General features: G+C 41.1%; 6 protein-coding genes and 1 long non-coding RNA gene across 9 annotated transcripts; 3 read left to right on the top strand and 4 right to left on the bottom strand.

Moving 5' to 3' along the window:
* Positions 1-21,056: 21,056 nt before the first annotated feature.
* slc71a1-1 (solute carrier family 71 member 1-1) lies at positions 21,057-50,563 on the top strand. 2 transcript variants are annotated; one of them, XM_078561679.1, is made up of 12 exons: positions 21,057-21,231; positions 27,549-27,644; positions 29,462-29,524; positions 34,628-34,755; positions 38,102-38,216; positions 40,304-40,522; positions 41,229-41,342; positions 42,079-42,150; positions 44,859-44,971; positions 46,639-46,736; positions 47,667-47,830; positions 48,872-50,563. In XM_078561679.1, exons 1-12 carry the CDS (start codon positions 21,151-21,153, stop codon positions 49,076-49,078), a joined length of 1,470 nt encoding a protein of 489 aa, XP_078417805.1. In that variant the 5' UTR covers positions 21,057-21,150; the 3' UTR covers positions 49,079-50,563. The 2 variants fall into 2 exon arrangements, with proteins under 2 accessions (XP_078417805.1, XP_078417806.1); XM_078561680.1 differs by lacking the exon at positions 29,462-29,524 and having other exon boundaries at positions 21,076-21,231.
* Positions 50,564-54,083: 3,520 nt separating this feature from the next.
* sass6 (SAS-6 centriolar assembly protein) lies at positions 54,084-116,725 on the bottom strand. Its single transcript, XM_078561681.1, has 18 exons — positions 116,582-116,725; positions 114,317-114,377; positions 111,571-111,650; positions 110,513-110,617; positions 108,278-108,449; positions 106,600-106,677; positions 103,953-104,072; positions 89,503-89,694; positions 89,226-89,420; positions 81,766-81,855; positions 70,888-71,067; positions 66,125-66,206; positions 59,231-59,364; positions 57,981-58,121; positions 56,270-56,373; positions 56,029-56,117; positions 55,239-55,589; positions 54,084-54,972 (listed from the first exon to the last, which is right to left on the bottom strand). Exons 1-17 carry the CDS (start codon positions 116,644-116,646, stop codon positions 55,483-55,485), a joined length of 1,995 nt encoding a protein of 664 aa, XP_078417807.1. The 5' UTR covers positions 116,647-116,725; the 3' UTR covers positions 54,084-54,972; positions 55,239-55,482.
* A 61-nt stretch (positions 116,726-116,786) lies between these two features.
* Positions 116,787-149,168, top strand: trmt13 (tRNA methyltransferase 13). 2 transcript variants are annotated; one of them, XM_078561685.1, is made up of 12 exons: positions 116,787-117,145; positions 119,879-119,925; positions 123,651-123,717; positions 124,820-124,882; positions 124,989-125,058; positions 129,939-130,045; positions 134,912-135,079; positions 135,186-135,258; positions 135,362-135,436; positions 143,603-144,014; positions 148,530-148,723; positions 148,922-149,168. In XM_078561685.1, the coding sequence occupies exons 1-11, from the start codon at positions 116,993-116,995 to the stop codon at positions 148,711-148,713; spliced, it is 1,419 nt and encodes a 472-aa protein (XP_078417811.1). In that variant the 5' UTR covers positions 116,787-116,992; the 3' UTR covers positions 148,714-148,723; positions 148,922-149,168. The 2 variants fall into 2 exon arrangements, with proteins under 2 accessions (XP_078417811.1, XP_078417810.1); XM_078561684.1 differs by having other exon boundaries at positions 148,530-149,168.
* lrrc39 (leucine rich repeat containing 39) lies at positions 148,894-180,984 on the bottom strand. Its single transcript, XM_078561689.1, has 8 exons — positions 180,421-180,984; positions 180,216-180,321; positions 170,285-170,441; positions 165,156-165,292; positions 158,640-158,785; positions 154,453-154,605; positions 150,238-150,371; positions 148,894-149,137 (listed from the first exon to the last, which is right to left on the bottom strand). Exons 1-8 carry the CDS (start codon positions 180,546-180,548, stop codon positions 149,076-149,078), a joined length of 1,023 nt encoding a protein of 340 aa, XP_078417815.1. The 5' UTR covers positions 180,549-180,984; the 3' UTR covers positions 148,894-149,075.
* LOC144692630 (uncharacterized) lies at positions 172,254-242,815 on the top strand. Its single transcript, XR_013579357.1, has 3 exons — positions 172,254-172,308; positions 172,688-172,976; positions 241,905-242,815. It is a non-coding gene; the product is annotated as an uncharacterized LOC144692630 (long non-coding RNA).
* On the bottom strand, positions 188,477-189,993 carry LOC144692788 (dynein light chain Tctex-type protein 2B). Its single transcript, XM_078561869.1, has one exon. It carries the CDS (start codon positions 189,991-189,993, stop codon positions 189,403-189,405), a length of 591 nt encoding a protein of 196 aa, XP_078417995.1. The 3' UTR covers positions 188,477-189,402.
* dbt (dihydrolipoamide branched chain transacylase E2) lies at positions 203,223-250,240 on the bottom strand. The gene is made up of 11 exons (XM_078561683.1): positions 250,130-250,240; positions 238,624-238,744; positions 238,455-238,530; positions 227,341-227,522; positions 218,274-218,401; positions 214,953-215,181; positions 214,188-214,354; positions 213,299-213,376; positions 206,482-206,673; positions 204,319-204,390; positions 203,223-204,211 (listed from the first exon to the last, which is right to left on the bottom strand). Exons 1-11 carry the CDS (start codon positions 250,205-250,207, stop codon positions 204,044-204,046), a joined length of 1,491 nt encoding a protein of 496 aa, XP_078417809.1. The 5' UTR covers positions 250,208-250,240; the 3' UTR covers positions 203,223-204,043.
* Between the last annotated feature and the right edge of the window lie 838 nt (positions 250,241-251,078).

The following is a 251,078-nucleotide window of genomic DNA, read 5'->3' as shown; positions in this document are numbered from 1 at the left end:
GTGTGCCCGTAGTGCTAGAAATCTGTGCGATAGTACCGGGATGTAACAATAGGATCCTCTTATCACCTGAACTGGTATTATTTTCCAGGCATAAGTTCTTGTGTGTTTCTCCAAGCTATCTGAAGGTATTTTGAAACACTCAATGATATGAGTCCAGATATCAATCATTAAGCTGCTTTCCCTTCTTGAATACAGTCATGATCACAGCGTCCCTGAAATTCCCTCGCTATGCGCTCTTTTTCCCAAATGAGGGATATGAGATGTGCAGCCCTGCCAGGAGTGTACCTCTGCCATGTTTCAGAATTTCAAGCAGGGATTCCATCTGCTCCTCTCTTTCCAGTACTGTAATACCATCCTTAATCAATACTGCCACTTCACCCCACACCCAACCCCAGCCCCCACCCTGCCTCTTCTAAATACCTTGTACCCAGGAATAATTAATGTCCAGTCCTGCCCTTCCTTGAGCCAGGTCTCTGTTATAGCAATAATATCATAGTTCCATTTGTCAACCTGTGCCTGTAGTTCACCAATCTTATTAATCACACTCCGTGCATTCACGTACATACACATTAATCCTGTTTTAGACTTTTTAAACTTTCCCCCTTGCTCTGACTCATCTAATGACTTACTATAGCCTACTCCACTTCTATCAAACTCTCCGAGTATTCTATTTACCTTGACACTACTCTCTGATATATCCTTCTTAACAGTTAATATTTCTCTACTTCCCACTGCTAGTTTTTCTCCTCTCCTCTCTGAGTTTCCCCAGGTTCCCATCCCCCTGCCAATGTTGTTTAAACCCTCCCCAACAACACTAGCAAACCTCCCTGCGAGAACATTAGACCCAGTCCTGTTAAGGTGTAACCCATCCTTCTTGTACAGGTCCCGCCTGCCCCAGAACCGGTCCCAATGCCTCAGAAATCTAAAGCCCTCCCTCTTACTCCATTTCTCCAGTCACGTAATGAACTGCTCAATCTTCCTATTCTTATGCTCACTAGCACATGGCACTAGGAGTAATCCTGAGATTACTTCTCTTGAAGTCCTGCTTTTCAATTTCCTTCCTAACTCCCTAAAATCTGATTTTAGGACCTCATCCCTTTTCCTGCCTATGTCATTGGTCCCAATGTGGACCAGGATCTCTGGCTACTCGCCCTCCCCCAAAAGAATGTCCTGCAGCCACTCTGTGACACCTTTGACCCTGGCACCAGGGAGGCAACATACCAGCCTGGAGTTACCTCTACAGCCGCAAAAATGCCTGTCTGCTCACCTAACTATGTAATCCCCTACCACTATAGCACTTCCGCTCTTCCACCTCCCCTCCTGTGCAGCTGAGCCACTCATGGTGCCTTGAACTTGCATGAACTTGCTCTTGCTACAGTCCTCTGAGTAACTATCTCGCTCACCAGTATCCAAAATGGAAAAGCAGTTAGAGAGCGAGATAGCCTCAGGAATTCCTGCACTACCTGCCTGTTTCTCTTAGATACTCTGGTGGTCACCCATTCCCTCTCTGCCTGTGTACTTCTTAATTGCAGAGTTACCACCTCTCTAAACATGCCAACCATGTATTCCTCAGCCTTGCAGATGCACCACAGGGATTCCAGCTGCCGCTGAATTTCCGCAACCTGAAGCTCAAGTTTCTGCAGCTGGTGACACTTCCTGCAGATGTAGTCATCGAGGGCACTTTGTGCCTGTACGACTTCCCCATCCTGCAGGAGGCACATTCCACATGGCAGAGCTGCACTGACATACCTTAAATTTTATATAAAATGTTTACCCACCTTTTATTCACCAATCATTGTCTCCTCTCCCTCTCCTGCTCTTTATGAACTCTTGCTGCTCTCTCCCTCTCACACTCTTTATGAAGTCTCTCTTCTTTTTCCCTCTTGCGCTCTTTACGTAGCCTCACTCTTTATAAAATGAAGCCTCATCTCTCTCTGCACTCTTTTTAAAATGAAGTCTCCCCGCTCTCCGCGCCCTTTTTAAAATGAAGTTTCCGCGCTCTTTTTTAAAAGCTGAGGTTAAAATTAGATCAGCCACGATCTTATTGAATGGCAGAGAAGGCTTGAGAGGCTGAATGGCCTACTGGTGCTCCTAATTCGTATGTTGGTATGTATGTGGTTATCTATTGTACAAGAGTTGCTGCACCAGGTTGGTGTTGTATGTCATTCAGCAGAATGACCAGATGGATTTGCATCTATCACCTTTTTCAATAATATGCTGATGCCCTTAGCAGAGGTATCTGGGCTGTCAACATCAACCACTACGCTGTTTTAAGAAAAGTAAAGCATGCATCAGGATCTCCTCCTGCAACAAATCATTGATATCAGTGGCATCTGGATTATCATCCTCTTCCACTCTTTCCCAAAAGAGCAAATTAAGACTAGGATGTCATCTGCAACTGGTCACCTTCACCCTTGGTGCACATGTCTCCTGCTTCATCTAGATCCTCCTTGAAGAGAAATGAAAGACCTACAATGTCCTCTTATGATCATAGGTGTGGAGTTTTGTCTATGAAGATTGATTCACAACATTCTGAGTCAACTTGAGCCTCTTCTGCAACTGATGAATAAAGAATATGCAAAGCTATACAAGCTTCTCTGCTCAACAAATAACAATATTGACATATGGAGTATCAGTGAGCTCTACACCATTATAACAAAATGTAGCAGTCATCTCTCCTCAGACCTTGAGTGAAATACCTTCTGCTCCATACAGTTGAATTGTAGAGGGGAGGCGGTGGTGTAGTGGTATTGTCACTGGACTGGTAATCCAGAGATCCAGGATAATGCTCTGGGGACCTGAGTTTGTATCCCATCACAGCAGATGGTGGAATTTGAATTCAATAAAAAAAAATCTTGAGTTAAAACATCTAACGATGACCACGAAACCATTGCTGATTGTCATAAAAACCCATCTTGTTCACTAATGTCCTTGAGGGAAGGAAATCTGTTGTCCTTGTCTGGTCTGGCCTACATGTGACTCCAGGTCCACAATAATGTGTTGACTTTTAAAATGCCCTTTGAACAAGGGCAATTAGAGATGGGCAATAAATGCTGACCTAACCAGTGACACCCAAATCCCGTGAATGAATAAAGAAAAGATGGCTGGGGAAATTCAGACTTCGGCCACGGTGTTATGTCAGAAAGAATGGATACTCCTGCTCCAGTGTCTAGTTTAAAATTCATCTCCTGGCCATTAACCATGATACCTGCATACCAGAAACCTTCTTGTGTCTCTGCCACTTCACCCAAAAAGAATACATCCTGTTCTTCCCTATCATCTGTTGCTTGGACACTTGCAGATTGGAATGGTCTGTCTGGCCTGCTGCTGCAGCATGCTATTTTAAAATAGCCGCAGATGCGGCACTCAGCATTAATGGCTGGGCAAAGTTCACGTCAATGAGGTTTTTTCCCACCACAACGTGGACATGGAGCAATGGCTCTGTTTTCTGGTAGGTCTGCTGATAGCCCTATGGTTCTCAAATTGGATCGAGTTGGTGGTCTGCCCCCCGGAAAGTCTCCTTATCACCCCAAATCAATAGCCTGTTTTGCTTGCAAAGTTCAGCCTGCCTGCTTGACTGTATCGCTTTGGACAAAGTGAGATCTTCTCTGGATTTAAGAAGTCTACCAATGTTTCATCTGTCACCCCCATTACGATATGGTCTCTTATAAGTTCAATGTTCCATATTCACAATTATCTGCTAAACGATACGGGTCCTCAAAGCATCCCTGAGGAGGTCAAACATATCCGTTGGGACTCATAGGAGACCCTGGCTTATGACTGACCAAAATGGAAAAGGCTCATTCGGGATGGCACCAAACACGTTGATAGATTTTGTCGGAAGCGCACAAAGGCGAAGTCAAGGTGTCAGAGGAAGCACACAAACTGTCAAACAACCTATCTACCCAACCCTTCAAGCACCACCTGCCCCACATGTGGCAGAGTCCGCAGATCGCACATTGGACTTATCAGCCATCTCAGAACGCATTCAACCAGAGTGGAAACAAATCATCCTTGATGCTGAGGGACTCCCTAAGAATAAATTAAATAGCTTTATTTTACAGGAAGTGAATTTACAGAGTTACAGTCAAAAGCAATTTCCATATATTTTGCACAATCACAGAATTGCCTCAATTACAAAACAAAATGAGAAAAAAATAAACACACCCCCTGTTCTTTTTTTGTAAGCTGACTGGCTTGCCTCTTGCATCATCTTTTCTAGACAACTATGTATAGCAAAATTTAACCTACATTTTAGCTTCCTGTTCAGGATTACTGGCATGAAACCAATACTTTCAATTTAATAAGGTTGGAGAATTGATGTGAAAATTAAAGAGAGATGTCCATCTTCAGCTAAAATGTTATAACAAAAAAAAGCATGTGAGGCCTGTAGTATTTTCTCAACTTGAATATTAAAACTCAAGGAGGCCTAGTGTGTTAACGATCATTTCTAAAACTTAAAAGTAAAATCACAGATGCTTAACAATTGCAAAATGTAAAAGTTATAAAATAGCAGGCAGAATTTAGGAGGAAAGTAAACAGGAAATTATGGAAAAACTGAATGCATGCATTTCAATTTGATTCCATCACAAAGATTTTCTGTATTTTATACCACTCAGCTACAAATGACTGTCCAGAATCATTCTATCCAGAGTGTTATGATCCCCACAGACACTGACAACTTTTTTAAAAAGATATGAATTTCCCAGTGACCAACTCAGAGTATCACATGACAAGAGTTCATGTTCTAAGACTTTTACTGTAACAAACAGACTAAAATCAACATAGACTAAACATTATTCAGTAGGTAACTAATACACTAAACTACAGATAAAGTATCCCTCAGTAACTTCTTAATGCAGCCAAAAATTCAACGCCTTTATACATTTAATCACACTCTTTGTAGACATGTCGGCCGGAATTTTCCAACCCTTCACGCTGGTGGGATCTTCCTGTCCCGCCAATGTGAACAGAGATTTCAATGGCTCGCCAGCCCCACTATGGGGGTTCATGCCATGGGGTGGGCTGGAAAATTCCGGTCATAGTCTTAAGTTCAAAGTCCGGCTGCTCCCAGCATTAACACGATCCCTTCTCCCTGCTTTTCCAGGGTCCTTTTTAAACAAAGTCCTCTTCACTCAACCCTTTGAGCATTATCAAATGGACTCACAATGGCAGGGTGATTTTGTGGTTCCTAACTTTTCGCAATCCTTGTTTCCTTGAACATGGGTTCCATTCCCACCAGCCCTTCACTGGGTGGTTAACCCAAAATCAGTTATTTTCTCCTGTTTGCCACCACCGACACACAATAGCAGCAGTGTGTCCCATCTACAAGATGCACTGCAGGAATTCACCAAGGCTCCTTCGACAGTACCTTCCAAACACATGACCACTACCACCTAGAAAGACAAGGGCAGCAGATAGATGGGAACACTACCACTTGGAAGTCACTCACCATCCTGACTTGGACATATATCGCCATTCCTTCACTGTCGCTGGGTCAAAATTCTGGAACTCCCTGCCTAACAGCATTGTGGGTGTACCTACACCACATAGACTGCAGTGGTTCAAGAAGGAAGCTCACCACCACCTTCTCAAGGGCAACTACGGATGGGCAATAAATGCTGGCCCAGCCAGCAATGCCCACACCCCATGAATGTATAAAAAAAAGCACTAGTTATGGGTTCTTTTTTCCCAACTCCTTTGGTCTGACTGACTCTGAGAGTCTGTGAATCTTTAGCAGTAAAACCACCTGCTTTTTCCTTTGTGCCCAGGTGCTCAAACTCATTTTAAACCAGACTTTCAATAAGTTTTGATCTGGGTCCCTGTCTCCATGGCAACCAGGTCACATGGGCTTATTATCACTGCACAGACTTCAGTACAACTTCACATAATTCCCTTATTCGAGGGCATTTGGTTTTACCTTAAATTAAAAGAGACAATTTAAAACATAACCGTCTTATAAAGTCTAGTGGTCATAACAAGAGTTATCTGTCTTTGATCGGACTTTAAACCTAGGCCCCACCTTCCTTCTTGAGTGGATGTAAAAGAACCCATGGCACTATTTCAAAGAGGAGCAGGGGTGTTATCCCTAGTGTCTTGGCCAATACATATCCCTCAATTAGCATCACAAAAATAGATTATCTGGCCGTTATCATATTGCTGTTTGTGGGAGCTTGCTGTATGTAAACAAGGGCTGTCACATTTTGTGAATTACAACAGTCACTACACTTCAAAAGTGCTTCATTGGCTGTAAAGTGCTTTGAGCTGTCTGGTGGTCCTGAAAGGCATTATATAAATGCAAATCCTTTCTTAATTGAACTGTAGGGAATACATGAGCTAAATCTTGGAATTGGGCTATACTTGAATTATGGTGAAAAATAAATCAACGTTCACAACAAAGAATCCATGAAAGAAAATCTGCCACAAGATGAAATCAGTTCAAGTGAAGATGTCGTCAATTTGATGAATCTACATTGTTAACAAAACAAAATCACTTGTTGTGATACGTCTTCATATCATATTCTTGGACACAATGGAATGTTCCACTCAGATACCAGAAACAGTCACTGAGTGTTTGCTTTAAGTGTCTTCATAGTTGTGAATTTGATGGCATATTTTTGCAGAACATTTGCCTGTGGCTCTAACAGTGAGGACAGTAAAACAGGAGCTGGTCATTGTTTAAAGCTAAATATCCAATCATCATATTGTGCAGTGTCACTCACCAAATTAAGTTAATGGTTGGGGATGCTATTAATGAAGTGAATGGGTTCAATGGTTTTTAAATATTATTAGATAAATATAGAACCTGTCCGGCTGTACAAAGCACCCAGCCAAAAAGAATTGAAAATGTGCTGAAGATTACAATTAAATAAAATTGGACATATGTTAGGAGCTGAATATAGAAACTTTTTGTTTTGTAGTAGTTAGAGTGGAAGCAAAAGAACCATCAGATGGGTTGTAAACTCTGACAGGACAGTGAGTGCTGTGTGTAATCATTTTGAATTACTTCATGTTCATTTTCTTGTTGCTTCAACATACAAGAAGCAACAATTTGGACACAAAGCTACGTTCAATGGACTATTGATGAGAGTGCATAATCTGTGCCCTTTATCAATTGTGCCTGCTTGCAGACCTACTGCAGAAGCAAGATACTGTACTTAAGTATACAGAGAAGCTAATAAGAGAATATTGTCATGATTCTTGGCCAGACCCCAGGTCGTGTGGAGAGATCGGTTAGGGACCAATAACATTCTGTTTAAAGTAGATAAAGTTTGAGATTCAAGATGCTTACTAAGTAAATAAAACCACAAAATTCCACGTGTTTGGAACAAACAAAAATTAACTATACTATACAAGTTCAGAAAGATCAAACAATTTACAATATCTATCTTATACTCTAATATTCAGGGGAAATATGAGGTACATGTGAATTAACAGGCAAATTGTGGTCAAAAATATGACACTACAAAACAGATGACAGATGTGACCAAACCCGATTCCATGGCTTTCTCACAAACCCTCCCAGATGTTTGTCATATAGTGAGCCAATCAATCTCACTGAATCTTAGACTTTTTCCCAATCTCTCCAATCTCCACCTTTGAAAAACTCACCTCTCTCCACAGGTCAGATGGCTTCAACAACGACCCACCTCACAGGGTTTCAAACTCACTTTCTGAGATTCCTTTCCCCCTGGATTTCCGAGTACACTCAAGCTTCTTCTTACAAGCAGAATTTCAGATCTTCAACTGTGCCCAGCAGGACACCACTGCTCTAAAGGGGTACCTTTGCCACAACGGCCTGCAGCGTGGAGTCACCAACTGCCTTCTTGGATCTTCAGATCTTCTTTCATGCCCACTTTGCTTAAAGTCCGCTCCCTAAAGCTCTTTCTTTAATTTGAAACCTATTTCTCTGGTCCTTTCTTTTAACTTACCAGGACTTGTTCCTCTCCCTGACTTTTGTCCCCACCTCTGGGACACTTCCTGGGACCGTCATCCTGTCCCCCTTCCTTGTCCCTTACCTGAGACACGTGCTGCTCTGGTATTCCCCACCTGGTCACCTGATCTGCCCTTTTGTGCCGTTCTTCTTTCTGCCTTCTGCACAGGTGTGCAGGGCCAGTCCTTGGCCTGAAGAATGTAAAATACCCAGACTGCGCAAGTGCAGCCAGTTCCTGGCAAGCACATGCAAGAAAGACCTGAGGTTCACCGGGAATTGGAGTTCCTGGCCTCCAAACTCAGCAAAGCAAGTGTAGGTTTTATCACATCTTCTCCTTGGAAGAAAGACAACTTCACTACAGTGAAGGTTTCTTTACAATGGCTTTACACTTTCTTTACAAGAACTTAACACCATAAACTTCTAACAAATAGCTTATTGCATACTATAGAGATAAACTTTTCACTTTGCTCCACAATTACACATATCATACAATAAAGTTACAAAGGTTTAACCAAAACAAAAGTCAATACATGTAACAAGTAGGATTAGCAGAATTTAAACATCATATTATTATCATAACTTAACTCTTACATTTCTTTTTCCTCTTATTCCTGGTCTTTAATTTGGGAAAAAATGTTTTGTTTAAGTCCACAGCTCAATTGTGATCCTTTTTGTTAGCTTTAGGTGTAATTCCATCTTCAAGCTCACTTTCTGAACTGAAACATGGTAAATTCTCATTTTGAGACAATAAGGTAAAAATGGCTTCTTTGTGCTTTCACAATTTATTTCTCCTCTGATCAAAATTTCTTTTAGCCATTTTAAGGATGTTATTGAGATGTTTTTTATGTTCACCCAAAAGGTCTTCATACTCCTGCTTGGTTTGACCTTTGAACATTTTAAGTTCTCGTAATTTCTCCTGAGTCTATTCCAAACAGGCCTTATTTAATTCTCTTCCAGCAATGTCAACCATTTCTTCACTCTGGCTCTTTATTGTTCATTGCAACATTGCAACTCTTTCACGCAATTCACGAATCATATCATTCCACTCCTCTGCAGGTTTTAAATGCTCATTTATGAACTTTCTACTTGCCTGGATTCCTGCTACTGTGTCCTCTGTGTCAACACTGGCAAGTACTTGTAATTCAGTGTCCACCCTCCCAGACCATTTTGCGATTTTGGTCCTTTCCGTTGAAAATTCAAAGTTTTCAATTCTGCAGGCACTTATGTTGCTTCTACACTGCCCATTACTGAGGTTGATACATCAATATTGTTTCTTGGATCAATTCTTCATTCAACTGGGTCACAGTTGGGCAAGGAGTTTTTATTCACAGGAACAACTTCAGAACTGTGACACTCCATCCCAGGTTGTAGAAAAACTATACTGCCTACTATATCATTGCCTAGTATAAAGTCTACATTTGCATTTAGTAATTTTGGAACAACTCCGACCATACAAACTTCATCAGAACACAAATTAACTTTACTCTATGCAATGGGTAAGACACTCTATTCCCCTCAATATCTTGTATTAATACATCCTGATTCAGTGAACTTTCTGAAGAAAAGTCCAAATCCTTTGCAAATATTAAACTCTGAGTTAAACCAGTATCTCTCCGGATAACAATTTTTCTGGCTCTTTCTTGGACAAAAATGGAGTGACTTCCCCTTCCAATAAAAACCCCTTGTAATCTTTTTCAGTTCTGTCTACTCCTACTGTAAAAACATTAGTAGCACTGGGTTTCTCAGAAGTTTCACTTTCTGGTGCAACTTTCTCTGTGGAAGTCTCTGTCACTTGCACTAATGCACTTAATATCTGTTCCCTTTACTGGTACCATATTTTCTAAAGACTGATTCAGCATTCCTATTACTGCCACCGGTTTACTGTTCAGTTTCCAACAATGGACTTTGAGATGCCCGGTCTTATGGCAATAGAAGCATACTGGTTACTTTACATCACTTTTACCTTCCACGCTATAATTTTTCTTGACTGGAACAGCTCTGCTGCCTCCAGAAAGTGATACTCTTTCCTGTTCCTCCAGCTTCCCTATGAGGTTACAGATGGAGATCTACTGCCCCCTGGGTGGCCCATGTGATATATCATACCCATCTGCCAGAACATCTGCTTCCCATACCTTAGAAACCTTACTGTCTTCCAAATGTGACCAAATAGCCATTGGGATGCTATTTTGAAATTCTTCCCTTAGCCCCAGCATTTGTATCTCATCCCGCCTGAGAAGGTGGTGTTGATCTGCCCCCTTGAACTGCTGCAGTCCATATGGTTTAGGTACACCCACAGTGCTGTTAGTGGGGGGGACTTCCAGGATTTTGATCCAGCAATGGTGAAGAACAGCGATATAAGTTCAAGTCAGGATGGTGTTGGCTTGGAGGAGAACTTGCAGGTGATGGTGTTCCTATGTATCTGCTGTCCTTGTCCTTCTAGGTGATAGAGGTTGAGGATTTGGAAGACGCTGTTGAAGGAGTCTTGATCAGTTGCTGCAATGCATCTTGTAGATGGTACACACTGCTGCCTCTGTGGGTTGGTGATGGAGGAAGTGAGTGGTGCTTTGTCCTGAATGATGTTGAGCTTCTTGAGTATTGTTGGAGCTGTACTTATCCAGGCAAGTGGAGAGTATTCCATCAAATTCCTGACTTGTGCCTTGTAGATGGTGGACAGACTTTGGAGATTCAAGAGGTGAGTTACTTGCCTCAGAATTTCCAGCCTCTGACCTGCTCTTGTAGTGACAGTATTTAAATGGCTGGTCCAATTCAGATTCTGGTCAATGGTGACTCCCAGGATGTTGAAAGTGGATGATTCAACAATGGTAATGCCATTGAATGTCAAGTGGAGATGGTTAGATTCTCTCTTGTTGGAGATGGTTATTGCCTAGCACTTCTGTGGCATGAACTTTACTTGCCACTTATCAGCCCAAACCTGAAAGTTGTCCAGGCCTTGTTGCATGTGGTCATGGACTGCTTCACTATCTGAGGAGTTGCAAGTGGTGCTGTACATTATCCAATCATCAGCAAACATCTGCACCTCTGCCCTTATAATCAAGAGAAGGTCATTGTTGAAGCAGCTGAAGGTGGTTGGTCCTAGGACACTACCTTGAGGAATTCTTGCAGCGATGTCCTGGGACTGAGATGATTGACTTCCAACAACCACAACCATCTTCCTTTATGCTAGGTATGACTCCAACAAGTGGAGAGTTTTACCCTTGATTCCCATTGTCTCCAGTTTTGTTGGGGCTCCTTGATACCATACTTGGTCAAGTGCTGCCTTTAAGTCAAGGGCAGTCACTCTCACCTCTCCTCTTAAGTTCAGCTCTTTTGTCCAAGTATGGACCAAGGCAGTCATGAGTTGAGTTGGCCCCGATTCAGGAGTTGAGTGACCCTGGCAGAACCCAAACCTGCGCCTGTGAATTATTAGTCAGTTATTGTTGAGAACTGGCTATGTTGAAGATTAAGTGGAATGCCTTGTAGACATATGTAAATAGTTTAAACTTACTTTACCAATGCCTACCTACCATGACTTAAAAGTTGATGATTTATATAACTGTTCTAGCAATTGGCCAGAAATCTTTGCTTTGTCAATAGACTTTTAATAATTCCATGCACACTATGTACAGATCATTTTGTAATCATTGTCAAAATTAATACGTTTGTATAATTGTTCCATTGTGTCATATAAATGTAATAATTTCCTGAGTGTCATGAAGTGTTCCTGCACTTCTAATTTGCCCACTGATTCAAACCACATCCAATTCCGCATTTGGCTAAAGCAGTGTTGTCCAGTACCTTAGCTACCAGCCACATCCCTTTAAGGTGCATGTGTGTGGAGTTGTGCAGCAATCTGAAACGTGCCTCATATTGAAATAGACAGGCTGCTCACAACTTCATGAAAGCTCACTGGCTTTTAAAATGTAAGCTGTGTATAGACAAGCAAATAGCTCTCAGGGGAGTTTGTAGCTCATGCACTACAAAGAAAATTTAGAGGGAACATTGCTAGCCATATGTGGTTAATTGGGAATCTGGATGTGGCTAATTACAATTTTGATCGTAAATTTAAAAAAAGACGTCATTGGGTAAGTGGTATCAACTCGCTTGTTTGCATTGTAGTTTAACCTTTATGCACATTTGTTGGTCAAATTGTAGGACAAATGGCAGTGTGTAGACATATATTTTGATCATTGTGTGTGCTATAGTTCCTTGGTTACTGCTTATTGGTTATCTGTTAAATGCTGTGTAATAGGGTGACTATACATTGCTGTTTTCCAGGTACAATCCCGGAGGAGGTACTGCATCCCCGGGTGAACACCGTCCCTGGCAGAGACCCATTTTATGAAACTCAGCCCTGAATACCTTTAACTTTAACTTCTAAAGTTGGAATAAGTCCAAAGCATAAGCAATGTACAGCACAGGGTATGTAATCTAAGTCACCTGGGATAACCATGTCTGCTAAATGTTTAATAATAAAAAGCTTAGCGAGAAATATCCACAACATTTCTATTGTTGTTACTATTAGATATAACATAGATGGTACAGCACTATTGCAGTTGCCATTGATACGAGGCTGACTCAATGGTGTATGACAAAGAATATATGCAAGTTTGGTGTAAGGTGAAAATGGTGTTGTCAAAAAAAGTGTAATTGCTGCTTTTACAACCAACTGCAAATAGATTTTCCTTATTTACAACCAACCCAGAAAAGAAACATCTGTATCCTGTTCAATATGCCAGTCAGTATTTTCCATTTTAGTAGAGGCATGACTTATATAAAAGAACCTGAAAATACCATTAAATATATAGCTACTCTTACAGCATGTTCAAGTTCTAATACTGATGTTTTTCCAAAAAGTTGAGTCAACACAATCTGGGCCATATAAACAGTGCGTATAAAAAACTGGCATTTTTAATCAGTATTATTGTGTTTTGTGTAAATATGAATGCGCTTCAATAATGTGATGTCACATTTCCGATAATTATACGCACATTTATTATGCATTTGTGGTGTATAAGTGCATCTGTTAAAATGTAGGCTACTAAAAATCTTTGCTTCACAACGCTGCACCACTTACTCATTCTGTTCTGGCTACTTTGCTGTACTTTCATCCTATGTCCCTGGATTCAGTTGAGAAAATACGATCACCTACTGTATTGAAACCTAGAAGCTGTACTAAGAGGTGCTGTGATGTCGGAGAAATTCATGGCAGTCTGCCATGACAAACTGCAATGAAGGAGAAAGACTAGAAAGTTTTGCACTTAATGGTGATAGATATTTTTAGGTCGCTAAACAGAGAGCTCAGATTTAAGATGAGGAAAGAACACCGCCATAAAGAAAATCCTTTTATGCAATGATTGTTTAGGCTTAGGGATGCGCTGCTTGATTCAATGGTAACCTTCAAAGTGAATTGGATGAAGACTTGATGGAAAAAAAATTGCAAGGAAATGGATAAATAGCACAGAGTGGGACTAACTGGATTACTCTGTGAAAGAGCTGGCACAGACTCAATGGGCTGAATGACCTCCTTCTGTGCTCTACCATTCTATGATCTGTTATATGTAAATATACACAACTACATTTATCTGTATTTTGTGCAAGGCATCTTAACTTCTTTAAGCTTCTCCAATTTTACTCGAGGTCACCACAATACTGGTTGTTCAATTCTCCATCTCCTGCTGTCAGTCACCCATTCTTCTTCCAATCACCACTGCATCCTTCCACGTGGTCTTAGGCCTTCCTCTTCTCCTCCTTCCTAGCAATCCCATCTCCATCATTCTCCTCACCGCATGCCATGAGAGCATAAGAAATACAAGTGTGAGAAGACCACTCAGCTCATTGAGCCAGCTCCATTGTTCAATATGATCATGGTTGATTTTGGGCTTAAATTCTACTTTCCTGCCCATTCCCCATATCCCTTGATTTCCTGAAAGACCAAATATCTGTCTATCTCAGTTTAAAATATATTCAACTATCAACATCCTGGGGGTTACCATTGACCAGAAACTGAACTGGACTAGCCATATAAATACTAGTGGCTACCAGAACAGGTCAGAGGCTAGGAAGCCTGTGGCGAGTAACCCACCTCCTGCCTCCCCAAAGCCTGTCCACCATCTACAAAGGCACAGTCAGGAGTATGATGGAATACTCTCCACTTGCCTGGATGAGTGCAGCTCCAACAACACTCAAGAAGCTTGACACCATCCAGGACAAAGCAGCCCACTTGATTGACACCTCACCCACAAACATTCACTCCCTCCACAACCGACACACAGTGGCAGCAGTGTGTAACATCTACAAGATGCACTGCAGGAACTCACCAAACCTCCTTAGACAGCACCTTCCAAACCCATGACACTACCATCTAGAAGGACAAGGACAGCAGCAGATGGGAACACCACCACCTGGAAGTTCTCCTCCAAACCACTCACCATCCTGACTTGGAAACATATCGCCATTCCTTCACTGTCGGTGGGTCAAAAGCCTAGAACTGGTAGGGAGGCAGTGGTGTGGTGGTATTGTCACTAGACCAGTAATCCAGAAACCAAGGGGGTAATGCTCTGGGGACCTGGGTTCAAATCCCATCAAGGCAGATGGTGGAATTTGAATCCAATAAAAATCTGGAATTAAAAGTCTAATGATGACCATGCAACCATTGCTGATTGACATAAAAAACCATATGGTTCAATAATATCCATTAGGGATGGAAATTTGCTGTCCTTACCTGTCCTGGCCTACATGTGACTCCTGACCCACAGCAATGTGGTTGACTCTTAAATGCCCTCTGAGCAAGGGCAGTTAGGGATGGGTAATAAATGCTGGCTGAGCCAGTGATGCCCACATCCCATGAACTGTAGTGGTTCAAGAAGACAGCTCAACAATGCCTTCTGAAGGCCAATTAGGGATGGGCAATAAATGCTGGTCTAGCCCACATCCCACGAATAAATTTTTAAAAAACATCCACAACCCTCTGGGGTAGGGAATTCCAAAGAATTTGAGTGAAGAAATTTCTCCTCAACTCAGTCCTAAATGATCAGCCATTGTCCTAAAACTGTATCCCTATGTTCTACATTCTCAGTGTCCACCCTGTTAAGCACCTTGTACGATTCAGTAAGATCACCTCTTATTCTTCTAGAGAATATGAACCCAATTTACTCAGCCTCTCATCACAGAACAACCCTCTCATCCCAGGGATTAATTTAGTGAACCTTTGCTGCACTGCCTCTAATGCAAGCATATCCTTCCTTAAATATGAAGACCAAAACTACACACAGTGTTCTAGGTGTGGTCTCACCAAAGTCTTCTTTAGGCTTTAGTGGTAAGGCTTGTTTATTCTTGTACTCCAATCCCCTTGCAATAAACACCCACATACCATTTGCTTTCGTAATTGCTGCTGTACCTGCTCGCCAACTTCTAGTGTTCCTTGCACGTGTACACCCGAGACTCTCTGAACATCAACATTTGCATGTTTCACGCCTTCTAAAAATATTCTGCTTCTCTATTTTTATGACCACAGTGAATAAACTCATATTTCCCCACATTATACTCCATCTGCCACCTTTTTGCCCACTCACTTAACCTGTTTATAGCTCTTTGAGTCCTCTTTGTGTCCTCCTCACATCTTGAATTCACACCTGGCTTTGTATTGTCAGCAAACGTAGATACATTACTCTCTGCCTCTTTGCTTAAGTCATTAATATAGGTTGTAAATAGCTGACGCCCCAGCACTGATCCTTGTAGCACTCCACTAGTCACAGCCCACCAGCTTTAAAATGCCCCGTTTATCCCTACTCTCTGCTTCCTGTCCATTAACCAATCCTGTATTCATGCTAACATACCACTCCCAACTCATGAGCCCTTATCTTGTGTAGTCACCTTTTGTTCGAGCTTATTGAAGGCCTTTTGGACATCCAAGCATACGACATCTATTGGTTTTCCCTTTACCTACCCCACTAGTTATATCCTCAACAACAGATGAGCATGCAATTTCAATCTCTTCAATGCTCCCACAGTCCTCACTGACCCTCTGAGTTACTGGTTCTGATTTTGTCCTTTCACGTCACTCCGCACATCCATCTCAGCATCTGTATCTCTTTAGTACCCAGTTGTTGTTCCTCTCTTCTTGATCTTGCCCAAGTTTCTGCACAAATAACAAGGCCTGTCTCACAACTGTCTTGTAGATTCTTCCTTTTAGTTTTAGCGATACTTTTGTATCACAGAATCACATAATCACAGAGTGCAGAAGAGGCCCTTCGGCCCATCGAGTCTGCACTGACATGTGAGAAACACCTGACCTACCTACCTAATCCCATTTTCCAGCACTTGGCCCATAGCCTTGAATGTTATGATGTGCCAAGTGCTCATCCAGGTACTTTTTAAAGGACGTTAGGCACATAACATGACATCACATAACACTCCAATGCACTTTTAATTACTTCAACCAGAGCTAATCCTTTGCTTAGCTTCCATTCTCAAACTACCACCATTGACACCAGGTACTTGAAGTTACTTACTTTCTCCAGGTCTTCACCCATAATCTTTACAACCTTCACTCTGATCCTCTTCCTTAGGTTCAAACTGATTATTCATAAATGGGTTCTTTGGTCTACTGACTGTGATACCTCTGTCTTCCAGTGTTTTTCTCCAGTTCTCCAGTTCTCATTATCCCCAGCTTCATCTAGCTCAATGTCATCTGCAGACATCATTGACCATGGCACTTCCTGTCTTACTTGCTCAGTTAGATCATCTATGACAATCAGGAGGATGAAGGGGCTCAGTGTTGATCCTTGTTTTAATCCAACTTTGACTTTGAAACTCACACTCTCCTCCACAGTGCTTCTTATTCTTGTCTGGCACTCCTTGTGCATTGTTGTATGTTCAGTAGGTCTCATGAAGAAATTCTGAGTCTTGCATGGTTGAAGATGAAATGCTTATTGATAACATATAACTATGTACATAAATAGTCTAGCCCAAACTATGAGCTAATTCCATGCTTGCTTCTACCCAGGTCTCTGTCCAATCCACAACTGACCCTAGTATCAAATTATGTGGTCTCTTTACATCACAATGTAGGCAGTACTGTTTCCCAGCCCACATTAACCCTTGCTATGCCAGATACCATTATATTACCCATCCACGTAAGTCTTTACCCAATATATTTACATTGCAACCATGCTACCCCTTCTCCCCCAACACCCCCCTCTCCCTCCCTTTCAAGTCTCAGACTTTATAAACTCAGTCTGGAGACTTGATAATTCTTCCAGATCTCATTCTGGTCACATTTGGAGGAGTGGTAGGCTCTGTTGATTTGGGCAACCTTTGTTGATTCGGAGTTTGAGTTGTATTCTGTGTTTCTGGCACTTGGTGTCTCCTTCTGAAATGCTTTATCTGCTACATGGAGTTGAACTTTTCTTTGCCAACTCCCCATTTGCTCAGCTTTGGGACCACCGGCTTGTCCTGTTCTTTCCGGAGAGAGTTGTACGAATCCAGTTTTTCTTTTTCTGTGTGGTCCACTGTGATCTTTGTGGGAGTTGAAGGTGCCTCTCCCTGTCATTTGGATGTTCCTCATCAGTGGGCTCACCTTGTAGTTTAGCTTTTATCATGACACTGTGTTTTCCGTATGTCTCTGTGCCTCACTGAGATGTGCTCTGGCGAGTAGGTGGTCACTTGTTCCTTACTCCAGCATTGTCTTGCAGATCTGTGTGATGGTTGGAGGTTGCAGTGTCTGCCGTGGTGTTTACAGGTAGTGTGACAGTAACTGTTGGAGCCTGGGGTTGGGGCTCATTCTTCTGTTGCTAGTTATTTTCCTGTGTGTCTTCCATGCAAGTAACTCAAATTATCTGATGGTTTGGCTGGTCTGACCAAAGAGGAACTTCTGTAGCCTGTAGAGAAATCGGACAAACCAGCTCTGCAAAGAGTGAAGATAATTCAGAGCTGAAGACCTAGTTGAGAGTCTCTTTAGTGGTGGCCCTCTCAGGAACTTGCAGTTCCATGCAGTTGACAACAGAGCTTGTCTTGATGTCTTCTGCCATTTTAGGAAGGTTAAGGGCAACACAGGCATCTCTGCTCAAGAGAGAAAAAGATTTGTTTTGGGTGATGTACATGTCTTTGAATATCTGTTTGTTGCCATACCTTAGTAGTTCTAGGATCATGCCCATGGATTCCTCCATGCCTGTAGAGTGGTGTGTCTGTTGTTCGTAGCCAGAGGCCTCTCAATCACAGTTCCATATCCATATGGACTGTAACACTGGCTAACATTCCCAATCTGAAGTTGATGAGGTGACCGTTTACTGAGATGTCCGCATTCCAAAAAGAGAATCCAGAATCCTTGACCTCATCAAAGAAACATGGTTGGGTCTCTTCCTGGTGTGATACCTCAATCTCATGGATTGCCTTGGGATCCTCCGCCCCTCTGAGTGTTTAGTTTAGCATAGCTTTCAAAAGTGTCCCAGGTGGTTGCAATTGAAAGACTGCACTGAGATTGCTCTCACCTGTGAGTCTATTTGGCTTCACAGTACTGACACAGTCACCCGCCCTCTTGTGTTGGCTTGGGTATTGCCTTCCTTGGCCTGGATTCTTCCTGCCCCTTTGTCGCTTTACTAGCTGGACAGTTGGGATTACACTGTAGCATGGCTTACTTTCACCATGTAAAATGGATCGGTGCTGTTGATGGATTTCAGACTGTCTGGCTATATGGATGGCCTTTTCTACAGTCAGATTTTCCTTGGCCTGTAGTAAGTCTAAAAGGGCATCGTCAGCCACTCTGATAACAATTCTTCCCTCATGAGTTCTGACTTAAGATCACCGTGATCACAGTGTTCAGCCAATCTGTAGAATTTGTTTGTAAATCAACTGGTTCTCCAGGCTATTGAACACGTTTGTTGAATTTCACTCTCTCTAAAATTTTGTAGCTTCTTAGATTAAAATATGTATCAAATGCTTTTAGAACTTTATCAAATACATCTGAGGACTTGTTTATGCCTTGCCTTGCAATAATATCTTCAACTATCAGACCTACTGAATACGGTAATGTATTCACTTGTTCAGCCTCTGTCTTTTTATCTAATCCTGAAGCTATCATGTATCTTAAGAATCTTTTCTGCCAAAGCCCCCAGTTCTGCGTTTGGTATGGCTCTTGGATCAGTCCAAATTGGTCTGGTAATGTTGATTTGTTGTCCATGATTGTTTTAAATTTCGAGTACAGATTTAAACGCTGTGCAGATTTTAAAGATGCGTTGCAGTAACCGTTTTATCAAAGAGTCTTCCCTCGCTTGTCACGTTTTCGTGGGCTCCGCGGCGATGCAGTCCCAACCTCTTTCTCTATAGTTTTGTGCAGCCACTTACTTAATCAACAATTCTGGGCCTTCCCTGCAATATTGGAGGATTTTCAGATGTTTCACAGTGGATTCCTGGCTTTGGCAGAGGTTTTTAAATGTTCTGATTCATTTTCATTTTTTTTCTTTCTTACAGTGAACTTGGCCGCCACATGGTATTGCACCGATTCTGAACTCAGGCTGGTGGCAGTACTTTCTGAAACAGGCTGCTCTGACTTTTTATAGCACTGAAGCGTTTAAACCTATTATAAAAGCAAAATACTGCGGATGCTGGAAATCTAGAACAAAAAAACCTGGAAAAACTCAGCAGGTCTGACAGCATCTGCGGAGAGGGATACAGTTGACATCAACATCACCACCGTCAACACCCCTTTGTCCTTTTGTCTATCACATCTTTGGCAGTCTCTTCTTGGACTCCACCTATCACTGGCCCCCTATCGAGCTCTCCTGTCCCACCCCCTTCTACTAGCTTATATTTCATCTAATTTCTATATGTCTTAGTTCTGATGAAGGGTCATATGGACTCAAAACATCAACTGTATCCCTCTCCGCAGATGCTGTCAGGCCTGCTGAGTTTTTCCAGGTATTTTTGTTTTTGTTCTTTTAAACCTAGTGCTGGCTTAGAACTGAATTTTTTGCTCACTCTTGCTAGGTCCTTTCACTCTGCACTCTGTGGACATTCACAATGGACCTCCATGAGATCTTGTGGAGTCCTCATCTGGATAGTGTAACTTTTTTTGCTTCTGCCTCTCTGCTTCCAATTTTGCAATGGATCTTCTTTCAGGTGATCTCTCGTTGTGTTTTCACCACATGCTTTCAGTCAGGTCAGAATGCTGCTCCTTTAATTTTCCAGCTTTTGAATTTCTGCTCCAACTTCTCTAAGGTTATGTTATTTTTTTCAATTAGCTACCACCATGTCGTATGTTGTATATTCAGTAGGTCTCACGAAGAGGTTCTCAGTCTTGTATGGAAGAACATTAAGTGTTATTGATAACACATAACTATGCACATATACACAGGGTACAAACTATGAGCTAACTCCATGCTTGCTTCTATCCAGATCTCTGTCCAGTCCACAACTGACACTATTCTCAGATCATGTGTCTCTTTACATTACACTGTAGGTGGTACTGTTCCCCAGTCCCACATTAACCCTTGCTATACCAGGTACCATCATACTACATGTTTATCCTGTAAAAGTCATACATACTTTTCAGGGACCCCACAACTTCTAGCACACTTCCAAACTTCCTCCCTAGGTGTCCAGTAACAGCCTTCTGAGATCGATGAGTACCTTATGTTGCATTGGCCTTCCTGATATTTCTCCATTACTTGTTTATTATGTGCGAGGCATACTCGTCTGAAATTAGTGCATATGACTAAAATGGTGTTATCATAACTATGCCTATGGCTCCTCCACGATTTATATTGGACAATCTATGCATGAAGCACCATTTGCCAGTATAATAAGGCCTTCAGCTGGCCGGTGGGCATCGCAGGGACTGCATACATGATGGATTCAGATAATGCCACAACATGTAATTATATAGCTCCTTTAACGTAATAAAACGTCACAAGGTGCCTAATGTTATTCAATATTATGAGTTTTCTTTGTTTATTTAGTTATGCCCATCTACAAGGGCGGGGAGAGGGCACTTTAAGAAAAGGCATCACTCACAGGAAGTAAAGCGCCTGCCAGACTCAGTTGAATGAACCTGGGTAAACCCTGATGACGTCATGGACCAAACCCCCCCCCACCAAAGGGGCGTGGCTTGGTTGGTCACGTGCCACGCGGGGCCCAATGGTGGGATCGTGCGATATGACGTCAGCACGGTTGCGGGGTGATGCTGTCACCATGGCGGCAGCGCGCGGCCCCAGGATGGAGCAATGATGCCCGGCAAGAAGAAGAAGCGGCTTCACCGCAGTATTATGCTGGCCAAGAAGATTATCATTAAAGACGGAGGAACGGTGAGTGGGCAGCGGCACTGCCTTCCAGTGGACTCCGGCCGACCCGGGCGCGGGGAAAAGAAAACACCTCTTCCGATCGGCTTGACGAAGGCGGCTGAGCCGGGGGGGCGGCCTGGGCTTTCCTACAACTGACGGGTCGGGGCCGGGTAGGAGATGTCAGCAGCTTTAAATCAGGCCTGCCCATTACTAATTACCCCGTTAACAGCCTCTAACTGCCATAAACCGGTGCAGCAACTGCTGCCGGGCTCTGACCCTCCTGACACCATTTCGTCGGGTTGTCCTCCAGCTCTTGTATCTCGGGTTGTGGGGGATTGAATCCAGTGGATGTAAAGTCCCACATGCAGCCACAGATTTAATAATGCCAGTGGTTGTAAAAGTGCCTGAGTGAAAACTTTACTTAAACCTTCGATACTTTCAGTAAGACATTAACCTTTTAATACGTCAGAGTCAGGCGGCATGCATTCAAGTCACAGACTCCCAAAATATCAAAAGGACACAAAAAAAATCAATTTTACTGCGGTTCCTTCTGACCTGAAGCTAGGAATTAAAAAGCACATTCTAGCCTGCCAATTCCCCTCGCAAAAAAATCCCAATCTCACTTCTGTTACAACAGTCAGACTTTGTGGCTTTGTACAGACACACAAGTTCAGACACTACTACAGTTTAACAACAGGAGAATCATCCTTGCCAAATTCCCAAATTTCTGACCATGCTTCAGGTTCATCGTTCAGAGATTGAACGTAACATACACTTCCCTAAATCCTCCACTACAAACTACCCACCCATGCAAATTAAATTGAAATGAAGAGAAAATGTCAAAAACCATCAACAAGTGTCATGCCAGCATATACTTGGGGTAGTTTTGCACCAAGAGAGATCTGGGTGGCAGGACCATGCCAGGCAGGGAAACATTGACGGGGAGAAGAGGTTGAAGGTGAGAGATGGAGGGAAAGGATCCTGTGGCAGGAAAATGATAAAAGAAAGACATAATTGGGGAGAGATTGGTGAGAAAGAAAGAAATCAGTTGAAAGAAACAGGGGACTAAACAAAGGTCAGAGGGATGGAATGCAAACTATGCATTTGGATCAAGGACTTGCTATGAGCTAAGGACTGAAAGATATAGCAGTAAATTAATGAGCATGAAACAGTTAAAATGTTCAAAAAACCCTTCCTGTGATATTTTGAGTTAATTTATCCTCAGAAGCATTGCTTCTGAGTCAGAAGGTTGTGGTTACAGCCTTACTTAATCTAGGCTAATATCAGTGCGGTGTTGAAGTTAGTGCAACATCATTAGTGTTGCCTTCTTTATGATGAGACATTAAACTGATCCAGTCTTTCTTCAGGAGGGTGTAAAGGATCCCTTGGCATCTTTGAAACAGCGTACAATCAAAAGTAACTTTTGGAAATAGAATTCTGTGTAGCATTCTAAGGACGTGAAAGATAAACACAAGTTCTCCTTCCTACCTTGCTGTACAATATCTGCAACTTAAACGAGTCGGAAAGTTTATAGATTACACAAGAACCGTTTGGATTAACTTTGCTTGTAACTCCTGAGTGCACAACTACCCCAAGTATATATTGGCATGAAAGTTGCTGATGGTTTTTGACATTTTTTTCTTAATTTCAATTTAATTCGCATGGGCAGGTAGTTTGTAGTGGAGGATTTAGAGAAGCTTAAGTTTGAGGTAAATGTTAGTATGGGTGCAAGAAAGATTGCAAGGAGCTGTGCATTAAACACATACATTTGCCTCTGGTCTGAATTGGATTAGCTATTTTAGTTTGTGATTTTTTCTTCTGAGGGTAGGAATGCAGTTGTAAAATATTAAAATTGGCCATGACTATTGCCTGAACAGAAGGCAAAATGGTAGCATTTGAAGTTGTAGAGGAAGAGTGTGTGATGATTACATTGCGTCCTCAGTTAAATAGACCATCTGGCCATCACTACACGTAGCCAAGTCAGTGCATTCAAAAAGTTCTCTGCAGCTTTGTCCTGTTCAGGGCTTATTGTCTTGTCCTACAATTTCCTTTCAATAGCAGATGTTTGCATGGGATCTGTTGCTTGAACGCATAAGGTAGAGATTGTTGACCCAAGACTGTTTACAATATATTTCCAACAACAAAATTAATTGTTGTGAATTTGCAGTTGATTAATAGGAAATGTTTTAAGGTGAATAATACAGAGCTGGTTGTTTTTTTTATCCTTGTTCAGAAATTTGGTAGAACTTGTTTCTTTATTCACGTATAGTATGTTGTTTTAACAAGTTTAAAACTTTATTAACATTTTCAGAGAAGCGCTTTTTGTAAAGATTACATTTCCTGACATTTAACAGATTTTCTTGCTGCATTTTCTGATCAGATGTACAAATGTCAGCCATGGCTCAGTTGGTAGCACTCTCACCTTTGACTCTGAAGGTTGTAAGTTCAAGTCCCACTCCAGGACTTGAGGACGAAATCTGGTCTGAAGCTCCAGTATACTGCACTCTACTATACTGAGATAGTAGTATACTGTTGGGGCACTGTTGGAGGTGCATTTTTCAAGTGAGATAGACACTCAGTGGATATAAAAGATCCCTTGGCACTATATCAAAGAGGAGCAGGCCTGGTTTCCTGGCCAACATCACAAACAGGTTATCTGGTCATTTTCATATTGCTTCCTGTGTGTGAGTTAGCTGCCATGTTTCCTACATTGTACCGGTTATTCCACTTCAAAAGTATTTCATTGGCTATAAAGCACTTTGGGACATCCTTTGGTTGTGAAAATGCGTATAAATGCAAGCCTGTTAGGTAAAGTTGCTAGCATGCCCTAGGGTTACGTTTGAAAAGAAAAAGTGCTGTTTCTTTAATCAAGAAATTTTTCTGCTTTTGTTTTCTAGATACTGAATTTCAGATTGTCTGTATCTGTAAGAGAATGTATTTGTAGTTGCCTACATATGTAGTGTAGAGGTCACATCAGGCCATTGTAAACATTGCTTGTGAATGTTTTGAATATTTTTATAGCATTGAAAACCGAGTATGTGCATCAGGCTGGCAGCTGAAAAAGGTAGGATTCCAGGAAGCCCAGTGGCTGCCTTGTTAAAATCAATGGCCTGAATTTTTCCATCGGCGGGCCCAGAAGCAGACGGGAAATAGGCCACGATCGGCCCCCAACCGCGATTTCATGCTGGCTGGCCAATTAACAGCCAGCCTGTGAAATGCGTGCTGACATGCTGAGTGCTGCTGGGGTGGGGCGGGAAGAGGGCAGGCGCTGACGTAACTGAGGGTGCAGGTGAGCACTTCGAGAGAGCTCCCTGAAGGCAGATAGCTGCTCCAGGGAACTGCAGATCACCTCAGACTAAAGGATGCAACACAAATGCTGCAAAATAAGTCCATGCAGCACAATTAAGCACCTGAAAGCGTACCTCATTAAAAGACCAGTACCCAGAAATCTCTTTATTTTATTTCCCCACAGAGATTTCATCCTGCCTTGGATCAAAGTTTGATCAAAAATGTGAATGCTGCATAGGAGAGTGGCCCATCCACCAACTGTAAATGTGGACAGGCCACGTAAAATTGCTGTTGATTGCATCTTTAACGGGCTTAATTGCCCACTTAATTGTCAGCGAGCGCGCTTCCGATTGCTGCAAAATATCACGATGACGTCAGGATGCTTGCCTGATGTCATCTCCCACTATTTCACATCTGTTCGGGTTGGGCGCGCACCTGCCGGCGGGATATGATATTCTGGCCAATGTTTCTGTAGTTATCTCTGTCCTGAATGAGTGGAGCTTGATTGCATTTAATGTGTTACAAACTTGGTAGAATAGTCATAAGAAATAAAATATGATACTATTACTTGATGTTCTATTTTAGTTATAATACTACTACCTCCACATCAAATAAATTAGAATTGAAAAGAGTACATCAAAGGAGCTCTTTTTTTGTGCTGATTTTTATATTTTAAATCCATTTTGATTCATTTTCTTATTTTAAACTACTGGCTTGTAAAGAAATGTTTTGAAGGAACTGTATGGTCTCATTAAGCTATCTGTGGTGGTGACATTGCAGTTGATATAATGCCTCCACAAGCAACCTGTAGCATGAAAAAAATTGAAAACTGTGCTCTCACTACTTTGTCAGAGCTGCCAGCTTGCAATTTGAATTGGACTGGCTAACATTTGGGAGGAAATAGCATCTCTGATTAGAATGGTCGTTTCCAAGTCTGAGTGGTCAGAGATTTGAGTTAATGCTTCATAATATGGAAATTGCTTAATTATAACTATGAGCCCTGACTCATTGATAGCACTCCAACCTCTTAAAGTGTAGGTTCAAGGTTCACTCCAGAAGCTTGAGCACGTAATCAGTGCAGTGGCTGAGGGAGTGTCAAATTGTCAATGGCCTGGCTTTCTGACAAGATGCTGACCGAGGCCTCATCTGCCCTCTTGAGCACATAAAGGATTCCATGGCGCTATTCGAAGAAAAACATTTAAGCTCTCCTAGTGTTCTGCTCAAGATAAATTCCTCAGACAACATCACTAAAACAGATTAGCTGTTTATTTATCATATTGGAATGAGGCTACAAAATACAATTCATTTTTTTAAGTAACTTCAGAAATATAATACGGTATGTCCTTGAAAATTCCAACATTAAACGTGCCTGGCTGATCAGTTTTTGTGAGACTTTGTGCAGAAATTGGCTGGAATGTTTTCCTAAAATGCAACGGTGACAACACTGCAAAACTACTTCACTGGGTGTAAAGTAGAACATAGGAGCAGAAGTGAGCCATTCGGCCCTTTGATAAGATCATGACTGATCTGATAGTGGTCTCAGCTCCGCTCTGCTACCTGGCACCCTATAACCTTTGACTCCCTTGTCTAACAAAAATCTATCTTTAGGACTTCTTGAGGATGTGAAAAACAATGTATAACTGCAAGTTATTTCTTTACTTTGTTGGATGTTAAAATTGAGGCCCATGTTTTGTGCTGCTTTTGGCTGCTTCTTTCAAAACCAATGATGGGTCAGGTCCTGAATGCTGTCAAAGGCACAGAATTCACTTCCTTTAAAGCAGATAATGTTGAAGTATCTGGCACCTGTTGTCAGTGGCACATTATTAATGTAAATGCAATAGCTACCATTACATAGTAGTTAAAAACCTATTGTAGATTACACTGTTGATAAAAATTTAGTATTTACATATACCTTTTGAGAAGACTGCTACTTATTCATTAATAACACGAATTCACATTTCTTTCACAATCGTATTTACAAACACTTGGGAATAGAGAGATGGGAGTAAGAGAATGAGGGCATGTGCCCCTGATTGGAAGGTAAATTTCCATTGCAAAGTCAAATTAAAATTTCTGCACACACTTTATATGACAGTTACTATGGAGTTACATTGTTTAAATTTGATCAACTATACAGCTAACTCCATTCTTGTGACATTTTCAATTTTCAAAACATGTTACAAATAGCCCAGCATGAAAAAGACTAAGAAAATTAATCACTATTTCCTAGATGTATCAAAGATCAATAAAAGGGAGCATATGCTAAATATAACATTTTAAATTTTCAACAGGAATCTTTTTTAGTCCCATTTTCACAGCAGCTATCCCTACGGAATGCAGGTTTATTGATGTGGATCAGCATTCCCTGAAACCTGTGGGAGAATATACATATTTCTCAGCCATCCTCTACAGAATGCATGCACAGCAAGCAGCAAAAGCTTATAAAAGTTTTCCCACAAGTTCAGAGGAAACCTCACTGAGAAATTTGGCAAGTAGCAGCAGGGATCAAATTCAAAAGAAACTTAAGAGATTTAAGCTGGACAGATTTAAGAGATTTAACTATGTTGAAGCCTTGAGGATGTGGTAACAAATGAATCCTCCACCATCCACATGCAACTCATGCAGCAGTGAACTGTGTGATCATCCCATCCTATTTTCCTCAATCAGTGATGGGTGTTTAAGATCCATAACAAATCTGAATCAGAGCAAAGGGAAGTTCTCCAAATGTAGTAATCGTACGTAGCTTCTCATTTATTGGCAAAGTACTGAAACATTTAACCAACTCTGATGTAATTTTGTTTCTCAAAATAATGTTTAAGAATGGAAAAGGTAGTACCACTGTTTGAGGACTCATTGATGGGACACCATTTGAAAACTTTGCAGAGTACCCAATGAGAATGGGTGCAATAAATATTTCCAGACTGCAGCCTACCATTACATGAATGATTGCTTGTCTTGATTGATTGGGGAAGTTGGTTCCAAGACTCCAAGTAGATTTCAGTGATTTAAATAAAGTACTTATTTGTGAATGCTACATGTTATTTTTTTTACAGCCTCAAGGAATAGGTGCACCAAGTGTATACCATGCTGCGATAGTAATATTTCTGGAGTTCTTTGCTTGGGGTCTGCTGACTGCACCGACACTGGTGGTAAGTTATGTCCTGTCAAGTTGTCTTGTTTGATTGGAGTGAAAGCTAAATATTTAAACATAATGGATTGCAGCATTTTTAGTCAGTTGATCAACCTTGTCAGGGTCCAACTAGCAATTTGGAATGAGGCTACAAAATACAATTCATTTTTTTAAGCTACTTCAGAAATATAATACAGTATGTCCTTGAAAATTCCATCATTAAACGTGTCTGGTTGATCAGTTTTTGTTTAAGGAGCGAAAGGGAATACCCTTTGAAACAAAGCGGAGTGAAGATCCTCACCAACCTCATTTGACTATGTAGTTGGTCTGCCTTATTCAATATTATTAATTAAGTACATTTGTTCTGCCACAAGCTGAGACCAATCTTGATGTAAAAATAGATGGTCAGCATTCATATCCATGCTAAACAGTAACCAATTGGCCATGATGTCCTTGACTAAAGTCACAATGATGTATGTACTTCCCCTTTTTGATGCTCCCAGATTTTACAGAGGAGTTCTTTACTTGTAGATTTATGATGGAATAAAAAGCTGACCTTGAACCCAAGGAAGTAAAAAGTTAAAGCAAAATGTTATACGGAGGCAGTGAATCTTTTATAATTTTCAGGATCATCCAAAAGGCTATATCATGAAACTTATCGTAAACTCAAAGGAAGCAGAACTATTGAGAAAGGTATAATAAAACAGATCTATGTGTAGAGAATTACAGTACAGAAGTCTGATCCTAGGAGCCACTGACATGTCATTCAAGCTTTACTGTTGAAGTTTGATGAAATACTGCCCTGTAATCAGTTCACCATCCTTGAGCTGTATGGAGAGAATTTTTCTTTTAAATTGTGCTCAAGGTGAAGGATATTGGTGCTAGATAATAGCCACCTTCCATTTCAGGCGTTCCTCATCAGTGTCAAGCAATCATAGGCCCGGTAAAGAACTGTCAAACGCATAGTAAAGCTCTCTCTACTCTGCCGCATACTCAGAAGAGTACTAATGTGGCATTTGTTACATTTTCCCCACAAACAATCTTTGGCCTGGTCTAAGTAACATTATCAATGAATGCCAGATTAGGGGTCCATTGAGACTGCCCAGTTCAGTTTGCATACGATTGTTGCTGATATTGGAGACTTTCATCCTGTCTGTCTGAACTGTATTTAAACAAAGGTCCCAGAGGTGAAAGGTCAGTGTACAACCCACTGAGTCACCCAGTTCTTGATAAACAAGTATTTTTGAAATAGCTGCAAACGGGATTTCCCTCTTATTACATTTCTTTTTATTCTTTCATGGGATGTGGGCGTCACTGGCAAGGCCAGCATTTGTTGCCCGTCCTTGATTGCCCTTGAGAAGGTGAGCTACTTTCTTGAAATTGATTTGCTGAATCTCACAACAAAACTACAACTTGGGTTAGGTTGGCCTGCAACTGTTGCACATTAGTAAGTTATCATTCTCAATTTGTGGCATCAGACTCCCCTTTGGTAGATTGTTTGACAGAATAAATTGTCATATTGCTGCCATGTAGAATGTTATGTATTAGTAAAGTTTGGCTCAAAGATCTCTGGATGTTTTTATTTGCATTGATTCATGCACTGAGGCTAGTTGTAATGCACCTAAGCTGCTGCTGTGGCTGGGCTTACTAACTCAACACATGCAAGCGTTTGCACCTGGCACTTGTGTGGTGTATGCTCGTGCACAAAGCCAATAAGAAAAAAGAAGGAAGGCTGGTTCACCCAATGTAGTTTGAAGGTTTCTAACCTGTAGGATTACAATAAACCTGTTGCAAATTTTGGACTTAATTGTAAGGGGAACTTATTTTATTTCCTAGGTCTTGCATGAGACATTTCCCAAGCATACATTTTTGATGAATGGTTTAATTCAGGGAGTAAAGGTAAGTCTGGAATTCCTTTTTCAGTAAGTGGTTAAAATGTTCCAAGAAATGTTGTTAAAACCAAAGTTGTACCCTTTCTTCATTTTTCCTCCATTTTCTTGTTTCATATGGAGCTGGGATCCAAATGCCAACAACATACAAAACTGACAGGCAGGAAGAAACCAGCTGGTATATTATACCTGCCCCATACCATAATGGCTGTTGCATCATGTTTGGACACTTCCTTACCCCTTCCAGCCTAAAACCCAGTTGTTTAATCTCTTGTCCTGGTTCTCTCCAATCTGTTGAACTAGAATAATCTATCAGGAGGGACAATATCAGTTATTTTATTGTTTTATATTAGATCACCTTTAGGTCTACACTGCTCTAAAGTAAATAGATCAAGGTCCTTAAGCCTATCTTAAGTAGGTGAGGTTTTTTTAAAATTAGGAATTATTCTTGTAGCTCCAAGACCATTTTCTCACCCACCATGTAGGGAACCAAAAATGGATGCAGTACATGTGGTCTGACCAGCAATCTATATAAGAGACAAAATAGTATTGTTTTGATTTACACTGAAGGATTATATTAATATAACCTAATACCCTGTTAGCTTTAGCTACAACTTCTCTACATTGGCCATGAACCTTGATTGATCTGTGCATAATAGCACCAAAAATTTTTTCTCTTTCAGTGTAGTTCCCACAAATTAAATGTATATTTTGTGTTGGCCCTCTCAACGTATATGACACTACAGTTATCCAAGTTAAATATCACTTGCCATTGTTTGCCCATCCCCCTAGCACATCTATTTTTTTTGTATTTGATTGCACTCATTTAGGTCCCTTGAAGAGATTGTGTTCTCACCTGCACATTTACTGACCATACTCCCAATATCACTATCCAGGTCATTAATAAAGACAGCGAATGAGAGAGGATCTAGGACTGATCCCTGGAGGACACCATTAGTAATGTACCTCGGGGCTGAACTACATTTGTTAACTAAAACTTTTTAGCTGCGGGATTAAAGCCAATTCTTAATCCAGTGTATTAAATTCCTAACGATAACACATTTTATTTATGTTTAGGTACATTATCAATGCTTCCTTAAAGTCAAAGTAAACGATGTTGACTGAATTCCCCTCCTCCAGTCCCCTCATGACTTCTCAAAAAATTATATCAAATTTAGAACCATAGATCCATGGAAAAGTTACAGTGCAGAAAGAGGCCATTCAGCCCACAGTGTAAGCTTTCTTTTTCTGTTTTATCTTACCCTGTATGCTTCTGGACAACCAGTGGGCTCTAGATTTGGCAGTACCACCCTTTTTCTTTGTGGAGACATGCCTACACTGTGCCTGTAGAATCTCGCTTTTGAATGCCTCCCACTGATTTGACACAATTTTCCCTTCTTGTAGCTGTATTCAGTCCGCTTTTGCCAGTTCACCTCTCAGCTTTGTAAAATTTGTCTTCCCCCAAATTAGAACTTTTACTCCTGTTCTGTCTTTGTCCTTGTCCACAATGATGCTAAATCTAACTGTATTATGGTCACAATCTCCAAAATGGTCCCCAACTGCTATTTCATCCACTTGTCCTTCTTCATTTCCTAAAACTAAATCTAGAATTGCACCCCCTCTCATTGGGCTTGTTACGTGCTGGCTGAAAAAGTTCTCTTGAATGCAGTTCAAGAATTTTGTGCCCTCTGTGCCCTTCACACTGTTCATATCCCAATTGATATTAGGGTAGTTGAAGTCCCCAACTATTACTGCCCTATTGTTTTTGCACTCAGAAATTTGCCTACATATTTGCTTTTCTAACTCCCATTATTTGGAGGACTGTAGTACAATCCTAGCAATGTGGCTGCTCCTTTTTTATTTCTGAGCTCAACCCATATGGTCTCATTTGATGCTTCATTTAATATATCATCCCTCCTCACAGCTGTAATTGATTCTTCAACCAGTAATGCTAAACCCCTTTTTTATTCCCTCCTCCTTCCTGCTTGAAAACTCTATATCCAGGGATGTTGAGCTGCCATTTTTGCCCCTCTTTAAGCCAGGTTTCCGTTATAACGATGATATCATGCTGCCATGTATTTATCTGTGTCCTCAGCTATACTCCTTGCATTTACATGTACATCTTTTAACACTACCAAATTCCTGTGTTGTACACTTTTTAACCTTTGCTTCTTCTGTCTTTCAGTCACTCACTAATTCTCCATTTCTTAATTTGTTCCCTGCTCTGAATTTGCCCTCGGGTTCCCAGCCCCATGCCAATCTAGCTCAATCTAGCCAATCTAGCCCAACAACACTAGCAAATCTCTCTGCGATGATATTCGTCCCAGTCCTGTTCAGGTGTAGACTGTGTCCGGCTTGTACAGGTCCCACCTTTCCCAGAACCAGCCCCAATGTCTCGGAAATCTGGTGCCCTCCCTTCTACACCAGCTTTCCAGCCAAGTGTTCAATCGCTCAATTCTCTTATTTCTGTACTCACTTGCACATGGGACTGGGAGTAATCTTGGGATTACTACTTTAGAGGTCCTACTTTCAAACTCCTTCCTAGCTCCCTAAAATCTGCTTTCGGGACCTCATCCCCTTTCCTACCTAAGTCATTGATATCAATGTGGACCACGAGCTCTGGCTGATCAGCCTCCCCCAGAAGAATGTCCTGCAGCTGCTCTGTGACACCCTTGACCCTGGCACCAGGGAGGCAACATACTATCCTGGAGTTACATCTATGGCCACAGAAACACCTGTCTATTTCCCTTACTAACAAATACTCCATCCCTACTGCTCTTCCCCTCTTCTTCCTACCCTGTACAGCAGAGCCGCCCATTGTGCCACAAATCTGGCTCTGACTGCACTCCTCCGAGGAACAAACACCTTCACCAGTATCTAAAACAGAAAACCCATTGGTGAGTGGGACCCCAGGAGACTCCTGCACTACCTGCCTAGTTCCCTTGGACTGCCTTGCAGTCATCCATTCCCTTTCTACCTCCAGGTTCCTAAATTGCAGTGTGACCAGATCTCTGAACATGCTCTCCACTTGGCTCTCAGCCACTTGATCTCCGAAACCTGGAACTCAAAGGTTCTGCAGCTGGTGACAGTTCCTTTACATGTGGTCATCTAGGACACTGGTAGCGTCCATGATTTCACACATATTAGAGGACATGCATTCCACACGACCGAGCTGTCCTGTTTTGGCCTCAATTTACTTCCCTTATGTTAACTTTATTTTACTCGGTTTACTTATACTACTTTTTTTACCGGGCCTTGACTTAATTTTACTTCCCTATTGCTTATAATTCTTACTGAAATCTAAGGAGCTCCTTCTTTTAAAAAGAATGTGTTTTACTTGAAGACCCTCCCTAACAGCAGTTTCTCATCAACCGATGAATTTATGTTTCTCCTGTGATGTCACTCTTGGATGTTTTCAAAACTCAGCCCTCTCGTACAGCTTTTCAACTCCTGGTCTCCCACAGGCTGAGAAAGATAGAGAAAGAAAAAGAGAAGAGCACCTCCCTCCCCTCCTCACCGAACACCCTTCTCACCAAACTCGCAGTAATTCCACTCTGTGCAAAGTGCACAGCATGGCCTATTTTCCCAGAAATCATGTAGTACATTTTTAAAGCTTTCCCAGTGATCATAAAGGGTACTTCTTACGATCCCTTCTAGCATATTTCCAATAATGTAAGTTAAACTGATAGGCCTGTAATGCCCTGCATGTGATTTGTTTTTTTTTGAAATTGGGAACTATATGAGCTAGCTTCCAGGTGATGAGAACTAATCCTTGACTCCAATGAACTGTTACATACATGCATACACATTGAAGATAGAGGCAAGATTCTCTTCTCTCCCTTCCCCTTTCCACTTTGATGCACAATTCCATTTCGAACTTAAACAAATGAGGAACAATGAATCACTTATATTCTTTAAATTTAGTTTAACTCGAGAAAGTTCCCTGTCACTTAGTTTATACCTGATGAGCTTGAAGCTTTATATTTTGGTTGTTCTTTGACGTGAATCAGCTTGGCAGCCTCCTCCAGTGAGGAACTGATGTATTTGTCAGAACAATTTAAATAAGAGACTTGGAGTTACAAAGTGCCTTTCACGTCTCTTAGAAGCTTTTCAAAGCACTTCATGTACCATAAATTATATTGAAGTGTAGTGACTGCTTTTCTGTGTGTCAGCTGTGGCTCAGTTGGTATCGCACTCGCTTCTGAATCACAAGATTCCAAGGTTCAAGTCCCACTCGAGGGCTTGAGCACAAAAATCAAGGCTGACACTCCAATGCAATATTGAGGGAGCATTGCACTGTTGGAGGTGCCATTTTTCAGATGAAACATTAACTGAGGCTTCATCTGCCTGCTTGGGTGGATGTAAAAGTTCCCATGGCACTGTTTCAAAGAAAAGCAGGAGAGAGTTCTCCCCGTTGTCCCAGCCAATATTTATCCCTCAATCAACATCACAAAAAGTAGATGATCTGATCTTTACCATGTTATTGTTTGTGGGAGTTTGCTGAGTGCAAATTAGCTGCTATGTTTCCTACATTACAACAGTGACTGTACTTCATTGGCTGTGAACACTGATGCCCAGTGGTCATGATAAGTGCCTTAGGAATGCAGGTCTTTCTTCCTTTATGCAAACAAACAAAGCAGATAGATTCTAGAAGCATAACAGCATGATAAATAACCAGTTAGTCTCTCTTTTGGTAGTTGTAGTTTATACAACCAGAAGGGGAGAGACCACCTGGCCTATATAACACCTGATGCTGCCAAGCTCTAGCAGGGACATTTCCTTGTTTGGTTTCTTACATTTAGCTCCCACCTCCTACAAAGTCCCAACCAGGGGTATTTGCTTGCATGTGGAGATTGAACTGCATTCCGAGAATGAAATCATGCCATAAGTTATGTAATATTCCAGCCCTAAGCTATACCAAGTCAGCAATTATAAATGCAAATTTGTTCTTATTTTTGGTGAGCAATTCTACTGTTATTGAAGTAATAACTTCAAATGGAGCATAGAGCCATTGCAGTGCAGTGGCACAAGTTGAGTGCAATTTAATTTGCATAATGTACCTATTTGAATGGAATAAAGTTGAACAAGAACTTTCTACCTTTTTCTTCTACAGGGATTACTGTCATTCCTGAGTGCACCACTGATAGGTGCACTTTCAGATGTGTGGGGGCGGAAGTCTTTTCTGTTGCTTACTGTCTTTTTCACCTGCGCTCCTATTCCTTTAATGAAGATTAGTCCATGGTAGGTATATATATATTTATGTACAGTGAGAAAAATAATAACTGACTATCTATCCAGCTGGAAGATAGCAATCTAGTTCAAAGTTCTTGGTCACTTATAACTCTAGATACTACTTCATTTTCAAGTTAAGGAAATGCTGCAATTCTGACTCAAAGGGAGATTAATTTTGACTTGTATATGATGCAACATCAAGCAAATGTTTGCAATGCTTATTGTGAATACCACTTTTGTGCTTTTTCTTCCCTAACAGATTAGCTCAAACAAAATATTTCTAATAAAAATACACTGCAGTTATCTATTTCTGTATGTTTTTCTACTCAGCATGGTGCTTAGGATGGAAAAACAAGCCTGCATATATACATTCTTACAAACATACGAAAGAGGAGCAGAAGCAGGCCATTCAGCCCCTCAAGACTGCTCTGCTGCTCAATAAGATCATGGCTGATTTGTTTTTGTTTTGAATTCCACATTCCCATCTACCCCCGATAACCTTAGATTCTTGTTAGGCAAGGGAATCTATCTACCTCCACCTTAAAAATATTCAATGACCCTGCCTCCACTGCCTTCTGAGGCAGAGAGTTCCAAAGCCGCACAACCCTCAGAGAAAAAGATTTCTCCTCATCTCTGTCCTAAAAGGGCGATCCCTAATTATAAAACAGTGCCCCCTAGTTCTGGACTCACCCACAAGAGGAAACATTCTTTCCATGCCCACCTTGGAAAGACCATTCAGGATCTTATATACTTCAATCAAGTCATCCCTCAATCTTCTAAACGCCAGTGGAAACAAGTGCAGTCTGTCTAACTTTTCATCATAATATAGGCTGCTCATTCCAACTGTCAATCTAGTAAGCCTACTCTGAACTGCCTCCAATGCATTACATCCTTCCTTAAATAAGGAGAGCAAAACTGCATACAGTATTTGAGATGTGGTCTCACCAATGCCCTGCGTAATTGAAGCATAACATCCTTACTCTTATGTTCAATTCCTCATGTAATAAAGGATAGCATTCCATTAGCCTTCTTAATTATTTGCTGTGCCTGCATACTAACTTTTTGTGACTCGTACTAGAACACCTAGACCCCCCCCTGCACCTCGGAATTCTGTATTTAAGTAATACTCTGCTTTTTTATTCTTCCTGCCAAAGTGAACAACTTCACATTTTCCCACATTATACTCCCATTTGCCGGATCTTTGCCCACTCACTCAACTTATCTATATCCGTCTGCAACCTTCTTCACAACATACTTTCCTACCTAGCTTTGTGTCATCTGCAAACTTAGCTACCATGCCTTCACTCCCCTAATCTAAGTCCTTGATATAAATTGTAAAAGGTTGAGGCCCCAGCACAGACCCCTGCAGGACTCTACTAGTCACATCCAGCTAATCAGAAAAAGACCCATTTATGCATACTGTTTTCTGCCAGCCAGCCAATCTTCTAACCGCACTAATATGTTACTCCCTACACTTTTTCTGCAATAACCTTTGATGTGGCACCTTATCAAATGCCTTCTGGAAATCCAAGTACAGTATGTCCACGGGCTGCCCTTTATCCACAGCGCATGTTATTCCTTCAGAGAACTCTGGTAAATTGGTTAAACGTGATTTCTCTTTCACGAAACCACGGTGACTCTTTCCGATTACTTTGTTTTTTTCTGCCTAGTTATAATCTGCTTGATGATTGATTCTGATACATTCCCCACAACAGACAAGCTAACTGGCCTATAGTTTCCTGTTTTCTGCCTCCCTCCCTTCTTGAATAGGGGGGTTATATTTGCTATTTTCCAGCCTGATGGAATCTTTCCAGAATCTAGCACATTTTGGAAAATTAACACCAACACATCTACTGCGTCATTAGCCTTTTTTAAGACCCTAGGGTGAAGTCCATCAGGACCCGGAGACTTGTCAGCCCGCAGCTCCAACAGTTTTCTCAGTATTGCTTCGCTAGTGATTGTAATTTCACCAAGTTCCTCTCTCCCTTCCACCTCCTGATTTACAACCATTACTGGAATTTTTTTGTATCCTCTATAGTGAAGAAAGAAGCAAAATATTTATTCATTTCATCTGCCATTTCCTGATGATCTACTATTAACTCCCCATTCTCACTCTCTAGAGGACCAACACTCACTTTTCTTACTCCTTTTGAAATACCTGTAGAAACTCTTGCTATCCATTTTTACATTTCTAGCTAGCTTCCTCTCATACTCCTGATTAACCTTATAGTCATTCTCTGCTGTTCTTTATATTCTGACCAATCATCTGACCTGCCACTCATCTTTGCGCATTTACATGCTTTTTCCTTAAATTTGATACTTTCCTTAGCTCCTTTAGTTAACCATGGATGGTGGGTCCTGCCCTTAGAATTTTTCTTTATAGTAAAAATATACTTACCCTGAGCCTTCTGGACTACCACATTAAATGTCTGCCACTGCTTCTTTATTGATCCATCCTCTGGCCTAGTATCCCAGTTCACTTCAGCTAGCTCAGTTTTCATGCCCACATAGTTGCCCTCATTTAAGTTTAAAATACTAGTATTAGACCCACTCTTCTCCCTTTCAAACTGGATGTAAAATTTAATCATATTGTGCTACCTAGGGGTGCCTTTACTTTGACATCATTAATTAATCTTATCACGTTACACGGTACCAAGTCCAATGTAACCTGCATTTAATCTGCAAAACATTTTTTTCATGTCCAAGACACACCCTTATCAAAGACTTGACATTCGTAATGGCTTTGCTCAATTTGGGAAAATATTATGCGTTTTTAGCTTACTGAGTGCTTCGGATGCCCTGGAAGCCATTCTAAATGCTTGTAGGAAATTATAAGTAAGGAGAGTTAATCTGGAGAAGGAATTAACACAGGAATTCATACTGGTTCTAAAGCAGGTTCTAAATAAAGTAGTAATGAATAATTAACTGTGGTCATTCACCTCTGCCACATAAAACTGGACTTCTTCATGGTTTGTTGGAAGACATGCTTGATGGGTGAATGGGTTCATGGCATAACTTCATGGAATCAAAAAAGCTGGAGCACAAATGCCAGCCTTTCAGCCCATTTAGCCCAGTGCTAGCTCTTCACCTGAATCTATGTACTCCTTCTATTTCCTTATATTGTTTCTTTTCAAATATTTATCCATTTCCTCCTCAACAATGCTTTAGCCTCTGCCTCAGTAGCTGCTTGCGGTAAAACATTCTATACTCTAGTAATACTCTGCATTATTTAAATAAATCTGACTTGCTTTTCTTTTCTTTTTAAATTCCTTGTGACTTCAAAACTCTTCCAAAAATGCAAGTCATAAATTTTCCCTGTATAAAGTTGTTTCTGATTGGATATTTTTTCTCTCAGGTGGTATTTTGCAGTTATCTCTGTGTCCGGGGTGTTTGCTGTGACCTTCTCTGTGGTATTTGCTTATGTGGCTGATATAACCCAGGAACATGAAAGAAGTATGGCCTATGGACTGGTACGTGGAACCATGCTGTTTTATGCTTTTTCTCTTTCTCTTATGACATTTTCTCATGTTACATGGGGTCGCCACAGTCCTGGTTAATCACTCTTCTTCATAACCATTCATATCAATCATCATTTTTGGATTTGGTGGATGGTTTTATAGGCGGGTGCCATTCCTCCACTAATCCTTCCCATTTATCTGGGCTGGGGAACCAGCATCAATACATGCTGGCTTGCCTGCACAAGTTGCTGGGTTTTTCCGTGATCAACAAGAAATGGAGTGAGAGTCAAACTCCGAGCATTCTGGCTGAGTGGCAGGGGTGCCATGGCCTGAGCCGCAGACAAACCTCCTCCATGCTGTTTTATACTGTTCCAAACTAATTTAATTCAGGACAATTTGACAGCTGGAAAAGTATTTTAAAAATACTAGTTAGTGGAAAAACTGAAAATTTTGTTCAGATTATCAATTAATGTGATCTACATGAAATCTCTGTGATGACTTTCATTGATCTGTCAAAGCATTTGACATAGTAAAGCAAAACATAGTATTAGACATGCTGTACCTGTGAAACTATGTCTCTTCTACCATCAGTAATGTGATATTTTGCTTCAATAACTTAGTTACATTACTCCTAATTATCACTTTCTCCTTTTTCCAAAATCCTCAAAGAGTATTGTTCCCTTCCAAATGAATGCCCACCATTCCTACAAGTCATGGTTTGAATCTCTCCAATCATGTTTCTGCCCTGTGCCACAGAACCAAATGGCCTGAACACATGATATCCCCTGATTGTGACCATCATGCATTATCCTCACCACTCCCCACCAGCCATGATGTTCAACCTGTATGCAACCATCGATATAGTCTACCACAATATCCCCCTGCAACATCATCTCCATATCTCCATTGCCCAGCTCATTGGCACTCTCCTGTTTGGTTCCATTGCTCCTTATCTGGTCATAGTCAGAGAACCTCCAACAACAGCTTCTTTTCTCTCTCCTACACTGTTGCCCATTGCTCCTTCCTTGGCCCCTTTCTTTTCCTCGTCTACATGCTGCTGCTTCTTGACATCAATCGTAGACAAAGGGTCAGTTTCTACACCACATCTCGGTCACCTCTCTCAACACGTCCACTGCTTGTTTGACATCCAGTCTTGGATGAAAATTAATTTCCTGCAGCTAAACATTGAGAAGATTGAAATTACCCTCTTCAGCCCCTGCCACAAACTTTATATTCTTGTTGCTGATTCCATCCCCCACCTGGGGCACTCACTCATTCTGAATTAGACTGTTCATAAGCCTAGTACTCTATTTATCCTGTGCTGAGCATCCTACCCTGTATTTTTTTCATCACAAAAGGAAGAGATGCTTTCAGATGTGACTTCTATTTTGGAACATTATCCTATCTTCCAAAAACCAGTATCTCTGTATTTTAAGAGCAGAAAATGTTGAAAATTCTCGGCAGGTTAGAACAGCATTTAAGCAAATACAGAGGCTAGGAAAGTGGAAGGAGAAGAACAAAAGGGAAGGTCTGTGATAGACTGCAAGGCAGCAGAGATTAAATAACAAAAGGGATGATGGTTTTGGAATATGTAAAGAAACAAAAGGTGAATCGTGAGAAGGTGTAAATGGGTTATGCAGAATTATCACAGCTCCGTTCTACTCCCACTCTGACCTCTCTGTCCTCAGCCTGCTACACTATTCCAGTGAAGCCGAATGTACAAGGAATAGCATGTCATATTTCGATTAGGCACTTTACATCCATTCAGACTTAATTTTTCAACAATTCCAGATCATAAAATTTCCCCTTTTTCTGGACTGAGCTGTTTGGGACGATTCTGACCTGCTGAGTATTTCTAGCATTTACAGCTTTTATTTAATGTTTCCAGTATCCACATTATTTTGCATTTGTTTCCCTGTATTTTATTTCCTCTGAAGAATTGATTTACAAACAAAAGGAAGCAATCTTCCAGTTTAGTTTTATGCTGACACTAAAATAGCTTTTAAATAATCCAAGGTTTGCAGTTCTCTGCTGTTTCTTTCTCTTACACTATATTAACCTTTTGATTACTGTAATTTTTTCTTCTTCATGATTACAAGGTTTCAGCCACATTTGCTGCAAGCTTGGTTACCAGCCCAGCCATTGGTGCATATCTAGGTCGAATTTATGGGGACAGTCTTGTGGTTATTCTTGCTACGGCAATTGCTCTTCTGGATATCTGCTTTATATTGGTGGCTTTACCAGAATCTCTCCCTGAAAAAATGCGACCTGCCTCTTGGGGAGCACCCATCTCCTGGGAGCAAGCTGATCCATTTGCAGTAAGTATGACATGGACTTTGCATTATAAGTTCAAGGTTTTTCGAATGAGTATCTATGAAAATTTCAAACATACCCTAATATTGAATGTCTAAAATTTTTACTAGGTTTCTTGATTGTATTTGCATACAACTTTAATACCACACAAAAACAGAAAATGCTGGAAAAACCCAGCAGGTCTGCTGAGTTTTTCCAGCATTTTCTGTTTTTGTTTCAGATTTCCAGCATCCACAGTATTTTGCTTTTTGCTTTTATCTTTCAACTTTAATACCACTTAATTTTCTATATGTGAAACCATTTGTTTATTCATTGCATTTTTTGACTTGTGTTAGATGCCTGCTGAAAATTAACTAATGTTAATTTGGCCATCTTCAGATCTGTTAATTGAGCTGTTGAGAATGACAGTTCTGCTTAGTTAATAAAGTCTCTTTGGACTTTATTAATACCTTAAACTGTAAACCAAAAGCATAGAATAAAGTTGTGTTGCTGAAAAGGCCTTTTTCTGCAGTTTTGAAGTCATCTTTTTCTTTGCTTCATTTGGCATTATATTATACATTTTAAAAGATGATTGTATTTTGCTCTGCTCTAGCTACAAGTATTATCAAAACTAATTAGTTTTCAAATTCAGGAGCAAAAAGAATGTGGCTTCTTTGATCTCTGTGTACATCTCTGATGCTCACACATATAAATATTTGTTTTTACCTGCAGTCCCTCAAGAAGGTTGGCCAAGATTCAACAGTTCTACTTATCTGCATTACGGTTTTCCTCTCCTACCTGCCAGAGGCAGGCCAGTATTCCAGCTTTTTTCTTTACCTCAGACAGGTATGAATAGCATTTGGGAAACCTCATTATTTTCTGAAATTTGTGAAGACTTTGGTAGATCACAGTCAAGCAAGTTTGGTAATAACTTCATTAAAGCTATTTTGTGCAACTTGCATTTAGAGCAGGTTGAAGGTTACTTTGGTAAAAATAATAGATTTTATCCCAACAAGTTCCTGCTGGATTTTTTGAAATATGTACCTAGGGAATTAAGTACGTTGTGAGATATCCACATTACGGTATTCAAGCAGTCATCAGTGTATTCTAAATACATTTAAACTTTGTACTAAAAACTTTGTGATTGCTTTCAAAATTGGGTCCATGCTTTGGTGAGCTTCTGCTTAATGGGAGCTTTTGGGTACAATAGGAAAAACCCAAGTTTACACACACAATAAATGTGATGTAATTTAATAACCTGCCTACTTCGCTGTAATTTTTAAAAGCAGGTTGATTCTTTGAATGCCACTTACTGCATTAGGTATTTTTGTATTTGTACAATTAACAAGAATGTAATATTCTTAAAATGGTATTGGTCACAGTCGATTATGTTTGATTTATTACTGGGGTTTATCTTGCTAAATAATGTACAAAATTCTACAACAAATTAATAGTTTTATTTAATTAAAAAAGATTAGCAACCATACCATTTTATAAATTTAACAAATTATAGTTAATATTAGCATTTAGATTTATTAGATTGAGAACAACAGCATATTTAATTTTTTTGCTGCCTTGATAGGTCATGAAATTTTCATCAGAAAGCGTAATGGCCTTTATAGCTGTCCTTGGAATCCTGTCCATTATTGCACAAGTAAGTATTTAGTTACAGCCTGATGTGATACTTAAAAAACTGCACCCCCCCAACACATACTCACATACACAAACACAACCCCCCTCCGCCCCACCCGGCCAATCCCTTCCTTTATTTCATACACTATAGGTAACCACACTGCATTTTATCAGACTGGATCTTTTAAAATACTGATACAATTTTCCTCCATGCTTACAGTGAAAGGAAGTTACAGAATTACAGAACTATTACAGCATAGAAGGAGGCCTGAGAAATGCATCTAATGTAATTTCCCCACGTCCATCCCGTAACCCTCCACATTCTTCCTTTTCAGATAATAAGCCAATTCCTTCTTGAATGCCTCAATTGAACCTGTCTCCACCACGCTCTTGGGCAGCGTATTCCAAATCTTAACCACTTGCTGCATTAAAATGTTTCTCCTCATGTCTCCATTGCTTCTTTTGCCAATTACCTTAAATCTGTGCCCTCTCTTTCTCTACCCTTCCACCAGTGGGAACAGTTTTTTTCCCCTATCTACTCTGTCCAGACCCCTCATGATAAGAACATAAGAAATAGGAGCACATAAGTATGTCCATGGATCCTATGATCCGAATTGTACACCTTCATACATGATACAAATGGGAGAAATGTGCCCTATAATTAATACCATTTCCCAAAATACTTTGTGTGGACATTGCCTTGCCCACCTTTCAGTTTGCTCTGGCTAAAATTAGCAATCAAATTTATTTACAAGAATTATAATTACAAAGGCGTGAAATAATATAGTGGGAGTCTAACAATGCAAATATTTAAAAAACAAAGATTCAGTTGGAGCACAATACTTCAAATATTCTTTGTCTGAGAGTATTTCTTACTATGTGTAATAATCTGCAAGGCTTCTAGAGAACACAGACTTGCACTTCCAGACGTCGTGCTGATATGTAGACCTGTTCTGGGCACCTGGAATCCAGCTATCACTTTAGACACTAATGTAAATAGAACTGACAACATAGCAAACAAGTGTCTCATACAATTTCTGTGTCCAGGGCACAATACAACACACAAGATTAAAGGAGTTCTCTCAATTTTTGGGGAAGTAATATTATTTATTAGTTTCACTATTTGGAGAGTGAACAGCATACCCATAACCAGTTGGCTTCATTTCCTTTTGATATTTATTTGGTTCTATGAATAACTCCAGAATGTTTGATCTTTCACAGGCTTGAGCTACTATCTCAAGCAAACTTGTTTTGATTAGACTCTGATCAGACAGTGCTACTATCAACCATCCTTGTAGCTAACAGCTATCTCCAGATTAATATTAGTGTAATGTCATTCCTTCTCAAAAAGTCTAAAAAAAATATTTTTAAGTATCCAGCTAAAGGAAGTTTATTTTAAATTCACAACATGCTGGACTGTCCAAAACTTCATTAAAAAGCCATGAGAAGGACTGAACTTAGCTTTTGCTTCTGTCTTCTCACCATCACTGGATATTTTCCTCATTTTAGCAATTGGTTGCAAATTCAGCAATTCCTCAGCAAGCAAGGAACCTAGTGCCTTCCTTCACTGCGCCTGGCAGTCCATGTTGTTAATGAGGTAGACCCTAGGAAATGAATGAGAGTGGAAGTTAAATTTTCCACAGATTCCCTTTCTTATCCCTTCTTGAAAGAACCTCTTTGGATACTTTGGAATTGGGAACCTTGGGTACTAGCTTGTATTCTCTCACTAATGGCTTAATATATTTATGTAATTGAACCATCTTCCACATTTAATATTTCAAGTACCATCCTGAATACTCTTGCCCATAAATTTATGCGCATAGGTGCTTTCCAATCACTACTTTTTATCATACATTCACAGGATGTGGGCATTGCTGGCAAGGCTAGCATTTATTGCTAATCTCTCATTGCCCTTGAGAAGGTTGTGGTGAGCTACCTTCTTGAATACAACTAAGTGGCTTGCTAGGCCATTTCAGAGGGCAGTTAAGCATTAAGCACATTACTGTGGGTCTGAAGTCACATGCAGGCCAGACTGGGTAAGGACAGCAGATGTCCTTCTCTTAAGGACATAAGTAAATCAGATGGACTTTTACAACAATCCAATAGTTTCATGGTAACTATTACTGTTACTAGCTATTTACTCCAGATTTATTTATTCAATTGAATTTAAATTCTTCAACTGCGAGGGTGGATTTGAACTCATGCCTCCGGAACTTTAATCAAGGCCTCTAGTAACCCTGGGTTACTAGCCCAGTAACATAACCACTATGTTACTGTACCCTCGAATACTGGTTCCCGGGCCATGGCAAATTGACCTCAAGATTCCTGCCATTATGCCTCACCTAACCTCTTCCCATTCTAAAATTGCAGTCTGCTACAGCCATATGTTCTTGTATGCATGACCTGTCATTCTGACATTACAATTCTCCTTGTTTCCTTGTCCTTTTGCAATGCTAGCGATGACCACTTCTTCAGTTACTACATCCTTACCCTCTGGAACTCTGGCTTTGATATCTTTTGTCTCCTTCCTACTTTCAGAATTTCTAAAAAAACACTTCTCTCTTCAACAATGTATTTGCGTCCTCCCCAACCTTATCCATTTGCTCATTTCCGCTCTTGATTAGTATTCTCCAATGTTTTCCTGTGCATGAGGAGCATTGAAGAAATGCAATATGTTGAAACTGTTGACCCCAAAAACATGCTTAAAAGTTAACTGCATTTCTTTTTCAGACAGCAGTCCTGAGTTTGCTGATGAGATCCATTGGGAACAAAAACACTATTCTGCTTGGTTTGGGATTCCAGATGTTACAGTTGGCTTGGTATGGCTTTGGCTCTGAGCCTTGGTATGTAATTTGAATCTTTCAGGAGATTTAATAACCCTTATATATGCTTTAAATGGACTTCCATCTGTGTTGAGAATAATCCTTTATTTATAGCTGAATAAAGAGACTTTTTTGTCGAAGCTTTTTGTCTTGCACTCATCAGTACAATTCACAAGAATACCAAATGTAAAGGGAGTAACAGTTTATACTGTATGAGAAGAGAGTGCTGATTGATTGGCAAGTGGACTCTGATTGGTAGAGGCATTGCCATGGAGAATGCATCAGTTGATGGTGACTGACAATTAACTGCCAAGCATTGTTTGAAATTTAAACCAGGCAGCTTGACCCTGATTGGTCAAGGCATTGCCCTGCGGAATGAACCAATTTGAACAACAGGTGAAGCTAGCTGCTTCACGCTGCTACTATGCAGTAGCAACATGAATGGTATTCGCCACCAACAGAATGCTGCCATCAAGCCAAAAAGATGTTCTGCCTATCACACAAATGAATAATGTGGTATATGAATTTCAGTATCAGTGTGATGCTAGGTGTGTGGGCCATACGTCCCAGAGACTGGCGGATCATATCAAACAGCATGTCCCTTCCACTATTTGCAACAGGCAAGGTACAGACCATACCCAACCAACCCGTGCTTGCGTAACTCAAAACACAGTATCCAATATTAGATGTGATTTTGCAACTGGACAACATTTGCTAAAAAATCTTCAGTGTGCTAAGAATTACACTGACAGCCAATTCAAGATTGTCAGTCGGGTTCACAGTGTGGCATGTTTGCATGTACTGGAAGCTACATATATTAATACACAGGGCCCTGTTCTATGCAGACAGAAAGAACATGTACACGCATTGCATCTGTTTCAGTTAAACAAAGTAAGTGACAGCCATTTGCTGGTTCATTCCTCAAGGCAATGCCTTGACCAATCAGTGTCAAGCTGGCTGGTTTAAATTTCCAACAATACTTATCAGTTAACTGTCAATCACCATCAACCTGTACATCCTCCATGGTAGCACCTCTACCAATCAGAGTCCACTTCCCAACAAATCAGCACTCTTTTCTCATACAGCATAAATGGTAAACACTTTGCATTTGGTATTCTTGCAAATTATCCTAATGAGTGCAAGATGAAAAGCTTCAACAAAAAAATCTTTTTTTCAACAATACTCAAATTCTACTACCAAACGACTATAATCCTTTATTTATATTTTTCTTGCCATAGAATGTTAAAATGGAAATTTATTTCAACTGTGGAAATGTAACATCTTTCATCTAAATCCTTTCTTAAAGTTATTATTCTATTTCAGGCAGTGTTAAAATTTAAGGGACACTTGGCATGGGCCTGAACCTGTGAGAGCAGGTGGTGGGGCCATGCTGCCAGAGCTTTAAATGTAGGGACAGGTCTTGTACCAGCCACTCTCTGGGAACGGGACAGCAAACTGTGGTCGAAAGATCACTGTTCACAAAATTAACTGATGCAGAATATGAGATAGAACAGCGTCCGAGGGAGGCGACCTGGGACGACCGGACCTAATATTTTATGGGACACTTGGTCACCCTGTGGGAAATAGCCCTAATCCCATGTGGCCTTATCTGTTCCCATATCATTTTATCCTTTTTACTTCATTATTATGGAGCTTAGTGATGTAACATTCATGTCCATTGACTGTAGGATGATGTGGGCAGCAGGAGCAGTGGCAGCCATGTCCAGCATTACTTTCCCAGCTGTGAGTGCATTGGTGTCGAGGAATGCTGATCCAGATCAACAAGGTAAAGCTTTACCTTTCATAGGAATTGGTGCTGCCGAATTAGAGTAGAAAAATTATGTGGGCTTTTTTCCTATTTTTAGAAAATAGGAAGTAACCTTTGTAGTTCTTTTCATTCATCAAACAATTTATAATGTGTTTTGAAATCTGGAATTTCACCTTCTAAAGTATGTACAGAATTTAAACTTGACTTTGCTGAGATTATTTACCTTTTCAATTAGAAGAACATGTGCTCAATCTTTCTGCTGCCCCCCCAGTGTTTGTAGGCGTTACTATGACATAATTGTGGATTTCTGTTACCAATGAATGGTGTAGGGTTCTTCGCAATAGGTACATCTAAATACTAAGTTTTTAACTGCAGTGTGGTCTATATTAGGTTTTTACTTCCATGTATTTCTAGTTATATCAATAATGTGCCATTGACAACAGGTGCCTGATACGCCCACATTATCAGCTTTAAAGGAAGTGATTTCTGTGCCTTTGACCTTACATGGGCTCTGAAAGCTGCAGTCAGAGGCAGCACAGTCCAGTGGCAAACTGGTTTTGAAAGCCTTGTTTAAAAAATGTAAAGTGAAGATTATTTTCTTACCAGTAAAAAACTTGGTTTATGTTCCATTAATATGGGATGCACCCTGTAATGCATCATATCCCTCACCTTTTTGCATCATGCAGCAAAATTTCACATTTAGTTACAAATGCAAAACATTCTTTCTCTTAAAAATGAAAAAGGAACCTACATTTTGACTTCCAATTGATCTTGACTCAGATTACAAGCAGCTACATTTATCTGGACTTCCACAGGGAATTGTTCAGCAATGGCACTAAAACGTGGTTTGAGTTAACTTGTAATATAATAGCCATTGAGGGAAACAGTGTCTTTTTGTTTATAATCAAGTTCCTTTTGAACATGAACTAAAATTTACATTGTTTATAGGTGTTGTTCAAGGAATGGTCACAGGAATTCGAGGGCTGTGTAATGGCCTAGGGCCAGCTCTCTATGGATTTATATTCTATATTTTTCACGTGGAACTAAATGAAGTACCAGAGAATGAAGCTGGGTCACCTGACAGTAGGAAGGCAGATAGTCATTCTCAGCAGGTAAGGTTGAGTGTTAATACTAGGTATTTGCTTGGCAACTTGCTTTACAGTGCTAATTCTGTAATGCTAAAACTGTGATCATCTGTAGTTTCTTACATTCAGACCCAGTGAGCAATGTGGAATTGGGTGAAAGAGCACAGATTCCTGCCTCTTCCTTATTTGCACTGCAGAGTGTCCCATAGATATAATATTTTATTTTCCTTTACATACACGCACAGCATGTGGATGAACACTTCAAATACCTATACACTAAGTAAGAGTGAGGGCATAAATTTACACGTGGCATTACACGTGCCTCTAAATGTGCTAACCTGTAGTGAACTTATTTGAAAGATCTGTCAGTTGGCAGTGGCAATTGGAGATTGTATTTCCTTATATTGGGTCTTCTCTGAATTCTACTAGGTTTTCAGTTGGAGTTTTTGAATGGCCATTTTAAGAATTTGGCAAACTTGTTATCTGAATGCAAAACCAAATTCTTATGTTTTTAACCTTTACCTCACCAGAGACAAGTGTACTTGTCCGGAATAGGGAGTTCCTGCAATATTTACTCAACAAGCCACAGCCCTTTCAACCAGCCTCGTGTGTCAAAAATTGACTAAACTTTGGGGATGATGCTGGTTTGCAGCACGCTAGTGTTTTACCAATTGCTTCCACTTCCAAAGTGGGAATCCTAAGGCTGAAAATATGTTCAAAGTTTCTTTAGAAAAGAGATAGGAGAATATCAGTGAGGGTAGGTTCCAGGTGGTCCCAGATGTCATACTGTTTCTCTGCTTCTCTGATTTGTGTGGTAATTCTGTTGCTGTGTACTTGAAATTTCTTTTGACTAGCTGACACTGTCAGAAGATCCCCGGGAATGTGTCAGTATTTGCAGCAGGTACTTCAGAGATTTTCAAAATCATTGGATTAAATAGAAGAAAAAGTAAAATGGGTGAATGAGATTGGAGAAATGGAAGTGAAGATTAGGAAAGTGATGTATTTCATATGTTTTCTTGTGTTTGTATTGTGGTGTTAAATAATTTTCCATTTTAAAATTTTTATCAGGGTTCGATAATTCCTGGACCACCATTCTTATTTGGAGCATGCTCGGTATTGCTGGCTTTGCTTGTTGCCTTGTTCATCCCGGAATATAGAAACATGTCTCTAAGATCTAGCAACTGGAAGAAACACACTAGTAGCCATGGCCATCCACACAGTCCACAGGTCCCTGCTGACGCCAAAGAACCTCTACTTCAGGACACAAGTGTATGACAACAGGATGTAGTTTGTTCCAGTACCCACAGTGACTTCTGATGAACACTGAAAACAAACTGTACTGGGTACAGTCTTTAAAAAAAGCCTCAGATTGTGGTGTTGACCTATCAAACAATCCAGGAATCTGGGCATTGCCACTCAGGATTGTGTTGATCCCTTCAAGATGACAAACTTGTTGCAGAAATGCAATTATATCAGGAGGTCTACATAATAGAATTGAACAAACTTTCAAGAAACAGATTTTACAAGTATTTACTAAAAAGCTTCCCAGGGATTGTTTTATTGAGGATTTCTGACGTGATGCTACTCCAAGACCCTGTGACATGGCTGAAAGTGCATTTTTGCCACGTAAAGAAAATCATCATTAAACACTTAGTGTAGTTCTGCTTTATTTAAAGATGTAATGAATATTAGCGATTGATATAGATCTAAAACTGTGGTCACTTCACACCTCTATGCTGGAGGTGTTTTGCTCTGTATGGGTCTGGAATTACCCTATGTCCCAGTGGGACAGATGAGGTGAATTTGTGCAGCATCCATTTTGAGCATTTCTGTGGAAGCCAGGGTGGTTAGATACTCAAGCCTTAAATGTTGTAGAAGCACTTGAAAAATTGAAAGCTGGTTGCCAGTTTATCTGCAAGAAAAAGTATTCAAGGCAGCATGATAATTAAGATATAAATTCAAAACATTGCATGTGGTATTTTATTTCTAGTATTTACACAAGATGTCGCATCAAATGAATTTTTAAGCTAGCTTTGAGAGTTCATCTATTTCATTCAGACACTTCATTTCAAGTATCATGTTAATGAGAATATTTCAGTCTGGGATTGGTGCTGGAATGCCTTGCTGACATAGACAGTGAAATGTGTTCTCCATTTCAATTTTCTCAGCAAGCTAGCCTAAAAGGCAGTTTGTCTTAAAAATGCTAGTAGTTTTGAATGTTTACCAGCAGCACTGTTACTGATGGGTTTTGCCATTTAAATACAAACATTTTTAATGCCACCCTTTTTATGCCTTTTGAAGTTTTGTTTTCTATACTTTTTTATAGCTGTTGTAATGAGTGATATTTATTTAACTTCAGACCAAGTTGTATTGATCAAAACATGTAACTTTAAACATACAGCCTTGAAAATGACATTGTTTTGTATGTCAAAATGTCCTCTTAATTTAGTGGCCTTTAGCAATATGATCCATTTTGTGGTAAATAAAGTTAATCACAGTACCAAATTTGCAACAGTGGCAGACATCAACTTTCTTAAATCGCCTGTGTGGTTATTTGAAATGTAACAAAAACATTGTATTGCTTTGTATGAAATAATGTCAATACCTTTATAAAGTAGCTCCTGAAAAATTAATTATTCCATTGTGGTGTTATTTTGCTTAATGCCTTGTTTTATTTGGATCTGGTGACCATAAGATAAATAAGCTCAACAAAATATGTCATTGTTATTTAGTTTAATAAAGCTAAATATTTTAAGTTAAGCATTTGTCACTGTTTCTAACTTTACCTTGGACAGTGCATCAATTTATTTTAAAATATCAATATGTCCCTCACCAAAGCTATTTCAAAACTTGTCAATCTTGTCTAAATTTTGATATTTCTCTTTATATCTCCCAAATGAAAGCTAATCACAGGCTCACCGCTCTGTCATGCTCTACCATTAATTATTTGATCATTGTTTACATTTCAGGCTGTGTTCAGTGAAACTTTCATTTGTACCTCAAAACTCTCCATCTTTTCAGTCATTCTGTCTAAACTTTCAGAAAGTCATGGAAATTGCTGTTTACTGAAGCTACCCATCATGGTAATCATATCCATGTTGTACACCTGAATCTCTGCCCTTGGATACTTTGGACATCTCAAGTTTTATTTTTCTTCATATTGGCCTTGCACCCTGCTCCAATTCTTAAAATGGTTTTTGGTCTTTTGAAACTCAGGCAACAACAACCATCTCTCATTATACTCCATTCCCACAATTTTGAATGCCTGGGCATAATAACTAGGCTGTTAGCTAACAGCAGTGAAAATTGACCTATCACCATTTATGCAGAATATGAAAACCCAAATTCAGACATGCACTGAATGTAACACTTCAGTGGCTATATAAAGGTACACTTGGATGCACCTCTTCACTGGAAAATAGTTCAGGAGCTCCAGCTTTTCTCAGCTTTCAATGCCCCTCATGGTAATATTCATTTTTAAGCCAGAAGGTTATGGGTTCAACTGCCATTCTACCACATGAGCACATGATCTAGGCTGACACCAGTGCTATAGAAGTGCTGTATTTCAGAGGATGTTGGATCTCATCATCTTAAATGGATTTAAAAGACCCATGGCTTTTTCAAAAAGCAGGGGAGTTCTTCTGGCCAATATTTATCCCTAAACAGTAACTGGTTATTTTGGGACTTTGCTGCAGGCCACTTGCTGCTGTTCAACAATATTTCAAAAGTAACTGATGACTATAAAGGACTTTGGGACGTTCTGAGAACATCAAAGATACAATATGTAAATTCATGTTTTCTTCACAGAACTTCTAAGGAGCGCTCTGCAACTGCAGGTAACCTTAATTCTCAATACGGTGTCATCTTCCATGTTGGACATGGTTAACCCAACCATGCAACAAACCTAACCATCCAATACTAAAATGTATGAACTTAACCAAACATCAGTCAATGTAAGCTAAATTATGTGAAGCTAAATGCTAATTGTTCCATTGCCCAAAGTACAAATTTTCATATGTATAGTTAATAAAAGTAAAAAGAACCAAGAGTCGATACAAATATAAAAATATTTATTTAACTCTTCTTGGGCATTAATGGACACAATGAATTCAATGCCAATTTGTAAGAAATAAAATATCTTTACTTAAAATATTTACATTCTTTATACATTTTCATAGCGACAAGCATTTTTCTTTCATAACAGTAATGTCATATATGTCAGACTGATTACTAGCTGTGCAAACTTTACACCAAATTTGAAAACTACAAATGACAGATAGGTAAAGCTATGTTATCAGAATAAAATCAAACATTACATTTTTGAATGAACTTTTGACCAAAATATGTTATTTTCAGAATTTCTCCTTGCTTTATTGAACTGTGTAGATTACAATCAAGGTCGGATAAATGAGAAAGTTAATTTTCATTCAAAATCTATTCCCCAATTTTAAGAACATGAGAACTAGGAGCAGGATTAGGCAATTCAGCCCCTTGAGCCTGCCCCACCATTCAATACGATCATGGCTGATCTCATTTCGGCCACAACTCCAATTTCCCGCCCTCTCCCCATAACCTTTCAATCCGTTACTAATTAAAAGTCTGTCTAAATCCTCAAATTTATTCAGTGTCCCGGCCTCCACTGCACTCTGAGGTAGTGAATTCCACAGATTCAAGACCCTTTGAGAAAAGTAATTCCTCCTCATCTCTGATTTAAATCTACCACCCCTTAGCCTAAAAGTATGGCCTCTCATTCTAGAATGCCCCAGAAGAGGAAACATCCGCTCCATGTCTACTTTGTCTATCCCCTTTAGCATCTTATATACCTCAATTAGATCTCTCATCCTTCTAAACTCTAGCAAGTATAGGCCTAAACTGCTCAATCTCTCATAAGACAAGCCCCGCACCTCTGGAATCAATCTAGTGAACCTCCTCTGAACCGCCTCCAGTGCAAAGATATCCTTCCTCAAGTAAGGGGACCAAAACTGTGCACACTACTCCAGGTGCGGTCTCATCAATGCCTTGTACAGTTGCAACAACACCTCCCTATTTTTATACTCTATTCCTTTAGCAATAAATGCCAAAATTCCATTTACCTTCCTTAATACCTGCTGTACCTGCATGCTAGCTTTCAGCGATTCATGCACAAGGACACCCAGATCCCTCTGCACTGAAGCATTCTGAAGTTTCTCTCCATTTAAATAATAAGTTGCCTTTTTATTCTACCGACCAAAATGGATAACCTCTCACTTATCCACGTTAAACTCCATCTGCCAAATTTTGGCCCATTCACCTAACCTGTCCATATCCATTTGTAAATTTCTTATTTCTTCATTGCAACTTACTTTCCCATCTATTTTGGTGTCATCTGCAAATTTAGCTGTAGTACCTTCTATCCCTGAATCCAAGTCATTAATATAGATTGTAATTAAGTTTTTCATGTGCAGTTAAGGCCATCTCATCTCTCGGTCCACCCCTTTCCACCACTATCAAAAAATACATTTTGGACTCTAAACACTGACCCCAACTGATTGGGGGTTGGGGCTGGGGTGGGGGAATATTCCAAGGACAATTGAGAAGCTTGCCACTATCCAGGAAAAGCAGCTGCTTAACTGGGACCTTACCCACCACCTTAAACGTTCTCTCCTTTCACCACTGACACACTATGGTAGCAGTCTGTACCATATACAAGATGCACTGTAGAGGTGAGAGAAGGAAAGAAAGCCAACATCATTATTATACTTTGACTTTCTCATAGACATAGAGAAAAGACATTACCAGACATTTGCCCATCTACCATCTTCAACATTCACTCTATCAGCAATGCATCATGGCAGCAGTGTGTACCATCTACAGGATACACTGCAGCAACTCACCAAGGCTCCTTCAACAGCACCTTCCAAACATGCAACTTCTGCCACCTGGAAGGACATGAGCAGCAGATGCATGGGAATACCACCACCTGCAAGTTCCCCTCCAAGTCACACATCATTCTGACTTGGAACTATATCGCCATTCCTTCACTGCAGAAGTTCAAGGAGGCGGCTCACCACCACCTTCTCAAGGGCAATAAATGCTGGTCTAGCCAACGATGCCCACATCCCACAAACGAATAAAAAAATGTGAGATAAAGACCGAGAGAAACAAGTGCTAGTAAGCACTTGTGGAATCTTGTTCAATGATACTAATAGCACTGAATTCCCACCATCAACATCCTGGTGGGTACTATTGACCAGAAACTTAACTGGACCAGCCATATATATATATATATATATATATATATATATACTGTGGCTACAAGAGCAGGTCAGAGGCAAGTAACTCACCTCCTGATTCCCCAAAGCCTGTCCACCATCCACAAGGCAAAAGTCAGGAATGTGATGGAGCCACACTCATCCAGGCAAGTGGAGAATATTCCAAGAACACTTGAGAAGCTCGACACTATTCAGGAAATGGAGCTGCTTAATCGGGACCTCACCCACCACCTTAAACATTTACTCCCACCACTTGAACAGTGGCAGCAGTATGTACCATACAGAGATGCACTGCAGCAACTCGCCAAGTCTCCTTCAACAGCACTTTTCAAATCCATGACCCATACCACCCACAAATACAAGGGACAGCATGGAAACACCACCATCACCTACCGGTTCTCCTCCAAGCTACACGTCATCCCAACTTGGAAATATATTGCCGTTCCTTCACTGTTGCTGGATCAAAATCCTGGAATTTCCTTCCTAACGGCACTGTGGGTTCCCCTGCACCAGATGGACTGCAGCAGTTCAAGGCGGCAGCTCACAACCACCTTCCCAAGGGCAATTAGAGATAAGTAAGAAATGCTGGCCTTGCCTGTAACAACTGCAGCCCATGAACAATTTTTTTTAAAAAGCCCTGTGCCCCCAGGTCTCTCTATACCTACACAATCTTTAGTACTGTGCCTTTAAGTCTATACTACCTCTCCCTACCTCTTCTAACAAAATGCACCACCTCATTTCCCTGTATTAAATTCCATTTGCCGCTTGCCTTCCCATCCTGCAAGCCTAGGTCTTGTTGCAATCGATTGGTTTTGTCCTCACTGTTTACTACACCTCCAAGTTTGGTATCATCGACAAATTTTGAAACTTTATGCTGCATTTCAAGAGGAAATAATAAATATACACATATAAAAAAACCTTAACAAAATAAAAACAGAATTACCTGGAAAAACTCAGCAAGTCTGGCAGCATCGGCGGAGAAGAAATCAGTCAACGTTTCGAGCCCTCATGGCCCTTCAGCAGAACGTTCTGCTGAAGGGCCATGAGGGCTCGAAACGTTGACTGATTTCTTCTCCGCCGATGCTGCCAGACTTGCTGAGTTTTTCCAGGTAATTCTGTTTTTATTTTGTTTTGGATTTCCAGCATCCGCAGTAGCTTTTAGCTTTTTGTTTTTATAAAAAAACCTTTCCTTATCATGAGCCAATGGTAATTTATTCCTTATGGGTTTCTCCATAATTGCCAAGCACATTCTTTTCAAATCGCATGTGCGATTTATAGCTTACAGCAAAAGCTTCAACTATAGCTTCAATCGTTAGCTTTGAAGAAATTGATCACTGCAATTCCAATCAGTCCAAATGTTAGACTGTCTAAATTCTGTCTCAGTACTTTTTAGGACTGGTGAGCCCACCATCAAAAGTTACTTCAGGATCAGGATGGTTCTGGTTCTTGTCCACAGAAGTAGGCAGAAGCTGGAGGGAGTAGTCCAGATTTTGTAGTTTGTGCTCCTATTGTAGATGGGAATGATTTCTGGTGTTCTAACAAAATAAAAATATACTTGAAAACTTAACTAAGAACATTTAATATTATCTGTAAATACTTTTATATAGAATGCCTTTCACTATGTTAATAAAAACTCATCCATAGATCCAAACTAATTTTGATATTGTGAATATGTGCTGTGATTACTTGCTATCAAATGTTTAAATTTTCCCCCATTTATAATACAAGTAATGCTTTTTCTACTCAACCTTAAAATGAAGCTTCAAACTGCAAAATAACACTGGCCTCCCAAATTACACATAAGTAATATCAATAAAACATAGAACGAAAGTCAAACCATTATTGATGGCTGTATCCATTTAACCAGGAAGACATACTTTAACAAGGCCCAGAAACGTTAGGATTTACATTCAAATATTTAAGCAAGGATGCTGAGCATGCCACATTAAATATGTCAAGAAATACCATTCTTACCTGAACAGGTATTGTGAGCAGAGAGTCCTCGCAGAGGGATGCTGTCTTGTCGCTGCTTAAAATACTTTGATTCTAAAGCACCAACTTTGCTACAAAGAGGAAGGTAAAAAGAAAAGTCAACCTGAAGGCTGGCCATCATTAACAAATAACAGGGTAAGGATTAACAAAAATGTAAAAATGGCTATTTTACTAATAAGGTGCAGTCATAATTGCAAATAAAAGACATTTCACACCAACATACTTTTCTTTGCCTGATGAAGGAGCTGTGGTTAATCCCACTGGAAGTTTTGGTTTTGATGTCATTGACGGTGTACTTGATTTTAAATATTGAGAGTTAATCTGAACCTGTTAAAAATGAAAAATATGTTTGTGGCATATGCAATTGTTACAAATGAAAAATAAAGCAGTTAAGACTAGTTTAATGCAGAATTTTACACTAAAATAAAGTTAGTTATCTGGAAGTTAGGAATAATTTGATGGTACAGAATGGATTTATATTTCCACAGGAGTGGTCCCACTCATTCACTGAAAGAGCCATGGAAACTGAAGGGAAATGGTGGAAATTGCTGTTTACATTGTTTCTCTGGGATTCTGTGGTTGATCTGCTGAAGTTATGTAGGATGAATGGGAGACAGCGCACAAAAATTTACCATTACACAACTAGAGAAAACAAAATTCAAACGTGCCATATATTTGATTTCTTTATTCTTAACAGAACACCTTAATACAGCAAGGTTTTGATGTATTTAAGATCCATTTCATCCACTATATATAATTTTCTACTCACTGAATCTAATACCAACAAGAGTTTCCTTCTAAATTAAGATTAAAATGGTTCTGTGAACTGTTTACATTTCCTAGATTCTGCCACAAAATGTAAGTGATGCATCAACCAAGACAAAAAGTGCACCAAGTCCTCATCAGAGAGTTGCTCTATGCTGACGATGCCACACTAACGTTCCATACTGAAGAACGGACAACTGCAGCAGCAAATGGACCGACTCTCCCATGCCTGTGAAGCATTTGGTTTGACCATCAGCATCAGGAAGACAAATTTCATGGTCCAGGATGTTGTCATGCTGCCATCTATTAGCATTGACCATGTGACATTGGAGGTTGTTGATAGCTTCACATATCTAGGCTCCACAATCACCAGCAATGTTACTTGATGCTGAAATCAATACAAATATTTCAAAAGCTACAGCTGTTATGCCCTAGCTGAGTAAAAGCGTGTGGAACAATAACCTGACTGAGAGCACCAAACTGCAAGTCTACCAAGCCTGCGCGCTCAGCGCACACATCTACAGTGGTGAGATCTGGACAACATAAAGTTAGACAGGAGAAAAGGCTGAACAATTTCCACCTTCATTGTTTCAGACATATCCTCAGTATCTCTTGGCAGGACAAGGTCACCAACGCAGAGGTCCTGGAGAGTGCTAATTTCATCAGCAAATATTCATTGCTAAGCCAATGATGTCTGCGCTGGTTCAGTCACATTCATCGGATGGACAACGGCCATACACCCAAAGATCTTTTGTACAGTGATTTGGCCACTGGGTCACAACATCCTGGGGGTCCACACCTCTGCTACATGGAAACCTTCAAGCAGGTTATGAAGATAGCGGACACTGACAAGTGGGAGGCAGTCGCTAATGCCCATAACCTCTGGAAGCATGACCTCTGGAAGTGCATTGGAAAAGGCAAGCAGAAACGAAAAGCTCAGCTGACCAAGAAGAGGGCCCAGAGAAAACAGAGGCCTGCGAATCGTGCACCTTCTCAGTCTACTGTCTTCCTCTGCAGCAAATGCGGCAGAGACTGCCATGTCAGAGTGGGACACCTGAGCCACACCAGCTTAACATAGAGTTGACCGCCAAGGCACAAACCATTGTCTTACAAGACGGAAGGTCACTACCACCAACTAAAAACTTAAAAGAGAAAGCGCAGATGCTTACCTTTGGTCCCAAGCTGTGCTCACGTGACATAGCATGGTGTGACTTCATACTATTGGCTGCAAACTGGTGTGGAAAAGATGATGTCACAGAGGTAACTGGATAGTTGGCTCCAGAAGCAATTAAAAAAGGATTTTTCTCCGACTGCAATAAATGAAGGAACAAAAGTCGCATTAACTATTTCAAACATCCCCAACAAACTTACAAATGTTCAAAAAATGCTGAATTATGTAATCCTGAACATGAAATACAGTACATATTAAAATATAGCAGGTTCAAAACCAATTGTATAACTACAATACCTGATTTTCCATCTTAAGCGCTATAACACTGGAGTTTTACTTAGAAATAAAAAAGCTAGGTGCTTCAAAAGAAAACTGAAATTATAAGAGTTCCTGAATTAGCTTTCTTATTGGTAAAAGACAGAGCTGTCTTACCAAAACAAAGTATAGTTCTTTCTGAATTGAAGTTTTTTTAATTTTTAAAGAAAAGCAATCTTTACTTCTCCAAAACGCAATTGCTGAAGGCAGCATTTAAAATTCATATAGACCACAGCCTACATTTTCCTCCATAAAAGAATGAAGGAAAATGGGATGTGTGGGGGCATTTAATGACTGATTCAAGTCCCCACCCATTAAAAATTGATCACTGGCATTTTCCTCCACCTCTTTGCCATCAACTCATCACCGTTCTCTTGTTATTCATGCCACATCTAAATGACATCAAATGGTCAGGACTTGGATCACCACTGCATTTCCCTCTGTTTCTGTTCCACTGATCAGAGTGAGGACCTGAATAAAAAATGTTCTGGGCAGTGGGAAGACGGTGGAACAAACTCTTATGGAACTACTAGAAGTGTTCTGGCCACTCTTATTTTTTCCCAATCCTCCAACTTGTCTTAATGTGTGGGTAGACTCATATAGAGACAATAGCAAATTTGAACCCTTCACGTTTTGGGGCTTGCTTCTCCCTTTAAATTTTGCCCTATTCATTTCACCAGTGCATAGAGTGACCTATAAAACCACAGGATATCCTTCTTCCAAGGAGGCAGAGAATTCCGGAAATTTGGCCAGAAAAATGGAAAAAAACAATTTCCTATACTTGCAACATTAAAACTAGTTTGTATCTCTTAATGCAATCACTTTTGTGATCACTCCTATGACACGATTAAGAAACAGACTGCTGAAATCAGTGTTTTGCAATGCTCATAATTTAAATTGATAAGAATGTTCTTAAATGTTGAATATACTTACTATATTGTGATGTACTGTTCCTCTTTTGAAGATACCATTGCTTCCAGAAGCAGAACTTATTCCAGATGTTCCCATTATTTCTTGCCTCCTCATCATTTGATTTTCGTTAAGTTGTTTGTTGAGCCATGTAATCACTTAGGGGAAAGAAAAAATAAGTTAGATGTGAAATAAATTGTTTGTGAGCTGTCAATTTCATACCAGGAGAATTGACTCTTCTATTGCCTTCCCTGAACATAATTTTCTTTTTTGTCATGAGTCTCTGTGTCCGCATAAACATGTACATTCCTCTGAGTAAGGAGCACTGCAGTCTCAGATCCCCGGCAGAATGTGCAAGACAATCCATTAATTTCCTCTCTAACCTCTCGTCTCAGGTCTTCTATTTTCCCCTCTCAGCATCTTTCTGTGCTACCTTGTTACTGGCTATATAAAACACTTCAGGCTAATATTAATACTGGGCAACTTAAATGCTGTGCAAGCAAATAATAATACAATGCAACAATGAAATTACAAATAGTCCTGCTGCCTTATTTTAAAACCCTGGTCTTACTAGGAATACAAGACAGCATAATATGCCCTGCTTTTGCTATGGTTAAATTGCAAAATGTGCAAGAAAAGCTACTGATTTTCTCTCCCTTTCTATGGCCTCCACCCTAGTAAAGAAGAATCAGCTCTGTTTCTTCCTGTACGATCTCACTTCTTGCAAAATAAAACTTACTTGATTGAAATTAATACAGGATGACTAGCCAAATTTCATCACATATAGCAACAGATCAGTAACAATGAAAGTAAGAATTGCACAATTTCCAGATTGATCATGCTGTCTCCTTCATGACCATGATCCTACTGTGAACAACAGATCATCGTGTCCCAGACTGTCACTGATCATGGGTCTTCTGAAAATCTCCATTTGCCTGCCACCTAGATGGCCCCTCCCCAATTGTTCCCGACACCGAATCATTGTTCCGTAACCTTGCAAAACAGCTTTCTGTTTTATTCTGATGATTTGCAAGTAGGTATCCAGGCATGTGCATTGCTTAAGCCTGCTTGCTGCTCTCCAAATTCATGTCCCATTTTTCTTTCCTTGCCAGTTTCCATTTACCTACATGCAACCTTTAACATACTTTCCTGCTTTGATAATTATTGATTATCTAACTCCCATAATTTTTTCACAATGGTTGTTGCTATGATAATAATCACAAGGCCTAATTCAAAGGCGAGTTGGAACACCCTGGGGAAGAAATCCTCATTTAATTTTTGTGAAAAAGTTGGCCTATCAATTGGAGATCTCCCATTTTGTATGGGCAGAATGAATTTCACCCTTTTGTACCCATTCTGCACAGGCCATTTCCTTGATCTCTTCCTCTTTTAAAATGATAGTTGTTGGTGCTGGCTCTGATCTACAGAAATTAAAGTCTTATTTCCACTTCTCATCTTTACTGATCTATCTCAGATATCTTCACGCCTTTGATAATTTTGGTCATTTTCAGAGAATCAAAAGAAAGACCAGTCTGTTACATGAGGTTTAAATGTGTGCCTGTTTTCTGAGGATTTGAATGTGTGCCTGTTTTCTGAGGATTTGAACATCGGTTCACTATCTCTGAAAGTTACTGATTTAGTGTATCCAGTAGGCTTATGCAATCAGATTTCCTCTTTTGTGCTGCTATTCTTTCAGTGTTATCATTCACAAGGCTGAGAGTTCTGCACTCGGCAGTAATCTTCTGTCCAGAAGAGATACAAACTTCTGTTGCTGTCTATTCGGAAAGGATAATTTAGTCAAGAATGCTGGGATACTGATTGAGTGCAATATTTTTCTAAACGCACTGGGAAAGGTTCAGAGTTCAGCTTCAGCTTGTGTCACTTGGTCATCTATCAAACACATACATACATTCTATCCAATCATCTTGACAAAGGCTCTGTCCAACATCCCACAGAATTCATTCAGTTGGTAAAAAATTCCTCCAAACTTGTCTCCAATTGTTGAAACTTGTATTCCACAAATATCTAATACAAACCTACATACTCCCACAATTTCTTGCTTTTTCCCTTCGCTGAGGTTTTTCCTTCACTCCTTCTCCCACCTATCTTGAACCCTACTAGCCTTTGTATAGTCCAATCATCTTATACCATTTCCAACTATGATGTGATCCAAGCACCAAACATTCCTTAACCTCTGCCTCCCTAGGATTTTAGGGGCCAATGTCTTCTTGATATTCTATTCACTTTCTCATTACCCATACAATCAACTGCTCTTCAAAGGCACTTTCCTCAAACAAACCCTGTCCATTCACTTCTTCCCAGACCATTGTCTGGAAATCCAAATACTCTTCCTATGTAATGAGGGTCAGTTAGCTCAGTTGGCTAGGTGGCTAGAGTGTGATGCAGAACGACACCAACAATGTGGGTTCAATCCCCATACTTGCTATGGTAGTTCATGAAAGTTTGCCTCCTCACCTTGCTCCACGTTTGAGGTGTGGTGCCTCTCAAGCACCAATTGTCTTCTCTTTCTGTTGGAGAGAAATGTCTATGGTCCTTTGTGTATTATAGCTAATTACTTAGTTTCTATGTAAAAATAGTGGTTTACATGCACTTCATTCAACCTGGTGTGGTTAATTTGCTGCTTACAGTGTAGTCTCCTCTGTATTGGGGACTGCTTTATCAAATATCCCTATTCTGTTTAGAAATGCAATCTGTACAGGTTGCTACTTTATTCTTGCTCACTCTAACCTTGCAGCTTTCACTACTCACACAGCTCCAACAAAGCAGCGGGAACACTTTCTCATCTTCCTCCTGGTCCCCAGGAGTTTCCTCATCTGAATGTTTGGCTTTAGCAATTTTAGATTTGAGACCATTGCAGAGGCATCTAATCACAGTATAGTGTGATCCTTTCCTTTCTACTTGTGTATCTTTTCCACAGCTTGAAATTAACTTTGTACTTCATCCAGTACTTTCCAACTCTTCATAGCCTTTCAAAACTGCTTACAAGCTATTAACATCCTTTTTTTTTTTGCACATTCATAAATCTTGAGTGTAGCTGTAACATACTATTACTTAATTAAATTGTTAAAATAAGCTAGATTATCTAATTAATCTATACAACAAAAATAATTGAATATTATTAATTAAGTAGGTAAACAAACAGTTTAGATAGATGTGGCAGAGCAGGTGGTGTGCTGCAGATGCACCATGTGGAAGTTTCTGGACCACATTCCAGTCCTGGGCAACTACATCTTTTTTTATTCATTCACGGGATGTGAGAGTCGCTGGCTAGGCCAGCATTTATTGCTCATCCCTAATTGACCCTGAGAAGGTTGGCTCAGAGTTGTTGGGCTAGAGTCTGAGCTGCAGACATTGCAGAGCATCAGGGAGGGGAAGAGTTACCTGGACACTTTGTCTGGAGGCAGTCACGCCCCTTAAGCTGGTAGTATTCTAGATGTAACCATTGGTCAGTGCCAAGAGATGTGACTGCGAGCTGTGGCCTATGTGGATGAAATCAAGGTCTACAAGAAGGATGGGCTAACAGACCATGGTGTTGGAGTCCATTCGAGTAGGAGGAGTGAAAAGGGATGTGGAAGTGGTAGAGGATAGCATAGTCAGGGGAACAGGTACTTGTCTCTATGGCCATGACCGGAGCTCTGAAGCTTGTACCACCTGCCCAGTGCTAGAATTCAGGACACCTCCTCATAGTTGGCGAAGGATTTGGAGTGAGAGGAAGTGGAACCAGTTGTCATGGTCCATGGACGAATTAATGACATAGGCAGAACTAAGAATGAACTTCAAAGGGACTTAGGTGGCCTTGTTCATGAGTCAGTGAAAGCTAACATGCAGGTACAGCAAGCAATAATGAAAACAAATGGTGTGTTGGCCTTTATTATAAGAGGATTTGATTATAGGAGTAAAGATGTCTTACTGCAATCATATAGAGCCTGGGTGAGACCGCACCTGGAGTACTGTGTGCAGTTTTGGTCTCCTTACCTCAGGAAAGATATACATGCCATAGAGGGAGTGCAATGAAAGTTCACTAAATTAATTACTGGGATGGAGGGATTGCCCTATGAGGGAAGATTAACTAGGCTGGGCCTTTATTCTCTCATTCAAACATACAAAATTCTTACAGGGCTCGGCAGGGTAGATGCAGGAAGGATGTTTCCCCCGGCTGGAGGGTCTAGAACTAGGGGTCACGGTCTCAGAATATGGGGCAGGCCATTTAGAACAGAGATGAAGTGCAAATGCTTCACTCAGAGGATGGTGAGACTCTGTCCCAGAGGGCTGTGGAGGCTCAGTCATTGTGTATGCTCAAGACTGAAATCAATATATTTCTATATATTAAAAACATCAAGGGATACGGGCTTAGTGCAAGAAAATGGTGTTGAAGTAGGAGATCAGCCACAATCTCACTGAATGGCAGAACGGGCTCGAAGGGCTGAGTGGCCTACTCCTGGTCCTATTTCTCATGTTCTTATGTTCTGCAACACTGGATTCTAAATCAATAAACAGAATCTCAAGGGTAATAATCTCTGACCTACTACCTGAATCACATGCAATTTGGCATAGGGTCAAGCAGATTAGGGAATTAAATACATGGCCCAAAGAGTGGTGTGGGAAGGAGGATTTTTGACTCATGGGGCACTGACACTAACACTGAGGAAAGAGAGAGCTGTCCTAACCAGGCTTGGATCAGTGTCCTGGTGAATCATATAACTAGGGCTGTAAACTTAAACAGGCAGGGGGGGAATCGGATGAAGGTGAATTTAGAAATCTAAAGAAAAAAAAGTCGAGGCAATAGAGCAGTGTAGTGAATTTGTTAATGAGAGGTAGAGTGGCATAGGAAGGGACAGAAATTTTAACAATAATAGCCCAATAACAAATAAAGGTCCATGCAATGAATAGTTACAAAAAATAAATTTAGAGGCTCTTTATTTGAATATACAAAGAATTCATAACAAGATAGACTAACTAACAGGCACAAATTGAGATAAAAGTTTGATCTAATTCCAAGGTGACCAAGGTTCGGAAATAAATTATCAGGGTACTTAACATTTCAAAACATTGGGCAGAATGGAAAAGAAGGGCAGTCCTGATAATAAAGGATGACATAAGAACATTGTGAGAAAAGATCTGGCTGAGAAGATCAGTATGGGTCGGGATTAGAGATAATAAGGATCAGAAAACATTGTGGGGCATAGGTTACAGGCCCCCTAACAATAGTTATACCGATGGACAGAACATTGAGCAAGAAATAATTGGAACTTGGGAAAAACAAACTATGTAATAATGTGGGGGCTTTAATCTTCATATGGACTGGACATATCAAACTAGCAAAGATGGTCTGGAAAGCAAGTTTGTAAAATGCTTTCAAGACAGTTTCCTGGAACAACATATTGTAGATTTAACTAGGTATAAAGCTATTTTAAATCCCAAATTGAGTAATGAGGCAGGTTTAATTAGTAACCTCATGGTAAAAGATCCTCTGCAAAAATGTGATTTTCGAACAATTGAATTCCATACTACATTTGAGAACGACATGCTCAAGTTAAAAAAAAGTCACACTTAAACCAAAGCCAAGTACATAGGTATGAAGGGAGAACTGGGTAAGATTGATTGGGTAAATAGACTAAGAGATATGGATGTAAATAAACAGTGGGAAACATTTTTAAAAACAATTCATAGTTTCCAACAAAAATACGTTCAATTAAAAAACAAAGACTCAACAAGAAAGTCCCATTCGTGGCTTACGAGGAAAGTTAAGGATAGCATTCAACTAAAATAAGGGACACATAATGTTGCGAAGAATAATAGTAAGCCTGAGGATTGGGAGAGTTTTAGAAACCAGTAAAGAGTGAACAAGAAGTTGTTAAAAAGAAAAAAATAGAACAAGAGTAAACTAACCAGAAAGACAAAAAGATTGCAAAAGCTGTAGAAGCTCCCCACAGTGATGTCCTAGGACCAACCATTTTCAGCTGCTTCATCAAAGGCCGTCCCTCCATCGTAAGGTCAGAAGTGGGGATTTACGCTAATGATTGCACAATGCTCAGCGCCATTCTCAAACCCTCAGATATTGAAGCAGTCCATGCCCACAAGCAGCAGAACCTGGACAATATTCAGACTTGGGTTGATAAGTTGCAAGATTCGTGCCACACAAGTGCCAGGGAATGACCATTTCCAACAAGAGGGATTGACTTACAACAGCCTTATCATTGCTGAAACCCCACAATCAACATTCTGGGAGACTGACCACATAAATACTGTGACTCCAAGAGCAGTTCAAAGGCTGGGAATTCTGCGGCAAAAAACTCACCTCCTGACTTCCCAAAGCCTGTCCATATCTATAAGGCACAAGTCAGAATCTGATGGAATGCTCTCCATTTGCCTGGATGAGTGCTGCTCCAACAACATTCAAAAAGCTTGACAGCATTCAGGGCAAATCAGCCCACTTGACAGGCACCCCATCCACCACCTTAAACTTTCACTCCCTCCACCACTGGCATATAGTGGCAGCAATGTGTACCATCTACGAGGTGCTCTGCAGCAACTTGCCAAGGTTTCTTCGACAGCTCTTTCCAAACCCATGCCCTCTACTGCCTAGAAAAATAAAGGCAGCAAATTCATGGGAACACCACCTTCTGCAAGTTCTCCTCCAAGGCACATGTCGTTTTGACCTGGAACTATGTCACCGTTCCTTCACCGCCGCTGGGTCAAAATCCTGGAACTCCCACCCTAACAGCACTGTGAATGTATCTGCACATTATGAACTACAGCAGTTCAAGAAGACAGCCTCACTACCACTTTATGTAGAGCATTTAGGGATGGGCAATAAGTGCCTTGCCAGCAACATTTACAACCCATGAACGAATAAAAAATATTCAAAAGGAGAGAATATTTTTGCAGTGTGCTTACCATTTTCATTTGTTTTGAGGAGCTCCTTGCTTTCCTCTAATTTCTTCATTGTTCCTTCTAATTGCTCTTGCAATTTTGATACCTACAAGAAGAAAAGTACTTTGAAATGCTATATTACTCCAGCTTTCAGTCACATATCCATTCCATGACAATCACTTTAAAAAAAATTAAGGATTAAGATTTCATTTCAAAAATAATCAACTAGTTAGAATGACAATTTATAATTTTTTGGTTATTTACAAATGATTCTGCAAAAAGTATATTTTGTATTTATTTATGCTACACTCCAAATGGAATAGGCTATTTATTGCCTCAAAATCACAGTGCACAAGCTGAAAACTGGTAAAATTAGTGAGCAAGGAGAGTTGAAAATTTCTCTAGCCAGTCTAGTAACTAAGGGCTAAAACAGTGCTGAACGTGGAGGTCCAAAGAAATTTGGAAGGCAGTATGCAAATCACTAAAAGCTAGTGCTTAGGCACAAAAAGCCTAATGGGACTTTTTATCTTTATCTCAAGGGATGGAATATAAGGGGAAGGAAGTTTATTTTTTATAGAGGCTTGGTCAGACCCCATTTGGAGTACTGCATTTGGTTTGGACACCGCACCTCAAAAGGCCTTGGACAAGGTAAAGCATAAATTCAACAGCATCATACCAGGGTTGAAAGGGTTAAGTTATGAAGTCAGGTTGCATAAACTTGGCTCACATTCATTGAGTTCAGAAAATTGAGGGAATATCTAATTGAGGTGTTTAAAATTATAAAGCAATTTGGTAAGGAAGATACAAAGAAACAGTTTCCTCCAGTGGAGGAATCAGAAAAAGGTTTAAGAATGGAGTTAGGCCTTTTGATACGAAATCAGGAAGCATTTTTATATGCAAAGGGTCATGGAAATATAGAACTGTCTCCCAGAGTTGAAATTTTCAAGACTGAGATTGATAGATTTTTTTGTTTTGTTAGGTATCAAGGGATATGGATCAAAAGCAGGTAAATGGAGCTGATGTACAGATCAGCCATGGTCTGACTGAATGGTGCAACAGGCTCAAGGAGTTGCACAGTTTACTCCTGTTCCCATGTACCTGGTTTTGGGAGTACTGACTTAGGGTATGTAAGGGTCATGTGAGGAGCAGAGAACTGGATAATCCTAGGATGTGAGAACACCAAGATGTGGTAGTCTGGGTGAAGCAGGGAGTGACAGGGAGGTCAGGGGTATGGGAGTGCTGAATTGTTGGTGGGCTGTCACGGTGGTAAAATTGGGACTTTACAGTCTGGAGGTAATTAGCACAAGAAATCCATTTAGGGAAGCAGTGCTTCCTGGAAGTGACCAGTATCAGATTAAAGTGCTTTTTAAAACCAGAACAAAAAAAAATATTGTTGAAAGCACTTAAACAACTTAAGACAAGTGTTGATCATGATTTTATTAGGGGAGGGAAAGGAATTGGGGCTTTGGTTAGCATTTATGAGGATGGTTCACTGGACTAAAAGTTGAAGGAAGGCAGGTGGAAAGAAAAGAGCTGGTGCTAAGAAAGGTGCTATACGAATGCAAGTTGTTATAGTTCATTTTATGCCCCACTTTTTATTTTAAAAGTACAAGATACAGGAGGAAAATATTCCAAGTTGCAGGTAGATACAAAGGAGGTGTACTGTAACAACTACGATTGGTAGTAGTAGAAAATTAGGGAGTGGGAGGTGGAGGTGGGACAACTGAGTAGGGTACTTGGTGTGACATCACTGAGAAGATACATGTTGTAGGCTTGAGATGGCTAATAAATACACAATAATTGAAGTGTTCACTGCAGAGGGAAAGAGGCAAGAGAAGGGACTGGATGAAGGAGAAGGTTAATGCTCAGGATAGATGGATACACTCAGGACAGCAGGGATATCTTAAAAGGGCTTCCTCAGGAGTTACCCAAAATATTTATTTGTTGGCTTTTACTATAAATAGACAGCAAAGTTAAAAATCTGTTGCTGTACTACATGCAGAGATTTTTTAAATCCAAACTCGGTATGCAAGGAAACAGAATTCATTAAACCACACAAAACTGATGAGGAAAATATTATTTCCAGGAACTAATCAAAAACATTTACTTTACCATTTGTTACAATCTTATTTTCTTCCCCACACTCACTCCAGCAACCCTCCCCTTGCAACAGTGCTACCTCCACTGATCGTAAACAGTGGCTGGAATTTTCCGGCCCTGTTGGCACGGGCGTCATGGCGGGCTCGGGGGGAGCGGGGTGCAGACACAATATGGCTATCATGAAACCAGTTTGCAATCATCCACTTCATCCATCAATGTGGAAGTGACCAGTTACCAGGTACCACTTACCCCACCTCACAGGCGCACATCGGGACCCTAATTTCAAGACTTTAGCATCTCATTATAAGCCCTGCTCGCTGGATTCAGTGGTTGATTTACAAGCTGCAGATAGTGTATGCATGAGCACTTATCTTCCCCCTTCCCCTCACGACAACCCTACCCACGTATCTTTCTTCTTTCAGATACCCAAGAACAGCAGTCTGGTCAAGCTGTGGTGAAGGAGCAAGAGGTAGAAAAACAGTAATGAAGAAGAAACACCATTACTTGCGCTCACACTTGTAGCCACAAGCTCAGATACTGACACTATGCATACTTTAAATGATAGCTTAGAGGTGGGATCTGCAAGTAAGACATAAGGCTTGAGTGACCTGCAGATACGGCAGGAGATGAGAGTGGTTGCTTGATGAAAGCGGTGCTGGTTTGTTAGAGGACAAGGGCAAGATCACACACGAGTTCTGCTGCAGAGGATTCAGACAAAGGGTGTTGATGGGGTGAGCTACAGGGGAATGGGTATGCACAGGGAAATGCTTGGTACATTGGCAAGCCTGCCAGAAAGCCTGCAGTCAATGTTGGGAGCATGGAGGAGTCCAGAATGAACAGGGCTTTGCACAGAACTTAGAACCATGGAAGTGTTGGCCAACTCCATCAGTACACTTGTGCATGATGCAGCATCTGCAGTGGATGTTGCAGTGCAAGCTCAGACTGAAGTCCTGCAATGTCGCTTTTTAAAAATTCATCCATGCGATGGCAAGGCCAGCATTTGTTGTTCAAAGGGCATTTAAGAGCAAACCAGTCTGGAGTCACATGTAGGCCAGACAGCAAATTTCCTTCCCTGAAGGATATTTGTGAACCAGATGGATTTTTATAACAATCGACAATGGTTTCATGGTCATCATTAGACTTTTAATTCCAGATTTTTATTGAGTTCAAATTCCGTGCCAGGATTTGAACCTGGGTCCCCAGAGCACTACCCTGGGTCTCTGGATTACTAGTCCAGCAACAATACCACTATGCCATCGCCTCCCCCATATAGGCTTTTATTTTTGCTTGATAGTACACAAGCTCAAATACCTGCCATGAATTCTCAGACAGCTGCCATCATAGCTGCAGACAAGAGTGTTGACAGGGGCTTGCAGGGTGTCACATCAGTCCAGCAATCTGTCCTCCAACACATTAGTCGGATTGTTAAGATGCTCCCCAGTGGGAGTGCAGTGGTTCCATGGGGAACAAGCCTGTTGACCTTTCTCAAAATGACAGCATTTGTCTTCCCACCATTGGCACACATCAGTGCCATTACTATTGCCTGTCAAGTAGCCAGTCAGCCCATACTGCTGCCACCCATGCCAGGATAATGCAGTCCAAAGCTGGGCCTTCTGGGGCCAGAGCTGCAGGAGGTCATCCTGCAAGGCCATCTGCAGTCACCCCCACTGAAAGTCAGCAGTTTCCCATCAGGGATACTGCAGTCAGGGGGTAGCGCTGTGTAAGAGCACTAGGACAGGCAAAGGCACGCAAAAGACGGACAGTAAGGGAATGTATAAGAGTGATTCGTTGATATTTGTATGCAATGTAACAGAATTTGATTTACAATGTTTATTTCATATTGGCTTTTATTTTTGCATTGTGGGCAAGCAGATGCTGTGATGGTCAGTGACAGAGGAAAGGTAAGGTCGGGGACTGTTGGTGAATGGGGAAGTTATGTTTGTGTTTAACTGGTATTGCAGTCAAATGAGTCAATCAAAGAGAGCCCAGCTGAAGAGGGGCTAAGTTGGCTGCCTCTCCTCTTCCTCGGCTGGTCACCATATACCTGATGGCAAGCACTGCGCTCTCATGATAGCGAGGCTGTGCAACATGCCGCAGACTACCATGAATCTTGACACAAGCTCTGCCGAATACTGCAGGGCTCCTCCAGAACGGTCCAGGCTGCAAAAGAATTGCTTAAGCACTCCAATGGGCTGCTCTATCACATTTTTAGCTGCAGCATGACTTTCATTGTATGCAAGCTGCCAATGTATGCATGGGTTGTGCACCAGGGTCAGGAGTTTGTCAAAGGATAGCCCCCGTCACCCCAAAGTCACCCTCTGGGTTGCCGTGGTGGCTCAAATGCCTCAGAATGAGGTGGGGTGTCCTTCCAGCTGCTGAAAGTTTGTTCACGCGAGACTAAGAAAGGCCGTTAGTTGGATCTTTGAGTTGCACAATGGCTGCTCTGCTGTCAAACCAAGTTACATGTCCCCACCAGAAAGGTATCCAGCGGGGCTAGCACCAAATGTGTATGGGTGTGTTGCAGATGTCATTTTGGAGGCAAATCACCGTAAAGAAGACAAATTTCACAGCATACAATATTAAAATTCAATATGAATTGTTTTGCCGAATTTAGCTTTTCAAACAAAAGCACCTATAGATTAGTAATATACATACACACACACTTCAATTTGCATATGGAGCCTTACCTCTTCTCCTTTGAGTTGTAATAACTGTTGAGCTTCCTGTAGTTCTCTCTGCTCTTTCTGCAATTGATTTTCTTTCTCTGATAACAGTTTTTCTTGTTGTATTGTGACAGTATTTTTAAGTTTCAGCTTCCCCATTAGAGCTTTCATATCCCCTTGTAACTTTTTAATAATTTTATTAGCCTGTAAGAAGATGGTAGAAGGTCACAATTAAGCATTTAGCAAGACAATGACAATTAGAATCTATCTTAGCTCAACATGAACAAATAGGTAAACCAAGTCTAAACACATCAAACAATTACAGCTGTTTGGAGCCCAATGGCTACTAGAATTTCATAGGAGGCATGTTCTGCATTTCCAGCTCCTCAAAAGAGGAAGGAAGGAAGCATGCCTGAAGTTGGGATGGAGGTTTCAGATACGGAGGGCCTGAAATGGATAAATTTGTAGAGATGCAAATTAGCAATCTTGGTGGTGAATACTGTTTGGTTTGGAGCTGAACATGACACCAAGTTTTTATGTGGTTTAGTTCAGCCTGAGCAAGTAACCACGAAAGAGGATGAGGTCAAGGACAAAAAAGGGCAAATTTATGATGCGAGTTGAAAACAATGGCCTGTGTTTCTACAATACTCAGCTGTAGGATCTCAGGGCCCATCCATGACAACATCAGTTAGCTAGTCTGAGAGCACTAGGTGCTTAAGCGATCCGAAGAGTTGAAGGAAAGAGAATTAGAAGTCATGAGCATACTTATGGAAACTGGCTCCATATCCACAGATGTCACCAAGGGGCAGTGAACAGATGAGTAAGAAGAGGAACAGATGACTAAGAAGAGCAGGGGCTGAAGATAGATCTTTGGAGGGGAGAGCGACTTTCAGGTAGGTAGGAGTACGACTATGAAAGGACAATTCCACAGAGCTGGACAGTGGAGGAGCGGCGATGAAGAATGCCACAGCTATTTTCTCAAAACACTCCAGAAAGATTAGAGAAGACTAGGAGTAATAATAATGTACCAAGACCAGAGTCCACATAGATGTTGTCATTCTGATTTGGCTAATGCTGTGTTGGGGGTATGAATAGAGTGGAAGCCAGAATAGAGTGATTCAAGCAGCAAGAGAGATGGACACAGAGTTGGAGGCAGATAAGTTCAAGAATCATGGTGTCGTACAGTAGGTTAGAAATGGGGCAGATGTAAGTGATGGATGAGTCAAAGGTGGGCTAGAACAAATATGATATAGCACAAATGTGGCCACAGTTCTGCATAATAACAGCCAGGTGCTTGAAAAGAAATAGAAAGAACACTCCCCATTAATTTGGCACACAGGATGATTAGCTTATACATTTACCTGTTACATTCAAAGCCTTGCATAAAATGTATCACCTGCAAATAACTGTACATGCAGCTGAGAAAAAAATTGTACTTCTCATACTGTAAATGCTTGGGCTGAAGGAACCAAAAAGGCCGCACAAAGAATTTTTTTTGGGATGTGGTGGGGAGGAGAGAGAAGGGGTGTGTACTACTCTTGTGCATAGCACAAAATATCATCCCAGTAAGCAAGCCCCGACTGCTGATGAACTGAAGTGTGATCTTTTTTCCTATTCTTTCACAGGACGTGGGTGTCGCTGGCTAGGCCAGCATTTTAATTGCCCATCTCTAATTGTCCTTGAGAAAGTGGTGGTGATCCACCTTCTTGAACCGCTGCAGTCAATGTGGTGTAGGTACACCCACAGTGCTGTTTGGGAGGGAGGTCCAGGACTTTGACCCAGCGACAGAGAAGGAACAGCAATATAATTCTAAGTCAGGATGGTGTGTGGCTTGCAGAGGAACTTGCAGATGGTGGTGTTCCCATGCATGTGCTGCCTGCCCTTGTCTTTCTAGGTGGTAGAGGTTGCAGGTTTGAAAGTGCTATTGAAGGACCCTTGGTGAGTTTCTGCAATGCATCTTGTAGATGGTACGCACTGCCTGGCACTATGCATCGTGGTGCAGGAAGCGGATGTTGGAGGTGGTGGGTGGGATGCCAATCAAGCAGGCTGCTTTGTCCTGGATGATGTTGAGCTTCTTGAATGTTGATGGAGCTGCACTCATCCAGATAAGTGGAGAGTATTCCATCACACTCCTGATTTGTGCCCTGTAAATACTGCACAGGCTCTGGGGAGTCAGGAGGTTAGTTACTTGCCACAGCATTCCTAGCCTCTGACCTGCTCTTGTAGCCAGAGTGTTTATATGGCTGATCCAGTTCAGTTTCTGGTCAATAGTAACCCTGAGGATATTGATAGTGGGGGATTCAGTGATGACAATGCCATTGAATGTCATGGGGAGATGAACTCGTGAGGTGAGAGTCACTGCCCTTAACATCAATGCCACATTTAACTGAGTGTGGCATCAAGTAACTCCAGCAAAACTGGAGTCAATGGGAATCAGTGGAAAAACTCTCCGGTACTGGCTGTTGTGTGGTGCGAATGTTACTTGCCACTTTTCAACCCAAGCCTGAATGTTGTCCAGGTCTTGCTGCATTTAGTCATGGACTGCTTCAGTATCTGAAGAGTTGTGAATGATGCTGAACATTGTACAATCATCAGCAAACATTCCCACTTCTAATCTTACGATGGAGGGAAGGTCATTGATGAAGTAGCTGAAGATGGTTTTGCCCGGGACATTACCCCAAGGAACTCCTCCAGTTATGTCCTGGGACTGAGATGATTGACCAACAACCACAACCATCTTCCTTTGTGCTAGGTATGACTCCAGCGCCGCAGAGTTTTTCCACTGATTCCCATTGATTCCAGTTTTGCTAGGGTTCCTTGATGCCACACTCAGTTAAATGTGGCATTGATGTCAAGGGCAGTGACTCTCACCTCACGAGTTCAGCTCTTTTGTCCACATTTGGACTAGGGCTGTAATGAAGTCAGGAGCTGAGTGGCCCTAGCAGAACCCAAACTGAATGTCAGTGAGCAGGTTGTTACTGAGTAAGTGCCATTTGATAGCACTGTCGACAACACTTTCCATCACTTTGCCGATTATCACGAGTAGACTGATGGGGCAGTATTTGACCAGGTTGGATTTGTCCTGCTTTTTATGGACAGGACCTACCTGGGCAGTTTTCCACATTGCTGGGTAGATGCCAGTGTTGTTGCTGTACTGGAACAGCTTGGACACACAATATCTGGTACTGTGGCATTGTCCAAGATCAAAAAGAAACAAAACACACTGTAATTTACTCCTAGCTTTTTGTCAGCCATCATCTCGTTTGGACCCATACATCTTCTGCAAGTTTTAATCACATTGGTGCAACCATAAGCCAGGGTTGCACCTTGTTAGATAAAGTTGCACTTTAACAGAAATCCTTTTATAAACTGGCTGATTGAAATTGCGATACATTTTGGTCCATGAATTAGACACTCTGCCATTGTGATAGCATCTTATATCCAAGCCTTGGCATTGAAAGTTTGCCCATCTCTCAAACCTCCACTGCCTGCAACCAGCATATCTATTCGTAGGTTTCCCTTTCTTGCAGTGGGCTGGCGTCTGCTATGCATAACCAGTACTTTGTTCCATATGGTTGTCAGTCTCTGACAGCGACGCCTTCAGATCTACTTGGTTTCCAGGAATTCCCTCACCTCCCCAAGGGCTTTCAGATTCCTGCACTTTACAATATTAGTGAGATTGTTTTCGCCTCAGTTTTGGAAAGATAGTCTGGTGATTGCATCTTTGGAGTTCTTAAGGGACTCAATTTCCAGATGATTCAGAAAGGGATTTGAATCTCCAGCTTAAGCAGACCTCCATTGCTTGCATACAGGATGCCATCTGTGGTGTCATTAGGGAGATGCAGTAACTACTTGACTGATTAGTTTGTCCAATTCCATGAGTGTATTCTGTGAGGCTTTGGTGAAGATTTGGTGATAAGTTGACCTTCAGGAGTACTTGAGTCTCTAATAACCCCAATTTTGGATGGTTTCAGCTTCCTTTCCTTCAGACCCATAATTCAATAACTGAGCTTGGCTACCTATTTGCCCTCTGACTCCTGCCCTGGGGTGTGTGCAAGCACCAAGATTTTTTTCTGTCTCCCCTTAGAGAATGTGGCTCACATGGCTCCCATTAATCTTCCAGCACACTATAGTTATAGAGGAAGGTCTTCGTTTACAGATGAAATTGGAAGCCAGCTGTTTTCTTCACACTGATTTGGAGTCCCATGTCTTTGCAAAATGACAGCATGATCCTAAGATTTTTCAATGTCTTCGGTTTTTGGAATCAGCACCGTTCGACTTCTCTTTAGTGCTTCTAAGATGGTGGCTACTTTAAGCCACAGAATGAAGAGCCTTGGGAATGTGCTCCCCACTTCTTCCATTAAGTTTAGAAGGTGGACATGTAGACCAGCCATGTTGCCCGGCTGCACTCATCTCCTACAAGCCCTTCAGTACTGTTTCGATCTCTTTTTTCTCTATTGCAGCCATCAGTTTGCTTTGGTTCTTGTGACCTGTCTAATCAGCAGATCTCTTGATATTCACCTTGTTGTTGGGTGTACTTAGCTTAGTTGAAAAGCATTTTTCAAGCTCCTCTTTCTAAAGAGGGCACTTTGCTATAGCTGGTCCCTCCATCATTTAGCAGGCCAACCTTCATCTGTCAGCCTGATACAATATTTGAACAATTTTATATAGCACACCCACTCTGCTTTGCATTGTTTCCCCTCATCTTCCTCTTGTTCTTTCAAGCAATGGCATTGTTCTCTTCTAGCTCCACCTCAAGTGATGTTCTCAATTAAGCTAATGCTCAGGATCTAAGCTTTGAGTCCTCTTCATTGCTGAGTAATTCTTCAGCTCGTGTCAGCTGATCACTGAGATCTCTATGTGTAAGGTTCCCTCTTGGTGGGTTTATAACTCAAGTTTGGTGTGCGGTTTGTGTTTGATTGGCATCTACCAGCTCCTCTGTATCTGAAGAATCAAAGTCATTCTCCACTGCCGTGGGGTTCTTCAGGTCCTCAACAACTTGTTTAGACATTTCTGCTCCTGCTGCCTGTTGGATGATATGGTATTTACAGGAGTCTGCTTATTGGTTTTTGATTTCAGTATTCCATCAATCTTCTTACTTATGTTGTTGCAATCTTGAAACTGCCACTCTAGTTCAAACAGGAGGGATATTTCATCCTCTAACCAGATTGATTTTCCTCCAGATTTTTTGAGGTAAGATTTCTCTTCTCCTTCCTTAGCGCAGCATGTTTTGTCTTTTGTCCTGGTTGAGAGCCCTTTGTGTTGCGAAACTTTGTTCACATTTTTCACAGAGAAAACTGCTTTGCGTATGAACAGCTCTCTGCCTTTGCATTTGGTACGATGGCAGGCAATCAAGTGGTATTCACTCTTGTTACATCTGATGCAGTGTTAAACAATTTAATTTGATTCCTTTTCTCAAGGTGCAGTCTGAACAAACTGTCTTAAGTGGTGACCTTGATGAGACAATTATGTTTTATAATGCCCCCTTTTGACACCTCAGTTCAGAGAAATGCCCATGTGATCCAGTTGTTATGGGAAGAGGAACTCAAATAGAAACTCATTGAAGTATCAAGTGACAGCTTAATACCCATAGCAGTATCGCACAGAAAAAGGACAGCTATAGCTGAGATGCAGGGACCAAGAATCCACTGTTGTGGAAAAGCAGGGGGAACTGCTTTGTGTTAATATCCAAGCAGGATACTTTTAAGAGTTCGGTTTCTGTTCAAAAGAAAGGGAACAGAGCAGAGGGGGCTCTTGAAGATTTAAGGAATAGGGAGTAGCCAAGGTATGCCTTGCTGGTGATAACCAAATTAGCCGAATGGAATGATTGTCGAAGGACACTGGAAGTTTCAAGCAGGTGTGGTGGGGAGAAGTGAACATCTGCTGGAGAGCTGCAAGTGACTTTGGAGCTATTCCTTTAAAGCTACATATCTGCCAGAAGTGCACGGTTAAAGAGTTAAGGCATATTTTGGTTACACTAACTAACCAATGTGAAAGTGTCTTTTCTTTAGCTTGATGTATTGGTTGCCTGTTAATGTTTGATCTATGTTGGTTTTAATTTGGCTGTTACAGTAAAATTTAAAAATTGAAATCTTGCCTTTCGATTCACACATCAATTGTTGGGAAATTGAAATCTTTTTAGGAACATAGGAGCAGGAGTAGGCCATTCAACTCTTTGAGCCTGCTCCACAATTTGATAAGATCATGGCTGATCTGGTTGCAGACTCAACTCCACTTTCCTGTCTTCCCCCCATGACCCTCGACTCCCTTGTGTATCAAAAATGTATCTAAATCAGCCTTGAATAAATTCAATGACCCAGCCTCCACTGTTTACTGTGGAAGAGAATTCCACATACTAATAACCCTCAGAGAAAAAAAAGTTCTCCTCATCTCCATCTTAAAAGGGAGACCTTTTATTTTTAAGCCATGTCCCCTAGTTTTAGTCTCCCCCTCAAGAGGAAACATCTTCCTGGTATCCATGCTATGAAGTCCCCTCAGCACTATATAAGGTTATGTTTCAATAAGAATACCTCACATTCTTCTGAACTCCAATGGGTATAGACCCAACCTATTCAACCTTTCTTCATAAGGTAAGTCCTTCATCCCCAGAACGAGTCAAATGAACCTTCTCTGAGCTGCTTCTAACATAATTATATCCTTTTACAAAAGTGGAACAAAACTGTACACAATACTCCAAGTGGTCTCACAAGGCCCTGCACGGTTGCAGTAAAATTTCACTACTTTTATACTTGATTCTCCTTGTAATAAATGTCAACATTCCATTTGCCTTCCTAATCATTATTGTACCCGCACACTAACTTTTTGTGATTCATGTGCCAGGACACCAAGATCCCTTTGTATCACCGAGTTCTGCAATCTCTCTTCATTTAAATAGTATACTGCTTTTCTATTTTTCCTGCTAGAGCGGACAAGTTCACATTTTCCCACATTATATTCCATCTGACAAATTTTTGCCACTCATTTAACCTATCTATATCTCATTGAAGACTCTTTACTTTCACTTGACAACTTACTTTCCTACCTATCTTGGTCTCATTAGCAAATTTTTGAAAGTTATCAGTCTCTGAGGGGATCATAACAAGACTAATACTTTGGTATACAGGCTTGCATTTGTGCAAAATAGGCTGTTGGTTGCATTATGGATTATGATAACGACCAGGTGGTTTCGGCCACACTTGGGTTTGACTCTAATACTTTCATAGTAGGTATTTTCAGTTGTTTCAGAGTCCATTGCACCCTTGTTTGTACCGGTTTCTGAGATTTCATTCAGACTTTTATTATAAAATACTTGGGTGTGACCGATGTTATCCTCAGAGGGTAAGTTAACTTAACAGGATGCAGATTATTTAAGCTAACTGTAGTTTTTTATGCCTGACAGACATGTCACATCTTGGCATATCAAACTTTGAAGTGCTAATGCATGCATGCTAGATACAAGGCTTTTAATTTCATAGATGTAGACTAGAAACACCTTGGGTTTTGGGCTTGGGGAATTGCAATTCATGACCTGCCCATGCCAGTTCTGAACAAGGTAGGCTGAATGCAAATTTGGTGCATCCACCCTATCTGCATTATCATATCCACTGGCCAAGCAAGTCCTGCACTGCTTCCACTTTGCAGAGGGCTGAACAGTTCTGTACATAAAAATACATAGTTCAGCCAGCCTCCTCTTCTTAAAGATAGATTCCCTATTAAAGGGAAGATATGCTCCTGATCTGAAGATGCAGGGAAATGGTAGGGAGAGGTTCCCAGATTCAGTGACACTGCCTTGGAGGCAGCTGTTACAAAGGTGAAATTCAGGAGAAAGACCACATTTCTGTAGGGGCTAGGAGATCCACAAGGAACACCCTTTGAAGGGAGTGGTTGCAGGTTGCCATGGTGGTGAATGCATGGAGTCTGGCCCCAAAGACGGCTGAAAAAAGTTTAATGACCTCACACAAGTGATTCCAGGTGAATGAATGCATCCCTATCTCATATCTCATACCCATCACATCATGCTACTCAATGCACAACAACCCCATCGCTCACCCAGCAGCTCTCACTGGCACTCAGAACTCAGACCTAACATTCAGATACACCGCCTCATCCATACACCCCTACCAATGCTGCCAGCCTCTCACACCTCTCGCTGCCTCCACAGACCTCCAGCTATTCAGCTACAACAGGCACATCACCCAAGTACATTGTTAAACAATCACCAACATTCTTCCCTCTCTCTTGCAGAAGGTAGCCCATAACAACAGGAAGATTGAACTTTTGGAGGGCTGGTACGACTCCATCCCAAGTCCCCTTGAGATGATGCATTGCAGCAGCAGAAGGGCCTGTGGTATTTGGCACTACCAAGACCATCCAAGATGATGGTAAGTGACTGCCTTATACCGCTTCTGAATTCCATGCCACACTTCAGGGTGAGGAGGAAGTGGAAGCTGCAGATGGTGTGATTATGGACCTCCTAAATTACTCCCCACCCCTACACTCCCTTTCTGCTATTATGCTTTCAGGTCCCCAAGAAATGCCACCTGGACAGCCTCCATTTGACCAAGAGAAAGAAGCCCCACAATTGTGATGAAGAGGCACCATCATTTCACCTGTCACTCACAACTACCAGATACTGGCATTTTGCAAACTTTAGGGGCTAGTACAGAGTTAGGATCAGCATGTGGTGAGTCACCAGGCAAGAGGAAAGGGTGGCTTGGACACAAAAGAGTTATACTGCAAAGGACATAGTTGAGGACTTTGATATGGCAGTATATAGGAGAACACTGATGAGCATGCACACCAAGATACTTGGTGCATTGGCAATCCTACCAGAATTCCTTCAACACCATTAAGGAACATGAGGAATTCAGCTCCAATGTGGCAGAAGGCATTGCAGAGTTTGAAGCCCATCCATATCAACATGAAAATGGTTACTAATGACCTAACCATGATAAAAAGTCCAGTGGCCTGTCTCAACTACCATTGCAGCACAGTCAGAAGTCTCCCAAATTCTCAGTGCTGCAGCAGAAGCTCAGATGGAGATCATATCCATGCTTGCTGCCATGCAGAATCAGACTACTGCCATTGTGGATGCAGATGTCAGTGCTCAAAGGGCTATAAAGATTCTCACAGCAATCTGTGTTCCAGCAATGCTGTGACACCATTCTTGGGAGTTGCGGTGGCATCATGGAAGACAAACTTCCTGTCCTCTCAGGAAGACAGCATTTGTGCTCCCACGACTGCCACTTTGCCAGTAGCTTTGCTGTTGCTTCAGCCAGCTGGCCCAAACTGCTGCCAGCCAAGCCAAGATGGTAAAGTCCAAAGCCGGGCCCTCAAAGCGTGGAGCTGTTTGAGGTTATCCTGAAAGACCATCTGCAGCCTCCCCATTGAAAGTCATCAGCCTTCCTCCAACCACGCTGCAGCCACTAGGGCAGACAAGAGTAGCCCCGGCCCCAAGACAGGCACTAAGGGATTGCTCAGGGTGAATAGCTCATTTCTGTTTTGTAAAAAGAGATGTGTTGTTCAATAAGGATGTTTTGCAAAGGTTTTTGCGGTGGCTTTAATTTCTGGATGCTAGTCAAGCGGATGTTGTGATGGGGAGTTCGAAATGGATGTGACAGTGGGCAGTGGTGGGTACATGTTGGGATGGGGAAGTTGTTTCAGTGGAAGCAGAGCTTCATAATCTATTTTCTCAGGCTATTTGGTTACACCTAGCTCAAGATGCTTCCCCCCTGTCTCCTCCTGTTCAACCTCCTTCCCCCATCCTCACAGAGCTTTCCCTCTTTCCCTCTGTTGTTCCATATGTTTGTTATGTTACAGATCAAGAGGCACTGCAACAACTGCCCATGTGCCTGGGTCCCTCTCTCTTCCTGGACTGGATTCAACAACTGGCAAAAAGCACTCAGCAAAGTGCTTCCACTAACTCTGCCTAAGCAAAAGTTTCTCAAAACATCTCATCTGCAACATGAGTGGTTATTTAATTAGAATGTGTTCAGGGCCCATCTTGCAGCAGAATATATTTTTGGTGAGTGATGTAGTAATTTGCTGCTTGGACCCGTGTGGTCCAAATTCAGTATCCGTTTGTGCCACTCAAGAAATGGCTGGTGGCGCATTATACCACACAAAAATGGCACCAGAGCAGTGGTTCAGGAATGAATTGTGTGCCATTGGCATTAATAATCACAAAGATCAATCCCAACAAATGTCTCCTCACTAGAATCAAATGGACATTAGTCAAGATTTTCAGGAATAAAAAGGGAAAGAAAAAATAGAGCATTATAAATTTATCACCATATCCACAACCTGGTTCAGTATTCCAAACACAGGAGAATGCCTGTTTAAGACCCTGGACCATTACACTCAAACTGGATTTAAGACAGACACCCATAGGAAGGGGTGTAAAATTCTTGAAAAAGTCCACAACCAAAGGGATGACTTATAAGAATGAGGTAAGGTCTACTTTACACAATATAATAGGCTTGAATCGATGGTTAGCTCAGTTGGCTATATAGCTAGCAGGGTTCAGATTAACATCAATAGTGTGGGATCAATTCCCGTTTCGGCTGGGGTAGACTTTGGACCTGCCTCCTTGCTCTGCCCTGAGGATGGAAGGCAATGGCAAACCATCTCTACCAAAAACTGCCAAGAAAAACGTCTTGGGAGGAAGCATTAACAATCAACGAGCCAAGGACCTGCCTTCGGACAGAGCATACGCGAAGGATGAATTGTGCATAATTCTCAGCCATTCCCATACCTGATACATATTTAGGAATCCTCCATGTTACATTGTAACAAGCTAAGAACTCAGGAATACAAATATGTTAAAAAACAAGATTCCCACATGCTAAAGATGAATGCTTAGGGAGGGAAAAAAACACACACACGCACACACACACTACACACCTTAAGCAGCTCTTCTGACAGAGACTTCACAGTGGCTTCCAGTTGCTCCACTTGAACTTGCTTCTTCTCTAAGTTTTCTTCAAATGATAGCTGAAACAATTATAAAGGGACTGAAAATTGAGTTTTATTTAATTCTAAGCAAAACTACACTCAAACTTCAGTGTTAACTGGGTTTAAAATGTTACTCCATGTGCTGTTTTATGTACAAACTGATAAAAGCACAGCTCTATCATGCCTCCAACAGTTTTTTAAAAATAACTTTAGGTACATAAAGTAATGTTTGGCTCAGGCTAGCTACATCTTTGAAAGAAAAAGTTATCTTGGCCTGGTGAGCAGGACAAAACCAATACAGTGGGCTATCTAGCAATATCCATTTCAAATGACGTAGCTAGCTTCCCTCATTTAATGTTGCCCATTTTTGTAAACTAATTGTGTTGCAAGATTACAAGATGCCTGGTTCTATCCCTGTTGAGATTTTAATGAATGAGAGTTCATAAACTGAAGTAGTAGATACATTTAATAGATACAAAATTTGGTTGTAAAGTATTGGTATTTTTGGTGTGCCACTTTGGATCCAAAGTAGTGTTTGTACCATATTTGCACACATCTGATGCTGGCTATGCCTGGTGCCATTGAATAAATCATTGACAGGGGTGCTGGGAGTATACGCTTGACAGAAATCTTTGTATCCTCACTGGCTATGGGTGAGGTCCCAGAGGACTGGAGAATGGCCAATGTTGTTCCATTGTTTAAGAAGGGTAGCAGGGATAATCCAGGAAATTACAGGCCGGTGAGCTTTACGTCAGTGGTAGGGAAATTATTGGAGAAGATTCTTCGTGACAGGATTTACTACCATTTGGAAGCAAATGGGCGTATTAGTGAGAGGCAGCATGGTTTTGTGAAGGGGCGGTCGTGCCTCACTAACTTGAAGTAGCTACAGAGATAGTGGATGCGCTGGTAGTAATCTTCCAAGAACCCTTGGATTCTGGACAAGTCCCAGAGGATTGGAGAATGGCCAATGGAACACCCTTATTCAAAAAGGGAGGGAGACAAAAAAAACAGGTAACTATAGGCCAGTTAGCTTAACATCTGTCATTGGGAAACTGTTGGAGTCTATTATAAAGGATGTAATAGCAGAGCACTTAGAAATACATAATCTAATCAAGCAGAGTCAGCATGGCTTCATGAAGGGGAAATCATGCCTAACAAATTTATTAGAATTTTTTGATGGAACACGCTTCAGCAAAATGGCGGATTAGGCTGTGCTATACCAGAAAGAAATGCTTTAAAGTTTTCTTTTTCACTTGCCCTGCAATCAAATACAGTAATACGGCAAAATAAATTATGCCAAATTCAAATATTATTACCTACTATGTAAAATTAGAGCCATTACCCAAAAAGGTCCATTCCCACCTCAGTTTTCTGAGCAGCCAGCTCCCACATATTTACTGATTGAATTAACATGACATGTTACATGCTAAGGCAGGGTTCTTCATACTAACCATTAACATGGCAGTGAAAAGGGACAGTAGCCTTCCAACTTATGTTGATAGGAGTTGCTGAAAGCCGTGGTAACAAAGTGATAGCGTGGGAACTCGATGTTAATGAAGCAAATGTTAGGCTTTGGAAAAACTCAAAGGACAGGCTAAAGTCCCAAGGCAAGCAAGCCAAAGCCCCTAGGCATGGAAGAAAAGCTGAGCATCCACAGCTTGAGCAACAACTTCTGGAATATATTTGCCAAGATCAAGCAAGCGATTTGAAGTCAGCACTCTAGAAATTTGTTTGAAAGCCCTTTATACCATAAAAGCTTCGGACTCCAAGATTACCTTTAAAGAATCTCCAAAATGGTGCTTCCTCTTCTTGCAAAGGCATGATATATCCATATGTTGGCACACTGCAGTCACAAAACACATGCCTGATGATTTTGAGGACAAGGTATGTCTTAGACTTAGACTTAATTCTTCTGGTCCCATTTGGGGCAATAGGCAGCAAGACTCCACCATTGGCTCCAGTCCATCGCAATCTCTTTCACTCCAGCCCAGGTGGTGTCCCGCTCTTGAAGGACCTTCTTAAATGAATTTTGCCAGGTCTTCTTTGGCCAGCCTCATGTGCTTCTTATGCCTGGTGGAATCTCACATTACTGTCCACCCTAGTGGGGCGTACATGCAGGAGGCGAAGGATTTGCCCTGCCAGCATGAGCTGTCTCTTTGCCACAATGTCACACGGGCACCTCTGACCAGTCCTCTGCAGCACTTCCTTGTTGGTGATGCTGTCTCTCCATGTGATGCCCAGTATCTTGCGTAGGCACCTCTGGTGAAAAACATGCAACTTACATGAAACCTTTATCTTCTATGCCTTGCTGGCACAGATTGAGGTTGGTACTACAATGGACATGTGGAGTCACAGCTTCATGGCCATGTTGATGGTGTTAGATGCCCACACCTTGTGGAGCCACAGGAAGACCGAGGCTGCTTTTCCAATTCTTGTGGGGGGGTCCTTCCCTATATCACCCTCCTTGGAGATGTTGCTTCCCAAGTAGGGCAAGTAGTCAACGTCCTCGATGTTCTGTTGCCCGATAGTAATGGATGGTTGGGGCAGAGGGACCTTGTTGTTGTCCATTCATCATTGTCTTGGTTTTCTCACAGCTCATGCATAAACCAACCTTGCTGCCACTACTCTCATGGCTGGTATTACATAAGGCTCAAAAGCAACACAGCTATAGCACATCCCCTGTTGCCAACATACATACAAGCACACAAATTAGGAACAGTATGCCATTTGGCCTCTCGAGCCTGCCCCACCATTTGATAAGATCATAGCCGATCTGATCGTGGCCTCGATTCTACTTTCCTGTCCATTCTCCATAACTCTTGACTCCCTTGTCGATAAAAAATCTAACTAACTCAGCCTTTAATATATTCAATGACTCAGTATCCACTACTCTCTGAGGAAGATAATTCCACAGGCTAACTACCCTCAGAGAAAACATTTCTCCTCATCTCCATCTTAAATGGGAGACCCCTTATTTTTAAACTGTGTGATGGGGAAGTTACTAGGAAGAATTCTGAAGGACAGAATGTATCTGCACTTGGAGAGACACGAATTAGTCATTGATAGTCGGCATGGATTCGGTAAGGGAAGGTCATGTTTGACAAATTTGATCAAATTTTTTGAGGAGGTAACCAGGAGTGTTGATGAGTGTAATGCATTTGATGTGGTCTACATAGACTTTAGCAAGGCTTTTGATAAGGTCTCTCATGGCAGACTGGTCAAGAAAGTAAGAGCCCATGGGATCCAAGGCAAATTGGCTAAGAGGCAGGAAGCAGAGAATGATGGTAGAGGGATGTTTCTGTGACTGGAAGCCTGTTTCCAGTGGGGTTCCACAGAGGGTGCTGCAGCCCTTGCTGTTCGTGGTGTACATAAATGATTTGAACTTAAACGTGGGGGTTATGATCAAGAAGTTCGAGGATGACACGAAAATTGGTAGGGTGTAAATGGTGAGGGGGATAGCTGTAACTGCAGGAGGATATCAATGGACTGGTCAGGTGGGCAGATCAGTGGCAAATGGAATTCAACCCGAAAAAGTGTGAGGTAATGCACATAGGGAGGGCTAACAAGACAAGGGATTACACTATAGGACCCTGGAAAGTGCTGAAAATCAGGGGGACCTTGGTGTGCATATCCACAGATCCCTGAAGGTAGCAGAGCAGGTGGATAAGGGGCTACGAAGGCATATGGGATACTTGCCTTTATTAGCTGAGGTATAGAATACAAGAGCAGGGAGCTTATTCTGAAAATGTATAAAATGCTGGTTAGGCCACAACTGGAGTACTGCGTGCAGTTCTGATCACCACATTATAGGAAGGATATGACTGCATTGGAGAGGATGCAGAGGAGATTTACCAGGATGCTGCCTGGGCTGGAGGGTCTGAGCTATGAGGAGGATTGGATAGGCTGGGGTTGTTTTCCTTGGAGCAGCAAAGGTTGAGAGGGGACCTGATAGAGGTGTATAAGATTATGAGGAGCATAGATAGGGGAGATAGGAAGGCACTTTTTCCATCAGTAGAAGGGTCAACAACCAGGGAGCATAGATTTAAGGTAAGAGGTGAAAGGCTAAGAGGGGAGTTGAGGAGAAATTTTTTTCACCCAGAGGGTGGTGGGAGTCTGTAACTCACTGCCTGAAAGGGTGGTTGAGTCAGAAACTCTCGTAACATTTAAAAAGTATTTAGATATTCACTTGCGTTGCCAGAGCCTCCAGGGCTATGGGCCAAGCGCTGGAAAATGGGGTTAGCGTAGTCAGATCTTTGTTGAGCAGCGCAGACACAATGGGCCGAATGTCCTCCTTCTGTGCTGTAAACGTCTATGAGCCCCCACTTCTAGTCTCTCCTATAAGGTTTTAGTACAATGATCTGACATCCCTCACATTTGACATTCCGTTCAAATCATGGCTGAGGGGGAAAATTGATTGCTTTAAGATCAACATGGCAATGAAAAGAACTGTTTCACCATCATACGTGGGGCATATGGAGATGGGACAAAGTTGCCACCATACATTATCTTCAAACAAAAGAGCTCGCCCAAAGAATATCACATGGCCCTAAAAATATCATCTGTTAACATGACAAAGGTTAGATAGATAAATGTTTGGCTAAAGACTGGTTGCATAGCATGTGGCGGAAAGGCCCTTCTTGGAACATCTTATGCTGGTCCTTGACACTTTCAGGTGTTATTGAATATCATACATCAAGGGTATCCTAGATGATAACTGCACACATCTTGTCATTATTCTCGAAGACATGACAGGCCAGGTGCAAGTGATGGACCTCAGCCGCAACTGACCATTTAAACAGATATACCAAAAGCAGAATGAGTGGCTGTACTCAGGAGTGCATGCATTTACATTATCAGACAACCAGAAGAAACCAGACCTTTTCCTCATTGCCCAATGTATCAAAGAAGCCTGGAAAGTCATTGATCCATCCCTGATCTAGTGCAGCTTCAAGAAGTGTTGTCTCATAAATACCATAGATGATTCAGAAGATGACATCCTCTGGGATGATGAAACTGCTGAGGAGGATAACGAAGATGAAGACGATATCTGCGGTGATGCCATTGATGGCGAGAAGTTGCATAAACTATTTGAGGATAGCGATTCAAACACAGCATTTCAAGGCTTCAAAGCATGTAAATAAATGTAAAGAAATCTCAAGCTTCTTGATCACCTTTCAAAAATTGGGTTCATAAATACCAACTGCAAAAAAAAAACTGTTTTGATCTGTTACCATGTTTAATATGCACCCTAACTTCCAGATAAAATCTTAAGAAAAATGAGTATTATATTTGGGAAATGACAGTACTCATCAGCCTTTTCTGTATGCCACCCCTTCAAAGTCTTTATTGAGCCTTCTGGAGCAGAATGCATGTGCAATCTCAACCTTTGGGGAGCTGGCTCCTGCCCTACCCTACCTCTTGCCACTCCCCCATGGCTGCAGGTCCCTCATGCCGAGTCTCACCACATATAGAACCCACCTCTAAGGTGGGCTGTAATTACATGCAGTTCCAGTATCTAAGCTGGTGGCTGAGGGTCTGTAAGCAAATGGTGGTATTTCTTCTTCATTACCATCCTCCTACTCTTTCACCTCTTATCTTCGACTACTGCCAGGCCAGGTGGCAGTTCTTGCATATCTGAAAGGAAAGGTAGGTTTGGGGTGAGGGATGGGAGAAACCAAGAGGTGCGTGATTAGCCCATCTTCAGCTTATATATCAGAAGAAATTGTGGGATATGAGGTTGTGGGATGTAAGAAGGTGAATAGTAAGCACTTACTATCACCTTCAATAATTTTAGCCCTGCTGCTGGCCACAGCCTCAGTCATGGTCACTCCTATGATAGGGACCAAACTCTTCTCCATTGGGTTGAGGACAGACAACCGTGCCTGTCCCCCACCCATTAGCTGCTGCTGCATGTGATTGTGCGTCACTGTGTCCTGTGAGAGAGACGGAAGGTGTCAGTGAGTATTATGCAATCTATTTGGGTGATGTAGCTATTATGGTTAAATAGCTGGCAGTGTATGCAAGCTGTGAGCTGTGAGTATGAGATCTGCAATAAATGTGTGAGGGTGAAGTAAAGTTATGAGTTGCAGTATGAATAATAATTGATAGAGATTGATGTAAGTGATAGGGGTATGGTTGAATGAGTATCGTGTTATGCTAATAGTGCAGGAAGTTACATTTGAAGATGCAGTCACTGACCTTAATCACTAATGTGAGGTCACTGAACTTTTGGTGGCAATGCATCTAGGTCCTTGGGGTTAGACTGCAGCATTGATTGTGACAGTTATCTGCTCCCACTACCTTTGCACTATTCATCTGAGGGGCCTCCTGGTTCCTTATACATAAAGGACCTTTGCCCTCCCATCCATCTCCTGCGGCTAAGATCTCTAGTACTGCATCGGAGAACCTTGGAGACTGCTCGCTCCCATGTTGTGCCATCAATGTGTCTTTCCCAGGCCAAACTCCGTTTTAGAATGACTGCCAGCGCCTGCTCAGGTCAAAATATACCTCTTCTTTAAAAGGGGCAGGTTAGCTTTAAATAGTGCTAAGCCTCTCATAATTTTTCACCCCATGCACGGGCCTGTAGCCACTCACCATGTGCAATCATGTAAAGAAGCAGGCAACATGAAATGTATGTGCTACATGCATTGGAAGCAACGGGCATGTGTTAATCATGCATCGCAACCTCCATGCCCATTTTCAAACCCTATTGAATTATGTGGGCAATATTTCTAGTTTAACCTATCAGAAGTCTACTGTGCATAACTTACATGATGCAGTGGTTAAAAACCGTCAAGGTCTTGATTGCCTAGCAATTGTGAAGAATTTATTTTCCCTATAAGTATATCTGCTGGATGTTAAACAAAAAGAGTAAAATAAGTGGGCAAGGTTTCCCGAGGTCTTCAGTTTCTCACTGCCTGCTTCCATGGATTGTGGCTGAAGAGAGACTCAGTGAAGACATGCCAGTGTAAAACGTTTTTCATCAGACTCAGAAGTTACTGAAAATGACTACTATGATTTTGGCCTCTTGTTTTGAAAACAATTAAAGTATTGTACCATAGTTACTTACTGTATTATGCTTCTCTCATGATCTTACTTGTATTTAAACAAAATATTACTTAGCCTATATTCAATCTGACATACGTTTATGTCTTTTTGAGTGAACAAGACATCAAACACTGAGCAGCTCATGTGAAGACTGTTGTATAATTTGATAAGATAAGGATAATGGTATGGCCTGTGCTGTGCCATTCTGTTCAAACATACATAAGAATGCAAATTTAATTTACTGGGAAATATGGGTTTACTTTTGGAAGCTGCCTTTAAACTTCTATGTGGTTCTTTGAACGTTGAAAAGTAAGCCGTTCTAATACAAAAGTGCCACTGGAATGTAACAAAAATGCATCTACCTTTTGTTTCTGAGTAGCTTCCAATACTTCCTTAGTTCTAGACACCAACTGGTCCTTGTCTTTGATCTCTTGCTGTAAAACAGCAACACGAGTTTGCAGCTGGTTAATCAACTTGTCCTTTTCATGGCATTCTGCATCAAGCATTGAATTCTCCCGACATAACGACTGAGCTTCTTGTTTTGCTCTGTGACATTCCTATCAATAAAAATTGCATTGAGAATTTATAACAATTATTAAATTTCTCAATTTTCTTAACATAGAATGGAAGAATCCTTACATTTTCTGAGCTTGAAAGTTTTGCTTTAATTTCTTGGATGACACATTCTGCTTTGAATCGCCTTTCAGTAAGCTCTTTGTTTACAGTCTCTAACTCTGCTAGACTGGTCTGTAATTGCTGAAGGCTTCTCCTGTGACCAGTTTCCAACTCCCTCTTCTGCTGTTCAAATTGCTGCTGCCATTGCGACTGAGCCTGAATAAAAACAGAAAGAGTGCTTAAACGACATTCATACAAACATAGGAACAAGGAACAGGAGTAGGCCATTTAGCCCCTTGAGCCTGCTCTGCCATTCAATAAGATCATGGTTGATCTGTTAGTAATCTGAAATCTGCATCCTGGCTATCCCCAATAACCTATCACCCCCTTGCTTACCAAAAATCTATCCACCTCTGCCTTAAAAATATTCAAAGATTCTGCTTCCACTGCCTTTTCAGGAAGAGGGTTACAAAGACTCATGACCCTCAGAGAAAAAAAATTGCCTCATCTCCGTTTTAAATGGGCAACCCCTTATTTTGAAACAGTGACCCCTAGTTCTAGATTCTCCCGCAAGGGGAAACATCCGCTCCACATCCACCCTGTCAAGACCCCTCAGAATCCTATATGTTTTAATCAAGTCGCCTCTTACTCTTCTAAACTCCAGCAGATACTAACCTGTCCAACGTTTCCTCATAAGACAACTATTCCAGGTATTAGTCTGGTAAACCTTCTCTGAACTGCTTCCAATGCATTTACATTGTTCCTTAAATAAGGTGACCAATACTGTACACAGTACTCTAAATGTCTCACCAGTACTCTATATAATTGGAGCATAACCTCCCAATTTTGCATTCAATTCCTCTCGCAATAAATGATAACATTCGATTAGCTTTCCTAATTACTTGCTGTATCTGTATACTAGCCTTTTGCGATTCATGTACTAGGACACACAGATCCCTCTGCATCTCTCTGCAATCTCTCAATATTTAGATAATATGCTTCTCTTTTATGCTTCCTGCCAAAATGGACGATTTCAAATTTTCCCACGTTATACTCAATTTAGCAGATCTTTGCCCAATCACTTAACCCAGCTATATCTTTTTGTAGCCTCCTTATCTCCTCCTCACAACCTACTTTCCTACCTATCTTTGTGTCATCAGTAAATTTGATAACCATCATCCATCCCTTCATCCAAGTCATTTATATAAATTGTAAACAGTTGAGGTCCCAGCACTGATTCCTCTGTGCCACACCACTCATTACATCTTGCCAACATGAAAAAGACCCATTTATGCCTACTTTCTGCCTCCTGTTAGCCGGCCAATCTACTATCCATGCCAATATGTTACCCCCTATACCATGAGCTTTTATTTTACACAATAACCTCTGATGTGGCGCTTTATCAAATGCCTTCTGAAAATCTAAGTACAGTACATCCACCAGTTCCCCTTTATCCACAGCACATGTTACTTCCTCAAAGAACTCCAATAAGTTGGTTAAATATGATTTCCCTTTCACAAAACCATGTTGACTCTGCCTGATTACCTTGACCTTATCCAAGTGCCCTGCTATAACTTCTTTAATAATAGCTTCGAACATTTTCCCTATGACAGATGTTAAACTAACTTGCCTGTTATTTCCCACTTTCTGTCTCCCTCCCTTTTTGAATAGTGGAGTTGTATTTGCTATCTTCCACTATAATGGGACCTTACCTGAATCTTTTGGAGTTTTGGAAAATTAAAACCAATGCATCAACTATCTCACTAACCACTTGTTTTAAGACATGGTCAAAGGATTATAAAATCTCTCTTGCGAGAGAGCGAGTTCCAGTTGATTTTAAGAAGTGTAGTTTGAAACTCTATTCTAACTTGCTTTCAGATTAAAGGTAAATAGGAGAAATATTTTACAAATTGATAAACTAAAGACCAGTAGGAAATTTAAAAACAAATTGAAAAACTAATTAAATAAAATAGAGATGCAGGGCCAGGTGATGTGTTGTAGCTGCATGCTGGGGGAGCTGGTGGCCCCATTGTGGTTCCTAGTGACCACATCTGTAGCAAATGTTGGTTGCTCGAGGAACTCCAGCTCAGAGTTGATGAGCTGGAGTCTGAGCTTCAGACACCGCGACACATCAGGGAGGGGGAGAGTTACCTGGACGCTGTGTTTCAGGGTACAGTCACACCCCTTAGATTAACTACCTTAAATTCGGCCAGTGGTCAGGGACAGGAGGGTGTGACTATGAGTGAGGCAGGTAGAGGGATCCAGGAAGTAGCACTGCAGGAGCCTCAGCCCTTGCCCTTATCCAACAGGTTCGAGATTCTTGCTCCCTGTGTGGACGAGAGCGGGGACTGTAGGGAGGATGAGCAAACTGACCACAGCACTGTGGTACAGGGAGCCAATCAAGTGGGTGGAGAAAAGAGAAATGTAGTTGTAATCGGGGATAGTATAGTTAGGGGATTAGATACTGTTCTCTGTAGCCAGCATCGAGAGTCCGAAGGCTGCGTTGCTTACCTGGTGGCAGGGTTAAGGGTGTCTCATCTGGGCTGCAGAGGAACTTAGAGTGAGGGGGAAAGATCCAGTTGTCGTGGTCCACATAGGTACCAACGATATAAGTAGAACGAGGAAAGAGGTTCTGTTGAGGGAATACGAGCAGCTAGGGGCTAAATTAAAAAACAGAACCGGGTTACTACCTGAGTCATAAGCTAATTGGCACAGGGTCAATAAGATTAAAGAGGTAAATGTGCAGCTCAAAGATTGGTGTGGGAGAAATGGGTTCAAATTCATGGGACATTGGCACCAGTATTGGGGAAAGAGAGAGTTATTCTGTTTGGAAGGGCTCCACTTGAATCATGCTGGGATTGTCCTGGTGAATCACATAACTAGGGTTGTAGATAGGGCTTTAAACTAAATAGTTGGGGGGAGGGTTCAGTTGCATGGAAATATAAAAAATCAAAGTTTAAGGAGAGGGTAAGAGTGCAGGTTAGTGACGAGGCTGATTGTTATCAAAAAGTGAAAGGAAGGGACAGGGTGTGTGAATGCCATATTGGACCAAAGAATCATATAAGAGTAGGGAAAATTGACAATAGGACAAGCTTAAAGGCTTTGTATCTGAATGCGTGTTGCATTCGGAATAAAACTAATGAGTTAACAGCGCAAATACAGATAAATAGGTGTGATTTGGTGGCGAATACTGAGACGTGGTTACAGGGAGAACAGGTTTGGGAGTTGAATAACCAAGGGTACTCAGTGTTTCGAAAGGATAGGCAGGAAGGAAAAGGAGGTGGTGTAGCTTTGTTAATAAGGGAAGAGATCAGAGCTATAGTGAGGAATGATGTAGGCACTGGAGAGCAAGACGTAGAGTCAGTCTGGGTGGAAATAATAAATAGCAGGGGAAAGAAGTCCCTGGTGGGAGTAATCTATAGGTCCCCAAACAGTAGTTCAGCAGTAGGGCACAGTATAAATTAGGAAATACTGGGAGCATGTAAGAAAGGCACGGCAATATTCATGAGTGATTTTAATATGCATATAGACTGGACTAATCAAATTGGCAAGGGTAGCCTCGAGGGAGACTTCATAGAGTGTATCAGAGATTGTTTCTTGGAGCAATATGTTGTGGAACCAACCAGGGAGCAGGCTATTCTGGATTTGGTTTTGTGTAATGAGATGGGGTTAATTAATGATTTCATAGTAATCTTCCTCTTCCTCTAGGGAATAGTGATCATAGCATGCTAGAATTTCAAGTTCAGTTTGAGATTAGAAACTTGAGTCCCACATTAGTGTTCTGGAGTTAAACATAGGCATGAGGGCAGCTTTGGCCCTAGTGGACTGGGCAGGAAGACTACAAGGTAGAGCAGTTGATGAACAGTGGCAGATATTTAAGGAGATATTCAATTCCTCCCAAGTAAAATACATTCCAAAGATGAGGAAAGATGGTAAGAGGGGGAAAAAGCATCCATGGCTAAACAAGGAAGTTAAAGATAACATAAAGGCAAAAACTAAGGCATACCAAATTGCAAAGGTCAGTGGCAGGCTGGAAGATTGGGAAACTTTTGAAGATCAACAAAGGGGTACTAAAAAAATAATAAAAAGAGCAAAGGTAAATTATGAAAGAAAACTAGCACAAAACTGTAAAAACGGATAGCAAAAGCTTCTACAAGTACATAAAAGGAAAGAGTGTAGCTAAAGTGAATGTTGGTCCCTTGGAGGATGAGACTGGGGAGTTAATAGTGGGGAATGCAGAAATGACAGAGACACTTAATCAATATTTTGCCTGTTTTCACGGTGGAGGACACTAGTACCACCCCAATAGTAACAGGTAGTGCAGAGGGTATAGAGAAGGAGGAACTTAGAACAATCACCATCACTGGAGAAAAAGTACTGAGCAAACTTTTGGGATTAAAGGGTGACAAGTTCCCAGGACCTGATGGCCTACATCCCAGGGTCGCAAAGGAAGTGGCAGCGGAGATAGTGGATGCATTGGCTATAATATTCCAAAATTTCCTGGTTTTTGGAAAGGTTCCAGTGGATTGGAAAAATGCTAATATAATGCCCTTATTCAAAAAGATGGGGGGGTAGGCAGAAAGTAGGAAACTATAGACCAGTTAGTTTAACGTCTGTCGTTGGGAAATTGTTGGAATCCATTATTAAGGAAGTAGTAATGGGGCATTTGGAAAGTCAAAATGCAATCCATCAGAGTCAGCAAGGTTTTATGAAGAGTAAATCGTGTTTGACTAATTTGCTAGGGTTCTTTGAAGATGTGACAAGCAAAGTGGATAATGGGGATCCTGTAGATGTAGTATATCTGGACTTCCAGAAGGCCTCTGATAAGGTGCCGCACAAAAGATTAATACACAAGATAAGATCACACGGAGTATGGGGTAATATATTAGCTTGGATAGAGGATTGGCTAACCAACAGAAAGCAGAGAGTCGGGATAAATGGGTCTTTTTCTGGATGGCAAGCCGTAACTAGTGGGGTGCCACAGGGTTCGGTCCTTGGGCCCCAACTATTTACAATCTATATAAATGACTTGGATTCAGGGATAGAAGGTACTATAGCTAAATTTGCAGATGACACCAAAATAGGTGGGAAAGTAAGTTGCAATGAAGAAATAAGAAATTTACAAATGGATATGGACAGGTTAGGTGAATGGGCCAAAATATGGCAGATGGAATTTAATGTGGATAAGTGTGAGGCTATCCTTTTTGGTCAGAAGAATAAAAAGCGGCTTATTATTTAAATGGAGAGAAACTTCAGAACGCTTCAGCGCAGAGGGATCTGGGTGTCTTCATGCATGAATCACTGAAAGCTAGTATGCACGTACAGCAGGTAATAATGAAGGCAAATGGAATTTTGGCATTTATTGCTAAAGAAATAGAGTATAAAAATAGGGAAGTATTGTTGCAACTGTACAAGGCATTGGTGAGATCGCACCTGGAGTACTGTGCACAGTTTTGGTCCCCTTACTTGAGGAAGGATGTAGTTGCATTGGAAACGGTTCAGAGGAGGTTCACTAGACTGATTCCAGAGATGCGGTTCACTAGACTGATTCCAGAGATGCGGGGCTTGTCTTATGAGGAGAGATTGAGCAGTTTAGGCCTATACTCGCTAGAGTTTAGAAGGATGAGAGGAGATCTAATTGAGGTATATAAGACGCTAAAGGGGATGGACAAAGTAGACATGGAGCAGATGGTTTCCCCTTGTGGGGCATTCTAGAACGAGAGGCCATAGTTTTAGGCTAAGGGGTGGTAGATTTAAATCAGAGATGAGGAGGAATTACTTTTCTCAAAGGGCCGTGAATCTGTGGAATTCACTACCTCAGAGTGCAGTGGATGCCTGGGCACATTTAAGGAGGAGATAGACAGATTTTTAATTAGTAATGGGTTGAAAGGTTATGGGAAGAGGGCGGGAAATTGGAGTTGAGGCTGAAATGAGATCAACCATGATCATATTAGATGGCATGGCAAGCTCAAGGGGTTGAATTGCCTACTCCTGCTCCTAGTTCTTATGTTCTTTACACCTATCCTCTCATCGGATTGCTCCACAAAGCCATTTTCATTTGAAAGGCAAACCTTGACTAGCCTGTGACTATTGCCAGCACCACTTTTAATTGGGAGCCAGTAAAGAAGTTTGTAATAAGAATGAAGTAAATATATTTATCAAATTATTATTCTTTTCTTCTGTCAACACCCTCCAAACAGCTCTGAAATCTACAATCAGCCATCAGGTAGAGTAACCTTAAGTCAGCTGAACAACTGAATACTCCATTTAAGTCACCAAGTTATTTTGGAATGCAGTTGCAATATTAATTCCCTTTTTACTGGCTGCTAAAAGCATATTTAAGCCACTAGAAAAGAGGGGGAATAGTCTTTCCTTAAGCCAATGCTGTTTTCAAATAATGGTTGAATTTCAAAGTCAGCTGATTAATTCAGCAGTCTTTTGCTGGTAATTAGAAGCCAAATGCCGTAATTGAGGCCATGAGCCTGATTTAAACCCATTTAAAAGCTATCCACTCGCACAGTTACAATCTGGCCCATGAGGAAAAGATTTTGTTTGCTAACAGTAATGAAAGAGAGACACCTAGAGAAAGCAGAGAGTGTTTTTCCTCATTTTTTGCTTTGAAAATTAAAATTTATGAAGCTCCTTTACTGGAAGAAAGGAAAGGGATACAGGTTGAGGATCAGTGGATCTCTGACAACTTGCATTAAAAGGAGAATGTGCAAAGACATGCAGGATAAACCAATCTTATTTTCAACAATGCCATTAAAATTTTTTGGGGGTGGGAAATATCATTATATTCAATATCTTCAAGTTGTAGTAATGGAAAATCTCTATCTACACTACCTCACAGTATGAAACAGTCCTATTCTTTTGATCAAATTAATGAGAATTACTTTGAAGGAGGTAAGGCCTCCTACACGGGATTCTGGCATGGCCAATTCCATCAGGCCATGGCAAAAATATTGATTTTTTTTCTCAATTCTCGATGACTATAAAACATTGAGTAATTTGGGAATTTGTTTTTTGAAGAGGGAGACAGCTGATGTCAGATACCAGCTTGGCTGCTCAGGATCTCTTGATGCTGAAGTGATAGATTAGATTTCCTGATCATAGAATGGTTACAGCACTTCTGTCTCTTAGCCCATAGGGGCTGTGCCAGCTCTCTGCAAGAGCACATTAGTTAGTACCACTCCCCTTCCCTTTTCCCATAGCCCAGCAATTTTTCTCTCTTCAGATGCTTATCCAATTCCCTTTTAAAAGTAGTGCATTCCAGATCCTAACCACTCGCTGCATATAAAAGTTTTCCTCATGTCGCCATCACTTCTTTTGCCAATCAATGTCAGTTGAAAAGTTGGTTTTTGACCCCTTGCCCAACAGGAAAAGTTTCTCCCTATCAACTCTATCTAGACACATCATAATGTTGCACACCTCCATCAAATCAACCCTCTCAGATATCTCATCAAAAAAACTCAAGCAAGTTAAACATGATTTACCTTAAACAAATTTGTGCTAGCTTTCCTTAATTAATCCACACATGCCCAAGTAATTGTTAAATTTTGTCCATGATTATCGTTTCTAAAAGCATGCCCACCACCAAAGTTAAATTGATCAGCTTGCAGTTACTAGGTTATTCCTTAGACCCTTTTTTGAACAAGAATGTAACATTTTTAATACTCCAGACCTCTGGCACAACCCTATATCTAAGGAGGATTGGAAGATGACAGCCAGTACCTCTGCAATTTCCATTTTTGTTTCCCTCAGCATCCTCAGATGCATCCCATCTGTTCCTGGTGACTTATCAGCTTTTAAGTTTAGCCCATCTTTCTAATACCTCCTCTTTATCAACTGTTAGCCTATCCAGTATCTCAACTCCTCTTCTTTTACTATAACTTCAGCCATATCTTCTTCCTTGGTAAAGACAGAGGCAAAGTATTAATTTAATACCTCTGACATGCCCTCCGTCTGTGTGCATATGTCCCCCTTTTTGTCCCTAACCACCCCCACCCCTGCTTTTTACTATTCATATACATATTTATACACCTAGAGAAGACTTCTGGATTGCCTTTTAAGTTAGCTGCCATTCTCTTCTCATACTCCCTCTTTGCCTCTCTCATTTTCCTCTTCACTTCCCTTCTGATCTTTCTCACAGAATCACAGTGCAGAAGAGGCTCTTCGGCCCATCGAGTCTGCATCAACACGTGAGAAACACCTGACCTACCTACCTAATCCCATTTACCAGCACTTGGCCCATAGCCTTGAATGTTATGACGTGCCAAGTGCTCATCCAGGAACTTTTTAAAGGATGTGAGGCAACCCACCTCCACCACCCTCCCAGGCAGCGCATTCCAGACCTTCTTCACATCCCCCCAAACCTCCTGCCCCATACCTTGAACTTATGTCCCCTCATGACTGACCCTTCAACTAAGGGGAACAGCTGCTCCCTGTCCATGCCCCTCATAATCTTTACACCTCGATCAGGTCACCACTCAGTCTTCTCTGCTCCAACGAAAACAACCCAAGTCTATCCAACCTCATTTGTTTTAGCAACCTGACATCTGTCATATGCCCCATTTTTTCCTTCACCTTTCTCTAGGGAGCTCAGGCTTTGGTTGCCTTACCTTTCCCCATCGTGGGATTGATCCTCGAGTGTACCTGAAACAGCTCCTCTTTAAGGCCTTTACCATTTTGCCTGCCAATCTTTGATTCCAATTTACCCAGGACAGTTCCGTTCTCATCACACAGAAATTGGCCCTCCTCCAACTAAGTACTTTTACTCTAGGTTTTTCCTTGTCTTTTTCCATAAATTACGTAACCCTTGTGGTACAATAACCACTGTTCCCTAAATGTTTCTCTACTGACACTTGATCCACTTGGTGCACATCATTCCCAAGAACCAGGCAACGCCTCCTTTCTTGTTGGACTGGAAACGTACTGTTATGGAAAATTCTCTTGAACGCACTCTAGGAACTCTTGTCCCTCTCTGCCCTTTATATTAATCATCCAGATTAGACAGTAGTAAATAGTAGTAAAAGTCCCCCATTATAGCTACTTTATAATTCTTGCACCTGTGTAATTTTCTTGCAAATTTGTTCCTCTACATATTTCCCACTAATTGGTGGCCTATAGAGTACACCGAGCAATGTAATTACACCTTTTTTGTTCCTTAGTTCTAGTCAAGTAGAATCTGTCCTTGACCCCTCTAGGACATCCTCTCTCTCTAGCACTGCAATGTTCTCCTTATTCAATACTGCCACATCTCCCCATTTCCTTCCTATTCTAGCTTTCTTGAAAACTTGTCTCTAGCACTATTTAATACCCGGTCCTGCCTTTCTTTGAGCCAGGTCTCTGTTATCTCCACAACATCAGGCTTCCATATGACTATCTGCGTCTGCAACTCAGCAACCTTATTTACCACACTTCGCGCATTCACATACATGCACAGTAACTCTAATTTAGACTTTATCACTTTCCCTCTTAAACTGAACCCACCTAATACCTTACTACTTCCTACTCTAGTGCTATCTGTCTCTCCCAATATTCTGTGCACTTTGGTATTCCTCTCTAGTACTACCTCCTGGTTCCCATACTCCTGCCAAGTGAGTTTAAACCCTCCCCAATGCCCCGCAATGAAATTGGTCCTGGCTCATTTCAGGTGCAAGCCATCCAGCCCTGTCCAGGTCCCATCTTTTTTCTTTATTCATTCATGGGATTTGGATGTTGCTGGCTAGGTCACCATTTATTGTCCATCCTTAACTGCCCTCGAGAAGGTGGTGGTGAGCTGCCTTCTTAAACCTCTGCATTTCATGTGGTGTAGATACACCCACAGTGCTGTTAGGGAGGGAGTTCCAAGACTTTGTCCCAGCGACATTGAAGGAACGGTGAGATATTTCCAAGTAGGGTGGTGAGTGATTTGGAGGGGAACTTCCAGGTGGTGGTGTTCCCATGCATCTGCTGTCCTTGTCCTTCTAGATGGTAGTGGTTGTGGGTTTGGAAGGTGTTGCCTAAGAAGCCTTGGTGAATTCCTGAAGTACATTGCTGCCGCTGTGTGTTGGTGGTGGAGGGAGTGAATGTTTGTGGATGTGGTGCCTATCAAGCGGGTTGCTTTGTCCTGGATGGTGTCAAGCTTCTTATGTGTTGCTGGAGCTGCACTCATCCAGGTAAGTGGACAGTGTTCCATCACTCTGACTTGTGCCTTGTAGATGGTGGACAGGCTTTGGGGAGTCAGGTGAGTTACTCGCCGCAGGATTCCTAGCCTCTGACCTGCTCTTGTAGCCACAGTATTTATATGGCTAGTCCAGTTCAGTTTCTGGTCAATGGTAACCCCCAGGATGTTGATAGTGGGGTATTCAGTGATGGTAATACCATTGTATGACAAGGGGCGATGGTTAGATTTTCTTTTGTTGGAGATGGTCACTGCCTGGCACTTGTGTGGCACGAATGTTACTTGCCACTCATCAGCCCAAGCCTGGATACTGTCCAGGTCTTGCTGCATTTAGACATAGACTGCTTCTGTATCTGAGGGGATTGGCCGGGTGGTTAACAATGAAGTTGAGTATCTTGGGCTACAGGAAGATATAGACGGAATGGTCAAACGGGCAGATAAATGGCAGATAGAATTTAACCCTGAAAAGTGTGAGGTGATATACTTTGGAAGGAATAATTTGACAAGGAAGTATTCAATGAACGGCATGACACTAGGAAGTTCTGAGGAACAAAGGGACCTTGGCATGTATGTCCATAGATCTCTGAAGGCGAAGCGGCATGTTAGTGGGGTGGTGAAAAAGGCATATGGGACACTTGCCTTTATCAATCAAGGCATTGATTACAAAAGTAGGGAGGTCATGTTGGAGTTGTATAGAACCTTGGTGAAGCCACAGCTGGAGTACTGTGTGCAGTTCTGGTCGCCAAATTTTAAGAAGGATGTGATTGCACTGGAGGGGGTGCAGAGGAGATTCACCAGGATGTTGCCTGGGATGAAACATTTAAGTTATGAAGAGAGGTTGGATAGACTTGGGTTGTTTTCGTTGGAGCAGAGAAGACTGAGGGGCGGCCTGATCGAGGTGTACAAGATTATGAGGGGCATGGACAGGGTGGATAGGGAGCAGCTGTTCCCCTTAGTTGAAGGGTCAGTCACGAGGGACATAAGTTCAAGGTGAGGGGCAGGAGGTTTAGGGGGATGTGAGGAAAAACATTTTTACCCAGAGGGTGGTGACAGTCTGGAATGCAGTGCCTGGGAGGGTGGTGGAGATGGGTTGCCTCACATCCTTTAAAAAGTACCTGGATGAGCACGTGGCACATCATAACATTCAAGGCTATGGGCCAAGTGCTGGTAAATAGGATTAGGTCGGTCAGGTGTTTCTCAGTTGGTCAAGACTCGATGGGCCGAAGTGTGATTCTGTGATTCTGAGTTGGAAATGGTGCTGAACATTGTGCAATCATCAGCGACCATCCTTATGATGGAGTAAAGTTAATTGATGAAGAAGCTGAAGATGGTTGGGCCCAGGACATTACCCTGAGAACTCCTACAGTGATGTCCTGGAACTAAGATGATTGACCTCCAACAACCACAGCCATCTTCCTTTGTGCCAGGTATGACTCCAACCAGTGCAGAGCTTTCCCCGATTCCCATTGACTCCAGTTTTGCTAGGGCTCCTTAATGCCACACTCTGTCAAATGATGCCTTGATGTCAAGGGCAGTCACTCTCACCTCACCTCTGGAGTTCAGCTGTTTTGTCCATGTTTGAACCAATGCTGTAATTAGGTCAGGACCGGAGAGGCCCTGGCGAAACCCAAACCCAAATCTCCCCGAGAGCTGGTCCCAATATCCCAGAAAGCTAAAGCCTTTTGCAGATCTTTCCAGCCACGCATTCATCTGCTTTATCCTTCTATTTCTACATTCACTTGCTCATGGTATCAGGAGTGATCAGATTACTACTTTTGAGATCCTGCTTACTAATTTCCCACCTGGCTCCCTAAATTCTGACTGCAGGACCAGTTCCTTCTTCCTACCTATATCTTCGATACCGATGTGGACCACAACGGCTGGCTGTTCACCCTCCCTCCCCAGGATGCTATGTAGCCTTTCAGTTACATCCTTGACCTTGGCACCAGGGAGGCAGTATACCATCCTGGGTTCACATCTGCACCCGCAGAAACACCTGTGTTCCCCTACCAAATCTTCTATCATTATTGTTCTTCTTTGTGTGCACCCTCCCTGCACAGCTGAGCCACCCGTGGTGACATGGACTTAGCTCTCGCTGCATTCCCCAAATGGACCATCACTTTCATTCAGAACTGAATACTGGTTGAAAAGTGAGATGCACTTAGGGGTCTCCTGCACTACCTGCCTGTTTCTTCTTGACTGTCTGGTGGTCACCCATTCTCTCTCTCCCTGCATACTCTTAAGCTGGAGGGTGACGATATCTATAAATGTGCTATCCATGAAGCTTCCAATCTCACAGATGCGCCCCAATGAAGGCACCTGCTGAAAGTCTGAAACCTGTAGCTCGAGCTGCTGCAGCTGATGACACTTCCTGCACACATGATTATCAAGGACACGGGAAATGTCCTGGAGTTCCCACAAGGCAGAGGATATACACTTGCTGACTTGCCATTCCTCTACCTAGTAGGTAATAAAATTTACTACTTAAAAAAGACTCACCAGCTACTCACTTCCCTTCTGCTGATGTCACTTAAAAAGGAAAGTTAACTGAAATGTTTTATTGAACCCTTATTGTCAAAAAAAAATGGAAATTTTTAATTTCCCAGTTCTTTATACTAACTCCCTACCTTTGGAGAAAGGGAAACAAAGCTGCAATACTCACCAGCCAATCAACTCATGGCCTTCCTGTGATGTCACAAATTTCTTTCCACTCACTTTTTCAAACTCAATTGCACCCCAGTCTGCTCCTGCTGTTATCTCCAATCAGGTCTACACTCTTCTCTTGCTCTCTTTTATCCACCTTCATGTAGTTTCCTTGAAATTTTCTCCTCTATATATTTCCCACTACTTGCTGGCCTATAGAATGTAATGACACCTCAAATGTTTCTTAACTCTAACCCAATAGAATCTGACCTTGATCCCTTGATCCTCTCTCTCCAGCACTGCAATGCTTTCTTTAATCAATACCGCCACCCTTCCTCCTTCCTCTCCTTCCCTATCTTTCTTGAACACCTTGTATCCAGGAATAATTAACACAGAGTCCTGCACCTTTTTGAGCCTTTTTCAATTGTAGCAAGACTTTCTTATTCTTGCAGTCCAATTCACTTCCAATAAAGATCAACATGTCATTTGCCTTCCTAACGGCTTGCTGTACCTGCATGCTAACCTGCAGTGTGTAAGATGTGCCCAAAAGGTTTTGCACCATGATTTTGAATGCCTAAGCAGATAAAAGCAAGGTTCCCTTTGGTCATAGGAAGAAAGGACCATGCTATGTGGTAGATTTATCACAAAAAGGAAAAATAGCTGTTGGACTAGGATCCTTTTCAATGAACTCCATATAACTATGCAAACCAGTGCCCTGAAGAGTAGAATGGTCCTAGATGGAGTCCGTGTGTTTCAGATAACACAAATAATCTTAGTAGCAGAGTGTTTCTATTGTGAATGACTGCAACTTAAATAACATTCATCAGAAATTTGTTACCTGGGGCTGAATTTTCCCCCCCGTTGTGGGGGTTGTGCGGGGGCAGGCAGGAGAAAGCGTGAACCTGATCAGCGCCCCCGATCGGGTGCGTGCCACCATTTTACGTGGGCGGGCCAATTAAGGCCCTCCCAGCGTGACGTACACCTGGAAGCGCTGTGCGCTCCCTGTGCAGGCGGTGTGGGGTGGGATTCCCTGAGTCGGGGTATGCAAGCGAAAGAGCATGGAAATCTCCCTGAGGCACAGAGGTGCCTCAGGGAGATTAGTTTAAGTCTTGAAAAATGTAATAAAAGGTGAAAAAAAATTTTCAGGGCATGTCCCCTCATGTGAAACTGTCACATGAGCTGGGACATGTCCATTAATTTTTTCAAAAAATTTTATTTAATTTATGAACCCTTCATGAAACCTCATCCCGCCCATGGATGAGGCTTCATGAAAAATGCAAAGGCCGCCTGGGCTCTTCGCCTTAAGATTGGACGGGCATTGTTAACAGCTTTAATAGGCCTTTGACAGTTTGGCGGGCGCGCTGACAATCTAAATGACGCGCGGTGACGTCGGAACGCCCGCCCAACGTCACCGCACTTCATTTTATGCGTCAACGAGCGGGCCCCACCCCTGCTCACCAACACGAAAATTCTTCTCCTGGACAGTAATCAGATTCACGTTACAGATTCAAGTTACTGGGCAAGTGGTAAAACATTCATGGGTGAGGGATTTGCATCTTTCCTACCATTAAGGTGCTGGCAGTTGCACCTGTGATTCAGAATTGACATACCTCACTTTTCATAGCAACAAAATGTCATCACCCCCTTTTGCACCAAAAAGGTGACTTACCTGGTGTAACTTTTCTCTCTCAGTTGTTAGTTCTTGAGAATACTGGCCATTTATCGTTGCTGTTTGCGTTGTCCATTCAATTCGCAACCTGTCCAGTTCACCGCTCTTTTCTGACAATGCCTGGATAAAATTTCACAAGGGTCAAATTGTACTCAAGTTATACATAATGCAACAAAACACAACAGTAGTCTGGCACATTCCACTTCAGTACACAGTAATCAGATCAGAAAATTTTAAGCAATTTGAAAAAATTATGAATTTAAATGATAATGTCTTTCCTGGATTTTCATGTTGTTGCACCAGAACATCATCCAGAGTTTGCATTTAAATTATATGTAAATAAATCCATTGTGGGACATATGAAAATAATGTCAGATTATAATACTACAAAAATTATTAATGAATGTTAGCAGGTTGAAAAAATAACCTGGATCTGAACATTTTTATTGGTCTCGCATTCCACAGAATCCAACCACAGGGTGCACTGAAGCTACAAGCACAACCAACAGGTGGAACGCATTTTCAATGTGCTTCCCCAAAGCTAAGCGGCTATACTAAGAACAGTCCAGGTACTTTCCCATCGGAGAGGAGGAAAAAGAATGGAAGGTCCATTATTATCAGGTCACTTTCATTTAACTTTGGTACCTGAGGAGTTGCAAATGGTGCTGAAGCAGTCCATGTCCAAATACAGCAAGACCTGGACAATATCCAGGCTTGGGCTGACAAGTGGCAAGTAACATTTGCACCACACAAGTGCCAGGCAATGACCATCTCCAACAAGAGAGAATCTAACCATCGCCCCATGATGTTCAATAACATTACCATCACTGAATCCCCCACTATCAACATCCAGGGGGTTACCATCGACCAGAAACTGAACTGAACTAGCCATATAAATACTGTAGCTACAAGAGCAAGTCAAGGGCTAGGGATCCTGTGATGAATAACTCACCTCATAAGTCCCCAAGCTTGTCCACCATCTACAAGGTACAAGTCAGGGGTGTGATGGAATACTCCCCACTTGCCTGGATGAGTGCAGCTCTTACAACACACAAGAAGCTTGACACCGTCCAGATCAAAGCAGCCCACTTGATTGGCACCACATCCATAAACATTCACTACGCACAGTAGCAGCAGTGTGTACCATCTACAAGATGCACTGCAGAAACTCACCAAGGCTCCTTAGGCAGCACCTTCCAAACCCATGACTGCTACCATCTAGAAGGACAAGGGCAGCAGACATATGGGAACACCACCACCTGGAAGTTTCCCTCCAAGCCACTCACCATCCTGACTTGGAAATATATTGCCGTTCCTTCACTGTCGCTGGGTCAAGATCCTGGAACTCCCTCCCTAATGCACTGAGTGTACCTATACCACAGGTATTGCAGTGGTTCAAGAAAGCAGCCCACCACCACCTTCTCAAGGGCAACTAGGGATGGGCAATAAATGCTGGCCCTGCCAGCGAAGCCCACATCCCGTGAATGAATATATTAAAAAAAACTTACGGTGACCAGTTCAGGAGTGGTAAAGAAAAAGCTTGGAACCATCCTCTTGCTCTCAGTCAAAGTGACATATGGCTTGGAGGGACTAAAAGTACAATTTCTGTAAATCTTTTTGTATTCTAACAAGAAGTTTCATGAGAAACATGTCCTCATTATAGCTGTCTTTTTGCCACATAATGTCGCTTGATTGCACTTTGATGGAAGGATTACCATTGACCAGAAACTGAACTGGGCCAGCCATATAAATACTGTGGCTACAAGAGCCAGTCAGAGGCTGGGGATTCTGCAGAGAATAACTCACCTCCTGATTCCCCACAGCCTGTCCACCATCTACAAGGCAAAAGTAGGAATGTGATGGAATAGTCCCCACCTGCCTGGAGTTGTACGACTCCAACAGCAGCCCGCTTGATTGCCACCCCGTCCGCCAACAAAACATTCACTCCTGCCACCATGGACGCAAAGCGGCAGCAAAGATGCACTGCAGCACCTCGCCAAGACTCATTCGACTGTCCAAAGCCACGACCTCTGCAACTTGAAAGGGCAAGGGCAGCAGTCGCATAGGAACACCACCACCTGCAAGTTCCCCTCAAAGCCACAAACCATCCTGACTTGGAACCGTTCCTTCAGGGTCACTAGATCAACTCCCTCCCTAAGAGCCATGTGTGTGTACCTGCACCAGATGGACTCTAGTGGTTCAAGAAGGCACTAACCACCGAAAAGGCAATTAGTGATGAGCAACAAATTCCGGCCTTGCCAGCAACGGCCACATCCCACGAAAGTAAAAATAAATAAACAGAAGAGGTCAGAAAAGCCGGGAGGAGATTATAGAGCAACAAACACTCAAAAGGAACTAATGGCAGTTACCAATAAACATACATTTTTAAATCATACATCATGAGATTTTTTTTGACGTTTACTTTTAATTTACAATTCTGCTAAACTGAATTAATCAAAGTATTGTTACATTCCAGAGATTTTTAAAGTTGGGGAATTGAAGGAAATTTTTAAAGTAAACAGTTAAAGTAAACATTAAACAATATACATAAAATACTTCTTCAATATATATATTAAAAACATTAAGTAGAAATTTAGTAAGATTCTGAAAACTTGACCAGTATCTGATTGTTAAAAGTTCAGTGTACCTTTTGTGTGCAAGTTAATTGTCTGGTAAAGTCTTCATTGATTTTTTTAAGCTGTTGTTCCAACAACAACTTTTCATCCTGCAAACAGAGGAGCAACTGTAAGCAAACAAGGACTTGGATATGTGATGAAAACAATTGCAGAGATTCCTATTTATTCTTTCCCACTCTTCCCTGGACTCAAATGTATCCTCCAAGCAACAGTGCCTGATGGTAGAACTGTTCACATACCATCAACATCATTCTGTGAACAGATGGCATAAAACTGATTGCCGTTCTTCCTTTCTCCCTCTCTCTCTCTCTCTCTCTCTCTCTCTGTCCCTATTCCCCAACAACCATAATACTTTACAGAAATTAAGGACAATGGCTGCACAATAAAAGGGTTATTAGGATTCTTTGAAAAAATTCTATCAAACTCAACAGGTTGAATTTAAAAAAAAAAAATGCATTTTATAGCACTAATCATTTTATATATATTTAGAAAACAGAATAACAAAACAAGCATCTAACTGTGCAGTCTCATCTTTTAATAGGAGTCTAAAGTAATGCATGAAGGCCAACGTATTGGTTTCACAGTATTGCCAAAAATATCATATACACTTTCCTGGAAGAGTTTGAAACAAACCAGATCATATTTATATGAATCTCTAACAAAAGAATAAGGCAGGTCAAAGACAAATATGTAGATCAGATCAACGCTCGCTGTGTATTGCGCAAACTTATGAACAGGCCTAAGGCTGCCACTTTTAGTCCCGGAAGGTACTCAGCCTACCTCAAATTACCCTGGAAGGGTAAAGCATTTCAAAAATTTGAGCAACAGGTAAAGCTAGCCATGTCACACTGCTATTATGCAGTGGCAACACGAGTGGTGCTTTCCATTAACAGGATGCTGCGGTCAAGCCAAAAAGATGTTTTGCCTACCACACAAGTGCATATTGTGGTATATGAATTTTAGTGACTGTGCGATGCCAGGTACATAGGCTGTGCCATCCCAATGACTGCGAGATCAGATCAAACGGCAAGACCCTTCGGCTGTTCACAATAAGCAGGGTATATAAATCCAGATCTAAACATAAAATAGTGGATTTCTATTTGGATTCAAGTTAAATCACAAATTATAGACAGTCGGTCATAGATGCATAGGGGTTTTGTACTGGATAGGTAATCTGGAATAATACATCAGAGAATGCAAATTCAAATTCCAGTTTCGAGAATTTGAATTCAGTTTAAAAAAATTCTGAAAATAAAAAGTTGGTGCCAGTAAAAGTGACCATGAAGCTGTCGAATTGTTGTATAAACCCAGCTGGTGCTCCAATGTCCTTTAGTGAATGAAACCTGCTGTCCTTGCCCATTTGTGATTCTAGTCCACACTAATATGACACTTACCTGCGCTCGGAAATAGCCTAGAAAGCTACTCAGTTGCACCAACCGCTGTAAAGAAGGTAGCCCATCACCAACTTTCCAGGGCAATAAACACTGGCTTTGTCACACCCACATTCCAAGAATGAATAAGAACAAACGGTAAAGAGCGAGTTCAGATATGATATCAATAAGCAATTTTTAAGCAGTTAGATGTTATGATGAAGCATCATGAAAGGATGAGCTATGATGTCCAGATGTTTATTCTTACCTTTGTGAAAAACATGCATTTCTATAGTATGAGCATATACAAACAACTTACCTTTATACATTTTAAACAGCTAGCTAAGTATTTCTTTATTTCCACATCTGTTCCATGCAGCAATTTTAAAGAAAGGTGATTCAAGTGTTTGAAATGATTGGTTTCCACAACATTTAGGTAGGCAGCTGTATAGTTAGATAGTGGTGCTGAAGAAACTAACTGCAGCAAGAATCTGGAAGACATGTAGGTTGCAGTTGCACAAATTTAATTTACAAAAAAAGGATAAATAATAATATCTCATTCTAATACATCATACCTCAGTAATGCTGCATTCTTAACTGTGCTTACATGGAAAATGATTAAAAACTTCCTGCACACCAAAAAAGAGATTTGAAGACAGAACTTGGTTGAGATACGTGTACAAATTAATTACGGCAATAATTTGTAGTTGCTGCCAAGAGGATTGGCTCAAAATCCTTGAAAGCTGAGGGGCTGCTAACAGAGATGTGGGTACACTCCATGTTTTTCGTCTTGCCAAGTAGTCTGGACATATTGGACTTATTTAAATGTATTATAGACTTCATGGGAATTGAAATTCATTTGGATCCTAATCATTGCTGCTGGCCTCCCCATCGGATGCTCTGAAATTATTTACTGCTCAACTCTGGCAGACAGTTGTAGTGTATAGTGGAGGAACATTATCCCCCCCTGTTCCCACAGTAAAACAAAAATCAGGTTTCACCTCCAATTCTTCTGTAAGCAAAGTCAGGAATATCTGATACAAAAACAACATTTCTCTGACAAAGGGTCATTGACCTGAAATGTTAATTCTGTTCCTCCCTTCACAGATGCTGCCTGCTGAGTATTTCCAAAATGTTGTCTTTTTTAATTTAGAAAAAATCTGAATGCACAGAAATCACTGCCTTATATATGCCTATATACAGGTGGTTTTCTCCCTTTCCCATTTTCTTATTGAAGATACATTTGTTTTGTTTCCTCTTATGTGTTGGTTGTACATATGTTATGACCACAGCAGATGTTAATTGCTGAGCAAACCAAATCCCAGAGGGAAACTTGGCTTATGGGCCATATCCCTTTTTTTGTATTCTGAAAATGAGAAGAAAACGTACTGATCTCAGCAGCATGAAGTCCAGTGACACTTCTGGGATTTTAAAAATTAGAAGTAAAAGTTTTGTTAACAAGAAGAAAAGAAAACTTAGGCACAGGAGATTACAGTTACACAGTTAAAATTAGTCTTACAAAACATCCCCCCAAAAGACTCCCTACATGGTCAGACCCACAGTAAACACTTTCCAGACAACACTCCCTTATAGATGTTTAACTATAAAAATCCAGTAATATTACCCAAGGCAAACTGCTATAGCTTTATTAAAGGCAAATCGCATGACCTCTTAAACTCTCTTCCATTCTGTTGTGGAAATCCAAGGCTTCAGAGCAAGACTGCTTTTTGCAGCACAAGACTTCTCTGGCTTGACTGGGTGGCTGATTCAAACTGCATCCTCTCCCAGCCTACAGCTGTTTCCAGGAGATCTACCTCACACGGCCAACAGCCAACCACGAAACTCCCCACAGTAACTCTGAAATACCTTCCCCCCACCCCCACCTTTCATCTCATGTTCCATTGTTCTCACACATCTTTGAAACTCGAATCCTTTCAAATATAAAATCTTTCATGTTTCTATTTTGTCTCTGCTTTCAGGTCAATAAAATGTAATATACACTCTTCTATTTACCCATGAAACTCCTGTAAGGTGCAAAAATGTATCTTGTCACCTTTGACATTCCTTTGATATTCAACAACCTCTCAACTTATCTAAAAATATGTTTGATCCAACCTATTTACTTGTACCTCAAACCCACCATAGTATCTCATTACAAATGTGCGAACCTAACACCTCTATCCTTGCATGTCTTAAACCTCCCAGACAACCTGTCTCTAGTAATCTTACACACACACTTCTTCATAGAATAACACTATATTCCCCAAAAGGATTTTTTAAAAATCCATTCTCACATATATTCAAGGTGTGGCTCTTTATTCTTAATGTTTCTATGTCCTGTTTGATTGTTAACAAGTTCTGTCTTCACCATCTCAAAGCAGATTTTAAAAATATGTATTTATACATTGTGTTGCTTGTGAACAATCTTTCAGACTAATACTGGTTTTAATTGAAATTACATTCCAACATTATTTTTTTATTTGAAAAAAGAGTCAAACATTCCATCTATACATATTTACAGAATTCAACCAAAATATTTCAAAACACTACTCACCTTGGAACATCTTTGTTCTCCTCTTGGATGCACTGCTGTAGAAGGTCTATAAACTTTTGTGGGAATGCAGAAAATTCTATTAAGAGTCCCTGCTGATTTTTTAAGCTATAAATGGAGAGATCAAAAATCAAAATTCTGCAGGCTACATTTAACAGCTGGCTCAAGTATTTACATATCATAAATCTTGAACAACCTAACAGATGAGTTTTGAATCTGCCGTTTCCTACAACTACATGACCTAAATCAGGTTATCTTGCTGACCTGAAATCTACAAATGTATTTCATAAAATAAATACTGTTCATGTTCTCTTTGCAGTTAGAAGAACTAAGCTTAGGACATTCTTCTTTGCTAGAAAAATATACTCTAGATAGACCTTAATATACCCTTGATTCACTACTTTTGCTGAGTTTGAAGCAGACTTCACAATTCTGGTTTTAGCATTCCTGGAAGGCAATGCCGGCATGTTTCATGAACATATCACTGGGAACATTCCATGGCATTGGCATACATCATGAAACGAAGAGCTGACATCAGCCAATGCTAGATTGATTGAATTGCAGTAAAATATTGGGGCGCTAATAAAAAGTAGGTCATCAGCCAAGACAAATTTCAGTCAACTTTGGACAAGTTAAATAAATAGATTGAGAAAAACATTTATGGCAACTATACATTACAAATACACTGTTTTACAATACAGATACCAAAAAAAATTAAGTGGTTATGGTTGCTTCAGGAGAAAAATAATTATGAGCATGATTCAGAATAATATCCTCTATACAAAATAGCAGATTAAGGTATCTAAATAGCAGCACAGAAGTATAAGCCTCTAGAGAGTCTAAGTGGCCCTCTGAGACTTTGTGCCATAACAAACTGCAACTCTTATTTCTATTTGGAATCTGAATAAGTGTGAAAGTGCTCCCTCATCAAATGTAATTTGTGCAGAATGCTTTTCTTGACATTCAACTATAGTGAAGCTGAAAACAATCTCTTAAATTGCCCTACATCAAAATAAGAACATCACTAAATATAGTAAATATGTAAGTAAACCATTGCTTACCTCTGAAAATCTTCTTCTGTTAATATCAAGTTATAAAGAAAAAATGGATCTATATCATCTGTTAACCGGACTACCAAATCCTGCAATTAAAAAACTAATTTGCTGAAGTTGTTCCACTGGTTAGCTGTGTTAATGCTACAATTTACACCTTAAACTGGGAAAAATTACTTACATTTAGTTCCATTAGTACAAATCTGATCATAAATACCTTTGCATTTACCAGAGAAGTCCTTTACCCACCACAAGTACTTAGAAGACTGAAGCCATTGTTTTTGATCCTTACTTCAAACTCCATTCCCTACTACAGATTCCACCTCTTTCGCTGAAAACAGTCTGAGATTAAGCCAGTTGGTTCACAAACTTGGTGTCATGTTTAATTTTGCGATGAGCTTCAAACCTTATATTCACGCCATCACTAAGACCCTCCTATTTCCACCTCCATAATATCGCTCAACTTTGGCCCTATCTGAGGTCACCTGCTACTGAAACCCTCATCTATGCCTTCTTTACCTCTAAAATTGATTATTCCAATCCACTCCTGGCTGGTCTCCCACATTCTAACCGACGGAAACTTGAAGTAATCCAAAACTCTGCTACCTGTGTATTAACTCACAGCAAGTCCAATTCCTCTATCACCCACTGTGCTCGCTGACCTACATTGACTTCTGGTCAAGCAACATCTTGATTTTAAAATTCTCATCCTTGTTTTCAAATCCCTCCATGGCCTCTCCCCACCCTATCTCTGTAAGCTCATCTAGCCCCACAACCCTCCGAGGTATCTGCGCTCCTCTAATTCTGGCTTCTTATGCATCCCTGATTTTAATCGCTCTACCATTGGTAGCCACCCCTTCAGTTGCCTTGGCCTGAATCTCTGCATACCCTGCCTACCCAACTTTCTCTTGTTATGATCTCAGTGGAGACCAGTAACTTTTAAAAAGAAATTTGGATTCCCAGTTAATAACTGAAAGAATAATATCACACAATTTCACAATTTAAACAAAAAACCTTTACTGTACAAGCACTAATGAGAGAAAGTGCTACTAACTCAAACACTACATTTCGTAAACACTTATATATTACTCCAGAAAATCTCAACAGTACACTTCTATTTGCACCCAAGAGTTCCCCTAAGTTCCCCTATACTTTACAGGATCTTGAAGAGTACTTCACTTCTCCTGGGACCAAACCAAGTTGTGCCGCAGCTCTCAGAAATTCACTTTGACTCTCCAGTGTTCCCATTCTTCTCCAACATGAGATTTCTTGGGGTTGTTCCACTAGCATCCAGCTAGGCGACCCTCCAACACCTCATGATTGTGGACTCCCCAGTTCATCCAAGGTGCTTCATAGGAGCGTTATAAAACAATGTATGAAACCAAACCACAAAGAGGTCATTTTTAAGGGAGTGTCTTAAAGGAGGAAAGTTTAGTAAAGAGATGTATTCTTACTTAGTGATTCCAAATCAGGCGGCACCTTTGGTTTCTGATAGCCCTCTGCTACTGATCTACAGCTCCTGGCAGATTCCCTCTCTGCTTGAATCAAAGCTGCTCCAGGCTTCAAATAACTTTTATCTGTGGGAAATCACATACAGACAAAACCCAAAACCAAGAAATAAACCTCCCTACAATCTATCTCCGCAACAACGTGGTATATATGAGATGTCCCAGATAGAGATTTAAACTAATTATCTTCAATTCCCAAACCTTCCCTTTATTTTGGGAAATCATATGAATAATTTAAACCCCTTATGGACACAGCTGTAGACATCGCATCTCCACCAAGAAATTCAGAGAGGAGTCATCCATTATTTAGAGTTTTCCCACTTCCAACTTTGACCTGATTAAATAAACATAAGCCATCCTTTGAATTTCAATTACTCTGGGTTTGTTTAGCAGCTTCTCAACCAGGAATTTTCATTAATCTTACATGTAAAAATTTCAGTCCCCAAACTAAAAATTATATTCCTAAAACACATGAATCATGAAATTACGTATTCATAACACTCCCCCCACTTTAAGAACTCTCCATCTCACTTTCCACCTTTGAGACACTCCTTAAAAATTACCTCTTTGACCAAGCTTTTACTCATATGAGCTAATATCTCATTATGTGTCCCAGTGTCATACATTGTTTTATAACGCTCCTATGAAGCACCTTGGATGTTTCATTATGTCAAAGGTGCTATATAAATATAAGTTGCTGTTGTTAAAAGACAATCCTTAAATCTAATAGGAAACTTAAACCTTAGACTGCAAGCACCTTCAGGAAAGTGACAACCTGCCTGAGCCAATAGGTTATTTAAATGTGTAGCTACGCACTATATAAAAAAAGTTTTTCAATAATAACAGTTCTCAAAACCTTAGATTCTTATCACTATGATACTCCTGCCTAAGTGTGGTTCATGCATGCCAGTCACCCTCTGGTACCTCACCAAAGTGCTCATTCATGTATGACCATAGAATGTGATGACAGACAGGGAAGTGGGTGTCAGATGGAGAAAAAAATTGGGCTTAACTGTGATGCCCTCCTCTCAAAAACGTTTGGTGACAGTTACTGTCAAGGCTCATACATGAACATTGGTGATGATCATCCTAGCAAGGAATCAATACCAGATGGCAAATCTTAGGGCAAGTATGCTTAGACAGCAAACTGCAATAATTGAGGATACTTCACAGACCTGAAGTATATTCCAAGACTTAATGCACAAGAGGAACAATTTTTTAAAAAAATATTTGAAACACTCACTAACCTTTTTGTAAACAGGATTAGATGCACAATGCAGCTCAACAGTTACTCGAATAGTTGTTCTCCTGCAAATAGATATTTTTAAAAATTTTAACCAAAGGCAAAAACCATCCTTTTTGAAGCAGATTGAGTCTTTTTGAGATCAACATACCTCAAAGATGATAGGTCTAGTGAGAGGAGATTGAAATCAATTTCATAGAAGACTTAGTAAGCTGATACCTGAAGTAGGCAAGCCATAGTACATCAGAAAATTGTTGATGATTTACCATGCTCAGTAATGGGACCTGTACTGGATAGGTGATTTTGGATTACAAGCAGAAAGCTTCCCAGTATCTTACACAGTTATTCACACCATTCTCCTTCAAAACCTCTCCAACTCCATGAGGCATCCATTGCATGGCTTCATTTGTAACTTTTTAATTATAACCACTGTTTCTCCAACATTGGCTTCTCTCTGTCTCCCACACTGTCACCTCTAGAGCCTTCTGCCACATTGTTTCCTTATCTACATGTAACCCCTTACCAACAGTCAGTCAGCCTTGGGATCAGCTTTAAGGCAATAGTTTGAGACAATAGTCAGGGAAGGGGGTGGAATCATGGCAACCACATGAATTTGTAGCAAGTACTGAAGACAATGGCTTCAATTCTTCCGATGTTTAACTGGGGAAAATTGTGACTTCTCCAAGACTGGATGTCAGGTAAACAGTTTTACACCACAGAGTTGCTGTAGAGGTAGATCTGGGTTTTGTCAGCATACTCATGGAAGCTGACCCAATATCTTTTGGTGATTTCACCAAGGGCAGATGAGGAAGAAGTAGATGAAGGAGAGGGGAATTTGGATAGACCCTTCAGGAACTCTAGAGATAGCAGTGTGGAGATGCTGAACCAAGAAAGAGCAGTGCTACCGAGCTGGTCCAGGGAGGAGAGGCACTGTAGAAAGATGGTGTCAGCAACCATTTGAAAAGCTGCAGAAAGTCATAGGCGATGAGGCAGAATGCTCCACTAGTCAGAGGGGATGTCATTGGTGATTTTGATTTGGGAAATTTTGGTGCTGTGGCAGGCACAGTTTCGCATAGAGGCGAAAACATGTTCAAGGAGAAGAAAGTGAGGTTGGAAAAATGACAATAGGTTGCAAGGACTGAGGGGCCGAGTGTATGTTTTTTGAGGAGGGAGTAATGGCAGCAGTTTTGAAAGAGATAGTAACTTGAATTCTATGCACCAGGTTACATCACACAATAATATGTAATGAAGTGTGCTGCTTCAATAGTCTGAGCTTCTTTAATGTCCTTTCTTATATTTTCTTTCTATGATTCCCTCCCCTCCAAATGGCCTTACATCCCTCACCAAGATAAAGTACATGTGTGTGTTGTAAATAAAACCACATATAAAAATACACACACGCAGACTTCCAGTGGAGTTAATAGTATAGCAATGGGAGCATTAACCCCAGATGAGCTGACAGCATATTGAATGTAGATATTTCCCAAAATTTCACCTCAGACATCAAGGAAGTATGCACTTTTTAATTTTAATTTTCTTTCCTTTCAAAATTTCAGCAAAGAGCAGACTGTAGTCTTACATGAGGACCTCCTGCAATATCACTCCTTAAATAACTTGCTAGCAAATGCTTAGCACCAGACCATACTGTTAGTTCTCCTACTTTTCCTATCCCTAGGCTTGTACCAAGCATTACTTGCATTTTTTGTATAGTATACAGGTGCAAACTACAGCACTTACAACAAGATCACGTTTCACAAATCTTCCCCAGTGTTTAGTGGTACACTGAAAGCTAGAAAGATACCACTGGGTACAGGTGAGTGCCGCCTCCAGGAAACCTGGTCCACCCGAGGTAAGATTGAGACTTTGATTTTTCATACAAGATATAATCTTTTGTCATCAGGGAACAGTACAAATCCTACTGCAAGACACCACGACCATTTATAGCACATCTGTCAAAGCAGGAAACTGTAGGATCTGGATTTATGATCACAAACCCACAGGCAAGTGGCTGTGTTTATTTTCAGGGTGAGATACGTGAAAATAGGCGACGTTTTTGAACCATAATACCATGGATGGATGGACAGAGGCCCCAGTCCATTGGGCGTGTGCCAGGCAACCTTTAAAGAGACATTTAAAACACTAAACCTTATTTAAAAATCTAGGATGCAGGATTTAAAACAGCCCAATGGATTACCGGTCCCCAGTCAGGGTGCCCTTACACAGACACCAGTTCCTACAACCATCCCCGATTATAGGGCAGCCATTTCACCTTTCTTCGCAGTCTTTACATCGAACAACGACCCGCACGATCTCACTGAAGAGTTGCTGGCTCATGGCGGATTCTCCACATTCAAAACTTGGCGCCTCGGCCTCGCGCACGGCCGTTACTGCGCGGGGGTGGGCGGGGCCTCGCCGCTCTCTAACCTTTAACCTTCGGTCTCTGCTTCTTCCGGCATACCCAGTCAGGCTGCGGTTCTTTACACTGGGAGGTGCGGCTGTTAAAGCGTCTCATTTACTATTAGCTTGGTAAACCTCTACTCCGAGATTGCAGAACACTTCATTTCACGCGCCCCTGCGACTAGCTTTATGCTTTGGGGTGGGGGGGTCATTTTGAAAAGCGGGAGGCCCTGGCACAGGCCTGTGTTTTCTTTTTTGAGGTGGTGCAGGAGTCGCTGCCAACATGACCGGCGAGAAGGCTGCAAATGGCATCCAGGCGCCTCTGCCAGGGAGATGCGGGTACTTCGTGGAAAAGAAGAAGAGATATTGCAAAATGATTGTTGCAGAAGGGAAGCGTCTCTGTGGGGAACATGCGAATACAGCACCAGAAAGTGAAGTATGCCAACTGCTCATTAATTAGAAAGGGACAACGAACAGTTGTCCTTGGTAGTCATTTTAATATTTTTTAAATTGTATTTATATGGTGCTTTTCACCACCGCCGGGCCTCTCAAAGCCTTTTATAGTATACATTGGAAGTCGAATCACTTTTAATGTAGGAAATGGATCAGCTAATCTGCACAGCAAGCTCCCACAAACAGCGATATGATTGTTGTACCTTCTGGTTCTCATAAGTTAGAAAATAATCACACTCTAGACTCAAAATGCTGGAGTTTCATCCAGTGTATTTTTTTGCTGTTGCTCCATGTGGCTGATAAACATGCAGAGATCATTCATTGTTACTGGGTACATGATTGCAATGCAGCAGTGAAATGTGGCATAATATAACCGTGTTAATGACCAAAAAAAAAGGTTTTCTAATGTTGATTGAGGAATAAAATATTAGCAAGCACACAGGTGATAACTTCCCTGCTTTTTAAAATAGTGTCACGGGATCTTTTGTATCCACCAGAAGGGGCTGGTGGGCTCTCAGTTTATCCTTTGATTTGAAAGATGACATCTCTGACAGTGCAGCATTCCCTCAGTACTGCACGGAGTGTCAGCCTTGACATTTGTGTTCAAGTCCTGGAATGGGACTTGGAACCATGTGACTCAGTGCTACAAACTGAGCCATGGCTGACACATCAAGCCTTAACACAGGAACAATGTAAACACCTCCGTTTGGGATGTATAGTTGATACTGAGGAAGACTTACAAGAAGACATTCATAGAAACTTGCAGGGCAATACACAGTTCATAAGAACTTGAGAAGTAAGAGGAGTAGGCCATTCGTGCCTGCTGTGCCATTTAATAAGATCTTGGCTGGTCATCTACCTCAACCCTCTTTCTGACACTTTCCCCATATCCCTTGATTCCCTTAGTTCTCAAAAATCTATCAGCCTACCTTCAGTGTGCTCAATGACTGGGCATCCAATGCTCTCTGGGGTAAATACATTCAAAAATTTCTCCTTATCTCAGTTCTAGATGGCTGACACTTTATTCTGAGACTGTGACCCTGTGTTTTAGACTCTCCAGCCAGGGAAAACATTTTCTCAGCGTCTATCCTGTCAAAATATTTCAATTCGATCACTTCTCATTCTTCTAAACTCCAAGGAATATGGCCAGTTGTGCATGTGCTGACTCTTTCAGTCATGTCTAGTCCCACAACCCTGCTTTTTGTCTGTAATCTTGTAAGTTTATCATTCTCATGTAACTGTCCAACTCCTTTTTAAGTATTGATAGACATGAATAAATTTGTGTTGTAAATTAACTTGAATATAGATTAAAGTGTGAGATGTTGCATTTTGCTCAGAAGAATAAGGAGGCCATCTAATTTATGGAAAATAAGAGTAAGTAGAGGAGCAAAAGGTTCTAGGGATTCAGATATACATCACTAAAAGTTTATTAATACCCTGTAATTTGTTGCAGTCCTCCATATTGACTATCCTCCCAGTTTGGTATTGAAGTTGTGTTTACAAGTTGTGTTTTCTATTCCGAAGTCTAAATTGTTAATATAAATTGTGAACAACAGGGATCCCAGCACTGATCCTTTTGGGAGCCCACTTCCCACCTTCTGTCATTCTGAGTAGCTCTCCTTTACTCTCTGCTTTCTGTCTTGCAGCCAACTAACATGCTACTACTTGTCCCCTGACTTTGCATGCTCTGACCTTATTAATAGGTCTATTATATGGTGCCTTATCAATGGTCTTTTGGAAGTCTTGATGTATCCCATCTATGACATTACGCTCACCTACTCTCTGTTACCTCTTCGGAGAATTCAATAGATTAGTTAAGCAAGTTTGTCCCTTTTGAATCCATGTTAACTATTCATTATTATATTCTGGTTTCTAGATGTTTTTCCATTTTCTCCTTTAATAGAAGATTTCATTATCTTTCCTACCACAGATGTTCAGCTGTCTCTAGTTGTCTGAACATGTTCTATCCTAAATTGTCAGTCTACTGACAATTTTTCTAACAAATTGTTAAAAATGCACTTTCTGCTATCTCTCCCCTAGATTCCTTTAAAATGCATGGATACAATCCACCTGGCCCAGGGATTTTATTGTCTTTGAGTTTGATTAATTCATTTAATATTTCTCCTCCTTATTTATTTAAAATGTGGTTTATCATTTCTGATGTCATCTTCCAATCTCATGTCCACCTGATTTGTCTTCCTAATTAATACTGAAGCAAAATAATTATTTAATATTTCTGTAATTTTAGTTTCACTTTCTGTGATTTATTCTGTTTATCAGTGACTCTATTCCTGCTTTGTGAGAAACTGAATGTTGAAGTGTATGCAGATTGCTTAAATTTGATTAAGCAGCCAGGGAGAGAGCTGCAGCCAAGAGCAAAGGCTTGATTGGTGGGCCATCAAAAATTATGCATTTAGTCATCTTGATGTTCGTTTGTAGGACATTCTAATTCATTTACAACTTAGTGTAATATATATAAATGACTGAGACGTAAATGTCCAATACTTATCCTTTATTGTTTAATGTCAATGCACCAAAAATTGAACTATTTTTTTGTAGTTCTAAAGTTGAGCTCTGAAAAACATTCTGAAATGTGCAGAGCAATGTGGATCGTTAATTGTTAACTGGAGATTTAATTGCTGTTATCAATTTCCCAAGTAAAAAAAGTTTGCCAATTCACATGTTCAAGTTAAATATTTTTAATATTTCCTTGCAGGGTGAAAACCAAAGAAGAAGAATTCCATGTCCCCTTGACCCAAAACAGTAAGTACAATGGGCAGAAATTAACTGCTGTGAGTGTATTTTAACCATGTTAAAGATGAATTAAATGGTCAGCTTGACTCAGCTGGTAGCACTCTCATTGAGTCAGAAGGTTGTCAATTGAAGTCCCACTCCAGGACTTAACTATGCAGTTTAGTCTGATACTCTAGTAACATACTGAGGGAGTGTGATCCTTTGGATGAGATGTCAAACCTGACTGCCTGATCACTGGTTTACGACAAGATTAAAAGTCCTAATGCAATATTAGGAAAAGGGAAGTCCTCGTTGATATTCTTTGTTCATACTTGCCAACACCCAAAACAGATTAACTGACCATGCATTTCCTTACTTTTTTGGTTCTTGCTTTGTGCAAAATGCTTACTATTTTTGATCGTATAATGTAAGTTGCTGCAGGTTAAAGGTGATTTGTTGTATGTAAATACTTTCGGCCTTTTCTTAGACGTGATAAGATACCCTGTAAATGTAAGTCCTTTTCTTTCCTCTGCCCTTGGTTAAAAACCCTGATCTTGCACACCCACTGGAGTTCATTATCACCATTAGATCTTGGGGTGTTAGCTTATACTTAAAACATAATTTTCATTTAAAATATAACATTTTAGAAGAAGAAATGAGCAAAGTGCTACAAGAAAAGGCAGGTATTTCATTTGAATGTTTAAAGCAATAGGGGAAGGGGTTTATAACATGCTCCCACTGCTCCTTTTCCAAACTTGTAATAGTTATTCCTTCTTGCAAGTTTCTATAAACAGATAGCACTCTACCACTAACTGGTTGGAATTACTGAATCAATGGTCGTAACAAAAATATTAAATGTGCAAATGTATTGAGTGCAATGATAAATTCTTCTTGATGTAGTAGACACTATCTACTCCAGAGAGAAGACTTGCATATGGATCACTAAAATAAGAAAAACAATAAATATTTAAAATTCGTTGAAGCTTCAGGACGGCAAAAATTCCTTAGCATAATATCAAAAGGATGGCAAGAAAGAATATCAACATCAACACATGAAGTTTGAAAAGTACATTGGGAGGCTCAGTTTCACTGGGAGAAAAAAGTAATCTATAGCCTGAAGAAACAATAATAATGAAGCTGTTGAAGTTAGTTGCTGAGGAACAAATCCCATCTCGCTCATACCTGTAGTCTGGTAAGTAAATATTGTATTTAAGTTTTACGTATTTGTCCTATTACTGACTAGCATTCTGCATAAATTTCAACTTATGCAACATCATTTATATAAAACTATAAAGTCTCTAATATGTATATAGAAAGTCTTTTAGAAGTACTCCACCAATGCACTTGACCTGCATAAATCCTTTTTGTCTTGGTAGTGTCTATCAGTACCTATTTCTATTTTAAATTGATGTATTATTACATATTGTTGCCCTTGTTTCCACAGAAGTGTCCACCTTGTTCATTAGGAAGATAAAATGATGAGCAGCAGAAGACCAGTTGATCCATCTCTTGATACCTGATGGCTGGAGCATCATGATTAGACGCTACTTCCTTCCCCTCTAACTTCCACCCCACTCCACCCAAAACCATGTCATCTTCTGGGAGGGACGAAAAGACAACCTGCCTTGGAGAACAATAATGAGCTGTGGGATAGGAAGAAAAGCAATGATAAGAAGGAGTTGTCCACACTTCTGTGCAAAGCATTAGGAGCCCTATCACCAGCGACCTAATCTCTGCAGGGCATTTTCAGAAATATTGCGGACATAAGAGGTTCTGGAATATTGCAGTGAGGATATGTCAGCCAAGTGCAATAGATGCTGGATGGTGGCCTTTCAGCAACATCTTGCCCTTTGCCTCTTTCCTATCTACAGAAAAAAAAAAATCAAAGCTTTTTTGGATGATATGCACCAGCTTTAATAGATTATTGACCATATTTTCACTAGTGTGCAATTGAGGAGCATTCCTATGGACAATAACCTAGTAAGTTTGCATGTCATGCAATTGGGTTGAGTACCCTTGGCAGAGCAGATGGTCTTTCCAGTCAATCTGCTCAGTCTTCTTTCTGTGGTTTTATTGCTGCTCCCATCGAAATACTGTGCTCAAGAACCCTTCAATTGATGAGTATTGCCAAAGCTTGGCAACTAGGTTTTCATAATCTTATAGCTAGAAACAAGATCAAATATCATGCATCATAAATGTGAAATTATTGCTGCTTTATCAGATTTATTCATCTTTTGGTAAGTGTGTTACAACTACATGGTTTTACAGATGTATGTTTTAAACTGTCACCTTTAATTCAAGATAAATTGAGCATGTGACCTCCTACTAGTTCTGCCTTTCACAGGCATACTGTTTGAAGTCAACTATCCATATTTGTTACAAAGGATAGCTTCCAATTTAAATCTAGCTATTCTAAAACCTGTATGAAATCAATATAGGAATGTTCCTTTCATCACATTACATTATCCTTAAAAATAAGTAAACGCCTGCATTAGCACTGAACAATATCCTGCTTTGCCATAACTCTCAAAGATGACTACTGTGCTGTCTGATATCAAGTGAGGCATAAACCAGGATTTTCTCCAGTTTAATGCTGGCAATACTGAAGCTATTCTGTTCAACTCCAGCTCCCAATTTCATCATTCTGCTGTCGCCCGCCCGCCCACCATATTTACTCAGTTACACCAAATAGTATGTATCCTCAGTGTCCAATTTGTTCCTGAATTGATTTTCCAGGCTGACATCCTACTGATTTTGAAGGTCAGCTGATTCCACTAAAAACCATGCACACTTCAATCCTTTCCCACTGCTACTGAAATTCTTATTCAGGCCTTTGTCATCTTCAGGTTCTACTTCTACAAAGTTCACAACAGTCTCTCTTTAACTCTATCCTGGATGTCTTAATTTACCCATTGTTCATTTTGCATCTTTAAGTAAATCATATTTCTTTATCAATCCTGTCTTTAACAACTTCCACTAATTTCCTTTCACCCAGTGCATGGATTGAATAATTCTCATCATCTATAAATGCCTAAATAGCCTTTCCCCAGCCTCTGACTTCCTCTATCTCTATGTCCTAGCCTATTCTCTTCATCCTTCTGAATCTGGATTACTGAACACTCATACTCCCCATCCTGCCACCCACCAATGTTCTACCATTCTTGGCAGAGCATTCAATCATCATACCCCTAAACTGTTGAATTTTGAACCTAAATCTTATTGCCTTGCTTCATATCTTTCCACCTGCAAAAACGTCATCAAGCCCACCAACTACACATTCAGTCACCTCCTCTAAACTGCTTAAAATAATTGCAGATCTTTGCACATTCCAGTGCTTTAGAGTGTGCAAATCCTTTACCCTGATTTACAACTGTTTAATTTGAACTGCTCCACATTTGCAGGTGTCTTTCAAATTCACCATGCTTATAGCAAACTCCTTTTTTCCTTGACTCTGTTAAACCCTGTGACATTTACTGGTTAAGATATTCTTTAACATTATCCTTTAGTACTTCCTAGACTTATTCTTTAGTACAACAGAAATTGCGTTGGGGGGATAACATCCCTTGTTTTACGTTTAATGGTAGTTTAGCAAAAAAAAATGTATTATGTGAGATTCAATTTCATCTCCATATGGGGTGTAGATGTACCACTGATATAGTTGTTGCACTTTAAAAGTAATACGTAATACTGAAGCAAAAGTGATTAGAGTCTTAACTACTCACTACAATATATAAAGTACAATTATTTTTTTCCAGCACAATTGATGAAGACAAACTAGAAAAGCATCTGAAAAAGTGTAATTCAAGGGAAAAACCCAAACCTGTAAGTCTTATAAGATGTCAGTTTTTTTTCTTTTGGTCTACATTAAGTACTTCCAAGAACTTTGATTTTATTCAAATATAGAAAGTTTGGCTTTCATTTATGTGCGATATTTATGTAGTGCCCGACAAGTACTAATCACAATCATGTAAAGCACCTATGTGTGGTAAACTAGTCAATTTAGTCATGAGTTAACAAGAGAATGGAGCACTATCACACTGAAACAATGTGCATTTAAATTTCAGCCTTTAGTAGAGGCAAGTGGACAACAAGCAGGAGTTTGAACAGTTAAATTAGGTGACTAAAGGCTTGGTTGAGAAGGAAGTTAGTGTTCCAGGGTACAGGTTGTACCACCCTTTCTATCATAGCAACCATAAAGGGCATGGAAAACCCAATGTGAGCGCCCAAAATTCCATATATACATCATTATTAAATAGTGATCCCACCAGAATCGAGGTTGAATTTAAGCAGAATTTATTGTTGTGGTAACCTACAAGGTAAATTGAAATTTTTAAGACTGATATTGATAGATTCTTGTTTGGTAAAGATATCAAGAAATGTGGAGAAGAGGCAGGTAAAAGAGTTTGAGTACAGCCATGTTCTAATAAAATGGCAGAACAGGCTGAAGCAAGTGAATGGCCTACTTCTATTCCTAAACAAAAACAGAATTACCTGGAAAAACTCAGCAGGTCTGGCAGCATCGGTGGAGAAGAAATCAGTTAACGTTTCGAGCCTTCACGACCCTTCGGCAGAACTGAAGCATAGTTAGGAGAAAGGAGCTATGCTTCAGTTCTGCCGAAGGGTCATGAGGGCTCGAAACGTTAACTGATTTCTTCTCCACCGATGCTGCCAGACCTGCTGAGTTTTTCCAGGTAATTCTGTTTTTGTTTTGGATTTCCAGCATCCGCAGTAGCTTTTGGCTTTTTACTTCTATTCCTATGTGCCTGCCAGAAAATCAAGTTCTTTTAAAATTTCTATTTACATATTTTCTTTCTTTTAAACTAACAGAGACCATATACAGAATCTTACAATGAAATGCATTATATTTAATTTCTTTAATCTTTTTCTAATCCTTGTTACTCCTACTTTGTTTTTCACATTTCAGATTTACTATATTAAAGGTATCAATGGGGGTTACGAGGATGCAATGGAGACACCCAGACAACAGGTACAGCTTCCCATGAGGTGAAAATCAGATAAGTATTCTTTAATGATTACCTTTAATTTCTCTTCAGTAAAGCAACTTATTATTCTGTCTCTTAAATATATCCAAGGTTTCTATTTGTGCTCTGTCCAAAGAAGAACTGGAGAAAATGATCAAAAAGCTCCTAAAGGCAACTAGCAGTGAGTATTATGCCACATGTATACACAGCTTAAAGGAAAGTTGTATAAACTAAAGAAAATTTTAACTTGCATATTATGCTGTCTAGGATTATGTTTAAGAAAAAACCATCAGAAATGTACAGCAAACATCCTAAACATTCAGTCCTTTGAAAGTAGAAAAATGTGCAATAGTTCTATTCATAGGAGTAGTTACCCCACAAAGCTGAAGGTGTCAGACAATTCACTCAGTTGGATTAGTTTAGACAAGATTTGTCGAACCAGCAGACTGTGGCTCCTGAGGCCATTCTATGTAGCTCCCTGAGCTAGTTTACAAAATGCCGGTCAGACAAGTATGTAGAGTGGAAGATTCAGAAAGGAACCGCGCCTCCAATCACAAACTGTTTCTCTCCCATATTTGCTGCTGATAGGCTCCCTAATGAAATCGGCTGGTTGGGGGGGAATCAGGGGGGTGGTTGGGATGGCGGAGGGGGAGGGGGTGAGGGTGGGTGGGAGTGAGTGGGAGGGTTGGGGTGAGAGAATGGGTGGGAGGGAGAGTGCGGGTGGGAGGAAGTGAGTGAGTGAGAATGTGGGTGGAAGTGAGTGAAAATGTGTGAGTGAGAAGAGTGAGTGTGCATCTGCCTTACTCCCTCAGGTTTCTCACTCACTCTCATCACTACACACCAACACATACACACACCCACTCAGTAGTTGAAGGTGAGTGAGTGAGCACCCTGAGGTTGGGAGTGGGCCTGGCACACACACTCTGACCCTCTCTCACTCTGACTCTCTCACACTCTGGTCATTTTTATTAATTACATTTTTTTAACTTAATTTATTTCTATGACATTGCTCCATTTTTGCTCAGCAATTGTTTCTTTTCTTAATACTTCAACTTTTATTGAAATTCATTTAATGTTGTGCCAAACCTTATGGGCTGGGTTGGGGGGTGGGCAGACTAGCTCACTCTTTGTGAAACGTACTTTCTATTGTTCGAGGACAAACCAATGGAAATGGCACCTGTGAATTCTGGAACTCAGACCAGCCTTCCTTTACCAGAAGGCAGCATGCGATGGAGGGTGTCTTTGGGGAAAAAAAGATTGAGGATTGAAACATGTAATGACAGACTTTTATTTCTTAGAATTTTAATGAAACCATGCATATGAATATCTGAAAAAAGCAAAGTGCTATATAATTTAAGAGAACTTCTTGACATCTTGGTAGTTCAGCACTTATCAAAATAAGCAAATCCAAGAGGAACAAATTGAATATCCCTGTTAACTGGCTACTGGCCAAGAGAAAAAGACAATCCAACCTGTATAGGAGAGGCATTCATATTGTTTAACATTTGTTTAACAAGATCTTTATCATTTCATAATTCCTCCATTTGAATTTTAATCATTGATATTGTCACGACTCACTGGGGATAATGCGCTGTAATATCAAGCCCCACTGCTCCCCAAGCCGTGTCAAATGTGAAAAGTTTAATCAGACCACTGAATTGCCCCAATTCTACCTAAATGTTTAATTTAGGTTAAAAGAATATGAGCACCAGGTTTGTAAACTTAACAAGTAAATAACTGTTTATTAAACAAATTGTCTGTAACCAGCTGCAAAAGAAAGAAATAGGACTGCTAACTTTTAACTCTATAACTTAAACTCTACCCCTTATTAAACCCCTATACACATGCACGCACGCACACACACACACATACATAAGACACACAAAATATGGATTTTAAGGGTGAGATAAAACAGTTCAATAGCACCATTCTGGAGTTCAGGATTAGATGAGTTAACTTTGATTGCTTTCTTCCAAATTCCTTGCAGATTGTTGTGGCTGACACGGGGTGGTCTCCTAGCACTTGCAGTCTATGGTTCTCTGGTTGAAACTTGCTTTTAATGTCTCTACTGGTGTTCTTTCCCCTTTTCCTCATGATAGGGGTTTCTCAATGAAAGAGGATACAGCGATGTGAGGAATAGCCAGCTCCTGACCAAGTGGCCAGGTTGTGTGTGAGGATAGTTCAGTAGATCAGCTTCTAGCCAAAAAGAGGAAAGACTTGGAACCTTTCTCTTCTGCGTTTTGTAAGACTAGCTACTATGGTAGGATTATTAGAGTCTTACAAAACACAGAAGAGAAAGTTTTCAGGTCTTTCCTCTTTTCAGCTAGGAGCTGATCTACTGGACTATCCTCACACACAACCTGGCCACTTAGTCAGGAGCCAATCAAAACGCTGTCGCTAGGCAGTTCCCTCTTAAACCAGGTCTCCTTTCCAGCACCATTCTGTCCAACCTGGCGCACACTGTTCCAGGATAGCAACATTGTAGATTTTCTTCTTCCTGCTCCATTGAACATCTCTTTTAAACTGCAGCCAAGGTAGTTTTTAAAGCCACAGTCCAACCTTAAAGCCACAGTCCAAGAAAAAATAAAAACATGTTCTTTACATGCCTCCACCCTTAAAAAGATGAAACTCCATTTAAAAAATATTTCATCACAGGGTATGTGATGCATAGACAACAAACACGAGATTTACACACATTCATCCATCCTTCCCCCTTATACAGTCTTAAGTATTAACTAATTTCAGTAATTTACACCTGGGACAATGCATCCACAATCACATTATCTTTACTGGTAATGTGAACAATCTTTACATTGAATGGTTGAAACAATAGACCCCATCTAAACAGTCTCGCATTTCAAGTTTTAAACTTCTCAGTGAACGTTAGCGGATTATGGTCAGTGTAGATTAGTGTTTTTTTGTTATTGTGCTCTTTTTTCTGTTCTTTATCTCTATTCCTTTGACCTTCTTTGTTCCTACTTCTATCCCTTTCCTTGCTTTTGGATTTTGCTCTTTCTTGATCTTTACCCTTGCCCTGTCCTGCATCATTACTACTGGTTAACCCAGTTTTATTTGTGTTTTTGTTCCCTGCCTCTGCTTCTTGAGTTCATATGTTTTTCCCTTTCTTTACTTTTTCTTTTACCCTATCTTTACTTTTAGATTTGTCCCTTTTCCCTCTATCTTTGTCTTTACTCTGTTCTCTATCTTGGTTTCTAGATTTTGATTTGGCCCTTTTTTCTTGGTCTCTGCTTTTACTTCATTCTCGACTTTAAGATTTCGATTTGGCCTGTTTTGCTCTCTCTTTGCTTTTACTCTGTTCACGATCTGTACTTCTGGATTTCACCTCTTTACCATTACTCTGCTCTGGATCACGTGTGTTGGATTTTGACTTGACTTGCTTCTCCAACTCTTTTCCATTAGCCTGCTCTCGTGCTACTTTACATGCTCCTGTTTTCTTTTTGGGTAATGGCCTTACACAATCTACTAATACCCGACTAAATTGTTCTTCAAAAAAGAGACTTTTTTATCCTTTTCTACTCCATTTAAAGTACCATTTGGAGAATTTTGGTGGCTTTTGTGTAATGAGGTAATAATTATGGTCCTGAGCTAGCAACCAGAATTATGGGGGATAAAATAATTCACAAACCGTTGCTTCTACCAGTACTGCACAGATTTCTGTTGATTCCCAGGGGTAGGCAGCACTGCAGGTCACGAACCACATAACCCATTCTTCATTGAAGAATTAGGGACCTCGGCTTAACATCTCATCTAAAGTCGACACCTCTGACAATGCAGCACTCTCTCACTACCGCACCAGAATGTCAGCCTAGATTGTTGTGCTCAAGCCCTGGTGTGGGATTTGAACCTACAACCTTGTAACTCAGAGGCAAGAGTGCTATGAACTGAGCCAATGTTGACACTTAACAGTCACAAGAGGCCAGGGGTTGGAGAACACAGTCATTGGAGGATAGTACAGAGATAGGCAAGGCCATAGAAGGATTTGAACATGAGGATAAGGGTTTTAAATTTGAGGCATTGTGGAACGAAAGCTAATGCAAGTCAATTGCACAAGGGGGATTGATGGGTGAGTGGGTTTAGTGTCGTTTACAATAGAAGGAGAAGAGTTTTCAATGAGAAGCCAATGGAAGGTGTAGCATGGTAGGTAACAGAAGCATGGTGGAGAGGTTCAACAGGACATGATCTGAAGCAGTGCCAGAAACCAGTGATGTTACAGAGGTGGGAGTAAACGTTTTTGTGATGGACAGGATGTGTGGTCAGCTCAAGGTCAAATAGGAGATCGGGGTTGTGAACAGTCTGGTTCAGCCTGAGACCGTGGTTGGAAAGGGGATGAAAGGCCGATAGTGAGGGAACAGAATTTTTAGGGGGTGTGGCTGGAGACAATAATTTCAGTCTTACCAAAGTTTAATTGAAGGAGATGGTGCTCGTGTAAGACTTGATTTTGGACAAGTAGGCTAACACCACAGGAGCCATGGAGATGTCAGGTGATGGTGAGGTAGAGCTGAGTGATGTCTGTGTACACAGGCTGATATCATGCCTGTGGATGATGTTGCCAAAGGACAGCACGTGGATGAAGAAGAGGACCAAGATTGGGGGCACTCCATAAGTAACAGTGTTGGACTGGAAAGAGAAGCCATTGCAGGAAATTCCCTGGCTACGCTCAGATAGTCAAGAGTGGAATCAAGTGAAGGAGGTCCCACTCAGCTGGATACCAGAGGAGAAGCATTGGAGGAGGGTGTGGTCGACTGTTGAAGGCTGCAGGGAGATCAACAAGGACTAGGGGGGGATGGTACACTGTGGTCACAGTAACAGAGGATGTAATTTGAGACTTTGATAAGGGCTGTTTCACTGCTGTGGAAGAGGCAAAAACCTGATTGGAGTTATTCAAGCAAGGAGTTTCAGGGAAAAAAAGACAGATTTGGAAAACAGCACCTTCAAGTTTTTTTTTAACGGGGGACTCTTGCCCAAAGCAATTTTAAAACCAAATTGATTAATTAAACGTGTTACTTAGGTTTTCAAAATATCTGTTTTTATTATCTGCAGGTTTGAATTCTAAGCTGAAAGACCAAACATTAACTCACATTGCACTGCAGGAAGCTCTGAATGATCCAAAAAATGGAGATTTTGCCTTTAAGCATTTGAAGCAGCAGGTAGGAGATAGTGGTATATACATGATTTGAATTAAAAACTGGTTTGTTTGTTTGGCTATAGTGCACATTTTATTACTTCAACCGGGGAAGGGCTAGTTGTACTCCAATGTGTGATGAAGTAATTATTTATCTACTGTTTCTAAAAAGCAGCAAGAGCTGCAGGTGTGAGAGATGTATCTGCTTTACTCTGCACATGAATCTGCTTCCAGGGAAGTTTTTCTTAAAATGTGAATGTCACCATTTTATTTAATCAAATACATGACCTTTTTTTGATTAGACACAGGTAATTTTCACATAAAAATGTTAAACTTATATAGACTCATAGATGCCTACAGCACAGAAGGAGGCCATTCAGTCCATCGTGTCTGCGCTGGTCAACAAAGATCTGACTACACTAATCCCATTTTCCAGTGCTTGGCACATAGCCCCGGAGGCTATGGCAACACAAGTGAATATCTAAATACTTCTTAAATGTTAGGAGAGTTTCTGACTTGAGTTCCAGACTCCCACCACCCTCTGGGTGAAAAAGTTTCCCTTCAACTCCCCTCTTAGCCTTCTACCTCTAACCTTAAATCTATGCCCCCCTGGTTATTGACCACTCTACTAATGGAAAAAGTGCCTTCCTATCTATGCCCCTCATAATCTTATACACCTCTATCAGGTCCCCTCTCAACCTTCGTTGCTCCTAGGAAAACAACCCGAGCCTATCCAATCTTTCCTCATAGCTCAGACCCTCCAGCCCAGGCAGCATCCTGGTAAATCTCCTCTGCACCCTCTCTAGTGCAATCACATCCTTCCTATAATGTGGTGACCATAACTGCATGCAGTACTCCAGTTGTGGCCTAACCAGGGTTTTATACAGTTCCAGCATAACCTCTCTGCCCCCTCCTCGGCTAATAAAGGTTTGTATGCCATATGGTTTCTTAACCACCTTATCTACCTGCCATCCTACCTTGAGGGATCTGTGGATATTCGCACCAAGGTCCCTGTGATCTTCAGTGCTTTCCAGGGTCCTACCATTCATAGTGTAGTCCCTTGCCTAGTTAGCCCTCCCCAAGTGCATTACCTCACACTTTTCCGGGCTGAATTCCATTTGCCACTGCTCTGCCACTTGACCAGTCCATTGATACCCTCCTGCGGTTTACGGCTATTCTCCTCACTATTTACAACCCTACTAATTTTCGTGTCATCCGCGAACTTCTTGATCATAGCCGCTACATTAAGTCCAAATCATTTATGTATGCCACAAACGGCAACGACCCCAGCACCGAGCCCTGCGGAAACCTCACTGGAAACAGGCTTCCAGTTACAGAAACATCCCTCTCCCATCAACCTCTGCTTCCTGCCTCTTAGCCAAATTTGGATCCAATGTGCCACTTTGACTTGGATCCCATGGGCCCTTGCTTTCTTGATCAGTCTGCCATGAGGGACCTTATCAAAAGCCTTGCTAAAGTCCATGTAGACCACATCAAATGCATTACACTCATCAACAGTCCTGGTTACCTCCTCAAAAAATTGGAGCAAATTTGTCAAACACAACCTTCCCTTAACAAATCCATGCTGACTATGCCTGATTAATCCGTGTCTCTCTAAGTGCAGATATTTTCTGTCCCTCAGAATTCTTTCTAGAAACTTCCCCACCACCGATGTTAGACTGACTGGCCTGTAATTTCCTGGTTGATCCCTTCCTCCATTTTTTAATAATGGGACAACATTAGCGGCCCTCCAGTCCTCTGGCACCTCACTTGTAGCCAGAGAGGGTTTGAAAATTACTACCTCTTCCCTTGGCTCCATCAACAGCCTGGGATACATCTCATCCGGGCCTGCGGATTTATCCATTTTTAAAGCTGCTAAACCCGCTGGTACCTCCTCTCTCTCTGTTAATTTCCTCTAATATTTCACAGCCTTCCACCTTCGTCTTCCTTTTCCATTGTGAAGACCAATGCAAAGTATTCATTGAGCACTGCACTCACATCTTCCGGGTCCACACACACATTACCTCTATGGTCCCTAATTGGCCCTTCTCTTTCCCTAGTTATTCTGCTCCTCTTTATATATTTAAAAAACCCCTTTGGGTTTCCCTTTATTCTACTCACCAATGCTTTCTCATGCACTCTCATAACTTTCCTAATTTCCTTTTTAAGTTCCCCTCTGCACTTTTTACGCTCCTCTAAGGACTCTGCCGTACTGAGCCCTCGGTGTCTGCCATAAGGTTCTCTTCTTTTTTCTTAATCCTAACCTTTATGTCCCTTGACATCCAGGGTTCTCCGGACTTGGTCCCCCACTTTGTCTTTACGGGAATCTATTTGCCCTGTACTCTCTCTATTTCCTCCTTGAATGCCTCCCACTGATCTGATACAGTTTTGTCTGCAAGTCCACTTGGGCCAAATCGCATCTCATCTTAGTAAAATTAGCCTTTCCCCAGTTCAGAACTTTTATTCCCGGCCCAACCCTATCCTTTTCCATAACTATCCTAAATCTAACTGAGTTGTGGTCACTATCTCCAAAATGCTCCCCTACTGATACGCCTTCCACCTGCCTGGGCTTATTTCTGAATATTAGGTCCAGAACTGCCCCCTCCCTTGTTGGGCTTTCTATGTACTGACTAAAAAGGTTCTCCTGGATGCAATTTAAGAATTATGCTCCCTCCCTACCTTGCACACTAAAACTATCCCAGTTAACATTTGGGTAATTAAAATACCCAACTATTACTGCCCTATTATTCTTGCATTTCTTTGAAATTTGGTTACATATTTGATCCTCTATCTCTCCCTGACTGTTTGGGGGCCTATAGTACACACCCAACAGCGTGTTTGTCCTTTTTGTGTTTTTTACTTCTACCCATATGGCTTCATGTGATGATCCTTCCAAGATCTCATCCCTCCTCACTACTGTAATTGATTTCTTGATCAATATTGCAACCCCCCCTCCTCTTCTATCCCCCTCTCTAACTCGTCTGAATACGCTATGACCAGGAATGTTGAGCTGCCAGTCCTGTCCTTTTAGCCAAGTCTCTGTGATGATATGATACTCCCACGTGCCTATCTGTGCCCTCAGCTCGTCTGTCTTATTCCTCAGGCTCCTTGCATTAAAATATATTCCATTTAGCTTTGCTAAACTCGCTTCTTTCTTCCCTAGCCTATGTTTCCTCTGCCTTCCAGACTCACTTACTAGCATTTTAACTTTCCATCTCAGCTTCTCTCCCTTCTGAACTACTTTTCAGGATCCCAACTCCCTGCCAATTTAGCTTAATTCTGCCCCAACAGCATTGGCAAACCTCCCTGCTAGGATGTTGGTCCTGTTCCTGTTCAAATGTAACCCGTCCAACTTGTACAGATCCCACCTCCCCCAGAAATGGTCCCAATGCCCCAGGAATCTAAAGCCCTCCCTCCTGTATCATCTCTCCAGCCACACATTCATCTGCTCTATCCTTCTGTTCCAATAGTCACTACTGTGTGGCATCGTCATCGGGAGTAATCTGGAGATGATTACTTTTGAAGTCCTGCTTTCCAATTTCCTACCTGACTCCCTAAAGTCTGCTTGCAGGACCTCATTCCTCTTTCTTCCTATGTCATTGGTCCGATCATGGACCACGACCTCTGGCTGTCCACCCTTCCCCTTCAGAATGTCCTGCAACCGTTCCATAACATCCTTGACCCTGGCACCCGGGAGGCAACATACCATCCTGGAGCCACATCTATGGCCACAGAAGCGCCTGTCTATACCCCTCATTAATGAATCCCCTACCACTATTGCCCTTCCACACTTCTTCCTCTCCCTCTGAGCAGCTCGACCACCTTTGCTTTGGTTGGCCTCCAAGGAGGAACCATCACTCTCATTGTTTTCCAAGGCCGAAAAATGGTTTGCAAGCGAGATGCACTTGGGGTATTCCCTTAATACCTGCCTGGTCCCCTTCTGTCTGGTGGTCACCCATTCCCTCTCTGCTTGCACTTCCTTAAGTTGCGGGGTGAACGTGAAGCGTGATACCCACAAACCTCTCAGCCTCATGAATGCACCGTAGTGCCCCCAGCTGCCGCACAAGCTCCAAAACCCAGAGCTTGAGTTGCTCCAGTCAGAGGCACCTTCTGCACACATGGTGATCCAGACCACTAGGAGCATCTAGGATTTTCCACAATCACAGGATTGAGCTCCCCAGACACATCTTATCTAAATAGAATATGGACACTTGCTTTTATTTTACCCTTACTCCTACTTGACTATAGCCTAGATGCTAAGATCCTCTAGATAGACATGGTCCTCTAGGTTCTGCTGACTGCCTGTCCCAGGGTCTTATTCTCACACTCTCCTCTTGGTGCTGCTGACTGCCTGTTCTAGGATCCACCTCTCGCACTCTCCTCTAGGTGCTGCTGACTGCCTGTCCCAGGATCCTCCTCTCACACTCTCCTCTAGGTGCTGCTGACTGCCTGTCCCAGGATCCTCCTCTCACACTCTCCTCTAAGTGCTGTTAACTGCCTGTCCCAGGGTCCTCCTCTCACACTCTTCATACTGAACAAATCCTTAGTCATCTTAGTATAGGGTTATTCCAGCCTTTGTGGATTGATAGTGTACCTCGCGCTGATCTGTCATTTGTATAATTTTAGTTACTTTGCCACTCCCTGATTCAGAGTAGTAAGGCCACTGCTAGCACTTTTGTGGACATTTCTGATTTCTGACATCTCTGATATAGATCAGCTAACTTATCCGATACAGGAGAGATTGAATTTAGCACCTTCTTAAACTAGATGGCTCACAAATTGAAACATCTGAGCCATTCCAGGAGAAGGGATCATAAAAGTATATATATTTTCTGGTTTAGTTGACATCTTGTGCTGTTAACCCATAAGGGATTAAATTGTAATGTTCCAGGCTTCACTCACTGGTAATTTGGAAAGACTGAGTTTGCTTGGATCAAACCGATGTTTTGTGGAGTTTGGTGCTGGTCGGGGAAAGTTGTCCCATTGGATAGATCTTGCTTTACAAGATGTCAAGAATGTTTACTTCCTCCTTGTGGAGAGAGCCACTACACGTTTCAAGGTAATCGTTTGCTGCAATCAAGTGACAAATATTGATTATCTGCTTGGAATAATATTCCAAACATCTCAGTAAATTAACTGAGCAAATGTAACATTATCTTTTAAAGGTAGATGGTAAACATAAAAATCGAGGCTCAATGTTTGAGCGGCTTCAAATTGACATCGAAGATCTCAGCCTAGGCAAGTTTAAATTTTGTACACTTCCATAATTATATTTTTGTTCTCCTTTTAAAAGATTGTCCTGTTTTCTGGTTATAACATAATTAGTATTATATTGTTGCAGGTAAGGTACCCCTTCTTGTAAGAGAAAGACCACCTGTTGTTGGAATTGGCAAGCATTTGTGTGGAGCTGCTACAGGTATGATTGAATTTAATGAAATCTGAATATGAAAATGAAGTAAGTCTTCAATTTGGCATTCAGCAGTTTCAAGCACCTTTTGCAAATCTCAAATTCTTTTCAGTACTACAGAAGGTAATACTTTATAGCGTGCAAACCTAGGTTCTGTTGTGTATGTGAATTTGAGTTCCAATACTTTTTGCAACAAATGTCATTGCCTTTCTGTTACTAGCACTGTCTCTGAGACGTTTATCATTTAAGTTTTTAATGGAATTATGACATACAGTCTGAATAATCTGAATAGATGAAATTATACTAAAATGCTGAATTTCAGAATATCAGCTGATATTGATGCAAATAGATGGTGATACAGATTGTTATTGAGATATGATGGCTAGAGATGAAAATGACAGTTTAGTCCACCTGCTGTACTAACTCCTGCCCTGATGTGTGCTGTTACCAGTACAAATATATCTATTATTGCCACTTTGTGGACTATAATGCATATCTGAAATATTACTTGATAAAGTGGAGTCCTGTGTACCTTTAAGAGAATGTAGTTAGTTGACCATGTGACTGTATCGCCCAATCGCTACACAGCGCGGGCTTCTTGGGTAACTGCAAATCTAGAGCTGGAGGTGATTGAAGAAGCACACATGGTGTTAGTGCTTTGTTCATAGTTCCAATAAACTACCAGTGTTTGTTCAGTTAATCGGTCTCTCTGCCTATATTGTTTCAAGCACCAACTAATATGTTAATATCAAGGGCACAGCTAGCATTCGCTGAACAAAGCGAACCTGATAACCAAAAACGTAAAACTGGCGACGGGATAAACCGGATCATTTGATGGCAATCAAGAAAGCCGCAGTAAGCCAGTTACGTAATTCGCCACTACCTTGAAAGCTGTTTGAAAGTGCAGTCTCCTTAGTATGCAGTATCGAGTATGCCGTGGGTTCGGCATCTTAAACCATTTGACCTCGTTTTCAATGACTGGTCTCATTATGTCGAATGTCTAGCGTTCTTCTTTACTGCTTACGACATCATGGGAGAGCACAAGAATAGGGTGATTTTATTGTCCACATGCAGGAGCAAAACGTATGGGCTGATCCGCAGCCTCACATCACCCAACACCCCTGATACGAAGACTTCCGACGAGTTAGTAAACGTTGTAAAAAAAAAATCACCTGAAGCCAAAACCCTCAGTTACTATAAAGGGTTTTAAATTCAATTCGAGGAATAGGCTTCCAGGAGAGACAATCACTAGCTATGTAGCTGCCTTAAAGGAATTAACAGAATATTTAGAGTTCGGAACTTCGATTAGTGACATGTTGAGAAACCGATTGATATGCAGGATCAGGGACAAAGCTATTCAAAAGCGATTGCTATCTGAAACTATTCTAGCCTTCAGCAAGGCATTAAAATTGGCAACAGCCATGGAGAGCACTATTAGAAACTTTGAGGCAATAAAAGGTACAAAAAGTGGCGCTGTCCATCTTGTGGGGCGGGAAAGGCTGGTAACAAAAGGCGCGAAACATCAGACTCCGCAGAAAGATGGGGAACGCCCACTATGTACAGACCGTTGAAGAACAACAGTACTACAGTGAAAACCCACGACATTAATGAGATAAATGCATCCTTGCAGCCTGCAGATGATCAACAGTCCAGAAATATCGAATGTTTTTTCCGCCAGCACAATGGTCACATAATGTGGCACTGTCAAGATAGGCTGAGACAGCATTTTAAAAACAAAGCTAGAAATCGCAAAATCTTGTCTCGTTGAAGAACCGGAGGAAACAGAATCTGACATCTATTCATTATACAACCGGAAAGTGGGTAGAACTGACCCAATCCAGGTAGTCATTAGAATCAATGAACAACCCATCAAGATGGAGGTCGATACTGGGACTTCAGTGTCTGTCATAGGAGAACATACGTTCAGACACTTGAATAAAGGAGTCCATCCTTTAAGTTTGGAAAAATTGGACACTAAATTAAAACCATATACCGATGAAGAAATAAGAGTGAAAGGGATAAGCCAAGTCCTGGTGCAGTATGGGGATCAGTCTGCAAATTTACCCTTTATAGTAGTAGCTGGGGCAGGCCCCAGTTTAATTGGTCAAAATTGCAATGGGCCAAGATTTTTCAAATTAGAATGAGAAACTTGCAGGAATTGTTACAAAAGTCCACTTCCATTTTCAGTGACGAGCTAGGAAGGATTCGTGGGCTACAAGCCAAAATCCATGTAGACCCTACCGCAACCCCCAGATTTATCAGAGCCAGACCAGTCTCTTATGCTCTACGGGACAAGGTTGAGACAGAGATAACCAGACTGGAAAAGTTGGGTATCTTACGACCAGTGCAATTTTCCAAGTGGGCGACACCCTTAGTACCCCTACTGAAGCCAGACCAAAGTATTCGCTTATGCGGTGACTATAAGTAACTGTAAACAAAGTGACCAAACTTGATAGACACCCGACACTGAAGATTGACGAATTATATTCAAAATTGGCAGGGGATATCACATATTCAAAACTTGACATGAGTAACGCCTACCAGCAGGTGGAGCTGGAAGAAGGCTCTAGGGAATTTGTGACCATCGATACACATCGAGGATTGTATCAGTATACTCGACTACCCTTTGGGGTCTCGTTGGCATGTACTATTTTCCAGCCTACTGTGAAAAATCTGCTTCAGGGACTGCCCCGTGTCGTTGTTTATCTGGATGAAGTCTTAGTCACTGGATGAACTGACGAAGAACACTTAGCTAATTTGGAGGAGGTGCTGAAACGCTTTTCACAAGCAGCGGTGCGCTTGAAGTGAGAAAAATGTCTTTTCCAAGCCAAAGAGGTAGTTTACTTGGGCCACAAGGCTGGCGCGCAGGGCCTGCATCTCATGGATGAAAAGGTCAAGGCTATTTGCGAGGCACCTACACCGAGAAACACTACAGAACTAAAGGTCTTCTTAGGCATGATAAACTACTATAGGTGATTTCTCCCAAATCTATCAACCATACTGGCTCCGTTATAAGCATTAAGAAAAACCATAAATGGATTTGGCAAGCTCTACACCAGAATGCGTTTCTGAAGGTAAAGCAATTGTTAAGATCATCAGCCCTACTGGTCTACTTTGACGCAAAGAAAGAATTGATTTTAACTTGTGACGCATCCTTTTAAGGAATAGGAGTTGTACTTTCACAGCAGATGGTGGATGGCTCCATCTCGCACGCTCAGTGCTGCAGAGCGACGATATTCTCAAATTGAGAAGGAGGGCTTGTCTGTTGTGTTTGGAAATTCCATCAATACCTCCACGGTCGCCATTTTCACATTATATCTGACCACAAGCCTCTGCTGGGATTATTTGGAGAGGATAAGGCAATACCCCTCCATCACATCTGTTCGCATCCAGAGGTGGGCACTGATATTGGCTGCTTACGAATACACTTTTATTCACCGATCGGGAAGCCAGGTCACACATGCTGATGCGTTGAGCCACCTCCCCCTGCCAGATAACAACGTGCCAATTCCCCAGGAATTTGCCTTAGTACTAAATTTTTTGGATTCCTCCCCTGTGCAGGCCAAATAAATCAGTGAGTGGATAAGCTGAGATCCACTTTTATCTCGCGTCCGGGAGCAGGTCTTGAATTGATGGTCAGGTGGGCCAAAGTCTGATGACATGATGTCCTATTTCAATCGTAGATATGAGCTCACCTGCCAGTACGGCATATTGTTCTGGGGATCAAGGGTTATCGTGGACCCAAGAGGACAAAGGCCATTACTGGCTGAATTACACAGCGCTGTCATTAGTAGGATGAAGATGCTCATGCGCAGCTACTTCTGGTGGCCAAGGATGGACGCAGACACTGAAACCCAAGTCAAAAGTTGTCTTCAATGCCAGCAGGTACAAAAGGTACTCCCTTTAGCTCCATTGCATCCTTGGGAATGGCCGGGGCAGCCATACATGCGCCTCCACATCGACTATGTAGGGCCCTTCTTGGGCACGATGTTCCTTTTACTAATAGATGCCCTCTCCAAGTGGATGGATGTCTACAAAGTCTGGTGACCCACATTTCACGCCACCATAGACTGTTTGTGACAAAGATTTGCAGTGCACGGGTTACCGGAGGTGCTCGTGTCAGATTACAGGATGGCACTCACCAGTGGGGAGTTCCATAGGTTTACAACTCTCAACGGAATAACTCATATCAAAACCTCACCTTACCACCCGCCTCTAATATTTTGGCTGAGCGGGCGGTCCAAACTTTTAAGTCCGGGATGAAAAAGCTGGACAGGGATTCCGTCAGCACCATCTTGTCATGGTTCCTGTTCGCATATCGGACGATGCCACACACGACCACCGGTATTGCCCCCGCTGAATTACTAATGAAGAGATGTCTCCGCACCCATCTAACTACTAGCAGGCCAAATTTAGTGGGGAGGGTGGGGAGAAGCCAAGAGGCCCAGAAGGCTAGACATGATGGCCATAATCAGGAAAGAAATTTCACGGTGGGGGACACAGTTCTCACGGAGAACTTTGGAGATGGGCCCAATTGGCTATTAAGTGAAGTGAGTGCTGTGACAGAACCTCTTTCCTATAATGTGTCGGTAAATGGTCAAATAATTAGCTGACATATGGATCATCTCCGGAGAAGAGCGACAGTCTCACAAGAAGGAATGCTGTCATCATTTGCGTTTGAGTCTACACTGCACGTGGAAGAAATATCACACAACATGGAAGTACTGGTAGGGCCTGTTGGACCCGAGAGGGTCGAAGACACAAACTTGCCCACTTCCACCGAAGAGTCTGGTGGACGGTTGACCCCTGAGAAGGGGGTTTCAGAAAAACCAGTCGAGACATCTGAGGAAATCTCCTGAGAGACTATTTACAATAACTTGTAAATAGTTATTCATGTAACTAATTGGGATGTTGTGATGCTTGTCAATTGTACTTTCAAGTAAAGGGGTAGGGATGTGGTAAAGTGAAGTGCTATGTACCTTTAAGAGAATGTAGTTAGTTGACCAGGTGACCATATCGACCAATCGCTACACAGCGCGGGCTTCCTGGGTAACTAAGTCTAGAGCTGGAGGTGATTGAAGAAGCACACATGATGTTAGTGCTCTGTTCTTAATTCCAATAAACTACCAGTGTTTGTTCAGTTAATCGGGGTCTCTGCCTATATTGTTTCAAGTACCAACTAATGTGTTAATATCAAGGACGCAGCTAGCGTTCGCCGGACAAAGCGAACCTGATAACCAAAAACATAAAAATGGTAATCTCATTGATAAATTTAAGTGATATCAAAAATGAAGTCACGATCTTCTGAACTGCAAGGCAGGAGTACAGCTGGAAGGCCACATCCACTGTTTCTTTTCGTATAGTGTATATAATATTTGGAGCAGGTGGCGACAGGTTTATTCTGGGTTTGTTTGTGTGTGGTAGGCACAGTGAGAGTTAGGCTGACATGCTCAGTTGATGCCCAAAGATTAACAATAATGATGTTATCAAATTTATTAAGTGATAATCTATTGCTAATTTTTTTAAAAATTCATTAAAAACTATTGTCCCTTATGGTGCTGAATAATTTCTTACAATGTTATAAATACATAAAATCAATTTGGTACTTTAAGTTTACATCACAGATTCTAAAAGTACTACTTACTCCCAAATTAAGGAATAATAACTAGCATTTCTAAATATAATTTTTCTTGAAACTCAAAACTCTGTTGGCACAATCACCTTAAAATAGAATAGTCTGTGAGCCAAGAGGTATCATCACACACTAAACCTTTGTCTGGGGTCACGTGTAATTTTGAAAGCAAGCCCACTTCACAATATTCGCTTTGTATAAGAAAGGCGGGACTTACATTGTACATTGTACAAGTGCAGTGCTTGAACACTTAGCTGGTATACACATTTCATGAGTCAGGTGACTTTCAAGCTAGCAAGTTAGTCCAAATGCTTAAGCCTGAGATAGTAAATGGAACCACATCAAGATGAGCCTTCACCTTCATCATCAGGTTGGCACCAGGCACAAATAGAGATCCAAATTGGAAGGTTTCCATGAAATCGGAAATCAGTTATAAAACTGAGGACAGGTATATGATTTACTTTTATAAATTAAATATCTAGGGAGAGTACTTTGTACCATTGGCATCCTAGATGCCTCTGTTCTTCAAAATGGCAATTTTCTTCTGTTTCTGCATGAAAACTTAACCAGCTTTGACCAACGTTTGAATGGTACAGTATGGTACAAAATGCAATGATCATTTACACAGTTAAAATATGTGGACATTTTAAAAATGTTTTAATATAAAAAAGTACTTCTGTGCTAAGTATGTCTCAGGGCTATAATCTCAGCTAGTACATGAGGGATGCCAAATTTTCTTGATAAAAACATTTCCCGTGTTTGTCATTTACTTTTGTACCATTGAGTCTGTATGTACAATTTTTTTCTTCCTCACTGGTTAAATGTATTTTCTGTCTCCAGTTGTTAAGTCCCACCTTTCTAATTGATTATTTTCCAGTTTCATTATTCGCAAAGCTTTTCACTCCAACTTCAGGATTCTCTCCAATCAACTTCACCACCAAATTTGATCCAACAATATTGCTGCAAAATAAAAACTCTGCCACTCACATTGCAGCAAAATAAATTGTCCAAATACAATTTGCTAAGAAAGGTTTCTCCAAAGAACAGCCACCCAGTACACAGAGGAAAGTTTTTACTTTAAATATTATGAATTCTAAGGCAAGTGGATTGCCATATGTTTCAAAGCGTAAAATAACAATGAGCTTATCTGCACAAGAATTTATTTCCATTCGCAATAAACTGACACAGATAACCACTAGTGTTGGATTTGGTTTTTAAGAGCCTGTGGATTTTTCTCCAGACTCTCACCTGCCTCCACCTTGTTCTCCCTTTCCAGGCTTACGTGTGTGCTATTCCTGGTCTAAATTTCTATTTAATTGTATTTGTTCTCTAAATTAAATTAACTCACGTCCCCACTATCTGTTTGCCCACCCACCCTCACCCTAAGCTTCCTCGCTAACCCCAGTTCAGACCTGCCTTTGACATCAGATTCTGCCAGACCCAGAGCCCAGCTGCATCATCAATGCCATAAATTTGCTAGTATTTAAAAAGAACAACTCCAAGTTAAAGAAGTAAGCTTTAAAACAAAGGAAAATGTGGTTAATATTGACACGTCATGACAGCAGGCATATTATCGTTGGCTTAAGCATATTTAGGGTAGACGGAGAAAAGTCTTCCGGGGCTGCGGTGCCTCTCTCTCCCCCCCCGCCTTACTGGAATTGTGAATGCACTAAAAATTAGGTGGAGTGTGATGAACCCCTTGGTTGAATACTCACTGTTCAGATTCACACATGAATATTAACCACTTGGGGCAGATAGCAAATGGTCACATCCACCATTGCTACCATGACGCATGGCTAACACTTACAAACATGAACAAATATTCTGGATTTTCAACAAATTAATTTGAGAGGGGGAGATAATTTTGATGTAGTTCATTCCCATGTGTGGTTAATTGAGTTGGATTGAATCTTTAATATGTCTAATTGAATATGGTCATGAGAATGAGCGGAATAAAGGAACTAAATGACCCTTTCTTATTCTGTGTTTTTTCATTCACATTATTTAGTATAAACAAATCTGTGCATATGGCCTTTTTTAAAATAGTTTATGTTGCTGTGACAGCAGGTTTCCAGGAAAATGCTTTCAATTTCTTGGCCAATCAGCCCCACCCTGAACTTGGTTCAGGAGTAGGAAGGGTCTATACTCTTGCTTTGTGTGTAAATAGATTCCAATCTGCTCTTAATTCTGCAATCAATAGCTGGGCATTCCCATAGTGATATTGTCTGCCATCTGCTAGTTTGTTTGCAGTAAATATTTGACTACTGTTTACGATGTTACATGTGGAAGTTTATAAATAGTGGGAGTAAAAACTTCACAAATGAAATGTGTTGATTAAAAATAGATTTTGGACTGATTTACATAGCTGGAATACTTGATTGCAGGAGTGTAATATTGTCACAAGGCAGAAAGTTCTTAAATCTCTAGTTGCGAAACCACATATGCACATAAACACCTCAAAAATAAGAAACCTGTTGGGAAGTTGTAATTCTATGTAAGTTATTTAAAGTTTGTAATAGTATATTTTCACTTAAATTGCACAGATCTTGCTCTGAGGTGTATCATGGAAAGTTACATAACAGACCAGGAAGATACTGGCAAGGAACCACCAGAGAAAAGATTGAAGAGTGATGAAATGTGGACTATGGGAGATCCTACGAGTCATTCTAATTGTACTGTGCTGAATGCTGCAAATAGACTGCCAGTCCTGGGAGTTGCTATTGCACTGTGTTGTCATCACAGATGTGAATGGAAGCATTATGTAGGCAAGGAATTTTTCTCCTCACAAGGTCTTGGTGCGGAAGATTTTAGGATCTTTCAACGTATGTCAAGCTGGGTCACCTGTGGAATGAAAAGGCATTCCATTAATGTGGGTGAAGCAGAATTTGACAATGCAAATCAGAAACTGCATCTGGAAGAGCATGATTTTGAAGAGGAAACCTTTGCATATGAAGGGTATGCATCTAATTGTCTAATATATTACTACAGCTATATTTTAGAAACTTTTAAAGTAGTAGTACACTTTAGGAATGTGTTGTCTGAGTTAAAATTGCTAGTGCTCCAGTTCCTCCAATAGTGTGAAAGGTTGAGATCTATATATAGTCTACTCCACTTAATTCAAGGTCACTTGATTAAATTATGTTATTTCTAAACAAAAGTTGAACATAAAATACCCCGTACTAGTTTATCTAAATTCAATTATTTTGCCGCAAAAAACAACTTTGATTTAGCTGGAGTAGACTGGAAATATTAAAATTATATGTGGATGAGCACATGTTACTTGCCAGACTCACCTTTTTGCTGTGTTTGTGAGATAGAACTATGCAATGTGTGGAAACACCCACACATTCTAGTAGATGGTCACTCGAAAGCAAGCAGGAACCTTAGCTGATTTTCTCAACTTATATTGCTCAACCACTCTTTCAGTTGAGCTCAGTCAACTCATCATACAGGAATCTAACCTGGGATCTTTTTATCAGAATTTCCTAATGACATGCTGCCTTTTGAGGAAGCTGTAAACTGTTTTTTCTTTAGACACCTTCACTGTTTCCATGTTGTACATTACTTTCTAATTAAATGGGGAAAGTGAGTGCCCTGTTCCAAGGACCTTATCTGAGCTGTCATTTAAGTTATTGCCAGCCCATGCCAATTAGTCTTTTTCCATATGTTGGCACTTATCAAGCCAAGGGGTAACTCATAGCATGATTGTATTTTTTTTATTCATTCATGGGATGTGGGCATCGCTGGCTAAGCCTGCATTTATTACCCATCTCTAATTCCCTTGAGAAGGTGGCGGTGAGCTGCCTCTTGGGCTGCTGCAGTGCATGTGTTATAGGTACACCCACAGTGCTGTGAGGGAGGAAGTTGGAGGATTTTGACCCAGCGACAGTGAAGGAACGAAGATATGTTTCCACGTCAGGATGGTGAGTGGCTTGGAGGGGAACTTCCAGGTGGTGGTGTTCCCATGTGTCTGCTGCCCTTGTCCTTCTATATGGTAACAGTGATGGGTTTGGAAGGTGCTGTCTAAGGAGCCTTGATGTATTCCTCAATGCAGCTTGTAGGTGGTGGAGTGAATGTTTGTGGATGGGGTGCTGATCAAGCGGCCTGCTTTGTCCTGGATGGTTTTGAGTTTCTTGAGTGTTGTTCGAGCTGCACTCATCCAGGCAAGTGGAGAGATTTCCATCACATTCCTGACTTGTGCCTTGTAGGTGGTGGACAGGCTCTGGGGAGTCAGGAGGTGAGTTACTCACTGTAGGATTCCTAGTCTCTGACTTGCTTTTGTAGCCACAGTACTTATATGGCTAGTCCAGTTCAGTTTCTGGTCGATGGTAATTCCCCAGGATGTTGATTGTGGGGACCATTGAATGTCTAGGGATGATGGTTAAATTCTCTGTTATTGGAGATGGTCATTGCCTGACACTTATATGGCACGAATGTTATTTGCCACTTGTCAGCCCAAGCCTGGATATTGTCCAGATCTTGCTGCATTTGGACATGGTCTGCTTCAGTATCTGAGGAGTTGTGAATGGTGCTGAACATTGTGAAATCATCAGCGAACATCCACACCTCTGACCTTATTGTGGAAGGAACGTCATTGATGAAGCAGGTGGTTGGGCCAAGGACACTACCCTGAGAAACTGCATTCTATCAAATATAATCTTAAATAGTATGTTGGCTATTATTTATTTCGTTTTGCAGCAAAACTTGTTTTGGTTGCACTGAATAAACAGTATCACTTGTCATCCAGGCATTTTTTAAATACTGTGGAAAAATTATTTTAGAGATATTGCAAGAAATTTGTAACTAGAAATTTCAATGCCTTTAGCTAACAGCAATATCATGGAACTAACCTATCTAAACCACCCAATCAAATGTACTATTCCCTGGTTGGGGGGGACGTTTCATTTTCCCTTACTAAGAATGGCTCGGTAACACTACTGACCAAGTTAGCCGAGTCCTGAAGGACAATCTGCTAGACAAGGCTCAGGCAGATGGTGAGAGATCATACACAACGGATAAACCTATTTGACCTTGTACTCATCAATCAACCTGTAGCCAATGCATCTTTCCAAGGCTGATAGGAGTGACTACCGACATAGTCCTTGTGGAGATGGAATTCTGTTTTCTCACTGCAGAAACCCTCCATTATGTTGAGTGGCACTACCACCACGCTAAATGGGATAGATCCAGAACAGATCTAGCAACTCGGGCATGCATGAGACACTGGGCCATCAGCAACAACAGAACTGTATTCCACCACAAACTTATAACCTCATGGCCCAGCATCTCTCTCACTCACCATTACCATCAAGCCAGACAACTGACCTTGGTTCAAGGAGGAATGCAAAAGACCATGTTAGGAACAGCACCAGGCATACCTGACAATGAGGTGCCAACTTGTGAAGTTACAACACAGGATTCCATTCATGCTAAACAAAAGAAGCAGCATAATCAAAGACAGTGATCCCATAACCAACAGATCAAATCAAACTCTGCAGTTTTGCCACATCCAGTTGTGAATGGTGGTGGACACTTCAACAACTAAAAAAGGAAACACCATGAACATCCCCATCCTCAACAAGGGTGGGGCCCAGCACATAATTGTAAAAGACAAGGCTGAAGCATTCAAAGCCATCTTCAGGCAGAAGTGCTAAGTAGATGTACCATCTCGGCTCCTCCTGAGGTCCCCACCTTCACAGATGCCGTCTTCAGCCAGTTTGAATTGCTCCATGTGATATCAAGAAACAGCTGCAGCTGTATATAAAGTAAATGCCATTGGCCCCGACAACATCCTGGCTGTGGTACTGAGGACTTATGCTCCAGAACTAGTTGTGCCTTTAACCAAGCTGTTCCAGTACAGCTATGACACTGGCATCTACCCAACAAAGCGGAAAATTCAATCTGGCCAATTACTGCTCCATCGGCCAGCGCTCAATCATCAGCAAAGTGATGGAAGATGATGTTAACAGTGCTATCAAGCAGCAGTTACCAAGAACTTACTCAGCAAATCTCAATTTGGTTCCATCAAGACCACTCATCTCCAGACCTCCTTATAATCTTGATCCAAACATGACAGAAGAACTGAATTCCAGAGGTGAGCGTGACTGCTCTTGGTATCCAGGCAGTGTTTGATCAAGTGTGGCATCAAGGAGCCCTAGCAAAATTGAAGTCAGTGGAAATCAGGAAAACTCTCCATTGGTTAGAGTCATACCTAGCACAAAGGAAGATGTTTGTAGTGGTTGGAAACCAATTATCTCAACTTCAGGACATCGCTGCAAGAGTTCTTCATGGTAGTCCCCTAGGCCCAACTATCTTCAGCTGCTTCACCAATCTTCCCTGCATCATAAGATCAGAAGTGTTTATGTTTGCTGATAGTTGCACATTGTTCAGCACCATTCGCAACTTCTCAGATAATGAAACAGTCCGTGCCTGCATGTAGCAAGATCTGGACAGGATCCAGGTTTGGGCTGGGAAGTGGCAAGTAATATTCGTACCAGACAATGATCAACTGCAACAAGAGAGAGAATCCAGCCACCATCTCCTGACATTCAGTGACATTACCATTGTCTTATTTGCCCATCATCAAGGCCTTTTGCGGGGTCACTGTTGACTAGAAACTTGAATGGACCAGCCACTTAAATACTGAGACTACAAGAGCAGGTCAGAAGCTGGAAATTTTGTTGCAAATGACTCCGCTCCTGACTCTCCAAAGACTTTCCTCAACCGACAAGACACTTGTCAGGTGTGTGATGAAATACTCTCCATTTTTCTGGATGAGTGCAGCTCCAACACCTCTCAAGAAGCTCAACATCATCCAGGACAAAGCAGCTCATTTGATTTGCACCCATCCACTATCTTAAACATTCACTTCCTCCAGTACTGGCTGCAGTATGTACCATCTACAAGATGCACCAAAGTTTCTTCAACATCACCTCCCAAATTATGATCTCTACGATTTAGGATAGGGGTAGCAGATGCATTGGAGCACCACCACCTCCAAATTTCTCCCAAGTCTCTCACTTTCCTGACTTGGAAACATATTGCCATTTCTCCATCATCATTGGGTCGAAATCCTGGAACTCGCTACCTAACAGCACAACTGGGAGTACCTGCACTACATATTGCAGCATTTCAAACGGGCCTCACCACCATCTTCTCAAGGGATTTAAGGAATGGACAATAAATGTTGGTCTTGATAGCGACACCCACATCTCATGAGTAATTGTTTTAAAATTAAAAATAGACAGAACCAAAATCCCAGTTATCTCAGCGATGAATGGAAGATTTTGTGCCAGCAGGCAACAGTGTCACAGAACATTGTTAACTCAGAAATTATACCATAAGTCAGTTTTTTGGGGTGGTGTTGCATAACGCAAGAGGATGAGGTAAAGACAGATAATTTCACTTTAACTGCACAAAAAAATTTTATTCTTCAGCTGTTGAGTTTGATTTATTTTAATTCCTTATCAGGACACTGACTGTAGAAGAAAGAGAACGTTTGGGTCGCCTGTGCAAGCGGTTGATAGACCAGGGGCGGATCTGGTATTTGGAGCAACAAGGATTTGACTCAGCTTTGCAGTATTACACTAATCCTAGCATCTCCTTAGAGAATGTCCTGCTTACAGCTGTTCCGTCCAAAGATTCAGCAAAGTGAGAACTCTGAAGTGAGTTTAAACAGTTGATGTGTTGTAAACTGTTAAATTTTGCTGATGGATGCGTTATAACATTATCTGTTAAGCAATGTGCTCCACCCATTCTCCTGACATTAACCCTTCCTGGGTTATCTTGTCTTGTAACACATTTGTACTGTACAGCACACAGTGACAAGAATAGCTTTCAGCTATGCAATTTTCATTTATTAGGTTTTTTTAATCTCAGTCCGCACCAAGGAAGCACTTTCAGATCATCATTCCACAGCAATTTTGAAGAATTCACTCAAGGTTAAGTAAACGATGAAAGCTGCACGTTGTTTTCTTTTAATCTAATATTTGCTTCGCAAGTGAAGACAGCTTGATTTCAGAAGGACATTTCAGCCTCAATTGTGACTGACAAATCTGAGGTATAAGTTTTAGTTTTGCCTGAAAGACAAAATAAATAACTTTATATTAATTTGTGATGTGCTACTTTGTAGTTAATTCGTTTATTTAATGAACTATAGAGAAGATATTTCCTCTATTCTCTATTTGTATTGAAATTGTAAGCTTGTTATTTACAAACATATAAACAAACTTGTTACAAATTGTGTACAGAGGAATTATTATGTTTTCATGATGAATGACTTCCACTGGCTGTAACTTGGTTTGAAGTTACAATATTTTATTTTTGTCAATAAGTGCTGAATCACAAAACCATTTAATTAGTGATATAATTTATTGTAAAATGCAGTTACTTCCAATACAATTTTTGGAAAAAGTCCATAGACTATATGGCAAAGCATCTGTTAATTAAGTCCATTTTATTTCTCAGCTACTTAAATTTTTAGTGCTACTGCTCACGTTACAGTCTGGTAAAATTATCATGGCCCTCTCACCTTCAACTGCATGCCACAGTTCCCTGAAAAATGTTAGTGTCTGAGCATTCATATGATCCTTCAGGAAAGTGTTGTAACTCAAATGTGGACACTTGGAATGAGAAGGAGAGAGATTTCAGCATATTGACCTGATTTTTCTTGAGCTTGTTCTCTACTTAGGATAGGAAGACTATCTGTATACAGTCAGTGATATTGTAGATAGGTCTGCATAGAAGACTTGATCAATAGTAACACAGGTATTGGTCAAATCAGAAGAATATATATCATCTAAGCATATTATCATTCATTGCCAGAAGTCTAAGATTTTAAAGATATCATCTTGCAAACATAACTCCTATTCCTGCTCAGGCCATTGATGATGAAGCTTCCTGTGACTAAGGTATAGGGTCCTGAATTTGGAATTTCATTTATAACCACATTTTTATAGAATTTTAGCAGTGTTTTATTGTGTAACTGTGATTTCTGTACGACATAAACTATTAATGTCAATAGTTTGACATTTACCGCTACAATCTTTCATAAGATTTTCAAATATTTATTGTACTATCTTCTATAATGTTTTTCTTGATGCAGCAGGCTGATCTTTTAAAATTTTCTCTCACCTGATGTTTTTTACAAAATAAATAAATAAAATTTTCTTTTACTCACTATTTTTTAATTCCTGAATGTAGGCTTGCATAAATTCTATCCCAAATAATTCACGGTCTTCCTCCTCCTCTGGGTTTACACACTTGGGTAGAGTTACTTGGAGCTGAAGAGGATTATCCCTCAGATTCACAAACCTTTCAAATACATTAACCACATCAGATCAATGATAAAGAAATTCTTCAGAATCATAGAAGTAAACCATCTGTGCCTTTAATTGAACCTGCCTCCACCACACTCAGGCCAAATCCTAACCATTCGCTGCATGAAAAAGTTTTTCCTCCTGTCGCCATAGATCCTTCAGCCATTCCATTCATGTTAAATCGGTGTTCTCTACTTCTCGAACTTCTGCCAATGGGAACAATTTCTCTCTCTATCTCTGTCTAAATCCCTAATGATTTTGAACACCTCTATCAAATTTTCTCTCAACTTTCTCTTCTCAAAGAAGAATAACCCCACCTTCTCCAATCCATCCATGTAACTGAAGTCCCTCACCCTGGAACTATTCTTGTAAATCTATTTTGCATCCTGTCCAGAGCCTTCACATCATTTCTAAAGTGTAGTGCCCAGAATTGGACACAATAATCCAGTTGAGGATGAACCAGTGCTTTTTATAATGCTCCCCATGATCAGTGAGAGTATAAAAATGACATTACTCCAAATAAATTGGATATCTAAGATCTGACATCGGAAGCCCCCACTGCACACTAATTCAGAATTATGAGTCATGGAACTAGTCTCCTCATGTCGGATTATCTGGAGTGAATCCAACCTTTCTGACTCAGAGGTAGAAATACTACCACTGAGACAGTAGCCAATCTGTCTGAAAATGAGTATCCTGCTGAATTTAATTCCGTATTTAATAACTATATTCCATTCCCAGTTTGCTGGGACTCTCTGGAGTGGATAGCAAAGTTTCTGACTGAGAGGCAGGACTGCTACCGCTAGGTCATAGGCTTATTCGTCAAAACCTTTACATACCCCTAAAAGGCAAACTCCACTTGTTTAGATAGCAACCACAGCCAACAAATGAGATAAGAGGCAGGATCAAGCTAAAAGTAAAGGCTTAGACAAATGTATCGAAAAATGGGAATCTTGCCATTTGGGAGGGCTATTGAGAAAGAAAAACTAAAGACTTGCACTGATATAGCAGCTTTTAAAACCGCTGAACATCTCAAAGCAATTTACAGCCAATGAGGCACTTTTGAAGTGTAGTCACTGTTGTAATGTTGGAAATGCGACAGTCGATTTGCGCACAGCAAGCTTCCACAAACAGCAATGGGACTGATGATTAAATAATCTGTTTTTGTGATGTTGATTGGAAGGTAAATATTGGCCAGGGCACCAGAGATAATTCTCCTGCTCTTCTTCCAACTAGTGCCCTGAGATCTTTTACATCCACCTGAGAGGGGAGACAGGGCCTCGGTTTAATATCTCATCCGAAAGACAGCATCTCTAACAGTGTAGCACTCCCTTAGTACTGCACAGGAGTTTGTCTTGATTCTTGTGCTCAAGTCCTGGATTGGGACCTTGTGACTCAGAGGCGAGAGTGCTACTGATTAAACCATGGCTGGCACGATGTTAACATTACTGTAGCAGAGAATGATTTATTAAAAGCAACAAAGGAAGTAATTAGTGCAAAAAGGGAGGACTAAAACCATACAGGGTACATCAAACCTGACAGTAAAAGTGATATTATACCTGAAGATTTTAATAAATTTGAGTAAGAATGGCAAATCGCCCATTAGCAGCAGATGTAGGTGAAATTACAATGGACGATAAGAGTCAAAGAGGTCTACAGCACAGAAAAAGGCCCTTCGGCCTAACGAGTCTGCACCGGTCAAACAAGTACCTAATTATTCTAATCCCATTTTCCAGCACTAGGCCCATAGCCTTGTATGCCATGACATCGCAAGTGCTCATCCAAATACTTCTTAAATTTTACAAGGATATCTGCCTCTACCACCCTTTCAGGCAGTAAGTTCCAGATTCCCACCACCTTCTGGGTGAAAAAATTCTTCCTCACATCCCCCTCTAAACCTCCTGCCCTTACCTTAAATCTTTGCCCCCTGGTTATTGATCCCTCCACCAAGGGGAAAAGTTCCTTACTGTCTACCCTATCTATGCCCCTCATAATTTTATACACCTCAATCATGTTCCCCCTCAATCTCCTCTGCTCCAGGGAAAATAACCCCAGTCTATCCAATCTCTCCTCATAACTAAAACTCTCCAGCCCAGGCAACAGCCTGGTAAATCTCCTCTGCAATCACATCCTTCCTATAATGCGGATTCCAGAACTACACACAATACTCTAGCTGTGGCCTAACCAGCATTGTATACAGTTCCAGCATAACATCCCTGCTCTTATATCCTATGCCTCGGCTAATAAAGGCAAGTATCCCATATGCCTTCTAACCACCTTATCTACCTGTCCCGCTACCTTAAGGAACCGGTGCACACCAAGGTCCCACTGATCCTTAGTACTTCCCAGGGTCCTAGCATTCATCGTGTATTCCCATGCCTTGTTTGTCCTGCCCAAGTGCATCACCTCACACTTATCCAGATTAAATTCCATTTGCCACTGATCAGCCCGTCTATATCCTCCTGTGATCTAAGGCTATCCTCCTCACTATTTACCACCCCACCAATTTTCATGTCATCCGCAAACTTACTGATCAACCTTCCTACATTCAAGTCTAAATCGTTTATATATACCACAAACAGCAAGGGACCCAACACTGATCCCTGTGCAACCCCATCGGACAAGGGCATCCAGTCACAAAAACACCCCTCGACCATCACCCTCTGCTTCCTGCCACTCAGCCAATTCTGGATCCAAATTGCCTTGGATCCCATGGGTTCTTACCTTCATTATCAGCCTCCCATGCGGGACCTTAACAAAAGCCTTGCTGAAGTCCAAGTAGATCATGTCAAATGCATTTCCCTCATCTACATACCTGGTCACCTCTTTGAAAAATTCAATCAAATTGGTCAGACATGACCTCCCCTTAACAAAACCATGCTGACTATCCTTGATTAATCCCTGCCTCTCCAAGTGTAGATTAATTCTGTCCCTCAGAATTGCTTCCAATAGTTTCCCCACCACTGAGGTTAGACTGACTGGCCTGTAGTTCTCTGGTTTATCCCTTCCTCCCTTCTTGAATAAGGGTGCCACACTGGCTGTCCTCCAGTCCTCTGGCACCTCTCCTGGAAAGGAGAGGAATGGCAGACCTCTTACTGAGTACTTTGTATTTGTTTCTACAATTAAGGTAGAGGAAAAATACCAGTGTTACAAAGCAGTATAAAAATAAGTCAATGGGCAGAACTTAAATAGACTTACATATATTTGAAATGTTAATGGAGAAAATAATGGGACTCGAGATAGGCAAATCGCCAAGACCTGATGGGATTCACCCTACGACATTACAAGTAATAGATGAGAAAATTATAGGTGCAATATCATAGTTTTCTAAGGTTCTCTAGATTCACATATCATGAATGTCCTTGTTAAGAACCTACTGGTTTTCTGCTTCGCTCACTAGACAGTAATTTTCCACATAGAAACTTTTATACATTTCAATCAGATCCCCTCTCAACTCTTCTACTTCTGAATACAGGCCCAGTCGAACCAATCTCCCCTCATCCAACAGTCCTGCCATCCCCGGTATCAGCCTAGTGAACCTTTGCTGCACTCCCTCTATGGCAAGTATATCCTTTCTTGGGTAGAGACACCAAAACTGCACGCAATACTCCAGGTGTGGTCTCACTATGGTCCTGTAAACCTGCAATAAGACATCCCTACTTCTGAACTCAAATCCTCTTGTAATGAAGGCCAACATACCATTTTCCTTCCTAATTGCTTGCTGCACCTGCCTATTTACTTTCATAGACTGGTGTACAAGGACACCCAGATCCCTTTGTACATCAACATTTCCTAATATATCACCATTTAAATAATACTCTGCCTTTCTGTTTTACACACTGAAGCGTATAACTTCATATTTATCCACATTATACTGCATCTGCCATGTGTTCACAACTTGTCTAAATCACCCTGAAGCCTCCTTGCATCCTCCTCACAACCCCACCCAGTTTTCTGTCATCAGCAAACTTGGAAATATTGCATTTGGTTCCCTCATCCACCTGTTAAAATCAATAAGCAGAGAAACATTGAACACCAAATGCACATGGAATGACTGGTTTCCAGTGCTTTGTTACCTCAAATTTATCATTTCTTCCATACAAACTGGAATTTGCTGTAGCTTGTTGTTGGTTAGAACTAGAGTACCGAGATTTTTCAGTTTACTTATGGCTTCTGGCAGGTGAGTGATTTCATTCCTCTGTAGCCAAATTGTGTGTAGGTTTTTCATTCTGTCAGTGGAAAAATAGAAAATAGCAGAAAAAAAAGTAATGTATATATTTATACTCATAGGAATTTTGTCTGATCCACCTCACATATGTATAGGGATGTTATGCAAATTTTCATCCATCCAAAGTAGTCATATTTTCCCAAAATAAATATTACACTGAGCATTGCTGAAAAAAAGACATTTTTGTTGAAGCTTTGCAACTTGCATTCAACAGGACCATTCACAAGAATACCAAATGTAAAGGGAACAACAATTTATACTGTATGAGAAGGGAGTGCTGTTTGGTTGACAAGTGCATTCTGATTGGTAGAGGTGTTGCCATAGAGAATCCACCAATTGATGGTGACAGTTAACTGCCAAGCATTGTTCGAAATTGCATTCTCAACTGGCAGTTGACAGTCCACTTGCCAACCAATCAGCACTCTTTTCTCATACAGTAGAAATTGTTGTTCCCTTTACATTTGGTATCCTTGTGAATTGTCCTGATAAAGGCAAGACTAAAAGCTTCAACAAAAATGTCTCTTTTTTTTCAGCAATACTCAAGTTTTGTACTACCAAAAGACTAAATATTACATTTGCACTCTACTATTGTAGATGCCCAATGTAATAGAGATGTATCAATACTGTACCGTTACAGGGAGTATTTTCCCTTCATTACACACCCAACTCTCCCCAACCGCCACCACCTTTTAGAAATCCAAAATTGTAGCATTCCTGATGGCTCAGGAAGTTTACTTAGTAAGTAGCTGGGCCAAAGAGACAACAAAAATCCCAGGTTTGCATTTTGGTTTCTGCTGAATGTGTTATCTGATCTCTGTTAAGATATTAATTGTCTGAGCCCCAATGGATTAGGTATAAGAAAAAGCTAGATTTGCTACTTCTAATCACTATACAATGATATCCACTGAACATGCACTTGTGTGGACACCACATGATGCTTGGGTGATTCTCAACTGTGATGCTTCTGAAGTTGAGTAGCCAAAAATACTGTCATGCCTTACATGAAAAAATGCTCGTATAGCCCTTCATTTACAACGAATTACAGTAAGTGTTCTTGGCCCCAAATAAGATGAATGACCAGTTAATCTGGCAGGTATGAATGCAAGAAATTCTCCTTATTTTTCCAATAAAGCTAATGGCTGGATGGTGCATCATGGACAACAACTCCTGGATATTTAGGTTTAATGGCCTCTAGTTTTAAATTTCTGTACTGTTTGCACATGAATTAAAGTGAGCTTCATGAGACACTCTGTTATTTTGACAGCAAATTATGGCTTATCCTCTTTTCCTCCTAGAACAGTTAATAAAACAGCATGTTTTTATTTAATATAAATTAGAAAAATATACATCCCTACCACAAACAAGAGTCATCTGTGAAACAGAAAATAGTTAATCCTAAACAGTACTTAAATGAAATGTTATTTAATGCCTTAGTGTATAAAAAGCTAAAAAAAAGTTGAATTATTTTTTTTCTCCTTGCCTTTCCTTTGTAAATTATGCGGCTCAATCACAGTGCACTCTGAGTACTGCAATTCTGCAGAAGCAAGGTAAAAGCTAACTCCCAACATGAACTCTGTCTTTCCCTCCACCGCCTCTCTCTCTCTCTCTCTCTCTCTCAACATACACAGAGATTCTCTTCTACTTTTACTTGGTTGTTATGTACTGTGTATTATTCCTATGTATTCCTATATTGAGGAAGACTTCTTTCAGGCATTTAAGTAACCTGCAGATGCGTCCTCAAAGTGAAAATGCCTGTTTTCCTGATGTAATGGTCTTTACAGGGAGAACAACTCAGAAAATAGTAAGTATAAAAACTACTCTCTCTTTTGTGTTCTACATATACTTAGAAGGTGAAGATACAATTTAGTACAAGAGTTTGTTTCATATAAAATTCCTTGTAATGGTCATTATTATACTATTATTCAAAATGATCAGATATATTTCTGTGTATTAACAGAATGGGTGTGTTCAAAAGTGTAAATCTGTGGCAATGTTATAGTAAAACTTTCAAACAATCAATCTGTTACAAAAGCATTGTAGGATTCACCAAGAAGGAAATGAGACTTGGTACAGTAAATACTCCCTTCTTCTTGGGCAGTCCTTCAGGATCGAGGATGACTTGCTTCCACTCAGCTTCGAAGGATTCAGATTGATAAGTCCAATGTGAGATCTGTAGACTCTGCCACATGCGGGCAGGTGGTGCTTGAAGGGTCAGGCAGCTAAGGTGTTTGGAAGATTGTGCGCTGTCAACACCACGACTTCACCTCTGCGTGCTCTCGACGAAGTCTCTCAATGTGTTTGGTGCCTTCCCGAATCAATCTTCTCCATTTTGGTCAATCACAAGCCTGGGACTCCCATGAGTCAGTAAGGATCTTTGATTTCTTCAGAGGTAGTTTGAGGACACCCCTAAAGGTCTCCTGCCGCAACCAAGTTCAGAGTAGAACAGTTGCTTCTACTCGGGTGTCAGGCATACGAATGGCATGTCCTGCCCAGCAGATCTGGTTTTGAGTGATTAGCATCGGTACGCTTAACATGTTGGCTTGTGAGAGGATGCTGCTGTTGGACCATCTTTTTTGCCACCAGATCTGGAGGATCTTGTGAAGGCACCACTAATGGTGCTTCTCCAGTGTTTTAAGGTGCCTCCTGGAGATTATCCAAGTCGCTGAAGCATATAGGAGCGAGGGGATCACTGCTGCCCAGTAAACCAAGATCTTAGTCTCGGATTTGAGATCCTGATCCTCAAATATTTCCCTCAGTCAGCCAACAGCTGAGCTGGCATATTGGAGGGGATGATTGGTTTCATCGTCTATGTCTGCCTTCTTGAAGAGGAAGCTCCCAAGATACAGAAAATGGTCCACATTTTCTAGGATCTTGCCGTTTATCTTAATCGATAGAGGGAGGTGTTGTGCTGGTTGGAAGAGGATCTTAGTTTCCCGGGTGTTTAGTGAAAGGCCCATTTTCCCAAATGCTTCGGAAAAGGAGCAGTTTCTGAATGAATGCACGCGCAAGTGTCATCTGCATTCTGAAGCTCAATGACTGAAGTTTGAGTGATTTAGGTTTTGGGTTGAACTGTTTCCTGGCTGTTCTGTAGATTATCTCCACACCTGTAGGTAATTTGCTGGAGGTAAGTTTCAGTATTGCAGCAAGGAAAATGGAGAGGAGAGTTCATGCAATGACACAGCCTTGTTTGACTCCAGTCGTCACCGAGAAAGGGTCTATAGTGGTTACGTTGATGAGGATCACAGCTTGCATTGCAGAGAAGGTAACAAATTTCTGAAGGCAGCCAAATTTGAGGGGGACATTCCATAAGCCTTTGCGATTGATAGCCAAAGGCTTTTGTAAGGTCGAAAAAAACCATGTACAACAGTTGGTGCTGTTCCTTGCATTGCATTGCAAATGCATAAGAGTTGGATGTTTGTCGCTTGGCTTTGTTCCTCTCCACATTGTGGGGTAAGAATAATTTACATTTTCTTTTTCAATAGCGATTAAAGAATTTTGACTTGCATAAATGATGAAACACATGCAATAAAACAACAAAAAGTAAAAGTTCGCTTACATTGCATTAATAACCATTACACCAATTAGAACATTATCATCATTTTGGCTACTTTTATTAAAATTACATTTTTAATTAAATATGTTTGATGTATCTTAACAAAGGAATTCTCCAGCAAGCACTTGCCTATGCCTAGGTAAAGTCCTGTGGAACCATACAGTCCATGGGTTTCTTAACAGTCCAGAACAGCTTTAAAAGGTAATCTCTAATGTTTTTGTTAAGATTTCATCAGCTCTTTTATGAAATATGTGTGTATGTACTCAGCACTGAAAGGAATCGAAGACTTTAAAAAAACAATTATAATAATTTTTAGCAACACTACATTGGCGGAAATAGCTGAATGAAATGTAATTTTAACGATAATAATCACATTTTGAAAAGAGATTGTGAAACTGCAAGTCTTGACAAGTTTAAATTTCAAATCTTTGGAAGAACAGAAAATGAAGAAACTGGGCTTATATTAAAATACTGTTTGTTACCTGGCTACATCATCCGGCAGCTCCTTCAGTTTGTTACTGGCCATATCTAACCATTCCAGTGCGGGCATATTCAGAATAGCCATGGGGAAGGTGGTGAAACAGTTCATGGACAGGTCGAGGTGGTAGAGCCTTTGCAGGTGAGACAGCTAAAGAAGTGAAAAACATTTGCAATTAAACAAGTTCAATCCTCCACCAAAGTTACTGAACAATTGTGTTAAAACATTTACTATTTGAATGTGGCCAACACTGGTAAAACAGTGACCCAGATTTTGCAGTCGTCAGCAACGTGACAGCACTTGCCAATGACCTCGAGTTAAGGCACCTACCTAACACAATGGTGGGGGTGAGAATTTCACTTGTAAAGAGAGGAGAAATCCCTCATTGTGTGGGCCTCAGCATGGCTCTGCAATGTTCTCTAGTGCAGCCAAACACAATGTTGCAATGGATAAAGGCCACACTCAGAGAATCTGCCAAAAGAAAGCTGCTGCGGTATCTATCATTTAATAGAGACATGCAAAAAAAGTCATCCGAACAAAAAAATTGAGTCAGATAAATTTGATCAGAATCATTTTTTTAAATTATACATTTGTACAGTTTTAGAGTGAGATAAATTTGATAATTTTAAAAAGTTATGCATTAAAACATTTTTTTAAAGTAAGATAAATCATGTTAAAAAGTCATATACATTTAAACATGCAATAGTGCAATAAATTTGATTGAAAAATCATATACATTAACATTTAAAAAGTATGATAAATAATTTGAAAATCATCCTTCTGATACTGGTACGATAAATATTTGCTAATTACCTCTGGAAGCATCTGTTGAAAAAAATTCATTATAACTGGTGTTATGATCCTTGGCCAGACCCCGGGACATGGGGGAGGTCCACTTCGGGAACAATAACATTTTGTTTAAAGTAGATAAAGGTTAACATTCAAGCTTTTGGAATAAAGCCACAAAATTCCACTAGTTTTGAACAAATAAAAACAAAATTTACTATACAAGTTAAGAAAGATAAAACGATTTACAATATTTATACTCTAACATTCAGGTAAAGTATGAGGTACATATGAATTAACAGATGCACTGTGGTGGAACACACCGCACTACAGAGTAAATGGCAGATGCAGCCAAGACAGAGTCCATTGGTTTCTCAAGAACCCACCGAGACGTCAGTAAACAACGGCAATCGCATTGAAACTCTGTCTCACGAGGGATTCCCAGCTTCATCTTCGAAGATCTCTCCTCAGAATTCTCTCCAAAAGTCGCTCCTACTCAGATAGCTTTAACAATGGCCCACCTCACAGGGTTTCAGTCTCACCTTCCGAAATTCTTTCTCCCTGGATTCCCGAGTCTACAGCCTCTACTTACTGGCATAATTTCAGCTCTTTGCTAGTCAGCTAGCTTCACTGAGCTGGCACTGCCCCTGAGTTTCTCTGAACTCCTGTTTCCTGGCTGTATCCAGCTATGTATGACTCCTAGGGTTTCCTCTGCGTCCTCTTCGATTACCAGGGATTTCCCTGGGCCCTCTTTTGTTACCAGGGCTTCCCTTGAGTTTTCTTCAAATACCAGGGCTTCCCTGAGCTGCCTTCTCAGCTCCTCAGAGCTAACAGCAGCACTTTGGCTGCAGAGAGCTTCTTCCCCTTCTCCTGATTCTCCCAAAACTCATGGACTGCCAACTGCTGTTCACTGGCCCTTGAACTGATCTAGGGACCTATAAAAATACTTTGAGAGGCTCCCACCCATGTTACTAGGCAGGAACCAATGTAACAAGCACTGGAACATCCTGTACCTTAGATGTTACAATCTCCACAGACTACTAATATTTAGCACCCAGGAACCCAATGAATTGAATTCATAGCACTGGGCAATTAACCCAAACTGTCGCCAGAGCCAATTCTTCCATCTCAATTCTGATATTGGCGAGCTCAAAAGAAAGCGCTCTGAAGGAGTGCAGAAACTACAACGTGCACACTGCCAAAGTTGCTGGGTCTCCCACCAATACAATGGAGGCAAAAGCTGATAGTTTTGCTGATATTAGTACAGCAAAATCTGGGCCAGTGTTTATTGTCTTGTACTAAGTTAATTAATTGTCAATATAAACCATATAGCATGGAACTAAAGTTACATGGAGACCAGAATAGGTAGGAGTGGCAGGTTCCCAGCTCTGACCATCATAATTGTTACCAGAGGGACTGCAGAAGTTCAAGGAGGTGGCTCACCACACAGGGCAACTAGGGATGGTCAACAAATGCTGGCTTTTCCAGCAACAACATCCCATGAAAGAATTTTAAAAATGGGTTTAGACCTCAATCCAGTATTTTACGTGGTCATTTTCTAATTCCGTTCCATGGTGTGATTTGAACTCATGACTTAAGTAGCCCAGTAATATGACAACTGAGCAACCATACCCCACTATTGGTACGAGACTTCACCTAAAATATTTACAACATTTGCTCACACCATTAAAATAATTTTGAAAGATGTAACTATTTCTAACTGTTGACATTGTTTTTTTTTATTCATTCACGGGATATGGGCTTCGCTGGCTGGGCCAGCATTTATTGCCCATCCCTAGTTGCCCTTGAGAAGGTGGTGGTGAGCTGCTTTCTTGATCTGCTGCAGTCCAAGTGGTGTAGGTACACCCACAGTGCTGTTAGGAAGGGAGTTCCAGGATTTTGACCCAGCAACAGTGAAGGAATGGCGATATATTTCCAAGTCAGGATGGTGAGTGGCTTGGAGGGGAACTTCCAGGTGGTGGTGTTCCCACCTATCTGCTGCCCTTGTCATCCTAGATCGTAGTGGTCGTGGGTTTGGAAGGTGCTGTCTCAGGAGCCTTGGTGAATTCCTGTGGATGGTACACATTGCTGCTACTGTGTGACGGTGGTGGAGTGAGTGAATGTTTGTAGATGTGATGCCAATCAAGCAGGCTGCTTTGTCCTGGATGTTGTCAAGCCTCTTGAGTGTTGTGGGAGCACTCATCCAGGCAAGTGGGGAGTATTCCATCACACTCCTGAATTGTACTTGTAGATGGTGGACAGGCTTTGGGAGGTCAAGATGTGAGTTACCTGTCACACGATTCCTAGCCTCTGACCTGCTCTTGTAGCCACAGTATTTATATGGCTAGTCCAATTCAGTTTATGGTCAATGGTAACCCCCCCAGGATATTGATAGTGGGGCATTCCGTGATGGTAATGCCATTGAACATCAAGGGGCGATGGTTGGATTCTCTTGGAGATGGTCATTGCCTGACACTTGTGTGGCACGAATGTTACTTGCCACTTGTCAGCCCAAGCCTGGATATTGTCTAGGCCTTGCTGCATTTGGACATGAACTGCTTCTGTATCTGAGGAGTCGCAAATGGTGCTGAACATTGTGCAATCATCAGCGAACATCCCCACTTCTGACTTTATGATGGAAGGAAGGTCATTGATGAAGCAGCTGAAGATGGTTGGGCCGAGGACACTACTCTGAGGAACTCCTACAGTGATGTCCTGGAGCTAAGATGACTGACCTCCAACAACCACAACCATCTTCCTTTGTGCTAGGTATGACTCCAACCAGCGGAGAGTTTCCCCCCTGATCCCCATTGACTCCAGTTTTGCTAGGGCTCCTTGATGCTACACTTGGTGAAATGCGGCCTTGATGTCGAGGGCTGACACTCTCACCTCACCTCAGGAGTTCAGCTCTTCTGTCCATGTTTGAACCAATGCTGTAATGAGGTCAGGAGCTGAGTGGCCCTGGCGGAACCCAAACTGGGCGTCAGTGATCAGGTTAGTGCTAAGCAAGTGCCAATTGATAGCACTGTTAATGACCCCTTCCATTACTTTACTGATGATCAAGAGTAGACTGATGGGGCGGTAATTGACCAGGTTGGATTTGTCCTGCTTTTTGTGTACAGGACATAACTGGGCAATTTTCCACATAGCCAGGTAGATGCCAGTGCTGTAGCTGTATTGGAACAGCTTGGCTAGGGGCACGGGAAAATCTGGAGCACAAGTCTTCAGTACTATTGCCAGAATATTGTCAGGGCCCATAGCCTTTGCCATATCCAGTGCCTTCAACCGTTTCTTGATATCACGTGGAGTGAATCGAAATGGCTTAAGACTGGCATCTGTGATGCTGGGGACCTCCAGAGGAAGCCGAGATGGATCATCCACTTGGCACTTCTGGCTGAAGATTGTAGCAAACACTTCAGCCATATCTTTTGCACTGCTGTGCTGGGCTCCCCCTTCATTGAGGACGGGGATATTTGTGGAGCCTCCTCCTCCAGTGAGTTGTTTAGTTGTCCATCACTATTCACGACTGGATGTGGCAAGACTGCAAATCTGATCCGTTGGTTGTGAGATCGCTTAGCTCTGTTTATCACTTGCTGCCTGTTTGGCACACAAGTAGTCCTATGTTATAGCTTCACCAGGTTGACACCTCATTTTTAGGTATGCCTGGTGCTGCTCCTGGCATGCTCGCCGGCACTCTTCATTGATCCAGGGTTGATCCCCTGGCTTGATGGTAATTGTACAGTGGGGGATATGACGGGTCATGAGGTTGTGTTCGAGTACAATTCTGCTGCTGCTGATGGCCCACAGTGTCTGGATGCCCAGTCTTGAGTTGCTAGATCTGTACTAGATTTAGCATGGTGGTAGTGCCACACAACATGATGGAGTGTAAGCTCAATGTGAAGGTGGAATTTCGTCTCCACAACGACTGCGGTGGTCACTCCTCCCGATATTGTCATGGACAGATGCATCTGTGGCAGGTTGGTTGGTGATGATGATGTCAAGTATGTTTTCCCCTCTTGTTGGTTCCATCACCACCTGCCGCAGACCCAGTCTAGCAACTATGCCCTTTAGGACTTGGCCAGCTCGGTCAGTAGTGGTGCTACCAACACTGAAGTCCCCCATCCAGAGTACATTCTGCGCCCTTGCCACCCTCAGTGCTTCCTCCAAGTGATGTTCAACATGGAGGTGCACTGATTCATCAGCTGAGGGAGGGCGGTGCATGGTAATCAGCAGGAGGTTTCCTTGCCCATGTTTGACCTGATGCCATGAGACTTCATGGGGTCCGGAGCCAAAGTTGAGGACTCCCAGGGCAACTCCCTCCCTACTGTATACCTCTGTACCGCCACCTCTGCTGGGTATGTCCTTCCCTAAAGGACATTAGTGAGTGAACCAGATAGGATTTTACAACAATCGACAATGGTTTCATGGTCATCATTAGACTTTTAATTCCAGATTTTCATTGAATTCAAATTCCACCATCTGCCATGTGGGATTTGAACCCGGGTCCCCAAAGCATTACCCCTGGGTCACTAGTCCAAATACCACTATGCCATCGCCTCCCCCATATAGATGTATTTATATTTAATTCCTTCAAAATGGGGCTTATAATCAATGTTCCCTTTAAAGACCCCACGCACAAGGCAGCCCGTTTAAATTACCATGAGTATACAAACGCACAAAAAATTTAAAGGAGCTGCACACTTAAATAAATCATTGTGCGCTCAAAAAAAGTTACAGAGAATATTACTCATAACCAAATTACCAAGCAGAAAGGATGAGCATAAAAGGAATGTGATTTGAAGGCTAACCTGGAAAGCACGTCCCAGAGATACATTTGCAAGGCAGAGAAGAAAAGAGAAACAATCCAAATATTTATCCTGAGATTAATGTTCTACATGTTACTTGTATTGCATAAAATTGTTTTAGAGAACATTTACTCTATCGATGGAACTCTCCAATCGTTGCCAAGTTCACTTTGGATTTGGTGCCTCATTCACACTGGCACCTCCAAAACTCCATTGCAGCTCATGATGATTCCTCCAAATGTTGGAACCAGGGCACAAATCAATTTATTCCCAAGAAGATGTCAAATTTGTGGAGAGGTTAGTGTTTCTGGTTGACCATAACCCTACCTTCTGTCCACAGCTGCTGGATGAGTATTTCCAGTGTTTTCTGTTTGTATTTCTATATACTTTAGGTCATTTATATCAAATTTAAACATGCATTTATGCCAGACTAGCAGCTGAAAAACTTCCATCTTCTTGTATACTGCCTGGCCAGAAACAAACTCTTTGCACGCTTGCTCGCATGTGTCCAGAATTCTCTTTCTAAAGCTTACATTTCAAATACATTGAAAGCCCATTTGGGAATTGCTCACACTTTGAAACTTTACATCAAAATTCTGAACTGCCCAGGACATTTAACAATCTTTAGTTTAATGTTGCACTATATTTATAGCAGATGCACTGCCAAATCCTAATAATGTGAGATCGCCTCCTCCAGGGATCATGCAACCTATAACAGTGAAGCTGAAGTAACAATGTAATGGCACCATTAATTCTATTTTTCATCACAGGTCTTAGACTTCAGATACAAAGCCCAGTTATCCATAATCTAAAGCTTATAGTACAAGACCCTTACACTTCGGTGTATGAATGCTTGTTTAAACAGTGTGAAGAACCCTCTAGAACAATTTTTCCAAGTCAAGAGACTAAATAAATTAATATACACATGCCTGTTCAGGTAAATCGCAGAGATCCCTGTTTACAGCTAGATCTAGTTTCTCCAGGTTTTCGCAGTCACCGAGTTCCTCAGGCACTTCACGCAGTCTGTTATAACTGATGTAGAGCTCTCGCAGTTTGGTCAATTGTCCTGCAGGGGGAGGAAGGTAAAGGTCTGAGGGTCACCATTTGCCACCAGCATTAATCTATTATTTTATTGTTGAGCAACAGAACATTGTTGATTTTAATTTGTTCAGATTCCACAACCAAACATGTATTAACAATTTCTCATATGACACACAAAATGTTGCAAGGTCCCATCCACAAAATGTCACATCTTTAATGTAAAAAAAATCTTCAAAACATTGTGGTTTGCAAGTAAATAGAAACAAAGACTTCCATTTACTTAGTGCCTTTCAGGACCTCAAGAGTTCTAAAACGTTTTATAACCAGATAACTACCTTTTAAGCGTAATCATTGTTATAATGTAGGAAAACATTAGCACCACTCACACTGTATTCAGAAGGGACCCTTCAAATTATGGGAACGTAGGAACATCAGTAGGACATTTAAGCTTTAAGCTTGAACAAGCCTCTTGTTCTGCCATTCGATGAGATAATGGTTGATCTGACTTCTAACTCCATATACCTGCCTTTGCTCCATATCTCTTAATACTTTTAACTAACAAAAAAATCTCAGATTTAAAATTAACAATTGATCTAGCATCAATTGCCATTGGCGGAAGAGAGTTTCAAACTTTGACCACCTTTTTGTACATAAAAGTATTGCCTAATTTCAATCCTGCAAGGTCTGGCCATAATTTTTAGACTATGTCCCCTAGTGCTAGACTCTCCCATCAGCATTTCTCTTAATCTACTCTTAATTCCTCTTAATATTTAGAAAACTTTGATCAAATCACCCCTTCATTTTCTAAATTCCAGGCAATACAATACTAGTTTGTTGATCTTGTAATTTAATGCTTGGAGTCCAGGTATTATTACTCTGCACTCCCCCCATGACCAATATATGCCTTCTAGGATGTGGTCAAAACTGCTTACATAACACCAGGTGTGATCTAACCAGGGCTTTGTATAACTGAAACATGATTTCTACCTGCTGTATTCTAGTTCTCTAGATGTAAAGGCCATATTTGCCTTTTTGATTAGTTTCTGTACCTGACATTTAAATGAACTATGTACCTGGACTTCTGGGTGTCTTTGGACTTCTAGGTGGCTTTTCACTATTTAGAAAGTACCTTGCTTCTAGCCTTTTTAGGTCTAAAGTGGGTGACCTCATATGTGCCTACATTGAAATCAATTTCTTACAGATTTGCCCATTCATTTCATCGACTAATATCTCATAATTTTATGCTTCCATCTAGATTGTTTACAATATCACCTAGCTTTGTGTCATTGGCAAACTTGAATGTGTGATCCTCTATCCCATCATCTAAATCATTATTAAATGCATAGTTGAGTCCTCACCACAGACCATTGTGGGACACTACCAATCACATCCTGCCAATTAGAGTACTTGCCCATTATCCTTACTCTTTGTCTCCAGCCACTCAACCAATTTTCTGAACTAAGTCAATAATTTGCCTTCAATTCCATGAGCTAATATATGAGTTTAAATCAATCATTTACTTACTAAGGAATACATTTTTATTTAAATCAAATTATTAAAGCAAACATTTTGATTTGGACCAGCAATTTAATTATGTTCAAAGTTGTCCAATGTGTTTCAATCAATTACTTAGCAAAATTATTCTAAATACTTGTAACTGTTTCCTTCTCTGTTTCGCTGACGTAGCTAGGATTCACTGAGTCAGGTTACGCATATTCACTACTGTTAATGATGATTAGAACTGATCTCCTTAAGTAGCTTAAAGTAACTTTAGCATTAAATGTCAATAAATTGTTTTTCTAGAAAGCCTGTGTATACTATAGGATAGTCTCAAAGCAATGATGTATGACGAAAGTAATGTGTAACAGTGTCATAGAACTATAGCAAATGAGAACCTGCATGCCCGGTGAACTAATAAGCTGCAATCTGTACTGAAAAAATTGATCTTAGCTGGGGGAGTGGTTAGGCTGCCATCGCCCCATAGCTAACAATAGGATGGAGGAGAATTAATAAAAATTGAAGAATTAAAAATCAGTGTTAGAAGGTCACTTGGACAAGATACCAAGGAATAGCTGGTTATTGTGTTGCATCTCATCCAGGATATAGTGCTGTTAGAACTGGGGAGGGAGAAAATTGGGAGGTGTGGAGAATATTTCAATGTAAAATTAATTAAGTATATTGCACATATCTTTAAAAAACTGTAAATACTGCATTTATATTTATTGATATGTAGACATACCAGAAAGTTTCTTTGGTATCATGAATTAAATCGGCTCTGACACTTGTGTAATAGATAATGGCTATCGACCATCAAGGACAAACTCTTGGATACTAGCCTGAATTCCTGTCTCCCTGTGACTATAATCCATAGATAAACATTACCTGCTCTGGGGTCTGCTGAGAGTGTAAGAAAGCCTGGAAGGAGTAAGGGTCTCCCAATCCATCAATCAGGTCCCTTCACAGATCTTGTTTGTGAACTTTTGTTTTCTCTTTTCTTCTGCTAGGTCTTTAACCTGGGTAAATGGTACCGTAAATTAAAGTGGCAGCAGCTTCGTGCAAAGGGGTTTGATGAACAAATCATTCAGCTTATGTACGGATATATCAAAATTGTAAATTTAAAAGTAAGATGAAAAATACAAGATACTACTGCTAGTGCCTGAGAGGTTGCCCTTGATGACAACAGCTGTTATCCATTATGCAGGTTTCAGCTTTCTTTATTTGATGATACAACAGTTATTCCTATTTATACGACAGGGGTTCTCAACCAGGAATCTGCACCGCTCCCCTAAGGGTGATGAGAAGGTTTGAAGGGGTCTGCCAAAAATAACCAACAAAAGCTCTTGTTTCATCAGTTGAATAACCTGGTTGTTTAGCTTCATATCACATGTCCGAAGCACTGGATAAACCAATCAGCGCAGAGATTACTGGGGGGGTTGGGTCAGGGGATTTGATGTGCTTCAGGCACGGTGGGCGGGGCAATTCAGTGCAGAGAAATAAACTAGGACTGGGTCAACAGGAAGTATGTTGAGGTATCACCAGCAGCATCAAAATGACAGTGGATTTCCTCAATTCATTTAGTAAGGAACAGCAGATAGTGAATAATAAGTAACCAGCCACAACAGCAGAATCACCAAAGGACAGTTTCCTCTTTACACCCATACATTCTGGTGCATGCCAGTAATGCTGAGATTTCAATGCTGTTTCAGGTCATATCCTGTGTTTATTTGTCCCTGACTTGACAATATTGGGAAAATAAAACTGCATCCAATTTCCAGTTAACAATTAAGGAGGGTGAGGTTAATATATGATTGGGTTTTAAATCATCTGTGTAATAAATAAGAGTTAACAACTGTTTCCAGCCTCCCTCAATGCAGCACTTCCTCAGTATAGTCCTGGAAATTATGTGATCAATTTTCTAGTCACATTAAATAAGTAAAACAAACATAATAAATGTATATGCATAGCTAAAAATACAGGAAAATAATTATGTTACAGTGTAATTTTTATAATATGGGTGGGGGATGGCTCAGAAGCAAAAAGGTTGAGAACCCAAACTTTATGAAACTACACATCAATACCATATAGGCAATCCTGAAAGGTGGCAGGGCAAGATAATAAGGCGGTTAACAAAGCACACAGATCATTTTGGTTTATAAATAGAGACATGGGCCAGAAACTTACCTATGTCGGGCCGGCTGGGCGGGGACAGGCACAGAGCTGATCGCGATCATCTGCGCACCATCATTTTACGGGGGGTGCGCCAATTAAGGCCCGCCCAGCAGCACTATCTGTGCGGGCAGGGGGAGGAGGGAGAGTCGGAGCCTGCGCTCTTTTGCGCGCCGGCATGCAAAAGTATGCAAAATCTCCCTGAGGCACAGAGCTGCCTCAGGGAGATTAAGTTGAGAGTGAGATTTTGTAATAAAGGAGGAAAAAAATTATTTAAACATGTCCCATCATGTGACAATGTCACATGAGCTGGGACATGTGAATTGTGCAAAAATCAATTAATAATTTTATAAAACCTTCAGGAGACCTCATCCTGCCCATGGATGAGGTTTCCTGAAAAACACGAAGGCCGCTTGGGCTCTTCACCTGCCCGCCAACCTTAAGTTTGAATGGGCAGCATTGCTAACAACTTCAATTGGTTTTTCAATAGCCTTAGTAGGCTGTTGACAGTTTGACGAGCGCGCAGCCACCTCTGGTGCACGCCCGCCGAACAAAATATCTAAATGACACACGCCCGACATCATTGCGTGTCATTTTGCGCGTCGGCATGTCAGGTCCGCCCCAACGGCAATATTCTGGCCATGGAATATAAAAGCTATGAGACCATGCTAGAACTTTATAAATCACTGGTTAGGCCTCAGTTGGAGTATTATGGACAATTCTGGGCACCATACTTCAGGAAATATGTAAAGAACTTAGAAATGGTACAGAGAAGGCTTACCAAGATGTTACCAGAGACAACTTACTTCAGTTATGAGAGAGGTTGGTAAAGTTAGGACTGTTCTTCTTGGAACAGAGAATGTTAAGAGATGACCCAATAGAGGTTTTCAGGATGTTGAGAGGTTTCAATAGAGTAGACAGAGCAGAACTATTCTCCCTGGTGAGTGGGTCAATAACCAGAGTCAGATTCAAAATCATAGGCAAAGCATCTAGAGGGGAAGTGAGGAGAATTTTTTTCACTCAGCAAGTTTTCGAGTTTTGGAATGATCTACCTGAAAAAATAATGGAAGCTAATTTGATAAGTAATTTTAAAAGGGAGTTGGACGGGTACTTGAGGATGAGGACAGGGTGACGGACCAAAAAACGGGGCTGTAGGACAAAGCACTGCTGTTCTTTCAAAGTGTCAGCACAAGCATGATGGGCCAAATGGCCTCTCTATCTGCTGTAAGTTTCTATGATCCTGAAATAAAAGATGCAATAATCTTGATGCATCCACTGAATATAAATACACAATATAGTGTAAGAGAAAAGACCCACTCGCCATAACTGACCAAAATTCACTTATGCAAACCTATTTCCTTTGGAATCTCCTTGACCGAATTTCGTGACAAATCCAGCACGAGAATATTATCGAATTTTCCAACAAATCGAGGAATAGTTTCCAAGCCGGTTCTGTGGATCTGCCACTCTTGTAAATATGTCATTTGCTGTAATGCATCTGGTAGCGACTGAGAAATAAAATAAAATGTTAGCATCCAACACAGTAAAACTTGCAAACTAAGAGTTCTGCAGGCATAACTGTATCAAGCTGAACTAGATGTCACAAGATTACGTCTGAACTATCTCAAAATGTGGCGGCACAGTCAAATGAAAGAGAAAAACAAGAATCAGAGATCACTTTTGTACACATTCTGGAATAGCACTGGCAGAGCCTTTGGAACGAAACATCAAGCTTCACTCACTGATTTGAAATGTGGCACAGAGTGATCTAACATATGAATGAGATATATTTCAACTCTTCCAATTTTCTCCCTCTACCTCTTCAATTCACTGTTCCCAGAAGCTTTAGGGCAAAGAGCTACAAGGCTGATCCCTAGTGATAGGAATCTGAGTTGTGATGAAAGACTGAAGAAACTACAACCTGCTAAGGATGCATCTTAGAGCTGATCATATAGACATATAGAAGAGTAAAGGATAGAATATTTTAAACCATTTAGGAGGGCACATGCTCAAATTGGTAAGAGGTATTTCAGGATAGATATGACTACACTTCAAAAGTACTTAATTGACTATAAAGCATTTTAGAATGTCTGAGGTTGTGAAACATGTTATGTAAATGCAGGTCTTCCATTTTATATCTTTATAAAGAGTGCTCAGCACTTTCAATGGACTTCCAGGCAGAAAGGTGGAGGCAAAACCCTGGAATAATTTAATAGATACATGTGGGAGGAGTACAGGCTTGTTCTGGATGGATGAATTAAGATGGGCTGAGTTGCCTTCCTCGTCCATAATTCCCTTGTGACCTTGTGCAAATCAGAATCTTCTTGTCTGTACACATCAGATGGTAAATTAAGTACGCTGAGCCTAGTGGCTCTAATTTTTTGACAACAGGAATTGGACCAGAACACTGTAGTTTGATCACAAATCCCTTTAATTGATATTCAACCGTTTTGCATACATAATTCAACATTCTAATGACTTTGTTAGACATAAGTTGAGCCTAATAAGATTCCTAGATCTCTTTCAACTTCATCCTAAACGATTTCATTCAATACCTTCTTGAGGGCATGCACATTGCCTACGTGCCATATTGACACTTGTCTACATTAAATTCCATTGTTCAAACACTGACATATTGGCCGGGATGTTGCAGTCAGTGACGAAGTGGCAATGTTCATAAAAACAAAAAACTACTGCGGATGCTGGAAATCCAAAACAAAAACAGAATTACCTGGAAAAACTCAGCAGGTCTGGCAGCATCGGCGGAGAAGAAAAGAGTTGACGTTTCAAGTCCTCATGACACTTCAACAGAACTGAGTAATATTAGGAGAGGGGTGAAATATAAGCTGGTTTAAGGTGGGGGGGTGGTTGTAGGGAAAAGCAAGCAGTGATAGGAGCAGATAATCAAAAGATGTCACCTTCAACACCTCTTTGTTCCTTTGTCTGTGACATCTTTTGATTATCTGCTCCTATCACTGCTTGTTTTTCCCTACAACCACTTCCACCCCACCCCCAACTTCTCTCCCCCCGACCTTAAACCAGCTTATATTTCACCCCTCTCCTAATATTACTCAGTTCTGTTGAAGGGTCATGAGGACTCGAAACGTCAACTCTTTTCTTCTCCGCCGATGCTGCCAGACCTGCTGAGTTTTTCCAGGTAATTCTGTTTTTGTTTTGGCAATGTTCATGGCTGACTGCACTGAGAAATATGAACTTTACTTGGTTGGCTGCAAAAACAGCTTCAACCTCTTGATGCATCATGGTCCACCGACCAAACAACCTGCAAGGCCCAGCAGCAAAAAGAAGTCACACCCCTGTGATGACATCATGACCTGAAGACACGCCCGTTGAGGTCAACCTTCTGAACAAAGGCAGGTAATAAAATATTTCAAGTACTTTTAAAAACTTTTATTATATTATTAAATACTCTTAAACACTGTTTGACCTAGCGGAGGGTGATATTTGTAATAATAAAATTTACGTTGCAGAATCTTGCATTGTGATCATGTAGGGCGTTTTTTTTTAAGGAAGTTTAAAATGTTGATTTATAGAGATAGAAAGATGTGTAAATTGTTTTTTTTTTGCGGTGGAGGTTTTATTCCTAATTCCAAAGAACATTTATTTATTTTAAAAAAGGAAACACTATAACCGCAATTACAGCTGGCAGACTTTAAGGCTTCCATTTGAAAATAAACATGATGAATGACACAGTACTGTATTTGAACAGATGCTTAATAATCTTGCTGTTTTGCAGGACTTCTACAAATCACAGCAATGAGACTGGAGCAGATTCGATCAAAATGGGACAACAATAACTTCTTTAAAGGTCAAACGACACTGAATTGTTACCAAACAACAGGCGAATTGTTTGGAAATACAATCGTATCCGCATTGACGTAAGCGCTTTGACATCCAGTCGTCAATTGTTCTCACCGCTCTCCAGAGCGATGGGGACATAAATCGTCACCGACCACAGCTGCTCTGGGGCTTTCGTTACTGCCTCGCAAACGTTGCATTTCACCATGGAAATTCAAGGTCATGAGGTTAGTTGCAAGCGCGCCTTTATCCAGACTTAAAGGCAGTATCTCTCGTTGTTAAACATTGCCAAAATAATTATATATTCTTCATATCTCCCACTCCCAAACACTACTGCACCGGCCTCTGGTTTTATTCGCCAGTCTCCCTCTCTGGTACCCAAACATTACTCATTTATTTTTTTCTTTTGAAGGGTATTTTTAAATTTTGTGTTTACATTTTGCAAAAGGGGGACATTTATAGCAGGGGCTAAGATTATTTCCCTTGGACACGGGAATCAAGTGAAGACGCAAAGTAAAAGCGGTATGTGTCCTTTAATTGTGTTTACAGATGTGGATACTCTCCCCGTCAGGCTGATAACCAGCTCTAAATAAATCAGTGTTAAATCCGGCGCCACTTGTGGGCAATCAGACCAAATTGGTGAAATATGGGTCCCTGCCTCTTTCCAAAGTGAGACCACCAACAGAGACTCCTCCGAAACCCATTGAGACGCACCGCAACTTCGGCGTAAGTGCGATCGCTGGAAGTAGCGGTGCCGTTGCGATTCTCAATAAGGTGAACGTCTCAGTATTTGTCGCTTTTGGGACGACGAAGTCTGGGCCATTTTGTTTAACTCATTATGTAATTTCTATCCTACCATCAGTTCAGTGTTGTCTACAAATTTTCATGGCATTTATGCAACAAAATCATTGGTGTAAATTCGAAAAATAATGGTCCCAACTCTAATCCTTGGTACCACTGCCGCAATATTGTAGGTTTACAACAGTCGGTTTCATTTCAGAAAGGTTGGTCACAGGATTTTCCACATCTAATTATTCCCTCCCGTAACCTCTCCGCCTCGTTACCTCTCTCTCCTCCTCCAGGATGCTCCTTTTAACCTGATATGCAGAGAGTAGGTTTTGTCTAAAACCTGTTTTTATCCCTCCATAATCAGCTACATTGCATCTGCCACATGACTCTGGATCCTGAACTATGTCTGTATTTGAAAACTTTAGAAAATCTATCAATATAAAAGCAAAATACTGCGCATTCATGGAAATCTGAAGCAAAAACACCTGGAAAAACTCAGCAGGTCTGACAGCATCTGTGGAGAGGAACACAGTTAACGTTTCGAGTCCGTATGACTCTTCATCAGAACTAAGGAAATAGAGAAATGAGGTGAAATGTAAGCTGGTAGAGGGGTGGGGGTGGGACAGGTAGAGCTGGATAGGGGGCCAGTGATAGGTGGAGGCAAAGAAGGGATTGCCAAAGATGCCATAGACAAAAGGACAAAGGGCTGTCTCAGGCATCTATCAATGCCTGACTCCTTCTCACAGGAGGAGAAGCATCTGAATCAATTTATTGCCCTGTTAACTTTCTCACCACACTTTGTTGAGCACTTTTTGTAATTATCAGATGGTTTAACTTTATTATTCAACAGACCAGGGTGTGAAGAAAACCTCTGCTGTGCTTGGTTGTCAAGATTCAACATTATACTGGGTAGTTAACTCTTCAAACTCAAGAACCAGACAACTAACTGTATTGGGACAAAGAGCCACACATTTTAAATTATCAATATGTTCACTAATATTCTCAATGTAAATACATGCATCAAATTTTGAAACTGAACCCATTAGTGTGACTCACATCTTGCTTCATTTTCACAATTTACTTAAAATCTGCATTGTAGTACTCTCTCACCCCTGTTCTCATTTTCTCTGCACCCTTCCTATCTCATTCCTTCTCTCATTTCCCTCATTACTCTTTCTCTCATTTTCATTCTCATTTTTCTACTGTATTTCTCTCATTTCTTTGTTAATTCCAAATTAAAGTTCCAAGATGTTGAAAGTTCACCAACCCGTTCATTAACTCTCATTCTCTCTCCACAGATGAGACCTGAGCTGTTGAGTATTTTCAGCATTTCCTGTTCTTACTCCCAGACCAGATGTATAGTTAGTATAAAATTTACGTCTTATTTATTAACTTTTCCTTCAGAAAATAAACAACTTAAAGGTATCATCTAACCTACTACAAGCTACAAGGAGTTGAAGCACTTTAATTGCTGAATTTAAATGATTTCCTGCATGGGAGATAAGATATTGTAATTAACACATCAAAACCTTATCAATAAAAAAATCCACTTAATCCAATTTAACATCAGGGCATTGAAGGGAGATAGCTTAAATAAAGCATAAACCCTGTCTCCAAAAAATAGAAGATTCATCATCAAAAGAAAAAGCTTTTAAGTTTTCAGATAGATGAACTTCTTGTTTAGGGTTTCTGTCTTCTTCTAGATACTGGGACACATCTGAGACAGCATTGGCACTGCTGCACATCTAATGTATTTGAGAATATGCACCTTTTCCTGATTTGAGTGCAGGTGCATGATTAGTCTGTACTCCCGCATGTTATGATGTGGCAGATGATGTGTGCCAAGTGGATCAAATCCACGAAGGCAACTTGATCACGTGGTCACAATGCTTTTGCAATTTGTATTTTATTTTGAGATGCAAGCCCTGAATTCAGTAGTAAAAAGTCCACCAAGACTTTAGAGATTTTTTAGAATACTAAGTTAAACATTTATTAACAAAAGGGTGTATCTACACCACATGGATTGCAGCGGTTCAAGAAGGTAACTCACCACCACCTTCTTAAGAGCAACTAGGGATAGGCAATAAATGCTAGCTCAGCCAGCAAAGCCCACATCCCATGAACGAATAAAAAAAAGATTTCAAGCACATACATAGGTCCACAAATTACTACTATAATAACTCCTAAAACCCCTAATTAATCTGGCTTCCAGTTACACCCCCATTAAGGCAACTGTAAAAAAATTGATTTAAACAGATCCGGGCAAGTCAACACAATATCCTGGACAGTAGAATTCAAAGTGGCTTTTCCCAGCTTTGGTTTCCGTAGACAGCAAGCTTAATGCAAAAATACTGGCGGCTTTTCACACTTCTGGTAGATCTTACAATGTCTTCCCTGACACATAGCTTCAATCTCCTTTATATATGTTTCTCCCTTTTAATGTAAATCCCATTGTTCCCATATGTCTTTGGGACTTTACCTTTCTCATAATATAAATCTTTACATGGTGCTAATATTATCGGTAACCTTTGGGGGAAAAACACACTGTTTGGCCTAGATTCTCTGGCTAGGTGTAACATCCTACCATCTGTTTGAAATTCAAACTACCTTGATTTATCTAAAAATACAAATTCTCCTCACCTCACATTCTAAAGCTTCAGCCATGTTTGCCTATTTACCTTTTCAAACCTAGCTTCTTTTGATGAGTCAAAGCCTCCATATCAGCTGTCTCCAGTGCAATTAAACCCCACACACACAGAGAGAAACTGTCCAAACCCCACTATTATCCTACTTTTACAATAAATCAATAACATAATGAGAATTATTATTCTTTCGTGACACCCCCCTCCTTACTGAAAAATGAACTGTCATAATTTTAAAAGATGGCTTCATTTTCTTAACCCATCCTACACTACCACCTATACTCATCTATATACACACACCATTACATTACCAGATGCATGCATTAACAAAACAATATGTAATATATATTTATATATATATATATATATATACACACACAAATCCTTGGTATCAACAGATATCATTCCAGTCCAGTGTCCAGGTTTTAAATGTCCAATTTTCCCTTTCAGCTTTAAACTCTTGACAATGCACCTGCAATTAGATTTTCTCACTCAGCCACATGTATAATCTGCAGATTAAATGGTTGCATTAATAAACTCCATCTGAGCAACAAATATCACTATCCCACAACATTAAGGATTGCCTAGCCCCTATGTCTTTTAAAAGGTTAATATCTTTACCTACTCCACCCTGTATGCATGGAAATACTTCCCCTTCCCATACAAAATCTTTAAACATTTCTGCAACCTGCTCCTCAGAACTCCCTTGGGTAAATTGTGAACCCATTCCCACATCTTTACCTATCACTGATTCTTCCTGTTTTCCCTGTACACAAACCACTGATTTTTCCTGTGCCTGAACCTCAGAACCCATAGCACTTTTACTTCCAGAACTTTTCTGCATCCCAATAATTCCAGCAGATTTTCCCTGTGATTTCCAACACGCTGACTTTGTGTGCCCAACTCTATTACAATGAAAACACCTCAATTTTCGACTGTCACTTCTACCCTCAGCACCTTCGTTTTTATTCTGAGAAAAAACTTCCTGGGAATTTCCACCTGCTCTTTCTCTTCCCTGACTACCCACCTTCCTCTCACCTTCCCACTTTCTATCCTTCTCTGATTTAAAAGTGTGATGAAAAAAGGTTTAGATCTATGAACTAACTCATAATCATCAGCTATCTCTGCTGCTTGTCTTACAGTTTTAACCCTCTGTTCCTCCACATAAGTTCTCACTACTAAAGGAATTTAATCTTTAAATTCTTCCAAAAGAATCACTTCTCTAAGAGCTGCATATATTGTCACTATCTTTAATGCCTGTATCCACTGGTCAAAATTACTTTGTTTTACTCTCTCAAACTCAATATAAGTTTGCCCAGGCTGTTTTCTTATATTCCTAAATTTCTGCCTGTATGCCTCAGGAACCAACTCATATGCACTCAAAATAGCCTTTTTTTTTACCACATCATAGTCCATTGATATTTCTTCTGACAATGAAGCATAAACCTCATGTGCTCTACCCACTAACATAGATTGTAACAACAGTGTCCAGTTTTCTTGTGGCCTTTTCATCTGTTTAGCTATCTTCTCAAATGAAATAAAGAACACCTCAACATCTCTTTCCTCAAACTTCGGAAGAGCTTGCACAAATTTAAACATCTCCCCACTGGGTTTTAGATTAACAACTTTTTCATCATCAGAACTACCCCAAGCATCTGATGTCTCTTTTTCAAAGTCCAGCTTTTCAAGTCAGTACTCTCTGTCCCTTTCCTTCTCTCGTTCCTCCATTGTTAACTTTTCCCTCTGGAGATCAAGTTTTTGCATTTCCATTTATTTTTGAAATAATCACTCTTTTTCTTTTGCCTCCAATTCCAGTTTTTTTTCAGTTTCTTTGCTTGTTCAAATTCAAGCTTCTTCATTTCTAACTGAAGTCTCACTACCTCCAGCCGTGACTCACTAGTGTCAGGTATCACTTCCAACTTTAAATGTTGTGCTTTCACTTCAACTATGTCTGCTCTCTTTGCCCCCACAGGTAACCTCAACTGCAACTTATCCATCAACTCTCTTAACTTACCTTTAGATACTTTTTGTAACCCAATCAAAGTTATATCTTCTACTTCCAAAAAGGTTTTAGCCATGGATACAGCCATTTTTGCAGTCTCAGCGCTTTAAAAGTACCCTCACACCAACTCCAGAATTCAAAGTGCTTCTCGTACTTGTAACCTTAAGATTCACCAACTCCAAACCAATCAAGGAATTTCAAATATCCCGCAAAGAGCCCGCAATTTGCTATGACGCGGTAGATGGTGTGTGCCAGGCAGTTCAAATCCATGAGGGGAACTTGATCATGTGGTCACAATGGTTTTGCAATTTGTAGTTTAGTTTGAGATGCGTGCCCTGAAATCAGTAGTAATAAGCTCACCAAGGTTTTAGAGATTTTTTTTTTAGAAAATGAAATTAAACATTAATTAACAAAAAAAAGATTTCAAACACATACATAGATCTACAAATTGCTACTATAATGACTCCTAAAACCCCTAAATAATTTGGCTTCCAGTTACACCTCTATTAAGGCAATGGTTAAAAAAAAGATTTAAACAGATCCAAGTCAACACAATACCCTGGAGAGTAAAATTCAAAGTGGCTTTTCTTGGCTTCAGTTTCTGTAGACAGCAAGCTTAATGTACAAATACTGGAGGCTTTTCACACTTATGGTGGATCTTACAATGCCTTCCCTAACACATAGCTTCGATCACCTTTATACATGTTTCTCCCTTTTAATGTAAATCCCATTGTTCCCATATGTCTTCAGAACTTTATCTTTCTCATAATATAGATCTTCTCATGATGTTAATATTATCACCAAACAAACATACATACAAAACAAACATACTGTTTGGCCTAACTTCTCTGGCTAGGCATAACATCCTACCATATCTTTGAAATTCAAACTAGCTTGATTTATCTAAAAATACAAATTCTCCTCACCTCACATTCTAAAACTTCAATCATGTTTACGTATTTAGCATTTCAAACCTAGCTTCTTTTGATGAGTCAAACCCTCCAGATCAACTGTCTCCAATTCAATTAAATCCACCACCCCCCACCCCCACACACACACACACACACACACAGAAACTAGCCAAACCCCACTATTAACCTACTTTTACAATAAATTACAATAATATTATGAGAATAATTATACTTTTATGACACATATTGATAGAGTATATAGGCAGCAGGGCTACTGGACATTATATTTAATGGGTTGCACTTCAGCCACAGAGGTTCCTTTGTTATGACAAGAGGCAAAAGCCAGATTTTAACCAATTTTAGGGCTGTTATGAAAGCAAAGGCTGAACTCGAAGAATGCTGCACTGAAATCTCTGTAGTAAGAACTTTACATCCTTTCACCATGCAGTGAATTGAGCATTCTTCAATTGGAATTTCTAGCTTGGAGCTACAGTGATGTCAACAAGCTGTCCAAGCAGCCAATCACATTAAAGAATTCTCACAGACAGCAAACGAGGAAATTAAAGGCACTAAAGTCAAATCAGTTTTTTTAAAATTATATAGAACGAAGTGAATATTGGCACATATACCAGGCGTGAAAGAAGAAGCTGAAATATCAATTTTACAGAATTGCGTTTAGAAAGTATAGTAATTAATCTAAGGGAGACACTACAAATATAAGATTATTTTCTCAGCAATAGTTATGATTCAGATCTCAGTTATTGGATATCGATAGAACAACAGCGGGGTCGTTCGTGCTTGTGAGAGCTGCTTTAAACAACCGTTCAGCAAAACCGCGGTTGTCAGGAATATTTTGGCTCTTTAGCGGATGAATAACATATTGAAATTCTTTCGGGGAGGGCTGATTCCCGTCACTGAGAGTTTTCAGTGCGATGTTTTCATATAAACTCATTGCAAAGAATATATACAGCGCAGAAACAGGTCACTCGGCCCATCTTGTCAGTGCTGGTATGCACCTTCCACCCCTGTCCATCTAACCCGTTTCCCCATCATGGGTTTCTGCAGCTTCCCCTTCGGATGTCCCAAAACGCGTTCATGTTACTTTGTATACAAGTTACCGACCTTCCATTCTTCTTTCTCAATCCTCAGCACAACTCTTCCTTCTTCGGTGACTACTTTCTCTTTAAGCCTGGCCAGATTGATTCGGTTCTGCCACACCATCGTTATCCTGGACAGAGGTGAAATCATCGAGAGCCAACATTTTCAGCATCGCTTCAGCAGAAAGAAAGGAATTGACTGTAAACCCGCAGCAGCTCCCAGCACTCACCCCCTCAGCGCCTTCCGCTTCGAGCGCTCTTTCTCTCTCTCTCGGTCTTCTTTCAGCCTTTGAATCCTCTCTTCCCAAAGCGCTTTAACCGTGCAGACCGAGCCAGCACAGACCGCTACCCCAGCCATGGTTTCAGGCAGAGCCCCCAGGGCGGAGGGAGGCTGCAAACAGCCCCAGAGGTCAATACAATCCCCGAGAAGCGGCAGGGACAGTCACCCAGAGTCGAGGCAGGAATGCACCAAACTCTATTTTAGACCCGCTGCTTGAGCCCTCAGTTGGAAATGGCAACCGTGAGGTTTCAAGCGTGGGGGTCAGCAGCTCAACCCTGAAGCCGGGTCCCTCTCCCAGCTGGTGTGTACACCGAGGAACCAACCATTCGATCTATCGCTCTGCCGATCTGTCCGGTCGCTCCAACCACCTTGTGTGTAAACCGAGTGGACTTTAGGAAAGGGCGCAGACACTGATCTCAGTCATGGTCAGACCAGTCGTGTCTCAGACACTACCCGGCGCCAGAGTCATCCGGGGTGAAACTCCCAGAGGGACCTATTTATTCTTCATTGGAACGACTCCACGTGGTGATCCAGGGAGAAATCTGATATCAGTCTAAATTTAACCAATGACCTAAGTAAAGAGACACCGACCGGCCACACGCCTCTTGAGCCCAGAGGTTTGGCATGACACAGGCAGCGAGCCAAGGGCATGTTACTGATCACTGATTTACTTTCTCGCGGTTTTCTCTCTATTCAACAGGATGTTTAGGGTCAATTTTTCCACTGCTTTTCTTCTCCACTTACACATTGAAAATAAAACCCTAATTAAACACACATTTAACATGGTGCCTTTCTCCACCTCATGACTCTTTAATATCCCATGAAGTATTTTTGAAGTATAGTCACTCTGTAATGTAAGAAAACCCCCTCCGTTCTTAAATTGTAAGAAAAACTGACTCTAAATGTCCTTAAAATGCTTTTTAAAAGCAGAAGTTAATCCGTCTTAGGAAATACAATTGAAAATTAAATTGCTGGTTGTTGATATGTGGTCAGTCAGGTCAGTGGGGTGAGGTCTGCTACTGGTGCCCAGTGCTACCTGGCACAATGGTCGAGTTGGCGACTAAACTGGCACCAAAGTGGAAGACAATGGCGAACCGCCACTGAAAACAGCCAAGGAAACGGTTCCGGGTGGCGTCAGCACAAATAAACACCAACGGGAGATCCAGTCAAAAGGTGGATGCTGCCCCCCTCAGCAAGGGAGGTGAGGAGGGAGGCTTCCCTAGTCGCCATCCAGCGAAATCCTCATACATAAAAGCTGGTCAGTATGAAAAGAATGGGAACATGGAATATACAAACAATGACTAGGAAAGGAAAGCTAGAGTGGAAAAGGATAAATTAAACATCCTAGACTCATGTGAAATATGCTGGACAGGAGAAGGCGACTTTGTGAGTGATGAAATGAGAATGATATACTCAGAAGGAGAAGAAAAGGAAGGGGGAGTAACAGTAATGCTGGACAAGGAAGCTGCCAACTCTGTGAGTGAAGTGAAATGCAGTCAAAATGACTGATGCTAGTGAAACTGAAGGGGCAACCAATGGACATTACCATCATCCAAGTATATATGCCCACAAGTGAACATCCAGATGAGCAAGTTGATGAAATGTATGCTAGAATTGAAAAACTAATCGAACAGGAGAATGGGAAGAGCTATGTGATTGTTATGGGGGATTGGAACAATATTGTTGGAGAAGGAAGGGGTGACAAAGAAGTAAAACCACTTGTAAAAAGAAATGACCAGGCCAAAAACTGGTAGATTTTTGCAGAAGAGCAGGATTCACTGTAACAAATGGAATCATAAAAAGAAGACATTGTAAATGGAAAATGTTTGACGATACGGGAAGATTTCAACTCGTCCATATATAATCGTGAGACAAAGATACAGGAACAGTGCTAAGAACTCAAAAGATCAACCAGGAGTTGACGCAAACTCAGATCATACTCATGTGAAAATGGAACCAGTATTCTGGCTGAAGAAGGTCCAAGGTGGAAGTCGCAGAAAATGATGGAACCTAGAGAAGTTGATAGAAATAAATGAAGAATTTGCAAATGAAACACTAGCTAGAAAAAGCAAGGATAACAACAGCATGAAAGATGAATGGAATCAGATTGAAAAACCTGTCAAGGAAGGAGGGGCAAGCAGCAGAGGGTTTTTAAGGGGGAAAAGGATCAAGAAACTATGAGTTATGACTGCAATGTTGCAAAAGATGGATGAATGGAGAAAATGGAAGAATATCAATACTGAAGAAGGCAAGAGATACAGACACTTGAATAACGAGTTCAGAAGAGAAACAAAAAAAGCATGAGAACAATGGTTCAAAGACCAGTCTGATATTCTTGAAAAATTGGATCAGCTAGGAAGGGTAGACCTTATGTATGCAAAAGCAAAGGAAATTAGTGGCACTCAGTGTAAAGGACTGAAACTGGCAGCAGTAGAGAATAAGAAAGATGTTTTATTAACAAACCCTGATAAAATAAGAAAAAGATGGAAGGAGCATATAGAAGAACCAAATGCAAAAATTAGAAAATCTGAAATGATTGAGCTAGAAGAAGAGACCGGAAATGCTAAAGAGTGAGATAAGAGTAGCAATAAATTAGATTTTAAAAAACTGGAAAGTGGCTGGATTAGATGAAATACCTGCAGTGTTAATTTAAAACATGGGAAGGAATGTAACATCTGTGTTTATTAAGCTATACAAAGATATTTATCAGGAGAATGGCCAGAGAACTCTATGCAGACAATAATGATCACCTTAAGAAAGAATACCAAAGGTATGCCAATGTTCTGATTTACGTACAATTAGTCTGATTTCCATATATTGTAGATTGTGTTGAGAATTGTAACAATGTGGGTGGATGAGAAGGTGCAGGACCACATTGGAGATGACCAGTTTGGATTCCAGGGAGGAAGAGGGACTAAAGAAGCAATCAGCATTATAAGGTTAATACTTGAATGCAGTTTAGAGTTTGAACAGGAAATATATGTTTGTTTTGCAGATTTTGAAAAAGCATTTGATCCGGTTGCCTGGATTAAGCTCTGGACAGTGCTGAAAGATATTGGAATAGGCTGGAGAGATAGATGACTCATAAGAAATCTGTACATGGGACAAACAGCAAAGTGAGAGTAGCTAATGTGGAGTTGAAACCATGTGTAATTGGAAGAGGAGCTCAACAAGGGTGTTGTTTATCACCAAGGCTCTTCAGTAGCTATGCGGAAGCAATGATTAAAGGAGCATTTGAAGACCCAGAATCTGAGGTTACAATTGGGGAAGTGGAGGGGAAATTATAACATCAGTTAGATTTACAGATGACAAAGCACAAGTTCCATTGCACAAGTCCCCGACTCAACACTGAGTTCAAAAATTTTAGATCCCATATTTTGGACAGCAGCTGTTGATGTTTCTCCTATTCCCATTTACACCTCTTCTAGCTTTTGTTTCCTTTCTTGTTCCATTGCCATCCCCTTTTGCCTTGCACCACCATCACTGTAGTCATTTAGCTCTCCTGCTTTCTACCCTATCATAGGCCTTCCCTTCTGTTCTTTCCTTCCCTTCCCCCACCCTCCCATATGACTTTGTCTCTTCTATTCCAACTCTACAACCTCCTGAGATCTCTGCATTCCTCCGATTCTGGCCTTTGCACACCTCCAATTTTAATGGCTTCACTATGGGTGGTTGTACCTTCGACAGTATAGGTTCTGAGCTCCGAAATCTCCTCCTAAACCTCTTCACCTCTCTAACTCCCTCTTTTCCTTTAATGCATTCCTTAAAACCTACCTGTTCTAATACCCCTATATGGCTAGGCATCATATTTTGTTTGATAATGCTCCTGTTAATTGTCTTAGGACATTTTACTAGGTTATTTATAAATGCAAGTTATTGTCATTGCACCCTTTTCCTTCTAAGTGTTTGCAGTCATTAGTTCGGGAGGTGCTGTAGAAGAACATTTTGGCCTGTTTCTGCAGCTCATCCTGTAGATAGTACACTCTGTAGTCACGGTATGCTGGTGATGAAGGGAGTAAATTTTTTAACAAGGCAAATGATTGGGAAACAAAAACCTCAGCAGGTTGAGCAGCAGCTGTGGAGAGAGAAACAGGGTTAATGTTTCGAGTCTGTATGACTTCTTCAGATCTGAAGAGAAGTGCAAGTGTGAAGAAATTTATACTGCTTAAGGGGGATGGGGTAGGTGGAGCTGGATAGAAGGCCAGCGATAGGTGGGAACAAAGGAGGGATTGACAAAGATGTCATGAACTGAAGGACAAAGGGAGTGTTGATGGTAGCAGTTAGTGCTAAAAAAGGTGTTAATAGCGGCATAAAGGTAAGAAAGCAGAATGTGATTATAGTAAACAAAGGCAGCATTGTGTGAAAGAACAACATGGAACAAGTAACATTTGGTCCTGTGAGGGATGAGCTGCGGGAAGGGGGTGGTGGTGGGGACAAAAGGATAGAAAATTGGATAAAAAAGGGGATAAAACCACGGAGAAATGAATAAAAATAAGTGGATAAAAAATAAAAATTAATGTAGAAAAATGGGGATTAAAAAAGGTGAGGATGGAGGACAGAGTTTATGATCTGAAGTTTTTGAACTCAATGTTAAGTCCGGAAGGCTGTAAGGTGTCTAATCGGAAGATGAGGTGCTGTTCCTCCAGTTTGCGTTGGGTTCACTGGAACATTGCAGCAGGCCAAGGATGGACATGTGGGCATGAGAGCAGGGTGGTGTGTTGAAATGGCAAGCGACAGGGAGGTCTGGGTCATGCTTGCAGACAGACCGAAGGTGTTCCGCAAAGCAGTCACCCAGTCTGTGCTTGGTCTCTCCAATGTAGAGGAAACCGCATTGGGAGCAGCGGATGCAGTAGACCAAATTGAAGAAGGTGCAAGTGAAGTACTGCTTCACCTGAAAGGAGTGTTTGGGGCCTTGGACGTTGAGGAGGGAGGAGGTGAAGGGGCAGGTGTTGCACCTTCTGCGATTGCATGGGAAGGTGCCGTGGGAGGGGGTTGAGGTGTTGGGGGTGATGGGGGAGTGGACCAGGGTGTCCTGTAGTCAAGATAAGAAGAAATGAGTTCTGTGGGGCAGAAACAGACTGACACGATTGGTCTACTGGGACAGCCCTGTTTGTGGATTTTGGGGAGGAGGTAGAAGCGGGCTGTCCAAAGATTGGGAGACTGAGGTTGGAAGCTGTGGAGGAAAGGTCTCCAGAGGGGATGAAGTCAGTGACAGTCCTGGAAACAATGGCTTGATGTTTGGTGGTGGGGTCATGGTCCACATCCACAATTCCTCTGAGTTTTCCAGCATTTTCTGTTTTTGTTTCAGATTTGCAGCATCCGCAGTATTTTGCTTTCATCTAAATGATTGGGAAAGTCGTTTCTTGAATGTAAACAGTAATAGTCAAATCCATCAGGAAAAATACAGGAATTTATTTATTGACTTATTGTTTTGACTGGAAACATTGCTATTTAGTTGTAACATTGGTTAGGTGTTCATATTGGGCCATAAGAGAAAGTCAGGGTTTGAAAAAAGGTCATTGAAGTAAAATATTAGCTGTTTATCCTCCGCAGATGCTGCCTGACTTGCTCCCACATTTTATATTTTTATTTAAACCTGTTTTTAAAGTCTGTGAATGGTTCAGCCAGCACAGCTTTTGAACTGATTAAAGGCATTTCTAAGTGACTCAGTGCAAGATCAGAGTGTATGAGTGTGAATGTCGACTAAGAATATAACCAGAATCCACTGTTGTTCCTTTTATTACTCATTACTTAGCCTTATCATGAACCCAGGGGACACCCAAAGGGAGGTAACTCTCAGAAGGCTCTACACCACAATTTGAGGGAGCATACTACAGAAAAGAATGGGAATAAATTGGAGGGTTACTTAAAATACTCAACAGGTCAGGCAGCATCTGTGGAGAGAAAAACTGAGATAAGTTTTCAGATCAATGACATTCTATCAGAAAAATTTAGATAATAGGTTTTAAGCAAGTACAGAGTCAGTGAAAGTGGGGAGGGAAGGGAAAAGAACAAAATGGAAGGTCTGTGATAGGATTGAATGCAGGACAGATTAAATGACAATGGTGCAAGGCAAAAGTGAATGGCACTAGGTCAAGTAAAGAAACAAAGGATGCATCTAAAGGAGGTGTTAATGGAAGAATGACAAACATCTGCCATCTGACAGCATGAAAAACCAATCAAATAAAGAGAAAGGAAACAAAATGAAGGCAGAGATTATGACCTGAAATTGATGAACTCAATATTAAATTCAGCCGGCTGTAAAGCACCCAATCAAAAAATGAGGTGCTGTTTCTCAAGCTTATATTGAGTTTATTTGGAACACTGCAGGAGGCCAAGGACAGAGAGGTCAACATGAGAGCAAGATGGAGAATTAAAATGACAGGCAAAGGAAAACTCAGTGTCATGTTTGTGGACTGAATGGAGGTATTCCACAAAGTGGTCATCCAATCTGCATTTGACCTCTAATGTAGAGGAGACCACATTGTGAACCATGAAGACAGTATACTAAATTGAAAGAAGTACAAGTGAACTACTGTTGTACCTGCAAGGCATGTTTTGGGCATTGAATGGTCAGAAGAGATTAAGTAAAAGGGCAGGTGATGCCTCCTGTGTTTGCATAGAAAGATGCCATGGAAAGGGGGTGGGACATTGGAGGAGTGGGCCAAAGTTTTGCAGAGGGAGCTCTCCCTTCAGGACTGAAAGGGGTGGGGATGGTGTGTTTGGTGGTGGCATCACATTGGAGGTGGCAAGAGGATAATCCATTGAATGTGGAGGATGGCAGAGTGGAAGACGAAGACAAGGGGAACCCTATCAGTTCTGGGGGGGGGGGGGGGGGGCAGGGGTGACATGTAAGGGTCAGAATTGGAACATAGCCAAGGGTTTTGTAAACTATGACTGGGGCGATGGGAGTAACCTCCTCTGAGGAAAAATGTAGACGTGTAGGAAGTGCTCGTAGGGAAGGTCACATGGTCAGAACAGACGAAACAAAGATGGAGAAACTGGGAGAATGGAATAGAGTCCTTACAGGAAGCAGGGTGTGAGGAAGTGTGGTCTGGGTAGCTGTGGGAGCCAGTGGGCTTGTAGTGAATAAAAGAATGGAGACAGGTAGGGAAGGGTTGGAGATGACCTGTTGTCTAATGACGCCTGAGGATGAAGTTTATGTGTGAATCTTAGTTGAATGGAGGGTCTGATCCTGCTTTGATGTTACATGGTCGTACTCACTAGACTCACACAGGTATAACCAGACTGAACAGCTACAGGAGGATGTTTAGTGCCCGTGGATGTCATCCGAAGGCGAATCATAGCAGTTAGGAAAGATTACTGGAGGGAAGAAAGATGAAATGGAAGAAACTAAATGCAAACACACTTATAAAATTGAAAACTGGAGGTGGTTTGACATTGACGCTACCTGTCCAGAATCTACTGTACTTTAATGATAAATATTTTAACCCCCTGTGCACAGTTCTCAGGCTGTGTCTGCCTCGGTGCTGAAACTCGTTAACCGTTAAAAGGTCGCTGACATATTGCCCTCCTATAAATGTTGTATAACGTCGCTCACTAATGTGCAAATCTCTCATTTGGTTAAGCCTATACATTAAAAATGTTCAAACCTTGAAAGTATTGAACATTTGCCAGTTTTCTTGCTGATAGTGAGTGGCTGCTTCAAATAAACCCGCTTTAAAAAACGCAACAATCTCAACCCGAGCGCAGTTTGGAAGAAATCTGACTTTAAAAAGAGGGTGGGTCAGAAACAATGGTTTAAGGATTGTTTATTTTAACATGCGATGTGCCTGGCGGAGAGACCGAGAGACAACCGCAAGTAACCAGGGATACAGAGAGAATTAATAAAACGAAACGGAACCTGTGAATAATACAGTACTTTATGCAGAAAAACTGTAAGAACCACCTAAATCATTGATTGATTTCTAATTTGAATTTTTTTTACTTTAAAACAGTTTAATTTCCTTTTAAGGTACAGCAACATTAAATGGTTTTTCATGTAAAAAAAAACCCCAGATACCTTTAGTTAAAATATCGTTAAAAAATTAAATAATTAACTTTAGCAAATCGGAGGGTCAGTACCTGGGGAGCTCCTGACTGGCCTGTACTTCAATACCAAACCAGGTTCTCTTGATCGCTGAACGTCACCGAGAGAACAGTGACTGCTGAGAACCGGGGACTGAGCTCGGCTACCAATGGAACAGCGAATAGCAAAGGGGCCTGATCAGCGCTCAAGTGGCCGGGACAAGGACCCAGACAGTAGCTAACGTGCTGTATATATATATATATATATATCCTCAGGGACAGGCAGGGGGACCGCGTCTTGAGGGGCTGGGGGAGCTGTGAGGTTGGATACACCTGAGAGAAAGTGAATAATAAATCAATCTTGAGAAAAGCGCCTTGAGAAATCCACACCTTTCATTGTTTCTGCATCGCTAAATGAAGCAACCCGGGGCTCCCGGGTTTACCGGGCGATGGTTAAAAAGCCCCTTTGGCATTAACCGAACCCTTGGACCAGTGAAAAGGAACTGCAAAGGGTTCAGGTGAATTAAACTTTTAACTGCGGGTAATAAACAAAATGGGAACAATCAAATCGCAGGAAATGCTCAAGTACTTGGGATTTTAACAGCGACCGGCTTAGCGAAGGTCAAATACAAAAAAAAACATTATGGGCTTTAAATGATAAAGTCAAGAAAACAAACTTTTCTTTTTTTTAAAAAAAAAGTTCCTGGAATGGTGGAAATCTGCAGCAAAACGCGGAAGTTTCTCTCTGGCCCTAACGTTAATTCAGTTTTCCAGATGCTAGGATTGTTTTCCCCCTTTAACACGGTGGGTTTTTGTTAAGAGTTTTTGTTTAGCGGTGTCCGGTTTGCCAGAGGAGCCGGGCAGGTTTTTGGGAGGCAGGTTTGCTGGCGACTTGCGCTGCCTTTTACTCCTGATACACCGCAAACACCAGGCAGAGGGCGAAGAGCGAGTCGTTTTGGAAGCAAAACTCGGCGTACGTGTCCGCGGCGGGACTCCAGACGGCTCGGCTGGAACAAGACAGGTCCGAGGCTCTGGTCGCCCCCAAGACCAAGTAGCAGACGATCTTGTACCTGTCGTAGCCCAGCGCCTTCACCGCCGCCTTCACCCCCTCGGCCAGCTCCACGGCCGCCAGAGCCGAGCCCTGGGGCTGGTACTTGGCCTCCCTCAGCCTGCCCTCCAGCACAGTGCGAATGGCAGCCCGAGCCTCCTGAGCAGAGAATGTCCTGGCGGGTCGGGGTTCGTACATGTTACCGGGCGGCGGGCTGTTCAGCCTGGGGTCCGGCCGCTGGCTCGGAGCCCCCCTGCACAGATCCTTCTCCCGTTTCTTCGCCTTCCCCCTCTTGACCAGGGCGGCCCCGCTCTGCAGCCGCTGCGCCTCGCCGGCCGAAGCCCACCCTTTGGAGGGGTGACCGCTCCAGGCTTTGGGGAAACGGGCTGCTTCAAAACTGCTGCATTTCTTCCATCGCTCAGCCTCCCCTGAGCTGCAGCTGTTCATTGTTACACCGCTAAAAGGGGGCCGGCGGGGGCAAGTGTCCAGGAGACTGGGGCTTTTTTTTTGGGGTGGGGGTGGGTTTATCTGAGCTGATCCATATTCCCCGAGACCCGTTTACATTTACCCCGGGGATGGATTTCACCCTTTTGTAAATGTCCGAAAGCCCAGCTGCTCCTTCTCCAGAGCAGCCGTGAGTCTCGCCCACAGTCCTGAAACAACCGGGAACTTGGCGAGGAAGGAGGGATATTTGAATTCAGTCTTTATTTAGGAGGGGCACCTGACCAGGGGCTGGCCTGGAGGCGGGTTCAGAACACGCATACGAGGTGTCAGCTGTGGCTCAGTCCATAGCACCCTCGCCTTTGAATCAGAGGGTTGTGGGTTCATGTCCCACTCCTGGAAAACCAAGAGCTGTGAATGTACTCGAAAGAGTTGCAATCTGTGACTGTTGATAACTCGATAGAGTTTCAGAACACGCATTGAACAATTTGCTCCTCAGATCACAGGGGCCCGGCTCCTGGCGGCGCATTGGGCTCAAGTCGCTGTTTGAGCCCAACCATGAACCCCTTTGTTGACAACACGGTTAATGCCGGTCCAAAAAGTAGAGAATCAATTTCAAACGGAACTATATACCAAAATTATTAGATTACTACTGTATTTCACTGTTAGGCAGGGCGAATGTATATTTACTTGACTGTGCAGATCACCCATGGAACAATAACTAACCGCTGAATTGAAAACAAACCCTATTTGACCGGGCTCTGTTGATGCAAATAACTAATGCTGAATTGAAGGGTATGAAAGCAAAAAAAAAACTGCAGATGCTGGAAGTAATCAGCAAGTCATGCAGCGTCTGTGAAGAGAGAAAAAAACAAAAAACTGCGGATGCTGGAAATCCAAAAAAAAATAGAATTACCTGGAAAAACTCAGCAGGTCTGGCAGCATCGGAGTGGAGAAGAAAAGAGTCGACGTTTCGAGTCCTCACGACCCTTCAACAGAACTAAACAAAACAGTTCTGTTGAAGGGTCGTGAGGACTCGAAACGTCGACTCTTTTCTTCTCCACCGATGCTGCCAGACCTGCTGAGTTTTTCCAGGTAATTCTGTTTTTGTTCTGTGAAGAGAGAAACTGAGTTAAAGTTTCAGGTCTATGACCTTTCCAATGCTGTTCCTCGTTGTAACGACCTCACGTTCCTATCCTGTATCCATTGCCATCATATAGGCCCTTTAAATAGCTGTTTAAAAATTCCAGCTCAGGCATTGACTCCTGATAGACTATTCATAAAAGGCTTTTCACTCTTCTTCACTTTGCCCAACTATCATCACAGGATTCATCATTGAGTGGTGGTTGTGTCAGTTGACTATTAGATCATAGGCGGCATCACTGAAGCCGACCCAGTCCTAACCTGAATACCACACATACACAGTTCTGGCAGAGGTTTATTGGATAGGAATAAAGAGCAAGCTGAGGTCAATTGCAACATCCGCGCTAACCCCTGGTTTCAACATCATGAACATACGTTATACCAATAACTTGCTGCTGTCTGTCATTGGGCAGGGTCACATGAAGAACCATCACTTGCTTGAACTGCCACATATTTAACAGTACCCCAACAGAAGCTAATGCCTTTCTGGCAGGGCACAAAGAAAATTAGCTGAAAAGAAAAGAATTGAGAGGTTATTTAACAAACTAACAGCTTTTCCTTCTAACTGTCTTGGTGGCCTGCAGTCATGGACCTTTACTGTGTAACAAGTGCCAGGCAATGATCATCTCCAACAAGAGAGAATCTAACCATCTCCCCTTGACATTCAATGGCATTACCGATGCTGAATGCCCCTCTATCAACATCCTGGCGGCACAATTGACCAGAAACTGGACTAGCCATATAAATACTGTGGCTACAAGAGCAGATCAGAGGTTGGGAATTCTGTGGAGAGTAACTCACCTCCTGACTCCCCAAAGCCTGTCCACTATCTACAAGGGACAAGTCAGGAGTGTGATATAATACTCTCCACTTGCCTGGATGAGTGCAGCTCCAACAACACTCAAGGAGCTCGATACCATCCAAGACAAAGCAGCCCACTTGATTGGCACCCCATCCACCATCTTCAACATTCTCTCCCTCCACCACAAATGCACAGTGACAGCAGTCTACAAGATGCATTGCAGAAACTCATCAAGGCTCATTCAACAGCACCTTCCGAACCCGTGACCTCTACCATCTAGAAGGACAAGGGTGGCAGACACATGGGAACACCACCACCTGGAAGTTCCCCTCCAAGCCACTCACCATCCTGACTTGGAAATAAATCACCGTTCCTTCACTGTCACTGGGTCAAAATCCTGGAAATCGCTTCCTAACAGCACTGTGGGTGTACCTACACCACATGGACCTGTGCTTGATTTATCCCTTGTTTTTGTTAATTCAGTTAATTGTTTTGACTCGAAAAGAGTTACACCACATGGACTGCAGTGATTCAAGAAGACAGCACATCATAACCTCAAGGGTAATTAGGGATGGGCAATAAATGCTGGCCTAGTCAATGGTGCCCGTATCCCATGAATGAATAAAAAAAATCTAAGTTCCTTAGTTAAGAAAAATAAGCCAGTATGTCAGTTTTTGTATGCAAGTGAAGTATCTGTTGGAACAAAGGTGAATAAAATACAACTCCCACATACATTCTCAGTATGTTTACTTCATTTGCCCCACCACCCAACACAATGTTACTCTATACTTGTAGACATGCTTTTTGCCAGAGGTCTTACAGGTGGGAAACATGGGCAACTGCCCAGAGTGCCATGGTCAGGCGAGGGTGGGAAGTTGCTGAATGAAACAGATGACATGGTGGGAAGCCCTGAGTATTATTTAAAACAAAGTTGCTTTCAGTATTGTTTTTACTCAGATCATAAGTAGCAGCAATGGGTCTGCAGTCAGATTGAGCAGGATCTCTCCCACTCCCAAACCCTTCAGTAGAAAGTTCGAAGAGTGGACAGTGCAGAATGGACTCACTTTCTCATCTACAGGAGCTCGATTAGAGGAGTGTTGAAAGTGGCACTAAGATCGCCAAGTATACTCGCAGTTACCAAGGTTGGTGATGGGTGCAAGGTGAGTTCAGGCCGGCTTCTAAATAAACCGAACAATTTATAAAATAAATAAAAGCTCTTTTTAATGCACAGACTTTTATTGAGCTTTGTTCAAGAGATGGGATTTAAAAAAAATAAATATATGGCAGTTGAGAGTGAGCCATTTTGTTTGGTAATGGACGTTTGTTAAAATCATAGAACTTGCAACACAGGAGGCCATTCAGCCCAACACTTCTGTGCTGGCTCTTTGAAATAGCAATCGTGCTTTGTCCACATCACCGCTTATTGTCTAACCCTGTAAGTTCCTCATTTTCAACTCCATTTTAAAGTTATTTATGGAATCAGCTTCCACCACATTTTCAGGTAAAGCATGCCCAATAAACCTCCGATTTTCTACTTATCACCCCTTTAGGTCTTTTGCCAATGTCTATATTGTGACTTTAAATTGGCTACTGGATGGATGGAACCAGTCAGTCCTGATGGAACAGAATGCCCAAATCTATGATATAGACCTGTGGCACTACATAACTAGAGTTCATGTTTTGATGTCCAACTCAATTTCAGAAAAAAAATATGCAAAGCTATGGACAGCTATAGCAAGTAGCAGCTTGCTCTTTTGAGAAGCGCTTTCAAATCAGGATGAGGTAAACACGAATCTCATTCAGTCAGCTGCAAGCCTTACGTAAAACTGCAAAGATTGGCTAAAACTAGCCAGGGGGAATATCCAATTTTAGCAGATCTTGCAAATTCATTGATCTTGGCTTTTCCTAACAATTTTAAATTTGCAGTTGGTTGTGGGAGAGTCATGAGTTTCACTAACAAACAGTTCAAGTTGTTTAGCTCTGGTACTTGAAAGGTAGCCATTGTCATGAACACCGAATTTTGCAAGATGAAAGAGTTTTAAAATGTCCCTTTAAATTCCAAATGAAAGCAAATTCTGGAAAGAGGGTAATGGGAATTCCTGATAAACACCTCAGTTCTGGAAATGTCCATGTGACTTCAGGTTGCCATGGGGAGAGAAAGTCAAATAAGTGTGGGGTGCCAATTTTTACACTTTTCGCAGGCAGGAGAAGAATTTGAACTCTCCCAGGAACAGGTGTTGGGCTATTCTGTAAGGAATGATGGGATGTAGAAGTAAAGCTCTTTATGGGGAAAACAGTTTTATCAGTGATGATTGGGAAGGTTGGGGCTGTTTTCCTTGATGAAGAGAAGGCTGAGAGGAGATTTGATAGAGGTATTCAAAATGAGTGGTCTGGACAGAGTAGCTAGGGAGAAACTGTTCCCACTCATGAAAGGATCAAGAACGACAGGGTACAGGTTTAAAGCAATTGGCAAAAGAAGCAAAAGCGACATGAGGTTAAACTTTTTCATGCAGTGAATGATTAAGGTCTGGAATGGAGTGCCTGAGTGTGGTGGAGGCAGGTTCAACTGAGGCATTTAAACAGGAATTAGGCTGTTATTTGAAAAGGAAGAATGAAGAGGGTTATGGGGAGGAGGCTGGGAAATGGCACTAGGTAAAATGTTCATTCAGAGAACAGGTGCAGACACAATGGTCCAAAAGGCCTACTGTGCTGTTACAATTGTGTACATGTATGTGAGATTAAACCATTTAAAGGGCTGAGATACAGTAATCTGTGAAATTCTGAATTGACAGTACTGTTGTAACCTGAGAGAGAGAGGGGGATTCGTTGAGGTGCACCTTGCTGCTGATAATCATATCTGGGAAAACAATTGCTGAAGGGTGCTGGAAGCTTCAACCTGGCGTGACAGGGAGAGGTGACTGGAGAGCTGGAAGTGACTTTGGGACGGTTTCTTTAATGCTCCATATCTGCCAGAAGTGTGCCATTGAGTAAAAGCGTTTCATAAGACATATTTCAGCTGAGTTCATTAATAAATCCAAACATATCTTTTTCTTTAGTTTAATGCATTAGTTGCCTGTTAATTAATGTTTGATTAATGTTGATTTTAGCTTGTTTGTAACAGTAAAAGTCTTAAAAAGTGAAATCATGTCTATCTGTTCTTTCTCTTAGTCGTTGGAAACATGTCTTCTAAGAAGCTATTGGTCTCTATGGGGATCGTTACACCATTCACACACATTAGATTTTCCTGTGGGCTTCAGGATGCCAAAGCAGAACCACATTGGGTCTCAAGCTTGTACTTACTGGCACCAAGATTGGCAATACAATCTTCTGAAAGGCAGCCTCCAAATTGGCTGCCTCTGTGCACACCATTCTATTAAAACCAATGGGTGGGGGAAGTGATGCTGCAAGCCCAGAGGGCCAGCAGGCCTGGAGCCTTGGCAGCCTCACTGGGAGAAATGGGCGCTGCTGAGACAGGAAGGAGACTGCTAGGACACCGCCCCTTGGAGACATGGATCTAATTCAGAAGTAGTGCTGAAGCTGTTAGGCACTTCAGAGTGGAAGGGAAACCTCCCCAGAGGAATTGTTTGAGGCTCCTGGAGCGGCTTTTATCCCCGTGGCACCCTGGCCTGCCACAGGGATGCTGCATCCACAGGGCTGGTGATCTCCATAGGTGGTGGGACGGGGGACAATCCATCACCAACATAATGCTGGTTAGGCCAGAAATTTTAAAAAAGTCCCTCAATGTGGCTTTAACCTTCTTAATTGGCTTCCCACCTTCATGGAGCAGACAGCCCACCCCTGGAAATTTCTCTGGTGGTGGGAATGAGTCAAGGACCCGACCCATGTGGCCTCTGCCCTCTTCATGGGCCCCCCCTCCCAGCCCACCATAATGGGCTGGGAAAATTCAGCCCATTCTGCCTAGAAGGATGCAATTTCTTAGAAAATAAATTGCTGGTAACTCTCAGAAGGTCAGTCAATATCTGTGGAAAGCAGACAAGTTGATATTTTAGGTATAGGCCCTTTGTTAGATCACCATTGTTTAAAAGCCTGGCTATTAATGTACAAGGAGGTTCGCACTTATCATTTATGATTGCTGATCCACCACTAGTTATGATCTAATCTACAAATATTCAGCCAGGGTAGGATTGCCAGCGCACTGCTGAAAGAAATAAATACCTTTATTAACTTGCCATACTTGCTACTTCTAGCGAGACCATTAAATGGTCAGAAGCAAACAAATGTCATGATAGGAGCCCAGTATTATGTAAACCTTTCCATCACAGACATTAGCCCAAAATATAACTAAATTTTAAGTATTACACTATTGGAGAACAGCCATAATTGAGTTTAAGGTTTACAACGAACTTTGAGAAAGCTTGAGAAAAAGCTTTAATTTAATAATCTTATTTTGGCTTTATTCTTGTAAATTTATCACTGAGATGTACAGTTTGTCAGTATTATTTATCAATTTGTTGGGGAGAGATCAGGAGCTTACAGCATGTACTTTACCAGTAAAACTCTAGATTGCTTTGTGTGAACGGTCAGGCTTTGGCTGATAGTGAGTATGAAGTTAGCCAGTGGAAGCTTATCTTTTTGTGTTGGGCATGAGAAAGTATGTGACATAACACCACTTGTCTAGCGAACTGTCAGGGCATGACGGGAACTCAACATTTTAACCTCCAGACTCAGACTTGTTTCTTAATTGCAAATATTTTGGATTTCAGGGGGAGAAAAGATGTTTAAAACTGAAGGGTTGTTGTTCAAATGGAGCACTTAAGACTTGGCCAATAAGTGACTAAATTATAGCTGGAAAACAGGATTTCTATAGATATTTGTAACTTCCATATTTTATTACACATCCTAAATTGGAATTTACAAGCTCATACACATATAATTTTCCTCAACATACCTTCAAAATAATCTTATTTTTCAGTTAATAGCAACTTTCATTGATCAAGATAAAAACATCCACTCAGATCACCTAACTATTCTATGGGCAAACAGGCATTAGTTCTTTAAGAAACAATTATTAATGGACAAGCTGATCATCCAGCCAATGGTCTTGCTCAGAGTTAACTGAGCACTTGAAAGGAGGCCAAAAACTAAACCAAGCTGAAAAATTCAATGAAGTGGCAGCAGGTTAGCACATAGGCGAAAACTACTTCTTGTCATTTCTGATCTCCCACAGGAACAGCAATAGGCCATTCAGCCCCTCAAGCCTGCTATGCCATTCCAATCGATCAAGGCTAACCTGTGCCTCAACTCTATTTACCTGCCTTTGCCCCATATCCTATTATGTCCTTACCTAACAACCATCTATCCATTTCGGTCTTGAAAGCTCCAATCATAAAAACATTTGAGGCCATAGAGCAAATTCCTGTGGGCCATAACTTAAGTGCCATGATTCCTTTCTGGATTTTCCCACAGTCTCCAATGTTTTGTGACCCATTACATTCTGCCTGTTGCTCTCTTTCCCAATGTAATAAACTTGGAGGGTGCAGGACGGGTTTCTTGTAAGAAACAGTAAACTTTAACAACAGACTTCAAAGGAGAAATACATGCTTGTTCCAAGACCAAGGTTAGAAAGCACCGCCCCCAAGATTCCCCATGCTTAGAGCTGATTGGTCTACATGGTCACATGATCTGCATAACAGTAAGAAATGGTTTAACTTACAATCATTACATTCCTCCCCTTTACTTTTGTTTTACCCTCTTATTTATAAAACATCTTAACCCACATTATATATAATTATATACAGTTCATGCCATTATAAATTTAGTCTTTGAGGAGGTTTTTGGATTCGGGTAGAGCAGCACAACTCTACAGCTTGAGGTTCTTCCATTGAATCGTCTTGCACAGGAACTGCAGCTTCGGAGACATCACTAGACACTGGCAGTTCAGAATTATTTACTTTAGTAGAGACATCTGGTATGTCTATTCTGTGTCAATCTGGCACTTCAGGTGTCGAAGTTTCAACTTCGATTTCAGGTGGATTAACTGGTTGTTGGAGGGTTTCTCAACTTCTGAGATGATCCACGTGTTTCCTAACAATCCTGTTTTCTACTTCTACCTGATAAGATAATGGTCCTGTTTCAGAGACGATTGGACCAGGGACCCATCTTGGTCCAGTTTGCAAATTTTGTACAAAAACTCTCTTCCCCAACAGTAAACTCTCGATCTTTACTGTAAACGTCATGATTCACTTTCTGACTCCCCTCATTTCTCTCCACCTTCCCCTCTAAATTAGGGAATACTAGACTCAACCATGTACAAAGTTAGTGCTTCATTAACAATTCTGAAGGTGTTAAACCAGTGGTCACATGAGGAGTTGTGCGATAGCTGAACCGGAATCTTGAAATTCATGTTTCTAATGTTTCTTCTAATAGTTTCTTCATACCTATTTTACAGGTTTGTACTGCTCATTTTGCCAATTCATTCGACGAGGGATGGTACAGTGCTATTCTGACATGTTTAATCAATCCCATTTAGGTTCACGAAGCTTTGAAATTCAGTGCTAGTGAAAGCCATGCCATTGTCTGACACAATAACCTCAGGTAAACCATGAGCACAAACTCTAGCATAGTTTTTCAATGGTTGCAGACGAAGTGGCTGATCTTACTTCAAACACGTCCATCCATTTGGAATGTATGTTGATAATCACAAAAAACACGGTGCCTAGAAATGGGTCAACCAGGCCACTCCCATGGATGCAATGGCACTGATTCAGGCAACTTCTGCTGTTGCTGACACTGGAGACTGTGTTTCACCATTTTTTCTATATCACTGTCTCTACCCGGCCACCAGATATAGCTTCATGAGAGTATCTTCATTTTTGAAATTCGAGGATGTGCACTATGAATTTCTTCCAACAATGATTCTCTTCCTTGGACAGGGATAACTACTCTTGTACCCCATAAGATACCATCTTGATAACTCAGTTCAAATCAACGTGCAAAGAACGGTTTTAATTCTTCAGGAACTTGTGCATTTGACCATCCTTGTAACATTGGATCACGGACTCTCGCTAAAATTGGATCTCGATTTGTCCAATTCTTCATCTGTCTCGCGCAGACTGATGAGGAGCCCAGGAAATTTAATGCACTAATGTTTAAGTACTACCTCTTGAGGTGCTGGTACGTGTAATATTATCAGGCAAAGGGAGACGACTGAGGGCTTCTGCATTAGCTACGTGCACACCCGGACTGTCCATAAATGTGTACTGGTATGCCAACAAGATTAAAGCCCATCCTTGAATTCTAGCAGAAGCTATTGGGACTGCCTTATCCTCACTAAACAATCCTAACTGGTTTGTGATCTGACACTATGGTGAAGTGTCGACCGTGTAAACATTGATGGAACTTCTTTACCCCATATCCGATAGATAAGTCCTATTTTTCAATTTGCGAGTATCCTTTCTCGGCTACAGAGAGGATTCTGGATACTTATCCTACTGGCTTATCAGCTTTGGTTTCTGTTTTATCTTTTTGTGTTTGCCACAAAGTTTTGCCTCATCCTTCATTCTGATTTCAGTCGGCCACATTTCTCTCTGGTGAAATCTTAACTTGGTTCAGTTCAGGGGTCGAGCTACCCATTCACATCTTGGAAAGTTCCATGACTTTTCCTTCTAATGTCTCTTTTGTCTCCATCAACTGATTCTTCAGTTCTTCTGTCTTTTGTTTGTATCTTTTGGCTTCCTCTTTGTTGGGTTTTTTCTTCCAACTGTTTCTTCACAGTGGCACTGTATTCATTTCGCTTCTTTTCATGATTTTCCCAGGGAACCAACTCTGACCTGAGGGATCCTCGCTTCCTGTGGAGACTCTTCGGTTCTTCTATCTCATTCCAAAAGACACCATCATATTCCCTTCTCAGCCCAGGATTTCTTCTTGCCCTGATCTGAAAAATTTCTGACCAAATTACTTTGATTTCCTTCAACCTATCACAGCCCAGAAGGCTAGGTCCTTCTCCTGTTACAACAATTATTGGCAACTGAGCTGTCTGTTGCCTGTAGGATACAGGTACAGAGGCGATCCCTTTCATCTGTATTGCTTCTCCTGTATATGTTTTTAACTGAGCAGCAGTTTTCTCCAAACTCAATGGCTGTGTACCTTCTCTGAGATATTTTAAGATGCGTTCTCCCACCACTGTGATCGATGCTCTTGTGTTCACCTCCATGAGCAGAGGCTTTCCATTTATTTGAAGTGTAACTGATTGGTTCAGTTTTCCTGGCCTTCAGTTTGCGTTGGGAATAAACGTCAGCTTCAGTAACTTCCGGCTCTTCTATACTGTGCACGTCATTTAACTTGACTTGCTGTCTGAATGGCTGCCTTGATTGAGTTCTGCACTGTTAAACAACATGCTCGTTTTTTGTGGCAGTAGTGGCATTCTACCTCTTTAAACCTATAGACTTCAGGTGCATGATTTCCCCCACAATGGTAACACTTCAACTTCTGGGTTACTGGTGAGCTGCTTCCAGCATTTCTTTTTGTTTTTCTAGGAGTAGAGACCGTGTCCCGCTTCACTGTAGCCTCCCTGATCTTTGCGCCATGCCTGGCAGCAGGTTCGTGCCCTAGCTGCAAAACAAGGCCATGTTGCACACGCTGCGAGTCCCTCTTCAGCATTCTCCATTGCTAGCGCTATCTCCATGGTGCACTTCAGATCTATCTCAACTTCTGCAAGCAAATGGTGTTGAATGGCATCATCGTTCATGCCACAAACTTAACAATCTCACAACATGCCATTTAAAGTATGACTTAAGTCACAGTATTCCATTAACTTCGCAATGTACATTGCAATTGATTCACCGGGGGCCCTTACTCAAGAATTGAACTTGAATCCTTGCATGATCACAGAGGGTTTAGGCTGAAAACGTTCTTTCATGAGGTTGACTAACTTGGTGAAAGATCTGGAATTTGCCGTTTTCGGAGGTGTCAAGCTACAGATTAGGTTATACGTTTTGCTCCTGCACTTAGGAGGATTGCCTTCTGTTTCTCCTCCACCGTTATTTTGTTAGCCACAAAGTAGAACCCTGATTGCTCAATGTGTTGACTCCAGTCCTTGACAGATGAGTCGCAAGGGGCAATTCTATCAAAGTGAGGCATTGCTGGTGAATACTGGTTTCGAGCCTGAATGACCCTTCAACAGAACTAAGTAAAAATAGAAGAGAGGTAAAATATAAGCTGGTTTAAGGGGGGTTGGGACAAGAAGAGCTGGATAGAGGGCCAGTGATAGGTGGAGATAACCAAAAGATGTCATAGACAAAAGGACAAAGAGGTGTTGAAGGTGGTGATATTATCTAAGGAATGTGCTAATTAAGGGTAGAAAGCAGGACAAGCAAGGTACAGATAGCCCTAGTGGGGGTGGAGTGGGGTGAAGGAATCAAAAAAGGCTAAAAGGTAGAGATAAAACTTGAGCGTTTCTACACTTGCCTAGGCTGTATGGATATTTGTAAGCAGGATGTGCCCAACTCAGGATAAGATATTACTACCAGTGACTGGTTAGAAAAATTTAAGCCCATGAGATAAAAACGGCAGTGAGCGTGTGGATACAAAATTGGCTAAGGGACAGAAGTAGCGATGAATGGTTGTTTTACAGACTGCACCGAAATGTTCACTGGTATCCCATAGGGGTACCTGTTTTGGCCACTGTTCTTTTTTAATATATATATTAATGACTGGGCTTGGGAATTCACAGCATGTCAAAGTTTGCAAAAGACAAAACTTTGAACGTCGTAAATAGTGACAAGGTAGTAACAGACTTCAGGAGGACAGACTGGTGAAATGGGTAGATGTATGGCAGGTGAAATTTAACACACAAGTGTGAAGTGATTCATTTTGGTAATATAAAAGGGTATACGGGATCCTTGGATTTACTAATAGAGGCATAGAATACAAAAGCAAGGAAGTTGAGCTGAACCTTTATAAAACACTGCTTGGGCCTCAGCTGGAGTATTCCAACCAATTTTTGGCATCACACTTCAGGAAAGATATCAAGGTCTTAGAGCGGGTACAGAGGAGGTTGACTAGAATGATGTCAGGGCTGAAAGGCTTCAGTTACATGGAGAGCCTTGAGAAACTGGGTTGTTCTCAGAGCAGAGAAGGTTAATGAGAGATTTGATAGAGCTATTTAACATTTTGAAGGATTTTAAGAGGAAACAAGGTGAAACTGTTTGCAGAGGACACAGGTTTAAGGATTTAAAGGTAATTGCCAAAAGAACCAAGCCAAAGGTGACGCATGGAAGAAAATTCCGCAGGTTACGATCTGGAACATACTACCTGAAAAGGATAGTGAAAGTAGATTTAATAACTTGCAAAAATGAATCAAATAAATAATTGGGGGAAAAAAACTGCAGTGTTATGAGAGTGGATAGAAGAGTGGGACTACGCGGATAGCTCTTTCAAAGAGCCAGCAGACTGCATGAATGAATGAAAAACCTCCTTCTGCACTGTATCATTCTATAATGCCAAGAGAAGCAAGAGCTGTGTACTTCACATTGATCAAACAGAAACTCTGGCTGTGGGGATTTCTCATTAGCTTGGTTCAAAATCTCAAATATAGTAATGGGGTTCCAGGTACAGACATCCAACTGAACATTAAAAAGGGACAGAACTTCTTGATAAGTCTGTTTCCCTCCTCTTATTGGAGGTATAGACTATTACAATGTACATTCCAAGAGAGTAGTAGCCAAAACAGGAAATGGGAGTCAAATGAGAAAAAGTGGCAAAGGGAAAAATAGCCTCAAAGACAGTTCCAGAATGAAGAGGACCAAAACTTGGATACCATAAATAGACAGAATGATTGCTAACTATCATTAAGACAAGAGTGATAATTTAAAGTTATTGTATGTTGCATTTAGCTATTTAGCTGCAGAATTCACAACACATTGTTAAACATAAAGTACTGTACTATAAACTAAAGATTATCTACACCTGTTATTTAGATAAATGATGTACATTTTAATAGTGCTTTACCTTCTATACTGAAAGGCCAAGGATTAAAACAAAAACACTGACACTTGTTCATGCAAACATGCTATGCACAATAAAGGAGCTCTGCTACCTGATTGAACCTGTGAAATATGGAAAGTTGGTAAAAATAGAAGTCACATCCAAAGAAAATTACAATTCACAATCATTTTCCCTTCCAAAACACAAAGCACCTATGCAGCAGTTTTCCAGAAAATAATCTAGAATCTTTTTTCAGTTAGTGCTGCATAAAAAGTGCTGCTTATTTTTTTTAAACAATACTACAAAATGAAAGTCTGCTGCAGGTGGTCAAAAAAAGATTCAAATGTTATTTCACAGTAAATATTTATTGCAACAAATCTTGTAAGGATCAGAACAATTGTATACTGTATGTATTTTGCACATGATCTTTGGACTTTAAATTAGTGTTGGAATATAACGATTCTCATGTAATCAGAACCTGGAAAGTGTCAGGTTAATAAAACTACATAAACCATTTGAGCACCGAGTGGTATTTCTGCGCCAAAACGTAACTAATAACTCGACCGGTTTTATTACAACAGTGCAGATTAATAAACATGCTATGAGGTTCTGTACATTTCTAACATTCCATAATTGGTTGTAAAACTTTTATAAGGGACAATTTCTGCAGCCATTATGTAACAGAAGAACCAAGCTTAAAAAAAATCTTAGTGCTTAAAGGCACAAGGATATAAGATAAATTAGGCTGCAAACTGCTTTGATTGAATTATGGCCTGTGTTTCAGCAGTTAAAAGTAGATGCTACAATTGCCAGATTCCCACAATAGCCTAACCATTATTTTTCTTGGGGTTGGGGGTGGGGTGTGTGTGTTAAAGGGAGGTGTGGTTTGAATGAAGGGGAAACAGAGAAGAGACTATTCCTCTAATCATGTGTTCAGTGTAAACTTCACCCTCCAAGTATTGTGTCCCTTCCACCACTTAGCTTAATAAAAGAACCAAAACCTATTCTCTACCAGATATAAACTGCTTTAGACAAGTCACTGTTCAGAATACAAAACCGAGAGAAAAGATTGTGGCAACATTTATAAATCACATCAAAATAAAAACCCATTTCTCTTCTTTGAAGCTGGTCTGTTGTAGTAAGCTGTTGTTTATCAATGACCTGCCTTTACTTTAGGTCTAGCAGCATGGATGCAGGGTTCTCCAAGTAAGATTTCCAAAGATTTGAAAAGCGGGCCATTGTGGCTCCATCGATAATCCGGTGATCAGCCGACCAGCTAACGTTTATGATTTGAGCCTTGATCACTTCACCTTTATCATTAAATCGGGGGAGGACCTAAAGCATTAAACAAGTCTATCAGGAATGTGGGTAAAATAGCAAGAAAATATGAACAAACGTATCAATTCCTACAACCACAAGAATAATTATGCTAAATTACACACCTGTATCTTTCCAATAGCTCCAATAGCTACCTCTGGAGGTAGTATGACAGGTTTAGCATAGGTACCGCCAATCTACAAACAGACAGATATGATACAGTAAATACCCTCTAAAGCATCCAACATTCTCAATCTTATTTACAATTAAAAGAAATTGCATTGTTAGTGTCTGTGGAATTTTAACTGTCAAAGAGTCAATATTACAGTGCACACAGGTGTCCATTAACGTTATCACCACAGATAAAACATTTGGCATTAACCATGTGGGTACAGTACTAACAGTATCTACAGCTAGCTCTATGTCATGGTGTACAAGCTGATACTATGATCAGCAGTATACATTCAGTGGATCTGGATACTCAAATGCTAGTTTTATAGTCACCTTGTGACATTGTCAGCACATTTATTTTTAGCTTGTGAGCAGGAAAGTCAACATTGTACTAAGCCATCATGTGAAACACTAATCATAATTTTAACCAGAAGATAAATCTGATTAAAACCAATGAAATTCTAAACACTACATTAAAAATAAGCAGCTGAATCACCAACATTTAAATTGCAACTGGACAGCAGCTGAGTCTAGAGGATTAAGTAAAAAATACTCTCAGTGCTTCATGTAAATGAAAACTTGACTCAAGATCAAAATCTCAAATGCCAGGGCTGCCCAGCATGCCAACCTGGTTTTGTTTGGGGGAGAGGAGGAAGAGAAGCAGTCAGCTGAAGGCAGCTCTGTGCAACAACTACAGTCCCATCACCAGAAAATGAAGAATTTATCAGAATGATAGGGCTCAAGCTGCAATCCCTGTAAATCTAAGATCCAGATTGGGGTAGGACTAAGGAACTGACAGGAGCAAAATGAACACATTAGCATGCATTTCTGATCTACATCTACATTTATTATATTATGTATGTGGAACCATTCAAATTAGGTTATATTATTGCATTATTTGGTAATCCTTTTTGGATTGCACTTAAACTGAAATGACGATTTCAGTGCTAATTCAGTGTTTTCATAAGCAGAACACAGAGATGCTAATGTCTGCCACTACATCCACTGCTTTCCCACTGAGCACCCCTACCAAGCTGAAAATGTAACAAAGCTACCCTTCCAAACTCCACTGTACAAATGATAAAAAAAATACAGACAGCCACACAAGATTAACAGCAATGCTGTAATCTCATCATGGGGATCAGCTGACTACTAACATGCCAAGTTTTGCTTTTTGCACATCAAGATGTGAGCAACTCAATGTAGTTTCAACAATGCAATAACTCTCCAGGTGCCATTCTTCACAGTAACGGTTACGTATTCAACCTTGCTCACATTGCTCCAAAATTTGAGAAATTGATTTGCACGCCAAAACTAGTAACCCAGATATTATTGCTAAAAGATAGGGTCTTAGCTTCGAACAAGCATTAGCAAAATTAACAGAAAGAGAGTGCTAAAGAATATATTTGGAAGTTCTGACTAAAGAATCTTCAGTTGAGTTTTTATTTTCTTTGAGGTGAGCAATGTCAGGACTAGTTGATGGAAAATTTTCCACTCAGCTCATCGTAATCCAAGGCCAGGAACAGGCAAAAAAGATTTTACATACATGCATTAACCCCAGCAGAACATTCCTACTGCACCAGTCACCTTATTTCCCACAACAACCGTACTGAGGGCTTCAGTGAGATATTTAAGACTTGTGCAGAACGATGGGTTCCTGGTGGGCACTGCTAACTAGAAAATGGGTTAATGCTGCTTTAAACTTACTTCACTCAAGACCAATACAGCGGGTAGGCCTCCGGGCTGGTTCTGGATCCGAATCTGGGTTCAAGAGGTAGAAGTGCCCACAGAATATTGTTTCAATTTAGTAATAAGTTAGAGAAATGACATTGGTCATATTTATATTTATAAGATAGTTAGCTGACATAGCAGCAGGGTGTAACCAGAGAAAACTGTGCTGAGGACAGGGACCTTGTGATGGCAGCTGAAGATGCAAAGACCAGGAGAAATTATGGTCAGTTCTTACAAAAACAGTATCCATTTTTGTACTTCCAGTATCTGACAGAAATATTGCATTAGTTAATTGAATTACAGCTTAAGTATTAGTGGTGGATCATCAGAAACCAAATCAAAGGCAAAGACATAGGAAACTGCAGTAACAACTGCATATTACTGACCGAGCCAATGTTGGAGAGAGTAAATGTCCCTCCAGTGAGATCATTTGTCCCCAGCTGATTGGCAGAGCCCAAAGTCTGCAGCCGGTTTAATTCTGCTGCAATCTCAAAAACACTAAGAACCTGTATGTTCTTAACAACTGGAACAATCAGACCTTGCTGCGTATCCATTGCGATGCCAATATTGTGGGAAGCCTGGTCAAAAATACAATTGTTAGAAGCAAATTAGGATTAAATATTTTTTAAATTACACACAGGAAATGGAGGTAACTCTTATTCTACAGCTGCTAATATTTTCTTCATCACTAGCAATAATTTGCTATTAATATAAAATATTTCAGCATCAAAAAGTTGTGATCAATAATTTGTTTCCTCGTGTTAGGCCCTCACACTTTAGCAGAAGCAGTGCAGGAGCGAATGCTTTTGTTGTGACTGGTACTTCTGATTCCAAGAACAAAATGGCACTTCACTGGATTTACCCATTCAAGCATGACAAATAAATTTATCATGCTGCATTTATACTACAGACCACTTTCTGAAGGTAGTCTTGCAAAACCAAATGTAGCTCCAGTTCATGTAGGTACTGCCAATTTTAAAAGAGAAACTCACATGGGTTAGAGATCTGATATACAGACAAAAAGCTGGAAATGCATAAAATGTGGATCAACATGTAAAAGAGAAGGGTGCATTAACATTTTATGAATAGGTGCGTTCACCATATGTGGGAATACATCTAAGCAAGCAAATCCACATTGCTAATAACTGTACCAACATCAACAAAGCTGAAAACAGTAACCATTACCCTGAGATCCAATGCCTCCTCCATTGGCCGTGTAGGCCTGTACTGATTAGCAGGAGCATTGTCACTGAGTTGGTTTCTACAATATGTGGGCACTTCAGCTCTTCAGTTTATTTGTGGCCAGTAAATCATCTCCCATGTCCAGCTGCTTTAGATTTGTCTTGCCATCTGACAAACTCTTGCCAGAAACCAGCTCTTTCAGTGATGCATAGTGCTTTGTCAACATCAGAATCATTATGCCATCAACTTCAGAACTTACTGATGCCAGTGTTATCCCAGTGGTCATTTCTCATGCCTTGACAGAATACTTCATTTTTTTTGGAGGGGGTGGTGAGCAAAGCTGAGCCAATGCAGTTTTCAAATACTATCAAGATTTACACCTTATAAAAGGAGTCACTGGACACTAGTAATGAGCAGTGACCTTACTTCACTTCTCCTTCCCTTGGTGCGGAGGGACAACTGCACAACATTCATTAGGTACAGCTATCACCACTCAACTAACATCAGTAAAGACTGGGGAACTGAACTGGGGACAGTTAATATAGCATGTTACACAAGGCAGTGCCTTTAACCACCCAGCCATCAGGGAAATTAGAAGTCCTACATCTTTAATTAATCAGGTAGGGAAGGGTTTTTTCAATCACAAATATCAGCTTCACAAGTTAAAGTGCCTAAGTAGCAAGAATTTGCCAAACAGAATTCCTGATGCAAGACAGATTATAACATTAGAAGAAATACAAGTTGTTAATAACAGGGTAACAATTCTCAAAATTATGGAATTTTGGTAAAAAGCTTTGTAAAAAGCAATTAACTTTCCAGAAGCACTGCAAGCATTGTGCTAGAATCACTTGTTTGAGTTTACAGATTAGTTGTAATTAAGGAGCACAGGTTGTTCTAGAACACTATCATAAAAGCTGCCCCTTCTCAAAAGATTTAAGCATAATAGATGAACATTTGCTTTTCTCAGCTTTGCTTTTACACTGGGAAAGCCAAGTAACACTGAATTCTTACTCAACTAAAGTGCAGGACAGCAGGCAAAAATCAATAGTCAAATACATACAGCACTTATTTTCACTTTTCAGAAATAGTCAGCAGACAGTCCAATTCTTTGAATCAACAATTTTTGGAAGCAGTACAATGAACTGATCTTATGCCATGCTTTCGTCTGAATCTACTGTTACCATTACTTTGTTGCTATGCATGCTTGTGCTACCCCAGCTTTGCTTTAAAAATAAACTGCCAGGAATTATGAAAAAATATACCAGCAGTATTCTTCCTAAGTAAGGGTAATGAGCAGAATAGATTAGGGAAAACCAGGTGGATGTGGTATATTTGAATTTTCAGAAAGCTTTTGATAAAGTCCCACATAAGAGGTTAGTGTGCAAAATTAAAGCACATGGGATAGGGGGTAATATATTTGCATGGCTTGAGAATTGGTTAGCAGACAGGAAACAGAAAGTAGGAATAAATGGGTCTTTTCAGAATGGCAGACGGTGACTAGTGGGGTACAGCAGGGATCAGTGCTTGGGCCCCAGCTATTCACAATATATATCAGTGATTTGGAAGAGGGACCCAAATGTAATATTTCCAAGTTTGCTGATGACACAAAACTAGGTGGGAATGTGAGTGGTAAAGAGGATGTTAAGAGGCTTCAAGGTGATTTAGACAAGTTGAGTGAATGGGCAAATACATGGCAGATGCAACGAAACGTGAATAAGTGTGAAGTTATCCAGTTTGGAAGGAAAACCAGAATGGCAGAGTATTATTTAAATGGTGATAGATTGGAAAATGCTGATGTACAAAGGAACTTGGGTGCCCTTGTACACCAATCACTGAAAGCCAGCGTGCAGGTGCAGCAAGCAGTTAAGGCGGCCAAAGGTATGTTGGCCTTCGTTGCAAGAGGTCTTGAGTGCAGGAGCAGTGATGTCTTACTGCAGCTGTACAGGGCCTTGGTGAGACCACACCTGGAATAGTGTATGCAGCTTTGGTCTCCTTACCCAAGAAAGGATATGCTTGCAAAAGAGGGAGTGCAGCGAAAGTTCACCAGACTTATTCCTGGGATGGCAGGATGTTTGTATTGTTGATTGGGCCAACTAGGCCTGTATTCATTGGAGTTTAAAAGAATGACAGGGGATCCCATTGAAACGTATGAAATTCTGACAGGGCTGGACAGACTGGATGCAGGGATGATGTTTCCACTGGTTGGGGCGCCTAGAGCAAGGGGTCACAGTCTCAGGATACGGGGTAGACCATTTAGCTCTGCGATGAGGTGTAACTTCTTCACTCAGATTGGTAAACCTGTGGAGTTTTCTACCACAAATGGCTGTGGGGGCCAAGTCACTGAATATATTTAAGAAGGAAATAGATAGATTTCTAGACTCTAAAGGTGTCAAGGGGTGTGGGGAAGTAGCAGGAGTATGGTGCTGATATAGAGGATCAGCCATAATCATATTGAATGGCGGAGCAGGCTTGATTTTTCAGAATGACCTACTCCTGCTTCTATTTTCTACGTTTCAACAAGGTGACTTCTTCCTGTCCTAAGATGTTTAGACTTGTGAATTAGATTTAAATTTTAATATCAGATGCTGTTTTATAAGCCTATTGGAATGATATTTTAATTTGGTCCTAGCCATTCACTTAAAAAACAGGAATTGCTCATATGAACATCATCATGATGCAAAGTAAGCTTCAATGTCGATTTATTGTGGATGCATGTAAAATCCGGTTACCTAGTTTGCGTGAAGCTGGCCATTCTATTGCATTTTATTTATGCATAGTTTTGAAATCTACCCATTTTCCTTCTTCAAAAAATTGCTTCATGCTTTCAAGAGTAAGATTTATCTGCTATTCTGCAGTCCTCAGTGGGTTCTGAAGGATTTTCCTACAGATAAGAGCACCTTGTCTTACATATTCCAAGTGTCATTCTCTTTCTGAGGAATAAAGACACAAGGCAACGTTATGAAGGTTCATGAGAAATTCCCCTCTGTCATTCACCATCCACTAATAAAGATTTTGCCAGATTTATACCGAGGCACCAATCCAACTGCTAGAGAAGAGCTGATGAGAATTCTTCTGCACCGTGTTTTACAAATTGTCATGAGCTTGTAAGCAAGAAAGAATTTGGATTTATATACCACATTTTATAACATGCATAAAATTCTAAATCACTGTACAGGCAAATGAATTACTTTTGAAATCTCACTGTTATAATATGGGGAAAGATCTGCAGTCAACTTGTGCACAGCAAAGTCCCACAAACCGCAGCGATATAATGACCAGATAATGCATTTTGATTGTATTGCTTGAGGGATAAACATTGGCCAGGGCAACAAGCGAATTCCTTTCTCATCTTCAAATAGTGGAGTAAGATTTATGTCCATTGGATTTCCATCATATCAGAGGAAAGGCACTTTAAGCAGTATAGCACTGCCTAGGTACAGCACATACTCACACTCTAGTACGAGTCTAATTTGTATTTTTAAAATTCCATCTAATCTTGCACATACATTTGATTTCTCATCTTAGCCAGATTACTCACTGGTCTGTGATATTTCCTCTTACCAAAAGAAAAATGAAAGAGTGTAACATAATATTAAGTTTACCCCAGGAGTGGTACCTCAGGCAAAATCATTGTGTGACGAACTCTGTACTTGATAAAAAAAACTTCTATCTCTTTAAATCCAAAGTGGAACTAGAAAGATTTCTAGAAGGGGCTGTAATTGGAATTCCTGGCTAATGGGTCATTAGGCTTCTGAGAAGACTTTGGTTGAGGTTGCTATGGGGATGAAATCTAAAAACAGGGCTAATTAAAGTTAACTGGGCGGTTTCCGAGTTTCAGCCTATTGTGCTGCATCAGGACAATTGCAGAACAGTTATAAAACTCCTGTGTGCGTAGGAGCAAGCAAAGGTCTCAATGAAAAGATCAGTTTTCAGTTTGATAATAAGAGAACTAAAGAAGCTCTTGGTGAGGCAATGTACGAGTGAGTTAAAAGGGAGTGAATCCCAAAAGCAGTGTCAACAGTTCAGGAATGCTAATAATAGAATGTTTCTATCAGAGGACCAGACTATTAGCTGGGTGTTCTGCTGAAGGGTCATGAGGACTCGAAACGTCAACTCTTTTCTTCTCCGCCAACACTGCCAGACCTGCTGAGTTTTTCCAGGTAATTCTGTTTTTATTAACTGGATGTGTTGGTTGATCGGTTGAAAAGGAACTCTGGAAAGCTACGGGATCAGGGCGAGTGAGTACATTCATAGACACTTGCCTTGTTGGTATTAACCGTATCAGATAGATTACGGCTGCTGGTAAAAGCGACTTGAGGGCCAAATCCAGAGTGGGAAAAGTGAGAGATCCTATGTACTGGTGGCCGAGTTGGCATGTGAGATCACATGTGGTACCACAGTTGTGCGGGAAATGATGCATGTGCTTGTAATTAGGTTGGCATGTCTTTGTTGTGCCGACTGTTTAATGTGAAATTATTCTTTTCAAGTGAGATAGCATTTGTCTTTAATTTATGTCACTATGTCACTTATTGTCACTATGTAAGCTTTATGAAGTGAAATCTTGTCCCTCGATTCCTATTCCTTCCATCTGAGTTGTTTGGAAATTCTTTTCAAGTTATCTTTACGGGGGTCTAACAATTGTTACCTAGTTGCCCTTGAGAAGGTGGTGGTGAGCTGCCTTCTTGAACCACTGCAGTCCATGTGGCGTAGGTTCACCCACAGTGCTGTTAGGAAGGAACGGCGATGTATTTCCAAGTCAGGATGGTGAGTGAATAGGTCCCCCAGATGGGTTTTTCCAACAATCGACAATTATAATTCCAGATTTTTATTGAATTCAAATTCCACCACCTGCCATAGCGGGATTCGAACCCAGGTCCCCAAAGCATTACCCTGGGTCTCTGGATCGTTAGTCCAGCGACAATACCACTACACCATTACCTCAATATTTAAATTCTTCTTTAGTCCTCAATTTTAACTACTGGTTTCAGGTCACTTTGGGTACTGGTTTATAAAAAAAAAGTTAATTTCAGATCTATGGAGGCAGGTTTCATTGGTGCTGCTGTGTGTTTTATATTAATTTTTTTTTAAAAAGTAATTTTGTTCTTCCTAAGTAGTATAGGTTAACTCTTAATCCATAAGCATGAACTAGGTGTCCTCTCAACCTATACAGATGGTGACATAGATAAAATCAGAGTGCTGCATTTAAAATAAAATGATAAGTAAAAAGCCAAACAAAGAAAAGTACTTCATGTGCAGGAATGGAATTCTAGTGTAAGCCCATTGATTTTGCACAATACACTTAACTAGGATGCTAAACACACAATTTTGAACAATGTAACGTTCTGACATTAATAGTAGTTGAATGTAACTAGCTGCATCTTTCTAATCAGATTTCAAGATATTTGCATACACATTAGTAGGACGTACAGTGGGTCAGGTAGTAGCAGTAGACTAGTAAGTAACAGTTAAACAGAGTAGCTATGGATACAAAACTATTTCTGAACTCTTATTTAATCATTAACTTTAAAAGAAACCACATCAACAGGGCCTGTTTAGATTAATTATTTAAGGGGTATGTTATCTGATTCAAAAATTAAAATCACAAATTGTTCTTCTCTGTGAATGCTGAATGTCTGAATACAGATGAAGTTGTTCAAGTACAGCTTTGAACCTTTGAATTGCTTCACATTGCTATTCTACACTGACAAGTAACTGTTCCTTTGTGTAACAAGGCAGCACACGGAACATATTGAACAAGTGCATACATATGAGAGTCTGGAATTTAATTCAGCAGCTCTTGTTCAGAGGTAATTCCAGTTTCTTTAGATACATATTTTTCTGTTCTGAACCAAATCATGTGACATTAACCTAACTACGATGTAATAGCAGCAATCATTTATATTCAGTAATCATTGAAACTATTTAAGATTTCTTAATATTTAAGTCACCCAAAAGAAATTTACTGTTCTCCTTAATAATAATTTTTAAACTTCATGGGCTGCAGTTGTATCATTACCTTACCTTGTAAGTTATAAACTGGCAGTTCTCATCCAGTGAAGCATTTAGGATAGGATACTGTAACAAACCCAAAGATGCTGCCTATTGATATCAAGCATAAAGAAATTCAATACATCATTACAGTTCCTTAATTTTACAAACAAGCTTTTTTAAAAACTGAAGATAAAATGAAATGGTTTGTACTTCACAAGACTGCTCCTCAAATTTTCATTCATTAATGGCCTAAATTAAAGTCAGCTGCCCCAATTCATCTATCACTGGGTCTATAATGGTTTCAAGCAGTTTGACTGAAAAATCTCAGTGCAGATAGCGCAAATATTACTATTAATAATTTTATTCTTTAACCATGTTACTTGACAATGTTTGAAATCTTATGTGGAATTACTCATGCTATTAAGGAGGGTATGTTGAGCCTGGTTTTACCATTGTAAATTGCTGTGGAAATACTTCCCATCCAATTTTATTATTACAATTTATTTGCAGGCACTGGTAAGTGCAGGGACTTTCTGAATTTTCTCTCTCAACTATTTGATTAAAAAAATCTATTCTCAAGAGAGCAGAGGCAATGCCTCAGGCAACATACACAGTTACCAAAGCATATGTAAGAGCAGCAACTCTTGATGGATGGGATTGAAAACTTTTAGATAACAAAACAAAAAGCAAATGTAAAGAAATCAAAAGAAAAAATAAGACCTGTCTCTGCCAAACTATGGCCATCATGTGGCTATTCAGCAGTTGCTAAGACAGAAGACTTTCATTTAATTGTCCTACACAGTGGATTAAATTACTACACTGTGACACCCAATTTATATGACATTTTTGAAAAAGCTTTAAATACAAGTTTCAGTTTTGACCAAAAGTCAAAGTTCTGAATTATTTTTGTTCTTCCCACCTTTAGAAAGAATGGCACGAAAGAGAGCTTGATCCCTCGAACTTCAGTCACAGCTTTCAGATCTTTCCGTAGCTTCACAAGACGAGTTAAATCCACTTCATCACAGTAGCCAAAATGAGGAATTTTCAGAGCAACGGACATGGTCTTTACCATAGCCTTCTGGATCCCTGTGGTCAAAAGTATCCAAGCTGTTTCCTAGCTATCATGCTTTGTAAAGTTTTGTATACAGAATATTTAAAAATAGATCATTCGACTAATTTAGTTGTTTGTATGTTCCAGGTTTACTTTAAAAAACCTTATATAACTGGTACATATGTGAATTTTCAGGGCTGAGATTGATGGAGTGTTGCCTACAGCTAAACAGAATCTTTGAAAATATCTTGCATCTTCTGTCCTTCATGCTTTAACAATTTCCCTATACCCATCCATTACTCCGCAGAGAGAACACCTCATGGTTCTGGCACTGGTTGTTTGAAAACTTGTCACAGCAGCTTGTGGTGGATTACCTTTTAATCTTTCTACCCAGAAGAAATGGGAAGAAGGAGCTCACAACCAAATCTTCAATTGCTGCTTCCAGTATTAGCAGTGTTAAGATTGGGAAATCCCCATACATAAAATTGTGGATACTTACTCACTTTGTGCATTTTGTGGCATAGTTAGCTGGTATTCAAATATATTGTGTCACTGCACCAATCCAGATTATTCACTTTATAAAAATCACAGTTAAACTTGATGTAGAATTTGGAACATTGACAAATATGTTACCTTTAACTGGCTCAGTTCTATCTTTTCCAGTAAATTCCAACGTTGGAGTTATTGGTTTAAAAACAGGTGGCACCTCTTTAGGCTTAGATAGAACTTGTTCCGGTGGAGGCGGACTAATCTCAGGTGATGGTGGTAAAATGGCTCCAGTTTGTTTAGCCAAGTAGTTTAGTATATCCTCTTTGAGGATTCGTTCATCTTTTCCAGTCCCAACCACTTCACTTAGCTTAATCTGAATAAAGAACATACTGCATTCAATATTTGTGATTAAGCTGCCTAACATAGATTACAAAGTTACTAACTCGTCTAACAGTTGCTGTCACAGACAGGAGGGGCACAAGTTTGATGCTGCCCCACCCCATGCGGAAAGTAAGGATAGAAATTGCAGAGATTTTGGCCATAATTTTCTAATACTTCTTGGATACAGGGTTGGTGCCAAAGGGTTAGAGGATTACAAATGTCACACCCAGGGAGAGGGATAAAGCTAGCAGCTATCTGCCAGTCATATTTAACTTTGCTGGTGGAGAAACTTTGAGACACATTAATCTGGAAGAAAAAAATAGTAGCCATTTGGACAAAGAAAAGAAAGCCAACAAGGATTTGTTAAGGACAAATTGTTTTTGATTAACTTGATTTGAGTTTTCTTGAAGACTTATATTGTAATATATTAGGCTTTATAGCAAAATTGAAGCCCATGAGATAGGAAGTTACAAAACTGGCGAAGGGATAGAAAACAAAAAATTGCAGTGAATGGCTGTTTTTCAGATTAGAGTGAGATTAACGCTATCATTCCTTAAGGTTTAGTACGAGGGCCACTGGAGATTTTGATATCCATTAATGGCTTAGGGTACAGGGCACAATTTTGAAATTTGCTGATGACAAAATTCGGAAATATAGTAAACAGAGAACAACAATATTTGTATTTATATAGCGCCTTCAATGTAATAAAACATCCCAAGATGCTTCACAGGCGTGTTTGAAAATAAAATTTTACACAGAATCATGTAAGACAATATTTGGGCAGGTGGGCAAAAGCTTGGTAGGAGCGTCTTTTAAAGAGGAAAAAGAGGTAGGAGGGTAGAGAGGTAGAAGGCAGAGGGGCTTAGGGAGGGAATTCTACAGTTTAGAGCCTAGACAGCTGAAAGTCACCAACGGTGGAGCAATTCAATGCGGGGTGGTCAGGAGACCTGAATTAGAGCACAGATATCGCAAAGGGCTATGGGCTTGGAGGAGATTGCAGAGATAGGGATGGACCAAGCCATGAAAACAAGGATGAAAATTTTAAAAATTGAGAAGCTGCTTAACCAGGAGCCTACATAGGTCAAGGAGCACATGGGATGATGGGCAAGTAGAACTTGGAGTCACTAAGGATATGAATAGCAGCGTTTTAGATGTGTTTAAGTTTACGGAATGTGAGAAGCCAGCCAGGAATGTGTTGGAATAGTAAAATCTTGAGTTACAAAGGTATAGATGAGGGTTTCAGCAGAGGTGCTGAGACAGGAGTGGAATTCGGTGATGTTACAGATATGGAAATAGGCAGTCTGAGTGGTGGCATGGATGTGTGCTCAGAAGTTCATCTTGGTGCCAAATAGAACACTAAGGCTATGAACAGACCGATTTAGTCTTGGTCAATTGCCAGAGAGAAGGACAGAGTTGATACCTGGGACTGGAGTTTGTAGCAGGGACCAAAGACAGTGGTTTCAGTCTTCCCAATATTTAATTGCAGGAAACGTCTGCTCGTGCAGTAATGGATAATTTAACAGTGAGAGAGAGTGGAGCCGAATGTCATCTACGTAGATGTGAAAACTAAGCTGTATTTTTGGATGACATTGCATGCAGATGAGAAAGAGAGGGCCAAGAATAAATCCTTAGGGGAAAACCAACATTGTAACAGACTTCAAGAGGACATAATGGGTGAACACATGACAGATGAAAGTCAACACTACAATGTGTGAGGGGATGCACTTCGGTCGGAAGAATGAGGAAAAACAGTACATGCTAAATTGTATAACTTTAAAAGAGGATGCAAAGACAGAGACATTTAGAGCAGTTTGTGCACAAATCTTTGAATGTGACAGGACAGGTTAATAAAGCATACGGGGTCCCAAGTTTTATAAATTGAGACATAGAGCACAAGATCCAGGTAATTATGCTAAATCTACATAAAACCATAGTTTGGGCCCAACTAGAATATTGTGTCCAATTCTGGGTACCACACTTTTGGAAGGACGTGAAGGCATTGAGAGGTACTGAAGAGATTTACTCGAATAGATCTAGGGATAAGAGGTTACATAGGGAGACTGGAGATTATGCCATTGTTCCCCCCAGAGTAGAGAAGGTTAAGAGGAGATTTGATAGAGATGTTTAAAATCATGAAACAGTTTCCACTGGCTGAGGGTCAATAACATGATTTAAAGTGATCGGCCAAACAAGCAGAGGTGACAAGGCAAAGAGGGGGTAAGATTGCTTGATAGGATATTAGATAAAGATTCAATAGCAACCTACAAAGGGAATTGGATAAATTCTCAAAGAGGAAAGAATTGCCAAGAAATGGGGAAAGTGTGGAAGAAAGCGACCAACTGAATAACTTTCAAAGAGCTGGTACAGGTTTGATGGGCCAAATGGAAACCTTCTATACTGTACTATTCCATGACATTTAGTCAGTGTGTACCCTTCATCAGAAGAGTACACAGCTGCAATATCATTCCCTTTAGAGATTGTGACCGACCTGTTGTAAATTTCCAGAATTTTTTGTTCTAACGAAGCCAAGGCTGCACCACAACTCAGGCTGCTAATGTTACAATGAAACACCAAGAATCCGTCAACATTCAATAGAATCTGAATGAAGCCAGGAGATTTAATAGCAGTGAGAACTGTAAGCAAACAATGATGACCTGTAAATCACCTCGATTACAGTACGAAAACTCCTCAAACAAAAATCAGATAAACCGGACTCTTTGAATAAGAACCTAAACACTATTGTTTGGGTCTGTTCTACATGCAGTATCTTCTCAAACACTGGCACTGCGACATTTAAAATCTTTCAGCATCCATGGCAACGTTTAAATTAAACTAACGTATTTCTGTAGGGTCATTTTTCTTTTACAAAGAAGAGCACTGACAGCAAATAACACTGTATGCTCAATATACAACCTTAAATCAAAAACTTTTCTTTTTTTCGTTTCCTAGAAACTGGGAAACCTTTCAAACACAAGTGCGTCTTTTTATTGTAGCAACAGATGCGAATCGGCCTTATAGTGGCTGATAATAGGAGAACGTTAGACAAACAAGGGCCAAGCCATCAAGAGAAGTCTTAAAACCTACATTGTTCTCTATGGCGAGTCTGCGTACAGCTGGAGTTGCCAGTGTTTTCTGCCCTTTTATTTCCTGGTGCGTGTGTTCCTCATTCAACACTGCAGGAGCTTCAACAACATCCTGCTCTGGTCCAACATCTGTGATAGAAGCATAGGGGAAACAATGATATTAGTTGCTGCTAAAGCCATAAGCGAATTTGGCTTAGATTTTTGACCTAGTCCATGGACTGATTCCTTCCGCCTAATGCTCTCTATATCTATATACAGATGCCAGTGCAAATATTGAAATACAAAATGCATCTGACGGAGACCATTTCAAAAAAATAGCAATGTTAGTGTCAGTAAAACTATGAATAAAAGCAAATTGCAAATTTATATATCTTGTTATTGTGAATTAAGATTTTGTAAGTTTGTATCATGCCTGTGTAATGCACTAGATTAGTACATTAATCTTTCACCCCATGGGACTTAGGGTCCTAGATCCACCCATGATTGAAATGGGCACCCACAGAACAGGCTGGCATACAAGTTGGACCATTTGGACTATAGCTGAGTGGTGTACCATGTGGTAAAAATTACTTTACTGCAAGTGGGTCACAGGGTGCTGTGAAGTTGGAGATATCTGTTGGGGCAGAAGGAAAGAGGACTTTGGTTCGATAAATAACTCTGTACTCGAGCTGAAAGTGCTTAAAGGGGCAATATAGTGCAGGGTTTGCTCTACACTACCCTGTACTTAAATAACCAGAAATCCTTGAAAGAGCAGTGTAAAGGGAGCTTTACCCTGAGTATTACCCATGCTGAGGCAGATCTGGAAGTGTCTGATTGAGACACTTAGAAATAAAAGCAAAAAACTTGTTCTAATCCCCACTATTGGTGCTTTGTAAACAAATCCTAAAATTAACACGCAAAGCTTGACTCTGCATTTTAAATCTTCCATTTTCATCAAAACTATATACACCATGCCATGAATAGGGGGATTACACAATTTTGTTACAACCACAAAAAATAAAAGGAAAATGAGTGTTGGTACATCAAAGGCTCTCTGGGCTGCCAGTTAGAAACAAATTTTGTTGATCCAGGCACTTGTACAAAATGCAGCAAAACATTAAAGCATTGGATATAATGGAGCCCCTTCAATTAACTTCTCTTTCCACTCTTGAATAATGCACGAGTAGGGCTACGGCATTTAACAATATGCAGTTTTACAAATTAACAGCATTTTCCAATCGATTTGGCAAAAACCACAACAATGTTAATGTTCTGAAGGGGTGAGTGAGGTCTGGGCATGACAGAAGATCAAGACCACCTACAACAGGTACAATGTAAGAATGCTGCCATGGCACAGCTTAATACAACCATTAAAGAAAGGATCTTTGTCTTGAAAAACCTTCAGAGAAACAGCTGTTAACAGTGGTTACATTTTCAGCTTCTGGGATTCTTGTTCCAACACTCCTGCTGAGGCTCAGCATTGGTCGCTATGATACGGTGTCTTTATCGACAAATATTCCAAATTAAAGGGTTGTTAAGCAGTCTCAACTTCTAAAAAACCTTTACTGCCCCAAAAATATATTAGGCATGAAACTATCAATCCAAGCCAAATCTTCAGCTGCATTCTGTAGTATAAGGGATGTGCAGCACCCAATAGATGGAGAAACTATATATCACCCCACTTCACCAAAGCGCAAACCCGTGACAAAATGAGACTTACCTATACCAATACTTCTTTAAAATTTGTTCATGGGATGCGAGTGTTTCTGGCAAGGCCAGCATTTATTGCCCATCCCTAAATATCCTTGAGCTGGTGGTACAGGTACAATATCTCAAAGCCACGGGACCAAGTCCATGCTGGATTTTGGATCGCGATTGTTTTTGGAGGAAACAAATTGGAACCTTAGTTCAATTAATAGGAGACGCATGAAATCAAGTGACTAAGTTTATTTTGGGGGAGGCGGTGGCGTAGCGGTGTTGTTAGTGGACTGGTAATCCTGAGACCCAGGGTAATGCTCTGGGGACCTGGGTTCGAATCCCACCATAGCAGATGGTGGAATTTGAATTCAATAAGAATCTGGAATTAAAAGTCTAATGCTGACCATGAAACCATTGTTGATTGTTGTAAAAGCCCATCTGGTTCACTAAAGTCGTTTAGGGGAGGAAATCCGTCATCCTCACCTGGTCTGGCCTACATGTGACTCCAGATACGCAGTAATGTGGTTGACTCTTAAATGCCCTCTGAAATGGCCTAGCAAGCCACTCGGTTGTATCAAGTTAATGAAAAGGAATGAAACCAGACAGATCACTTGGCATCGACCTATGCGCTGGAAACCACAACGGCAAACGCTGCCCTTTCGACCCTGCAAAGTACTCATTACTAACATCTGGGTGCTTGTGCCTAAATTAAGAGAGCTGTCCCATAGACTAGTCAAGCAATAGCCTGACATAGTCATACTCACAGAATCATACCTCACAGATCATGTCCCAGGCACCACCACTATCCCTGGATATGTCCTTTCCCACCAGTACAGTGGCGGCACAGGGGTATACAGTTGGGAGGGAGTTGCCCTGGGAGTGCTCAACATAGATTCTGGACCACATGAAGTCTCATGGCATCAGGTCAAGCATGGGGAAGGAAACCTCCTGCTGATTACCACGTACAACCCCCCTGCCCCCAGTTGATGAATCAGTATTCCTCAATGTTGAAAAACACTTGGAGGAAGAACAGAGGGTGGAAAAGGTGCAGAATGTACTCTAGGTGGGGTACTTCAATGTCTATCACCTAGAGTGGCTCGGTAGCACCACCACAGGCCAAGTCCTAAAAGGACATAGCTGCTAGACTGGGTCTGCGACAGGTGGTGAGGGAACCAAAAAGAGGAAAAAACATACTTGACCTCATCCTCACCAACCTGCCTGCCGCAGATGCATCTGTCGATGACAGTATCAGTAGGAGTGACCACCATACAGTCCTTGTGGGGACAAAGTCCCATCTTCACATTGAGGGCACACTCCATCATGTTTGTGTGGCACTATCACCGTGTTAAATGGGATAGATTTCGAATAGATCTAGCAACTCAAGGCTGGGCATCCATGAGGTGCTGTGGGCCATCAGCAGCAGCAGAATTGTACTCAAACACAATCTGTAACCCCATGGTCCGGCATATTCCCCATTATACCATTACCATTATGCCAGTGGATCAATCCTGGTTCAGTGAAGAGTGCAGAAGGGTATGCCAGGAGCTGTCAACCTGGTGAAGCTATAACACAGGACTACTTGCATGGCAAACAGCATAAGCAGAAAGTGACAGACGGAGCTAAGTGATTCCACAACCAATGGATCAGATCTAAGCTCTGCAATCCTGCCACAATCAGTAGTGAATGGTGGTGGACAATTAAACAACTCATTGGAAGCGGCGGCACCACAAATATCTCCATCCTCAATAATGAAGGAGCCCAGCACATTAGTGCAAAAGATAAGGCTGAAGCATTCGCAACAATCTTCAGCCATAAGTACCTAGTGGATGGCCTATCTCGGCCTCCTCTGGAGGTCCCCAGCATCACACATGCCCGTTTTCAGCCAAATCGATTCACTCCACATGATATCAAGAAACGGTTGAAGGCACTGAATACTGCAAAGGCTATGGGTCCTGATAATATTCTGGCAATAGCACTGAAGACTTGTGTTCCAGAACTTGCCTTGCCCCGAGCCAAGCTGTTTCGGTACAGCTACAACACTGGCATCTACCTAGCCATGTGGAAAACTGTATACATATGTCTGTGCACAAAAAGCAGGACAAATCCAACCGGGCCAATTGCCACCCCATCAGTCTACTATTCTTCATCAGTAAAGTGATGGAAGGGGTCATCGACAGTGCTATCAAGCAGCACTTGCTTAGGAATAACCTGCTCACTGAAGTCAGTTTGAGTTCTGCCAGGGTCACTCAGCTTCTGACCTCATTACAGCCTTGGTTCAAACATGGACAAAAGAGCTGAACTCCAGAGGTGAGGGGAGAGTGACTGCCCTTGACATCAAGACAGCATTTGACCGGCTGTGGCATCAAAGAACTCGAGCAAAACTGAAGTCAATGGGAATCAGAGGGAAAACTCTCCGTTGGTTGGAGTCATACTTAACACAAAGGAAAATGGTTGAGGTCATTGGAGGTCAATCATCTCAGTTCCAGGACATTACTGAACGAGTTCCTCAGGGACCAACTAATTTCAGCTGCTTCATCAATGACCGTCCTTCCATCGTAAGGTCAGAAATGTGGATGTTCGCTGACAACTACGCAATGTTCAGCACCATTCAAGACTCCTCAGATACTGAAGCAGTCCATGTCCAAATGCAGCAAGATCTGGACAATATCCAGGCTTGGGCTGACAAGAGGCGAGTAACATTCCCGCCACACAAGTGCCAGGCAAAGGCCATCTCCAACAAGAGAGAATCTAACCATCGCCCCTTGACATTCAATAGCATTACCAGCACTGAATCCCCCACTATCAACATCCTGGGGATTACCATTAGCCAGAAACTGAACAGGGCTAGCCATATAAATACTGTGGCTACTAGAGCAGGTCAGAGGCTAGGAATCCTGCAGTGAGTATCTCACTTCCTGACTCCCTAAAGTCTGTCCACCATCTCCAAAGCACAAGTCAGGAGTCTGATGGAATACTCCCAACTTGCCTGGATGAGTGCAGCTCCAACAACACTCAAGAAGCTTGACACCATCCAGGATGAAGCTTGACACCATCCAGGACAAAGCAGCCGCCTGATTGACACCCCTTCCACAAACATTCACTCCCTCTACCATCGACGAACAGTAGCAGTGTGTACCATCTACAAGATGGACTGCAGAAACTCACTAAGGCTCCTTAGGCAGCACATTCCAAACCCACACCCACTGCCAACTAGAAGGACAAGGGCAGCCGATACATGGGAACACCACCAGCTGGAAGTTCCCCTCCAAGCCACTTGCGATCCTGACTTGGAATGTCATGAAAATATAATAATTTTCATAATGTTACTGGGATTTACTGTAAAGTAGGAATACTGTGTGTGTGTGAGAGAGAAAGAGACTTAATTGAATTAAAGACAGCTGGTCTGAAGGCTTTGATGTGTCAGAAGAGAAGCTAGGTTTGAAATGCTAAATAAGTAAACATGGCTGAAGTTTTAGAATGTGAGGTGTAAAGGAAAATTTGCATTTTTAGATAAACCAGAGTAGTTGAATTTCAAAAGACAGGGTGAAATGTTAGTTAGCCAGAAGAAGCCAAACAGTGTGTTAATTTTTCCCAAAGCTTACTGATAAAATTGGTACTATGATTTTATTATTGGAAAGGTAAAGTCCAAAGACATATTGGAACAATGGGATTTACATTAAAAAGGGAGGAACAGGTGTAAAGGAGATGAGGTTATGTGTAAGAGGAAGGAATTCTAAGATCTAACAAGTGTGAAAAGCCTCGAGCCTCTATGTACCAAGCTGCTACCTAGAGGAACCGAAGCTAAGAGAATTCACTGTGAATGTCCCTGTCCAGAGTATCATGTGCTTTGCCTGGGTCTGTTAAAATCTATTCTGTTTTTACTGTTGCCTTAACAGGGAGTTAGGTTAATTAGGGGAGCTAGGAGTTATCATAGTAGTAATTTGTAGACCTATGTATGTGCTTAAAATTATTTATCTTATTGATAAATGTTTAATTTAGTTTTGTGAAAAAAAAACCTCCTAGACTTGGAGGACTCATTACTACTAAATTCAAGGCACACATCTCGAAATAAAAATACAAACTGCAAAACAGTTGTGGCAGTTGTTTCAAGTTTCCCTCTGAGATTTGAGCAGCTTAGCATTTACTATCCGCTGTGCCATAACATGGAAATATATCACTGTTCCTTCACTATCACAGGGTCAAAATGCTGGAACTCTCTCCATAACAGCACTGTGGGTGTACCTACACCACAGAGATTGCAGCGGTTCAAGAAGGAAGCTCACCACCGCCTTTTCAAGGGCAATTAGGGATGGGCAATAAACGCTGGCCGAGCCAGCGACGCTCACATCTCGTAAAATGAATTTAAAAAACTAAAGTTTGAAAAAAATACTTAATAGTGAAATAAGATTTGAAAAAAATTAATAAGGCTGTGCTGGATTCAAAGTATGGGTGTGCCAAGCCAGATCAGGTGGGGTCAAGGATTGATTGGACCACTTGGAGTGGGGAAAAAAACTGGCACGTGAAGTCAATAAATCGTCTACCTCGCCATCATGTCAATGCAGCTAGCTGAACTGGCCCAATAAGTTATTTTACTCATTTAATAGCAGCTAAAATTGATGCACGGAAGCTTATTAAAATATCTGGTTTTCAGAAAACTGGATTTGAGACACTGTGCCTGTAGCAGACTCCCTTCTTGAATTGCAACATTTTTGTACTGGTTTGTTACAACTGAGTGGCTTGCTAGGCCATTTCAGGGGGGATTTAGGAGTCAATCAAAAATACTAACAGTATACATGGGGTGGATCAAGGAACAGAGTTCCAAATTTTGGGAGCAACTTGAGGAGAAGTAACAACATTTCTTAAAGATCAGAATGTGTCTGAGATTGGGTTCCCCAGTCCCTCAAACTTAACTTCCTAATCCAGCGTTGCACTAACATTTCATAGTTAGTGGTATTTCTCAAGTATCTCCATCCGAAAAGGGAGGACAGAGACAATCGAGCTAGATCAAATCCTCACCCAACATTCACACAGGCACACTTTTCCATTAGGGCAATTGATTAACAATCAAGAGCAAAAATGCCTGCTGATATTTACCCTCCCTGCTTCAGGGGATTAAGACTAACTGCAGCATTACTACCATCACCCCCAATTAAGATTGACTAATTCAGCAGTGATCAATATCAAACCTGGGACATCTCCTAGACAGTATGGCCAACTATCTTACATGGGGTGCATTTTACCACCAGGCAATTATCAGACCATTTTGTTTGCTGAACTGGAAATCGTATACAAAATATTTTGATTGACATTGACCCAAATCATTGGATTTTGAGGTTAAAACTAGCCACTTAAAACATCTTTCAAACTGAGATTTGTGGAATCACATTGTGCCGAAGGATGCCATTCAGCCCATCATACCTGTGCTGCCTCTTTAAGAGAACTATCCAATTAGTCTGCTCCCTGGTTCTCTCCCCGTACTGTTGCCTTTAAGCGTATATGAAATTTCCTTTTGAAAGTTATTATTGAATCTGTTTCCATCATCCTTTTAAGCTGTGCATTCCAGTTCACAACAACTTGCTATGCAAAGCAATTTATCACCAGCTCTGCTCTAATTCTTTTGCCATCGCCTTGAATCTGATTACTGTATCTCCTACCAATGGAAAGTTGTTCTTATTCACTCTCTCAAAACTCTGCATAATTTTGAACACCACTCAAGTCTACACTTAACCTTCTTGCTCCAACAACAATCCCAATTTCTCTAGTCTCTCCACATAACTGAAGTTGCCCTCCCTAGTATCATTCTGGCATATCTCTGCACCAAGGCCTTGACATCCTTCCTAAAGTCTGGTGCCCAGAATTATACATAATACAACATGAGTGGGGGGTGCGGGGATGTGATTCCAACCAGATTTCATTTCTTGTAGCTTTTACTTTAACACGAATCAGAGCCAACACAAATTAAACATGAATTAACAGGCAAATGATACTTCAAATAAAAGGGTAAATTTTACTTCAACTAGTCAATAAAACAAAGATACGTCTTAGGCAACCACAAGCACTCCCCCCACAAATAGGGCACTACATAGCTGCATAATTCTACAATATGCTATTCTTCATTCACACAAGGTAGATCAGGATTCTTATCCAACAACAGCTATCACGTTCAAGTATCATGGGTATGATTACCATCAGCAAGGCACTCTTCTACTAACCCTCTTCCCTCAGGTCACGACGGTCCTTTTGAGAGTTCCTATTCAACCAACCAACCAATTACACCCCGGTTTGTGATTTGGTCACTTCTGGGAAAACACCCATCTCTTTAGCATCTCTGAGTTATTCACACATCTTTCCAAGTTTTAGACCTTTTCAGCCAGCTCACACCATACCTCCAAGAGCTCCTGTCTGCTTTTCTGTCAAACAGAAAAACTGACCTCTTCTTGAGATTTACCTTTTCTCTTCATATGAATTGTGTTCCTCTTTCTGTCTGTCTGCTTCAGTGCATTGACTGCCTTCACCCTCCAGCTCCTCTGCTTCTAGCTCTCTGTGTCTGCCAGCCACAGAACCTTACTCAACTTGCTTCCTTACAGTACGGCTTCCAGGTCAAGGGTCAACAGGTCACATGGGCCAATATTTGTTATCCAAGAAATTTACAACTGATCCCTTTACAACGGATGTAAATTCTTAAACATCTTTCTCAAACATTCTTGAAAACAACTACAGCTTCCACAGACCTTTGAAAGAAGTCACAAATTTTCCTTACTGTACTGCTTCCAGGTCAAAGGTCGCCACACCAGTGATTTACAAAGGTCTAATTCTGGCCTCTTATGCATTTCCATTTACAACATCTCCACCATTGCCATGCCTTTAGTTTCCTAGGCCCCAAGTTCTGGAATTCCTACCTCACACATCTACCTCACCTTGCTTCAGACATTGCTTAAAACTTACCCCTTTGACCCAATATCTGCTTATGTGGCTAGGTGTCATATTTTATTTTACAATGCCCCTGTGAAACACCTTGGGATACTTCATTATGTTAAAGGTGCTATATAAGTTGGTGTCATTGTTATCTAGCAAAACTTCCTCGTTTTTGCACGTTGTGCCTTGATTTATAAAGCTTTATTAAAAAGAGTTAGCATGCTTTTTTTTAAGACAGCCTTTTAAACTTGGCCTGCCACCTTCAAAGATTTGTGAATGTGAATCATTCTCTCGGTTCTTACTCCACCTTTTAAATTTTTCCATTTTGTTTATATTGGCTGTCCTCATTCATTCTTACAAAATGCAGGTTCCATACATATTTTATTGAAATGAGGCATTCTTACAAATATTCAGTGGTGATGATGCCCTACCTCCACCAGCCCCCCAAAACAGATCAGTCCTCAAGTTTGATGTACCTCTTACAGCTTCTGTTTCTATATCAATCAGTGGTTTGCCCACGTAAGCAGTGTCATCCACACTGTAATAAATTTTTCGAATCACGCCATCATATCGGCTCGTTATTGTAACTGATGCTTTGTCACTCTGAACTTCACAGATGCTGTCAAACTGTGACACCGTGTCTCCTACCTTTACATACCTGTAGAAACAAAAAAGCCATCTTACATTTCTGAAATAAGCATTAAGTACAAAATACTAGAACAATACAGGTATAACATGGAGGTCCTCATAAAGCAGTTCAAGAATAAAATGCATTCTTAGAGAACAGCTGAAAAATAAAATTGTAGTTTTTCCCAGACAAAAACAAACTTAGACACACAATTTGCATTTTTATGGCACTTTTATAGCAGAAAAACATCCCAAAGCACTTCAAGGAAATGTGACAGTTTCTAAAAATCTACTTACCACCTTAGCACAAACACTAATCATAAACATATAGAATCGACAAATTTGGAAAGTCCTTCAACAGACCAGCAAGAACTCAGTTTTCAGCCTGCTCTGTATTGAGTTTGCTTAAGCAAAGACACTGCAAATGAGTGTTGTCATGTTAGGGAAACAGAAAAAAGTGCTTCCTACTTCTAATTGGAATCCAGTGATTCTTGCTAGAAGTGCAAAAACAAAGACCTTGTCCGAGACAAAATGAAATTTGACTGTGATCATCTCGTCTTGAATAATCTACCAAAATGCAATATCTGCATTCACATGAAGTTATTAAACATAACCATGCCCATGGAAGCGTACACCTCAAAGTCCTTCAGATAGGATAAGGAGGGGGAAAATTAGTGGAAAAAGAAAAAGTTCAATGAAAATGCTCCAATCCCAATTTTCATTAGCCTGTAAAGAAAGAACAAACTTGCATTCATATAGCACCTGACAAATATCCCAAAGTGCTTCACAGGCAATTATTAATTTCTGAGGTGCAGTTGAGACTATTAACTCAAACAACAATATCCAACCATTATCAGTGTAGGTGAGCCCAATCAACAATGGATTTTTTTTTAAAATGTGTGTTGTAATTCTGTGCTAGTGCTTACTCCAGATAAAACATCATGCCTACATATACCTTAGGGTAAAATAAGCATAATTCACATTTCTTTCCCACTTCAACTATCCAATTTCCATTAGTTTTCCCTCCCATCCTCAATCGTGTAGCATTTCCCAAACAAGAATGAAGGCAAGTAATCTCTACTCACTTGTTACCTATATCATAGTGCAACAAGGGCAGCTCTAGTCTTACCTACTCCACAGGGAAACACCTTCCTTCCAAACAAACACACACATCTTAAGATTGATCGTGGGAGGGGGAACAATCTCCTCATCATTTCTATGGAAGTACACTGATTCTTCGCTAACCAAAAGATTTTATGATTAGCAAAAAAGTTGATCCTCTACAGTGAGTTCTTTGTGAGCCCAGTCCCCTCCCCAGATGTGCAAAAATTGCCTGCTAAATTTTGTTAGTGGAGAGTAAAGCAAAGCTTTAAAGTAGCCATACACTTATTTAGCACCTGAAAGAGACAGAAACATCTATTTAAACGACCATACAATTTATTTATATATCTATGGTTACAGAAACCAACCAGGGCCCCACTCCCCAACACCAAAGGGGAAAGAAGTGTGAATAATGCTTATTTTAACCTAAGGTATATGTAGGCATGATGTTTTGTCTGACAGCATCCAGGAATCAATCCACTAATGAGTCAAACACTATATTCCACCTCATTTAGTTAAAGCCCAGGCTCCCCTCCCCACTTTTCAGTGATTTTACTGAACTCTCTAAATCAGCATTACTTGATCTCTAAGGTGGGCAGCACTGTTACCATCACAGACATCCGAGGTCTAACATTGGTCTAATGTGCTGTGGGAACCAGCTGAGGGTGTGAAAGCAAGACGAATGAAGATAGAAAGATAGGGCATGGGCAACAATAACAGATGACGGAATACAGGAGACAATGAAAAGGGGTGCAAAGCTGGTATGATGCAAGTGTTGGCGCGCCTGATCCCCTTCATGTTGTTTCCAGTAACTGGCCTGCATCCTGGCTAAATATCACTACTGCTCTGACCCCTTTCTTTCCCCTTTCCCCCAACCCCCACAAAATCATATGCAACCCACAAACATGAGAGGATGGTTGAAATCCTTTCTGCCCAAGCACCAAGACCTTTCAACTGTCTAACAAGTGCTCCACTCCCTTCACTGGAAAAGGTGGGGGAAAGAGGAATAGCAAAGCAGCTAAGTAAAGAGGGAGAAAAGACAGTGAAAAACATTAACACAAAAACAGAAACAAGTCAAGAGACAGAGGCTTCATGTTTTGACTTACTGTGAGCAATACCACAGAACATTCAGTCACTGTAGTCTTGCCCACTATCTTTGAAACCTCCAACTCTACTTTGCAATGAATGTCCATTTTAGACTGTGACCTCTTCCTTATATGACTTGTTTGACCATCAGTGATAAAGGCTTTCAGCTGCCATGGCTCTACGCTCAACATACTCTCTTCCCTCCAAAAACCTCCACCTTGTTATCTCTCGTTTTGCTGACAAAAGCCTCAAACCTCTCTGATGAAAGGCCATTGACTTTAAATGTTAACTCAATTTCTCTCTTCACCAATGGCACAGAATGAAAAAACAGTTAGCCAGGGTGCCTGCTCCTGATTGCTGTTAATTGAATTCTGATGCAAAGTGAACAACTATAGGTAACAAATGAGAGCAAAGATGGACTCAGCTGTGATACTCAACAGTTGAACAACCTCCCAACACTGTCTAGATTTGCACATTTGGGTGAGGTACTAGGATGTAGCAGGACATTCATGCAGCTACACCAAATTACAATCAGTGCCTTCACAAGAAGGGGAATGAAAGTCTGGCACATTAATAAGTTAGCAACATCTGCTGCTTATCAAATCAAATCATCCAAAAACAGAAAACCCTGATTATATTTCAACAACCAAAACTGTGTAAAGTTCTAAAACAAAAACAGAATTACCTGGAAAAACTCAGCAGGTCTGGCAGCATCGGCGGAGAAGAAAAGAGTTGACGTTTCGAGTCCTCATGACCCTTCAGCAGAACTGAGTGAAGTTAGGAGAGGGGTGAAATATAAGCTGGTTTAAGGTGGTGGGGGGGTGGTTGTAGGGACAAGCAAGCAGTGATGGGAGCAGATAATCAAAAGATGTCACAGACAAAAGGAACAAAGAGGTGTTGAAGGTGGTGATATTATCTGAGAATGTGCTAATTAAGAATGGATGGCAGGACACTTAAGTTACAGCTCTAGTGGGGGTGGGGTGGAAAGACTGACAGGGTATTACAGTTATACCACCTTCAACACCTCTTTGTTCCTTTTGTCTGTGACATCTTTTGATTATCTGCTCCTATCACTGCTCGCTTGTCCCTACCACCCCCCACCCTCCCCCACCTAAACCAGCTTATATTTCACCCCTCTCCTAACTTCACTCAGTTCTGCTGAAGGGTCATGAGGTTTCAAAACGTCAACTCTTTTCTTCTCCGCCAATGCTGCCAGACCTGCTGAGTTTTTCCAGGTAATTCTGTTTTTGTTTTGGATTTCCAGCATCCGCAGTAGTTTTTTGTTTTTATCTCTGTGAAAAGCTTTGTCTTGTTAACGATTACAGCACCACCTAGTGACATATTATAGTGTTACCGAAATCAATATCTACATATACCCAATGTGAAGGTGTTGAAAGCATTTCTTGGAATCAACACCCTAAGAAACAACTATTAAGTTCTGCATTTATCTTGTTAACAGGAACAGCCAACCACGGACACTCAACAATGATCTACCACAGGGGTTGGTGTCTTTTTCAACATCCATGACGTGGCCACGCCCTGCACTAAATCCTGGAAGGTAATTTATGTTAATGACATAGTACAGCCAATGCAGCACCAACACTACAGGAACTAAATAAGATGCTCACCAACAACCTGGACCTACAAATGACCCCACCTCACAATACCTGGGTGTCATCCTGGACAGAATTCTCACCTAACAGCCTCAACCCATCAATACCAGTCCAAAAATAAAAACCAGCATAAAACTTGTCCAGGAGCCCAGATGAATGTTATGGGCAGTACAGCCAGCACACTTTGCACCACAACAGTAGTCTACTCTGCTGCAGAATACTGCTCAGCCTGGTTGGTGGTCCTGCAGCCACCGCACAAAGATTGTGGACGTGCAGCTAAATGCTGCCATGAGGACAACGTCAGGGATGCTTAAGTCCTCTCCAACTTTGTGGTCCTGGTAGTGTGTCATATTGTCCGGCCTGGCATTTGTCATGATGCCACTTTTCTCAGAGATGAAAAAAGTCACAAGCAACACTGACCTTCCCATTCATAAAGATTTGAGAAACCTAGCCAAGAAAGTGCTTAAAACTGCACCTGTCATTCTGTGAAACAACTAATATTTATGCTGCTGGTATTAACCCAGTATCTAGACAGACAGAATTGGGTTTTTACGTTGCATGCGTCCCAAAATCTTCTAACTGACTCAATAGCAAAGATACTGGCTTCGATTTCCCTCGAAAATAATGGACAGTGCTGAACTAAATCTGCACTGGGCATAGACAGCATGGCCACTTGCTCCACAGGTGAAAGAGGAGGGACAACCTAATGTGCAATTGTGGCCATGAGTCCCAGATTGTGGAACACATCATATCAACCTAGCCACTAAAATTGGGTTCAGCAGGTACCTCATTTCTCAACTTGGCATTTCAGGAGGCCATTGAACAGGTAGCAAACTAGACATCCCATTATAAATATTTCCTGTCATACAAAAATAGTTACTTTTTTTATAGCCTGAACTCAATGAAATATTTTTAATTTAGCCATTTAAAGGAACTGTCACATTGAGGCACTCAATTAGATTCCTTTTACTGGTCAAAGTGGTTCGGATCTATGGAAGTGACTCCCAGCCATAAATCTTGCATCATTACAAATGCAAAACAATCTTTTTTTAAAAAGCCACTGACCAGCCACCTAAAATTCAGAAGCAGTTGCAAGCGCTGTGACTGACGTCAGCAGTTAAACCAGTTAAAATTACCCTACAGTGGCTATTTAAAACAATGCCTTTAAAAGGGACAAACCATGTTAGCAGTTAAACATCACAGCCATGCTTCAGGCTCTAGACTACCCTTTAGCAACACCAAGGCGTTCCATTTCCACTTTTAAAAGAGATGAAAATTGGGTTCATGATAAAGGATTAAAGATAATGAAAAGCTAAAAATGATCAAATGCTCTTTTGATATGATAGCTTCTGATAAGGATTCATTTAAGCACTCTAGAATTTTGCTGATTTACCTTTGGGGCAAGGAGGAACTTTGTAGTCAACTGCCAGAAGAATACACAGATTGGTTAGAGTGCACAATAGAGTTGAAAAAAAAAATGGTCTGTGAATTATTGGCCTTTTTCCAGTGACACAATAAGCTATACCACAAAATGGTGGCTTAGATAGGTGTTCACAATTCCCCACACAAACCAGGGAACACTAGCTATGCCTTGTTACAGATTTTAAAAATAATTAGTCACTTGTAGCTTTCTCTGGAACATGGATTACCCAGCACAGGAAATCAGAGAAAAAATAGTTCCTCCTCAATTGGGGAAATATGATCCTTAATAGAAAAGCATCTAGCACATATCATGGTGAATAACAACATTTTTACTTATGTATTAGGAAGCTGGTCAAGATGTTTTAGAGATTGTTAAAAAATTCTCAGTTTTATATATAGTACTGCTTTTCTGATTTCAACCTGTAACCAAATACCTGCATTTCTGAGGATCTAAGATCAAAGGACAAGCATTTTTTTAAAATTGAGAAATCAAGATGAAGGGGTAAAGTCCATAATGCAGGGCAACAAAGTTGAAAGTAGTAAGCGAAGTGGAGGTAAATCAGGAATTAGTGATGAGCAACACAAAGCTTGGATTTTAAAATTCTCAAGATTGTGAAAGGAAAGAAAGACTGAAATGTAGTGAAGAACAGCACTGAGCTCCTGAAAAACAATGAACTAGAGTGGTGTCCAGTACCACGCATCTTACTTTGAAAGCAGTAGGGATTTAAAGGAGAGTAGAAAGGATGTTGAGAAGAGTGCGAGAGGAGAGCCCTGGAACAAGCAGTCAGCAGCACCTAGAGGATCTAGTCTACCTAGAGGACCTAGTCTATAGTTAAGTAGGAGTAAGGGCAAAATAAAAGCAAGGGACCATATTCTATTTAGTTAAGATATGTCTAGAGAGCTCAGTCCCGTGATTTTCACATCCTCGCTATGTGGGAAATCGTAGACACTCCTGGCGATCTGGATGACCATGCGTGTAGGAGGTGCCTCCGACTGGAACAACTCGAGCTCCAGGTTTTGGAGCTCGAGAAGCAGCTGGGGGTACTATGGTGCATTCACGAGGCTGAGAAGTTTGTGGATATCACGTTTCAGGATGTGGTCACCTTGCAGCTTAAGGTAGTGCAAGCAGAGAGGGAATGGGTGACCTCCAGACAGAAGAAGGGGACCAGGCATGGAGTGAGGGAATCCTCCAAGTACATCTCGCTCGAAAACCATTTTTCAGCCTTGGAAAATGGAGAGAGTGACAGTTCCTCTCTGGAAGCCAACCAAAGCGAAGGCCATGGCACTGTGGGTGGTCCAGCTGCTCAGGGCAGGAGGAAGAAGTGTGGAAGGGCAATAGTGGTAAGCGATTCATTAGTGAGGGGAGTAGACAGGTGCTTCTGTGGCCGTAGACGTGATTCCAGGACAGTACGTTGCCTCCCGGGTGCCAGGGTCAAGGATGTTACAGAACTGCTGCAGAACATTCTGAAGGGGGAGGGTGAACAGCCAGAGGTTGTGGTCCATGTTGGGACCAATGACATAGGAAGAAAGAGAAATGAGGTCCTGCAAGCAGACTTTAGTGAGTTAGGTAGGAAATTGATTTCAAAAGTAGTAATCTCCAGATTACTCCCGGTGCCACGCAGCAGTGAGTATAGGAACAGAAGGATAGAGCAGACGAATGTGTGGCTGGAGAGATGATGCAGGAGGGAGGGCTTTAGATTCCTGGGGCATTGGGGCTGTCTCTGGTTGGGGGGGGGGGGGGGGGTAGGATCTGTAAATTGGACAGATTACATCTGAACAGGAACGGGGCCAACATCCTCACGGGGAGGTTTGCCAATGCTGTTGGGGCAGATTTAAACTAAATTGGCAGGGGGGTGGGATCCTGAAAAGTAGTTCAGAGAGGAGAGAAGCTGAGATGGAATTAGAAATTAAAATGCTAGTAAGTGAGTCTGGAAGGCAGAGGAAACATAGGTTAGATAAGAAAGGAGTGAGTCTAGCGAGGCTAAATGGAGTATATTTTAATGCAAGGAGCCTGAGGAATAAGACAGACAAGCTGAGGGCACAGATAGGCACGTGGGAGTATGATATCATAGCACTGACCAAGACTTGGCTAAAAGGGCAGGATTGACAGCTCAGCATTCCTTGTTATAGGGTATTCAGACGAGTTAGAGAGGGGGATAGAAGAGGAGGGGGGGTGGTTACAATATTGATCAAGGTATCAATTATAGCGATGAGGAGGGATGAAATCTTGGAAGGATCATCAATGAAGCCATATGGGTAGAAGTAAAAAACACAAAAGGGACGCTGTTGGGTGTGTACAATAGGCCCCCAAACAGTCAGGGAGAGAAGAGGATCAAATATGTAATCAAATTTCAGAGAAGTATAAGAATAATATGGCAGTAATAGTAGGGGATTTTAACTACCCAAATGTTAACTGGGATAATTTTTAGTGTGCAAGGTAGGGGGGGCAGCAAAATTCTTAAGTTGCATCCAGGAGAACTTTTTTAGCCAGTACATAGAAAACCCGACAAGGGAGGGGGCAGTTCTGGACCCAATATTCGGAAATGAGCCTGGGCAAGTGGAAAGCATATCAGTAGGGGAGCATTTTGGAGATAGTGACCATAACTCAGTTAGATTTAGGATAGTTATGGAAAAGGATAAAATTGGGCCAGGAATAAAAGTTCTAAACTGGGGAAGACTAATTTTACTAAGGTGAGATGTGATTTGCCCCAAGTGGACTGGGAGCAGCTATTTGCAGATAAAACTGTCAGAGCAGTGGGAGGCATTCAAGGAGGAAATAGCAAGAGTACAGGGCAAATATGTTCCTGTAAAGACAAAGAGGGGGACCAAGTCCGGAGAACCCTAGATGTCAAGGGACATAAAGTTTAGGATTAAGAAAGAAACAGAAGCTTATGACAAATACCAAGGGCTCAATACAGCAGAGTCCTTAGAGGAGCATAAAAAGTGCAGAGGGGAACTTAAAAAGGAAATTAGGAAAGCTAAGAGAGTGCATGAGAAAGCATTGGTGGATAGAATAAAGGACAACCCCAAAGGGTTTTTTTTAAAAATATATAAAGAACAAGAGAGTAACTAGGGAAAGAATAGGGCCAATTAGGAACCATATAGGTAATGTGTGTGTGAAGCTGAAAGACATGGGTGCAGTGCGCAATGAATACTTTGGAAAAGGACAACACAGATATAGACATCAGGGTGAAGGACTGTAAAATATTAGAGGAAATTAACATAGAGAGGAGATACTAGCGGGTTTAGCGGTCTTAAAAATTGATAAATCCGCAGGCCCGGATGAGATGTATCCCAAGCTGTTGAGGGAGGCAAGGGAAGAGATATCAGGGGTCCTGGCAGTAATTTTCAAATCCTCTCTGGCCACAGGTGAGGTGCCAGGGGACTGGAGGATTGCTAACATTGTCCCATTATTAAAGAGAGGAAGGGATAGGCTAGGAAATTACAGGCCAGTCAGTCTAACATCAGTAGCGGGGAAGTTACTAGAAAGAATTCTGAGGGACAGAATATATCTGCACTTGGAGAGACACGGATTAATCAGGTATAGTCAACATGGATTTGTTAAGAGGTTGTGTTTGACCAATTTGATAACATTTTTTGAAGAGGTAACCAGGAGTTTTGATGAGGGTAATGCATTTGATATGGTCTACATGGACTTTGGCAAGGCTTTTCATAAGGTCCCTCAAGGCAGACTGGTCAAGAAAGTAAGAGCCCATGGGTCCAAGGCAAAGTGGCACGTTGGATCCAAAATTGGCTGAGAGGCGGGAAGCAGAGGGTGATGGTAGAGGGGTGTTTTTGTGACTAGAAGTCTGTTTCCAGTGAGGTTCTACAGGGGTCGGTGCTGGGCCCTTGCTGTTTGTGGTGTACATAAATGATTTGGACTTAAATGTAGGGCGTATGATCAAGGAGTTCGCGGATGATACGAAAATTAGTAGGGTTGTAAATAGTGAGGAGAATAGACATAAACTGCAGGAAGGTACCAATAGACTGGTCAGGTCGGCAGAGCAGTGGCAAATGGAATTCAACTCGGAAAAGTGTAACGTAATGCACTTGGGGAGGGCTAACAAGGCAAGGGACTACACTATGAATGGTAGGACCTTGGAAAGTACTGAAGATCAGAAGGACCTTGGTGTGCAGATCCCTAGCAGGACAGGTAGATAAGGTGGTTAAGAAGGCATATGGATACTTGCCTCTATTGGCAGAGGCACAGAATGCAAGAGCAGGGAGGTTATGCTAGAACTGTATAAAATGCTGGTTAGGCCACAACTGGAGTATTGCGTGCAGTTATGGTCACCACATTATGGGGAAGGATGTGATTGCACTGGAGAGGGTGCAGAGGAGATTTACCAGGATGCTGCCTGGGCTGGAGGGTCTGAGCTGAGCTATGAGGAAAGATTGGATAGGCTCTGGTTGTTTTCCTTGGAGCAACGAGGATTGAGAGGGGACCTGATAGAGATGTATAAGATTATGAGGGGCATATAGGGGGGATAGGAAGGCATTTTTTTTCCATTAGTAGAAGGGTCAATAACCTGGGGGCATAGAATTAAGATAAGAGGTAGAAGGCTAAGAGGGGAGTTGAGGAGAAATTTTTTCAGCCAGAGGGTGGAGGGAGTCTGGAACTCACTGCCTGAAAGAGTGGTTGAGTCAGAAACTCTCGTAACATTTAAGAAGTATTTAGATATTCACTTGCATTGCCATAGCCTCCGAGGCTATGGGCCAATCGCTGTAAAATGGGATTAGTGCAGTCAGATCTTTGTTGACCGGCGCAGACACGATGGGCCGAATGGCCTCCTTCTGTGCTGTAGACGTCTATGAGTAGAGAGCTCGAGTAAGTACGATACATAATTGTCAAGCTTTTCTTCATATCCTGTCCAGGAAAGCGAGAGGCGCCAGAAGAGACACCCAGAAATACTAGCTGTTGTCTGTACATATGAAATATGTGAATGGTATCAACAACATTCATAGTAGTTTTATATGGATCAGGATCATTTCAAAATAGGTACTCCAAGTTGTCAGCTTGGATCAGTTGGTAGCATTCCAAGTCAAAAGGTTGTGGCTGAAGACCCACTTCATGATTTTGAGAAGTAATCTAGGCTTTAACTGATGCAACACAGATGGAGTGTTGTACTACCAAAATGCCACCTTTTAGATGAGGTGTTAAACCAAGATATTAAAAATCCCAAAAACAAAAATAAGCTGCTCTAATATCTGATCAAACACATTTCCCTCAAGCAACGCCAAAAGCTTTACTGTACTTCAAAAGTACTTCAATGGCTGTAAAGCTTTTTGGGATGTTCTGAGGCAGTGAAAGATACTTTTCAAAATGCAAGTCTTTCTTTAAAAACAACTTAGCCATTCATCTCATTGCTGTTTATAACATTTTTGCATACAGCAAAATCCCATAAGGACAAACATGGTGGCCAAAGTAATTCATTAAATGTGAGGCACTTCAAGATATTTGAGAGATGTGATAAGGCAGTGTATAAATGCAACTCTTACATTCAAGCAAAATTTAAGATTACTTCACCAGATTACATGGGACCATTTTCAACTGTGATCTTAGCAATTTTGCTGCACAAAAACCAAGATAAAGAAACAGATATGCAAGTAGTTCTTTCATTATAAAACAGGTCCAAGTCAGTAAAACATACAGCTTTCTGTACGAAAGATTTGTTGTTTGGGACACAGCAACTCTACAACACAAATTTTAATTCTTAAATCACAATTAGGAACCAACTCACCATTCCTTCACATGAACTTCGGTGATTCCTTCTCCAATATCAGAAAGTTTAAACTGAACAACCTGGCCATTAACAGCTGTAAAAATAAATAAAAAGTCAGGCCAACATCTGACCCAAGTAATTTGATTGACTAGAAGTTTAACAAGAAACTATAAAATATCCCAGTTACCAGTAGAGGTTCTGAAAAATCTTGATTGTGTGCTCTTTCGAAGGGATGACTTGTTAAATGCAGGATATTCTGCCTTCGTAAAATGGGTACTACTACAACACCTATAACGGTGCACACAAACCTGAGAGAGACAGAGACAGTTAACAGATGTAACAATGTAAACCACAGTGGTAGGTTTGCAGTTACAAGACAGAAGGTTCTCAAGGGTTGGGAATGGGGAAATTCAGAAATTTTACACTTGCAAGTCAAAACTGATAAACCTGAAGGCCCTAGAGTTCACCAGTGGGCACTGTATTATATCCGGTTATTTCTGAGAATTTGTCTGCTAACAAGTGAGAAACACCCATGCTGAAAATGCAAAATATTCCATTTCTGAAATCACTGTCAGTTTTGAACACTCCCAAGGCGGAAGAGTATGGGAGGCAGGCAAAGTTAAGTTCCTTCTACAATGCACCATTGTCTTAATGCAACCTCAGTAAGTGTGCCTTCCTTCACCATTAGCATAAAATTGAGTCACAGGGTCATTATAGCACAGGAGGCCACCATTCAGCCCATCAAGCCCATGTCTGCTTTCTGTTGAGTAATTCAAAAATCCCATTCTCCGTTTTATCCCCATAGCCCTGCAAGGTTATTTCCCTCAAATGCCCATCCAACTTCCTTCATTCATTGTTTCAGCTTCCACCACCCTGGTAGGCAGTAGGTTCCTGGTCATTACCCCATACTGAAAAATTTCTTCCTCGTATCCCCCTTGTGAAATACTTTGATCTTCTGCAGCCATTACTTTTGGAGTATCTCTATAATTATGAGCTGTAAATTACTGAAAAAAGCATTTTCTCCACAAGTCTCATCTTTTTTATTTACCTAAAATTAAAAGTTGTCAAAAAACACTCTGGAACTCAGGCTATCTGGTAAAATCCAACTTTACTGCAGAAATCTAACCGTTTCAATATCTAAATGTAGCTGAATCAGGGAGCCACATAAACCTATGATTAAAATGTTATGAAGAAAATTAACAAACTGCTTTAATTATTTTCTGTTCCAATTATCTTCCACGTGGTCTATGGCTGTCACTAATTTATCCTCCCAAAGTATGCTTGCCTTTGATCCACATGTCACATAAGGTGTCTGAATGCCTGCATACACTGTCCAGCTGTTGAGTCGTCATGGTAATTGTAGAGTGTAAGATTAAGTGTGTATTTGAGATGGTGGTATTTTTCGATGAGATCTGTTTGGCTGTGTTCAACTAAAAGCAGATCATGCAATGTTTTACCGGTATCAAAAGGGGAAGCTTTTCAGGCACCTTCATGATACATGTTGATGATTTCTTCCAGGGTGGTACTGTGGAATTTGAAAAATATGTTATTAAAAAGATTGAAGTGGAATTTAAGATTGGAAGTCAGGCTTCAGGGGCTTTTAAATATATTGATTTAGACATTAAACAGAATAGGTCTAGAGTAACTTTGAATCAGCAATCCTGTTTAAAGAGTGTTATTCTTATGTCGGTTAATCATGCTAGGCCATCACAGAAAGATGTCGTCACCGTAATTCCACTGAATGTCAAGGTGAGATGGTTAGATTCTCTTGTTGGAGATGGTCATTGCCTGGCACTTGTGTGGCGTAAATGTTACTTGCCACTTATCAACCCAAGCTTGAATGCTATTCAGGTCTTGCTGCAAATTTCACAGACTGCTTCTGTATCTGAGGAGTCATGAATGGTGCTGAACATTATGCAACCAACAGTGAACATCTTCACCTTTGACCTTACGACAGAAGGAAGCTCATTGATCAAACTGAAGATGGTTGGGCCTAGGAGACCATTCTGAGAAACCCTACAGTGATGTCCGAGGATTGAGAAGATTGACCTCAAATAACCACAACCATCTTCCTTTGTGCTAGATATGACTCCAACCAGTGGAGTGTTATCCCCTTGATCCCCATTGACTTCAATTTTGATAGGGCTCCTTGATGCCACACTCAGTCAAATGCTGCACTCATGTCAAGGGCAATCACTGTCACCTCATCTCTTGTTTGGACCAAGGCTGTAATGAGGTCAGGAGCCGAGTGGCCCCTGGCAGAAACGAAATTTAGAGTCAATGAGCAGGTTATTGCTGAGTAAGTGCCGCTTGACAATACTGTCGACAACATTTTTCATCACTTTGTTGATGATCGAGAGTAAACTGATGGGGTGGTAATTGGCTGGGTTGGATTTGTCCTGCTTTTTGTGGACAGGACATACCTTGGCAATTTTGCACAATGCCAGGTAGATGCCGACAATGTAGCTGTATTAGAACAGCTTGGCTAGGGGCATGACTAGTTCTGGGGCACAAGTCTTCAGTACTATTGCTGGAATGATGTTAGGACCTAGATCCTTTGCAATATCCAGCACCTTCAACTTCTTGATATCATGTGGAGTGAATTGAATTGGCTGAAGACTGGCATCTGTGATTTTGGGGACCTTAGGATGGATCATCCATTTGGCACTTCTGGTTGAAGATGGCTACAAATACTTCAGCCTTAACCTTTGCACTGATGTGCTGTACTCGCCTATCATTGAGGATGGGGATATTTCTGGAGCTTTCTCCTCCAGTTAGTTGTTTAATTGTCCATCACCATTCACAACTGGATGTGGGAGCTTATTTCTGATCTGTTACTTGTGGGATCACTTAGCTCTGTCTATAGCATGCTGCTTCCGCCGTTTGGCATGCAAGTAGTCCTGTGTTGTAGCTTCACTAGGCCGACAGCTCATTTTTAGGTATGCCTGGTGCTGCTCCTGGCATGTCCTCCTGCATTCTTCATTGAACAAAGGTCGATTCCCTGGCTTGATGGTAATGGTTGAGTGAGGGTATGCCAGGCCGTGAGGTTGCAGGTTGTGGTTGTATATAATGCTACTGTTGCTAACAGCCCACATGGATGTCCAGCTCAAGTTGCTAAATCTGTTCAAAATCTATCCCAGTTGGACTGCCTCGTCAGTGAACCAGAGGGGTTTTTGTGACAATGGACATTGTGGTCACCATTAGACTAGCTTTTAATTCCAGATTTATTAATTGAATTCCAATTACACCAGGTGTCATGGTGGGATTTGAACCTGTGTCCCCAGAACATTAGCCTGGGTCTCAGTCCAATGACATTGCCAATATGCCAACACCTCCCCTAAACCTGAATCTGTAAGATCTTCCTGTTCTGATGAAAGAGCATAGATCTAAAACATTAACTCTGTTACTTTGCTTTCTGATCCTGCTTGACCTGCTCAATGTTTCTAGTATTTTCTGTTTTTATTTCAGATTTCAATCTACTGCAGAGAGAGGAGATGTGGTGAAGTGAGTAATGGAGATGGGACAGCCAGGAGGAAGAGGAATAAAAGCCTAGGACCAGGTAGAAAGATGTAGTGGTGATAGACTTAAACACAGCAGGATTGGAAGAGGAATGGGTGACTGACAAGAGGAGATGGAGAATTATGATCAACCAGCATTGTGGCAACCCCAAGTAATATAGGAGAAGCCAAAAGATGAAGAATTTCATATTTCAAGCATCGGCAGTACTTTGCTTTCATTGTGTTAACAGAACCAGCTTTGAAAAACAGGTATAAAATAGAGGGTCTGAATAAGCTATCAACATAGGAAACAAGAGTGAGACTCAGAACAATGATATAACATAATCCAGATATTTTGAATTTCCTATTATTGAGAAACCTTGGTGAGAAAACCAAAATTCTCAGTGAGGACATTAATCTGAAAGGAATGAAAGAAACAAACAAATGAGAGAAACAAAGAAATCTAATTGCAGCAATTGGGCAAAGTCAAACTTGGATTTTAAAAACCTGCAGACCTGAAAGGAAGGGAACACAGAAGCAAGCGCCAGTAGATGTCAGATCCTGAGAAAAGTATGTTCAAATGAGACATAGTGAAGGATTTTAATTTCAGAGTGAATACACACGCACATTTTAACAATTCCTTTAATTACCTTGCATTTAATTACCGAAATTATAAGCCAATAAAATGTCTCTCCAAAAAATACTCAGGACCAGACATTTCTGAGATCGCATCCTGTGAAGATCAACAGGTCACAGAAGCTGAGAGATTTTAAACAACATGGTGATAAAATGTCCAACTGTACCTCAATTAAAATGCTGGAGGTTTCAACTGCTTTTAAATCAACTGTCAGCCATAGGTGGATAGTTAAAATGATTGCTTAGGAATCTACAGTAAATTATAGCTAACTTTCATGGATTTTAGGGGTCCACCTTTTGTTCTGCCTCATGCCTGCTCTGTATTCTACTTCTACTAGAATACTTTAAAAGTAAACCCAGCTGGCACTTTTCTAACAATCATGCAAGAGTAAGGTAAAGCTCATGAATGCCAAGAGTATTCCAAGAGTAGCACATTTCACAATGTTGAAATCTAAGTCATCTCCCTCAGCAGTTTTTAAATAAAACTACAGAACGTGTCATTTTCTGAGAAGTAAACAACTTTGGTCATCACCTTGAGCATCCAGAAGGGCAAACACCTACATTTACACCAGGACATTTGGAGGAGTACAGAGTTTTTAGCTGAGTACGACCCACTGTGAAGCTGTCAGTTACTTACTATTTGTGTCGCTCAAAGATTTCCATGTTCTGAATCTAACATTACCTGTGTGAATACAGATCTTACTAATAATGGAAATTAACATTTCTTTCTCAGATTCCAACATAAGGACATTTGAAAGTGAATTGTGGCTTTAGAAGTCTTTAATGATCTGATTTAGTGTTTTGATAATCAATTTACCTCTGCTAATATTTGCATAATATATAGGAAAAAAAAGGAAATGACACATTAGTCAGGCTTTGCAGGATCTCAAACCATAACCTTACACCAGTAAGTTGCCCTTCAATAGGCGATCAAACAGTCTCCTATTTCACTGTGTTATCATATATATTGCAGTGCAAACACAAACATGGTTAGTTAATGGGGGACGGAAAGGTGACCACTGTATGTATTATACTGTGATTGGTTGAACAGCACACAATTTCCAAAGATTTGACCCAGTTCAGCATCTGAAATTAACTGTAAAACAAATAAGGCAAAACAAATAAATTTGCTTGATGAGTTAACTTAATTATGTTCTTCTGACACAACTGAAAAATAAGAGCAGAAGACCATTCAACCCCTTTAGCCAATTCCAACATTCAATCTGATAATGGCTGATCTTCCACCTCAACTACACTTTCCTGCACGTTTCCCATATCCCTCGATTCCCTGAGAAAGCAAAATCTATCGCTCAGTCTTGAATATACTTAATATTGGAGCATTCACAACCCTCTCGGGTTGATGGTTCCAAAGGTTCACATTCTGTGAGTGAAGAAAGCTCTCCTCACCTTAGTCCTAAATGATTGGCCCCTTATCCTGAGGCTGTGCCCATGTTCTAGATTCCCCAGCCAGAGGAAACAGTCTTTCACTGTCTACCCTGTCAAGCCCCTTCAGAATCTTACATATTTCAATGAGATTATCTCTCAGTATTCTAGGCTCCAATAAGTATAGGCCCAATTTACTCAGCCTCTCATCATAGCACAACCCTCTCAACCCAGGGACCAATCTAGTGACCCTTCACAACAATACCTCCAAGTATCCAAGGTCTGCCTTAGAATATGGAGGCAAAAAAACTGCACACAGTATTCCAGGAGTAGTCTAACCAAAGCCCTAAACTGTTGCAAGATTTCCTTATTTTTGTAATCCAATACCCTTGCAATAAAGGCCAACATGCCATTTGCCTTGGAACATGAGCATCGCTGGCAAAATCAGCATTTATTAACCATCCCTGATTGCCCTTGAGAAGGTGGTGGTGAGCCACCAATTGAACCACTGCAGTCCATGTGGTGTAGGCAAACTCTCAGTGTTGTTAGGGAAGAAGTTCCAAGATTATGACCCCATGATTGAATGGTGATATAGTTCCAAGTTAGAGTGGTGTCTGATTTGGAGGGGAACTTGCAGGCTGTGGTATGTCCATGCATCTGCTGCCCTTGTCGTTCAAGGCGATTGATGTTGTTGGTTTGGAAGATGCTATTGAAGGAGCCTTGGCAAGTGGCTGCAGTGCACCTTGTAGATGGAACACACTGTTCCCATTGTATGCTGGTGGTAGAGGGAGTGCCAGTCAAGCAAGCTGCTTCATCTTAGATGATGTTGAGCTTTTTGACGTTTGTTGGAGCTGCACTCATCCAGGCAAGTGGAGAGATTCCATCTCATTCCTGATTTGTGCCTTGGAGATTGTGGGCAGACTTTGGAGGAGTCAGGAAGTGAGTTACTCGCCACAGAATACTCCAGCTCCAGACCTCCTCCTGTAGCCACTAAGCTTGCTATACCTGCATGGAAATTTCCTGCTTTCTTATGCGAAAACACCCAAATCTCTATGAACATCAACATTTAAAAATGTCATACCTTTTAAAAAATATTTCTATTCTTACTACCAAGGTGAATAACCTCACACTTCCACATATTATACTCCAATCTGCCTTGTTATCCACTCACTTAACCTGTTTATATTGACGTTATGCTCACAGCTTACATTCCCAGCTAACTTTGTATCTTCATGCAAACTTAGATACATTAGCTTCCGTCTTTTCATCCAAGTCATTCATATAAATTGTAAACAGCTTATGTGCCAATTTTGGTGGCACTCCACTAGTTACAGCCTGGCAACTTGAAAATGTCCCATTTATCCCTACTCTCTGCTTGCTGTCCATTAAACAATCCTCTATTCACGCTAATATATTACCCCCCAACTCCATGAGCTCTTATCCTGCGTAATAACTTTGTGCATGGCATCTTGTTGAATGCCTTTTGGAAATTCAAGTATACTACCTCTATCAGTTTATCTACTTTACTAGTTGCATCCTCAAAAACCTCAAATACTTTTTCCTTCTCATAAAATCATGTTGACTTTGTTGATCATGATATGATTTTCTCAGTGCACTGTTAAGACTTCCTTAATAGATTCGAACGTTTTCCTGATGACTGATGTCAGGCTAACTGACCCTTCGTACCCTTTTTTCATTCTCCCTCCTTCCTTCCTTGAATTGCTGCGTTACATTTGCTAACTTCCAATTCACTGAAATCTCGAGAATTTTTAAAAATCATAACTAATGCATCCATTATCTCTGCAGCTATCTCTTTGTGAACCCTGGGATCTAGGTCATCAGATTCTGGGGATTTGTCAACTTTTAGACCTTAAATTTCTCCAATACTTTTTCTCTGCTGATCTTAAGTTCCTCCCTCTTATTAGCCCCTTTGTTATCCTTTATTTCTGGTGTAGTTTGTGTCTTCTACTACGAAGACAGACAAAATGTTTGTTCACCGTCTCTATCACTTCCGTATTCTCCGTCAAATTTCTCCTGTCTCTGTCAAATATTTTGTACTGTTTCTTTAAATGTTACCCAAATGTTTATTTACTGCCATACCTTTCAGTCTATTTACCCAATCAACCATAGCCAGATCTCCACTCCTGCCTACGTAATTGACTTTTTTTAAAGTTTAAGATTCTTGTTTGGGACTGGAGCATGTCACTTTCAGATTTAGCATGGAATTCAGTTGTATAATGATCGCTCCCCCCACCCCACCCACCCCCCACCAAGAACCTTTTCCAAGAGATTACTAATTAAACCTGCCACTGTACTAAATCTAAGATAGCTTTATCCATAATTGGTTCCACCACATAAAAGGCAGTGAATTCCAGACGCCCAACATCCTCTGGGTGAATAAGTTTTTCCTCATGTCCCCTCTAATCCTTCTACCAATCAACTTAAATCTATATCCTTTGGTGATTGACACCTCTCCCCCCCCGCCCCCCTCCAGCACACAGCTAGGGGAAACAGGTCTTTACTGTCTACCCTATCTAGGCCCCTCATAATTTTGTACACCTCAGTTAGGTCACCCCTCAGCCTCCTCGGTTCTAAGGAAAACAACCCTAGCCTATCCAATATTTCCTCAGAGCTTCAATTTTCAAGCTTTGGCAGCATTCTTTGTAAATTTTCTCTGTACTCTCTCCAAAGCAATTATGTACTTCCTGTAATGTGGTGACCAGAACTTTACACATAATTCCAGCTGTGGCCTAACCAGCTTTCCATCAGTACATCCCTGCTTTTGTATTCAATACCTCATCCAATAAAGGAAAGCATTCGCTATGCTTTCTTTACCACCTTATCCACCTGTTCTGCCACCTTCAGGGGCCCATGGACATGCTCTCCAAGGTGTCTCACTTCCTCAACCCCTCTCAATGTCCTCCTGTTGAGTATTCCCTTGCTTTGTTTGTCCTCCCCAAATGCATTACCTCACACTTTTACGGATTGAATTCCATTTGCCACTTTCCTGTCCACTCAACCAAGCCATTGATATAATTCTGGAGACAACAGCTATCCTCTTCATCACGTGGTCTATTTTTGTCATCTGCAAATTTTCCAGTCACACCTCCCACATTTATGTCCAAATCATTAATATATACAACAAACAGCAAGGGCCCCAACACTGAGCCCTGTGGAACACCACTGGAAACCATTTTCCATTCGCAAAAACATCTATCAACCATTACCCTTTGTTTCCTGTCACTGAGCCAATTTTGGATCCAACTTGCCACCTTCCCCTGTATCCCATGCAACCTCACTTTTCTGACTAGTCTGCCATGTGGGACCTTGTCAAATGCCTTATTGAAATCCATGTAGACAATATCCACTGCAGTACCCTCATCAATCCTTCTTGTTACTTCCTCAAAAAATTCTATTGTTAGTAAGACATGATCTTCCCCTAACAAAACCATGCTGACTGTCCCTGATCAACCCATGCCTTTCTAAGTGACAGTTTATCTTGTCTCTCACAGAATTGATTCCAATAATTTGTCCACCACTGAAGTCAGACTGACTTGTCTTTAATTTTCTGGCCTATCCCTTGCACCCTTTTTAAATAATGGTACAACATTTGCAGACCTCCAATCCTCTGGTACCTCGCCTGTATCTAGTAAGGATTGGAAAACGATCCTTAGGGCATCCGCTATTTCCTCCCTGCTTCCTTTAACAGCCTGGGATACAATCCATCTGGCCCTGATGACTTATCCACTTCCAAGGATGTCGGTCGCTCCAGTACTTCCTCTTTCACTATGCTTATTGTATCTAATGTTTCACACTCCTCCTCATTAACTAGAATGTCTGCATCATCCCTCTCCTTAGTGAAGATAGAGACAAAGTACTCATTGAGAAGCCTGTTGATATCTTCTGCATCAACCCACAAGTTACCATGTACATCTCTGATAGGCCCTATCCTTCCTTAGTTATTCTCTTGCTCTTAATATACTGGTAAGACATCTTTGGGTTTTCTTTGATTTTACCTGCCAATATTTTTTCAATCTCTTTGCTTTCCTAATTTCCATTTTTACTTCATCCCTGTACTTTCTATACTCCTCTAGGCTTTCTACAGTATTAAGTCTTATGTGACTGTCATAAGCTTTCTTTTTCCGCTTTATCTTGGCCTGTATACTTCTGGATAACTAGCGAATTCTAGATTTGGCAATACCACACTTTTTTTTGTAGGGACATGTCTACCCTGTGCCTATAGAATCTCACTTTTGAATGCCTCCCACTGATTTGACACTCTTTTCCCTGCTAATAACTGTATCCAGTCCACTCTCGCCAGCTCACCTCTGAGCTTTTTGTTTATTCATTCATGGGATGTGGGCTTCACTGGCTGGTCCAGCATTTATTGCTCATCCCTAGTTGCCCTTGAGAAGGTGGTGGTGAGCTGCCTTCTTGAACCGTTGCAGTCCATATGGTGTAGGTACACCCACAGTGCTGTTAGGAAGGGAGTTCCAGGATTTTGACCCAGCGACAGTGAAGGAACGGCAATATATTTCCAAGTCAGGATGATGAGTGACTTGGAGGGGAACTTCCAGGTGGTGGTGGTGTTCTCATCTATCTGCTGCTCTTGTCCTTCTAGGTCGTAATGTTTGTGGGTTTGGAAGGTGCTGTCGAAGGAGCCTTGGTGAATTCCTGCAGTGCATCTTGGGCATGGTACACACTGCTGCTACTGTGCGTCGGTGGTAGAGGGAGTGAATGTGGTGCCAATCAAGCTGGCTGCTTTGTCCTGGACAGTATTCAGCTTCTTCAGTGTTGTAGGAGCTGCACCATTCCAGGCAAGTGGGGAGTATTCCATCACACTCCTGACTTGTGCCTTGTAGATGGTGGACAGGCTTTGGGGAGTCAGGAGGCAAGTTACTCGTTGCACGATTCCTAGCCTCTGACCTGTCCTTGTAGCCACAATATTTATATGGCTAGTCCAGTTCAGTTTCTGGTCAATGGTAACCCCCAGGATGTTGATCATGGGGGTTTCAGTGATGGTAATGCCATCAAACATCAAGGGGCGATGGTTAGATTCTCTTTTGTCAGAGATGGTCATTGCCTGACACTTGTGTGGCACGAATGTTACTTACCACTTGTCAGCCCAAGCCTGGATATTGTCCAGGTCTTGTTGCATTTGGACATGGACTACTTCAACTTAAAATTTGTCTTCCCCCAATTTAGAACTTTCACTCCTGTTCTATCTTTGTCCTTTTCCATAATGATGTTAAATCTAATTGTATTATGGTCACTATCTTCAAAATGGTCATGTGTGTCCCCCCACCCACCCATGTTACTTCAACCACTTGCCCAGCTTCACTTCCTAAGACTAAATGTAGAATTGCACCCCCTCTCATTGGGCTTGTAACATACTGGCTAAAAAAGTTGTGTCCTTCACACTGTTCATATCCATGACATTGTCCATGTCATCCCAGAACTCTTTCACTGCGACACAGCACTCCATTTGGCTACCACACAATCTATCCTCTTTGGCAGCTGTGATTGATTCATCTGCAGGTCCTGGCAACACTACCTCCTTACCTCATTAACAATTTCTCAACCTCCTCTTTCTTTACTTTGACGCTGATTGTGCAGAGAAAATCAAAATACACCTAGCCATGGGGTACGGCTTAACATTGCACATACAGTATAGGAAAAACAGATGCAACTGCAGGCAAGGAGAAATTGCAAGCCATTAATGCTTCCTTTGCTGCACTTAACACAACACCACACAGCTCGTTCAAATGAATTCACATATCGCCGGTAAATAAGCAATGTAATAAAGAGACTCACATTGTGTAACATAATGTAAGTGTCTAATTACTCTATTCAATACTAACTTGCAGCATTAGCTCTCCCTAAGCCGGCGCTTAGTGACTCTAATGCCAATGAACATTTTGTTATGAGGCTGAGCGTTGATAGTTCGAGGCCCGGGTACCGACATTGGGTCCACTCCAAACAGCAGGGAAAAGACAGACAAGGACAAGCCAGGACACACTAGCGGAGCCGAGGCAACATCCGCTCGGAGAGTGGAGAAGGGGCACCAGCCCCAAGCTCCCGCTGCACCAAATTTAGGACCCTACGCACAAGTGTCCGACTGCAAACCAAGTGACTCCCACCACCGGACTGTAAATTCCCCCCCCGACTAACCAGTACCTGTCGGATCGGAGTCCTGCCTGTACCGAACGACAACCTTACACCTACACCCCACAAAACAGCACGCAGAGCCGCCATTTTACCCGGAACTGAGGTCAGGACAGCGTCAGCGCCACGAGACGAGTGGGCTTTGCTACGCGTGCAGTGGAGAGGCACCAGCAACAGTGTGCAATGCAATAGATTCCATATACCAGCAACAGTGTGCAATGCAATAGAGTCCATATACCAGCACAGTGTGCAATGCAATAGATTCCATATACCAGCAACAGTGTGCAATGCAATAGAGTCCATATACCAGCACAGTGTGCAATGCAATAGATTCCATATACCAGCAACAGTGTGCAATGCAATAGAGTCCATATACCAGCACAGTGTGCAATGCAATAGATTCCATATACCAGCAACAGTGTGCAATGCAATAGAGTCCATATACCAGCAACAGTGTGCAATGCAATAGATTCCATATACCAGCAACAGTGTGCAATGCAATAGAGTCCATATACCAGCAACAGTGTGCAATGCAATAGAGTCCATATACCAGCAACAGTGTGCAATGCAATAGATTCCATATACCAGCAACAGTGTGCAATGCAATAAAGTCCATATACCAGCAACAGTGTGCAATGCAATAGAGTCCATATACCAGCACAGTGTGCAATGCAATAGAGTCCATATACCAGCACAGTGTGCAATGCAATAGAGTCCATATACCAGCACAGTGTACAATGCAATAGATTCCATATACCAGCACAGTGTGCAATGCAATAGATTCCATATACCAGCAACAGTGTGCAATGCAATAGATTCCATATACCAGCACAGTGTGCAATGCAATAGATTCCACATACCAGCAACAGTGTGCAATGCAATAGATTCCATATACCAGCAACAGTGTGCAATGCAATAGATTCCATATACCAGCACAGTGTGCAATGCAATAGATTCCATA

The sequence above is a fragment of the Cetorhinus maximus genome, chromosome 17 (genome assembly GCF_964194155.1).
Source record: "Cetorhinus maximus chromosome 17, sCetMax3.hap1.1, whole genome shotgun sequence".
Classification (NCBI taxonomy): domain Eukaryota; kingdom Metazoa; phylum Chordata; class Chondrichthyes; order Lamniformes; family Cetorhinidae; genus Cetorhinus; species Cetorhinus maximus.
Note: the sequence above shows the minus strand (reverse complement) of the source record. Positions and strands in the feature narration are given on the sequence as shown.

What these genes read in the sequence shown, in the direction of transcription:
- slc71a1-1 (XM_078561679.1), top strand. Translation starts at nt 21,151, where the DNA reads ATGATGCCCGGCAAGAAGAAGAAGCGGCTTCACCGCAGTATTATGCTG. An exon ending in TCATTAAAGACGGAGGAACG is followed by an intron (nt 21,232 to 27,548) that starts GTGAGTGGGCAG and finishes TTTTTTTTACAG; the next exon opens with CCTCAAGGAATAGGTGCACC. An exon ending in TCCTGTCCATTATTGCACAA is followed by an intron (nt 42,151 to 44,858) that starts GTAAGTATTTAG and finishes TTTCTTTTTCAG; the next exon opens with ACAGCAGTCCTGAGTTTGCT.
- sass6 (XM_078561681.1), bottom strand. Translation starts at nt 116,646, where the DNA reads ATGAGCCAGCAACTCTTCAGTGAGATCGTGCGGGTCGTTGTTCGATGT. An exon ending in CTAATCCTGTTTACAAAAAG is followed by an intron (nt 111,651 to 114,316) that starts GTTAGTGAGTGT and finishes TTTTAATTGCAG; the next exon opens with GATTTGGTAGTCCGGTTAAC. An exon ending in AGAGAGAAAAGTTACACCAG is followed by an intron (nt 89,695 to 103,952) that starts GTAAGTCACCTT and finishes GTTTTTATTCAG; the next exon opens with GCTCAGTCGCAATGGCAGCA.
- dbt (XM_078561683.1), bottom strand. Translation starts at nt 250,207, where the DNA reads ATGGCGGCTCTGCGTGCTGTTTTGTGGGGTGTAGGTGTAAGGTTGTCG. An exon ending in GACTCGCCATAGAGAACAAT is followed by an intron (nt 215,182 to 218,273) that starts GTAGGTTTTAAG and finishes TTCTTTATTCAG; the next exon opens with ATTAAGCTAAGTGAAGTGGT. An exon ending in GAGCTATTGGAAAGATACAG is followed by an intron (nt 204,212 to 204,318) that starts GTGTGTAATTTA and finishes TTAATGCTTTAG; the next exon opens with GTCCTCCCCCGATTTAATGA.
- LOC144692788 (XM_078561869.1), bottom strand. Translation starts at nt 189,993, where the DNA reads ATGAACAGCTGCAGCTCAGGGGAGGCTGAGCGATGGAAGAAATGCAGC.
- trmt13 (XM_078561685.1), top strand. Translation starts at nt 116,993, where the DNA reads ATGACCGGCGAGAAGGCTGCAAATGGCATCCAGGCGCCTCTGCCAGGG. An exon ending in GCTCCTAAAGGCAACTAGCA is followed by an intron (nt 125,059 to 129,938) that starts GTGAGTATTATG and finishes TATTATCTGCAG; the next exon opens with GTTTGAATTCTAAGCTGAAA. An exon ending in TTTGTGTGGAGCTGCTACAG is followed by an intron (nt 135,437 to 143,602) that starts GTATGATTGAAT and finishes TAAATTGCACAG; the next exon opens with ATCTTGCTCTGAGGTGTATC.
- lrrc39 (XM_078561689.1), bottom strand. Translation starts at nt 180,548, where the DNA reads ATGGCTGGGGTAGCGGTCTGTGCTGGCTCGGTCTGCACGGTTAAAGCG. An exon ending in GGAGATTCCAAAGGAAATAG is followed by an intron (nt 165,293 to 170,284) that starts GTTTGCATAAGT and finishes CTCCCCCTGCAG; the next exon opens with GACAATTGACCAAACTGCGA. An exon ending in GAAGAAATGATAAATTTGAG is followed by an intron (nt 150,372 to 154,452) that starts GTAACAAAGCAC and finishes TGTATTTGAAAG; the next exon opens with GTTTGTGAATCTGAGGGATA.